The sequence below is a fragment of the Saccoglossus kowalevskii genome, chromosome 12 (genome assembly GCF_978046115.1).
Source record: "Saccoglossus kowalevskii chromosome 12, keSacKowa6.1, whole genome shotgun sequence".
NCBI lineage: Eukaryota > Metazoa > Hemichordata > Enteropneusta > Harrimaniidae > Saccoglossus > Saccoglossus kowalevskii.
The window spans coordinates 36,356,066-36,643,247 of record NC_140652.1 but is presented as its reverse complement, the minus strand read 5'-3'; the positions used below and the strand labels follow the sequence as shown (position 1 = coordinate 36,643,247).

The 287,182-nt window shown below is 37.0% G+C and overlaps 6 protein-coding genes, 2 long non-coding RNA genes and 86 other non-coding genes across 94 annotated transcripts; 89 read left to right on the top strand and 5 right to left on the bottom strand.

Annotated features, from left to right (window-relative positions):
• Positions 1-3,627: 3,627 nt before the first annotated feature.
• Positions 3,628-12,754, top strand: LOC100374237 (carbohydrate sulfotransferase 11-like). The gene is made up of 2 exons (XM_002737640.4): positions 3,628-4,025; positions 11,728-12,754. Exons 1-2 carry the CDS (start codon positions 3,879-3,881, stop codon positions 12,640-12,642), a joined length of 1,062 nt encoding a protein of 353 aa, XP_002737686.1. The 5' UTR covers positions 3,628-3,878; the 3' UTR covers positions 12,643-12,754.
• A 15,422-nt stretch (positions 12,755-28,176) lies between these two features.
• Positions 28,177-35,835, bottom strand: LOC144357568 (arylsulfatase B-like). The gene is made up of 8 exons (XM_085506066.1): positions 35,702-35,835; positions 32,602-33,016; positions 32,218-32,392; positions 31,511-31,683; positions 31,201-31,411; positions 30,340-30,589; positions 29,260-29,429; positions 28,177-28,452 (listed from the first exon to the last, which is right to left on the bottom strand). The coding sequence occupies exons 1-8, from the start codon at positions 35,833-35,835 to the stop codon at positions 28,244-28,246; spliced, it is 1,737 nt and encodes a 578-aa protein (XP_085362192.1). The 3' UTR covers positions 28,177-28,243.
• A 14,028-nt stretch (positions 35,836-49,863) lies between these two features.
• LOC100373781 (small nuclear ribonucleoprotein E-like) lies at positions 49,864-59,018 on the bottom strand. The gene is made up of 5 exons (XM_002737637.4): positions 58,877-59,018; positions 58,442-58,468; positions 54,224-54,286; positions 52,969-53,047; positions 49,864-50,072 (listed from the first exon to the last, which is right to left on the bottom strand). The coding sequence occupies exons 1-5, from the start codon at positions 58,922-58,924 to the stop codon at positions 50,011-50,013; spliced, it is 279 nt and encodes a 92-aa protein (XP_002737683.1). The 5' UTR covers positions 58,925-59,018; the 3' UTR covers positions 49,864-50,010.
• Positions 55,657-56,534, top strand: LOC144357566 (uncharacterized). Its single transcript, XR_013421673.2, has 2 exons — positions 55,657-55,717; positions 56,330-56,534. It is a non-coding gene; the product is annotated as an uncharacterized LOC144357566 (long non-coding RNA).
• Positions 59,019-85,088: 26,070 nt separating the features above from the next.
• Positions 85,089-88,874, top strand: LOC146735842 (uncharacterized). The gene has a single exon (XM_085506065.1). It carries the CDS (start codon positions 85,089-85,091, stop codon positions 88,872-88,874), a length of 3,786 nt encoding a protein of 1,261 aa, XP_085362191.1.
• A 2,269-nt stretch (positions 88,875-91,143) lies between these two features.
• Positions 91,144-91,796, bottom strand: LOC100373629 (uncharacterized). Its single transcript, XR_014931201.1, has 3 exons — positions 91,670-91,796; positions 91,451-91,543; positions 91,144-91,245 (listed from the first exon to the last, which is right to left on the bottom strand). It is a non-coding gene; the product is annotated as an uncharacterized LOC100373629 (long non-coding RNA).
• Positions 91,797-91,823: 27 nt separating this feature from the next.
• Positions 91,824-92,435, bottom strand: LOC146735841 (lactose-binding lectin l-2-like). The gene is made up of 2 exons (XM_085506064.1): positions 92,362-92,435; positions 91,824-92,128 (listed from the first exon to the last, which is right to left on the bottom strand). The coding sequence occupies exons 1-2, from the start codon at positions 92,432-92,434 to the stop codon at positions 91,824-91,826; spliced, it is 378 nt and encodes a 125-aa protein (XP_085362190.1). The 5' UTR covers position 92,435.
• Positions 92,436-111,072: 18,637 nt separating this feature from the next.
• Positions 111,073-111,144, top strand: TRNAA-CGC (transfer RNA alanine (anticodon CGC)). Its single transcript has one exon. It is a non-coding gene; the product is annotated as a tRNA-Ala (tRNA).
• A 483-nt stretch (positions 111,145-111,627) lies between these two features.
• TRNAA-CGC (transfer RNA alanine (anticodon CGC)) lies at positions 111,628-111,699 on the top strand. Its single transcript has one exon. It is a non-coding gene; the product is annotated as a tRNA-Ala (tRNA).
• A 482-nt stretch (positions 111,700-112,181) lies between these two features.
• Positions 112,182-112,253, top strand: TRNAA-CGC (transfer RNA alanine (anticodon CGC)). The gene has a single exon. It is a non-coding gene; the product is annotated as a tRNA-Ala (tRNA).
• A 900-nt stretch (positions 112,254-113,153) lies between these two features.
• TRNAA-CGC (transfer RNA alanine (anticodon CGC)) lies at positions 113,154-113,225 on the top strand. Its single transcript has one exon. It is a non-coding gene; the product is annotated as a tRNA-Ala (tRNA).
• Positions 113,226-113,721: 496 nt separating this feature from the next.
• TRNAA-CGC (transfer RNA alanine (anticodon CGC)) lies at positions 113,722-113,793 on the top strand. The gene has a single exon. It is a non-coding gene; the product is annotated as a tRNA-Ala (tRNA).
• Positions 113,794-114,275: 482 nt separating this feature from the next.
• TRNAA-CGC (transfer RNA alanine (anticodon CGC)) lies at positions 114,276-114,347 on the top strand. Its single transcript has one exon. It is a non-coding gene; the product is annotated as a tRNA-Ala (tRNA).
• Positions 114,348-114,831: 484 nt separating this feature from the next.
• Positions 114,832-114,903, top strand: TRNAA-CGC (transfer RNA alanine (anticodon CGC)). The gene has a single exon. It is a non-coding gene; the product is annotated as a tRNA-Ala (tRNA).
• A 900-nt stretch (positions 114,904-115,803) lies between these two features.
• On the top strand, positions 115,804-115,875 carry TRNAA-CGC (transfer RNA alanine (anticodon CGC)). Its single transcript has one exon. It is a non-coding gene; the product is annotated as a tRNA-Ala (tRNA).
• A 498-nt stretch (positions 115,876-116,373) lies between these two features.
• On the top strand, positions 116,374-116,445 carry TRNAA-CGC (transfer RNA alanine (anticodon CGC)). Its single transcript has one exon. It is a non-coding gene; the product is annotated as a tRNA-Ala (tRNA).
• A 482-nt stretch (positions 116,446-116,927) lies between these two features.
• TRNAA-CGC (transfer RNA alanine (anticodon CGC)) lies at positions 116,928-116,999 on the top strand. Its single transcript has one exon. It is a non-coding gene; the product is annotated as a tRNA-Ala (tRNA).
• A 485-nt stretch (positions 117,000-117,484) lies between these two features.
• TRNAA-CGC (transfer RNA alanine (anticodon CGC)) lies at positions 117,485-117,556 on the top strand. The gene has a single exon. It is a non-coding gene; the product is annotated as a tRNA-Ala (tRNA).
• An 899-nt stretch (positions 117,557-118,455) lies between these two features.
• TRNAA-CGC (transfer RNA alanine (anticodon CGC)) lies at positions 118,456-118,527 on the top strand. Its single transcript has one exon. It is a non-coding gene; the product is annotated as a tRNA-Ala (tRNA).
• Positions 118,528-119,025: 498 nt separating this feature from the next.
• On the top strand, positions 119,026-119,098 carry TRNAA-CGC (transfer RNA alanine (anticodon CGC)). Its single transcript has one exon. It is a non-coding gene; the product is annotated as a tRNA-Ala (tRNA).
• Positions 119,099-119,602: 504 nt separating this feature from the next.
• TRNAA-CGC (transfer RNA alanine (anticodon CGC)) lies at positions 119,603-119,674 on the top strand. Its single transcript has one exon. It is a non-coding gene; the product is annotated as a tRNA-Ala (tRNA).
• Positions 119,675-120,170: 496 nt separating this feature from the next.
• TRNAA-CGC (transfer RNA alanine (anticodon CGC)) lies at positions 120,171-120,242 on the top strand. The gene has a single exon. It is a non-coding gene; the product is annotated as a tRNA-Ala (tRNA).
• A 1,209-nt stretch (positions 120,243-121,451) lies between these two features.
• TRNAA-CGC (transfer RNA alanine (anticodon CGC)) lies at positions 121,452-121,523 on the top strand. Its single transcript has one exon. It is a non-coding gene; the product is annotated as a tRNA-Ala (tRNA).
• Positions 121,524-122,022: 499 nt separating this feature from the next.
• Positions 122,023-122,094, top strand: TRNAA-CGC (transfer RNA alanine (anticodon CGC)). Its single transcript has one exon. It is a non-coding gene; the product is annotated as a tRNA-Ala (tRNA).
• Positions 122,095-122,592: 498 nt separating this feature from the next.
• On the top strand, positions 122,593-122,664 carry TRNAA-CGC (transfer RNA alanine (anticodon CGC)). The gene has a single exon. It is a non-coding gene; the product is annotated as a tRNA-Ala (tRNA).
• A 498-nt stretch (positions 122,665-123,162) lies between these two features.
• On the top strand, positions 123,163-123,234 carry TRNAA-CGC (transfer RNA alanine (anticodon CGC)). Its single transcript has one exon. It is a non-coding gene; the product is annotated as a tRNA-Ala (tRNA).
• Positions 123,235-123,733: 499 nt separating this feature from the next.
• On the top strand, positions 123,734-123,805 carry TRNAA-CGC (transfer RNA alanine (anticodon CGC)). Its single transcript has one exon. It is a non-coding gene; the product is annotated as a tRNA-Ala (tRNA).
• A 639-nt stretch (positions 123,806-124,444) lies between these two features.
• On the top strand, positions 124,445-124,516 carry TRNAA-CGC (transfer RNA alanine (anticodon CGC)). The gene has a single exon. It is a non-coding gene; the product is annotated as a tRNA-Ala (tRNA).
• A 499-nt stretch (positions 124,517-125,015) lies between these two features.
• On the top strand, positions 125,016-125,087 carry TRNAA-CGC (transfer RNA alanine (anticodon CGC)). The gene has a single exon. It is a non-coding gene; the product is annotated as a tRNA-Ala (tRNA).
• A 498-nt stretch (positions 125,088-125,585) lies between these two features.
• On the top strand, positions 125,586-125,657 carry TRNAA-CGC (transfer RNA alanine (anticodon CGC)). The gene has a single exon. It is a non-coding gene; the product is annotated as a tRNA-Ala (tRNA).
• A 496-nt stretch (positions 125,658-126,153) lies between these two features.
• TRNAA-CGC (transfer RNA alanine (anticodon CGC)) lies at positions 126,154-126,225 on the top strand. The gene has a single exon. It is a non-coding gene; the product is annotated as a tRNA-Ala (tRNA).
• Positions 126,226-126,723: 498 nt separating this feature from the next.
• TRNAA-CGC (transfer RNA alanine (anticodon CGC)) lies at positions 126,724-126,795 on the top strand. The gene has a single exon. It is a non-coding gene; the product is annotated as a tRNA-Ala (tRNA).
• A 499-nt stretch (positions 126,796-127,294) lies between these two features.
• TRNAA-CGC (transfer RNA alanine (anticodon CGC)) lies at positions 127,295-127,366 on the top strand. Its single transcript has one exon. It is a non-coding gene; the product is annotated as a tRNA-Ala (tRNA).
• A 498-nt stretch (positions 127,367-127,864) lies between these two features.
• Positions 127,865-127,936, top strand: TRNAA-CGC (transfer RNA alanine (anticodon CGC)). Its single transcript has one exon. It is a non-coding gene; the product is annotated as a tRNA-Ala (tRNA).
• A 496-nt stretch (positions 127,937-128,432) lies between these two features.
• TRNAA-CGC (transfer RNA alanine (anticodon CGC)) lies at positions 128,433-128,504 on the top strand. Its single transcript has one exon. It is a non-coding gene; the product is annotated as a tRNA-Ala (tRNA).
• Positions 128,505-129,002: 498 nt separating this feature from the next.
• On the top strand, positions 129,003-129,074 carry TRNAA-CGC (transfer RNA alanine (anticodon CGC)). Its single transcript has one exon. It is a non-coding gene; the product is annotated as a tRNA-Ala (tRNA).
• A 499-nt stretch (positions 129,075-129,573) lies between these two features.
• Positions 129,574-129,645, top strand: TRNAA-CGC (transfer RNA alanine (anticodon CGC)). Its single transcript has one exon. It is a non-coding gene; the product is annotated as a tRNA-Ala (tRNA).
• Positions 129,646-130,143: 498 nt separating this feature from the next.
• Positions 130,144-130,215, top strand: TRNAA-CGC (transfer RNA alanine (anticodon CGC)). The gene has a single exon. It is a non-coding gene; the product is annotated as a tRNA-Ala (tRNA).
• A 496-nt stretch (positions 130,216-130,711) lies between these two features.
• Positions 130,712-130,783, top strand: TRNAA-CGC (transfer RNA alanine (anticodon CGC)). Its single transcript has one exon. It is a non-coding gene; the product is annotated as a tRNA-Ala (tRNA).
• Positions 130,784-131,281: 498 nt separating this feature from the next.
• Positions 131,282-131,353, top strand: TRNAA-CGC (transfer RNA alanine (anticodon CGC)). The gene has a single exon. It is a non-coding gene; the product is annotated as a tRNA-Ala (tRNA).
• Positions 131,354-131,843: 490 nt separating this feature from the next.
• On the top strand, positions 131,844-131,915 carry TRNAA-CGC (transfer RNA alanine (anticodon CGC)). Its single transcript has one exon. It is a non-coding gene; the product is annotated as a tRNA-Ala (tRNA).
• A 1,045-nt stretch (positions 131,916-132,960) lies between these two features.
• Positions 132,961-133,032, top strand: TRNAA-CGC (transfer RNA alanine (anticodon CGC)). The gene has a single exon. It is a non-coding gene; the product is annotated as a tRNA-Ala (tRNA).
• Positions 133,033-134,083: 1,051 nt separating this feature from the next.
• TRNAA-CGC (transfer RNA alanine (anticodon CGC)) lies at positions 134,084-134,155 on the top strand. The gene has a single exon. It is a non-coding gene; the product is annotated as a tRNA-Ala (tRNA).
• Positions 134,156-135,184: 1,029 nt separating this feature from the next.
• Positions 135,185-135,256, top strand: TRNAA-CGC (transfer RNA alanine (anticodon CGC)). The gene has a single exon. It is a non-coding gene; the product is annotated as a tRNA-Ala (tRNA).
• A 1,045-nt stretch (positions 135,257-136,301) lies between these two features.
• On the top strand, positions 136,302-136,373 carry TRNAA-CGC (transfer RNA alanine (anticodon CGC)). The gene has a single exon. It is a non-coding gene; the product is annotated as a tRNA-Ala (tRNA).
• A 497-nt stretch (positions 136,374-136,870) lies between these two features.
• On the top strand, positions 136,871-136,942 carry TRNAA-CGC (transfer RNA alanine (anticodon CGC)). The gene has a single exon. It is a non-coding gene; the product is annotated as a tRNA-Ala (tRNA).
• A 482-nt stretch (positions 136,943-137,424) lies between these two features.
• Positions 137,425-137,496, top strand: TRNAA-CGC (transfer RNA alanine (anticodon CGC)). Its single transcript has one exon. It is a non-coding gene; the product is annotated as a tRNA-Ala (tRNA).
• A 475-nt stretch (positions 137,497-137,971) lies between these two features.
• Positions 137,972-138,043, top strand: TRNAA-CGC (transfer RNA alanine (anticodon CGC)). Its single transcript has one exon. It is a non-coding gene; the product is annotated as a tRNA-Ala (tRNA).
• A 474-nt stretch (positions 138,044-138,517) lies between these two features.
• TRNAA-CGC (transfer RNA alanine (anticodon CGC)) lies at positions 138,518-138,589 on the top strand. The gene has a single exon. It is a non-coding gene; the product is annotated as a tRNA-Ala (tRNA).
• Positions 138,590-140,195: 1,606 nt separating this feature from the next.
• TRNAA-CGC (transfer RNA alanine (anticodon CGC)) lies at positions 140,196-140,267 on the top strand. The gene has a single exon. It is a non-coding gene; the product is annotated as a tRNA-Ala (tRNA).
• A 497-nt stretch (positions 140,268-140,764) lies between these two features.
• Positions 140,765-140,836, top strand: TRNAA-CGC (transfer RNA alanine (anticodon CGC)). Its single transcript has one exon. It is a non-coding gene; the product is annotated as a tRNA-Ala (tRNA).
• A 475-nt stretch (positions 140,837-141,311) lies between these two features.
• TRNAA-CGC (transfer RNA alanine (anticodon CGC)) lies at positions 141,312-141,383 on the top strand. Its single transcript has one exon. It is a non-coding gene; the product is annotated as a tRNA-Ala (tRNA).
• Positions 141,384-141,865: 482 nt separating this feature from the next.
• On the top strand, positions 141,866-141,937 carry TRNAA-CGC (transfer RNA alanine (anticodon CGC)). The gene has a single exon. It is a non-coding gene; the product is annotated as a tRNA-Ala (tRNA).
• A 497-nt stretch (positions 141,938-142,434) lies between these two features.
• On the top strand, positions 142,435-142,506 carry TRNAA-CGC (transfer RNA alanine (anticodon CGC)). Its single transcript has one exon. It is a non-coding gene; the product is annotated as a tRNA-Ala (tRNA).
• A 497-nt stretch (positions 142,507-143,003) lies between these two features.
• On the top strand, positions 143,004-143,075 carry TRNAA-CGC (transfer RNA alanine (anticodon CGC)). Its single transcript has one exon. It is a non-coding gene; the product is annotated as a tRNA-Ala (tRNA).
• Positions 143,076-143,557: 482 nt separating this feature from the next.
• Positions 143,558-143,629, top strand: TRNAA-CGC (transfer RNA alanine (anticodon CGC)). The gene has a single exon. It is a non-coding gene; the product is annotated as a tRNA-Ala (tRNA).
• Positions 143,630-144,126: 497 nt separating this feature from the next.
• Positions 144,127-144,198, top strand: TRNAA-CGC (transfer RNA alanine (anticodon CGC)). Its single transcript has one exon. It is a non-coding gene; the product is annotated as a tRNA-Ala (tRNA).
• Positions 144,199-146,352: 2,154 nt separating this feature from the next.
• On the top strand, positions 146,353-146,424 carry TRNAA-CGC (transfer RNA alanine (anticodon CGC)). Its single transcript has one exon. It is a non-coding gene; the product is annotated as a tRNA-Ala (tRNA).
• A 1,043-nt stretch (positions 146,425-147,467) lies between these two features.
• Positions 147,468-147,539, top strand: TRNAA-CGC (transfer RNA alanine (anticodon CGC)). The gene has a single exon. It is a non-coding gene; the product is annotated as a tRNA-Ala (tRNA).
• A 482-nt stretch (positions 147,540-148,021) lies between these two features.
• TRNAA-CGC (transfer RNA alanine (anticodon CGC)) lies at positions 148,022-148,093 on the top strand. The gene has a single exon. It is a non-coding gene; the product is annotated as a tRNA-Ala (tRNA).
• A 1,043-nt stretch (positions 148,094-149,136) lies between these two features.
• Positions 149,137-149,208, top strand: TRNAA-CGC (transfer RNA alanine (anticodon CGC)). The gene has a single exon. It is a non-coding gene; the product is annotated as a tRNA-Ala (tRNA).
• A 482-nt stretch (positions 149,209-149,690) lies between these two features.
• TRNAA-CGC (transfer RNA alanine (anticodon CGC)) lies at positions 149,691-149,762 on the top strand. Its single transcript has one exon. It is a non-coding gene; the product is annotated as a tRNA-Ala (tRNA).
• Positions 149,763-150,805: 1,043 nt separating this feature from the next.
• On the top strand, positions 150,806-150,877 carry TRNAA-CGC (transfer RNA alanine (anticodon CGC)). Its single transcript has one exon. It is a non-coding gene; the product is annotated as a tRNA-Ala (tRNA).
• A 482-nt stretch (positions 150,878-151,359) lies between these two features.
• TRNAA-CGC (transfer RNA alanine (anticodon CGC)) lies at positions 151,360-151,431 on the top strand. The gene has a single exon. It is a non-coding gene; the product is annotated as a tRNA-Ala (tRNA).
• Positions 151,432-152,474: 1,043 nt separating this feature from the next.
• TRNAA-CGC (transfer RNA alanine (anticodon CGC)) lies at positions 152,475-152,546 on the top strand. Its single transcript has one exon. It is a non-coding gene; the product is annotated as a tRNA-Ala (tRNA).
• A 482-nt stretch (positions 152,547-153,028) lies between these two features.
• Positions 153,029-153,100, top strand: TRNAA-CGC (transfer RNA alanine (anticodon CGC)). The gene has a single exon. It is a non-coding gene; the product is annotated as a tRNA-Ala (tRNA).
• Positions 153,101-153,591: 491 nt separating this feature from the next.
• On the top strand, positions 153,592-153,663 carry TRNAA-CGC (transfer RNA alanine (anticodon CGC)). The gene has a single exon. It is a non-coding gene; the product is annotated as a tRNA-Ala (tRNA).
• Positions 153,664-154,144: 481 nt separating this feature from the next.
• On the top strand, positions 154,145-154,216 carry TRNAA-CGC (transfer RNA alanine (anticodon CGC)). The gene has a single exon. It is a non-coding gene; the product is annotated as a tRNA-Ala (tRNA).
• A 1,043-nt stretch (positions 154,217-155,259) lies between these two features.
• TRNAA-CGC (transfer RNA alanine (anticodon CGC)) lies at positions 155,260-155,331 on the top strand. The gene has a single exon. It is a non-coding gene; the product is annotated as a tRNA-Ala (tRNA).
• Positions 155,332-155,813: 482 nt separating this feature from the next.
• TRNAA-CGC (transfer RNA alanine (anticodon CGC)) lies at positions 155,814-155,885 on the top strand. The gene has a single exon. It is a non-coding gene; the product is annotated as a tRNA-Ala (tRNA).
• Positions 155,886-156,928: 1,043 nt separating this feature from the next.
• Positions 156,929-157,000, top strand: TRNAA-CGC (transfer RNA alanine (anticodon CGC)). The gene has a single exon. It is a non-coding gene; the product is annotated as a tRNA-Ala (tRNA).
• A 500-nt stretch (positions 157,001-157,500) lies between these two features.
• TRNAA-CGC (transfer RNA alanine (anticodon CGC)) lies at positions 157,501-157,572 on the top strand. Its single transcript has one exon. It is a non-coding gene; the product is annotated as a tRNA-Ala (tRNA).
• A 1,043-nt stretch (positions 157,573-158,615) lies between these two features.
• On the top strand, positions 158,616-158,687 carry TRNAA-CGC (transfer RNA alanine (anticodon CGC)). Its single transcript has one exon. It is a non-coding gene; the product is annotated as a tRNA-Ala (tRNA).
• A 482-nt stretch (positions 158,688-159,169) lies between these two features.
• On the top strand, positions 159,170-159,241 carry TRNAA-CGC (transfer RNA alanine (anticodon CGC)). The gene has a single exon. It is a non-coding gene; the product is annotated as a tRNA-Ala (tRNA).
• A 497-nt stretch (positions 159,242-159,738) lies between these two features.
• TRNAA-CGC (transfer RNA alanine (anticodon CGC)) lies at positions 159,739-159,810 on the top strand. The gene has a single exon. It is a non-coding gene; the product is annotated as a tRNA-Ala (tRNA).
• A 498-nt stretch (positions 159,811-160,308) lies between these two features.
• TRNAA-CGC (transfer RNA alanine (anticodon CGC)) lies at positions 160,309-160,380 on the top strand. The gene has a single exon. It is a non-coding gene; the product is annotated as a tRNA-Ala (tRNA).
• A 482-nt stretch (positions 160,381-160,862) lies between these two features.
• Positions 160,863-160,934, top strand: TRNAA-CGC (transfer RNA alanine (anticodon CGC)). The gene has a single exon. It is a non-coding gene; the product is annotated as a tRNA-Ala (tRNA).
• Positions 160,935-161,977: 1,043 nt separating this feature from the next.
• Positions 161,978-162,049, top strand: TRNAA-CGC (transfer RNA alanine (anticodon CGC)). Its single transcript has one exon. It is a non-coding gene; the product is annotated as a tRNA-Ala (tRNA).
• A 482-nt stretch (positions 162,050-162,531) lies between these two features.
• Positions 162,532-162,603, top strand: TRNAA-CGC (transfer RNA alanine (anticodon CGC)). The gene has a single exon. It is a non-coding gene; the product is annotated as a tRNA-Ala (tRNA).
• A 497-nt stretch (positions 162,604-163,100) lies between these two features.
• On the top strand, positions 163,101-163,172 carry TRNAA-CGC (transfer RNA alanine (anticodon CGC)). The gene has a single exon. It is a non-coding gene; the product is annotated as a tRNA-Ala (tRNA).
• A 498-nt stretch (positions 163,173-163,670) lies between these two features.
• TRNAA-CGC (transfer RNA alanine (anticodon CGC)) lies at positions 163,671-163,742 on the top strand. The gene has a single exon. It is a non-coding gene; the product is annotated as a tRNA-Ala (tRNA).
• Positions 163,743-164,776: 1,034 nt separating this feature from the next.
• Positions 164,777-164,848, top strand: TRNAA-CGC (transfer RNA alanine (anticodon CGC)). Its single transcript has one exon. It is a non-coding gene; the product is annotated as a tRNA-Ala (tRNA).
• A 482-nt stretch (positions 164,849-165,330) lies between these two features.
• TRNAA-CGC (transfer RNA alanine (anticodon CGC)) lies at positions 165,331-165,402 on the top strand. Its single transcript has one exon. It is a non-coding gene; the product is annotated as a tRNA-Ala (tRNA).
• A 498-nt stretch (positions 165,403-165,900) lies between these two features.
• Positions 165,901-165,972, top strand: TRNAA-CGC (transfer RNA alanine (anticodon CGC)). The gene has a single exon. It is a non-coding gene; the product is annotated as a tRNA-Ala (tRNA).
• Positions 165,973-167,006: 1,034 nt separating this feature from the next.
• TRNAA-CGC (transfer RNA alanine (anticodon CGC)) lies at positions 167,007-167,078 on the top strand. Its single transcript has one exon. It is a non-coding gene; the product is annotated as a tRNA-Ala (tRNA).
• A 482-nt stretch (positions 167,079-167,560) lies between these two features.
• TRNAA-CGC (transfer RNA alanine (anticodon CGC)) lies at positions 167,561-167,632 on the top strand. Its single transcript has one exon. It is a non-coding gene; the product is annotated as a tRNA-Ala (tRNA).
• Positions 167,633-169,246: 1,614 nt separating this feature from the next.
• Positions 169,247-169,318, top strand: TRNAA-CGC (transfer RNA alanine (anticodon CGC)). Its single transcript has one exon. It is a non-coding gene; the product is annotated as a tRNA-Ala (tRNA).
• Positions 169,319-169,815: 497 nt separating this feature from the next.
• TRNAA-CGC (transfer RNA alanine (anticodon CGC)) lies at positions 169,816-169,887 on the top strand. The gene has a single exon. It is a non-coding gene; the product is annotated as a tRNA-Ala (tRNA).
• Positions 169,888-171,503: 1,616 nt separating this feature from the next.
• Positions 171,504-171,575, top strand: TRNAA-CGC (transfer RNA alanine (anticodon CGC)). The gene has a single exon. It is a non-coding gene; the product is annotated as a tRNA-Ala (tRNA).
• A 498-nt stretch (positions 171,576-172,073) lies between these two features.
• Positions 172,074-172,145, top strand: TRNAA-CGC (transfer RNA alanine (anticodon CGC)). The gene has a single exon. It is a non-coding gene; the product is annotated as a tRNA-Ala (tRNA).
• Positions 172,146-172,872: 727 nt separating this feature from the next.
• On the top strand, positions 172,873-172,944 carry TRNAA-CGC (transfer RNA alanine (anticodon CGC)). The gene has a single exon. It is a non-coding gene; the product is annotated as a tRNA-Ala (tRNA).
• Positions 172,945-173,442: 498 nt separating this feature from the next.
• TRNAA-CGC (transfer RNA alanine (anticodon CGC)) lies at positions 173,443-173,514 on the top strand. Its single transcript has one exon. It is a non-coding gene; the product is annotated as a tRNA-Ala (tRNA).
• An 871-nt stretch (positions 173,515-174,385) lies between these two features.
• Positions 174,386-174,457, top strand: TRNAA-CGC (transfer RNA alanine (anticodon CGC)). Its single transcript has one exon. It is a non-coding gene; the product is annotated as a tRNA-Ala (tRNA).
• A 988-nt stretch (positions 174,458-175,445) lies between these two features.
• On the bottom strand, positions 175,446-282,823 carry LOC100372877 (cGMP-inhibited 3',5'-cyclic phosphodiesterase 3A-like). The gene is made up of 13 exons (XM_085506640.1): positions 282,031-282,823; positions 205,074-205,328; positions 204,840-204,915; positions 190,753-191,309; positions 190,453-190,626; positions 187,598-187,709; positions 186,987-187,124; positions 186,516-186,715; positions 184,180-184,383; positions 183,051-183,212; positions 182,777-182,942; positions 182,453-182,542; positions 175,446-179,997 (listed from the first exon to the last, which is right to left on the bottom strand). The coding sequence occupies exons 1-13, from the start codon at positions 282,814-282,816 to the stop codon at positions 179,663-179,665; spliced, it is 3,255 nt and encodes a 1,084-aa protein (XP_085362766.1). The 5' UTR covers positions 282,817-282,823; the 3' UTR covers positions 175,446-179,662.
• Positions 282,824-287,182: the final 4,359 nt, after the last annotated feature.

Genomic DNA, 287,182 nt, shown 5'->3' with positions numbered 1-287,182 from the left:
ATAAAATAAATGTCCACGCAATTGTTATACTGTAAAGTAAACAACTAAAATGTTGCCGCTGGAGGGCGTTACCTATAGTAGTGGATATAAAGTATACATATGTGTGAATTTGTATCAAAGCACGGGTCTAATCTTCTCTGTTTTGAAAACACTTTTTGCAATGATTCCGAAGTGTTATATTTAAAGCGGGGGAGTCGTCACCTGCGCATGCGTCAGATGTCCATAGCGTGTCATTATTTACAAACAAGCGTCTACCCATGAGCCTTTGCGTTTTTAGCGTGTGTTGTTATTGTCGCTTGGAACGCAATTCCCGCGCGTGCGCAGGTGACGATCCTCTCGCTTTAATATAAGTTGAGCTGAAATTGCACGATAGAGTGAGTAGTCAGATGTCAAAACATTGTACCACTATCAACATTTGCTATGTAATATTTTTTTTTAAAGACAAATTACTCTCTTTATTTTTTTATTTTTAATCTAATCGCCTCTATGTGAAAAATAACCCTGTGTTTACATTGTCGTCTATGGGAAGTTTAATTGCAATATAAGATATATATGTGTGAGCAAGAATTCAAGTGGGTATTACACCAGCCAGCTTGTATTTATGCTAATTAGGGTTCCAGGGTAGACTGAAAAATACATGAATGCAAGATGACGATATCATCCCGCCCACTTGAAATAAAATCCGGGCCCAGCTGTGTTTGCGCCTACACTAGACCCTTTATCAAATGCAATACGGTTATTTTAAAATATTGGGTATGTTTTCTTGTTTAGTAAATGCATCAACTTTTATTTTAATTTAATTTAAACATAGATTGTAACATCGTCTTGTGTTTGTTCCAGTTATATGTTCATTCCCCGTAGTAATTATAGGATTACAGTTGGGGGATGTGTACATGTCTGAAATGAACAAGTAACTGATACAAAGACGCCACAATACACGGGGCTACAAATCGCGTACAAAAACCGCTGCATAAATTCGTACCACGTACGCATCGTTGTTCGCCTACATAAAGACCACGCTATTATTCATGATAGCAGATTATAACTTATGTGACTAATGCTAATATAAGAGTCACGTGTTACACACATCAATAAATTCATCATTGCCAAAGACGGCGACGGCGGCGCGAAATCTGGAAATCTAGACTTTCTGAAACTCTATTTCGAATTCCTGCATTTTGAAGGGCACATTATGCTGACACGAAGGATTTCAGCTTGATTTTGGAGAGGCAAAGCCCAAACATTTTTTCGAGGGGCAACCGCCCCTTCTGCATGTGCCAGCGCCACTGATTGCCACACATATAGTACACCATAAGCAAAAAGAACAATTTTGTATATTATTGTTTTACAAAAAGAGCCTGCAGATCAACCAGCCTTAAGACCAACCAGAGAACAACTTGCTTGTTGACAGTTTTTTCAAGGTATCAATTTATGACTTGTATGTATGCTTCCACTTAACTGGGTCGTCCTGACATTTTATGTTCGCTGAAAACCCAAAGAGGTCGGTTCACCGTTTACATTATAGCCTCGTTTTGATATATCACAGCTGTAGTCATATGGCACACTTTGATTTCACTGTTAATATAACATATTGGATGCAATGGTAATTATTCTTATTTTATTTTATAAATCTAATATGGCGATACAGCATTTGTCATGCCAGTCAAGAAAAACAGTATCCATGGTTTCAGGCAAGTTAAAAAATATTGTTTGTAGTTGTTTTGTCAGAATTATATTTTTTAGGAACAATTAAAACAAAATCTTCCAAAAAAAAAAAATAATTTGAAAATCTCACGCGAGCATGGATTTAAAAAAAAAAAACAATTGGCGGAGGGATACGAAACTATGCGAATTGACGACTCGGATGGTTTGACTTATAACAGATGATGATTTATGAAGAAATGGCCAGCATTTTTTAGTTTAACACGGGCATGAATATGACTCTGGCTAAATGCTTCAAGTTTCATTTGTACCATCGGCTATTGTACCCTTCAGCTATGTGACGCGTTTACTGCATCAATCGTTTTGTTCTCGTAAATTATCCTAGGATACAGATCACGTGACAATAACGATGGTATACTGGCCAAGTTCTACTCTGTTAATTTGTTGAAGAAGAGAACACGAAACTAGGTTTGAACGGTTTGGACTTGAAGCTCAAACAACAGGTCACGTGACAGTCACGCTTTCCATTGGGATATCTTGGATACATTTTTTTGTAATATTCATAAGTTTATCCATAGACATATCTTGCGTATAAGATTCACCTGTCATAATTTCATAATGCAAAATATATGAGAACAATGGTTACAAAGTCTGATAAAATAAGATAAAAGACCACACACACGTGTACTGAATCGCACATTGCATGATAAATGTTTGCGGACTTAATAGCAAATTCCGTGAAAATCTCGGCATAACGCACCTCTCAAAGTGTACATATAACCGTGTGATCACTGAGACGGTATGATAAATATTATTTATTCTTATTTATTTATTTATTTATTTTTCAACTACTTTGTTTTCAATTAAAGTAGTATATCAGTTGGATAGGGTCGTTATTATTGTATGCAGAGTAAGGGTTCGAAATACTGAGGAATTCTCATTCGTACTCGCCATGTTAGTATTCTGCTCAATTTTGTGTATAAACAAGTGTACACTCGTTGTTTTTGTACATGGTGGTTCTTATGTTATGTTTCTGTAACAATAAATGTTTTAACCCTCCCCCTCACCGTACAACCATGGTTTTCTATCTCCATTTATTTGGCCCAAACATTACGTAATAAAGGTTTCGATAATTCAATAATAAATATGTCCAAGTGTTGTATCATCAGCATTCGTCTACAACTGGCGTCATCGTTCGTCCACAACTGAAGTCATCGTTCGTCTACAAATGACGTCACAATTCGTCTACAACTGACATCATCATTCGTCCACAACTGACGTCATCATTCGTCTGCAACTAACGTCATCATTCCTCTACAACTGGCGTCATCATTCGTTTACACCTGACATCATCATTCGTCCACAACTGACGTCATCATTCGTCTACAACTGACGTCATCATTTGTCTACAACTGACGTCACCATTCGTCTGCAACTGTCGTCACGGCGAAAATTTCATCGTCCTCAAATATGAAATCCCAGTGTCGGTCTAGGTATGCGACGTCACAAATGACTTTGATTGCCATGCGCCATCCACCCCGTCCGAATGAAATATAAACAAGTTGACAAGCTATTTACAAGATTGTGCCTGATTATCTACCCAACCATAAAACAGTCAGAATAAACCATTGAAGAGCTGCCTGCTTGTTGACATGTATTAAATTCTGCCTAATATATACAGGTATATGTTTCGAATAAACTGCATCTTTCGCCGTTGTAGTTCATTTTTATTAAATATCTATTTATGTGTATGTGTTAACAGGTAATGGTGTTTACATTGCACTTGGCACCGACACGAATGCTCGATGTTAGGTGCATGACGAGTTAACGGGGTGAGAGGACTGTCAGCGTTCATATGACTGACTACCCATGCGAACATAATTATCAGAGCAAAAGATGGAAACGCGCTCCACTAAGCTGACACAGATGGTGAAACAGACTACGATATGTTTATTAGTGCACATACGATATGAGTGCTCGAAAGACCAGCTCCAGTGTCGTCGCACTGTTAATATGTTTCTAAATTAACCAAAACCACGTCGTCATTCCCTCCCGCTCTGATACAACCACATGTAGAGACAGACGGAAATACAGGGCTAATCAGTCGTCGACAATGAACCAAGACAACGTATATAAATATTGAGTTTAACAACGGAGCTTTAATTTTACCGGACATTTACACTTTTGTTTATTTTAACGGAAATTGAGTGGAGTCTATGAGAGACAACATGGTTACGCTGACAAGAAGTCGTCGCTTCCGTTACTTAATCTCTATGGTTGGTGTGTTTTTCGGTACAATTTACCTACGACATTTATCGTCCCATGCAATGGAGTCAGTTATCGATAAGGACGCCACCAGCAAGGTAAGTAGTTATATTGCCATTATACGACAGAACGATAATTACAACCGTCTTCATATATGTTACTTGTTATTACATTTTTTACATTTATGTCTAAATCTCAGCTATTGCAGGATTCCCAATGTTTTAATCACGCCCAAAACAGAGAGAGCATACATATAACAAGGTGTGACGTCATCACACAGCTGTTGCTTAATTTTATAAACACATATATAGTGTCGGTTCAGTTATTTTTTACTTTGATAAAATGGCAAAACGTAACAGACGTGACAATACTGTTACGTATTTATTAGACATTGTGTTTGTTATTTGTGTATTGTTTACGTGTCGTATTTCCAAAGGTGACATAAAGTATTAGGTGTAATATACGGTATAAATGTGGGTGTTTCAGTATAGACACATAATACGTACCAGCAGTGTATGCAATCTGATTAAAATCTGATGTAGTGTACGGGCTGTAATTATTTTGGCTATAAACTTATTTTAATTTTATTTTGTATTACTTTTGTTATTAATGCCCTTTTATTTTATTATTTTACTTTGATTTTGATTTTTTTTAATTCCGCCCTACCTACATCGATGTAGGTAGGGCGGAATTTAAAAAAATCACAAAATCAAAGTAAAATAATAAAATAAAAGGGCATTAATAACAAAAGTAATAAAAAATAAAATTAAAATAAGTTTATAGCCAAAATAATTACAGCCCGTACACTACATCAGATTTTAATCAGATTGCAGTGTATGATGAATTATGTGACTTAACATTATGGAACACATTACAGTCCGTAACATAAATTACTTCGGCATAATAATATATGACGTCATACCAGCACGCACACCACGTTTCACACAATCACATACATATATATGGTATATGTACGCAAATGTGTTATAACGTCACTCTCTATACAGAAAGAATCCCAATACATTTTGATTTGATTGAGTCGGTCACAGCTTGTACATTTCCATTTTCGGCAAGAACTGTTATGATATGCTTGCGTTTTAAAACACAAATCTGACAAATTCGTCTGCTACAACTGGAAATGTGCCACTGCTGTGAGCTATATGAAGCCCGAGCCCAAATAATCCGGCATCGAGTCTCCGAACCGAAGCGAACTCTAACATCGTACATTAAAATGTGCGTACCCTATCCAGTTCGCCACAGTAGAAATAGTTGTCAATGATAAAAGGACATCAGCTACAAACCATACAATGCTGAACCACAACTAAAATCGGCGAAATTGTCAAACTTAGCAATTACGAAATAAATCAAATTATATACTAGTTATATACGTTATATACTAGTTATATGCGTTATATACTAGTTTATTTAATGTTAACCTGTATGATAATTTGTCAAGCGAACGTGAATTTGAAAGGTGCGGTAGACATGTTTTTTGACTTGGTTAGCGAACGCCATAATGATTTTAAAATAGGCAAAACTTTCCAAAATTTAGGTCAATTGGTTTTCGTTTGAAACTAGTTTATTTTAAGTGAGTTTCATTTTTTTATATTTTTTGAGGGAAACTGTTCACATACTGCAATTTAATATTGGTCATAATGGTAGAATTAGTGTACTAGACAAATATGATTAATTGTAAAACTTAAATATTTTTAGTTATTTAAATATTTCTCTGTGATATTGGTTCTATATTAAATATTTTCTAGTGTCTTTGGTTCTACACGTATGGTAAAAAATACTCAAAATACTGTGAATGTGATCAATGTGACAGTGCCTCACATACACGTTTGCGTAAGAATATATCATCCAGATGAATGACGTTCATCTGATTTATTTAATTTTCTGTAATATCACCGTAACTGATTATAATTGACCGTTATATATATATACATATGGGCTGAAAAGTTGAATATTCATGCTACGTATATGAAAGCAGCCAGCTGGAACATGAATAGTTAGTCAGCCACAAATTGATTTCCCATATATGTGCATGCTATTAATATAGATATATGTGATACCATGTGACACCATCTCTTTATTTATTTACAAAAGTAGTTAAGACTCAGCATTACATGCATTAAGAAATACGAACAAAAATGTGAAACGTGCAGGTCGAAAATTGCAACTTGTTTTTATTTACGGGGGACTCTATCATTCGATATTCAATTGGCTGTCACATTGATCGCTTTTTTTAGTTTATAGCTTTAATTTGGTCAGAGAGATATCTGTGCAAAACATTATCGCCGCCCTCAACGACACCCCGAACCACAAGAACATAGTAAGAATATGTTGGTAACTCATATATATTTGACCAGGTTTGATTGACATAGTTGCACGGATTTTATTTTAACAACACATGTTTTTTATTCAATAATGAAATTGTATTGTTGATGTTAGGACACTCCTATATTAAGCCGATGTAACATGCCATGCAGCACGTGGCGACCCCAACATGAACGAACATACATTCTATTATGTATTACTTATTTAATTTGTCAGTAATTTAATCTTAAATCCGTCACAGAGCATAGAAAAAACACAAAAAACATGGCAACATAACATAGTAGCCTAATGACACCAAAGTTTTCAGTTAAAAAAACAGTAAGCTGCTTTTAATTGTATATTACATCCGTTGAATAAAGCATTAGTTGCTATTTAATAGTTTGCATATTTTATTGACAATATAAACGTACCCAATAAGCTGCTGCTAACCGCTGTGTGGCACATAGCGACCCACACTGGCAGCATGCAATATATCAACTTGTTGATTTCAGGAGGTTGTTAGTTATCAATATCACTGAAGTTAAGAAGTCTATACTTATAGCCTCGTTCAGGACCGGATAAAGCCAGACTAATGAGCTGCAGCTAATTGATCACATCAGTTTTAATGTTCTTTCCTAAATGTTCAACGTTTATTTAAGGGTTCGCACCTTGACTTAGATTATGTCCAACTTACTACCACATTTGGGGTTTGGTTTGGTTTATATTTGGTGTTGAAATCCCAGCTAAATCAAGTACATCTCTCGAAAAGATGTACGACATATAAGGTTTTATACTAAATATATTTTACGATTACAGCCTCTTACAAACACACCATATAAATCAGCAAGTACTAGTACAACATTTTAAATTAAGTAACTTATCAGATATTTTGTTATACCCAAAGAATTGTTTTATTGCATTCGTTAAATGACAGAAAACTCGTAGTGAGCTTAAAACAACTTTTGTCACAGGAATGAAATATGCATAAACAGAGGTTTGTCTAAGTGAAAGAGAGAAAGAGGTCGCAGTGCCGACCTTGCGAATATATTATGTCAGCATCACCCTTCCTTCCTATTATGTGTTTTTTAAATAATACAGGATCACAATATTATTAGTAGTAATCATAAGTGAAGCCCTGGGCGAATAACGTAACGCCAGCTGTCATATTTGTTGTTTTGGTCATAAATCCCTTTTTTCAATTAATTTGTTGTTATTTTCTTTCGAACCATGCAGCCAAGATATTTTGTTATAAGTGCAAAGGACCACGTGATTTCAAATTCATACTGAAACGAGATGTTTCTATTTGCCAATTTAAACTAAGGTCGTTGGGTACTGCGTTCGTTTATTACCTGGTTAGATTCACGTGCCATTGATATATATATAAAGATGAAGAAGAATGCACAACGTAATTGATACAAACAATATTCAATACATAACGTAATTAATACAAACAATGTTCAATGCATAACGTAATTGGTACAAACAATATTACAATGCATAACGTAATTAATACAAATAATATTACAATGCATAACGTAATTAATACAAATAATATTACAATGCATAACGTAATTGGTACAAACAATATTACAATACATAACGTAGTTGGTACAACAATATTACAATGCATAACGTAATTAATACAAACAATATTACAATGCATAACGTAATTGGTACAAACAATATTCAATGCATAACGTAATTGGTACAAACAATATTCAATACATAACGTAATTAATACAAATTATTACAAATAATATTACAATGCATAACGTAATTAACACACACAATATTACAATGCATAACGTAATTAATACCAATAATATTACAATGCATAACGTAATTGGTACAAACAATATTACAATGCATAACGTAATTGGTACAAATAATATTACAATGCATAACGTAATTGATACAAACAGTATTCAATGCATAACGTAATTGGTACAAACAATATTCAATGCATAACGTAATTGATACAAACAATGTTACAATGCATAACGTAATTGGTACAAACAATATTCAATACGTAACGTAATTGATACAAATACTATTCAATACATAACGTAATTGGTACACACAATATTCAATGCATAACGTAATTGGTACAAACAATATTCAATGCATAACGTAATTGATACAAATAATATTACAATGCATAACGTAATTAATACAAACAATATTCAATACATAACGTAATTGATACAAATAATATTACAATGCATAACGTACTTGATACAAACAATATTCAATGCATAACGTAATTAATACAAATAATATTACAATGCATAACGTAATTAATACAAACAATATTCAATGCATAACGTAATTGGTACAAACAATATTCATTACATAAGGTAATTGATACAAATAATATTACAATGCATAACGTAATTGGTACAAAAAATATTAAAACACATAACGTAACTATTACAGACAATATTCAATGCATAACGTAATTGATACAAACAATATTCAATGCATAACGTAATTGATACAAACAATATTGAATACATAACGTAATTGGTACAAACAATATTCAATGCATTTTGTAATTAATACAAACAATACTCAATGCATAACGTAGTTGGTACAACAATATTACAATGCATAAAGTAATTGGTACAAACAATATTCAATGCATAACGTAATTGGTACAAACAATATTCAATGCATAACGTAATTGGCACAACAATATTACAATGCATAACGTAATTGGTACAAACAGTATTAAAATGCGTAACGCAATTGATACAAATAATATTCAATGCATAACGTAGTTGGTACAAATAACATTCAATGCATAACGTAATTGGTACAAACAATATTCAATGCATAACGTAATTGATACAAATAATATTCAATGCATAACGTAGTTGGTACAACAATGTTACAATGCATAACGTAATTGGTACAAACAATATTAAAATGCATAAAGTAATTGTACAAACAATATTCAATGCATAACGTAATTGGTACAAACAATATTCAATACATAACGTAATTGATACAAACAATATTACAATGCATAATGTAATTGGTACAAATAATATTAAAATGCATAAAGTAATTGTACAAACAATATTAAAATGCATAACGTAATTAATACAAATAATATTACAATGCATAACGTAATTGGTACAAACAATATTAAAATGCATAACGTAATTGATACAAACAATATTCAATGCATAACGTAATTAATACAAACAATATTCAATGCATAACGTAATTGGTACGAACAATATTCAATGCATAACGTAATTAATACAAACAATATTCAATGCATAACGTAATTGGTACAAATAATATTCAATGCATAACGTAATTGGTACAAACAATATTCAATGCATAACGTAATTGGTACGAACAATATTCAATGCATAACGTAATTGGTACAAACAATATTACAATGCATAACGAAATTGATACAAATAATATTCAATGCATAACGTAATTAATACAAACAATGTTCAATGCATAACGTAATTGATACAAACAATATTCAATGTATAACGTAATTAATACAAACACTATTCAATGCATAACGTAATTGATACAAATAATATTAAAATGCATAACGTAATTAATACAAACAATGTTCAATGCATAACGTAATTGATACAAATAATATTACAATGCATAACGTAATTGGTACAAATAATATTAGAACGCATAACGTAACTAATACAAACAATATTCAATGCATAACGTAATTGATACAAACAATATTCAATACATAACGTAATTGGTACAAATAATATTAAAATGCATAACGTAATTAATACAAACAATGTTCAATGCATAACGTAACTAATACAAACAATATTCAATGCATAACGTAATTGATACAAACAATATTCAATGCATAACGTAATTGATACAAACAATATTCAATGCATAACGTAATTGGTACAAACAATATTCAATGCATAACGTAATTAATACAAACAATATTCAATGCATAACGTAATTGATACAAATAATATTAAAATGCATAACGTAATTACTACAAACAATGTTCAATGCATAACGTAATTGATACAAACAATATTCAATGCATAACGTAATTGATACAAACAATATTCAATGCATAACGTAATTAATACAAACAATGTTCAATGGATAACGTAATTGATACAAACAATATTCAATGCATAACGTAATTAATACAAACAATGTTCAATGCATAACGTAATTGTTACAAACAATATTCAATGCATAACGTAATTGATACAAACAATATTCAATGCATAACGTAATTGATACAAACAATGTTCAATGCATAACTTAAATAATACAAACAATGTTCAATGCATAACGTAATTAATACAAAACATATTCAATGCATAACGTAATTAATACAAACAATATTCAATGCATAACGTAATTGATACAAACAATATTCAATGCATAACGTAATTGATACAAACAATGTTCAATGCATAACTTAAATAAGACAAACAATGTTCAATGGATAACGTAATTGATACAAACAATATTCAATGCATAACGTAATTAATACAAACAATGTTCAATGCATAACGTAATTGTTACAAACAATATTCAATGCATAACGTAATTGATACAAACAATATTCAATGCATAACGTAATTGATACAAACAATGTTCAATGCATAACTTAAATAATACAAACAATGTTCAATACATAACGTAATTAATACAAAACATATTCAATGCATAACGTAATTAATACAAACAATATTCAATGCATAACGTAATTGATACAAACAATATTCAATGCATAACGTAATTGATACAAACAATGTTCAATGCATAACTTAAATAATACAAACAATGTTCAATGCATAACGTAATTAATACAAACAATATTCAATGCATAACGTAATTGATACAAATAATATTAAAATGCATAAGGTAAATAATACAAACAATATTCAATGCATAACGTAATTGATACAAACAATATTAGAACGCATAACATAATTGGTACAAATATTATTACAATGCATAACGTAATTTATACAGATATTATTACAATGTATTCCTTATGCACCCATGAATAATTTTTTATAATTACCAATTACACAAGAATACTACAGAAAAATGATAATTTACTATATTCTCTATAATTTTGCCTTTTATTTGTCTTGAATTATGACTAAAAGAAGCTGAATGAAATTACAAACTATGTAGTGTGTCCAACAAATCGTGTATGAACAATAACTTTAATAAATATGATTTTATTTTGATAAAAATTGTGTATTTTCTGCATAAAAACAAAAGAATTTTACAATGTCGAAAACGTCTTTATCGCAGTTTTATTTACTTGCCCAACACTTCTACTGTTTTCAAACTATCAGGACAGAGTGTATGTACATTGGCTGAAGTTGAATATGCCAATTGGGAGGCCCGGCCCGCCCGAATGTGCCATAATCAAGTTCGGCCACTATTGTTTCACTTTGTTCTTCACTCTTCTTAATCTATATCAAAATTCAGTTGCAGGAGACAACAGCGGAAATAACGCCGGATCCAAACGCAAAATACGAAAAACGGGCTACCGAGATGGTGGAACGCCAGGACGCTCTAAAGGCGGCGTGTCGTGAAATGACCAATCAGGAGAACGACTTTCATTTACGGTCCTCGATGAAGGTTTTTGTTGATGAAAAACACAGACTATTGACCTGTCTAGTCAAGAAAGTGGCGTCAACGAGTTGGAAAAGAGTGTTTTTAGTTTTATTAGGATTTGCCAACTCATCCCAAATAAACGATGATTTTGACTTCCGATGGGAGAAAATGGTAGTAAAACACGGTAGGCAGAGAGTCACTGTAAAAAGTTTGAATTCAAAAATATTCAAGAATTACGTCAAGTTTTTGTTTGTTCGCCATCCATTTACTCGCCTGCTATCGGCTTATCGTGACAAGTTCGAACGACAGAGATCTCGAAGTGGTCGACACGAGCCGCTTCTTAGCACTTCGATAAAAAACACCAGAGATGCCATAATGAAGAGATACAACCTATCAGACAGTTACAGCGTCACGTTCCCGCTATTTGTGAGATATCTGAGCGACAGTAACGTAAACAACTTTGACGCTCATTGGGCGCCTATTTACAAATCTTGTACACCTTGTACGATAAAGTATGACGTCATTGGCAGATACGAGGAGCTGAACGAGGACGCGGACTTTGTATTACACGCTTCTGGAATAAAGCATTTGAATTTTCCGGACACTGTATACGACATCGGTCAGAGAACAGACAGCTCACATCATCAGATAATGAAGCACTATTTCAGTCAGCTTTCTCACGAGGAAGTTATGAGACTGTATGAGATATACGAATGGGATTTCAAACTTTTTGGATATCCCTATCCTTTTGAGTTTTTACAAATGTCGGAAGAAGACGACGAATGAAGGAATATTAATAATGATTTTCTGCCTGAATAGTTATATTGTTTGTCACCTACAGCAATAATATGATCCTGTTTTTCACTTCGTGTACAAAATAAAATTAGATATTACGCAATGGCAGCTAACATATTTGTTTAAAGGGTGGTGGTCGTCGCGCTGCGCATGTGCGACATTGTGTTGATAAACATTTATTTTCCCACAATCCAATGCGCTCTCGCAACGGAGATCTGCGCAATAGTCAAAGTCGCCATCATTGTTTACTGTATATGAAACCCATATATCTAACGCATGCATGGCGCGACGACTACCACCCTTTAATCTTGCAAACACTGAGCTATGTGTCTGATCCCTTAACTCACTCTTTTTTAGCACTAGACCTGGCAAACACGACATGAACGCATTGAATTAGATCGTGACGTTACCTTTAATTCATACAGTATGTACGGGAATAGCTTTCTGTGAACTTATAATCTGAAACTTGTTACTGCTGAAAACATGCTTTCAGATTGCCATGGATACATCACATTATATCACACCAAGTAGCGGAATACCGATATCGTTATATTATCAAACATCGCGGTTAATTTGCTGTGATGTTAAGGTTAAGGCCATGGTCTTTTCATATTTTGATATAAGGTTATGGATAAGGCACGGGAGCGTTAAGCGACAATGTGAAATAATAGAACACATGTTACTATGTCTGGTCATGTGACCTGTGTATTTTCTAATATCATTGGCTCAGAATCGAATCTTGATTTCATCATAAGAGCAAATTAACAAATTTGTAATATTCAAGTTTGATACTTTCAATCACGTGACCCATCCTGATATGTCACATGACCGCATGATCTTATTAGGTACCAGTAACACACTACGAAAGCATGAATTAATAAAGGTATGGTATCTTTCAACTTTACAAATGGCGATGTGCGCTTATATCATCAACTTCTAAAACTGCACTTTTTTCAATAATAAATATTTCAAACAATGCAAGTATTAGGATCAAGGAACACTACCGATAGTGTATTGTGCGTATAATGAAATGTAACATAGCCCTCAAAATATACCGGAAGTTCCGCCATGTTTTAAAACATGCCACATATGCCGTAATGATGTAGTGCTTCAGAAATGAACAGGGACGTATATACTAGCTGATGGAAAGCAAACGAATAAAGTAAACGCAACTATTGTACCGGTCCACTCATCCAAATTGGAATTCGTATAAAACTACGGATTTAATAGAAACTGGACACATCCGGATGGAGAGAATGTAAATATTAATTGTTATATATATATAATAATCTTGTCACAGATGGACGAGAAGTAGTTGTCATAGCAACATGTTTATCTATAAATCATTCCAAATGTCATTTGCTAGGGCGAACGATAGAAATAAAACCGCGCCAATTTCGGTCAATTTTGTTAATGTCCTCATCAACCCTGGTATTTTTAGTTTCCACATATTTTTATCAAAAGCTGTAAAAAAGTTATATTCATTTAGTCACCATTTACTAAGAGATTATAGAACAAATACACACAAATTTGTAACATTTTGCACTTGCAATTTGGCGGGGAAAATCAAGACACTCAACTCACTTTGGTGAGAAATAATTTACACCAAGAGCTCGCCAAATAAGAAAGGTACATGTTTGTTTCGTGGTTACTTAGATTTATATAACCCTTCCACAACATTATACATCAATTTCATATATATTTTTAGATTTCCGAAGAAGTAAGTAGTCAGAACCATTTGTTTTTTTTAACCGTAAAATATGGATATTTTCCTGTTCAAATGTTGTCTGTATTTCAGTTCATGTCGAGTGTCAACGCATTGCTCATCTATTCATGTATATGATTTAGCACAATTTATCTAGCTGGACCCCCCCCCGTGTGGGTTATTATTGGTTAAGCCCTCATTCAGAGTATGACATCATTCTTCTTGTGTATACGAATGTAGAGGGCGTGACTTTATGCCATAAAATAGAAAAAGCAGATTGACCACCCCCCTAGCTTACCCACTTATAAATCGGACAGCAAGTAACAATAGCAAGTAAGAGTATTTAAAGCGCGATAGTCGTCGCGCTGCGCATGTGCGAGATATATGGGTCTCATATAAACAAAGATGGCGACTTTGTTGCGCAAATCAACGAGTACGAACTGAGACTTTTTTTAGCCTTAATTAAGTATTTTTCATGTTATTGGAAGGTATCGAAGGAGTCACCGGCGGTAATCAGTGCAAGTCGCGCCCAGGTTAAACCTCATACTTGTGATTTCCATTTGAAGAGCACATTGGATTGTGGGAAAATCAATGTTTATCAACACAAATGTCGCACATGCACAGCGCGACGCCTACCGCGCTTTAAAAATAGATACACGGGTATTTGCAAAATGTATGAAGGCTTACAATAGTATATAAGATCAGATTGGTGATTCGACAGACTGAAAATAGCTAGATTGAAGCAGATGCCAACGATACGTGGTATGTGTCATGATTTATATTTTCATGTATTTCGGTATCTTTCACATATGTTCAAAACTCTTGTAATTGATTTGAGTTACATAGATTCAATATATTGAGTGGCCGCCGACCAATAAACTAAATTGACAATCGAAAACATGAAATATGAAGCAGGACGCTGTCTATGCACGGAATGATAGTACAAATTTGAATGTTTGTTTGCTATCCGTGAGTCCGCACCAGTATTAGCGAGGGAAACAAATATTGGTGCTGTTTGCTCACAGACTTGGGCGATAACGTATAACAACACGTAGCTTTAAAAAACGCAGTTTATATATTGGCCACAAAGCGAGAAAATGTTTGTAGAATCTTATGAGTCATTATTATTATTAGTTGTTGTATAAATGTACATAATTCACAATCGAACAGATCGCATGGTTACAGGTGAATCGAAGTATAGTTATTAGGTAGTAAATCTACCAGGAAAATTCACGGGAATGCCTTACGGGTTGTCATGGAGATTTAGCGTTTAGTGTTACGACAAAAATAGAAGCATACTCACATAAGCATGGTGGACACATAAAACAGGAATTAGTCGACACGGAATTGGCGAACACAAAAAAGCCTGAAATAGGATTGGGAACATTGGCCCAGGGATCCAACAGGAAGTGAGCGGAGATCGGGTAAAGAATCCCAGAAGACTGAAAAGAAATAGGTTCAGTAAAATGAACAAAGCAAACAGTCACATTCACAGTTACATGGACCTTTGGGGGAGCTGAACACAACTCAGTACTAGAGGCAGTGTTATTACAGAAATATAGAAACATGACTTTTGCTTATTTATAGTTTCAGATTGAAGTTGGGCGATATCACAACATAGATATCTCAAACAGAACATGCCCTGTCTGTGACTCCAATGAAATTGAAGATGAAGAACACTTTCTCTTCAATTGTAATCTGTGCAAATTTGAAAGAGATGCTTTGTTTGAAAACTTATCCGGTAATCTGAAAGCACTTCTCAATAACAAAAATTCTGAAACCGTCCAAGCAATTGCCAAGTTTATCAGCGACTGTTTCACTAAAAGAGAGAATTTCATGAAAAGCAATTTACCAGCTGCCTCAAAATAACACCAAAAAAATATTTATATAATAATATTTTCACAGTATTACTATTTATTTCTTTTTTATTATTATTATTACTTAAGTATTTTATTGTTCCTTATATCCTTATTGTATTCTAATCTAGATCCCAGAAGGGATACGATATCAATAAAGGTTGTTGTTGTTGTTCCTATAGCTTAACAATAAATACAACTAACATTAAGCTAATCTTATTAAACTCTGATATAGGTAGAAGCTCTGGTCGCTTTCATTCACCAGAGTAAATTACTTCACACATTTGCAATACGATTGGAAATTAATAGGAATGGGACTGAACGCGATTTGCATAAGTAATTGGCCGAAATAGAAATAGATTTATTTCACCAGATGATAAATGAGGTCAGGAGTGGTCTAGTCACCTCCGTATACTTTTAATTGGCTACGGGGAGAATTACAAATTAAAATAAATACTCGGTATGTGGCCCTTATCAAGTCCCAGAGCATGTAGTATTAATTATTTTCAATTAATGTATTTGTTTGTGTACATGCCCTGTATACCTAATTGAATGGTACATGCCCCGTGTACCCAATGGAATGGTACATGCCCCGTGTACCCAATGGAATGGTACATGCCCTGAGTACCCAATTGAATGGCACATGTCCTGTGTACTCAATTGAATGGTACATGCCCTGTGTACCCAATGGAATGGTACATGCCCTGTGTACCCAATTGAATGGCACATGTCCCGTGTACTCAATTGAATGACACATGTCCTGTGTACCCAATTGAATGGTACATGCCCCGTGTACCCAATGGAATGGTACATGCCCTGTGTACCCAATTGAATGGCACATGTCCTGTGTACTCAATTGAATGGTACATGCCCTGTGTACCCAATGGAATGGTACATGCCCTGTGTACCCAATTGAATGGCACATGTCCCGTGTACTCAATTGAATGACACATGTCCTGTGTACCCAATTGAATGGTACATGTCCCGTGTACCCAATTGAATGGTACATGCCCCGTGTACCAAATTGAATAGTGCATGTCCCGTGTACTCAATTGAATGGTACATGCCCTGTGTACCCAATTGAATGGTACATGCCCTGTGTACCCAATTGAATGGTACATGCCCCGTGTACCAAATTGAATAGTACATGTCCCGTGTACTCAATTGAATGGTACATGCCCTGTGTACCCAATTGAATGGTACATGTCCTGTGTACCCAATGGAATGGTACATGCCCTGTGTACCCGATGGAATGGCACATGCCCTGTGTACCCAATGGAATGGTACATGCCCTGTGTACCCGATGGAATGGTACATTCCCGTGTACCCAATTGAATGGTACATGCCCTGTGTACCCAATGGAATGGTACATGCCCTGTGTACCCAATTGAATGGTACATGCCCTGTCTACCCAATGAAATGGTACATGCCCTGTGTACCCAATGGAATGGTACATGCCCCGTGTACCCAATGGAATGGTACGTGCCCCGTGTACCCAATTGAATGGTACATGTCCCGTGTACCAAATTGAATAGTTCATGCCCTGTGTACCCAATTGAATGGTACATGCCCTGTGTACCCAATTGAATGGTACATGCCCTGTGTACCCAATGGAATGGTACATGTCCTGTGTACCCAATGGAATGGTACATGCCCTGTGTACCCAATGGAATGGTACATGCCCCGTGTACCCAATTGAATGGTACATGTCCCGTGTACCCAATTAAATGGTACATGCCCTGTGTACCCAATTGAATGGTACATGCCCGTGTACCCAATTGAATGGTACATGTCCCGTGTACCCACTTGAATGGTACATGCCCTGTGTACCCAATTGAATGGTACATGCCCTGTGTACCCAATTGAATGGTACATGCCCTGTGTACCCAATTGAATGATACATGCCCTGTGTACCCAATAGAATAGTACATGCCCTGTGTTACCAATTGAATGGTACATGCCCCGTGTACCCAATGGAATGGTACATGTCCCGTGTACTCAATTGAATGGTACATGCCCTGTGTACCCAATTGAATGGTACATGTCCTGTGTACCCAATGGAATGGTACATGCCCCGTGTACCCAATGGAATGGTACATGCCCCGTGTACCCAATGGAATGGTACGTGCCCCGTGTACCCAATTGAATGGTACATGTCCCGTGTACCCAATTGAATAGTTCATGCCCTGTGTACCCAATTGAATGGTACATGCGCTGTGTACCCAATTGAATGGTACATGCCCTGTGTACCCAATTGAATGGTACATGCCCTGTGTACCCAATGGAATGGTACATGTCCCGTGTACCCAATGGAATGGTACATGCCCCGTGTACCCAATGGAATGGTACATGCCCCGAGTACCCAATTGAATGGTACATGTCCCGTGTACCCAATTAAATGGTACATGTCCTGTGTACCCAATTGAATGGTACATGTCCTGTGTACCCAATGGAATGGTACATGCCCCGTGTACCCAATGGAATGGTACATGCCCCGTGTACCCAATGGAATGGTACGTGCCCCGTGTACCCAATTGAATGGTACATGTCCCGTGTACCCAATTGAATAGTTCATGCCCTGTGTACCCAATTGAATGGTACATGCGCTGTGTACCCAATTGAATGGTACATGCCCTGTGTACCCAATTGAATGGTACATGCCCTGTGTACCCAATGGAATGGTACATGTCCCGTGTACCCAATGGAATGGTACATGCCCCGTGTACCCAATGGAATGGTACATGCCCCGAGTACCCAATTGAATGGTACATGTCCCGTGTACCCAATTAAATGGTACATGTCCTGTGTACCCAATTGAATGGTACATGCCCTGTGTACCCAATGGAATGGTACATGCCGCGTGTACCCAATTGAATGGTACATGTCCCGTGTACCCAATTGAATGGTACATGTCCCGTGTACCCAATTGAATGGTACATGTCCCGTGTACACAATTGAATGGTACATGTCCCGTGTACCCAATTGAATGGTACATGCCATGTGTACCAAATGGAATTGTGCATGTCCCGTGTACCCACTTGAATGGTACATTCCCTGTGTACCCAATTGAATGGTACACGCCCTGTGTACCCAATTGAATGGTACATGCCCTGTGTACCCAATTGAATGAAACATGTCTCGTGTACCCAATTGAATGGTACATGTCCCGTGCACCCAATTGAATGGTACATGTCCCGTGTACACAATTGAATGGTACATGCCATGTGTACCCAATTGAATGGTACATGTCCCGTGTATCCAATTGAATGGTACATGTCCCGTGTACCCAATTGATTGGTACATGTCCCGTGTGCCCAATTGAATGGTACATGTCCCGTGTACCCAATTGAATGGTACATGTCCCGTGTACCCAATTGAATGGTACATGCCATGTGTACCAAATGGAATTATGCATGTCCCGTGTACCCACTTGAATGGTACATGCCCTGTGTACCCACTTGAATGGTACATGCCCTGTGTACCCAATTGAATGGTACATGCCCTGTGTACCCAATTGAATGGTACATGCCCCGTGTACAAAATTGAATAGTACATGTCCCGTGTACTCAATTGAATGGTACATGCCCTGTGTACCCAATTGAATGGTACATGTCCTGTGTACCCAATGGAATGGTACATGCCCTGTGTACCCAATGGAATGGTACATGCCCTGTGTACCCAATGGATGGTACATGCCCTGTGTACCCGATGGAATGGCACATGCCCTGTGTACCCAATGGAATGGTACATGCCCTGTGTACCCGATGGAATGGTACATTCCCGTGTACCCAATTGAATGGTACATGCCCTGTGTACCCAATGGAATGGTACATGCCCTGTGTACCCAATTGAATGGTACATGCCCTGTCTACCCAATGAAATGGTACATGCCCTGTGTACCCAATGGAATGGTACATGCCCCGTGTACCCAATGGAATGGTACGTGCCCCGTGAACCCAATTGAATGGTGCATGTCCCGTGTACCAAATTGAATAGTTCATGCCCTGTGTACCCAATTGAATGGTACATGCCCTGTGTACCCAATTGAATGGTACATGCCCTGTGTACCCAATGGAATGGTACATGTCCTGTGTACCCAATGGAATGGTACATGCCCTGTGTACCCAATGGAATGGTACATGCCCCGTGTACCCAATTGAATGGTACATGTCCCGTGTACCCAATTAAATGGTACATGCCCTGTGTACCCAATTGAATGGTACATTCCCTGTGTACCCAATTGAATGGTACATGTCCCGTGTACCCACTTGAATGGTACATGCCCTGTGTACCCAATTGAATGGTACATGCCCTGTGTACCCAATTGAATGGTACATGCCCTGTGTACCCAATTGAATGATACATGCCCTGTGTACCCAATAGAATAGTACATGCCCTGTGTTACCAATTGAATGGTACATGCCCCGTGTACCCAATGGAATGGTACATGTCCCGTGTACTCAATTGAATGGTACATGCCCTGTGTACCCAATTGAATGGTACATGTCCTGTGTACCCAATGGAATGGTACATGCCCTGTGTACCCAATGGAATGGTACATGCCCTGTGTACCCAATGGAATGGTACGTGCCCCGTGTACCCAATTGAATGGTACATGTCCCGTGTTCCCAATTGAATAGTTCATGATCTGTGTACCCAGTTGAATGGTACATGCGCTGTGTACCCAATTGAATGGTACATGCCCTGTGTACCCAATTGAATGGTACATGCCCTGTGTACCCAATGGAATGGTACATGTCCTGTGTACCCAATGGAATGGTACATGCCCCGTGTACCCAATGGAATGGTACATGCCCCGTGTACCCAATTGAATGGTACATGTCCCGTGTACCCAATTAAATGGTACATGCCCTGTGTACCCAATTGAATGGTACATGCCCTGTGTACCCAATGGAATGGTACATGCCCTGTGTACCCAATTGAATGGTACATGTCCCGTGTACCCAATTGAATGGTACATGTCCCGTGTACCCAATTGAATGGTACATGTCCCGTGTACCCAATTGAATGGTACATGCCATGTGTACCAAATGGAATTGTGCATGTCCCGTGTACCCACTTGAATGGTACATTCCCTGTGTACCCAATTGAATGGTACATGCCCTGTGTACCCAATTGAATGAAACATGTCTCGTGTACCCAATTGAATGGTACATGTCCCGTGCACCCAATTGAATGGTACATGTCCCGTGTACACAATTGAATGGTACATGCCATGTGTACCCAATTGAATGGTACATGTCCCGTGTATCCAATTGAATGGTACATGTCCCGTGTACCCAATTGATTGGTACATGTCCCGTGTGCCCAATTGAATGGTACATGTCCCGTGTACCCAATTGAATGGTACATGTCCCGTGTACCCAATTGAATGGTACATGCCCTGTGTACCAAATGGAATTGTGCATGTCCCGTGTACCCACTTGAATGGTACATGCCCTGTGTACCCAATTGAATGGTACATGCCCTGTCTACCCAATGAAATGGTACATGCCCTGCGTACCCAATGGAATGGTACATGCCCCGTGTACCCAATGGAATGGTACGTGCCCCGTGAACCCAATTGAATGGCACATGTCCCGTGTACCAAATTGAATAGTTCATGCCCTGTGTACCCAATTGAATGGTACATGCCCTGTGTACCCAATTGAATGGTACATGCCCAGTGTACCCAATGGAATGGTACATGTCCTGTGTACCCAATGGAATGGTACATGCCCTGTGTACCCAATGGAATGGTACATGCCCCGTGTACCCAATTGAATGGTACATGTTCCGTGTACCCAATTAAATCGTACATGCCCTGTGTACCCACTTGAATGGTACATGCCCTGTGTACCCAATTGAATGGTACATGCCCTGTGTACCCAATTGAATGGTACATGCCCTGTGTACCCAATTGAATGGTACATGCCCTGTGTACCCAATGGAATGGTACATGTCCCGTGTTCTCAATTGAATGGTACATGCCCTGTGTACCCAATTGAATGGTACATGTCCTGTGTACCCAATGGAATGGCACATGCCCTGTGTACCCAATGGAATGGTACATGCCCCGTGTACCCAATGGAATGGTACGTGCCCCGTGTACCCAAATGAATGGTACATGTCCCGTGTACCCAATTGAATAGTTCATGCCCTGTGTACCCAATTGAATGGTACATGCGCTGTGTACCCAATTGAATGGTACATGCCCTGTGTACCCAATTGAATGGTACATGCCCTGTGTACCCAATGGAATGGTACATGTCCCGTGTACCCAATTAAATGGTACATGCACTGTGTACCCAATTGAATGGTACATGCCCTGTGTACCCAATGGAATGGTACATGCCCTGTGTACCCAATTGAATGGTACATGTCCCGTGTACCCAATTGAATGGTACATGTCCCGTGTACACAATTGAATGGTACATGTCCCGTGTACCCAATTGAATGGTACATGCCATGTGTACCAAATGGAATTGTGCATGTCCCGTGTACCCACTTGAATGGTACATTCCCTGTGTACCCAATTGAATGGTACATGCCCTGTGTACCCAATTGAATAGTACATGCCCTGTGTACCCAATTGAATGAAACATGTCTCGTGTACCCAATTGAATGGTACATGTCCCGTGCACCCAATTGAATAGTACATGTCCCGTGTACACAATTGAATGGTACATGCCATGTGTACCCAATTGAATGGTACATATCCCGTGTATCCAATTGAATGGTACATGTCCCGTGTACCCAATTGATTGGTACATGTCCCGTGTGCCCAATTGAATGGTACATGTCCCGTGTACCCAATTGAATGGTACATGTCCCGTGTACCCAATTGAATGGTACATGCCATGTGTACCAAATGGAATTGTGCATGTCCCGTGTACCCACTTGAATGGTACATGCCCTGTGTTCCCAATTGAATGGTACATGCCCTGTGTACCCAATTGAATAAAACATGTCTCGTGTACCCAATTGAATGGTACATGTCCCATGCACCCAATTGAATGATACATGTCCCGTGTACACAATTGAATGGTACATGCCATGTGTACCCAATTGAATGGTACATGTCCCGTGTACCCAATTGAATGGTACATGTCCCGTGTACCCAATTGATTGGTACATGTCCCATGTGCCCAATTGAATGGTACATGTCCCGTGTGCCCAATTGAATGGTACATGTCCCGTGTGCCCAATTGAATGGTACATGTCCCGTGTGCCCAATTGAATGGTACATGTCCCGTGTACCCAATTGAATGGTACATGTCCCGTGTACCCAATTGAATGGTACATGTCCCGTGTACCCAATTGAATGGTACATGTCCGTGTACCCAATTGAATGGTACATGTCCCGTGTACCCAATTGAATGGTACATGTCCCGTGTACACAATTGAATGGCACAAGTCCCGTGTACCCAATTGAATGGTACATGTCCCGTGTACCCAATTGAATGGTACATGCCATGTGTACCAAATGGAATGGTACATGTCCCGTGTACCCAATTTAATGGTACATTTCCCGTGTAATCAATTGAATGGTACATGCCCTGTGTACCCAATTGAACGGTAAATGTCCCGTGTACCCAATTGAATGCTACATGTTCCGTGTACTCAATTGAATGGTACATGCCCATGTACCCAATTGAATGGTACATGTCCCGTGTACCCAATTGAATGGTACACATCCCGTGTACCAATTGAATGGTACATGTCCCGTGTACCCAATTGAATGGTACATGTCCCGTGTATCCAATTGAATGGTACATGTCCCGTGTACCCAATTGAATGGTACATGTCCCGTGTACCCAATTGAATGGCACAAGTCCCGTGTACCCAATTGAATGGTACATGCCCGTGTACCCAATTGAATGGTACATGTCCCGTGTACCCAAATGAATGGTACACATCCCGTGTACCCAATTGAATGGTACATGTCCCGTGTACCCAATTGAATGGTACATGTCCCGTGTACCCAATTGAATGGTACATGTCCCGTGTACCCAATTGAATGGTACATGCCCTGTGTATCAAATGGAATGGTGCATGTCCCGTGTACCCAATTGAATGGTACATGCCCCGTGTACCCAATTGAATGATACATGCCCCGTGTACCCAATTAAATGGTACATGTCCCGTGTACCCAATTGAATGGTACACGTCCCATGTACTCAATTGAATGGTACATGCCATGTGTACCAAATGGAATTGAGCATGTCCCGTGTACCCACTTGAATGGTACATGCCCTGTGTACCCAATTGAATGGTACATGCACTGTGTACCCAATTGAATGGTACATGCCCCGTGTGCCCAATTGAATGGTACATGTCCCGTGTACCCAATTGAATGGTACATGTCCCGTGTACCCAATTGAATGGTACATGTCCCGTGTACCCAATTGAATGGCACATGTCCCGTGCACCCAATTGAATGGTACATGTCCTGTGTACCCAATTGAATGGTACATGTCCCGTGTACCCAATTGAATGGTACATGTCGCGTGTACCCAATTGAATGGTACATGTCCGTGTACCCAATTGAATGGTACATGTCCCGTGTACCCAATTGAATGGTACATGTCCCGTGTACACAATTGAATGGCACAAGTCCCGTGTACCCAATTGAATGGTACATGTCCCGTGTACCCAATTGAATGGTACATGCCATGTGTACCAAATGGAATGGTACATGTCCCGTGTACCCAATTGAATGGTACATTTCCCGTGTAATCAATTGAATGGTACATGCCCTGTGTACCCAATTGAATGGTAAATGTCCCGTGTACCCAATTGAATGGTACATGTTCCGTGTACCCAATTGAATGGTACATGCCCGTGTACCCAATTGAATGGTACATGTCCCGTGTACCCAATTGAATGGTACACATCCCGTGTACCAATTGAATGGTACATGCCCGTGTACCCAATTGAATGGTACATGTCCCGTGTACCCAATTGAATGGTACATGTCCCGTGTACCCAATTGAATGGTACATGCCCCGTGTACCCCATTGAATGGTACATGTCCCGTGTACCCAATTGAATGGCACAAGTCCCGTGTACCCAATTGAATGGTACATGTCCCGTGTACCCAATTGAATGGTACATGTCCCGTGTACCCAATTGAATGGTACATGCCCGTGTACCCAATTGAATGGTACATGTCCCGTGTACCCAAATGAATGGTACACATCCCGTGTACCCAATTGAATGGTACATGTCCCGTGTACCCAATTGAATGGTACATGTCCCGTGTACCCAATTGAATGGTACATGCCCTGTGTACCAAATGGAATGGTGCATGTCCCGTGTACCCAATTGAATGGTACATGCCCCGTGTACCCAATTGAATGATACATGCCCCGTGTACCCAAATAAATGGTACATGTCCCGTGTACCCAATTGAATGGTACACGTCCCGTGTACTCGATTGAATGGTACATGCCATGTGTACCAAATGGAATTGAGCATGTCCCGTGTACCCACTTGAATGGTACATGCCCTGTGTACCCAATTGAATGGTACATGCACTGTGTACCCAATTGAATGGTACATGCCCCGTGTGCCCAATTGAATGGTACATGTCCCGTGTACCCAATTGAATGGTACATGTCCCGTGTACCCAATTGAATGGTACATGTCCCGTGTACCCAATTGAATGGCACATGTCCCGTGTACCCAATTGAATGGTACATGTCCCGTGTACCCAATTGAATGGTACATGCCCTGTGTACCAAATGGAATTGTGCATGTCCCGTGTACCCAATTGAATGTTACATGCCCCGTGTACCCAATTAAATGGTACATGCCCTGTGTACCCAATTGAATGGTACATGCCCCGTGTACCAAATTGAATGGTACATGCCCTGTGTACCAAATGGAATGGTGCATGTCCCGTGTACCCAATTGAATGGTACATTCCCTGTGTACCCAATTGAATGGTACATGCCCTGTGTACCCAATTGAATGGTACATGTCCCGTGTACACAATTGAATGGTACATGCCCCGTGTACCCAATTGAATGGTACATGTCCCGTGTACCCAATTGAATGGTACATGCCATGTGTACCAAATGGAATTGTGCATGTCCCGTGTACCCACTTGAATGGTACATGCCATGTGTACCAAATGGAATGGTGCATGTCCCGTGTACCCAATTGAATGGTACATGCCCCGTGAACCCAATTGAATGATACATGCCCCGTGTACCCAATTAAATGGTACATGTCCCGTGTACCCAATTGAATGGTACACGTCCCGTGTACTCGATTGAATGGTACATGCCATGTGTACCAAATGGAATTGAGCATGTCCCGTGTACCCACTTGAATGGTACATGCCCTGTGTACCCAATTGAATGGTACATGCACTGTGTACCCAATTGAATGGTACATGCCCCGTGTGCCCAATTGAATGGTACATGTCCCGTGTACCCAATTGAATGGTACATGTCCCGTGTACCAAATTGAATGGTACATGTCCCGTGTACCCAATTGAATGGCACATGTCCCGTGTACCCAATTGAATGGTACATGTCCCGTGTACCCAATTGAATGGTACTTGTCCCGTGTACCCAATTGAATGGTACATGCCCTGTGTACCAAATGGAATTGTGCATGTCCCGTGTACCCAATTGAATGTTACATGCCCAGTGTACCCAATTAAATGGTACATGCCCTGTGTACCCAATTGAATGGTACATGCCCCGTGTACCAAATTGAATGGTACATGCCCTGTGTACCAAATGGAATGGTGCATGTCCCGTCTACCCAATTGAATGGTACATTCCCTGTGTACCCAATTGAATGGTACATGCCCTGTGTACCCAATTGAATGGTACATGTCCCGTGTACACAATTGAATGGTACATGCCCCGTGTACCCAATTGAATGGTACATGTCCCGTGTACCCAATTGAATGGTACATGCCATGTGTACCAAATGGAATTCTGCATGTCCCGTGTACCCACTTGAATGGTACATGCCCTGTGTACCCAATTGAATGGTACATGCCCTGTGTACCCAATTGAATGGTACATGCCCTGTGTACCCAATTGAATGGTACATTCCCCGTGTACCAAATTGAATGGTACATGCCCTGTGTACCAAATGGAATGGTGCATGTCCCGTGTACCCAATTGAATGGTACATGCCCCGTGTACCAAATTGAATGGTACATGCCCTGTGTACCAAATGGAATGGTGCATGTCCCGTGTACCCATTTGAATGGTACATGCCCTGTGTACCCAATTGAATGGTACATGCCCTGTGTATCCAATTGAATGGTACATGTCACGTGTATCCAATTGAATGGTACATGCCCTGTGTACCAAATGGAATTGTGCATGTCCCGTGTACCCACTTGCATGGTACATGCCCTGTGTACCCAATTGAATGGTACATGCCCTGTGTACCCAATTGAATGGTACATGCCCTGTATACCCAATTGAATGGTACATGCCCTGTGTACCAAATGGAATGGTGCATGTCCCGTGTACCCATTTGAATGGTACATGCCCTGTGTACCCAATTGAATGGTACATGCTCTGTGTACCCAATTGAATGGTACATGTCACGTGTATCCAATTGAATGGTACATGCCCTGTGTACCAAATGGAATTGTGCATGTCCCGTGTACCCACTTGAATGGTACATGCCCTGTGTACCCAATTGAATGGTACATGCCCTGTTTACCCAATTGAATGGTACATGCCATGTGTACCAAATGGAATGGTGCATGTCCCGTGTGCCCAATTGAATGGTACATGCCATGTGTGCCAAATGGAATGGTGCATGTCCCGTGTGCCCAATTGAATGGTACATGTCCCGTGTGCCCAATTGAAAGGTACATGCCCTGTGTACCCAATTGAATGGTACATGCCCCGTGTACCCAATTGAATGGTACATGCCCTGTGTACCCAATGGAATGGTTCCACCTTTTTATAACACGACTCATTTTTCACAATTGTTCAAAGTTTAGTATTGCCATTGTTACATTACTTAGTGACAAGTTAGTAGCTTGTCACGCCAATCTGACGTCATTGTTTACTAATTTACTATACTCTTTCAGTTTCAGTAAAAGTTCATGTACTTTCAATGTATTTTCGTCCGCCATATTTTCTCTCTCCTCTGGGTCTTTCTTTACGTTGTACAACTCTATTCTGCCATGGTTCTGTGGCTGTATAATTAGCATTCCCAACTCAGCTGGCTTTTCCCAATTTCCTATCGAATCTGAAAAGTTATGAAAATCAGAATTCCTATTTATTTAAATATGGACTATATTTAATACTATTACTATATGTAATTCAGACGAGAACATTTTTGATGTTGTAGTTTGATACTATTTCCTGATTGGACCATGATTTATCGTGATCTGAAAACTCTTGTACCAAACATCTGAGTATTCGCTCAACGAAATTATCTAATGCGCATGTGCACTGGTTGTTATGATACACAATGTAACAATCACTGCACATGCGTATTAGTGTTTTTAATTCTTTATTTCTCGAATACTGCTGCGTATCCTACAAATGCAATATTTTTTTATTTATGGTAAATCATAATACGATTTGATCTACAAAATATCGAACAACATTATTAAAATATATGTGTTTGTCAATATTGTATTTTTTTAAAGGGCGGCAGTCGTCGTGCCGCGTCCTGTTCGATATGGGACTCATAGCGACGTGTACAACGCGTGTAAAATACATTGTTTATTTACATGAAATTCGAGCACGCGCTGCGCGACGACCACCGCGCTTTAAAATATGTGTGTTCGTCAATGTTGTGTTTTTAAATCTAGCTTTGGTAATTTTATAAATTGTTAGCGCGTGGCATTTGTCTGTCATGCGAAGATAACACCGTGTATATCATGTTCTACGTCAGTTTCAATAACAGTACACCTCCCCGTCATCCTGGTACTGTTTGCATCATACACATCGATTTAGTCGAACAACTGATAAACAAATCCTGATTTCTCCCTCTGTGGTGTAATTCACAGCATGTGTAATACTTTCGTTTTTATAGTTAGAAGCCTACCTTTGTTTCCTGTCAGTAATTTCCAGTCACCGACACGAATGGCGGCAAATGGCATTGTATCAAAATAGTCAGCCGTCGCTTCACCCTCGCGATTCTCATTTATATTTCCGCTGATATTACCAGGTAAGAAATTCAGCAATACTTCTTTTCGATTCGTTTTCTTTCCTTGACTGAAAATCGATAGAAATGTTAGAAAAATAGTATACACATATAACCTACTTCAAGTTGTGAAGGTGGGTGTCAACTCAATAAAACTGACATCGCAGTATTACTTGTGAGGGCGAGTGTCAACTCAGTAATAACGGGACGTCAACGCTTACTGGTGATTGTTTATACTTACAATATAGTGTATTAGTTGTGCATATTCTGAATATAGCCATTTGATTGGCTGAATCGGTGTTTATATCTGATACTGATAGACGTCAGCTGTGTTTGTGTCAGAAATTGAATAAATTGAGTTCAAATATCTGACTGAATAGAAATTACACAACTGTGAAAACTATTCATAGTAATTGCTGAACAGAGCAGGGAAACCACGTACATATAAATAATTATTATTACCTAATATGTTAAAATTATTACGAATATTGCTAGACAACTTTTATGAAGAATATACACGTTCTTTGCCTCAATGTTGATTATGTGACGTCATCGACGTGTTCGCCTTTATCACTAGTATAGTCTGTCACTCTTTCGTAAATCAACGTAAATACAAAACAGTATATTTGTTATTTTTTGCTTCGTATATGCGAAAAAATCATTATCGTTTCATCACAAGTTAACATATAGTGGATTTGCCGGGGTAAGGTTTGAATTCTGAAAATGTATTAGAAAATACAATTTATGTGAAAATATCTATATATGTGTAAATATATAGCAACTCGAACTATTATAATTTACATGCAAGCATGTTTTATAATGAAGACATAACGGGACGTTTGGGTATAAGTCCTGTCTGCGATAAAATAGCATATTTGACGGAAATAATCTTCTGGCTTACGATCGGTAATTAACTCCCGCCAATTATGCTAATTACTTTAGTGACGTATTTTATGCGATACCAAATACCAGGAATATTACCTTATCGTCTCCCATTGGTCGATTCCATCTAATGGTTTCAACCTATGCAAATCAGCCTTTGATAAACGTAATAGTGTTGGAAACCAATCTGTAATGTGAATCAGTTCGTGATTGGTTGAACCCGTCACGTGGTTAGAAAGAAGATAGCTGTTAACAAATCCGACAGCTCGTATTCCTCCCTCGTACCATAACCCTTTGCGACCACGTAGTGGCCAATTACTGCCGCCAAATGTCGGGGTGCCGCCGTTATCTAAGAAACAGACAGAATAAGACTCGTTGGAGCTACATTAGTGCTGCACGTAACTGCACATAGAAGGAAATGTTGAAATCACAGGTTATTTTATTATTATTATTGGTCATGTGATAAGGATCCATTTACGTCACAGATAACGTACACCTCGTATAGCAAAGAGGATGGTTTCAACACCTCGCCCACATTGCACAACAGAGTTACTGTTAGATCAACGGTATATGAACATATCTCTCACTCAATAAATAATATACTCTGGAAATCTGTACCGTGGATTCACTATTTTGTCGTAATCAACGAATTTACATTTCAATATCAAAAACGTTCGCGAACTCGCCAACCGACATGACGGTGTACGTATTTCAATAAGCGCACTTCGATATTCTGACGTCATCTCGGTGTGATTTACATAAACTGAGTATTATATGATGTAAATTATCACACGACCAATCAGCGCGGCGTGCGGGAATGTGTGTGATAGCAATGTCAAAGTCTCAATTGCTGTAGCGTGAATAAAATGATTTAAAAGTGACCATTTATTAAAGTGACAGTGTTTTTGGATTCATATTGCAGCTGGACTTTTAGGTGTGGTATAATTAGAGCATCAATACCTGACGAAAAAATAAACACAGTCTTGTTCCACAATCCTGTTTCTTTGAGTGTGTCAGTTACATTACCGATAGCCTCGTCCATGCATGACGTCATGGCAGCATATACACGTCTCTTGTCGTCCTCGATCCCGGTCCTATATTTGTCTTCGTAAGCTGACGGTACTAGAAGCGGCGAGTGCACAGCTTGGAACGACAGATAAAGAAACAGAGGCTGCAAATAAAATCCTCAAAATGTAAATAACACGTACGATTCGGTTGATAAATAATCAATTAAACTTATTATAATAAATATCTCTTTGTTGTTTCCTACCTGTTCCGTCCTGTGATGTCGTATAATTCTTTGTGCTTCTTCGGCGTATACCATGGTACTGTACCGACCGTCGTATTCTCTACCTATTGAGGTATCGTTCGCCCAAAAGTCGTATTCGCTAATAGAACCACCTCGCCTATGTGTGAAATAATCTTGACTACCTCCATGGAAACCTAGATCAGAAAGAAGAAAAAAAGCGTTTTAACCTCGTAGCCCGTCTATAGGCAATAGAGGAAAGACAAACTTTAATTCAAACATTTTCCCGGCAACTGTCAAAATCCGGGTAACTTGCACATTTTTGGACATTTAGCAGACATCCAGACAATTTGAGATGTATGCTGTAATATAACAACATGTTTTTACTCGTATATAGTAACCAGCTACGTACTTCATCAATTCTCAATGCGAGGTATAACAAACAGTGTCAAGGAAGAATCGAGAGTTTACGCTGAGTATGGGATGTGTAAAATTTCAGATATTCAATGGTACTAAGTTGTATATAGCGAGACGGCTTTGTAAAATTTGTTCGTTTTTATGCAGAAATATACAGTATTTTTATGAATTACTCTTAATATATTTCAGAATTATCTTGTCAAAATAATTTTCTCAGGGTTTGTTCTCTCAAGAAAGTAATGTCAATGTTCGTCAATCCACCACCCCCATCAATAAATCTTTATCGTAGTGTTCACTCCAGATACTATGCTTACCAAGAAATGTTTGAAATCCACGATGAGCTGGATAACATTCTCGATGTTGAAATCCACTTAGGTGCCATTTACCAACCATAGCTGTATAGTAACCAGCTTCATAGAGCTTATCAGCTAACGTTATCTCGTGTATACCCATGAAGTCACAGACATCACCATAGAGACCAGTACGAATCTAAATAGAAAAACATTACACTGATTTTGTGGCGTACCTTTATGCGTGGACTGCTCGTAAGTTCGGGCTGCGATGAAAGAAGGGCTTCAACTGTACAGTAATGCCAACAATTTATAAAATGATACGTAAACTCTGCTCTAATATTTGATTTTAATAACATTTTCTAAATATATTACATTTCTGAATGGTAGAAGTGATTGAAATCTTACCCTGTACCTGCCTGTCAATAAATTGACCCTTGAGGGCGCACACCAGGATGAAACGTAATAGTTTTCCAGTTTAACACCCTCCGCTGCGAGGTGATCTATATTTGGTGTGTCGATGATGCTGCCATGGTAACCGACGTCATGCCATCCCAGGTCATCGGCAAGAACAAACACGATATTTGGACGCTTTTCTTCAGGAAATAGGTTCTGTGACTGTGTGCTGCCTGCATCCTTGTTGCGAAAGTTATCCTTATGGTCACGTGTCACTGATGATACATTAACTCTCGCATCTGATTGGGTGAAATTAGCACCCTCTTTAGAAGGAATATTTTCGTCCAAAAACGTAATCTCTTCCGAAAGTTCACCACTTTCAATTTTTCTTGACTGGAAACTTGATTGTTGCTGGACATTGTGGGCGCTGGTTACATATAAACAAATACATAACTAACTATAAAATAATAATAAATTTACATATAATATCAAATGAATATCAGTTTAACTTTCCATTAATATATAAACCCCTGTGGGTAGTTACATATGGAGTTAGATTAATTTGCACGAATGCTTAATAAAGAATTAAAACAATAACAGTGTTTGAGATTTGATAACCTCCGTCATCCAAAACATTAATTTAAATTATAAAAACTCATAGACCCTAGTAAAGCAATCATTATGTCGATTGTTTTACCCAACTATGGGACGACGTCAAAAGATCGATGTCGGATAAAAAACTTAATTCCTTTAGTTTTTTTCCAAACCTCCTGTGACAAAATTGTCACTATTTTGGATGTTATTTGTTATTGTCTAGTTATTTGTGTTTGTAGGTGATAGTATTGTAAAGTAACTTTATTGAATAAACTCATCATATAATATACGAAATAGTGCTAAGTCTGTTGCTCAGTAACTAGTGTACAGGTGTACATGAATCAGGTCATAGTTTGATTTGCAGTATGCTGGTATGCGAGTTTGTATTGGAAGTTAGTGGTATGCACTTACAGGTGGGTGTATGGAGGTGTCCTAGAGTAGGCTGGAGTGATGAATAGAACTGCTTTTGTGATGCAAAGTAGGTCAGTGTGCTTGGTAATTCTGCAGTGTGATGTGGTTAGTTGTCCAGGAGTGAGCATCTCCGGCAATTCTACTCGTGGTGACTCGTAATTTTACTATCAACTGGCAAGGCGTTCAGGCTTTGAGTTGGTGGGAGACTGTGGTAACTTCGCTGTATTAGGTCAGCCAAGTATATAGAGTAGAGGTCTGCCAAATTGGTTTTGCAGCTTGGGGATATTCCTGAGACTTGGAGATTCCACCCTTTGGTGAGGGAGATGGACAAGACGCCAGCACATAGAAACTGCAAGTTGAGATTTCACTTTAATCATTTCCTAGTAGTTCATTCAACTGTGCCGGGTACGGTAGCCCGATTAAATGCATCCATATTACGTTTCTTTAGTTGTGTTTAAAACGACGAGTATTATGGAATGTACTTGTCCCTTTTCCAGATGACCTGTGAGTGGTGAACCGTCGTGGAGCATGGAGCGCAGTCTGAGTGGAAGACTGTGAAGTGGAACTCTGGATTGTGTGGAGTGAAGCAAGTGTCGTGCAAGTGCACGTTTGAACTTACCGGACATTAGGACAGTCTGAACTTGTTGTGTGACGGGTTCATGGGGTCTAACCGGTTGTATTACCAACGTGTAATGCTAGTTCTTAATTTACTGCTTGTATTTATAACGTGTATGCTTCACGCATTATTGTAATTTTGATGAGCGTGTAGTCTAGTTTGTCTTATAATTGTATGCCATTTTATGGATTGTGACATGTATTAATATAACAAGTAATATTTCCCTTAGCATCATCCCATTGTGTATAGAACTCACTACCAGCTTAATAAAGCGTATTAATTCTGAACCGCACACTGGCGTGATTTCTGCTTGTTATTTTATTGCATGTGCTGCCTGCTAGAAAAATGTGACGCCCCCCTACCCCCCCCCCCCCCACTGAAACTTAATTGATAAATATTGGTCATGGCGTCAGACTACATACACCATTAAATACAAATTGATAATCGGACAGTAGTATTGCATAGCAGTTGGTTGTCGGGTGGGTGTAAAAAGATTTCAAATGCACCTCATTTGACGCACAGATTTACACTCGAACGAAACCATTTTTTCTGTTTGTTTTTTTTCCTTTTTCGGTTATTTCTGTCCATGATTGGATAGAAAAAAAAACGAACTACAAATACTCCAAGATTGTTTTGACTTCATTAAAAAATAAAATTGTTTTTGTAGGATGGAAACTTTTTGAGGTCAAAACCCCCCACCCCCAAACTAAAGGAAATAAGTTTTTTATCCGACATCGATCTTTTGACGTCGTCCCTAAGTCACGTGACTGTTGGAGGATATGTCGGTACAAGCTGTTATTCTTTATGTACTTAATCATGTTATTAATATGGTGAATACTGTCATAGTACGAAATTATTCTATTTTCCCCAATTTTCATTAAATATTTTGCTTGTTTTTTCTTATACGGCTTGCATGACGTAACAATATATTCGGACATTTACATTACTACGATTTATGCAAGTTATGTAGATAATAAATACTAAGTGTAGTATGATGAATACAACACTACGTGATATCACGTTCAATGCGACAAAACACGAACCGTAATGACGTAACATCCTTGTATTTTGTCAATATTTCTTTTGTATCAAATTGATCACAGGTCAAAGGTGAACTAAAATCTGGAGCACGTGCATATATACATTTTACGTACACATACTGGCTACTCTGGACTATCTATGGATACCGTAATATTAACAGTACACTTAATTGTGTTTGAATATTCGGCACCCTGTGTGACTTATCGTCATAATAATTTGGAAAGTACTAGTACAAAAACATAAACAATACAATCACTGGTATAAATAGAACTCTGCTTGTCACCTTAGGTCGGCTTACGGATACAAGAAGAATACAATGTTAACAAAAAAAAGTACGAATATAAATCAATTATTGACAATATTTAACTCAGAATAAGTGCAACGTCACATTTTATGCCTTTTATTATTTGACTGATTTATATGAATCAAAGCATCGCCATGGTTACATACCTCACACTAGGTCCCGGACTCCTATGTTTAATGGAAAACACTTTGCCATAGACAAGTATGATACTTGGAAAGGTGATAAATACAGTTGCTATGGAAACCATTACAAGTAGAAGAAATAGTTTGATGGTGGTCATTTTGCTTGCTTTCAGAAGTGTCTGCAATGTTGTAAATATTGTCTTATAACCCGTCACCACGGAGACGTACTGACAAGGTAATACAATTCACAAATCTAATTGACTTCGACCAACACAACCGGAGAGATGCGACTTTTTGGAATGATTGATTCAGAATGCAGAGAAAGGACTTCTGAAGCCACGTAATTCACATGAATATACTAAAACTTGTGATTTGCGGTAAATGGATTAATCACTCGTGGATTTATATCATTGAATATAGTGCAACGGAACCAGTCACGTGACTGCAGCAGACGGTACTTTACTACGATGACACCTATTCATCATTGTTTGAGCTTTGTTGCAAATAAGCTTCTGGTCATGCGCATAAGCTAGTGAAATAAGTCGTACGATACAAGAACAGGGTAGTATGTTTTATGGATGAATACGGAAAACTACTAACAAATATGAACATTCTAAAAACACGACACATTCTTGATAGTTTGATGAGTAAATTGTCTTGTCCCAAAGCGTGTGACCGTGTTTTCTGTGAATATTTCCTGTACGGTTATTAACTGTTTTTGTTAATACCTGATTGTGGATATACGTGGCAGCTGTCAAATAGACATTCATGGGCAGGATAATTGCACGTGGAGGTGGAGGTAGGTTTACATCCGGGATACAATGAGGATAACAAATCACAATAGGGGGCGCTAATCGAAAAAAATACTAGTAGAGAGGAACTATGAATGAGCCGAGTATTTTGTGTGATTGAATTATACAACCTGTGGAATATACTCGATGGTTTCAATATGCGCAAAACCATCTCTTGGCATGACAAAGAGTAATCTAACGAAGGTCCGATGACCAATACTGTCATATTGTTGTTTAAGATTCATCATATAACATGCTGTGACATTGATTAAACACACATCGTTTTGAATCATCAATATAATGGATTGGTATTTTTCTATAGTTTTCAAACAAAACAAAAATGTTTTGAAGATCTGTGTCGTGTTCGAAATCACGAGTCCCGCATTGTTTGTTTACATACAATTCTAACGTGTCTGTCTTGTTATTTCTTTCTGAATATGTGAATGGTATTTTTGACTGGCATTATTTTTTTTAATTTACATATACCTGGACGCATGAAACATTCCATGATGTCATTGGCAGCGTAGTAAAATTCTAGCACCAGCGTCCTCTTAGTGGGATTTCATCTCTATTTTTTTCTTAATTTTATATACTATTTCATAATAAGTCTTAATAAAACTCTCATTGTAAGTAAATGAAAAACAAGTAATAACAAAACATAATCCCTTATCCAGGATGTTTCCGTAAACAAGAAACAAGATATTTCTCATACCGTACAAATTGTATAGTCACACACATAAACCATTTGGCCATTTTGAATCAAATCATAAAACAATACATCAAGTGTGTTGTACATACAAAGTTTGAATAAAATTGGTTTAGGTATTCATGGAAAAAGCCTATAAGTTGTTATTATATCTTTACTGTTTTGGGGACAAAAATGATCATCAATCGATCAAAAAACATGGAAACACAAACAAAATCAATGTGCCTACGTATACCACCACACTTCGTCGTTGTACCAGCATTCCACGATATCGGAACAATTATGTTCATGAAATAATTAAAAAAAATAACTTCAACTTGGCCCCAGTCGGCCATTTTGAACAAAACCACAGAATAAACAGACGTGCATCAGTAACTGATCATGTCCGATGTCTTTGCAATTGGCACTAAAAAGCAATTGAAATATTCAATTGCTTTTATTTGTTTAACACGAATTGTCACAAGTTGGCTTAATGTAATATAAATCCAACAATTACTGATGACAACATTCAACTGACCGACGGAACCCAAAACGTGAAGTCCCCGTTTCGGACTTCATCCGACGGAAACAAATAAATTAATAAAAGAACCAATAGAGGAAGATCCTACTAATTCTCTTAATCTTAAAATAGAAACTCAACTATCATAAACTGATAGATATGTGTGAACAGTTCATTCATTGTTCTACTCTGATTATTTCAGTGGTTGTAGTGGGTTACCATCTTTACAATGGAAGTTTCTCATCATGACAACGAATTAGATATTTGTAATTTATTAATGTGCAATGCAACTACCATTTGAATGCGTACCTGCTTTCCACTAGACAAAACGCACCAGACCAAGAAAAACAGGCTGTTGACCCGTTTTAGGCATGCGCGTTTAGACACTAAATGAAATACGCGTCAAAGTCACACAAAAATGTACGTATATTGTAATGAAGAAGAAAACAGAACCAAAAGAACAGTATTGTATCATCATTGCGCCATTTAATCATGTTAAATATAATTTATGTAAATAGCTTAATTTGTTATAGTGGTGAAATGACTGCTGATTTAACATAAACTATATTTACTCATTTACGTACATGTAGTTTATAAGGTATAAACGAGTTATATGATGTGATATATCCACAGTCAGTACATGTCAGTACAACGATCTATCGATTAACGACTTTAAACTTGTGTTAAACCCTTACGACAGATTAAACTAGTACGAGACACGGTGTCATGGGTAGTTGGATTATTGCAAAATGACATCCTAATCCTAAGACTACAGTAACACTAGTCTACTCAAATTATCTTTTCGACCAATGCACCGACCATCACATAGTATCTTTGAAAAACAAGAAAGATGTCCACTTCGTATGGTTATATACAGCAAATATGTTTTAACAAAATGATTATATAATATGCACAAAACCGGAAACAGTCATTTTCCTTCCAATGAGAACACATATATATACACCGAATTGCTATAGAAAAAAATAGTATTTAATTACTGGATCTGAAAACAAACAAACGAATAAATACAGTCAATAAATGGAGATATTGATATCAATTAATTTCATGTCATGGCACCAATAAACAGGACACAATAACGACCGCTATAATCAAATTTTTGGCTAGGATCTCGGCTTCCTGTAAGACGTGTCGTTTGACATGAACGTCTCAATCCGAATTATATGGAATCCACGAGTAATTCATATTTTTAAAGGCGACATATCCTAACACATCTACATAATTGTATGTATAATTCTATAAGTTTCCATATTTACTATTTATAGAACCGAATATTGCAATTCTCCCATTTAGTTTCCATGGCAACTGCCATAGGTAGTTTTGATTTTGCAAAAATAATATGATCCTAATAGTTTCTTACCTCAACTGTAAACCATTATTAATGAGGACTGTGAGACTGTCTACTTTGTGTTAGGTGGTTATCATACGACGATCTAATAAACAACTCTGTGTTTGTTTGTTCAACCTTAAAAAATTAGAATAAATAATAAAAGTAATAACATAATTTCAGGTGTGTTCTGTTAAGTAATAGTACATCTATAGCAACGACATAATCAAAATAGATTACACAATCCACACAATATAGAGACATGTTCTTTCATGTACAGGAAGTGATCAATTGGTGCGAGGTAGGTAGTCGTGATGCCATTCTATCATTCATGGCATTTGGTTTCGATTCCACTTTGACATTTCCTGTTACATTACATTACATTATTTTGAATAGCAGGGCATGTAACTTCAGATGATACATTTGCATTTATTAGTCGTGTTATTATATTGATTTCTTGCTAAAATGTTTTTCTATAAATAGTCATGTCCGAGTCGCTTTGCATGGTTCACTGTAAACCATTTGTTTCATAGGTAATATCTACATAAAGACGTTTGTAGTGGATTAAAAAACGGGTTTCTCTGTTCTCGGAGAATACGTTAATATATATATATATATATATATATATATATATATATATATATATATATATATATTAGGTAATAAGGGTTGTAGACACTTTGAAAACCTGTTTTGATTTGGTATTTGATTAGATGCCATGGGTTACATGTTTCAGAAGCCACAACCATTCGTGAATTTCGCAGAACAATTTACATTAAATGGCGTATTAGACAGAAATAAATTGAACACACCTGAAAAATCTATTTTTAGCGATTACATTTTGCCAAGCAGTTGCCCTATATATACTAATCGATTTAAAGATGCTTGAAGAAGTACTAATTCATGGGCGATATTGTCACATACGAAGGCAATTTTTGCAGATATTGTAAAATGGCAATGATAGTTTATACAATGAAAAATGAATGTCGTGACCTATTGCTACATTAAAAAAAATAAAAAATAATTGTTAATACATTAATAAGTCAATTTTATAGATTTGTGATGACATGTCGAGAAGATAAACTCAAAAGTTCCTTCTCTAAAGTCACTAATCAATGTGTTCGACATTAAGTAAGAGCAATCAATGTATTCGAAAATTAAAATCCGAAGTCATCGAAAGAAGGGGGTGGCATGGGGGGGGGGGTAGCTGGTACAGTTTTACGGGAAATAAAAAGGGCTTTTTACAATTTACAAGGAAAAAAAGACGTTTTTACAGTTTACAGTGAAAATTTAATTTTGCAGTGAATTGTGTCATCTAGTCGTTTTACAGTTTCGAAAATGTAATTTTCCTGGAATATTCTTTACGACTTTTTTTTTATTTTGATGTAAATGACACAAGTTTACAGTGTACGAAAAAAATATTTGAATTATTACGTTATTACGTTACGTCAATTGACGTTGTACGAACAAAAAAATATTGCAATTACGTTGAACGAAAATAACCCTTTCCCCCCTCAAAGAAGTAACCTGTATATAATACATACAACTGTTATTAATATCGTGATTCTAAAATCAATATGTAGAACTATATACAAAGAGTTCAGTTGAATTCCGTTCTGATTAATTAGCGTGATTTTGAATTCGATGAAAGAGTTTTGTATGCGATGAAGTAGGATAGACAGGAATGCCATTATTATTTACAAAGGGATATAATACTGTGCACAAAACAATAAATTTATTATACAGACTTCTTTGCAATCAGACAAAAATCATCTCGATGCGGATTTGGATATTTGAAAAACATCCAAACCACCATTTAAGGGGAGGTTCATGTTAATTGTTTCTGTTTCCATCGATACCATTTTTAATGACAATGCTACATTGATATCATCACGTTTGAGATCGATATGTTGTTTGGTGAGAGCAGTGAGCTGCTTCCTACATTTTTTGTTACTGTAAAAACATTGTACATTGAAAGAAAAATGCATATGTCAAAGAACTAGAATATACATGGTGAAATCTATCAAGGCGTTCAAAAGCTGTCGGGGCCAATAGTAACATATCACAGGTCAGCATATATATGTAATTATATAAAAATTCATATAGCAACGAAAAACTTAATAACATAATATGATTTATCTAAACAGAAGGACGCATCTCTGCAACTGTGTTTGTTGATACTATGTGATTATACAATAATTCTATATACAATAAGTCCGCTTAATGTAGATATAACAACGCTTGGCAGATAACCAATTATGTAATTCAATATTATGCACGTTATGTCTACTCACCTGATCATTAACCTCACTCTGAGCCGCTTTTATAGTTACACTCCCTTCACCGTCCCAAGAAATATGTCTTGAATGTGCTTCATTGACGACAACAATAACACATATTATGAATAAGAGAAAACAAAAACCAACTGCCGTGATAATAACTAAGACAACACGTTCCCGTTTCATGATGCCTGCAAAGCATCGGGCGCTGATATGGAAATGTATGGTGCCAACGACCGTTAGTAATAATTCACAGTGCGCATGCGCGAGACTGTGATTGCAATTACGCTACCGGTTATAGAGAACCCATGTTACACTTTTTACATAGCAAATATGAAAAAATCCAGTATATCAAACAGTCACGTACATATTCTAATAAGGTTTCTTCTCCAAGAATACACTAGTCTACAATGCCGCTACCAACTTATTATAAGTACAATACAGACTGGCGTAAATGATATGCACAAGTAATTCAGTGTGTCACTTTTTTACAACATCTACAAAAAGGCAGCTCAAATATAGAATACCAACGGTTGCCATAGAAACTAGAACTGCCTTCAGCCCAAATTAAAATACACCTCCATGTATTTAGAAAATTCCATGTTCAAAACCTCAAAAAACCACGATCACAGATATCAAGAAACCCCCAGTAAAAAGTCAGTGATCTCCAGACATAAAAACGAGGAACGCGTCGACATCATGACTGGTCCATATATGTTTGCCATGTATGAAGCGGGAAAATGGAGATTCGATTGCCAGATTATACAACAGCTGACTTCGAGTGGGGGCTTGGTACCAGTCACACCATAGAATAATTCTCGGTTGTTCCATTATAAACCAGCCTAGAAACGCATTCAAGGAGAACACAGTTTAAGGTCCCTATGGAGTTCAGGATATGGTAGAGCTAATATCCTTAACATTTGTTTTAGGTTACTAGGTCTTAGGTTACTAAGTTCAAAAACACTTCAAAATATATAATTAAATGAGTTTCCAGGGTGATAGTTTTCTATTACTAGTATATACAATGGAATGTGTTCTCCCATGATGCATTGCAAATATATGCAACGCTCAGTAGAGTAAAACTTATATTCGCCTCAAACTGCCTTGAGGCGAGTTAATAATGTTAGTGTCATTTGACTCACTACATTTAGTACGATCCGATTCACTGTCTGTAGAATCAATGCTTGACTCATCAGATGTACTGAGCAGTAGATTTTCCCATATCACATTCACATGAGTTATCTGAGTGGACACGGTTAAAATAATTGCACTATTGAAAGTCAAAGCTGAGAACACAAACATGTGTGAATAAAGTAATAAATACTGCATCACAGGTCACTGTTCATGACTGTTCCCTTGATATTATATCTATAGATGTAGAGAAACCATGATGTAAAGTGTTAGTCACAAAACGTTCCTTGGGATCCAATAACAAAGTGTTTAATTGAACACGCCTGGTACGTTACAAGCCTGTTTCCAAAACCAAATTTTCAGTTATAAAACCGTTTATTTAACTTCAAGTGAACACAACCAACAGCTTTGTCTCAATAAATTAAGACAGTACAGCACAGTACACGTTTCAAGCAATGGATAAAAAAAAACATGTTCTTCTATGCTGTCGATAAAGAGCCATTGCTCGAAACGTCTAGCTATTTTGAATAGTTACTTAGGACAACGATTACCAAATAAAAACATAGGTAAAGATATCTTGTCATACACATTTGCACGGCCTGGGAGGAATTGCATGCGACAACAAAGGATATATCTGGTGTTTACTGCAGGGACCACACTGACCGGCCTTTCATTTATTTCTGAAGACATACCTGGTCAGTATAATACATCTTGTGCACTGCGTAGTCGTGCATCTACACCTAAGTGACTCTAGTATTCTTTTATGCATATAGACATTTTAACTTTTAACTATTTTAAATAGTGGCATGCGTTGTATTTTCTTTGGTGTTCTGTGTATTGGTTTAGTAGAGATAGGTACAAGATTCTTTTGATCAGAGTGCACAGTAATTAATTCTATGTCATGTATATACTGGTTGAATTTCTTACATGCAAACACAATAACCAGATATTTTTTTCAATCTGAGAATAGTTTTGTTTAGAATATGACGTAGTCTGGATGCGAAGGATACAGTCTGAACATTCTGCAGTAGTGCAGCGCTTAATCCTTTCTCTGAGTTATTACATTGTATTGTGACTTCTTCATAGAGATTGTAGTACCTCAGGATTCAAAAATGAGCTTTTTTATCTGTATAAAGGCTTACTTCCCGTACACAGACAGTTGACATTTCTATCAGTCTTCTTAGTGGCTCACTTATTTCTGCTAGATTAGGTATATATCTCAGATAATTGACACGTCATGGCAATACTTGAACTGATTTTTTGCTATCTGGCATATCCTGAATTGCCTGTTTCTTCTAAGAATTGGGATACATGCCTTTTCTGGTAAATAGCTGTCCCATCAATGGAACTTATTTGATTTATAATCATTTTTTTTAATTACATATTTTGTTTGCTCTCTCAAATAGTGATTTCATTTATGTTATTAGTATTCGTTCAGAGTATCATCATTACAAGTTACTATTGCATATGTAAATTAAACAAACGAGAAAAATAACTTAATGTGTAAATTACCCATATGAATATCTAAACAGTGTCTATCGTATGCATGTATGAATATCTAAACAGTGTCTATCTATGCATGTATGAATATCTAAACAGTGTCTATCGTATGCATGTATGAATATCTAAACAGTGTCTATCTATGCATGTATGAATATCTAAACAGTGTCTATCTATGCATGTATGAATATCTAAACAGTGTCTATCGTATGCATGTATGAATATCTAAACAGTGTCTATCGTATGCATGTATGAATATCTAAACAGTGTCTATCTATGCATGTATGAATATCTAAACAGTGTCTATCGTATGCATGTATGAATATCTAAACAGTGTCTATCTATGCATGTATGAATATCTAAACAGTGTCTATCGTATGCATGTATGAATATCTAAACAGTGTCTATCTATGCATGTATGAATATCTAAACAGTGTCTATCTATGCATGTATGAATATCTAAACAGTGTCTATCTATGCATGTATGAATATCTAAACAGTGTCTATCGTATGCATGTATGAATATCTAAACAGTGTCTATCGTATGCATGTATGAATATCTAAACAGTGTCTATCTATGCATGTATGAATATCTAAACAGTGTCTATCTATGCATGTATAAATATCTAAACAGTGTCTATCTATGCATGTATGAATATCTAAACAGTGTCTATCGTATGCATGTATGAATATCTAAACAGTGTCTATCGTATGCATGTATGAATATCTAAACAGTGTCTATCTATGCATGTATGAATATCTAAACAGTGTCTATCTATGCATGTATGAATATCTAAACAGTGTCTATCTATGCATGTATGAATATCTAAACAGTGTCTATCTATGCATGTATGAATATCTAAACAGTGTCTATCTATGCATGTATGAATATCTAAACAGTGTCTATCTATGCATGTATGAATATCTAAACAGTGTCTATCTATGCATGTATGAATATCTAAACAGTGTCTATCTATGCATGTATGAATATCTAAACAGTGTCTATCGTATGCATGTATGAATATCTAAACAGTGTCTATCTATGCATGTATGAATATCTAAACAGTGTCTATCTATGCATGTATGAATATCTAAACAGTGTCTATCTATGCATGTATGAATATCTAAACAGTGTCTATCTATGCATGTATGAATATCTAAACAGTGTCTATCTATGCATGTATGAATATCTAAACAGTGTCTATCGTATGCATGTATGAATATCTAAACAGTGTCTATCGTATGCATGTATGAATATCTAAACAGTGTCTATCTATGCATGTATGAATATCTAAACAGTGTCTATCTATGCATGTATGAATATCTAAACAGTGTCTATCTATGCATGTATGAATATCTAAACAGTGTCTATCTATGCATGTATGAATATCTAAACAGTGTCTATCTATGCATGTATGAATATCTAAACAGTGTCTATCGTATGCATGTATGAATATCTAAACAGTGTCTATCTATGCATGTATGAATATCTAAACAGTGTCTATCTATGCATGTATGAATATCTAAACAGTGTCTATCTATGCATGTATGAATATCTAAACAGTGTCTATCTATGCATGTATGAATATCTAAACAGTGTCTATCTATGCATGTATGAATATCTAAACAGTGTCTATCTATGCATGTATGAATATCTAAACAGTGTCTATCGTATGCATGTATGAATATCTAAACAGTGTCTATCGTATGCATGTATGAATATCTAAACAGTGTCTATCTATGCATGTATGAATATCTAAACAGTGTCTATCTATGCATGTATGAATATCTAAACAGTGTCTATCGTATGCATGTATGAATATCTAAACAGTGTCTATCTATGCATGTATGAATATCTAAACAGTGTCTATCTATGCATGTATGAATATCTAAACAGTGTCTATCTATGCATGTATGAATATCTAAACAGTGTCTATCGTATGCATGTATGAATATCTAAACAGTGTCTATCTATGCATGTATGAATATCTAAACAGTGTCTATCTATGCATGTATGAATATCTAAACAGTGTCTATCTATGCATGTATGAATATCTAAACAGTGTCTATCGTATGCATGTATGAATATCTAAACAGTGTCTATCTATGCATGTATGAATATCTAAACAGTGTCTATCTATGCATGTATGAATATCTAAACAGTGTCTATCGTATGCATGTATGAATATCTAAACAGTGTCTATCGTATGCATGTATGAATATCTAAACAGTGTCTATCTATGCATGTATGAATATCTAAACAGTGTCTATCTATGCATGTATGAATATCTAAACAGTGTCTATCGTATGCATGTATGAATATCTAAACAGTGTCTATCTATGCATGTATGAATATCTAAACAGTGTCTATCTATGCATGTATGAATATCTAAACAGTGTCTATCTATGCATGTATGAATATCTAAACAGTGTCTATCTATGCATGTATGAATATCTAAACAGTGTCTATCTATGCATGTATGAATATCTAAACAGTGTCTATCGTATGCATGTATGAATATCTAAACAGTGTCTATCTATGCATGTATGAATATCTAAACAGTGTCTATCTATGCATGTATGAATATCTAAACAGTGTCTATCTATGCATGTATGAATATCTAAACAGTGTCTATCTATGCATGTATGAATATCTAAACAGTGTCTATCTATGCATGTATGAATATCTAAACAGTGTCTATCGTATGCATGTATGAATATCTAAACAGTGTCTATCGTATGCATGTATGAATATCTAAACAGTGTCTATCTATGCATGTATGAATATCTAAACAGTGTCTATCTATGCATGTATGAATATCTAAACAGTGTCTATCTATGCATGTATGAATATCTAAACAGTGTCTATCTATGCATGTATGAATATCTAAACAGTGTCTATCGTATGCATGTATGAATATCTAAACAGTGTCTATCTATGCATGTATGAATATCTAAACAGTGTCTATCTATGCATGTATGAATATCTAAACAGTGTCTATCTATGCATGTATGAATATCTAAACAGTGTCTATCTATGCATGTATGAATATCTAAACAGTGTCTATCTATGCATGTATGAATATCTAAACAGTGTCTATCTATGCATGTATGAATATCTAAACAGTGTCTATCGTATGCATGTATGAATATCTAAACAGTGTCTATCGTATGCATGTATGAATATCTAAACAGTGTCTATCTATGCATGTATGAATATCTAAACAGTGTCTATCTATGCATGTATGAATATCTAAACAGTGTCTATCGTATGCATGTATGAATATCTAAACAGTGTCTATCTATGCATGTATGAATATCTAAACAGTGTCTATCTATGCATGTATGAATATCTAAACAGTGTCTATCTATGCATGTATGAATATCTAAACAGTGTCTATCGTATGCATGTATGAATATCTAAACAGTGTCTATCTATGCATGTATGAATATCTAAACAGTGTCTATCTATGCATGTATGAATATCTAAACAGTGTCTATCTATGCATGTATGAATATCTAAACAGTGTCTATCGTATGCATGTATGAATATCTAAACAGTGTCTATCTATGCATGTATGAATATCTAAACAGTGTCTATCTATGCATGTATGAATATCTAAACAGTGTCTATCGTATGCATGTATGAATATCTAAACAGTGTCTATCTATGCATGTATGAATATCTAAACAGTGTCTATCTATGCATGTATGAATATCTAAACAGTGTCTATCTATGCATGTATGAATATCTAAACAGTGTCTATCTATGCATGTATGAATATCTAAACAGTGTCTATCGTATGCATGTATGAATATCTAAACAGTGTCTATCTATGCATGTATGAATATCTAAACAGTGTCTATCGTATGCATGTATGATACACCTTAAAGAATAGACATTCAATGGATATATATAATTGCAAAATACAATACATATTTAGCATGACATGCATGTATAGACACAGCCCTGGCAACACTTCAGATTGATAAGCAATATCAAACAATTCAGACCATATTTCTAGATGCTTATATTCAGTAACACAGATGCAGCCATTTTGTACTGGATATTCCCACTCAAAACAACCTTGACATAAGTATGTCATTCAATGGTGATGACAATATATGCTCATTAATTAGTTTCTTCAATTCATGTCTTGCAATATTCAAACATGAACCAGAAAAGGTTAACATGTTGTGTTGCAAGATGTACTGGCTTCTCTTCTTAGTAAGCTCTGTCATGACTGCATAGTCTTCACAAGACTTACAAACTGTTTGCCAGTTTACATTACCATTGCAATAAATATATTCTAGGATTGGAATTCCCGGCCAATTTGGTGCGTTTCTCATGTCACAATTTTTAAAATGTACTTCCAGTTGGTTGATTAAAAAATCTTGTAACTGTTGTTACCGTATTATAGTTTTTGAAAGGTTGGCTACATAAAAAACACATTTTAGTAATCACTTAAAATGGCCGTCTCCTTCGATGACCATGTATCTTAAAAGTTCAGAATTACCTTCTATAAACCGTAGAATCTGTATTATTTTCTAGAGAACGTTTAATGATTAGTATATAGTGCCTGCATGACTGGCAAAAATGTTCTGTTCTGTTAAGCTTATACTTTATCATTTCAATGTGTTAAAGGGTTAACCGAGTACAATTGGGCCGTGCAACACTTACTAACCTGCATTCCAGAGTTTTCTGCTTACATAACATCACACAAACTGATTTTTACAAGAGAGCTGAACCTAGTTTCTTCCGTGCAGTGCCTTGGTAACGATCCATGTCATCTACATGCACATCCTGCCAAAATGATTACTTGCATGCAACATGCTAGAATTACACACGCAATATTCCTCAAATGCATAGTCAGCCAGCTAGAATTATGTACACATTATTTCAATGAATCAAATGCACACCGGCAATATCCACAACATTGTATTAGATAAGTTTTGATAGTTCAATTTACACAAGCAGCTTGTGATAGGTTAGCTATGATTTCAACACAGCACCGACGGCATATCATTGTAGCATGTTAGTCATACTTCTTGTGCAATGCCTGAAATATTGTTCTCTATTAGAATTATGCCTATAACTTATGGTAGAGCTATGAAATGTTATCAGTGCATATATTAATTTTAGGCTTCAAGCGCCCATGAACCTATAACTCTTCATCCACTCACCTTCAAAAATATATAGTTGATGGTCCAATAAATGGAAGGATTATAAGTTTGTAAAAGATAAAAACAAACATATGTAATGGAAAAACTCTTTAATATCTTTGAGGATGTACAGAACATAAGTATATAACAAAAATTACAGAAAATAAAAGCCAAATAGATAATTTCCTGTTTTTAAAAAAGTCGTGCAGTTTTTCCCATCCAAATTAATGTCAAAAGATCACATTGCTAAAACACATGTACAACCGGTTTCCACTTGTCAGTTCAGGGCTGTGAGTTGATTGACTAATATGTCAGAGTATGTCATCAAATCCACCATTTTGTTTGTTAGTTCATAGCTAGTTCCTCCAAAAACCTAACAATAGCCGACTGAGAAACTAAACAAGACTTGCATGCTTTTTACTGTTAGACTGAATGTATCAACATGGTACAAGCAAGGATTCTTAGTGACTTGTATTAATAACTTAGTGATTCACATTAAAACATACTACAACTGCCAAAAGTCAATGTACATGTGCAATCAGTTTCCCTTCATACATCAACCCCATTTAAAGAAATCTGTCAAACTTTGATACTCAATATGAGTACAACTATTTTACCATTTTAGTAAAATGTTGTCAAGTAACAAACTGAAACAACAAATATAAAAGTATCTAAAGCATGGCCTGCTATATAAATTTCTCATCTTTGTAGATAGTGGGATTCTACACATTGGTTAAAATAATTTGAAAGCCCCCCCCCCCAACCGATCATCTTCTTTTGTAATAACGGGCCAACATACACAAACAATAAAATAGTGTAAGACAACATGCCCCCCCCCCCAATTCTTCTCAGACCAGAACTGAACAACACTGATTGTGGTATAGAAAACGTCTCTTTGGTAAATAATGAAGTCTGATGTTCATTCATCTTGCTGTACATTTTGTATTAATGTTATATTATCACCCTTCAACATTACTCGACCTGCAAGAAAATAATTAAGAAATTCATTAGTAATTGAAAGAAATTGTAACAGATCAGGAATTTCCTACAGATATCAAGAGAGGATGTACATGTTACATGTATAGAAAATAATGGCACAACCATCCCAGGTATCTGTGTTATGAATAACAGTGATTTCCAGCAGCAATAATTGAGTGACCTTGAAATGACCTGGGCCTTTACCGGCCCAGTACTCATAAACAGTATTACTGACCAGAACTATTGTCCCATTGTTATTATAATTACACAGTGACAAACAAGTGTCCTGCTGGTCAGGCGCTAGATTTTGTAAACACTAGACAAAGTTTCTCTGTATGGATGGTGTACAAGTAATTAAACGAAATAGGTCAAAATTAACACATTGCATGCTGGAAAAAACTTTCAGACGATCACTGTTTCATCTTTGCCGGTAAACACCGTGGTAATCAAAGCCAACGACGTGCTAAATGTATGATTAGCAGCATATATTTTATACACGGATGCGGCGGTTGACTGATTCAGTCAAAATATTAAGTTAAATTCACGCCCTAAGAGTATAAAATGAAATCAAAATCAGCTCAGAGCATCACCACTCTCGTGAGATAAAGAGTATATATTCGCTGATCGAGGAAGTCTTAATTCAAATTGGATTGACTACCTAAACATTTCAAGAAATGCTAAATTTAATTTCTGAACAACTCTAAAGATCGCAGATGAAGAAATTAGACTTTTTCGCTATTTTGTGATGAAACCACAGATGTGAGTGTCAGCGAGCAACTCGCATTGAATTGCCGATTTATTGAAAATACCTGCACTTTGTGTGTTCGTTTTCTGAAGCTTATTGAACAGATGAAATCAAACAACGGCGAAGTCGCGACGGCCTCTTTGAATGCGGAGAATATTATGGGACACATAACATCATACTTCACTAACAGTCAACTCGAAGTCAGCAAATTGTGTGGTATTGACACTGATGGCGCAGCAGTTATGACTGAAGAGTCTACAAGGTTTCACTCCATCAGCTATTGGAATCCACTGTTGTAGTCATTGTTTGCAGTTGGCATCGACACAGTCCACGAATGTTATTCCTTGTGTTAACAAATTTAACAGCATCCCCTGTCAATGCTATAATTTCTACAATTACAGTGCCATGCGTACGGCTGGTCTCCACCCAATCCAAGAAGAAACCAAAACCCGTTTTTTTAAATTTCATCAACACGATGCTCTGTACTGTGATTGAGGGAAAGCGTACCAGTCAGTCTAGAAAGAGAAGGTGCGAAGCTCAGAGGAGCAAAGGCTCCAGGATTATTTCATCTAATTTCATCTTTCCGCTTCATTGCTACGATGTTATTGCTGTGACATATTTTACCACACATTTCCGGTCTATGCAAATTGTTACAGGCTCGGCAGTTCAAACATAATTCGATTCAACTGCTTATGAAGTCTACAATTACATACAGAATTTGAAATCCAATGATGGCCAGTATTTCCAGCAGCTACCGGAAATTATTGCAGAACTGAAGGTCACCAACATTGCCATTAAAAAAACGACTGACGATGACAATTTCATCAACAACCATGTTAAAGTAACGTATATCAACATACTGATTCGCCATCTCGAACAAAGACTCCCTGCTGAAGATGCCGACACACATTTCACTATTTTCAACCTTGATCACCTATGCAATTGCGATCCAGCATATGGCAATAAGGCAGTGTAGTCATTTGTACTTCATTTTTTACCGAGGCAACCGAACCGGATAAAACGGCAGCAGCCGTCAATTCTCTGCAAAACCATACTCGTCCAAGAAGTATTTCCCACAATCACAGCTGACTGAGCAGACATTTTCAATCAGTAAAGCAGATGCATAATGGTCAAAGATGATTGCCAGACAGTAAACAAAAGCCATCGTGTGCCATCGCAGCAGAGCGACCCAATTTTTCTTGTCTTTTTATCGTGATTAACCATGAATGAAAAGTGCCAATCTGACAGACTGCGAAATCTGTGGATTGAAAGTGCTAAGTACAAATTGTGTGGGACGATATCGACGAACTTCAGGAAAAGTTGTAGGAATTTTGTTCAACGGCTAGAGTGACGCCGACTTGGACTTTGAGGGTTTTGAGTTTGACGAAGATGGCAATGAACGTACAAATAAAGATCTGAGAAGTTTTTTCAAACAGCTATAAATTTTTATAATTTTTACTGTGTAAATTATTCGTAATTTGTCGAGACCGGAAATCATTTTACACAGTTTAACCCCTGAAAATTTAATTAATGTTGAGTTCACGCGTATTGGGTGTGTTTGTCGGCGGGAAAATCCTAATTCAAATGATTCCTCACTGTCGATTTTTATTATTTCTGGTTTATTTGTCACATTATAAGCAATACATTATTTTTGTTTTACTTCTAGTGTTGCATATTGTTCATTTATTTCCGTTGCATGTTTTTATTTGCTGTTCTATTCCCTGCCGCAGTTCGATCTGCCTGTTGTCAATTTTCGCGAATTTTCGTTTTTTTTGCCGGGGATCTCCTGGCAAACGCCCACCCCTATTTTTTGGCAATTTTCCATGTTCAGGATCCTGGGCTTATACCCGGATAAATACGGTAAAAGCAAAACTAACATGCTAATCAAGATTTCTATGCAAAGAAACACTTTTTACTCGCATAATTTCAATAAATGTTGTCTTCTGGTAAAAACACCATGAGCCTCTAATTGTTAAATGTCAAAAAATAGAGAGGGGCTTATGATTGGGGAAATATGGGAATTGTAGCTGCTTCATACAAGCGTTCATTCCTTAAAATAATGGCAAATGCAAACAACACAAACCCTGGATTTATACACAGGTGATTAGACACATACATAAACCTAAAATAGTGTTTCAATAATTATAAACCTACCTAGTGTTTTCCTTGTTTTTGATTTCATGTGATATTCTTCAGCATCGTCAAGCACCAAATTCATGTACTCGTCAAAACCCTGAAAAATAAACATTGTAACATTAACATGTCTAAATCTAAATCAAATCTATGTGGATTTGTTAGTATATTTAGAATTAGGCCATCAATAATGAACACAACAAGGGTATCTCCAACAATTATTAGACATAATGTAAAAACTCAATTCAGTGTTCTCCCCAGGCCTTTCAAGCACTGCGGGTCCGCGTCGCTTAGACAAACAGCCGCGTCGCTTTTGTTTCGCCCGCGATTCTTGAAATCCTGCCCGCGATGCTTATTCACGTTGTATTGTTTACAAGTGTCAGCCTCGTCTAGCACATCTTTAAAACAATAACATGTATTGATCGAAAGGTAATCTCGCCTTTGTACATAGTTAGCCTTACCAAAACAGTGATAAAAACGGAAGTCTACAAGAAGTTACCAAGTCTATCAAGGGTGCAGAGCAGGCAAACCCAAAATACTAGGGTAGTAATAATTTGCCCATTGCGTCGGGATGGTCTATCCCGAGTTGCTGCACTGCGATTAATTGCGTTTTTACTACTTCATCGCCAGTGACACTAATTACCAAGAATTAAAAAAACAAGTGAAATTAAGTCACATCGGAAAAAAAAACTGTAAATAAATCGAAGTAAAAATTATTCAACTGCAGACGAGACGGACGAGAAAAAAACGAACCCTGACCTCTAGAAATACCTCATTCATAGTGCGTCATTACCGAGGAACGCCACCCTAAGGCGACGTAACGCATGTAGTGACATCACAACCGATGCATGCTGGGTTACAAGGGAGATTTTGATTGAGGTAACAAAGATGGCGGCGCAGAGTGCATGTTTTTCCGCAATGTTTAAAAACAACATTTCGTTGGCGATTTTGATGTAATTTCTAAGTTAATCATCAATGAATCGTTTTAATTAAACATTCTAAGTTTGTGTATTTTTAAACAAAAAAGTCAGGAACCGATGATTGCAACAGCAGCGATGAATAACCGTTCAACGCAATGCCATCAGCTGACAATGTTACGGTGATCGTAGCGTTACACAAATAATAGATAGATTAATGAAAAATCGCTGACTTTAGTTTTGAAATGCCGTTGTAGAAAAAAAATGTCATTATTGATTTATTAATTTCTTCATACAGATTTTACAAATTTAACAAACAATTATTTATTAAATCAAATTATTTTTTTAACAATACTTACTATAATATGACCTTCTATTCTCATGTTAACTTGTTCGTATAACCATACTTGAATCCTAGATCTCTGTAATTATAAATAGATTTCTTTGAAATTAAAACAAATCCTATCGAAGTGGAGTACATATCTCAAACCAGCAAAATTGTACGCAGCATACTCAAGAAATACATGTGAAATAGAACACTGTCAACAAAATTAGAATAGAAAGCTCCTACAATGATATATTTTTTTGGGGTGCTATTTCAACAATATTTCAACTTTCATCACTCAATTGTTTTACTTTTTTGAAATGAGGAAATATTTATGTGATAAATATATAATGCCATGTTGTTTTTACTTAGGTTGATGTCAACAGATACGAGTGATTAGCGCCAGACTAGTCTTGCATTGATACAAAACTATCCAGGGTTTGCGCTAGTGTCTCGGCAAGACGAGTCCCACTTACAAAATTTTAAGAAATTGAAATTTTACCCTTTATAACTTTATTAGAGATTGGACCCCAGCTTGCCTGAAAAACTGGGTCCCTCTTCAATAGTTGGAGTCCGGAAAGCAAAATATGGGGTTAACGCAATCCCTGCTATCAGTACTCATTTTTTGTTGACACCAACCTAAGAAAAAATATTTAAACATTAAAAGCTACAAGAAATTGTAGCCATCAAATCATAAGGTCCGTAGTGTTTTTTCATTTTATTTAAATTTGTTTTGTTAATTTTTAATGAGCTGTGGTTTATTTGCTAGTCATACAGACAAGGGTAAATGAAGTAAAAAAAATTGCAAAAATATGGGATTACAGGATACCTGGAATTTTGTTTGTATTCTTGAAACCACTGTACAAGATAAAAGCAGCCACTTTTACTACTGTATTTTCACTGATTTTCCATTGCAGACATGATTTTTGAAGTTGTAGTATAGACCAATGGTGTTGATTTTGCTGCATTATCATTTTTTTAAAAGCTTTTAACAGACAATTTTTTGATGACGCTAACGTAGTTGCAATTCATTGTGTTTATTCTTTGTAACGAATTATCTCAGATGATTATACCAGTGTTCTCCCCACATAGAACAAAGCATGGCGATACCGCCATGCTTGGCGACCCGGCCGCCACGCTTGGGCTCGGACCGCCATGCTTACAACTTCACCGCCATGCTAATAGGATGCATTGTTTACATCCTTTTGACCCACTCACTCATAGCACTGCATAAATTATCACCATCTACGCCACAGCGGTTTGAACTTGCCGGGACAAATTAAACAGTCCCATTGTTAAACACGTGTGAAGTACAGACGCTGTCAATGGGGAACAAATTGTCACTCAAGTTGCAAACACCGAGATCTAAACATGTAAAGGAAAAATAGGTGATGTCGCCCGGCTAAAACGTACAATCACCGCTAGCACAGCACAGAAACGGAAGCGTGTAGAAACACGGAAACGGCGCGAGGCTGGTTTTGATGAATCGTGGAAAAAGACATTTCCCTGGTTAAGGTCAATTGTTCAGGTAAGATTTCGTAATTTTAGAAATAAAATGCCAGTGTGTGTATGTTTTGCCGATCGCAAGAATACCAAACATGGTAGGCCTACACCGATTTCAATCAACATCTTCGACATGAGGCTGGTATAGACACGACATGAAAAAAAAAACATCACTCGTTACTGTCAACTTTTTTTAGATTATTTATGGATATCTTCATAGATTAATGGGTATACGTATGTTATAATTTGTCCAAGCAAAAAAAAAATCGAATTTTGTAATCTTCCGGTCACATGTTGACCTGTGTAGGTATTTCCAAGATGGCGGCCTGTCAACGTCTTGCGAACGACAGCTGCTATCATCACGCGCTATGATCGATGGAATCTCGATTTGTATACATAATTCTATCGTTAAGTTTTAATTTTAATTGAATAGTGACCTCATGTTTTTTTTTCCTCGAAATTCCCGAGTCTCCTTGTCGTTGACCTGACAAAACCAACATGTAAACAACATGTTTTGCAGACGAAATGCTATCCATACGGCACTGGGTTCCCGATCGTGGCACAATTCAATCGTTATGTTTACATTTATTTGAACCTCAATCCTCATTGTTGTTTTTTTTATTATTTTTCCCACTAGGAATGTTGTGCAGTTAATGCTCAAAGCACGTCTATGACGAGTTTAACTACAGTAAGGCAGCCAATGTTTGGAGCACAACAAAGTCAGAAGGATTAGTTTAGACTAAGTTTTATGGAACAGTTCACATTAAATGACGATCTTGTCAAATTATGGTATATTATGTAAAGTATTATGTAATTTAAATAAAGTCTCTCATACATTTTAATACTATCTTGTATGTTTGTTTTTGTGAGAGTGAATCCTGAAAAATATGCAAATTAGTATGCAAATTAGACCGCCATGCTTGCCTCTGAGCCTGGGGAGAACACTGATTATACTGTACACGACCGCGTTAGCGCCCATGCCCGGGCAAGCGCCCACCCCCCACTTTTGCGCAATTTTATATTTGGGGTCACATTCAGCAAAGCGCCCACCCCTTCAAAATGCAACTACTTTAAAACTTGGTCATGCGTAACAAATCTTGGTAATCGTTTTTAGATAATACAGCGTGGATATCGGTAACCGTGCGTAAAGTACACTTCGACAATAACCTGTTAATATAAGTAAAATGTGGTAAATACTTCATGCCACATCCAGTTTACCTCTCAAAATGGCTAGTTACTAGTTTTTTGGAAAAACCATGTCGTTTATTCACTGAAATCAATTCCAACAGGTCGTACTTCGACATCGATAATTCACTTCCGCATTGCGTTACCGGAAAGTCTTTTAGAGTTTCCGAAGAATTGCATCAGTACAACACAGCATTCTGATTGGTTAATAGCCAACTTGACCCATTAGGTCAAAAGACGCTGCAAATGCATCATAGCAGAAAGTAATTTTCATCAAGAGTTTGCGTACGATCCAACACCTTCATCAGTGGAGATAATATGACAGATTTGACTTCGACTGTGTTCCAACAGACTCAAATGTTTTTAATTTCGTAAATTCTGGTGGTACGTAATTAATATTGTAATAAAATGTGCATATTTTTTGTGATTTCTGTTTCTTCATTGTGAAAATCAATGACGATTCAACTAATTTCATAATTTGATTGTCCCTCAAAGACGTAATCTGTTACTTGATGAATCAAATTCTTCATTTGCACTCTTTTTCGAGGGGGTGCTCGGGCAAGCACCCACCCCTAAAAAATCATGATTTTCTGAGTTGAGACCCCTGGGCGATAACGCGGTCAAGTACGGTAGTTGTCTGCTGCGTTTCTGACAGCAACATTTTGTAATCAAATGATTTGTGTCACATTTTAACTTGTACACTGGATGTCTTAATATGCTTAGCATAACTTTTATACACTCACTCAAGCTTATGTTGTGTTAGAATCAAATTATTTACGAAATAATCAAATATAAATACAATTATCAAGAATATGGCAGTGTATTATATACAAAATGCATGATACAAATATTACAAGAAGACAAAAAATGGTTGAATTTATACGACAGTTTAAGCGAGAGCTATACGGTACTGTGGAATACTTTATTTTCGCTAGATTCAATTTTCGCTGAAAAGGCTTTTTGAGCGTTTTGCTTGGAATTTATTTTCACTGATTTTTGATGAGTTTAATGTGAAATATAGGAAAAAAAGTATATTCGCTGGATTTTATTTTCACGGAATCATCCCTTCAGCGAAAATAAATTCCAAGCGAAAATAAAGTATTCTACAGTATATCAAAGTTGTGAGACTAATAGAATCCAACACCAACAAAGGCTTGGGATGAGGTTTGTCATGCGAGAGATTTTTCATCTCACCTGCAGCTTGTGTGATACATAAAAAAACTTGATTGAGAAATCTCATCCCAGACCCTTTTTCTAACATCACAACACCTCAATACATGTATATGTTATTAACAACACACCATCTGAGAGCCTCCATTAACTTGGAACAAAACATGTACTAGTAATCAATTCTTGTTTTGATTTGCATTTTCAAACAAAGTAAGATGCAGACACTTCATCTCACGATATTGCAACTAATGGAGATATGCTGACAAATGTATGTTATTATATGATGGAGATATGCTGACAAATGTATAATGTTATCACCCGTAAATGTTAACATGCATTGTACCTTCATTACAATTTAGAAGGCAAGTTTAAAAATAATATATTCTGTACTTACACTCTGGAGGTATCTAAAAATTAAATTCTGGTAAAAACTGGTCAAGGAAAAAATGCTTGATAATTTTAATATTGAGAGATGACCAAACACCAACCCCTCAAATATGCCCCACCCTTGTCTGCATTGCCTTCCCTTGGTCTAAGGCTAATCTATTTTTAGTTCTATGACTCGGTCAATCACCTTGGCAAATCACAATATTGAACGACAATAAAGATGATGCATAGGCAATACACACTAATCGTGGACCCAGTTTGCCGGCAAAAAGTCGGCATACAAGATCATGTGTTCACTCAATGACCCATAGGCCTAATACAAAAGTAGGTCTGCCAATAAACAAAGAAAAAAAGCTGCACAGACTCCAGCCAATGTCAGTCAAAGCACGGCATCGTGTCATTTATCGCTGACCGTAGTATACAAATCACTGTAAAAGGATACGATAGGTTGAACCATAACCTTCTGCACTTTCTGTCCTTTATATGCCATTTTTCTTGTCGGCTAGAGCTGATAAAACGAAAAAGACTGTACAACGCTCGACTTTCACGTGGTGACGCCGGAAATACAAAATGGCGAACGAGCGCAGGCAAAACGTTTACGCATGCGCAGTACAAGTGGAGCGAATTATAAAAACAAAATAATATGTTTCTGCGGTGTATGCGGGCGCTAAAACCACAGCGGCTGGGAACAATCTCAGAACGACTCGGCGTTACTAACACACTAGTAGGTAAGAAGGGTACTTTAATAATAAAACCATCGCGGCTCCTAAAACTAGTTCCCTGACAATGATTGTCTGAACCCCGAGTTTTAAAGTGCGTATTTGTCGAATCGATTAGCGCTGCGCATCCAAGGTAGTCAATAACACATTTAAAAATTAAGGAAAAGGCAAAAGCTACATTAAACATTTTCTGCCTCTAACATTGACTACAACATTGAGCCTATGATCATTAGAAAACACCTTAATCTTTCTGTATTCATTAATTGATTTGATATTTGTTTCGCTTAATTAAAATAATTATGAACCATAGTAGTGAACACGGTTTACCGTGCGAACGTCCGGCAGGAGAGTCTTACACCGTTTATCGGTTCCTGGAATGAAAATTTATTTTTGAAACCTTCAGTCTCGATATTAAATGAATCTGTTATTATTGTTGCCTATGATTGCTAATATGATTGTCCGCTAGGGGATCAACTTCTATGGACAGATAGTTTGCCCCATCGCATGAGCACGTTATACATTTGCAGGTTGACTCCTTAAACTAGAATATACAAGTTGCCAGGGTAACCACTCATCCCAATCAGATTCCAAAAACTTAACTATGGTATTTTGTTGAAAATCAGTTATCAATATTGCATACAACTATGACGTCATGCATACTTAAATGCCCTTATTGTATTTCCAGTGTTTACTTAGCTACAAATAATGGAGAATTGACTAATCTGAGTACTGACTTTACCGTGATGTTGTACTTCCAATCAGATGTTTTCTACTAATTATCCCACTCATCAAAATATGGTTATTTACGAACCATGATAATTTGACAGTATGCCATATGTGACCCTGTGCCATTGAATAACATCCTAATTTATATCAGAACGGCATCACTTGAATTGGTAAATGCTACTAAAGATTTGATTATAGCATTGTATTTGTAGATTACGACTATGTATGGTGATAGGGTCGTAGTTTCATTTTTAATTTAAAAAAACAACGATTTTATGCTTTGGTACGAAAAAAACACACTCAGTTTTCCGATTCTCGTATATGCATAAACCACGTAACTCTTACTATGACCTCTCCATTATAAACATTTGTGATGTACACAAAAATACTAAAGGGAAATTATTGGTAGTATTTACCACCCTAAGTGGCAGTGAATAACATTTACCACCCTAAGTGGCACTGAATAACATTTACCACCCTAAGTGGCACTGAATAACATTTACCACCCTAAGTGGCACTGAATAACATTTACCACCCTAAGTGGCACTGAATAACATTTACCACCCTAAGTGGCACTGAATAACTTTTGACTCGTGGATCTGTCGGAAGGTTCACGTAAGACACTTTGTATAGACTCATTTATCAGCATTCTTGCACATAGCATCAAAATTGAAAAAATCTGAGGTTTGTCGTCCATAATAGTGAATTACTTATGCATGTTATCTTAAACCCATTTGTATCAAAATGTTAGGGCATGCTGAGATAGTGGTCTTAGAACATACACATGCTTATCAAGCGGCGGATACTTTGTACTATGCATTAAATTGGATACTATATAATCTTTGTATTATTTACAACCTCTATTTGACGAAATTCTTGTGTGCGTATGCAGAAAAAGATATGTGAAAAGAATGGAGAAATAAAATAAACAGATTACGTTTTACGACTTGTCCATGCGCGCGGAGTTACTAGTTTTATTTATTTAAATTATTTACAGAATCACACAAATAAAATTCGATACCAACTGTGACCAAAACTTCTAGCTATTTGGAATATTCAAAGGGCGGTAGTCGGCGATTTTGACTGTTGCGCAGATCAACGAGTACAAACTGAAACGTTACCAAGCTTTTATTAGGTATTTTTTAGGTGATTGGAAGGTTTCGAAGGAGTCACCGGCAATAATTAGTGCAAGTCGCGCCCAGGTCAAACCAGTCATACTCGTGATTTCTATTAGAAGAGCGCATTGGATTGTGCGAAAATCAATGATTATCAACACACATGCGCAGAGCGCCGTCCACCGCCCTTTAATTAGAACAACGACTAAATCGTACTTGACATAGTACACATGTACACTGTATAGTATGGCATATTTACATGATGTTTGGGCCTATTAAATTACGGCTCAGGTGTATATACGCTAGGTGCATATTTCAAAAGCACACGGATGGATTGCAAACTACCGTAATAACGTTCAAAGGTTTTACAAAAGACGGAGAAGCGAGAATCTGTATATACTTGTTGTTCAAGCAGTTTGTAAGCTGTAGATGACATCACTTTGAGGGAAAATACTATGGTGTAAAAGTAACAGGTTACGCTGATGATAGTCATGCAAGAGCAAACATTGCCGTAGGAACAAATGGAAATTCTTAGTTCTATCATAATTTCAATTATTTCTTTTTATTTACCATGAAAGGTTTAAATGGATCTTTCGAAAACAGAATTCATCTGCCACATCACAACTCCGTGTGCCACCCCACAGGTTCACTGAATTCACATAATCAATGCACGCGTGTGGATAAAATTATTTGACATGAAAGGTTTAAATGGATCTTTCGAAAACAGAATGCATCTGCCACATCACAACTCCGTGTCCCACCCCACAGGTTCACTGAATTCACATAATCAATGCACGCGTGTGGATAAAATTATTTGACATTTTATTAAACTGAATGAACTAATTACAGTACTCCGGTGAAGTAGAAGCGATATCCTTGGTATCAAAGTCATCTGTGAATAAAAGAAGAGAAATCAATCATCGACGCGTATCGCATCTTCATAATAATAGTTAATAAGTAATAGGTAATATTTAATAGTTAGTAGGTAATAGTTAATTAAGATAAGATTGAGTCGTGATATAGACATGGGGATGGCGACCAGCACTATCACGTGACTAACATTATATTCGAATGCATACACTGTTTTAAAACTTATAGTATATTAGTAGAACGTTGTTTTTCAATTCAAATAATTTGATTGCATAATTATGAATAAATGTTGTTGTATACTGGTATCATTCAAATGTGAGCTTATTTTCATAAAGTATTTACACAGTGTAGCACTTACTGATGTGACTGAATTATTATGCAATCAGTGGTGCCTTGCAGACAAAGTGTCTTTCCCTGTTGCAGTTAACGTCATTCCATTGGTAGTCGATTCCTGTTTGTGGAAAAAAATGGAACAGAATAATCAATATTTGAATGCACACAGTACGTTGATACACTCGCATATGGGGATAGTTCAGCTTGCATATGGGGATAGTTCAGCTTGCATATGGGGCTAGTTCAGCTTGCACATGGGATTAGTTCAGCTTGCATATGGGGCTAGTTCAGCTTGCATATGGGGCTAGTTTAGCTTGCACCCCGAGTTGCAAACTTCGAAAGCTGTCAATTGTAACATTTTTCGAAACGGAGGACAGTTTTCCTAACTAATGATTAAAGTCTATTATTTTAGCTGCCTGACAATAAGACACATTGGAATTGGATAAGAATATAGTTGCCAGGTGAATACATGGCACATATATCGTCCAATGAGTCACACCTTTAAATGAATAACTGACTGAAAACAGGATTCTACATTCGCCCGTGATATAAATTTTAACCGCACAGTTTCACAACATTAACGTGGGTGCCCACGTAGGTTGCTATCGCTATCACTCTTAATTACTGAAAGTTCTCACCCCATTTTTATTGTTTAAAATGATGCCGAGAACGGGATGAACTGTTTTTAATTGAACAAGTCATGTTTTAATTTTCCCATAGAGGTCCATCGATCTATCTGTTTTAATAATATCGCGTCTATCTAACAACGGATGTCACGTGACCTAACCAATCAATACGCAATCTATTCACATTAGCATATTTTCATTAATCAGCCCTATAAAGTAAGTAATACTTACTGTGACTATCGTCATTAGTTGTAACACAGTCTTCATCATACATGAACATACCATCACTAGGCTGGTCATCTCCCCAGTTTTGATAGTCCATTGGTGTTCCGTCACTCCAACGCCAACCAGAATTATCCTAAGAGATATAACAAATATATACATCATTTATATGTGAAAATGTTTTCCGAAAAGAAGTTTTCCACATTTAGTTTGAAAACCCCATTATGGCTGTTGATATATGAATAAAGATTATGCTCTGTATTCGATTTATTTCTCAATGTCAATGTTTATTTTATATATTTACCGATGTTGACAAGCCTATCCAGAATTCATTGGGTCCAGCCAATTGTTTGGCAAATCGTTCTTCTTCAATTGAGTGAAGTGACGTCAAATGTCCACCATACAAAAAGCAGTATCCTTCACCTTCATCCCATTCGGCATCTGCAGCTACTGCTCTGTAACAGTTGCCTTCCCATGGCGTGAATGTATCGGGACATGTCCCTGTTAATAGAAACAACAATGTACTGTCTATAACGATATAATGCATTTGAGTCTGATATAGAAGTTTAAATTTGTGTTTGATCACTCATTATACGAGGAGACTCAAAGTTTGAGTGCATTGACAGAAGATCTATTGACAATAGATAAATTAATATGGTGTATAAGCAGCATTATTAGATCAGGACTTTGAATTAAAACGAATTTCAAACATCAATGACAAATCTCCATACCTGCCGCGACGCCCAGGAAAAATAGAGCAGTTATTATTTGAATCATTTTTCTGTCCTGTTCTGAGGAAGAAATCAAAGAGTAAACCTGTAGAGTGTAGTCAATACTAAAGGCAAAAAGCTGGACATATTGATGGCAAACAGTTAGTCATTGAAAACAAAATATACTTACTTTTTGTTTTGAGATGACAACGACCGGCTTGTATGCAGAGTCTGATGAATATATTCACTAAGACAATGTCTTATATAGTAGAGTACGAGTTAGCAATAATACATATTATCTAGCTATATCGATGATGTGTTTTCTACACCTGTAGTTTTCCCGAATAATGTGCAAATAGTGTCACCCTGAGCCTGACACTGAACTTGAAATTGCTTGTTGTTGTTTAGAGGTATTGATGTATATGTATTTGTATGTGTGCGTAATATTCTTTATAATTACTACAATATAACTTATTTAAGAGTTATAACTATGTTTATAATACATTTTAACATTCAATAAAACGATGCACAAAGTAAAAATAAAATAAAAATATACAACCAATTATATCTAATCATTATGTATCCCTCTCAATATTGACACTAAGCGCAGATAGATATGTGACATATTTGTGTGCATGGAATTCGATAGCAGGTTTGTTTATCAACTACTATCCAGACACTCAATTCATTAAGGTAAGCATATTTGTATACCCTATATACAAGACACTTTGCGATGGGTGCCTTTCGTGGTCAGTAATTTTTACGAAAATTTGTGTTCACTATTTTATATAATATAAAGTAAGAAAATATGTCAGTGAATACAATATTTATAAAAAGAAATCTTGCAGCCTCCATGGACAAGTTGACAAGCCCAAATATTGCAAAACCGTCAGTTGTGAACTGAACTTTAAATCGTATTAGGATTTCCACATAAAGTTGCACAGATCGAAAGAAATGCATTATTAAGACAAGAAAAAATAATGCCTTTTTTCTAGGCTATATACTAAATTCTCTTATTTTGAATGTATTTTTGTGAGTATACATGTATGCATTAAAATTGTCAAAATTTCAAATGTAATCATAGTATAAATGTGAAGTAAACACAATTATTGAGTGATTTTGGATTTGTTGAAAAAATTCTAAAGTCTTAATCTTAAAAGTCTAATTGGTGATGGGAATTGCCAAGCCAGTTTATAAAATAGTGAACAAAAATTTACGTAAATATTACTGATTGTGAAAGAAGCCCATCGCGAAGTGTCTTGTGATATATAATAAGATATTAAAGATATTGAAATGCTAAACACAAAAGCGCATCCACCACTTTTGATGGTAGACAAACTCACCCCTAGACTAAATAAATCACTGCAAAAATATGGTGTCTTAAATTTATGTGCTTATTTCAAGCTTGTTGTCAAATTTTATACATGGCGTCTATGGACAGTTATAGGCTGCAAGATTTATTGAAATTTGTTATTGTTCTTTATGATATAGAACAAGATACTTATGCACTCCTGATGACATTTGAGTAATACTTGATGCATTTTCTAACCACGCACTTTATGATTTCATATTTTATGACTGTTTTGATGTAAATTTGATTTAGTGTATAATTTATGCATTATGCAGACTGTTAGCTGAAGCTGTTTATCAGTGGCGGTGGTCCAGACTGAGTCAGGGTATGTTTTGGTTGTGTAAGTTTTGTAGGATTATTTTCAGAAATGTTTACTTGTTTACTTTGATTACATTTTTATAGTATTGTTAACCATTGTGAACCATACAATATATTTTCTAGTGAGGTTATTCTGATATTGTCAACAGCAAATAAACACCTTGTTTATATTGTTGACAATATTGTCGGCCTATTTGGTATAGCATTGAATGGTAATGTGCCTTTGAGATGTTGTGTATATTTATGTATTTATGTTGTGTATACTGCTTTGTCTTATTTATTTATTTATTATACACAGTTTTTTTCTTTATCCTTTCTACTGGTCCAGAAAGAAAAGAATAGGGCATTGCATTAAACTCTACCTCCTTGTTTGTGTAATATTCTTGGCGTTACATATGTAAATTATATAATAGTTGGACATGCTCTTGACATGTCGTTAGGCAGACGCACTGCCACGATTTTTAGACGTCTAATAAGCGAGGTCACTAGAGTTTGTTAAGTAAAGCGAAGAATACACGAGATACATCGCTGTAAATGGAACTATGACAACGCATAATCCGATATAAATCGCAGTTAAAGAACATATTAAAACTGCCAAATAAGGAAATTGTAGATTTTCAGTGAAATGAAGTAGCCTAGACCATATTGAACTGGATATTTTTTGTAATATTCTATAACTGTTACACAGGTCAACAAATTGTCTTTGTAAAATGTAATGAAAGAATCTGTTTCTTGTGGAAGAGGTCTCACAGATGAACTCAGAAAGAGGCACCTAAGTGAAGCCATGTATTCGCAGCATGCATATGTGTTGGAAATCGCTTCCAAAGGTAAGAGGCTTTATCGTTCTTGTTTCTTGTAGTTTAACCCATGAGTGTGTTCAATTGTTATGCTGTCAGTTTACTAGTTAGTATCCCAGAAAATTAGCTCCAAGTTAAAACATTAATTCGCCATATAACTACTTTAATAAATTGTATCTGCATATACGTCAGAGGGTTTCACAGATATATATAAAACAATAATATATTTGTCATTTTTTATTGTTTTCGAATTGTGTATACAGTTTTATTTTCACTTTGACGTATCCTTCATGTTAATAGTTGTGCAACATTGTAGACGCCGCATAACAGCAGGTGCAAGTTACAGGTTCAGGTTATTAGTGTATCAGTGGTTGTTGCAGGAGGTTTCAGTGGTTCGATCGACTCTGTAATGAACTCCGCATACTCCGTCCATCTTGAGAAGACTTCATGCACATGCGCATTGGATGTGATGCCATAATGACCATCGTTTACTCGTCTGCGCATGTGTAAAATATTATTTTCATGAATTTTAATTTTTTATCGAAAGCTTTTATACCTCGCAATTTTGTTGCCTATCGGCGGTAGATTTGGCCTTAAAATTATGCCATAGTTAGGTGTTATCAGTAACGAGCTACATATAGCAAAAGGTAGGTAAGTAGAGATTTTGTTTTATTTATTCTTTTTTGCCAAACCTCTTCTGAGTTTCTAAAAGATCTATTTCATTTATAAAGATGTATTTACTTGCCATGATGGAATCAACTATAACCATCCTAGATGATAAAATGAAATTACATTTGACCACCGAAAAGTTACTTATGTTATTCACACAATTTGGCGTACTTGATTACAACATTTGGGTGGTTAGAGTCACGTTAAACGCAGAAATGTAGATATTTGTCTTTATTACTGAATTCTATTTTGTATGACGCGTTGAATGCTTTGTTTTAGAGAAGAAGTTATATTTTCTCCGGGGCAATGTCATGATAAGTTAATATATAATAGTGTTTTATGGGGAGAGGTGGTTTGCGATAACAATAACATGACTGAAACAATAACATGACGGATTACGTCATTACTTATTTATACAATGCACACATCATGGTGTGTGTCTAGTACACATAAGTGACATGATGATCAAAACCCCTTTAAAACATGCAGTAATCTGAAACACAAGCTTGAGATTCTCAGGTAAATAAAAAAGTTATTATTATTTAACAAAATAATACACATTTCGAAAAAACAAACTACAAGCATTTTTCAGACAAGCCAGATCCCACATTACGTTTCATGATCGGAGATGGCGACATCGAAACATGTAACTACAAAATTTACCCGCGTGTGCGTGTTTCGGCATCTTAGACACCTGTTTTCATAGATGGCCGATTCATAAAGTAATGGTCACAACCGGTATTTCGATTATAATATTTTGGTTTGTTATTATTAATTCGTAAATTTGTGTTATTTATTGATATTAATTAAGCGCAAAAAAGATAATATGTAATCGTTTAATTTGTTTATGACCGCTTCATGACCCTCACGCAAAGGGCACCAACATTTACAAGTGAAAAGTCGATTGACGTTGACCACAATGAGTAATCGAAACTTGCACCTCGGTGTCAGCTTCTTTCAAACTACATACGATGTGGACCAAGTGAATTTGAAAATCTTTCCATAGTTAATTTGTGAATTACTTGCGGAGATTGCAAGCCTTGTCGACTTTTTAACATTGTGGCAGTAGTGGAAATAAGTTATATCATGTAAACTTGTGCGTGGTGGATAGTGTTGTCCATTTCAATCTACGGTTTGTCCATAGTTTGTTGAAAACTGAAAACAGTTTGAACAATGATTATATATTCACTAGTAATGCTAGAAACCAATTACAGAAGGGTATGATCTTTGGAGACAACTATTTTTCCGAAGTTCTGTTGTTTCGACTGTATCGTCTTTAAATATAACTTTACTTGTGCACATCATTTGCATATTGTACTAATGGCAACAGCATTGACAAGCGTAACTGTAATTGCAATTCACTATTCTAAGTAACTGGTGCCTGGTATGTAAATGAGTGCAGTTCATATGTTGTGGCATTGTCTTTTGGCATACAACGAATTAAGTTCGCTCTTAAACTCATAATGCTGTTGCGTTCAGTTATTGAATTATCAGGGGTGAAATCTCTCTCTCGGGGTTCTCCACACTTGCCAGGGGGGAAACTCGTCTCGTCTCTCTATCTCGTCCCCTTGAGGTACGGGATCGGGAAAGTCACTTATACTTTACAGTCAAATAAGACACACACAACGAAATACGTTTCAGCTCTCGTCTTAGTCGGTCAATCGAGCACTCTATCAGACACAGCGCCCTGGGGAAAATCCCCAAGACTCTCGCAAGGCTGACCCAAGACTCGCCCAAGACTGGACTGCGTCAAGGCTCGCCCCAAGACTCTCTCGGACTCCGTCTGTTGTGGAGTATTCGCCAAGACCAACTCAAACTCTCTTTATTCATTTTCAAAAGTCTAACCAATTACAAAGCAGAAAAAAGACTCTAAGGCGTAAACTTCAATCATAAAGCCAATCAAACTAAGTACTGAATACGTCATATCTTTTGATTAATCGTTCACTACATTAATAACTACGGATACCAACTGTCAGAATGAGTAGTCTAAAAAGCGGCGGCTATCTGGTAATTAGTTCCAAATCACTAAGCCAAGTTCCGTCCAAAACTTCAAATAGACCTGAACGATGACAGACATAACACAGCAATTCGCTAATAATCAGTTAATTAAGTCGGTTAACAGATACGCGAAAACAAATTCATGACACATCCCTTCACCCAAACTGAGATATGCCTCTCGGCATTGCACGTTCACAAATCAAAGATACCGTCCTCTACTCATCGTCATACAGTTAAATACAACACTAAAAAAAGGAATAAATCAAAAAGAGTAAAACACACTAATTAAGTACAATGATTATAAAGTCTAAATACAATGGTTATAAAGTCACAAATATCAACGGTTATAAATCAAAAACAAGGGAAAGGGTACCAAACGACTCACTTTTCTCAAACAGTTCGCTGAGATAACCCGTCGCTTCACTTTCTCCGTTACTAAGGTTACAAACTCTATATCAAAAGGTCAAAAAAACTAAGGCGTGGCGGTGTAACCAAGCGATCAGCCAATCGCTGCAGTCGACAGCATGATCACGTGATTACCAGGGATGCGTCTCTCGGTTAAAGCATTGCAAAGCGGTAACTAATAAACAATGAATAAAAAGCTGTTAATCAAAGTCCTGTCATATACGCTTATAAACTTCAACTGAACTCAAAAGTCGTTAATCTCAAGCAAAAGTCATACGGCGTGGAAACAGAATGCAAAGACAAATTCGCTTTCATAACACATTACTTCTCTGGCACTAAAGACGGGGAAAAGTAAAACGATAGAAACTACTAAGTTACATATAAACCTGTCAATCATGAAAAAACTTGCGATATCAAACAATACGTATATAGGCGCACCAAACTCTCATCTCAAAAAGACATTAAAAAACGTTACAAAGGTGCTATCAACTCAAAAAGCGTCAAAAGTATTCCGGAAACAACACATAAACAAAAACAACTCTTAAAACGTCGATATCTCTGTACATCGACAAATCTCAAAACTCTGAAAAAAAAACACGTGGGGGCATCATTCCTCCCATCATAATACGTACTCATGAACTCATTAAAACACTATAAACTCCACAAAACTCAAAACACTGTGTTGCAAATACTTGTCCACTGAAACGCGCTTAAATCGTTATAAAGGACCTCGAACGTCACCAAATATCAGTTCAAAACAAAAATCTGGGCGCTTACATACATGCAATTCGACATCACAAAAAAAAACGGTAAAAACAATAGAAAAAAACCACCAATACATTACATTACTGAGCAATAGGGTTAGGGTTCTGGAAAAGAGTTCAACGTCCTGAGTTACACAGTGTCAGTTACAGTGTCCAACGAGCGGTTCTCTAAGCAATACAAAGATAGCTAAAGTCAAAGTCTATAAGCGTCTTCTTCTCTTGTCGCGTTAGTCCGGGTCGTTCTTTCATCTTCTTCTTGTCTTTAATGTCGCTCAATTCTTAATTATACAGTCCTATCCGGTATCCGTCCTTCATAAGGGGTTCAGAAGTCTTCATCTCTTCAGCGTCGTTCATCGGTGCCATACTGTTAACGGTGTTAGTCGTCGAGCGCGGTTTCGTCTCTGCCATCGAGCCAGTTAGTTCGGTTCACAAGAAAGACACATCTTCGCCATTCACTTCTCTTCACAGGATGTCAATGTGCGTAAGACGCAATGCCCAGGGTTCTCACACCACGTATCAGGGGGAAAACCTCTCTCTCGGGGTTCTCCACACTTGCCAGGGGGGAAACTCGTCTCGTCTCTCTATCTCGTCCCCTTGAGGTACGGGATCGGGAAAGTCACTTATACTTTACAGTCAAATAAGACACACACAACGAAATACGTTTCAGCTCTCGTCTTAGTCGGTCAATCGAGCACTCTATCAGACACAGCGCCCTGGGGAAAATCCCCAAGACTCTCGCAAGGCTGACCCAAGACTCGCCCAAGACTGGACTGCGTCAAGGCTCGCCCCAAGACTCTCTCGGACTGCGTCTGTCGTGGAGTATTCGCCAAGACCAACTCAAACTCTCTTTATTCATTTTCAAAACTCTAACCAATTACAAAGCAGAAAAAAAAACTCTAAGGCGTAAACTTCAATCATAAAGCCAATCAAACTAAGTACTGAATACGTCATATCTTTTGATTAATCGTTCACTACATTAATAACTACGGATACCAACTGTCAGAATGAGTAGTCTAAAAAGCGGCGGCTATCTGGTAATTAGTTCCAAATCACTGAGCCAAGTTCCGTCCAAAACTTCAAATAGACCTGAACGATGACAGACATAACACAGCAATTCGCTAATAATCAGTTAATTAAGTCGGTTAACAGATACGCGAAAACAAATTCTTGACAGAATCACTAATATTTGTAAGTGTGTCCTCGGTAACAACAGTTATCCTATTTACCGCTTGTGGTAATCTAGTGTGTTTGCTATTGGACTACTCCAATAGCCCACTAATGCGATGAGACTTGGCCTGCCACTGCCTGTGACATTTGTCCAATCAAAGAGTTTCCATTAACAACACGTTTCTAAATAAAGTTCCGTCTCTCAATCCCGTCGTATTTTCGATTATTATGTTTGGCAGGCTCTCTACCAACTGACTGTGATTACTGTATAACGGCTGCTTATTATCTGCTTGTTCACTGATGATGCGTAACTTAGCACGTATTTATACAGCTATTGACTGGAGGATCAAGAAAGCACCACCCGTAACCATGAAACGACTGATTTTACCAAAATAAATTGCATCATAAAATATCAATCTCTCTAAAATCCTGCCAAAATTTGGCGCAATTTGCTTCCATGAAAGTCAGTCGTTTAAGAGAAAACAACTGTAATCGCTAATTCTGACAATTTTCATATAACTTTAACTTATGTTTGATTTTATTTACCGTTTTTGTGTTGTTTTCTGGCCATTCAGTTTCCATTCTACGGATTCTGATTTCTCGGTCACTCCTCGATAGTGCACCCTCACATGATCTCACTCGTATCTAGTAAAACCTCATATATATGTGCCAAAATTATTCAATAATGACAGTTACAAGTATATACATTAAAAGTGCATTTAATCAGTAATAATACATTCGTGTATGTGAGAATTATTCGATTTTCTCGGTCAAGTCGTTACATATATATTGTACAGCACATTTTCATGGATTTTAACATCACCTACAGAGAATAGGAATAAAATGTTAACTTTGGTATAACTAATTACATTTTTTCCCCGCTTTGAGCAATTATTGATCTTTGGCTGTGCTTTTCGATCAATAATTTCATCCTCGGATCATTATTCTGGATATTACTTTCAATTCCGTAACTATTTTTCGTATGTCAACGATATTGCTTACATCTATGTCCTGTCGACGTTACAGAATCTTTTCGACAAAAGAAAAAAAATGTGCTCAGACAAACTCACATTCACATCGCACACACGTAATTTGTAATACATACCTTATGAATATTATTCCTATGGTGTTTGTGGAGCTTTGCAAACAAAGTGTCTCTCCCTGTTGCAATTTATGTCATTCCATTGGTGGTCGATTTCTGTAGAATAGATAATAAAATAGAAAACTTTTTTTTCAGTGCATGTACCGTTTTCCAGATTGGTGTTGAATTCCCAAGTACGAATAAGTATATCTACCAGAATTTTAACCTGTTTTAATGTGTCTAAATCCAATATGGCGTTACATCAATATTTACCTACGTGTATTAATTTCAGTATGTGAAGCTGAACTGTTACCATTTCGAGACTATCCATAACACAAGCGATGTCATATTTATTTACAGGAATATAACAAATACATTTAAGACATATATCCACCATACCAACCTTCCCTAAATGGTTACATGCAATACATGATATTATTAAGGTATGCCGGTATGCAAATAAGTAATACTTACTGTTCCCATCGTCATTGGTTGTAACACAGTCTTCATCATACATGAAAAAACCATCACTGGGCTGGTCATCTCCCCAGTTTTGATAGTCCATATCAGTTCCGTCACTCCAACGCCAACCAGCATTGTCCTAGGAAATGAAACCCATAGATTCATATGTTATAGACGAACGTCCTTCTTCTAACAATATACTAATTAGTGTTTATTAGTAGAAATGTATGAACAAACGTATTTGTGATTTATTTCGTTATTGGATCATCTTTCTACACTGTACATACATATGCAGCTAAATAAGCCCCCTGGTTTGGAATATATGGTTGTGATTTCGGATGAACTACCTCTGTGGTCCACACCAAGAAATTATTATTATTATTATTATTATTATTATAAGATTACTAGAATTGTTATTATTGTGTCTTAATCTGTAAACAGTAAAAAATACTGCACCAATAAATATCACTTTAAATGAACAAATATTGTCAGTGCAGTGGAACATGTAAGTGTCCAAATTAATTGTTAATCAGATGATATACATTACAATGCACTGTTCAAACAATGCAAATTGCAATCCAGCATATGTTCAATTGAAAGCGATTCAATACAATATGTTTACCGATGTTGACAAGTCTATCCAGAATTCATTGGGTCCAGCCAATTGTTTAGATTCTATACAATATGTTTACCGATGTTGACAAGCCTATCCAGAATTCATTGGGTCCAGCCAATTGTTTAGATTCAATACAATATATTTACCGATGTTGACAAGCCTATCCAGAATTCATTGGGTCCAGCCAATTGTTTAGATTCAACACAATATATTTACCGATGTTGACAAGCCTATCCAGAATTCATTGGGTCCAGCCAATTGTTTAGATTCAACACAATATATTTACCGATGTTGACAAGCCTATCCAGAATTCATTGGGTCCAGCCAATTGTTTAGATTCTATACAATATGTTTACCGATGTTGACAAGCCTATCCAGAATTCATTGGGTCCAGCCAATTGTTTAGATTCAATACAATATATTTACCGATGTTGACAAGCCTATCCAGAATTCATTGGGTCCAGCCAATTGTTTAGATTCAACACAATATATTTACCGATGTTGACAAGCCTATCCAGAATTCATTGGGTCCAGCCAATTGTTTAGATTCAATACAATATGTTTACCGATGTTGACAAGCCTATCCAGAATTCATTGGGTCCAGCCAATTGTTTAGATTCTATACAATATGTTTACCGATGTTGACAAGCCTATCCAGAATTCATTGGGTCCAGCCAATTGTTTAGATTCAATACAATATGTTTACCGATGTTGACAAGCCTATCCAGAATTCATTGGGTCCAGCCAATTGTTTAGATTCAATACAATATGTTTACCGATGTTGACAAGCCTATCCAGAATTCATTGGGTCCAGCCAATTGTTTAGATTCAATACAATATATTTACCGATGTTGACAAGCCTATCCAGAATTAATTGGGTCCAGCCAATTGTTTAGATTCAATACAATATATTTACCGATGTTGACAAGCCTATCCAGAATTCATTGGGTCCAGCCAATTGTTTAGCAAATCGTTCTTCTTCAATTGAGTGAAGTGACGTCAAATGTCCACCATACAAAAAGCAGTATCCTTCACCTTCATCCCATTCGGCATCTGCAGCTACTGCTCTGTAACAGTTGCCTTCCCATGGCGTGAATGTATCGGGACATGTCCCTGTTAATAGAAACAACAATATCTGAGTCGTCCATTTATATTGAAATGAAATGTTACTATCTGACACGATATTTACTATTTATATACAAGTCATTACTATATAAGTTGTATTGATAAATTATAGTATAATAATAACAATCACAAACTCACCTGACACAACTCCCACTAAAACTAGAGCAGCAATTAACTTCAGCATTGTCGATGTCCTGAGGAACAATTGAGATGTAAAAAACAATTTAAAAGTCTGTATTCTGACTATACATGAAATAAACAGTTTTTGAGATTATATGTATACATACAATTTGTAATGTCTAACGTACCTGTTTATCGATGACAGAGAAATGTGTTTGGTCAGCTTGTAGTGCCAAGATCATAACAAGTGTCTCTTATATAGAAGAGCACTGTTTATTAGGGACGTATGCTATCAAGTCTTATCTATGATGTGATATTCGCACCTGTTGTTTTCAAACAATTGTGCAAACAATGATAATCTCAAATTGACATTGAACTTTATTATATTTATTATTATATTACTAGTGTTTGGACACTGTGCCAAATCTTGATTCATTATTAATGGTATACCAAACTTCATATGATTCCGTTTTGTGATTGTGATTTCTTGAAAAGATCAAGACGTAGGAGATCATAATTTAAAATAGAATATTATAATATGTACACGGATATAGAGTCGCACTGTTTGTGTCCGTATAAAGGGTCATAAGATATGCGCCCGGATAGAGGGTCATATGTGAGTCCAGATAGGGGGTCATAATATATGTGTCCGGATAGAGGGTCATAATATATATGTCCGTATAGAGGGTCATAATATATGAGTCCAGATAGGGGGTCATAATCTATGTGTCCATATAAAGGGTCCTAATATATGTGTCCGGATAGAGGGTCATAATATATGGGTCTAGATAGAGGGTCATAATATATGTGTCTAGATAGAGGGTCATAATATATGTGTCCAGGTAGGGGGTCATAATATATGTGTCCATATAGAGGGCCATAATATATGTGTCCGGATAGAGGGCCATAATATATGTGTCCATATGGAGGGTCATAATATATGTGTCCGGATAGAGGGTCATAATGTATGTGTCTAGATAGAGGGTCACAATATATGTGTCCAGGTAGGGGGTCATATAATATATGTGTCCGGATAGAGGGCCATAATATATATGTCCGTATAGAGGGTCACAATATACGTGTCCAGATATGGGGTCATAATATATGTGTCCATATAGAGGACCATAATATATGTGTCCGGATAGAGGACCATAATATATGTGTCAATATAGAGGGCCATAATATATGTGTCCGGATAGAGGGTCATAATATATGTGTCCGGATAGAGGGTCATAATATATGTGTCCATATAGAGGGTCATAATATATGTGTCCAGATAGAGGGCCATAATATATGTGTCCATATAGAGGGCCATAATATATGTGTCCGGATAGAGGGCCATAATATATGTGTCCATATGGAGGGTCATAATATATGTGTCCGGATAGAGGGTCATAATATATGTGTCTAGATAGAGGGTCACAATATATGTGTCCAGGTAGGGGGTCATATAATATATGTGTCCGGATAGAGGGCCATAATATATATGTCCGTATAGAGGGTCATAATATACGTGTCCAGATAGGGGGTCATAATATATGTGTCCATATAGAGGGCCATAATATATGTGTCCGGATAGAGGGCCATAATATATGTGTCAATATAGAGGGCCATAATATATGTGTCCGGATAGAGGGTCATAATATATGTGTCCGGATATAGGGTCATAATATAAGTGTCCATATAGAGGGTCATAATATATGTGTCCGGATAGAGGGCCATAATATATGTGTCCATATAGAGGGTCATAATATATGTGTCCGGATAGAGGGCCATAATATATGTGTCCATATAGAGGGCCATAATATATGTGTCCGGATATAGGGTTATAATATATGTGTCCATATAGAGGGTCATAATATATGTGTCCGGATAGAGGGCCATAATATATGTGTCCATATAGAGGGTCATAATATATGTGTCCGGACAGAGGGCCATAATATATGTGTCCATATAGATGGCCATAATATATGTGTCCGGATAGAGGGTCATAATATATGTGTCCATATAGAGGGCCATAATATATATGTCCGGATAGAGGGTCATAATATATGTGTCCATATAGAGGGCCATAATATATGTGTCCAGATAGAGGGTCATAATATACGTGTCCATATAGAGGGCCATAATATATGTGTCCGGATAGAGGGTCATAATATATGTGTCCATATAGAGGGTCATAATATATGTGTTCGGATAGAGGGCCATAATATATGTGTCTATATAGATGGCCATAATATACGTGTCCGGATAGAGGGTCATAATATATGTGTCCATATAGAGGGCCATAATATATGTGTCCAGATAGAGGGTCATAATATATGTGTCCAGATAGAGGGCCATAATATACGTGTCCGGATAGAGGGTCATAATATATGTGTCCATATAGAGGGCCATAATATATGTGTCCGGATAGAGGGTCATAATATATGTGTCCATATAGAGGGCCATAATATATGTGTCCATATAGAGGGTCATAATATATGTGTCCATATAGAGGGCCATAATATATGTGTCCATATAGAGGGCCATAATATATGTGTCCATATAGAGGGCCATAATATATGCGTCCGGATAGAGGGCCATAATATATGTGTCCATATAGAGGGCCATAATATATGTGTCCATATAAAGGGCCATAATATATGTGTCCGGATAGAGGGTCATAATATATGTGTCCGGATAGAGGGCCATAATATATGTGTCCATATAGAGGGCCATAATATATGTGTCCATATAGAGGGCCATAATATATGTGTCCATATGGAGGGCCATAATATATGTGTCCGGATAGGGAGTCATAATATATGTGTCCGGATAGAGGACCGTAATATACGTGTCCAGATAGGGGCTCATAATATATGTGCCCAGATAGGGGGTCATAATATACGTGTCCGAATAGAGGGCCATAATATACGTGTCTAGATAGGGGGTCATAATATATGTGTCCATATAGAGGGTCATAATATATGTGTCCGGATAGAGGGTCATAATATATGTTTCCGGATAGAAGGTCATAATATATGTGTCCGGATAGAAGGCCTTAATATATATGTTCGTATAGAGGGTCATAATATATGTATACAGATAGGGGGTCATAATATATGTATACAGATAGGGGGTCATAATATATATGTCCGTATAGAGGGTCATAATATACGTGTCCAGATAGGAGGGTCATAATATATATGTCCATATAAAGGGTCATAAGATATGTGTCCGGATAGAGGGTCATAATATATGTGTCCATATAAAGGGTCATAAGATATATGTCCGGATAGAGGGTCATAATATATGAGTCCAGATAGAGGGTCATAATATACGTGTCAGGATAGAGGGTCATAATATATGTGTCCAGGTAGGGGGTCATAATATATGAGTCCAGATAGAGAGTCATAATATATGTGTACGGATAGGGGGTCATAATATATGTGTCCAGATAGAGGGTTATAATATTTGTGTCGGGATAGAGGGTCATAATATACATGTATGTGTACGGATAGAGGGTCATAATATACGTGTCCAGATAGGGGGTCATAATATATGTGTCCATATAGAGAGTCATAATATATGTGTCCAGATAGGAGGTCATAATATATGTGTCTGGATAGAGGGCCATAATATATGTGTCCATATAGAGGGCCATAATATATGTTCATGGTTCAGTACAATCACTTATTACTGGCTTTTAGAACAATACTGTTCACCAGTGTAGACAATCGTTGTGGCGACGACGTCATTTATATGGTGACGTCATTGCTGACGTCAGAAGTCCGTCGACCTTGTGAAGCCGATGTCATTTGAAAGCTAGTAGTTGAGTTAATCTAATTTGATTTTTAGGTCAACCCGGACAAAATTGCAACAGAAAGTTTCTTTGCAGATTTAGCAACAATAGACATCTATAAACAACATATCAACAGTCTACCAAAATCGGACAATGGGAAAGTTGATTTTTTCAGGCATTGATATTGCCCATATAATGGAAATATTAAGCCATTTTATTGATGTAGTAAGACGTACATATACAAATGCATATGGGATAATAATGGTCAATATATCCACATATTTATCACACTTACCACACTTATCATATTTAGTCAGCTAAACATTTTTTTTGCGCATGGTGAAGCAAATAGCGCCCTCTATATGCATGTACAGCGCCACCAAGTGGTGATATTTTCAGAAATACACAGCGTCTGGTATTAGTCTTGTTTCATTGGCATTTTATCAGTATAAATTCTACACAATATAGAAAACTCCGCGATTATTGTTCATATATCATTTTCATTAATAAAAAAACAAAATTTCAGGAATATTTGGGGCATATTTAGATTCATAATTCACCAAATCAACTGCAGTCGGTCTCCATAACTCGCACCTCCCACAAATTATAAATAAATCTGCATAAAACAGCCAAATGGATCGTGTTTATCAAAGTATATGTGATTGTATGATACAATGGTGATACAATCGTAATATATATGAAGGACACTTCACAGTTAGAGGTATGTGGAATGTGGCAATGATCACATAATGAAGAGGCTCATATCAAGTTTTGATGTGGTATTATCAGAAGAGTGATTATCAAGACTTGTGAGGTGTCGATTATATCAATAAATATGTCAAAGTTTGTGGTAGAGTGAAACAGTGACAAACTTACCTTGTGTTTTGTCATACCTTCATTCTGTTTGGGATTGGTATGAAAATAGGTTTGTTGGTTGGCCAATAATCAAATCAAGACAGTATAATTCTAAGTTTATAATATTATGGTTGATCATTATCATCATCAAGATCCAGATTGGGTGACTTTCTACAGCTTACACCTGTACATTCATCACACATGGGGGAGCATTTTAGTCCATGTTTTCCATCCACATGTGCAACGTGTCGTTCGACAGTCTGCTTCACATTTACATCTGATAACTTTTAGTAATTTGTCAGATGCAGGAGGCTTATCAGTTTGGATAGCAAGCAATTTTCCCTTCTTCACTTTCCAGCCCCATTCTTCTGGATTAACATAAGTTTGTCCTTTCCACGTCAGAACCTGGTGGTATACCCGTTGACTGTGGTACCCTACAGCTGCATATGTTGGTGGAATATTCTCAGGCCCTACACATGTAACACTTGTAGCAACTTTCTGAAATAATTTTCCCATTCTGAGTGAATCCAATGTTTCATTGGACTTGCCACCATATAAAGGAACAAAAGCTTTTCTCCTGACTCCACAGTGTCGTCTTTTGAAGCATCATCTTAGTCAAACACTGAAGCATGACATTGAAGCTGCTTGTTGGTTTGGAATTTTTTCAAGGACAGACTCTTTCCTCATCCATATATCCTGGATGTGGTGTCACAGCCCAAGACAGCATGTATAAATAATAGGTTTTTGCAAACAAGTGGCCCTAGTTTGTCTTTGGTATGTTTTATATCCCACACTTTGACATCGTTTTTTTGTATTTCGCCATGTCTCTGGTTTTAAATACAGTTCTGTAGGTCAACAACACTAACAAGTCTGTGTCCTCACCTACAACTACCGCTGGTGCATTGACAGCAGAGTCTACAGCTGTCATCACTATAAAGACATCTGCATCAGCATGTCGAACATTATTCCCTTCACTTCCAGTTCATTTCCCAGGATATTAATGAACCGCTGCTTATTTGCTGCATTTGCAAGGAACTGTTATTCTCATAACCACTCAGAGTCAAAGTTAACACTAGTAGACATTTTCCCTATTGAACGCCTAAGATGAGTTGTGTCTTTTGTTGATGGTCTATCTGGATAGCCATCAAAAACAACTGCAGATGCCCTTATATGTTAATCCTTGTGGCCATGGAATTCTCTGTTAAAGTGAACTTCCATCTATAACATACTTAACCTCAATGGACATGTCACTAATAATGGGACCAACACATTTCAAGACTGCTTCGGCTAAAGCTGATTTGTTTGCTTCATGCATCAGTCCATCAGAGGCAAACCATATGTTTTGACACTCCTCATCAAAACTTATTCAATTGCAAGATCTGTCAATATACCTGCCCAGTACCTGTCTGTCCGCCTAACCACATGGCATCCATTCAGGAATGATCGAAATACATCAGCATTACTTTCTGGTAGTTTTGACATAATCTGAAAAAATATGTACACTGACTTCGCATAAATATTATGACCAGCTGCAGCATAGTATGGAATCATGTCTGAAAGAGCTTTTAGATGGAGAGACCAGTTACCAATTCTTTCAGCTTTAATGAATTGCAGGGTATTTCAATCATCTCAATGTAACCATAACTTGGATGTTCTAAGGGAAGAGAGTGTTTCCTTGAATTGGTTGATTTTTTCGTGTATTTGAGTCAGTACTTCCTCCGTACTGTCAGGACTGTCTCATGTGCAAGCAGCCTCTCTAGGATGGTCCCTGCTTCTTTCAACTCATTTGTTGTATCTTCTGTTTGTGACTGATTTGCATTACTGGAATCGCCATGTTCGGGTATATCTGATAATTCACTAGCACTGGCATCTTCTTGAATGTCTGATTCTTTTCTTGGTAATGGGAGGTCATACATTATTGACAAAAGCAATGCATATAATGCTGCCTCCACTAGAATGTGACCCCTAATAGCCCTGGAAATGACCTTGCCATTCAACACATGTCAACAGCATTCTTGGCATAAATTGTCTCCAATAGTTCCTTAAGTCCAGATCCACTCGTCAAATGTCCAATGCAAAACTCATTTGCACATGCAGACCACCCAGTCTGAGAACAATATTCCTCACACTGCTACTTGTGGGCTCATTCTGTTTGATTTCCAGTGATTTCCACCACAAAGGCTGGTTGAAGGTGAGCACTGATGTTACATCATACTTCTTGGCTTGTTCACTGATGAAGCACATAGTTGAGAAGATACATGATTCATCAGTTGATTTCATATCGATTGGCATGAACATTATAGATGAGACCCCAGGATCAGGACCTTGATGTACCATTTGCATAAAACCATTCCAAGATGGTCTAGATGGATGTAACAACCAAGAGATTTTCCACAGAAGTTCCACATTCAATGTATCATCACCTGCTATCAAACTGGGTAACTGGGCATACATATCTTGAAGTAAAACTTTCAGGGTGGATGGAAGGTACTCAATGGCTTTCTTGGTGAATTGCATTACTTCAGTGTTTGGGTATAAATGACTAGTTGTGCTGGACGATTTTATATTATTTTTAATAAATTGTGCAGCCGTTTTAATGAGTCGATTTTGTTTTCGGATTCAGGGTCTTCATTCTTTGCATGCTAGTGGAAATCATGTGAAATTGCTGATGCTGAGAAGGCTGGCTTGTACCTGTTGCACGCACTCATCTTCGTAGATCTTGAGTTTTTGTCTACATTTTTCCAAAATCTTATCCTTGGTGTAGAGAAATGTTGTATTAAATACTTTATTTCTATCTGGCTGCTTCCAAGCCACAGTATAAACAGTGGTGTTTCCAATTAGAGCCGCGCAAAAGACTTCAAAACTTGGTAAAAGTTGTCAGTGTTTGCATTCAGAAATTCTGAAAGTGTTTCAAGCAAAAATATTGCGACATAATCTTGTACTACTTAAGGTTCGTCTGGTTGCCATATAAGGAAATAACGTGATGATAATCAAAAGTCACATTGACTTTACAAACTGAGCAATTTATTATGATTGACAGTCATGCAAGGACTTGCAAATGACTTGTTTTAACTATATTAAAATACGATTACTCTAAACAGAGCAATTAATACAGAAAGGAAAAAGAGAAGTAATCATAGCAAAGTGTTTACATAACAATCTTCCTTGTGTAATAATATTCAGCTATATTTTGGGAATATCAAGGTGTTTAAAAACCCCTGGAAATTACAAACGAGTCAATAAAGTTCAAACAGTGCTTAGTTTCCTAGATGCTAATGCTTAGAAATAAAGGAAAGATATTTTGTTAAGTATCTGGTGAAACAAAAAATTCGTTGACTACTTAACAGGATTTAAATAATTGTAAAAAAATGATGACATCAGCACATTTCTGCTCTATAACTGGCGAATAGTTTGTTCAGTTTATCTAAATGAAAAGTGTATAGAAAACACTAGCAATATCTATATGAAATAATGTGTAGGCTGTAAGCAATATTAATTACAAAATATAAATGTAAGAACAATCTAAAATGTACGAAAAACACTACCCCTTACTTCTACTCGTGTAAAAAAATGCCCATGTTATCAGTTCTTGGGTTTTTTTTTGGGGGGGGGGGAATCTACAAAAAATTCCCTATTTTTTGATACCAAACTTATTAATGTAGTATTTATTTCCCGGTTCGGCCTATTTCAGGGCTATATCAGGGGGGAAATCTTCTCCTCTAGGGTTCTCCACACATGCCAGGGGGGATATCTCGTCTCGTCTCTCTATCGCGTCCCCTTGAGGTACGGGACCGGGAAAGTCACTTAAGCTTTACAGTCAAATAAGACACACACAACGAAATACGTTTCAACTCTCGTCTTAGTCAGTCAGTCGATCACTCTATAAGACACAGCGCCCTGGGGAAAAGTCCCCAAGACTATCTCAAGGCTGACCCAAGACTCGCCCAAGACTGCGTCAAGACTCGCCCCAAGACTCTCCAGGACTCGACTGCCTCTGTCGTGGAGTATTCGCCAAGACCAACTCAAAACAACTTTTTATTCATTTTCAAAACCTTAACCAATTACAATGCAGTAAAAAGACTCTAGGGCGTAACCTTCAATCATAAAGCCATTCATACTAAGTACTGGAAACGTCATATCTTTTGATTAATCGTTCACTACATTAATAACTACGAATACTAACTGTCAGAAATAGTAGTCCGGATAGCGACGGTTATTTCGTAATTAGTTCTAAATCACTGAGTCGTGTTCCGTCCAAAACCTCAAATGGTCTAAACAATGCCAGACATAACACAGCCATTCACTCGTAATCAACTAATTAAGTCGATCAACAGATACGCAAAAACAAATTCATCATAGCCAAATCCACTGGACTATATTACAAATAACATTTAGCATTTTAAAGCGGAGCGCCAGTGGCTAGTATTTATAGTTCACCAGCGGCTTGTATTTATAGTTGTGTGCGCTCCTTTAGAAGCGCTGTGCATGACGGATGTCTTCCGCCATTGTTGTTGCTTTTCAATAAAGCTGTTTCTTATCGTTCACCGGTGTTTGTATCATTACTGGCGTGGTGGCAGCGTCGGGATACGAAATCGACGCTAAATATCGTCCCTAAGAAGTCCGGCCATTCACTCAAGCAATCACCAGTGAACTTGCTTCTACTATAGCGGTAAGAAGTCCACTTTTAAGTTAGTGTGTCGCTTTATATTGAACTGTCATCATGGCCTATAATGTACGGGCGCCAAAACAGTGGAGTTTGACCAAACATGAGTCAATAACGTCGTTCGAAGCCTGGCGGCAAAATCTGCAGTATATTTTGTCACTGGATCCAAATTTTGCTATATTTCTTGCCACTGATTATACATGGAATAAGAAGTCTAATGCCACGCCACTGCGTGGTTTTACCGATGATGATGAAGGTGTCGAAGAACCGAAACGCCGAACCGCTCAACAAAAGGTCATGCATCTCGAATTAATGCTGGGTCAAATTGCCAATTATTGTCCTGTAATTTCACGCAACACCATCATAAAGTCGTCCACATCCATGTCATCAATTTGGCAAGCAATTCGTTTACACTATGGCTTCCAGACCTCGGGTTCACATTTCCTGGATTTTAATAATATTAAATTAGAAGCTGACGAGCGCCCAGAAGACCTATACCAACGCCTGGTTTCATTTATTGAGGACAATTTGTTACATCGTGACAGTGATATAAAACATCATGGGGAAACCACCACCATTGACGAAGAACTCACACCTTCCTTAGAAAACATCATTGTGCTCACATGGTTACGCCTATTACACCCACAGCTACCAAGCTTAGTGAAACAACGGTATGGCACTGAGTTACGCTCAAAGACGCTTGCTACTCTAAAACCAGAAATTTCTCAGGCATTAGATTCGCTTATGGAGGAGGTTCACGCTTCAGCTGACGCCAAGGTTTTGCGCTCCGTTGCCAATCAGTATATACACACCAAGGACCCTCCAAGACCGACTACAACATCAACCAAGCGCCAGAGCACTAAATCATGCCCATTGTGTAAACAAGCTGGTCGTCCTAAATACCAACATTTCCTAAGCAATTGTAAATATTTACCGACAGAAGATCGCTTATACATTAGCAAATCTCGGCAAATAAGTTGCCAGGATGATGAGTCTGACAGTGACGGTAAAGATATCACCACTGATAACTACAGTGACCAACCGTCAAAAAATAGTGTTCGCACTTGCAGAGTTAACACAAAGCAGTCACCATTCTTTAAGGCTTTCTACCACCATCACCCTCTGCAATTAACACTAGACACCGGGGCTGAAACCAACATGATTAGGTCTTCACTCGCTAAATATATTGGAGCTACTATTCAAAATAGTTCGCAAAAAGCACTCCAGGCCGATGGGCTGACACCACTTCGAGTTATCGGTGAGACCCATATCACACTTAGTAGACACGGCATTGATCTTATACTCGACGCACTCGTCATCGAAGAATTGGATGTCGACATTTTAGCTGGCACACCGTTCATGACAGTCAATGACATTTCCATACGCCCAGCTATGCAGCAAATAACTATCAAAGGCACACATGTTGTTAGGTATGGAATTGAAGACGACACACTCCATTCACACAAAGTACGTCGCACACAGGCATTGGTATTGCGTTCCCCATCGACCTCATCTGTTATTTGGCCTGGAGAATTTCTAGAAATTAAATTACCACCTAATATTGATGAAGATGAAACTTTCGCTATTGAGTCGCGTCATGATTCACCCAGCATGCGTAACCTCAAACCGTCACATAGATGGCCTCAGCCAGATATCATTGAATCAGTCGCAGGCAAAATTCGCATCTGTAACAACTCAATGTCACCAAAAGTAATACGGCGCAATGACCACTTTTGCCAAATTCGTCATACCACTTCACCACCATCAGCAGCATCTAGTACACCAGTCAAGGACACTCTTGACAAATCTCGTCCACGCTCACCAACAATGCACTCGGATGGTGTCGACCTTGACCCTGACGCAATACTGACGATCGATGAGCGCTCCCAATTTCGAAGTCTACTTCGTACTTACGACGATGTCTTCAATCCATCAATTTCCGGTTACAACGGTGCATGTGGTAAATTTGAAACGTCTGTCAACATGGGCCCTGTTGAGCCTCCTCAAAGAAAGGGGCGCGTCCCTCAATACGCTCGGGATAAGCTCATAGAGCTTCAGAAAAAGTTTGATGACCTCGAGAAAGTGGGGGTATTCCGTCGACCTGAAGACGTTGGAGTTACCGTAGAGTATCTAAATCCATCATTTCTGGTCAAAAAGCCAAACGGCGGTTATAGACTTGTTACTGCATTTGCCGACGTCGGTCGTTACAGCAAACCACAACCTTCGCTAATGCCGGATGTCGATTCAATGCTACGAACCATCGCATGCTGGAAATACATGCTCAAGACTGATCTAACCAGTGCTTTCTACCAAATCCCATTAGCAAAGGCCTCGATGAAATATTGCGGTGTCGCAACACCCTTTCGTGGTGTGAGAGTATATACGTGTTCGGCCATGGGCATGCCCGGGTCAGAAACTGCTCTTGAGGAGCTAATGTGTCGCATATTAGGTGACCATATACAAGAAGGGTGTGTCGCAAAACTTGCTGATGACCTATACTGCGGAGGGAACACCCCACTTGAGCTACTCCAAAACTGGGAAAACGTTCTACAAGCATTAAGTAAGTGTAACATTCACTTGTCAGCCAGCAAAACAACGATCTGCCCAAAGTCCACAACCATTTTGGGTTGGATTTGGCGAGAGGGCCAACTTTCAGCGAGTCCTCATCGCATTGCAACTCTTTCATCATGTCCACCTCCTGACACTGTCCGTGGACTACGCTCATTCATCGGCGCCTATAAAGTATTGAGCCGTGTCATAAAAGGTTGTGCAGCTATAATCGCTCCATTTGAGTCAGCACTTGCAGGCCTGTCATCACCTGACAAAATTCAGTGGTCAGATGGCTTACTACATAGCTTTAAAACAGCACAAACTTCACTCGCACAGAACAAATCAATTGCTCTTCCTCGTCCCTCAGATCACCTATGGATCGTAAACGATGGCTCAGTAACCAAGCATGGCATTGGCGCAACCTTCTACATTACGCGCAATGACAAAACTTCACTAGCAGGATTCTTCAGTGCCAAACTACGCAAACACCAAGTTACATGGCTACCATGTGAAATCGAAGCACTATGTATTGCGGCATCAGTTAAGCACTTCAGTCCGTTTATTATCCAATCAGAGCACCAAACCTGCGTTCTAACTGACAGCAAACCATGTGTACAGGCAGTTGACAAACTCTGCCGTGGGGAATTCTCATCAAGCCCACGTGTCACTTCCTTTCTTTCTACTGTAAGTAGGTACCAAGTTGCATTGCGCCACCTTGCAGGTTCAGCCAACGTGCCCTCCGATTTTGCGAGTCGCAATCCACCAGAGTGTGACGAACCAAATTGCCAAATTTGTCAATTCATCCAGCGCACTGAGGACGCGGTTGTAAGGGGATCCACTATTACAGACATCATTAACGGCAAACTACGCCTCCCGTTTACCACCAGATCAGCGTGGCTAAGTACACAATCACAGTGCCCAGATTTACGACGTGCACACGCTCACCTAAAACAAGGAACAAGACCATCAAGGAAACTCACCTCAATCCGGGATGTGAAACGGTATCTTGCTATCGCTACTATCGCAAGAGATGGTCTCCTCGTCGTTAAACACAACGAACCCTTCCAAGTGTCATCTGATCTAATCATCATTCCACGCGCTGTTCTTAACGGACTTTTAACTGCACTTCACATCAAACTCGATCACCCAACTAAACACCAGCTAAAGCAAGTCTTTAAGCGTAACGTCTACGCTCTCGACCTGGACAAATCCATAGAGTTAGTGTCACAACAATGTCATGCCTGTACGTCACTTAGTAAGCTGCCTGATAGGCTAATAGAACAAACATCTGAGGACCCACCACACTCAGTCGGAGTATCTTTCGCAGCTGATGTAATCAAACGCAATCGCCAACTCATACTCGTCCTAAGGGAAACTGCTACGTCTTACACGTCATCCACTATTATCGATAGTGAGAACCAAACCGCACTACGTGATGGTATAACCCGTTTAGTCATTGAAATGCGTGCACTCGACGGCCCATTTGCCGTGGTCCGTGTCGATCCTGCTCCTGGTTTCATAGCGCTACGTAATGATAGTATGCTTGAGCAGTACCGTATCAATGTTGAGATTGGTCGCATTAAAAACATCAATAAGAATCCCGTAGCCGAAAAAGCTATCCGTGAACTGGAAGAAGAGCTCCTCCGGCAAGACCCAAGTGGTGACCCAGTTACTGCTGTAAAACTAGCTATAGCAACTGCACGATTAAACTCTCGCATTCGCAGTCGTGGACTATCAGCTCGCGAAATGTGGATACAACGTGACCAATTCACTAATGAACAAATACCACTCGTCGACCGTGAGCTCATCACACAACAACATGAGTCATGCACTATTAATCATCCATACAGTCAAATGTCTAAGACAAAATATCGCGACAGTACAGTCAACAACATCAAGGTCGGTGACTTAGTCTACTTACGGTCTGACCGCAACAAGTCACATGCTCACAGTAGATTCCTCGTTGTCAGTATCGATGGGGAGTGTAGATTCCTCGTTGTCAGTATCGATGGGGAGTGGTGCTTCATTAGGAAGTTCACTGGCTCGCAGCTACGCGCTACTTCATACAAGGTCAAATGCAACGAATGTTACAAAGTACCTGACCAGTACTTTGACACCACTACTTACAACAAAACACCTGTTCAAGACAACAGTGATACAGAAGCCGATGATCACCAAGTATCCAGCTTTCCTCCCAGTCTGATTTCGCCTGAGACACCAATCGAAATATGTCTCCCCACAATCGATGACAATTCTCATCTTGTAGACAATGTAGTCAGTAGTGAGACAGAGAAAAACACTGAGAATATTGAGTCTTTGCCTAGTTCCCCTCCAATATCTAGACCTCAACGGCATTGTAAACCTCCTAAGTATCTAGAAGATTATGTAACATAATCAATGTACTTTTTGTGACATGTATTGGATCATTTTGCTTGTTATGCCATTGCCACTTACGCAATGAATTTTCGTGTTTCTCGTTTTCGTTTACGATGATTTTCTTCGAAAAAGAAAGAAAGAGGTCACGCCAGTGGCTAGTATTTATAGTTCACCAGCGGCTTGTATTTATAGTTGTGTGCGCTCCTTTAGAAGCGCTGTGCATGACGGGTGTCTTCCGCCATTGTTGTTGCTTTTCAATAAAGCTGTTTCTTATCGTTCACCAGTGTTTGTATCATTACTGGCGGAGGGTCATCACCTGCGCACGCGCGGGAATTGAGTACCAAAACGCAAAGGCTCATAGGTAGACGCTTGTTTGTAAACAATTACACGCTATGGTCATCTGGCGCCTGCGCAGGTGACGACTCCCCCGCTTTAACTACATACGTAAAAAGTCTTGTATTCACTAAGAGAAATAAACATTCCTCGTCGTTTCACTTTATATTAAAGACCACTTGCAAGGGTTTGCAATAAATGTTAGTTCTATTGTCATATCGTATTTATTACATGTATCTATAACTGAAACGACACTAAATATATACCCACAGCCCTACCTATCACAGCCTATAGACGCGATACTGAAATTCCATAATGACCACAATGTACGTACAGTGTTATCCGATGATAATCTTCATCAGGGTTGTCTTGTCACAGTAAACATTGTTTCATGTGTGCCAACATTTCACCTGCTGTCAAATTTACAAGTCTTAAAGAAAGAGCTTTGTCAACATTTGTAAGTCGTTCACATGCATCTCCAGTTTTGGTACTTGTATGTTTTCTCCATTGGTTGGATTAAATTTATTAACATTCTGGGAGTGTGCTGCTGGTTCATATTTACTCGTGATGTATTTTCCCGCCCTGAATATGCTCGAAGACTGTGTCATTTTGTCCCAGGAGTGTTCACTGCCCCACAGTAATGTGAATAGTGATGGGGGCAATCCTGTCCTGGTATCAAAAACAACTACCACACGACACCACGTCAAAGTACCGCACAAAATGTAGCCAGAGAATGCACTCCGAGCAAATCCCTTGATTCAAAGGCGGAACCAAAGTGCATTAATATCTGCCCAATGTGTGTACTCTTCGATTTCAAATACCTGTCTCATGTGATGATTTTATTCAAATAGACGAGCATTTTGATTTCTACACTGATCAATAATAATTCATTCAATCAAATAGCCACATACATGATATGAATATGAAGTTATTACGAGGACACCTCAAAGTATGCACGAAGACAGTACAGTGGAGATATCAACCGAGGTCACGGAGGTCGATGCGCGGCGTACCGTATGAGTGTATACTTTGAAGTATCCTCGTAATAAACTTACTATTATACATCATTTCCTTCCAAAGATACGTCTAGGGAATGCCGAAATCCAAAATGTTTAGAACAGAATCAGCGAACTTCTTTGTGTGGAATCCGGTCAAACTCTGGTGGCAGCCATTGTTGTAAACATTCCATATTTGGAATTCGCATTTCCTTATATGATAGGATGAAAATACCCCGTAAAATACCGCAAAATTACGACACGCTGTTACGTATGGCGTTATGATGACAGATGTATAATAATACATGTTATTCGTATGGGAAAGACGATATATAATAGATAATATTTGGTAATCGTTGGTTGAAGTTCTTAGGTAAATCATGGACAAGAATTTTTAGCGTTCATAAAAACCATACTAAGTTGATAAAACATAAATATATGTTATAGTAGTAAGAGTTGACCAGTTCGGTGAAACTGGGCCACATTGAAATTTTGCAAATGTATACTTAATGGAGACATTAACTGTGTGATACTGTCTAAAATCGTAGTAGTGTTTTAAAGTATACCATTATTAAACCAAGTAATGGACATTGGGCATATGTATAGGATTTAATTGGTTATTGAGTTTTATATCGCCGATAGCCAAATGCGCTAAATTAAACCCCATTACAAATTGCAAAGTTAACAAGGAATTATTTTAAAACCTATCGAATTTCAAATGCGCTATACAGTATTTAGTAGCACAATGGCAGCCACCTTAGATTTGTCCAAATATGGTTTTTGCTCACACTTTTGTGAAATATATTATATAATCTGTCTTTTTGTATTTAAAAAAATGTATACTCATTACGTGACACACACATGCTTGCAATCACGTGACCAGTGATCACAAATGCCAGCTCATTTATTGAAGACAGCGTAGAAAATCACCCGTGAAACAGTTACCCAACAACTGATGATTAAATAACGTAAAATTTTATTTCCTCTGTCATTTATTACATTCTAAAAGCTTGTTCACACAAAATTTATTTGATCAGCACACGGAGTCAACTCGAAAGATCCTGTGAATAAAAAAAGATAACTAGAGTTGTTCAAATCCATTCATCAATTGCCATGTTAATGAGAACGTTTCACGTGAGCTGCCAAGGCGCCTGGAAGTCTGGAAGTCACGTGTTTTATCATCTCTGTTGACTATTATCAAGATTTGTTTCATCTATATTTCGATATATTGTCTACTCGAGTAGTAGGTAGTGTGTGTTCGCTTACTTGTTGAAGTCGTTTAACTGTTAATTGCCAGAGTCTTGCATACAAAGTAACGCTGTCTATTGCAGTTGACATCGTTCCATTGGTTATCGATTTCTAATAAACAAAAAAATATGAAACAATTAACACCAATGTTAACATTCTCGTTCACTTTTTCATTTGACTGTCGACCTCTGTTTAAATTGACCACCATGTACGTACATACCAATTAGTCGTACTTACTGCGACTAGGGTCATTTGTTGTGACACAGTCTTCATCATACATAAAAAAACCATCGCTTGGTTGGTCTTCACCCCAATTTAGATAATCGATTTCTGTTCCATCAGTCCACTTATAACCGGTATTATCCTGGATATAAAAAAGACAGACTGTGGTTCACATCAGTACATAATATTGCGTATAATGGTTTACACTTAGATGGACTGCCAAACCAATCTTCAATAATTTAATAATTAATGGGTGAAAGCAAACAATCCTCACTTTCTGTGTCATCCCAATCCAAAATTCGTTATCGGGACCAGCAAGTTCTTTTGCGAATTGCTCTTCGTCATGTGAGTGAAGTGATACGAGATGTCCTCCTCTGGTATTACAATACATCTCTCCTTCCTCCCATTCAGCATCCGCAGCCATTGCCAGGTAACAGTGGTCTTCCCAAATTGTGAACATTTCGGGACATGAAGCTGTACATCAACAAAAAGACAGCGCATTATGAGCTGAATAGACAATTTACAGGTCACGTGTTATTTTTGTCTTCGTACGTTTTTTTTCATTGAAATCACTGCTTATTTGGGTATATGATAAGCATGCATGTTACTAGTTGATGACGTCATCGTGCTGGGAGATATCTAGTTAATTAATGTAGTTAAGATATTTCTTAATGAAAACATCACACAGTTAATAAATGAAATGTTACCATCATGTTGAATCCTTTCCCCTGCAATGACGGCCACATACACGACAGCTATTGTCAACAGTAGTTTGATCATTGTAGATTCTGTGGCAAGAACATTCGGCGTATAGGTATGAGTTCATAATGAGTGCAGAACACGTGCAAACATATGACTAAACGTTGTATACTAGGTATATAGGTATGAGTTCATAATGAGTGCAGAACACGTGCAAACATATGACTAAACGTTGTATACTAGGTATATAGGTATGAGTTCATAATGAGTGCAGAACACGTGCAAACATATGACTAAACGTTGTATACTAGGTATATAGGTATGAGTTCATAATGAGTGCAGAACACGTGCAAACATATGACTAAACGTTGTATACTAGGTATATAGGTATGAGTTCATAATGAGTGCAGAACACGTGCAAACATATGACTAAACGTTGTATACTAGGTATATAGGTATGAGTTCATAATGAGTGCAGAACACGTGCAAACATATGACTAAACGTTGTATACTAGGTACATAATTGCATAGGTTTTGCAAATCTTGCGTTCTTACCTGCTGTGGTCAACCCTGTATACAGTGGTATATGAGTGGTATCGAAGTTATTGGTGTGGGGTATTTTTATAATGAACGTTATCTTATTTGTTCGTTATCTGGTACTCTCCGTGATCAGGAATGTGTCACATCTGCTAAATCCCACAACCCTACAAATATTTATTTTAATCGTTGGAAAAACGAATATGAGTTCGTGAGTATTAGGTCAACTAAAATATACACCGTGAAATGCTTCCTTTATTGTGTAATGTTATTATAAGAATACAGAGTGATTACAATAAATGTGTCCATACACCATATTAGTTCATAGAACAATACACATACGTTTTAAAGTCGATGATGTCCTTGTGTCTGGACACTAATCCGGGTTCATTGAAAAACCTCAGTTAGTAACAACGCTGTCGATATCCGTCATCGAAAAGCCTCAGTTAGTAACAACGCTGTCGATATCCTTCATCGAAAAGCCTCAGTTAGTAACAACGCTGTCGATATCCTTCATCGAAAAGCCTAAGTTAGTAACAACGCTGTTGATATCCTTCATCGAAAAGCCTCAGTTAGTAACAACGCTGTCGATATCCGTCATCGAAAAGCCTCAGTTAGTAACAACGCTGTCGATATCCGTCATCGAAAAGCCTCACTTAGTAACAACGCTGTCGATATCCGTCATCGAAAAGCCTCAGTTAGTAACAACACTGTCGATATCTGTCATCGAAAAGCCTCAGTTAGTAACAACGTTGTCGATATCCGTCATTGAAAAGCCTCAGTTAGTGACAATGTTGTCGATATCCGTCATCAAAAAGCCTCAGTTAGTAACAACGCTGTCGATATCCGTCATTGAAAAGCCTCAGTTAGTTAACAACGTTGTCGATATCCATCATCGAAAAGCCTAAGTTAGTAACAACGCTGTCGATATCCGTCAACGAAAGGCCTCAGTTAGTAACAACGCTGTCGATATCCGTCATTGAAAAGCCTCAGTTAGTTAACAACGTTGTCGATATCCATCATCGAAAAGCCTAAGTTAGTAACAACGCTGTCGATATCCGTCATCGAAAAGCCTCAGTTAGTAACAATGCTCTCAATATCCGTCATCGAAAAGTCTCAGTTAGGAACAACACTGTCGATATCCGTCTTTGAAAAGACTCAGTTAGTAACAATGCTGTTGATATCCGTCATTGAAAAGCCTCAGTTAGTTAACAACGTTGTCGATATCCATCATCGAAAAGCCTAAGTTAGTAACAACGCTGTCGATATCCGTAAACAAAAGGCCTCAGTTAGTAACAACGTTGTCGATATCCGTCATTGAAAAGCCTCAGTTAGTAACAACGTTGTCGATATCCATCATCGAAAAACCTAAGTTAGTAACAATGCTGTCGATATCCGTCAACGAAAGGACTCAGTTAGTAACAACGCTGTCGATATCCATCATCGAAAAGCCTCAGTTAGTAACAACGCTGTCGATATCCATCATCGAAAAGCCTCAGTTAGTAACAATGCTGTCGATATCCATTATCGAAAAGCCTCAGTTAGCAACAACACTGTCGATATCCATCATCGAAAAGACTCAGTTAGTAACAATGCTGTCGATATCCGTCATCGAAAAGCCTCAGATAGCAACAACGCTGTCTATATCCGTCATCGAAAAGCCTCAGTTAGTAACAACGTTGTCGATATCCATCATCGAAAAGTCTAAGTTAGCAACAACGCTGTCTATATCCGTCATCGAAAAGCCTCAGTTAGTAACAATGCTGTCGATAACCGTCATCGAAAAGCCTCAGATAGCAACAACGCTGTCGATACCCGTCATCGAAAAGCCTCAGTTAGTAACAATGCAGTCAATATCCGTCATCGAAAAGCCATCAGTTAGTAACAATGCTGTCGATATCATCATCGAAAAGCCTAAGTCAGCAACAACGCTGTCGATATCCGTCATCGAAAAGCCTCAGTTAGTAACAACGCTGTTGAAATCCATCATCAAAAAGCCTAAGTTAGCAACAACGCTGTCGATATCTGTCATCGAAAAGCCTCAGTTAGTATCAACGCTGTCGATATCCGTCATCGAAAAGCCTCAGTTAGTAACAACGCTGTCGATATCTGTCATTGAAAAGCCTCAGTTAGTGACAATGCTGTCGATATCCGTCATCAAAAAGCCTTATTTAGTAACAACGCTGTCAATATCCATCATCGAAAAGCCTCAGTTAGTAACAACGCTGTCGATATCCGTCATTGAAAAGCCTCAGTTAGTGACAACGTTGTCGATATCCGTCATAGAAAAGCCTCAGTTAGTAACAACGCTGTCGATATCCATCATTGAAAGGCCTCAGTTAGTAACAACGCTGTCGATATTCGTCATCGAAAAGCCTAAGTTAGTAAGAACGCTGTTAATATCCGTCATTGAAAAGCCTCAGTTAGTAACAACACTGTCGATATCCGTCATCGAAAAGCCTCAGTTAGTAAGAACGCTGTTAATATCCGTCATCGAAAAGCCTCAGTTAGTAACAATGCTGTCAATATCCGTCATCAAAAAGCTTCAGTTAGTAACAACGCTGTCGATATCCGTCATCGAAAAGCCTCAGTTAGTAACAACGCTGTCGATATCCATCAGTTAGCAACAACACTGTCGATATCCATCATCGAAAAGCCTCAGTCAGTGACAACGCTGTCGATATCCGTCATCGAAAAGCCTCAGTTAGTTTCAACGCTGTCGATATCCATCATCAAAAAGCCTCAGTTAGTAACAACATTGTGGATATCCGTCATCGAAAAGCCTCAGTTAGTAAGAACGCTGTTGATATCCATCATTGAAAAGCCTCAGTTAGTAACAACGCTGTCGATATTCGTCATTGAAAAGCCATCAGTTAGTAACAATGCTGTCGATATCCGTCATCAAAAAGCCATCAGTTAGTAACACCGCTGTCGATATCCATCATCGAAAAGCCTAAGTCAGCAACAACGCTGTCGATATCCATCATCGAAAAGCCACCAGTTAGTAACAACGCTCTCGATATCCATCATCGAAAATCCTATGTCAGCAACAACGCTGTCGATATCCATCATCGAAAAGCCTCAGTTAGTAACAACGCTGTCGATATCCATTAGATAGCAACAACGCTGTCGAAATCGGTCATCAAAGAGCCTCAGTTAGTAACAACGCTGTTGAAATCCATCATCGAAAAGCCTAAGTTAGCAACAACGCTGTCGATATCCATCATCGAAAAGCCTCAGTTAGTAACAACGCTGTCGATACCCGTCATTGAAAAGCCTCAGTTAGTAACAACGCTGTCGATATCCGTCATTGAAAAGCCTCAGTTAGTGACAATGCTGTCGATATCCGTCATCAAAGAGCCTTAGTTAGTAACAACGCTGTCAATATCAATCATCGAAAAGCCTGAGTTAGTAACAACGCTGTCGATATCCGTCATTGAAAAGCCTCAGTTAGTGACAACATTGTCGATATCCGTCATCGAAAAGCCTCAGTTAGTAACAACGCTGTCGATATCCATCATTGAAAGGCCTCAGTTAGTAACAACGCTGTCGATATTCGTCATCGAAAAGCCTAAGTTAGTAACAACGCTGTTAATATCCGTCATTGAAAAGCCTCAGTTAGTAACAACGCTGTCGATATCCGTCATCGAAAAGCCTCAGTTAGTAAGAACGCTGTTAATATCCGTCATCGAAAAGCCTCAGTTAGTAACAATGCTGTCAATATCCGTCATCAAAAAGCTTCAGTTAGTAACAACGCTGTCGATATCTGTCATCGAAAAGCCTCAGTTAGTAACAACGCTGTCGATATCCATCAGTTAGCAACAACACTGTCGATATCCATCATCGAAAAGCCTCAGTCAGTGACAACGCTGTCGATATCCATCATCGAAAAGCCTCAGTTAGTTTCAACGCTGTCGATATCCATCATCAAAAAGCCTCAGTTAGTAACAACATTGTCGATATCCGTCATCGAAAAGCCTCAGTTAGTAACAACGCTGTTGATATACATCATTGAAAAGCCTCAGTTAGTAACAACGCTGTCGATATCCGTCATTGAAAAGCCATCAGTTAGTAACAATGCTGTCGATATCCGTCATCAAAAAGCCATCAGTTAGTAACAACGCTGTCGATATCCATCATCGAAAAGCCTAAGTCAGCAACAACGCTGTCGATATCCATCATCGAAAAGCCACCAGTTAGTAACAACGCTCTCGATATCCATCATCGAAAATCCTAAGTCAGCAACAACGCTGTCGATATCCGTCATCGAAAAGCCTCAGTTAGTAACAACGCTGTCAATATCCGTCATCAAAAAGCCTCCGTTAGTAACAATGCTGTCGATATCGGTCATCGAAGAGCCTCAGTTAGTAACAATGCTGTTGAAATCCATCATCGAAAAGCCTAAGTTAGCAACAACGCTGTCGATATCCATCATCGAAAAGCCTCAGTTAGTAACAACGCTGTCGATATCCGTCATTGAAAAGCCTCAGTTAGTAACAACGCTGTCGATATCCATCATTGAAAAGCCTCAGTTAGTGACAACGCTGTCGATATCCGTCATCAAAAAGCTTCAGTTAGTAACAATGTTGTCGATATCCGTCATTGAAAAGCCTCAGTTAGTGACAACGCTGTCGATATCCGTCATCAAAAAGCTTCAGTTAGTAACAATGTTGTCGATATCTGTCATCGAAAAGCCTCAGTTAGTAACAACGCTGTCGATATCCACCATTGAAAAGCCTCAGTAGTAACAACGCTGTCGATATCCGTCATCGAAAAGCCATCAGTTAGTAACAATGCTGTCGATATCCGTCATCAAAAATCCTCAGTTAGTAACAACGCTGTCGATATCCATCAGTTAGCAACAACGCTCTCGATATTGGTCATCGAAAAGCCTCAGTTAGTAACAACACTGTTGATATCCATCATCGAAAAGCCTAAGTTAGTAACTACACTGATGATATTCGTCATCGAAAAGCCTTAGTTAGTAACAACGCTGTCAATATCTGTCATCAAAAAGCCTCCGTTAGTAACAATGCTGTCGATATCCGTCATTGAAAAGCCTCAGTTAGTAACAACGCCGTCAATATCCATCATCGAAAAGCCTCAGTTAGCAACAACGCTGTCGATATCCGTCATCGAAAAGCCTCAGTTAGTAACAACACTGTCGATATCCGTCATCGAAATGCAATAGTCGGTTGGTATGTGTATTAATGCAATACTCGATTGGTATGTGTAGTAATGCAATACTCGATTGGTATGTGTAGTAATGCAATACTCTTTTGGTATGTGCAGTAATGCAATACTCGGTTGGTATGTGCAGTAATGCAATACTCGGTTGGTATGTGTAGTAATGCAATACTCGGTTGGTATGTGTAGTAATGCAATACTCGGTTGGTATATGCAGTAATGCAATACTCGGTTGGTATGTGCAGTAATGCAATGCTCAATAATTATGTACAATAATGCAATACTCGGTTGGTATGTGTAGTAATGCAATACTCGGTTGGTATGTGTAGTAATGCAATGCTCAGTTGGTATATGCAGTAATGCAATACTCGGTTGGTATGTGCAGTAATGCAATGCTCAATAATTATGTACAATAATGCAATACTCGGTTGGTATGTATAGTAATGCAATACTCGGTTGGTATGTGCAGTAATGCTATACTCGGTTGGTATGTGCAGTAATGCAATACTTGGTTGGTATGTGCAGTAATGCAATACTCGGTTGGTATGTGCAGTAATGCAATACTCGGTTGGTATGTGTAGTAATGCAATACTCGGTTGGTATGTGTAGTAATGCAATGCTCGGTTGGTATGTGCAGTAATGCAATACTTGGTTGGTATGTGTAGTAATGCAATACTTGGTTGGTATGTGCAGTAATGCAATCGTCGGTTGGTATGTGCAGTAATGCAATACTTGGTTGGTATGTGCAGTAATGCAATGCTCGATTGGTATGTGCAGTAATGCAATGCTCGGTTGGTATGTGCAGTAATGCAATACTCGGTTGGTATGTGCAGTAATGCAATACTTGGTTGGTATGTGCAGTAATGCAATACTCGGTTGGTATGTGCAGTAATGCAATACTCGGTTGGTATGTGTAGTAATGCAATGCTCGGTTGGTATGTGCAGTAATGCAATACTTGGTTGGTATGTGTAGTAATGCAATACTCGGTTGGTATGTGCAGTAATGCAATACTTGGTTGGTATGTGCAGTAATGCAATACTCGGTTGGTATGTGCAGTAATGCAATACTCGGTTGGTATGTGCAGTAATGCAATACTCGGTTGGTATGTGCAGTAATGCAATACTTGGTTGGTATGTGCAGTAACGCAATGCTCAATAATTATGTACAATAATGCAATACTCGGTTGGTATGTATAGTAATGCAATACTCGGTTGGTATGTGCAGTAATGCTATACTCGGTTGGTATGTGCAGTAATGCAATACTTGGTTGGTATGTGCAGTAATGCAATACTCGGTTGGTATGTGCAGTAATGCAATACTCGGTTGGTATGTGTAGTAATGCAATACTCGGTTGGTATGTGTAGTAATGCAATGCTCGGTTGGTATGTGCAGTAATGCAATACTTGGTTGGTATGTGTAGTAATGCAATACTTGGTTGGTATGTGCAGTAATGCAATCGTCGGTTGGTATGTGCAGTAATGCAATACTTGGTTGGTATGTGCAGTAATGCAATGCTCGATTGGTATGTGCAGTAATGCAATGCTCGGTTGGTATGTGCAGTAATGCAATACTCGGTTGGTATGTGCAGTAATGCAATACTTGGTTGGTATGTGCAGTAATGCAATACTCGGTTGGTATGTGCAGTAATGCAATACTCGGTTGGTATGTGTAGTAATGCAATGCTCGGTTGGTATGTGCAGTAATGCAATACTTGGTTGGTATGTGTAGTAATGCAATACTCGGTTGGTATGTGCAGTAATGCAATACTTGGTTGGTATGTGCAGTAATGCAATACTCGGTTGGTATGTGCAGTAATGCAATACTCGGTTGGTATGTGCAGTAATGCAATACTCGGTTGGTATGTGCAGTAATGCAATACTTGGTTGGTATGTGCAGTAACGCAATACTCGATTGGTATATGCAGTAATGCAATACTCGGTTGGTATGTGCTGTAATGCAATACTCGATTGGTATATGCAGTAATGCAATACTCGGTTGGTATGTGCTGTAATGCAATACTTGGTTGGTATGTGCAGTAATGCAATACTCGGTTGGTATGTGCAGTAATGCAATACTTGGTTTGTATGTGTAGTAATGCAATACTTGGTTGGTATGTGCAGTAATGCAATACTCGGTTGGTATGTGCAGTAATGCAATACTTGGTTGGTATGTGCAGTAATGCAATACTCGGTTGGTATGTGCAGTAATGCAATACTCGGTTGGTATGTGCAGTAATGCAATACTTGGTTGGTATGTGCAGTAATGCAATACTCGGTTGGTATGTGCAGTAATGCAATACTTGGTTGGTATGTGCAGTAATGCAATACTCGGTTGGTATGTGCAGTAATGCAATACTTGGTTGGTATGTGCAGTAATGCAATACTCGGTTGGTATGTGCAGTAATGCAATACTTGGTTGGTATGTGCAGTAATGCAATGCTCGATTGGTATGTGCAGTAATGCAATACTCGGTTGGTATGTGCAGTAATGCAATACTTGGTTGGTATGTGCAGTAATGCAATACTCGGTTGGTATGTGCAGTAATGCAATACTTGGTTGGTATGTGCAGTACTGCAATGCTCGATTGGTATGTGCAGTAATGGAATACTTGGTTGGTATGTGCAGTAATGCAATGCTCGATTGGTATGTGCAGTAATGCAATGCTCGATTGGTATGTGTAGTAATACAATAGTCGGTTGGTATGTGCAGTAATGCAATACTCGGTTGGTATGTGCAGTAATGCAATACTCGGTTGGTATGTGCAGTAATGCAATGCTCGATTGGTATGTGCAGTAATGCAATGCTCGATTGGTATGTGCAGTAATGCAATAGTCGGTTGGTATGTGTAGTAATGCAATACTTGGTTGGTATGTGTAGTAATGCAATACTCGGTTGGTATGTGCAGTAATGCAATGCTCGATTGGTATGTGCAGTAATGCAATAGTCGGTTGGTATGTGTAGTAATGCAATGCTCGATTGGTATGTGCAGTAATGCAATAGTCGGTTGGTATGTGTAGTAATGCAATACTTGGTTGGTATGTGTAGTAATGCAATACTCGGTTGGTATGTGCAGTAATGCAATGCTCGATTGGTATGTGCAGTAATGCAATGCTCGATTGGTATGTGCAGTAATGCAATAGTCGGTTGGTATGTGTAGTAATGCAATACTTGGTTGGTATGTGTAGTAATGCAATACTCGGTTGGTATGTGCAGTAATGCAATACTTGGTTGGTATGTGCAGTAATGCAATACTCGGTTGGTATGTGCAGTAATGCAATACTCGGTTGGTATGTGCAGTAATGCAATACTCGGTTGGTATGTGCAGTAATGCAATACTCGGTTGGTATGTGCAGTAATGCAATACTTGGTTGGTATGTGCAGTAATGCAATACTCGATTGGTATATGCAGTAATGCAATACTCGGTTGGTATGTGTTGTAATGCAATACTCGATTGGTATATGCAGTAATGCAATACTCGGTTGGTATGTGCTGTAATCCAATACTTGGTTGGTATGTGCAGTAATGCAATACTCGGTTGGTATGTGCAGTAATGCAATACTTGGTTTGTATGTGCAGTAATGCAATACTCGGTTGGTATGTGCAGTAATGCAATACTCGGTTGGTATGTGCAGTAATGCAATACTTGGTTGGTATGTGCAGTAATGCAATACTCGGTTGGTATGTGCAGTAATGCAATACTTGGTTGGTATGTGCAGTAATGCAATACTCGGTTGGTATGTGCAGTAATGCAATACTCGGTTGGTATGTGCAGTAATGCAATACTTGGTTGGTATGTGCAGTAATGCAATGCTCGATTGGTATGTGCAGTAATGCAATACTCGGTTGGTATGTGCAGTAATGCAATACTTGGTTGGTATGTGCAGTAATGCAATACTCGGTTGGTATGTGCAGTAATGCAATACTTGGTTGGTATGTGCAGTAATGCAATGCTCGATTGGTATGTGCAGTAATGCAATACTTGGTTGGTATGTGCAGTAATGCAATGCTCGATTGGTATGTGCAGTAATGCAATGCTCGATTGGTATGTGTAGTAATGCAATAGTCGGTTGGTATGTGCAGTAATGCAATACTCGGTTGGTATGTGCAGTAATGCAATACTTGGTTGGTATATGCAGTAATGCAATACTCGATTGGTATATGCAGTAATGCAATACTCGGTTGGTATGTGCAGTAATGCAATACTCGGTTGGTATGTGTAGTAATGCAATACTCGGTTGGTATGTGCAGTAATGCAATACTTGGTTGGTATGTGCAGTAATGCAATACTTGGTTGGTATATGCAGTAATGCAATACTCGATTGGTATATGCAGTAATGCAATACTCGGTTGGTATGTGCAGTAATGCAATACTCGGTTGGTATGTGCAGTAATGCAATAGTCGATTGGTATGTGCAGTAATGCAATAGTCGGTTGGTATGTGTAGTAATGCAATACTTGGTTGGTATGTGCAGTAATGCAATGCTCGATTGGTATGTGTAGTAATGCAATACTCGGTTGGTATGTGCAGTAATGCAATACTTGGTTGGTATGTGCAGTAATGCAATACTCGGTTGGTATGTGCAGTAATGCAATACTCGGTTGGTATGTGCAGTAATGCAATACTCGGTTGGTATGTGCAGTAATGCAATACTTGGTTGGTATGTGCAGTAACGCAATACTCGATTGGTATATGCAGTAATGCAATACTCGGTTGGTATGTGCTGTAATGCAATACTCGATTGGTATATGCAGTAATGCAATACTCGGTTGGTATGTGCTGTAATGCAATACTTGGTTGGTATGTGCAGTAATGCAATACTCGGTTGGTATGTGCAGTAATGCAATACTTGGTTTGTATGTGTAGTAATGCAATACTTGGTTGGTATGTGCAGTAATGCAATACTCGGTTGGTATGTGCAGTAATGCAATACTTGGTTGGTATGTGCAGTAATGCAATACTCGGTTGGTATGTGCAGTAATGCAATACTCGGTTGGTATGTGCAGTAATGCAATACTTGGTTGGTATGTGCAGTAATGCAATACTCGGTTGGTATGTGCAGTAATGCAATACTTGGTTGGTATGTGCAGTAATGCAATACTCGGTTGGTATGTGCAGTAATGCAATACTTGGTTGGTATGTGCAGTAATGCAATACTCGGTTGGTATGTGCAGTAATGCAATACTTGGTTGGTATGTGCAGTAATGCAATGCTCGATTGGTATGTGCAGTAATGCAATACTCGGTTGGTATGTGCAGTAATGCAATACTTGGTTGGTATGTGCAGTAATGCAATACTCGGTTGGTATGTGCAGTAATGCAATACTTGGTTGGTATGTGCAGTACTGCATTGCTCGATTGGTATGTGCAGTAATGGAATACTTGGTTGGTATGTGCAGTAATGCAATGCTCGATTGGTATGTGCAGTAATGCAATGCTCGATTGGTATGTGTAGTAATACAATAGTCGGTTGGTATGTGCAGTAATGCAATACTCGGTTGGTATGTGCAGTAATGCAATACTCGGTTGGTATGTGCAGTAATGCAATGCTCGATTGGTATGTGCAGTAATGCAATGCTCGATTGGTATGTGCAGTAATGCAATAGTCGGTTGGTATGTGTAGTAATGCAATACTTGGTTGGTATGTGTAGTAATGCAATACTCGGTTGGTATGTGCAGTAATGCAATGCTCGATTGGTATGTGCAGTAATGCAATAGTCGGTTGGTATGTGTAGTAATGCAATGCTCGATTGGTATGTGCAGTAATGCAATAGTCGGTTGGTATGTGTAGTAATGCAATACTTGGTTGGTATGTGTAGTAATGCAATACTCGGTTGGTATGTGCAGTAATGCAATGCTCGATTGGTATGTGCAGTAATGCAATGCTCGATTGGTATGTGCAGTAATGCAATAGTCGGTTGGTATGTGTAGTAATGCAATACTTGGTTGGTATGTGTAGTAATGCAATACTCGGTTGGTATGTGCAGTAATGCAATACTTGGTTGGTATGTGCAGTAATGCAATACTCGGTTGGTATGTGCAGTAATGCAATACTCGGTTGGTATGTGCAGTAATGCAATACTCGGTTGGTATGTGCAGTAATGCAATACTCGGTTGGTATGTGCAGTAATGCAATACTTGGTTGGTATGTGCAGTAATGCAATACTCGATTGGTATATGCAGTAATGCAATACTCGGTTGGTATGTGTTGTAATGCAATACTCGATTGGTATATGCAGTAATGCAATACTCGGTTGGTATGTGCTGTAATCCAATACTTGGTTGGTATGTGCAGTAATGCAATACTCGGTTGGTATGTGCAGTAATGCAATACTTGGTTTGTATGTGCAGTAATGCAATACTCGGTTGGTATGTGCAGTAATGCAATACTCGGTTGGTATGTGCAGTAATGCAATACGTGGTTGGTATGTGCAGTAATGCAATACTCGGTTGTTATGTGCAGTAATGCAATACTTGGTTGGTATGTGCAGTAATGCAATACTCGGTTGGTATGTGCAGTAATGCAATACTCGGTTGGTATGTGCAGTAATGCAATACTTGGTTGGTATGTGCAGTAATGCAATGCTCGATTGGTATGTGCAGTAATGCAATACTCGGTTGGTATGTGCAGTAATGCAATACTTGTTTGGTATGTGCAGTAATGCAATACTCGGTTGGTATGTGCAGTAATGCAATACTTGGTTGGTATGTGCAGTAATGCAATGCTCGATTGGTATGTGCAGTAATGCAATACTTGGTTGGTATGTGCAGTAATGCAATGCTCGATTGGTATGTGCAGTAATGCAATGCTCGATTGGTATGTGTAGTAATGCAATAGTCGGTTGGTATGTGCAGTAATGCAATACTCGGTTGGTATGTGCAGTAATGCAATACTTGGTTGGTATATGCAGTAATGCAATACTCGATTGGTATATGCAGTAATGCAATACTCGGTTGGTATGTGCAGTAATGCAATACTCGGTTGGTATGTGTAGTAATGCAATACTCGGTTGGTATGTGCAGTAATGCAATACTTGGTTGGTATGTGCAGTAATGCAATACTTGGTTGGTATATGCAGTAATGCAATACTCGATTGGTATATGCAGTAATGCAATACTCGGTTGGTATGTGCAGTAATGCAATACTCGGTTGGTATGTGCAGTAATGCAATAGTCGATTGGTATGTGCAGTAATGCAATAGTCGGTTGGTATGTGTAGTAATGCAATACTTGGTTGGTATGTGCAGTAATGCAATGCTCGATTGGTATGTGTAGTAATGCAATACTCGGTTGGTATGTGCAGTAATGCAATACTTGGTTGGTATGTGCAGTAATGCAATGCTCGATTGGTATGTGCAGTAATGCAATACTTGGTTGGTATGTGCAGTAATGCAATACTTGGTTGGTATATGCAGTAATGCAATACTCGATTGGTATATGCAGTAATGCAATACTCGGTTGGTATGTGCAGTAATGCAATACTCGGTTGGTATGTGCAGTAATGCAATACTCGGTTGGTATGTGCAGTAATGCAATACTTGGTTGGTATGTGCAGTAATGCAATACTCGGTTGGTATGTGCAGTAATGCAATACTTGGTTGGTATGTGCAGTAATGCAATACTCGGTTGGTATGTGCAGTAATGCAATACTTGGTTGGTATGTGCAGTAATGCAATGCTCGATTGGTATGTGCAGTAATGCAATACTCGGTTGGTATGTGCAGTAATGCAATACTTGGTTGGTATGTGCAGTAATGCAATACTCGGTTGGTATGTGCAGTAATGCAATACTTGGTTGGTATGTGCAGTAATGCAATGCTCGATTGGTATGTGCAGTAATGCAATACTTGGTTGGTATGTGCAGTAATGCAATGCTCGATTGGTATGTGCAGTAATGCAATGCTCGATTGGTATGTGCAGTAATGCAATAGTCGGTTGGTATGTGTAGTAATGCAATACTTGGTTGGTATGTGTAGTAATGCAATACTCGGTTGGTATGTGCAGTAATGCAATACTTGGTTGGTATGTGCAGTAATGCAATACTCGGTTGGTATGTGCAGTAATGCAATACTCGGTTGGTATGTCCAGTAATGCAATACTCGGTTGGTATGTGCAGTAATGCAATACTCGGTTGGTATGTGCAGTAATGCAATACTTGGTTGGTATGTGCAGTAATGCAATACTCGATTGGTATATGCAGTAATGCAATACTCGGTTGGTATGTGCTGTAATGCAATACTCGATTGGTATATGCAGTAATGCAATACTCGGTTGGTATGTGCTGTAATCCAATACTTGGTTGGTATGTGCAGTAATGCAATACTCGGTTGGTATGTGCAGTAATGCAATACTTGGTTTGTATGTGCAGTAATGCAATACTCGGTTGGTATGTGCAGTAATGCAATACTCGGTTGGTATGTGCAGTAATGCAATACTTGGTTGGTATGTGCAGTAATGCAATACTCGGTTGGTATGTGCAGTAATGCAATACTTGGTTGGTATGTGCAGTAATGCAATACTCGGTTGGTATGTGCAGTAATGCAATACTCGGTTGGTATGTGCAGTAATGCAATACTTGGTTGGTATGTGCAGTAATGCAATGCTCGATTGGTATGTGCAGTAATGCAATACTCGGTTGGTATGTGCAGTAATGCAATACTTGGTTGGTATGTGCAGTAATGCAATACTCGGAAGGTATGTGCAGTAATGCAATACTTGGTTGGTATGTGCAGTAATGCAATGCTCGATTGGTATGTGCAGTAATGCAATACTTGGTTGGTATGTGCAGTAATGCAATGCTCGATTGGTATGTGCAGTAATGCAATGCTCGATTGGTATGTGTAGTAATGCAATAGTCGGTTGGTATGTGCAGTAATGCAATACTCGGTTGGTATGTGCAGTAATGCAATACTTGGTTGGTATATGCAGTAATGCAATACTCGATTGGTATATGCAGTAATGCAATACTCGGTTGGTATGTGCAGTAATGCAATATTTGGTTGGTATGTGTAGTAATGCAATACTCGGTTGGTATGTGCAGTAATGCAATACTTGGTTGGTATGTGCAGTAATGCAATACTTGGTTGGTATATGCAGTAATGCAATACTCGATTGGTATATGCAGTAATGCAATACTCGGTTGGTATGTGCAGTAATGCAATAGTCGGTTGGTATGTGTAGTAATGCAATACTCGGTTGGTATGTGCAGTAATGCAATAGTCGGTTGGTATGTGTAGTAATGCAATACTTGGTTGGTATGTGCAGTAATGCAATGCTCGATTGGTATGTGCAGTAATGCAATACTTGGTTTGTATGTGCAGTAATGCAATACTCGATTGGTATATGCAGTAATGCAATACTCGGTTGGTATGTGCAGTAATGCAATAGTCGGTTGGTATGTGTAGTAATGCAATACTCGGTTGGTATGTGCAGTAATGCAATAGTCGGTTGGTATGTGTAGTAATGCAATACTTGGTTGGTATGTGCAGTAATGCAATGCTCGATTGGTATGTGCAGTAATGCAATACTTGGTTTGTATGTGCAGTTATGCAATGCTCGGTTGGTATGTGCAGTAATGCAATACTTGGTTTGTATGTGTAGTAATGCAATAATCGGTTGGTATGTGCAGTAATGCAATAGTCGGTTGGTATGTGCAGTAATGCAATGCTTGGTTGGTATGTGCAGTAATGCAATACTCGGTTGGTATGTGTAGTAATGCAATACTTGGTTGGTATGTGCAGTAATGCAATGCTCGATTGGTATGTGCAGTAATGCAATACTTGGTTTGTATGTGCAGTTATGCAATGCTCGGTTGGTATGTGCAGTAATGCAATACTTGGTTTGTATGTGTAGTAATGCAATACTCGGTTGGTATGTGCAGTAATGCAATAGTCGGTTGGTATGTGCAGTAATGCAATACTCGGTTGGTATGTGCAGTAATGCAATACTCGGTTGGTATGTGTAGTAATGCAATACTTGGTTGGTATGTGCAGTAATGCAATGCTCGATTGGTATGTGCAGTAATGCAATACTTGGTTTGTATGTGCAGTTATGCAATGCTCGGTTGGTATGTGCAGTAATGCAATACTTGGTTTGTATGTGTAGTAATGCAATACTCGGTTGGTATGTGCAGTAATGCAATAGTCGGTTGGTATGTGTAGTAATGCAATACTTGGTTTGTATGTGCAGTAATGCAATGCTCGATTGGTATGTGCAGTAATGCAATACTTGGTTTGTATGTGCAGTAATGCAATGCTCGATTGGTATGTGCAGTAATGCAATACTTGGTTTGTATGTGCAGTAATGCAATGCTCGATTGGTATGTGCAGTAATGCAATACTCGGTTGGTATGTGCTGTAATCCAATACTTGGTTGGTATGTGCAGTAATGCAATACTCGGTTGGTATGTGCAGTAATGCAATACTCGGTTGGTATGTGCAGTAATGCAATACTTGGTTTGTATGTGCAGTAATGCAATACTCGGTTGGTATGTGCAGTAATGCAATACTCGGTTGGTATGTGCAGTAATGCAATACTTGGTTGGTATGTGCAGTAATGCAATACTCGGTTGGTATGTGCAGTAATGCAATACTTGGTTGGTATGTGCAGTAATGCAATACTCGGTTGGTATGTGCAGTAATGCAATACTCGGTTGGTATGTGCAGTAATGCAATACTTGGTTGGTATGTGCAGTAATGCAATGCTCGATTGGTATGTGCAGTAATGCAATACTCGGTTGGTATGTGCAGTAATGCAATACTTGGTTGGTATGTGCAGTAATGCAATACTCGGAAGGTATGTGCAGTAATGCAATACTTGGTTGGTATGTGCAGTAATGCAATGCTCGATTGGTATGTGCAGTAATGCAATACTTGGTTGGTATGTGCAGTAATGCAATGCTCGATTGGTATGTGCAGTAATGCAATGCTCGATTGGTATGTGTAGTAATGCAATAGTCGGTTGGTATGTGCAGTAATGCAATACTCGGTTGGTATGTGCAGTAATGCAATACTTGGTTGGTATATGCAGTAATGCAATACTCGATTGGTATATGCAGTAATGCAATACTCGGTTGGTATGTGCAGTAATGCAATATTTGGTTGGTATGTGTAGTAATGCAATACTCGGTTGGTATGTGCAGTAATGCAATACTTGGTTGGTATGTGCAGTAATGCAATACTTGGTTGGTATATGCAGTAATGCAATACTCGATTGGTATATGCAGTAATGCAATACTCGGTTGGTATGTGCAGTAATGCAATAGTCGGTTGGTATGTGTAGTAATGCAATACTCGGTTGGTATGTGCAGTAATGCAATAGTCGGTTGGTATGTGTAGTAATGCAATACTTGGTTGGTATGTGCAGTAATGCAATGCTCGATTGGTATGTGCAGTAATGCAATACTTGGTTTGTATGTGCAGTTATGCAATGCTCGGTTGGTATGTGCAGTAATGCAATACTTGGTTTGTATGTGTAGTAATGCAATAATCGGTTGGTATGTGCAGTAATGCAATAGTCGGTTGGTATGTGCAGTAATGCAATGCTTGGTTGGTATGTGCAGTAATGCAATACTCGGTTGGTATGTGTAGTAATGCAATACTTGGTTGGTATGTGCAGTAATGCAATGCTCGATTGGTATGTGCAGTAATGCAATACTTGGTTTGTATGTGCAGTTAGGCAATGCTCGGTTGGTATGTGCAGTAATGCAATACTTGGTTTGTATGTGTAGTAATGCAATACTCGGTTGGTATGTGCAGTAATGCAATAGTCGGTTGGTATGTGCAGTAATGCAATACTCGGATGGTATGTGCAGTAATGCAATACTCGGTTGGTATGTGTAGTAATGCAATACTTGGTTGGTATGTGCAGTAATGCAATGCTCGATTGGTATGTGCAGTAATGCAATACTTGGTTTGTATGTGCAGTTATGCAATGCTCGGTTGGTATGTGCAGTAATGCAATACTTGGTTTGTATGTGTAGTAATGCAATACTCGGTTGGTATGTGCAGTAATGCAATAGTCGGTTGGTATGTGTAGTAATGCAATACTTGGTTGGTATGTGCAGTAATGCAATGCTCGATTGGTATGTGCAGTAATGCAATACTTGGTTTGTATGTGCAGTAATGCAATGCTCGATTGGTATGTGCAGTAATGCAATACTTGGTTTGTATGTGCAGTAATGCAATGCTCGATTGGTATGTGCAGTAATGCAATACTTGGTTTGTATGTGCAGTTATGCAATGCTCGATTGGTATGTGCAGTAATGCAATACTTGGTTGGTATGTGCAGTAATGCAATACTTGGTTGGTATGTGCAATAATGCAATACTTGGTTTGTATGTGCAGTAATGCAATACTTGGTTGGTATGTGCAGTAATGCAATGCTCGATTGGTATGTGCAGTAATGCAATACTTGGTTGGTATGTGTAGTAATGCAATACTCGGTTGGTATGTGCAGTAATGCAATACTCGGTTGGTATGTGTAGTAATGCAATACTCGGTTTGTATGTGCTGTAATGCAATACTTGGTTGGTATGTGCAGTAATGCAATACTTGGTTGGTATGTGCAGTAATGCAATAAACCGTTTATGTCGCGAACTTGAACATTTCATGATTAAGTCAAACACTTCGCAATTCACAACATATGCTTAAGGCAAATATCCGAGGTTAAAGCGTTAATCACGTAAAAAGTTACATAACTGCTTATGGTGGAATGAGTTATCACTCCCGAGATAATCCTAACGGTGGAGAATAAATCAATCACTTCCCGAGTGAATTATTCCCTTATCGAATTAAACCATAGAATCTGGGCTGATGAGTTAATCACTCCTAGAGTTACACCATTAAGTTTGTGATAATATGTTTCAGAATACGGCACATCAAGATGGAAATTCAATTTCAAGCATGTTTGGTATGCAGATTCAGATTGAGACAGTAATGTAATTCATCTTATTTTGCATTAGCTCAGTTCAATTCATAGTAAAAATATAATTCTCATCAGGGGATGTAGCTCAGTGGTAGAGCGCTCGCTTCGCATGTGAGAGGCCTCGGGTTCAATCCCCGATATCTCCATTCTATAGTATGACGCACGCGCTAACAAGCTTATTTAAAAGGTCGTTTTTTCTCGAAACTCGAGAAGCTCCAATGACGTGACCAACATCATTCGTGAACATTTCATGGCATCGCAATTCACAACATTTGCTTAAGGCAAATATCCGAGGTTAAAGCATTAATCACGTAAAAAGTTACATAACTGTTTATGGTGGAATGAGTTATCACTCCCGAGATAATCCTAACGGTGGAGAATAAATCAATTACTTTCCGAGTGAATTATTCCCTTATCGAATTAACCCATAGAATCTGGGCTGATGAGTTAATCACTTCTAGAGTTACACCATTAAGTTTGTGATAATATGTTTCAGAATACGGCACATCAAGATGGAAATTCAATTTCAAGCATGTTTGGTATGCAGATTCAGATTGAGACAGTAATGTAATTCATCTTATTTTTGCATTAGCTCAGTTCAATTCATAGTAAAAATATAATTCTCATCAGGGGATGTAGCTCAGTGGTAGAGCGCTCGCTTCGCATGTGAGAGGCCTCGGGTTCAATCCCCGACATCTCCATTCGATAGTATTATGCACGCGCTAACAAGCTACTTAAAAGGTGCTTTTTCTCGAAACTCGAGAAGCTCCATTGACGTGACCAACATCATTCGTGAACATTTCATGGCATCGCAATTCACAAAATTTGCTTAAGGCAAATATCCGAGGTTAAAGCGTTAATCACGTAAAAAGTTACATGACTGCTTATGGTGGAATGAGTTATCACTCCCGAGATAATACTAACGGTGGAGAATGAATTCAATCACTTCCCGAGTGAATTATTCCCTTCTCGAATTAAACCATGGAATCTGGGCTGTTGAGTTAGTCACTCCTCGAGTTACACCATTAAGTTTGTGATAATAAGCTTCAGAATACGGCACATCAAGATGGAAATTCAATTTTAAGCATGTTTGGTATACATATTCAGATTGAGACAGTAATGTAATTCATCTTATTTTTGCATTAGCTCAGTTCAATTCATAGTAAAAACATGATTCTCATCAGGGGATGTAGCTCAGTGGTAGAGCGCTCGCTTCGCATGTGAGAGGCCTCGGGTTCAATCCCCGACATCTCCATTCTATAGTATGACGCACGCGCTAACAAGCTTATTTAAAAGGTCGTTTTTTCTCGAAAATCGAGAAGCTCCAATGACGTGACCAACATCATTCGACACCGTTTATGTCGTGAACATTTCATGGCATCGCAATTCACAACATTTGCTTAAGGCAAATATCCGAGGTTAAAGCGTTAATCACGTAAAAAGTTACATGACTGCTTTATGGTGGAATGAGTTATCACTCCCGAGATAATCCTAACAGTGGAGAATGAATTCAATCACTTCCCGAGTGAATTATTCCCTTCTCGAATTAAACCATAGAATCTGGGCTGATGAGTTAATCACTCCTAGAGTTACACCATTAAGTTTGGGATAATATGTTTCAGAATACGGCACATCAAGATGGAAATTCAATTTTATGCATGTTTTGTATGCAGATTCAGATTGAGACAGTAATGTAATTCATCTTATTTTTGCATTAGCTCAGTTCAATTCATAGTGACCAACATCATTCGACACCGTTTATGTCGTGAACATTTCATGGCATCGCAATTCACAACATATGCTTAAGGCAAATATCCGAGGTTAAAGCGTTAATCACGTAAAAAGTTACATAACTGCTTATGGTGGAATGAGTTATCACTCCCGAGATAATCCTAACGCTGGAGAATGAATCAATCACTTCCCGAGTGAATTATTCCCTGCTCGAATTAAACCATAGAATCTGGGCTGATGAGTTAATTACTCCTCGGGTTACACCATTAAGTTTGTGATAATATGTTTCAGAATACGGCACATCAAGATGGAAATTCAATTTTAAGCATGTTTGGTATGCAGATTCAGATTAAGACAGTAATGTAATTCATCTTATTTTTGAATTAGCTCAGTTCAATTCATAGTAAAAACATGATTCTCATCAGGGAATGTAGCTCAGTGGTAGAGCGCTCGCTTCGCATGTGAGAGGCCTCGGGTTCAATCCCCGACATTTCCATTCTATAGTATGATGCACGCGATAACAAGCTACTTAAAAGGTTGTTTTTTTCTCGAAACTCGAGAAGCTCCAATGACGTGACCAACATCATTCGACACCGTTTATGTCGTGAACATTTCATGGCATCGCAATTCACAACATATGCTTAAGGCAAATATCCGAGGTTAAAGCGTTAATCACGTAAAAAGTTACATAACTGCTTATGGTGGAATGAGTTATCACTCCCGAGATAATCCTAACGCTGGAGAATGAATCAATCACTTCCCGAGTGAATTATTCCCTGCTCGAATTAAACCATAGAATCTGGGCTGATGAGTTAATCACTCCTAGAGTTACACCATTAAGTTTGTGATAATATGTTTCAGAATACGGCACATCAAGATGGAAATTCAATTTTAAGCATGTTTGGTATGCAGATTCAGATTGAGACAGTAATGTAATTCATCTTATTTTTGCATTAGCTCAGTTCAATTCATAGTAAAAACATGATTCTTCAGGGGATGTAGCTCAGTGGTAGAGCGCTCGCTTCGCATGAGAGAGTCCTCGGGTTCAATCCCTGACATCTCCATTCTATAGTATGACACACGCGCTAACAAGCTACTTAAAAGGTGCTTTTTCTCGAAACTCGAGAAGCTCCATTGACGTGACCAACATCATTCGTGAACATTTCATGGCATCGCAATTCACAACATTTGCTTAAGGCAAATATCCGAGGTTAAAGCGTTAATCACGTAAAAAGTTACATGACTGCTTATGGTGGAATGAGTTATCACTCCCGAGATAATACTAACGGTGGAGAATGAATTCAATCACTTCCCGAGTGAATTATTCTCTTCTCGAATTAAACCATGGAATCTGGGCTGTTGAGTTAGTCACTCCTCGAGTTACACCATTAAGTTTGTGATAATAAGCTTCAGAATACGGCACATCAAGATGGAAATTCAATTTTAAGCATGTTTGGTATACATATTCAGATTGAGACAGTAATGTAATTCATCTTATTTTTGCATTATCTCAGTTCAATTCATAGTAAAAACATGATTCTCATCAGGGGATGTAGCTCAGTGGTAGAGCGCTCGCTTCGCATGTGAGAGGCCTCGGGTTCAATCCCCGACATCTCCATTCTATAGTATGACGCACGCGCTAACAAGCTTATTTAAAAGGTCGTTTTTTCTCGAAACTCGAGAAGCTCCAATGACGTGACCAACATCATTCGTGAACATTTCATGGCATCGCAATTCACAACATTTGCTTAAGGCAAATATCCGATGTTAAAGCGTTAATCACGTAAAAAGTTACATGACTGCTTATGGTGGAATGAGTTATCACTCCCGAGATAATCCTAACAGTGGAGAATGAATTCAATCACTTCCCGAGTGAATTATTCCCTTCTCGAATTAAACCATAGAATCTGGGCTGTTGAGTTAGTCACTCCTCGAGTTACACCATTAAGTTTGTGATAATAAGCTTCAGAATACGGCACATCAAGATGGAAATTCAATTTTAAGCATGTTTGGTATACATATTCAGATTGAGACAGTAATGTAATTCATCTTAGTTTTGCATTAGCTCAGTTCAATTCATAGTAAAAACATGATTCTCATCAGGGGATGTAGCTCAGTGGTAGTGCGCTCGCTTCGCATGTGAGAGGCCTCGGGTTCAATCCCCGACATCTCCATTCTATAGTATGACGCACGCGCTAACAAGCTTATTTAAAAGGTCGTTTTTTCTCGAAAATCGAGAAGCTCCAATGACGTGACCAACATCATTCGACACCGTTTATGTCGTGAACATTTCATGGCATCGCAATTCACAACATTTGCTTAAGGCAAATATCCGAGGTTAAAGCGTTAATCACGTAAAAAGTTACATGACTGCTTTATGGTGGAATGAGTTATCACTCCCGAGATAATCCTAACAGTGGAGAATGAATTCAATCACTTCCCGAGTGAATTATTCCCTTCTCGAATTAAACCATAGAATCTGGGCTGATGAGTTAATCACTCCTAGAGTTACACCATTAAGTTTGGGATAATATGTTTCAGAATACGGCACATCAAGATGGAAATTCAATTTTATGCATGTTTTGTATGCAGATTCAGATTGAGACAGTAATGTAATTCATCTTATTTTTGCATTAGCTCAGTTCAATTCATAGTGACCAACATCATTCGACACCGTTTATGTCGTGAACATTTCATGGCATCGCAATTCACAACATATGCTTAAGGCAAATATCCGAGGTTAAAGCGTTAATCACGTAAAAAGTTACATAACTGCTTATGGTGGAATGAGTTATCACTCCCGAGATAATCCTAACGCTGGAGAATGAATCAATCACTTCCCGAGTGAATTATTCCCTGCTCGAATTAAACCATAGAATCTGGGCTGATGAGTTAATTACTCCTCGGGTTACACCATTAAGTTTGTGATAATATGTTTCAGAATACGGCACATCAAGATGGAAATTCAATTTTAAGCATGTTTGGTATGCAGATTCAGATTAAGACAGTAATGTAATTCATCTTATTTTTGAATTAGCTCAGTTCAATTCATAGTAAAAACATGATTCCCATCAGGGAATGTAGCTCAGTGGTAGAGCGCTCGCTTCGCATGTGAGAGGCCTCGGGTTCAATCCCCGACATTTCCATTCTATAGTATGATGCACGCGATAACAAGCTACTTAAAAGGTTGTTTTTTTCTCGAAACTCGAGAAGCTCCAATGACGTGACCAACATCATTCGACACCGTTTATGTCGTGAACATTTCATGGCATCGCAATTCACAACATATGCTTAAGGCAAATATCCGAGGTTAAAGCGTTAATCACGTAAAAAGTTACATAACTGCTTATGGTTGAATGAGTTATCACTCCCGAGATAATCCTAACGCTGGAGAATGAATCAATCACTTCCCGAGTGAATTATTCCCTGCTCGAATTAAACCATAGAATCTGGGCTGATGAGTTAATCACTCCTAGAGTTACACCATTAAGTTTGTGATAATATGTTTCAGAATACGGCACATCAAGATGGAAATTCAATTTTAAGCATGTTTGGTATGCAGATTCAGATTGAGACAGTAATGTAATTCATCTTATTTTTGCATTAGCTCAGTTCAATTCATAGTAAAAACATGATTCTCTTCAGGGGATGTAGCTCAGTGGTAGAGCGCTCGCTTCGCATGAGAGAGTCCTCGGGTTCAATCCCTGACATCTCCATTCTATAGTATGACACACGCGCTAACAAGCTACTTAAAAGGTGCTTTTTCTCGAAACTCGAGAAGCTCCATTGACGTGACCAACATCATTCGTGAACATTTCATGGCATCGCAATTCACAACATTTGCTTAAGGCAAATATCCGAGGTTAAAGCGTTAATCACGTAAAAAGTTACATGACTGCTTATGGTGGAATGAGTTATCACTCCCGAGATAATACTAACGGTGGAGAATGAATTCAATCACTTCCCGAGTGAATTATTCTCTTCTCGAATTAAACCATGGAATCTGGGCTGTTGAGTTAGTCACTCCTCGAGTTACACCATTAAGTTTGTGATAATAAGCTTCAGAATACGGCACATCAAGATGGAAATTCAATTTTAAGCATGTTTGGTATACATATTCAGATTGAGACAGTAATGTAATTCATCTTATTTTTGCATTATCTCAGTTCAATTCATAGTAAAAACATGATTCTCATCAGGGGATGTAGCTCAGTGGTAGAGCGCTCGCTTCGCATGTGAGAGGCCTCGGGTTCAATCCCCGACATCTCCATTCTATAGTATGACGCACGCGCTAACAAGCTTATTTAAAAGGTCGTTTTTTCTCGAAACTCGAGAAGCTCCAATGACGTGACCAACATCATTCGTGAACATTTCATGGCATCGCAATTCACAACATTTGCTTAAGGCAAATATCCGAGGTTAAAGCGTTAATCACGTAAAAAGTTACATGACTGCTTATGGTGGAATGAGTTATCACTCCCGAGATAATCCTAACAGTGGAGAATGAATTCAATCACTTCCCGAGTGAATTATTCCCTTCTCGAATTAAACCATAGAATCTGGGCTGTTGAGTTAGTCACTCCTCGAGTTACACCATTAAGTTTGTGATAATAAGCTTCAGAATACGGCACATCAAGATGGAAATTCAATTTTAAGCATGTTTGGTATACATATTCAGATTGAGACAGTAATGTAATTCATCTTAGTTTTGCATTAGCTCAGTTCAATTCATAGTAAAATCCGTGATTCTCATCAGGGGATGTAGCTCAGTGGTAGAGCGCTCGCTTCGCATGTGAGAGGCCTCGGGTTCAATCCCCGACATCTCCATTCTATAGTATGACGCACGCGCTAACAAGCTTATTTAAAAGGTCGTTTTTTCTCGAAACTCGAGAAGCTCCAATGACGTGACCAACATCATTCGACACCGTTTATGTCGTGAACATTTCATGGCATCGCAATTCACAACATTTGCTTAAGGCAAATATCCGAGGTTAAAGCGTTAATCACGTAAAAAGTTACATGACTGCTTATGGTGGAATGAGTTATCACTCCCGAGATAATCCTAACAGTGGAGAATGAAATCAATCACTTCCCGAGTGAATTATTCCCTTCTCGAATTAAACCATAGAATCTGGGCTGATGAGTTAATCACTCCTAGAGTTACACCATTAAGTTTGGGATAATATGTTTCAGAATACGGCACATCAAGATGGAAATTCAATTTTAAGCATGTTTTGTATGCAGATTCAGATTGAGACAGTAATGTAATTCATCTTATTTTTGCATTAGCTCAGTTCAATTCATAGTGACCAACATCATTCGACACCGTTTATGTCGTGAACATTTCATGGCATCGCAATTCACAACATATGCTTAAGGCAAATATCCGAGGTTAAAGCGTTAATCACGTAAAAAGTTACATAACTGCTTATGGTGGAATGAGTTATCACTCCCGAGATAATCCTAACGCTGGAGAATGAATCAATCACTTCCCGAGTGAATTATTCCCTGCTCGAATTAAACCATAGAATCTGGGCTGATGAGTTAATTACTCCTCGGGTTACACCATTAAGTTTGTGATAATATGTTTCAGAATACGGCACATCAAGATGGAAATTCAATTTTAAGCATGTTTGGTATGCAGATTCAGATTAAGACAGTAATGTAATTCATCTTATTTTTGAATTAGCTCAGTTCAATTCATAGTAAAAACATGATTCTCATCAGGGAATGTAGCTCAGTGGTAGAGCGCTCGCTTCGCATGTGAGAGGCCTCGGGTTCAAACCCCGACATTTCCATTCTATAGTATGATGCACGCGATAACAAGCTACTTAAAAGGTTGTTTTTTTCTCGAAACTCGAGAAGCTCCAATGACGTGACCAACATCATTCGACACCGTTTATGTCGTGAACATTTCATGGCATCGCAATTCACAACATATGCTTAAGGCAAATATCCGAGGTTAAAGCGTTAATCACGTAAAAAGTTACATAACTGCTTATGGTTGAATGAGTTATCACTCCCGAGATAATCCTAACGCTGGAGAATGAATCAATCACTTCCCGAGTGAATTATTCCCTGCTCGAATTAAACCATAGAATCTGGGCTGATGAGTTAATTACTCCTCGGGTTACACCATGAAGTTTGTGATAATAAGCTTCAGAATACGGCACATCAAGATGGAAATTCAATTTTAAGCATGTTTGGTATGCAGATTCAGATTGAGACACTAATGTAATTCATCTTATTTTTGCATTAGCTCAGTTCAATTCATAGTAAAAACATGATTCTCATCAGGGGATGTAGCTCAGTGGTAGAGCGCTCGCTTCGCATGTGAGAGGCCTCGTGTTCAAATCACCGACATCTCCATTCTATAGTATGACGCACGCGCTAACAAGCTCACTTAAAAGGTCGTTTTTTCTCGAAACTCGAGAAGCTCCAATGACGTGACCAACATCATTCGACACCGTTTATGTCGTGAACATTTCGTTTCATGGCATCGCAATTCACAACATTTGCTTAAGGCAAATATCCGAGGTTAAAGCGTTAATCACGTAAAAAGTTACATGACTGCTTATGGTGGAATGAGTTATCACTCCCGAGATAATCCTAACGGTGGAGAATGAATTCAATCACTTCCCGAGTGAATTATTCCCTTCTCGAATTAAACCATAGAATATGGGCTGTTGAGTTAGTCACTCCTCGAGTTACACCATTAAGTTTGTGATAATAAGCTTCAGAATACGGCACATCAAGATGGAAATTCAATGTTAAGCATGTTTGGTATGCAGATTCAGATTGAGACAGTAATGTAATTCATCTTATTTTTGCATTAGCTCAGTTCAATTCATAGTAAAAACATGATTCTCATCAGGGGATGTAGCTCAGTGGTAGAGCGCTCGCTTCGCATGTGAGAGGCCTCGGGTTCAATCCCCGACATCTCCATTTTATAGTATGACGCACGCGCTAACAAGCTACTTAAAAGGTGCTTTTTCTCGAAACTCGAGAAGCTCCAATGACGTGACCAACATCATTCGACACCGGTTATGTCGTGAACATTTCATGGCATCGCAATTCACAACATATGCTTAAGGCAAATATCCGAGGTTAAAGCGTTAATCACGTAAAAAGTTACATAACTGCTTATGGTTGAATGAGTTATCACTCCCGAGATAATCCTAACGCTGGAGAATGAATCAATCACTTCCCGAGTGAATTATTCCCTGCTCGAATTAAACCATAGAATATGGGCTGATGAGTTAATCACTCCTCAGGTTACAACATGAAGTTTGTGATAATAAGCTTCAGAATACGGCACATCAAGATGGAAATTAAATTTTAAGCATGTTTTGTATGCAGATTCAGATTGAGACACTAATGTAATTCATCTTATTTTTGCATTAGCTCAGTTCAATTCATAGTAAAAACATGATTCTCATCAGGGGATGTAGCTCAGTGGTAGAGCGCTCGAACCGCATGTGAGAGGCCTCGGGTTCAATCCCCGACATCTCCATTCTATAGTATGACGCACGCGCTAACAAGCTTACTTAAAAGGTCATTTTTTCTCGAAACTCGAGAAGTTCCAATGACGTGACCAACATCATTCGACACCGTTTATGTCGTGAACATTTCATGGCATCGCAATTCACAACATTTGCTTAAGGCAAATATCCGAGGTTAAAGCGTTAATCACGTAAAAAGTTACATAACTGCTTATGGTGGAATGAGTTATCACTCCCGAGATAATCCTAACGCTGGAGAATAAATCAATCACTTCCTGAGTGAATTATTCCCTTATCGAATTAACCCATAGAATCTGGGCTGATGAGTTAATCACTCCTAGAGTTACACCATTAAGTTTGTGATAATATGTTTCAGAATACGGCACATCAAGATGGAAATTCAATTTTAAGCATGTTTGGTATGCAGATTCAGATTGAGACACTAATGTAATTCATCTTATTTTTGCATTAGCTCAGTTCAATTCATAGTAAAAACATGATTCTCATCAGGTTATGTAGCTCAGTGGTAGAGCGCTCGCTTCGCATGTGAGAGGCCTCGTGTTCAATCCCCGACATCTCCATTCTATAGTATGACGCGCGCGCTAACAAGCTCACTTAAAAGGTCGTTTTTTCTCGAAACTCGAGAAGCTCCAATGACGTGACCAACATCATTCGACACCGTTTATGTCGTGAACATTTCATGGCATCGCAATTCACAACATATGCTTAAGGCAAATATCCGAGGTTAAAGCGTTAATCACGTAAAAAGTTACATAACTGCTTATGGTGGAATGAGTTATCACTCCCGAGATAATCCTAACGCTGGAGAATGAATCAATCACTTCCCGAGTGAATTATTCCCTGCTCGAATTAAACCATAGAATCTGGGCTGATGAGTTAATCACTCCTAGAGTTACGCCATTAAGTTTGTGATAATATGTTTCAGAATACGGCACATCAAGATGGAAATTCAATTTTAAGCATGTTTGGTATGCAGATTCTGATTGAGACACTAATGTAATTCATCTTATTTTTGCATTAGCTCAGTTCAATTCATAGTAAAAACATGATTCTCATCAGGGGATGTAGCTCAGTGGTAGAGCGCTCAATTTTAATTTTAAGCATGTTTGGTATGCAGATTCAGATTGAGACACTAATGTAATTCATCTTATTTTTGCATTAGCTCAGTTCAATTCATAGTAAAAACATGATTCTCATCAGGGGATGTAGCTCAGTGGTAGAGCGCTCGCTTCGCATGTGAGAGGCCTCGTGTTCAATCCCCGACATCTCCATTCTATAGTATGACGCACGCGCTAACAAGCTCACTTAAAAGGTCGTTTTTTCTCAAAACTCGAGAAGCTCCAATGACGTCACCAACATCATTCGACACCGTTTATGTCGTGAACATTTCATGGCATCGCAATTCACAACATTTGCTTAAGGCAAATATCCGAGGTTAAAGCGTTAATCACGTAAAAAGTTACATGACTGCTTATGGTGGAATGAGTTATCACTCCCGAGATAATCCTAACGGTGGAGAATGAATTCAATCACTTCCCGAGTGAATTATTCCCTTCTCGAATTAAACCATAGAATATGGGCTGTTGAGTTAGTCACTCCTCGAGTTACACCATTAAGTTTGTGATAATAAGCTTCAGAATACGGCACATCAAGATGGAAATTCAATGTTAAGCATGTTTGGTATGCAGATTCAGATTGAGACAGTAATGTAATTCATCTTATTTTTGCATTAGCTCAGTTCAATTCATAGTAAAAACATGATTCTCATCAGGGGATGTAGCTCAGTGGTAGAGCGCTCGCTTCGCATGTGAGAGGCCTCGGGTTCAATCCCCGACATCTCCATTCTATAGTATGACGCACGCGCTAACAAGCTTACTTAAAAGGTCGTTTTTTCTCGAAACTCGAGAAGCTCCAATGACGTGACCAACATCATTCGACACCGTTTATGTCGTGAACATTTCATGGCATCGCAATTCACAACATATGCTTAAGGCAAATATCCGAGGTTAAAGCGTTAATCACGTAAAAAGTTACATAACTGCTTATGGTTGAATGAGTTATCACTCCCGAGATAATCCTAACGCTGGAGAATGAATCAATCACTTCCCGAGTGAATTATTCCCTGCTCGAATTAAACCATAGAATCTGGGCTGATGAGTTAATCACTCCTCAGGTTACAACATGAAGTTTGTGATAATAAGCTTCAGAATACGGCACATCAAGATGGAAATTAAATTTTAAGCATGTTTGGTATGCAGATTCAGATTGAGACACTAATGTAATTCATCTTATTTTTGCATTAGCTCAGTTCAATTCATAGTAAAAACATGATTCTCATCAGGGGATGTAGCTCAGTGGTAGAGCGCTCGCTTCGCATGTGAGAGGCCTTGGGTTCAATCCCCGACATCTCCATTCTATAGTATGACGCACACGCTAACAAGCTTACTTAAAAGGTCGTTTTTTCTCGAAACTCGAGAAGCTCCAATGACGTGACCAACATCATTCGACACCGTTTATGTCGTGAACATTTCATGGCATCGCAATTCACAACATTTGCTTAAGGCAAATATCCGAGGTTAAAGCGTTAATCACGTAAAAAGTTACATAACTGCTTATGGTGGAATGAGTTATCACTCCCGAGATAATCCTAACGGTGGAGAATAAATCAATCACTTCCCGAGTGAATTATTCCCTGCTCGAATTAACCCATAGAATCTGGGCTGATGAGTTAATCACTCCTAGAGTTACACCATTAAGTTTGTGATAATATGTTTCAGAATACGGCACATCAAGATGGAAATTCAATTTTAAGCATGTTTGGTATGCAGATTCAGATTGAGACACTAATGTAATTCATCTTATTTTTGCATTAGCTCAGTTCAATTCATAGTAAAAACATGATTCTCATCAGGGGATGTAGCTCAGTGGTAGAGCGCTCGCTTCGCATGTGAGAGGCCTCGTGTTCAATCCCCGACATCTCCATTCTATAGTATGACGCACGCGCTAACAAGCTCACTTAAAAGGTCGTTTTTTCTCAAAACTCGAGAAGCTCCAATGACGTCACCAACATCATTCGACACCGTTTATGTCGTGAACATTTCATGGCATCGCAATTCACAACATTTGCTTAAGGCAAATATCCGAGGTTAAAGCGTTAATCACGTAAAAAGTTACATGACTGCTTATGGTGGAATGAGTTATCACTCCCGAGATAATCCTAACGGTGGAGAATGAATTCAATCACTTCCCGAGTGAATTATTCCCTTCTCGAATTAAACCATATAATATGGGCTGTTGAGTTAGTCACTCCTCGAGTTACAACATGAAGTTTGTGATAATAAGCTTCAGAATACGGCACATCAAGATGGAAATTCAATGTTAAGCATGTTTGGTATGCAGATTCAGATTGAGACAGTAATGTAATTCATCTTATTTTTGCATTAGCTCAGTTCAATTCATAGTAAAAACATGATTCTCATCAGGTTATGTAGCTCAGTGGTAGAGCGCTCGCTTCGCATGTGAGAGGCCTCGGGTTCAATCCCCGACCTCTCCATTCTATAGTATGACGCACGCGCTAACAAGCTTACGTAAAAGGTCGTTTTTTCTCGAAACTCGAGAAGTTCCAATGACGTGACCAACATCATTCGACACCGTTTATGTCGTGAACATTTCATGGCATCGCAATTCACAACATTTGCTTAAGGCAAATATCCGAGGTTAAAGCGTTAATCACGTAAAAAGTTACATAACTGCTTATGGTGGAATGAGTTATCACTCCCGAGATAATCCTAACGGTGGAGAATAAATCAATCACTTGCCGAGTGAATTATTCCCTTATCGAATTAACCCATAGAATCTGGGCTGATGAGTTAATCACTCCTAGAGTTACGCCATTAAGTTTGTGATAATATGTTTCAGAATACGGCACATCAAGATGGAAATTCAATTTTAAGCATGTTTGGTATGCAGATTCTGATTGAGACACTAATGTAATTCATCTTATTTTTGCATTAGCTCAGTTCAATTCATAGTAAAAACATGATTCTCATCAGGGGATGTAGCTCAGTGGTAGAGCGCTCAATTTTAATTTTAAGCATGTTTGGTATGCAGATTCAGATTGAGACACTAATGTAATTCATCTTATTTTTGCATTAGCTCAGTTCAATTCATAGTAAAAACAGGATTCTCATCAGGGGATGTAGCTCAGTGGTAGAGCGCTCGCTTCGCATGTGAGAGGCCTCGTGTTCAATCCCCGACATCTCCATTCTATAGTATGACGCACGCGCTAACAAGCTCACTTAAAAGGTCGTTTTTTCTCAAAACTCGAGAAGCTCCAATGACGTCACCAACATCATTCGACACCGTTTATGTCGTGAACATTTCATGGCATCGCAATTCACAACATTTGCTTAAGGCAAATATCCGAGGTTAAAGCGTTAATCACGTAAAAAGTTACATGACTGCTTATGGTGGAATGAGTTATCACTCCCGAGATAATCCTAACGGTGGAGAATGAATTCAATCACTTCCCGAGTGAATTATTCCCTTCTCGAATTAAACCATAGAATATGGGCTGTTGAGTTAGTCACTCCTCGAGTTACACCATTAAGTTTGTGATAATAAGCTTCAGAATACGGCACATCAAGATGGAAATTCAATGTTAAGCATGTTTGGTATGCAGATTCAGATTGAGACAGTAATGTAATTCATCTTATTTTTGCATTAGCTCAGTTCAATTCATAGTAAAAACATGATTCTCATCAGGGGATGTAGCTCAGTGGTAGAGCGCTCGCTTCGCATGTGAGAGGCCTCGGGTTCAATCCCCGACATCTCCATTCTATAGTATGACGCACGCGCTAACAAGCTTACTTAAAAGGTCGTTTTTTCTCGAAACTCGAGAAGCTCCAATGACGTGACCAACATCATTCGACACCGTTTATGTCGTGAACATTTCATGGCATCGCAATTCACAACATTTGCTTAAGGCAAATATCCGAGGTTAAAGCGTTAATCACGTAAAAAGTTACATAACTGCTTATGGTGGAATGAGTTATCACTCCCGAGATAATCCTAACGGTGGAGAATAAATCAATCACTTCCCGAGTGAATTATTCCCTTATCGAATTAACCCATAGAATCTGGGCTGATGAGTTAATCACTCCTAGAGTTACACCATTAAGTTTGTGATAATATGTTTCAGAATACGGCACATCAAGATGGAAATTCAATTTTAAGCATGTTCGGTATGCAGATTCAGATTGAGACAGTAATGTAATTCATCTTATTTTTGCATTAGCTCAGTTCAATTCATAGTAAAAACATGATTCTCATCAGGGGATGTAGCTCAGTGGTAGAGCGCTCGCTTCGCATGTGAAAAGCCTCGGGTTCAATCCCCGACATCTCCATTTTATAGTATGATGCACGCGCTAACAAGCTACTTAAAAGGTGCTTTTTCTCGAAACTCGAGAAGCTCCAATGACGTGACCAACATCATTCGACACCGTTTATGTCGTGAACATTTCATGGCATCGCAATTCACAACATATGCTTAAGGCAAATATCCGAGGTTAAAGCGTTAATCACGTAAAAAGTTACATAACTGCTTATGGTTGAATGAGTTATCACTCCCGAGATAATCCTAACGCTGGAGAATGAATCAATCACTTCCCGAGTGAATTATTCCCTGCTCGAATTAAACCATAGAATCTGGGCTGATGAGTTAATCACTCCTCAGGTTACAACATGAAGTTTGTGATAATAAGCTTCAGAATACGGCACATCAAGATGGAAATTAAATTTTAAGCATGTTTGGTATGCAGATTCAGATTGAGACACTAATGTAATTCATCTTATTTTTGCATTAGCTCAGTTCAATTCATAGTAAAAACATGATTCTCATCAGGGGATGTAGCTCAGTGGTAGAGCGCTCGCTTCGCATGTGAGAGGCCTCGGGTTCAATCCCCGACATCTCCATTCTATAGTATGACGCACACGCTAACAAGCTTACTTAAAAGGTCGTTTTTTCTCGAAACTCGAGAAGCTCCAATGACGTGACCAACATCATTCGACACCGTTTATGTCGTGAACATTTCATGGCATCGCAATTCACAACATTTGCTTAAGGCAAATATCCGAGGTTAAAGCGTTAATCACGTAAAAAGTTACATAACTGCTTATGGTGGAATGAGTTATCACTCCCGAGATAATCCTAACGGTGGAGTATAAATCAATCACTTCCCGAGTGAATTATTCCCTGCTCGAATTAACCCATAGAATCTGGGCTGATGAGTTAATCACTCCTAGAGTTACACCATTAAGTTTGTGATAATATGTTTCAGAATACGGCACATCAAGATGGAAATTCAATTTTAAGCATGTTTGGTATGCAGATTCAGATTGAGACACTAATGTAATTCATCTTATTTTTGCATTAGCTCAGTTCAATTCATAGTAAAAACATGATTCTCATCAGGGGATGTAGCTCAGTGGTAGAGCGCTCGCTTCGCATGTGAGAGGCCTCGTGTTCAATCCCCGACATCTCCATTCTATAGTATGACGCACGCGCTAACAAGCTCACTTAAAAGGTCGTTTTTTCTCAAAACTCGAGAAGCTCCAATGACGTCACCAACATCATTCGACACCGTTTATGTCGTGAACATTTCATGGCATCGCAATTCACAACATTTGCTTAAGGCAAATATCCGAGGTTAAAGCGTTAATCACGTAAAAAGTTACATGACTGCTTATGGTGGAATGAGTTATCACTCCCGAGATAATCCTAACGGTGGAGAATGAATTCAATCACTTCCCGAGTGAATTATTCCCTTCTCGAATTAAACCATAGAATATGGGCTGTTGAGTTAGTCACTCCTCGAGTTACACCATTAAGTTTGTGATAATAAGCTTCAGAATACGGCACATCAAGATGGAAATTCAATGTTAAGCATGTTTGGTATGCAGATTCAGATTGAGACAGTAATGTAATTCATCTTATTTTTGCATTAGCTCAGTTCAATTCATAGTAAAAACATGATTCTCATCAGGGGATGTAGCTCAGTGGTAGAGCGCTCGCTTCGCATGTGAGAGGCCTCGGGTTCAATCCCCGACATCTCCATTCTATAGTATGACGCACGCGCTAACAAGCTTACTTAAAAGGTCGTTTTTTCTCGAAACTCGAGAAGCTCCAATGACGTGACCAACATCATTCGACACCGTTTATGTCGTGAACATTTCATGGCATCGCAATTCACAACATTTGCTTAAGGCAAATATCCGAGGTTAAAGCGTTAATCACGTAAAAAGTTACATGACTGCTTATGGTGGAATGAGTTATCACTCCCGAGATAATCCTAACGGTGGAGAATAAATCAATCACTTCCCGAGTGAATTATTCCCTTATCGAATTAACCCATAGAATCTGGGCTGATGAGTTAATCACTCCTAGAGTTACACCATTAAGTTTGTGATAATATGTTTCAGAATACGGCACATCAAGATGGAAATTCAATTTTAAGCATGTTCGGTATGCAGATTCAGATTGAGACACTAATGTAATTCATCTTATTTTTGCATTAGCTCAGTTCAATTCATAGTAAAAACATGATTCTCATCAGGGGATGTAGCTCAGTGGTAGAGCGCTCGCTTCGCATGTGATAAGCCTCGGGTTCAATCCCCGACATCTCCATTTTATAGTATGATGCACGCGCTAACAAGCTACTTAAAAGGTGCTTTTTCTCGAAACTCGAGAAGCTCCAATGACGTGACCAACATCATTCGACACCGTTTATGTCGTGAACATTTCATGGCATCGCAATTCACAACATATGCTTAAGGCAAATATCCGAGGTTAAAGCGTTAATCACGTAAAAAGTTACATAACTGCTTATGGTTGAATGAGTTATCACTCCCGAGATAATCCTAACGCTGGAGAATGAATCAATCACTTCCCGAGTGAATTATTCCCTGCTCGAATTAAACCATAGAATCTGGGCTGATGAGTTAATCACTCCTCAGGTTACAACATGAAGTTTGTGATAATAAGCTTCAGAATACGGCACATCAAGATGGAAATTAAATTTTAAGCATGTTTGGTATGCAGATTCAGATTGAGACACTAATGTAATTCATCTTATTTTTGCATTAGCTCAGTTCAATTCATAGTAAAAACATGATTCTCATCAGGGGATGTAGCTCAGTGGTAGAGCGCTCGCTTCGCATGTGAGAGGCCTCGGGTTCAATCCCCGACATCTCCATTCTATAGTATGACGCACACGCTAACAAGCTTACTTAAAAGGTCGTTTTTTCTCGAAACTCGAGAAGCTCCAATGACGTGACCAACATCATTCGACACCGTTTATGTCGTGATCATTTCATGGCATCGCAATTCACAACATTTGCTTAAGGCAAATATCCGAGGTTAAAGCGTTAATCACGTAAAAAGTTACATAACTGCTTATGGTGGAATGAGTTATCACTCCCGAGATAATCCTAATGGTGGAGAATAAATCAATCACTTCCCGAGTGAATTATTCCCTGCTCGAATTAACCCATAGAATCTGGGCTGATGAGTTAATCACTCCTAGAGTTACACCATTAAGTTTGTGATAATATGTTTCAGAATACGGCACATCAAGATGGAAATTCAATTTTAAGCATGTTTGGTATGCAGATTCAGATTGAGACACTAATGTAATTCATCTTATTTTTGCATTAGCTCAGTTCAATTCATAGTAAAAACATGATTCTCATCAGGGGATGTAGCTCAGTGGTAGAGCGCTCGCTTCGCATGTGAGAGGCCTCGTGTTCAATCCCCGACATCTCCATTCTATAGTATGACGCACGCGCTAACAAGCTCACTTAAAAGGTCGTTTTTTCTCAAAACTCGAGAAGCTCCAATGACGTCACCAACATCATTCGACACCGTTTATGTCGTGAACATTTCATGGCATCGCAATTCACAACATTTGCTTAAGGCAAATATCCGAGGTTAAAGCGTTAATCACGTAAAAAGTTACATGACTGCTTATGGTGGAATGAGTTATCACTCCCGAGATAATCCTAACGGTGGAGAATGAATTCAATCACTTCCCGAGTGAATTATTCCCTTCTCGAATTAAACCATAGAATATGGGCTGTTGAGTTAGTCACTCCTCGAGTTACACCATTAAGTTTGTGATAATAAGCTTCAGAATACGGCACATCAAGATGGAAATTCAATGTTAAGCATGTTTGGTATGCAGATTCAGATTGAGACAGTAATGTAATTCATCTTATTTTTGCATTAGCTCAGTTCAATTCATAGTAAAAACATGATTCTCATCAGGGGATGTAGCTCAGTGGTAGAGCGCTCGCTTCGCATGTGAGAGGCCTCGGGTTCAATCCCCGACATCTCCATTCTATAGTATGACGCACGCGCTAACAAGCTTACTTAAAAGGTCGTTTTTTCTCGAAACTCGAGAAGCTCCAATGACGTGACCAACATCATTCGACACCGTTTATGTCGTGAACATTTCATGGCATCGCAATTCACAACATTTGCTTAAGGCAAATATCCGAGGTTAAAGCGTTAATCACGTAAAAAGTTACATAACTGCTTATGGTGGAATGAGTTATCACTCCCGAGATAATCCTAACGGTGGAGAATAAATCAATCACTTCCCGAGTGAATTATTCCCTTCTCGAATTAAACCATAGAATCTGGGCTGATGAGTTAATCACTCCTAGAGTTACACCATTAAGTTTGGGATAATATGTTTCAGAATACGGCACATCAAGATGGAAATTCAATTTTAAGCATGTTTGGTATGCAGATTCAGATTGAGACAGTAATGTAATTCATCTTATTTTTGCATTAGCTCAGTTCAATTCATAGTAAAAACATGATTCTCATCAGGGGATGTAGCTCAGTGGTAGAGCGCTCGCTTCGCATGTGAAAAGCCTCGGGTTCAATCCCCGACATCTCCATTTTATAGTATGATGCACGCGCTAACAAGCTACTTAAAAGGTGCTTTTTCTCGAAACTCGAGAAGCTCCAATGACGTGACCAACATCATTCGACACCGTTTATGTCGTGAACATTTCATGGCATCGCAATTCACAACATATGCTTAAGGCAAATATCCGAGGTTAAAGCGTTAATCACGTAAAAAGTTACATAACTGCTTATGGTTGAATGAGTTATCACTCCCGAGATAATCCTAACGCTGGAGAATGAATCAATCACTTCCCGAGTGAATTATTCCCTGCTCGAATTAAACCATAGAATCTGGGCTGATGAGTTAATCACTCCTCAGGTTACAACATGAAGTTTGTGATAATAAGCTTCAGAATACGGCACATCAAGATGGAAATTAAATTTTAAGCATGTTTGGTATGCAGATTCAGATTGAGACACTAATGTAATTCATCTTATTTTTGCATTAGCTCAGTTCAATTCATAGTAAAAACATGATTCTCATCAGGGGATGTAGCTCAGTGGTAGAGCGCTCGCTTCGCATGTGAGAGGCCTCGGGTTCAATCCCCGACATCTCCATTCTATAGTATGACGCACACGCTAACAAGCTTACTTTAAAGGTCGTTTTTTCTCGAAACTCGAGAAGCTCCAATGACGTGACCAACATCATTCGACACCGTTTATGTCGTGAACATTTCATGGCATCGCAATTCACAACATTTGCTTAAGGCAAATATCCGAGGTTAAAGCGTTAATCACGTAAAAAGTTACATAACTGCTTATGGTGGAATGAGTTATCACTCCCGAGATAATCCTAACGGTGGAGAATAAATCAATCACTTCCCGAGTGAATTATTCCCTGCTCGAATTAACCCATAGAATCTGGGCTGATGAGTTAATCACTCCTAGAGTTACACCATTAAGTTTGTGATAATATGTTTCAGAATACGGCACATCAAGATGGAAATTCAATTTTAAGCATGTTTGGTATGCAGATTCAGATTGAGACAGTAATGTAATTCATCTTATTTTTGCATTAGCTCAGTTCAATTCATAGTAAAAACATGATTCTCATCAGGGGATGTAGCTCAGTGGTAGAGCGCTCGCTTCGCATGTGAGAGGCCTCAGGTTCAATCCCCGACATCTCCATTCTATAGTATTATGCACGCGCTAACAAGCTACTTAAAAGGTTCTTTTTCCCGAAACTCGAGAAGCTCCAATGACGTGACCAACATCATTCGACACCGTTTATGTGGTGAACATTTCATGGCATCGCAATTCACAATATATGCTTATGGCAAATATCCGAGGTTAAAGCGTTAATCACGTAAAAAGTTACATAACTGCTTATGGTGGAATGAGTTATCACTCCCGAGATAATCCTAACGCTGGAGAATGAATCAATCACTTCCCGAGTGAATTATTCCCTGCTCAAATTAAACCATAGAATCTGGGCTGATGAGTTAATCACTCCTAGAGTTACACCATTAAGTTTGTGATAATATGTTTCAGAATACGGCACATCAAGATGGAAATTCAATTTTAAGCATGTTTGGTATTCAGATTGAGACAGTAATGTAATTCATCTTATTTTTGCATTAGCTCAGTTCAATTCATAGTAAAAACATGATTCTCATCAGGGGATGTAGCTCAGTGGTAGAGCGCTCGCTTCGCATGTGAGAGGCCTCGTGTTCAATCCCCGACATCTCCATTCTATAGTATGACGCACGCGCTAACAAGCTCACTTAAAAGGTCGTTTTTTCTCAAAACTCGAGAAGCTCCAATGACGTCACCAACATCATTCGACACCGTTTATGTCGTGAACATTTCATGGCATCGCAATTCACAACATATGCTTAAGGCAAATATCCGAGGTTAAACCGTTAATCACGTAAAAAGTTACATGACTGCTTATGGTGGAATGAGTTATCACTCCCGAGATAAACCTAACGGTAGAGAATGAATTCAATCACTTCCCGAGTGAATTATTCCCTTCCCGAATTAAACCATAGAATCTGGGCTGATGAGTTAGTCACTCCTCGAGTTACGCCATTAAGTTTGTGATAATATGTTACAGAATACGGCACATCAAGATGGAAATTCAATTTTAAGCATGTTTGGTATGCAGATTCAGATTGAGACAGTAATGTAATTCATCTTATTTTTGCACTAGCTCAGTTCAATTCATAGTAAAAACATGATTCTCATCAGGGGATGTAGCTCAGTGTTAGAGCGCTCGCTTCGCATGTGAGAGGCCTCGGGTTCAATCCCGTACATCTCCATTCAATAGTATGACGCACGCGCTAACAAGCTACTTAAAAGGTGCTTTTTCTCGAAACTCGAGAAGCTCCAAATACGTGACCAACATCATTCGTGAACATTTCATGCGTCGCAATTCACAACATTTGCTTAAGGCAAATATCCGAGGTTAAAGCGTTAATCACGTAAAAAGTTACATAACTGCTTATGGTGGAATGAGTTATCACTCCCGAAATAATCCTAACGCTGGAGAATGAATCAATCACTTCCCGAGTGAATTATTCCCTGCTCAAATTAAACCATAGAATCTGGGCTGATGAGTTAATCACTCCTAGAGTTACACCATTAAGTTTGTGATAATATGTTTCAGAATACGGCACATCAAGATGAAAATTCAATTTTAAGCATGTTTGGTATTCAGATTGAGACAGTAATGTAATTCATCTTATTTTTGCATTAGCTCAGTTCAATTCATAGTAAAAACATAATTCTCATAAGGGGATGTAGCTCAGTGGTAGAGCGCTCGCTTCGCATGTGAGAGGCCTCGGGTTCAATCACCGACATCTCCATTCGATAGTATTATGCACGCGCTAACAAGCTACTTAAAAGATGCTTTTTCTCGAAACTCGAGAAGCTCCAATGACGTGACCAACATCATTCGTGAACATTTCATGGCATCGCAATTCACACCATTTGCTTAAGGCAAATATCCGAGGTTAAAGCGTTAATCACGTAAAAGTTACATGACTGCTTATGGTGGAATGAGTTATCACTTCCGAGATAATCCTAACGGTGGAGAATGAATTCAATCACTTCCCGAGTGAATTAATCCCTTATCGAATTAAACCATAGAATCTGGGCTGATGAGTTAGTCACTCCTCGAGTTACACCATTAAGTTTGTGATAATAAGCTTCAGAATACGGCACATCAAGATGGAAATTCAATTTTAAGCATGTTCGGTATGCAGATTCAGATTGAGATAGTAATGTAATTCATCTTATTTTTGCATTAGCTCAGTTCAATTAATAGTAAAAACTTGATGCTTATCAGGGGATGTAGGTCGGTGGTAGAGCGCTCGCGTCGCATGTGAGAGGCCTCGGGTTCAATCCCCGACATCTCCATTCTATAGTATGATGCACGCGCTAACAAGCTACTTAAAAGGTTGTTTTTTCTCGAAACTCGAGAAGCTCCAATGACGTGACCAACATCATTCGACACCGTTTATGTCGTGAACATTTCATGGCATCGCAATTCACAACATATGCTTAAGGCAAATATCCGAGGTTAAAGCGTTAATCACGTAAAAAGTTACATGACTGCTTATGGTGGAATGAGTTTTCACTCCCGAGATAATCCTAACGGTGGAGAATGAATTCAATCACTTCCCGAGTGAATTATTCCCTTCTCGAATTAAACCATAGATTCTGGGCTGATGAGTTAATCACTCCTAGAGTTACACCATTAAGTTTGTGATAATATGTTACAGAATACGGCACATCAAGATGGAAATTCAATTTTAAGCATGTTTGGTATGCAGATTCTGATTGAGACAGTAATGTAATTCATCTTATTTTTGCACTAGCTCAGTTCAATTCATAGTAAAAACATGATTCTCATCAGGGGATGTAGCTCAGTGGTAGAGCGCTCGCTTCGCATGTGAGAGCCCTCGGGTTCAATCCCCGACATCTCCATTCTATAGTATGACTCACGCGCTAACAAGCTATTTAAAAGGTGGTTTTTCTCGAAACTCGAGAAGCTCCAATGACGTGACCAACATCGCAATTCACAACATTTGCTTAAGGCAAATATCCGAGGTTAAAGCGTTAATCACGTAAAAAGTTACATGACTGCTTATGGTGGAATGAGTTATCACTCCCGAGATAAACCTAACGGTGGAGAATGAATTCAATCACTTCCCGAGTGAATTATTTCCTTCCCGAATTAAACCATAGAATCTGGGCTGATGAGTTAGTCACTCCTCGAGTTACACCATTAAGTTTGTGATAATAAGCTTCAGAATACGGCACATCAAGATGGAAATTCAATTTTAAGCATGTTCGATATGCAGATTCAGATTGCGATAGTAATGTAATTCATCTTATTTTTGCATTAGCTCAGTTCAATTAATAGTAAAAACTTGATGCTCATCAGGGGATGTAGGTCGGTGGTAGAGCGCTCGCTTCGCATGTGAGAGGCCTCGGGTTCAATCCCTGACATCTCCATTCTATAGTATGATGCACGCGCTAACAAGCTACTTAAAAGGTTGTTTTTTCTCGAAACTCGAGAAGCTCCAATGACGTGACCAACATCATTCGACACCGTTTATGTCGTGAACATTTCATGGCATCGCAATTCACAACATATGCTTAAGGCAAATATCCGAGGTTAAAGCGTTAATCACGTAAAAAGTTACATGACTGCTTATGGTGGAATGAGTTATCACTCCCGAAATAATCCTAACGCTGGAGAATGAATTCAATCACTTCCCGAGTGAATTATTCCCTTCTCGAATTAAACCATAGAATATGGGCTGTTGAGTTAGTCACTCCTCGAGTTACACCATTAAGTTTGTGATAATAAGCTTCAGAATACGGCACATCAAGATGGAAATTCAATTTTAAGCATGTTTGGTTTGCAGATTCAGATTGAGACAGTAATGTAATTCATCTTATTTTTGCATTAGCTCAGTTCAATTCATAGTAAAAACATGATTCTCATAAGGGGATGTAGCTCAGTGATAGAGCGCTCGCTTCGCATGTGAGAGGCCTCGGGTTCAATCCCCGACATCTCCATTCTATAGTATGATGCACGCGCTAACAAGCTACTTAAAAGGTTGTTTTTTCTCGAAACTCGAGAAGCTCCAATGACGTGACCAACATCATTCGACACCGTTTATGTCGTGAACATTTCATGGCATCGCAATTCACAACATAGGCTTAAGGCAAATATCCGAGGTTAAAGCGTTAATCACGTAAAAAGTTACATAACTGCTTATGGTGGAATGAGTTATCACTCCCGAGATAATCCTAACGCTGGAGAATGAATCAATCACTTCCCGAGTGAATTATTCCCTGCTCAAATTAAACCATAGAATCTGGGCTGATGAGTTAATCACTCCTAGAGTTACACCATTAAGTTTGTGATAATATGTTTCAGAATACGGCACATCAAGATGGAAATTCAATTTTAAGCATGTTTGGTATTCAGATTGAGACAGTAATGTAATTCATCTTATTTGTGCATTAGCTCAGTTCAATTCATAGTAAAAACATAATTCTCATAAGGGGATGAAGCTCAGTGGTAGAGCGCTCGATTCGCATGTGAGAGTCCTCGGGTTCAATCACGGACATCTCCATTCGATAGTATTATGCACGCGTTAACAAGCTACTTAAAAGATGCTTTTTCTCGAAACTCGAGAAGCTCCAATGACGTGACCAACATCATTCGTGAACATTTCATGGCATCGCAATTCACACCATTTGCTTAAGGCAAATATCCGAGGTTAAAGCGTTAATCACGTAAAAAGTTACATGACTGCTTATGGTGGAATGAGTTATCACTCCCGAGATAAACCTAACGGTGGAGAATGAATTCAATCACTTCCCGAGTGAATTATTTCCTTCCCGAATTAAACCATAGAATCTGGGCTGATGAGTTAGTCACTCCTCGAGTTACACCATTAAGTTTGTGATAATAAGCTTCAGAATACAGCACATCAAGATGGAAATTCAATTTTAAGCATGTTCGATATGCAGATTCAGATTGCGATAGTAATGTAATTCATCTTATTTTTGCATTAGCTCAGTTCAATTAATAGTAAAAACTTGATGCTCATCAGGGGATGTAGGTCGGTGGTAGAGCGCTCGCTTCGCATGTGAGAGGCCTCGGGTTCAATCCCCGACATCTCCATTCTATAGTATGATGCACGCGCTAACAAGCTACTTAAAAGGTTGTTTTTTCTCGAAACTCGAGAAGCTCCAATGACGTGACCAACATCATTCGACACCGTTTATGTCGTGAACATTTCATGGCATCGCAATTCACAACATAGGCTTAAGGCAAATATCCGAGGTTAAAGCGTTAATCGCGTAAAAAGTTACATAACTGCTTATGGTGGAATGAGTTATCACTCCCGAGATAATCCTAACGCTGGAGAATGAATCAATCACTTCCCGAGTGAATTATTCCCTGCCCAAATTAAACCATAGAATCTGGGCTGATGAGTTAATCACTCCTAGAGTTACACCATTAAGTTTGTGATAATATGTTTCAGAATACGGCACATCAAGATGGAAATTCAATTTTAAGCATGTTTGGTTTGCAGATTCAGATTGAGACAGTAATGTAATACATCTTATTTTTGCATTAGCTCAGTTCAATTCATAGTAAAAACATGATTCTCATAAGGGGATGTAGCTCAGTGGTAGAGCGCTCGCTTCGCATGTGAGAGGCCTAGGGTTCAATCCCTGACATCGCCATTCTATAGTATGATGCACGCGCTAACAAGCTACTTAAAAGGTTGTTTTTTCTCGAAACTCGAGAAGCTCCAATGACGTGACCAACATCATTCGTGAAGATTTCATGGCATCGCAATTCACAACATTTGCTTAAGGCAAATATCCGAGGTTAAAGCGTTAATCACGTAAAAAGTTACATAACTGCTTATGGTGGAATGAGTTATCACTCCAGAGATAATCCTAACGGTGGAGAATGAATCAATCACTTCCCGAGTGAATTATTCCCTTCTCGAATTAAACCATAGAATCTGGGCTGATGAGTTAATCACTCCTAGAGTTACACCATTAAGTTTGTGATAATATGTTTCAGAATACGGCACATCAAGATGGAAATTCAATTTTAAGCATGTTTGGTATGCAGATTCAGATTGAGACAGTAATGTAATTCATCTTATTTTTGCACTAGCTCAGTTCAATTCATAGTAAAAACATGTTTCTCATCAGGGGATGTAGCTCAGTGGTAGGGCGCTCGCTTCGCATGTGAGAGGCCTCGGGTTCAATCCCCGACATCTCCATTCTATAGTATTATGCACGCGCTAACAAGCTACTTAAAAGGTGCTTTTTCTCGAAACTCGAGAAGCTCCAATGACGTGACCATCATCATTCGTGAACATTTCATGGCATCGCAATTCACAACATTTGCTTAAGGCAAATATCCGAGGTTAAAGCGTTAATCACGTAAAAAGTTATATGACTGCTTATGGTGGATTGAGTTATCACTCCCGAGATAATCCTAACGGTGGAGAATGAATCAATCACTTCCCGAGTGAATTATTCCCTTCTCGAATTAAACCATAGAATCTGGTCTGACGAGTTAATCACTCCTAGAGTTACACCATTAAGTTTGTGATAATATGTTTCAGAATACGGCACATCAAGATGGAAATTCAATTTTAAGCATGTTTGGTATTCAGATTGAGACAGTAATGTAATTCATCTTATTTTTGCATTAGCTCAGTTCAATTCATAGTAAAAACATGATTCTCATCAGGGGATGTAGCTCAGTGGTAGAGCGCTCGCTTCGCATGTGAGAGGCCTCGGGTTCAATCCCCGACATCTCCATTCTATAGTTTTATGCACGCGCTAACAAGCTACTTAAAAGGTGCTTTTTCTCGAAACTCGAGAAGCTCCAATGATGTGACCAACATCATTCGTGAACATTTCATGCGTCGCAATTCACAACATTTGCTTAAGGCAAATATCCGAGGTTAAAGCGTTAATCACGTAAAAAGTTACATAACTGCTTATGGTGGAATGAGTTATCACTCCCGAAATAATCCTAACGCTGGAGAATGAATCAATCACTTCCCGAGTGAATTATTCCCTGCTCAAATTAAACCATAGAATCTGGGCTGATGAGTTAATCACTCCTAGAGTTACACCATTAAGTTTGTGATAATATGTTTCAGAATACGGCACATCAAGATGGAAATTCAATTTTAAGCATGTTTGGTATTCAGATTGAGACAGTAATGTAATTCATCTTATTTTTGCATTAGCTCAGTTCAATTCATAGTAAAAACATAATTCTCATAAGGGGATGTAGCTCAGTGGTAGAGCGCTCGCTTCGCATGTGAGAGGCCTCGGGTTCAATCACCGACATCTCCATTCGATAGTATTATGCACGCGCTAACAAGCTACTTAAAATATGCTTTTTCTCGAAACTCGAGAAGCTCCAATGACGTGACCAACATCATTCGTGAACATTTCATGGCATCGCAATTCACACCATTTGCTTAAGGCAAATATCCGAGGTTAAAGCGTTAATCACGTAAAAAGTTACATGACTGCTTATGGTGGAATGAGTTATCACTTCCGAGATAATCCTAACGGTGGAGAATGAATTCAATCACTTCCAGAGTGAATTAATCCCTTATCGAATTAAACCATAGAATCTGGGCTGATGAGTTAGTCACTCCTCGAGTTACACCATTAAGTTTGTGATAATAAGCTTCAGAATACGGCACATCAAGATGGAAATTCAATTTTAAGCATGTTCGGTATGCAGATTCAGATTGAGATAGTAATGTAATTCATCTTATTTTTGCATTAGCTCAGTTCAATTAATAGTAAAAACTTGATGCTCATCAGGGGATGTAGGTCGGTGGTAGAGCGCTCGCTTCACATGTGAGAGGCCTCGGGTTCAATCCCCGACATCTCCATTCTATAGTATGATGCACGCGCTAACAAGCTACTTAAAAGGTTGTTTTTTCTCGAAACTCGAGAAGCTCCAATGACGTGACCAACATCATTCGACACCGTTTATGTCGTGAACATTTCATGGCATCGCAATTCACAACATATGCTTAAGGCAAATATCCGAGGTTAAAGCGTTAATCACGTAAAAAGTTACATGACTGCTTATGGTGGAATGAGTTTTCACTTCCGAGATAATCCTAACGGTGGAGAATGAATTCAATCACTTTCCGAGTGAATTATTCCCTTCTCGAATTAAACCATAGAATCTGGGCTGATGAGTTAATCACTCCTAGAGTTACACCATTAAGTTTGTGATAATATGTTTCAGAATACGGCACATCAAGATGGAAATTCAATTTTAAGCATGTTTGGTTTGCAGATTCAGATTGAGACAGTAATGTAATACATCTTATTTTTGCATTAGCTCAGTTCAATTCATAGTAAAAACATGATTCTCATAAGGGGATGTAGCTCAGTGGTAGTGCGCTCGCTTCGCATGTGAGAGGCCTAGGGTTCAATCCCTGACATCGCCATTCTATAGTATGATGCATGCGCTAACAAGCTACTTAAAAGGTTGTTTTTTCTCGAAACTCGAGAAGCTCCAATGACGTGACCAACATCATTCGTGAAGATTTCATGGCATCGCAATTCACAACATTTGCTTAAGGCAAATATCCGAGGTTAAAGCGTTAATCACGTATAAAGTTACATAACTGCTTATGGTGGAATGAGTTATCACTCCTCAGATAATCCTAATGGTGGAGAATGAATCAATCACTTCCCAACTGAATTACTCCCTTCTCGAATCAAACCATAGAATCTGGGCTGATGAGTTAATCACTCCTCGAGTTACACCATTAAGTTTGTGATAATATGTTTCAGAATACGGCACATCAAGATGGAAATTCAATTTTAAGCATGTTCGGTATGCAGATTCAGATTGAGACAGTAATGTAATTCATCTTATTTTTGCATTAGCTCAGTTCAATTCATAGTAAAAACATGATTCTCATAAGGGAATGTAGCTCAGTGGTAGAGCGCTCGCTTCGCATGTGAGAGGCCTCGGGTTCAATCCCCGACATCTCCATTCTATAGTATGATGCACGCGCTAACAAGCTACTTAAAAGGTTGTTTTTTCTCGAAACTCGAGAAGCTCCAATGACGTGACCAACATCATTCGACACCGTTTATGTCGTGAACATTTCATGGCATCGCAATTCACAACATAGGCTTAAGGCAAATATCCGAGGTTAAAGCGTTAATCACGTAAAAAGTTACATAACTGCTTATGGTGGAATGAGTTATCACTCCCGAGATAATCCTAACGCTGGAGAATGAATCAATCACTTCCCGAGTGAATTATTCCCTGCTCAAATTAAACCATAGAATCTGGGCTGATGAGTTAATCACTCCTAGAGTTACACCATTAAGTTTGTGATAATATGTTTCAGAATACGGCACATCAAGATGGAAATTCAATTTTAAGCATGTTTGGTTTGCAGATTCAGATTGAGACAGTAATGTAATACATCTTATTTTTGCATTAGCTTAGTTCAATTCATAGTAAAAACATAATTCTCATAAGGGGATGTAGCTCAGTGGTAGAGCGCTCGCTTCGCATGTGAGAGGCCTCGGGTTCAATCCCGTACATCTCCATTCTATAGTATGACGCACGCGCTAACAAGCTACTTAAAAGGTTGCTTTTTCTCGAAACTCGAGAAGCTCCAAATACGTGACCAACATCATTCGTGAACATTTCATGCGTCGCAATTCACAACATTTGCTTAAGGCAAATATCCGAGGTTAAAGCGTTAATCACGTAAAAAGTTACATAACTGCTTATGGTGGAATGAGTTATCACTCCCGAAATAATCCTAATGCTGGAGAATGAATCAATCACTTCCCGAGTGAATTATTCCCTGCTCAAATTAAACCATAGAATCTGGGCTGATGAGTTAATCACTCCTAGAGTTACACCATTAAGTTTGTGATAATATGTTTCAGAATACGGCACATCAAGATGGAAATTCAATTTTAAGCATGTTTGGTATTCAGATTGAGACAGTAATGTAATTCATCTTATTTTTGCATTAGCTCAGTTCAATTCATAGTAAAAACATAATTCTCATAAGGGGATGTAGCTCAGTGGTAGAGCGCTCGCTTCGCATGTGAGAGGCCTCGGGTTCAATCACCGACATCTCCATTCGATAGTATTATGCACGCGCTAACAAGCTACTTAAAAGATGCTTTTTCTCGAAACTCGAGAAGCTCCAATGACGTGACCAACATCATTCGTGAACATTTCATGGCATCGCAATTCACACCATTTGCTTAAGGCAAATATCCGAGGTTAAAGCGTTAATCACGTAAAAAGTTACATGACTGCTTATGGTGGAATGAGTTATCACTCCCGAGATAAACCTAACGGTGGAGAATGAATTCAATCACTTCCCGAGTGAATTATTTCCTTCCCGAATTAAACCATAGCATCTGGGCTGATGAGTTAGTCACTCCTCGAGTTACACCATTAAGTTTGTGATAATAAGCTTCAGAATACGGCACATCAAGATGGAAATTCAATTTTAAGCATGTTCGGTATGCAGATTCAGATTGAGACAGTAATGTAATTCATCTTATTTTTGCATTAGCTCAGTTCAATTCATAGTAAAAACATGATTCTCATAAGGGGATGTAGCTCAGTGGTAGAGCGCTCGCTTCGCATGTGAGAGGCCTCGGGTTCAATCCCCGACATCTCCATTCTATAGTATGATGCACGCGCTAACAAGCTACTTAAAAGGTTGTTTTTTCTCGAAACTCGAGAAGCTCCAATGACGTGACCAACATCATTCGACACCGTTTATGTCGTGAACATTTCATGGCATCGCAATTCACAACATAGGCTTAAGGCAAATATCCGAGGTTAAAGCGTTAATCACGTAAAAAGTTACATAACTGCTTATGGTGGAATGAGTTATCACTCCCGAGATAATCCTAACGCTGGAGAATGAATCAATCACTTCCCGAGTGAATTATTCCCTGCTCAAATTAACCCATAGAATCTGGGCTGATGAGTTAATCACTCCTAGAGTTACACCATTAAGTTTGTGATAATATGTTTCAGAATACGGCACATCAAGATGGAAATTCAATTTTAAGCATGTTTGGTTTGCAGATTCAGATTGAGACAGTAATGTAATTCATCTTATTTTTGCATTAGCTCAGTTCAATTCATAGTAAAAACATGATTCTCATAAGGGGATGTAGCTCAGTGATAGAGCGCTCGCTTCGCATGTGAGAGGCCTCGGGTTCAATCCCCGACATCTCCATTCTATAGTATGATGCACGCGCTAACAAGCTACTTAAAAGGTTGTTTTTTCTCGAAACTCGAGAAGCTCCAATGACGTGACCAACATCATTCGACACCGTTTATGTCGTGAACATTTCATGGCATCGCAATTCACAACATAGGCTTAAGGCAAATATCCGAGGTTAAAGCGTTAATCACGTAAAAAGTTACATAACTGCTTATGGTGGAATGAGTTATCACTCCCGAGATAATCCTAACGCTGGAGAATGAATCAATCACTTCCCGAGTGAATTATTCCCTGCTCAAATTAAACCATAGAATCTGGGCTGATAAGTTAATCACTCCTAGAGTTACACCATTAAGTTTGTGATAATATGTTTCAGAATACGGCACATCAAGATGGAAATTCAATTTTAAGCATGTTTGGTTTGCAGATTCAGATTGAGACAGTAATGTAATACATCTTATTTTTGCATTAGCTCAGTTCAATTCATAGTAAAAACATAATTCTCATAAGGGGATGTAGCTCAGTGGTAGAGCGCTCGCTTCGCATGTGAGAGGCCTCGGGTTCAATCACCGACATCTCCATTCGATAGTATTATGCACGCGCTAACAAGCTACTTAAAAGATGCTTTTTCTCGAAACTCGAGAAGCTCCAATGACGTGACCAACATCATTCGTGAACATTTCATGGCATCGCAATTCACACCATTTGCTTAAGGCAAATATCCGAGATTAAAGCGTTAATCACGTAAAAAGTTACATGACTGCTTATGGTGGAATGAGTTATCACTCCCGAGATAAACCTAACGGTGGAGAATGAATTCAATCACTTCCCGAGTGAATTATTTCCTTCCCGAATTAAACCATAGAATCTGGGCTGATGAGTTAGTCACTCCTCGAGTTACACCATTAAGTTTGTGATAATAAGCTTCAGAATACGGCACATCAAGATGGAAATTCAATTTTAAGCATGTTCGGTATGCAGATTCAGATTGAGACAGTAATGTAATTCATCTTATTTTTGCATTAGCTCAGTTCAATTCATAGTAAAAACATGATTCTCTTCAGGGGATGTAGCTCAGTGGTAGAGCGCTCGCTTCGCATGTGAGAGGCCTCGGGTTCAATCCCCGACATCTCCATTCTATAGTATGATGCACGCGCTAACAAGCTACTTAAAAGGTTGTTTTTTCTCGAAACTCGAGAAGCTCCAATGACGTGACCAACATCATTCGACACCGTTTATGTCGTGAACATTTCATGGCATCGCAATTCACAACATAGGCTTAAGGCAAATATCCGAGGTTAAAGCGTTAATCACGTAAAAAGTTACATAACTGCTTATGGTGGAATGAGTTATCACTCCCGAGATAATCCTAACGCTGGAGGATGAATCAATCACTTCCCGAGTGAATTATTCCCTGCTCAAATTAAACCATAGAATCTGGGCTGATGAGTTAATCACTCCTAGAGTTACACCATTAAGTTTGTGATAATATGTTTCAGAATACGGCACATCAAGATGGAAATTCAATTTTAAGCATCTTTGGTTTGCAGATTCAGATTGAGACAGTAATGTAATACATCTTATTTTTGCATTAGCTCAGTTCAATTCATAGTAAAAACATAATTCTCATAAGGGGATGTAGCTCAGTGGTAGAGCGCTCGCTTCGCATGTGAGAGGCCTCGGGTTCAATCCCTGACATCGCCATTCTATAGTATGATGCACGCGCTAACAAGCTACTTAAAAGGTTGTTTTTTCTCGAAACTCGAGAAGCTCCAATGACGTGCCCAACATCATTCGTGAAGATTTCATGGCATCGCAATTCACAACATTTGCTTAAGGCAAATATCCGAGGTTAAAGCGTTAATCACGTAAAAAGTTACATGACTGCTTATGGTGGAATGAGTTATCACTTCCGAGATAATCCTAATGGTGGAGAATGAATTCAATCACTTCCCGAGTGAATTAATCCCTTATCGAATTAAACCATAGAATCTGGGCTGATGAGTTAGTCACTCCTAGAGTTACACCATTAAATTTGTGATAATATGTTACAGAATACGGCACATGAAGATGGAAATTCAATTTTAAGCATGTTTGGTATGCAGATTCAGATTGAGACAGTAATGTAATTCATCTTATTTTTGCACTAGCTCAGTTCAATTCATAGTAAAAACATGATTCTCATCAGGGGATGTAGCTCAGTGGTAGAGCGCTCGGTTCGCATGTGAGAGGCCTCGGATTCTATCACCGACATCTCCATTCGATAGTATTATGCACGCGCTAACAAGCTACTTAAAAGATACTTTTTCTCGAAACTCAAGAAGCTCCAATGACGTGACCAACATCATTCGTGAACATTTCATGGCATCGCAATTCACACCATTTGCTTAAGGCAAATATCCGAGGTTAAAGCGTTAATCACGTAAAAAGTTACATGACTGCTTATGGTGGAATGAGTTATCACTTCCGAGATAATCCTAACGGTGGAGAATGAATTCAATCACTTCCCGAGTGAATTAATCTCTTATCGAATTAAACCATAGAATCTGGGCTGATGAGTTAGTCACTCCTCGAGTTACACCATTAAGTTTGTGATAATAAGCTTCAGAATACGGCACATCAAGATGGAAATTCAATTTTAAGCATGTTCGATATGCAGATTCAGATTGCGATAGTAATGTAATTCATCTTATTTTTGCATTAGCTCAGTTCAATTAATAGTAAAAACTTGATGCTCATCAGGGGATGTAGGTCGGTGGTAGAGCGCTCGCTTCGCATGTGAGAGGCCTCGGGTTCAATCCCTGACATCTCCATTCTATAGTATGATGCACGCGCTAACAAGCTACTTAAAAGGTTGTTTTTTCTCGAAACTCGAGAAGCTCCAATGACGTGACCAACATCATTCGACACCGTTTATGTCGTGAACATTTCATGGCATCGCAATTCACAACATATGCTTAAGGCAAATATCCGAGGTTAAAGCGTTAATCACGTAAAAAGTTACATGACTGCTTATGGTGGAATGAGTTATCACTCCCGAAATAATCCTAACGCTGGAGAATGAATCAATCACTTCCCGAGTGAATTATTCCCTGCTCAAATTAAACCATAGAATCTGGGCTGATGAGTTAATCACTCCTAGAGTTACACCATTAAGTTTGTGATAATATGTTTCAGAATACGGCACATCAAGATGGAAATTCAATTTTAAGCATGTTTGGTATTCAGATTGAGACAGTAATGTAATTCATCTTATTTGTGCATTAGCTCAGTTCAATTCATAGTAAAAACATAATTCTCATAAGGGGATGAAGCTCAGTGGTAGAGCGCTCGCTTCGCATGTGAGAGGCCTCGGGTTCAATCACGGACATCTCCATTCGATAGTATTATGCACGCGTTAACAAGCTACTTAAAAGATGCTTTTTCTCGAAACTCGAGAAGCTCCAATGACGTGACCAACATCATTCGTGAACATTTCATGGCATCGCAATTCACACCATTTGCTTAAGGCAAATATCCGAGGTTAAAGCGTTAATCACGTAAAAAGTTACATGACTGCTTATGGTGGAATGAGTTATCACTCCCGAGATAAACCTAACGGTGGAGAATGAATTCAATCACTTCCCGAGTGAATTATTTCCTTCCCGAATTAAACCATAGAATCTGGGCTGATGAGTTAGTCACTCCTCGAGTTACACCATTAAGTTTGTGATAATAAGCTTCAGAATACGACACATCAAGATGGAAATTCAATTTTAAGCATGTTCGGTATGCAGATTCAGATTGAGACAGTAATGTAATTCATCTTATTTTTGCATTAGCTCAGTTCAATTCATAGTAAAAACATGATTCTCATAAGGGGATGTAGCTCAGTGGTAGAGCGCTCGATTCGCATGTGAGAGGCCTCGGGTTCAATCCCCGACATCTCCATTCTATAGTATGATGCACGCGCTAACAAGCTACTTAAAAGGTTGTTTTTTCTCGAAACTCGAGAAGCTCCAATGACGTGACCAACATCATTCGACACCGTTTATGTCGTGAACATTTCATGGCATCGCAATTCACAACATAGGCTTAAGGCAAATATCCGAGGTTAAAGCGTTAATCACGTAAAAAGTTACATAACTGCTTATGGTGGAATGAGTTATCACTCCCGAGATAATCCTAACGCTGGAGAATGAATCAATCACTTCCCGAGTGAATTATTCCCTGCTCAAATTAAACCATAGAATCTGGGCTGATGAGTTAATCACTCCTCGAGTTACACCATTAAGTTTGTGATAATATGTTTCAGAATACGGCACATCAAGATGGAAATTCAATTTTAAGCATGTTTGGTATGCAGATTCAGATTGAGACAGTAATGTAATTCATCTTATTTTTGCACTAGCTCAGTTCAATTCATAGTAAAAACATGATTCTCATCAGGGGATGTAGCTCAGTGTTAGAGCGCTCGCTTCGCATGTGAGAGGCCTCGGGTTCAATCCCGTACATCTCCATTCTATAGTATGACGCACGCGCTAACAAGCTACTTAAAAGGTGCTTTTTCTCGAAACTCGAGAAGCTCCAAATACGTGACCAACATCATTCGTGAACATTTCATGCGTCGCAATTCACAACATTTGCTTAAGGCAAATATCCGAGGTTAAAGCGTTAATCACGTAAAAAGTTACATAACTGCTTATGGTGGAATGAGTTATCACTCCTGAAATAATCCTAACGCTGGAGAATGAATCAATCACTTCCCGAGTGAATTATTCCCTGCTCAAATTAAACCATAGAATCTGGGCTGATGAGTTAATCACTCCTAGAGTTACACCATTAAGTTTGTGATAATATGTTTCAGAATACGGCACATCAAGATGGAAATTCAATTTTAAGCATGTTTGGTATTCAGATTGAGACAGTAATGTAATTCATCTTATTTTTGCATTAGCTCAGTTCAATTCATAGTAAAAACATAATTCTCATAAGGGGATGTAGCTCAGTGGTAGAGCGCTCGCTTCGCATGTGAGAGGCCTCGGGTTCAATCCCCGACATCTCCATTCTATAGTATGACTCACGCGCTAACAAGCTATTTAAAAGGTGGTTTTTCTCGAAACTCGAGAAGCTCCAATGACGTGACCAACATCATTCGTGAAGATTTCATGGCATCGCAATTCACAACATTTGCTTAAGGCAAATATCCGAGGTTAAAGCGTTAATCACGTAAAAAGTTACATGACTGCTTATGGTGGAATGAGTTATCACTCCCGAGATAAACCTAACGGTGGAGAATGAATTCAATCACTTCCCGAGTGAATTATTTCCTTCCCGAATTAAACCATAGAATCTGGGCTGATGAGTTAGTCACTCCTCGAGTTACACCATTAAGTTTGTGATAATAAGCTTCAGAATACGACACATCAAGATGGAAATTCAATTTTAAGCATGTTCGGTACGCAGATTCAGATTGAGACAGTAATGTAATTCATCTTATTTTTGCATTAGCTCAGTTCAATTCATAGTAAAAACATGATTCTCATAAGGGGATGTAGCTCAGTGGTAGAGCGCTCGATTCGCATGTGAGAGGCCTCGGGTTCAATCCCCGACATCTCCATTCTATAGTATGATGCACGCGCTAACAAGCTACTTAAAAGGTTGTTTTTTCTCGAAACTCGAGAAGCTCCAATGACGTGACCAACATCATTCGACACCGTTTATGTCGTGAACATTTCATGGCATCGCAATTCACAACATAGGCTTAAGGCAAATATCCGAGGTTAAAGCGTTAATCACGTAAAAAGTTACATAACTGCTTATGGTGGAATGAGTTATCACTCCCGAGATAATCCTAACGCTGGAGAATGAATCAATCACTTCCCGAGTGAATTATTCCCTGCTCAAATTAAACCATAGAATCTGGGCTGATGAGTTAATCACTCCTCGAGTTACACCATTAAGTTTGTGATAATATGTTTCAGAATACGGCACATCAAGATGGAAATTCAATTTTAAGCATGTTTGGTATGCAGATTCAGATTGAGACAGTAATGTAATTCATCTTATTTTTGCACTAGCTCAGTTCAATTCATAGTAAAAACATGATTCTCATCAGGGGATGTAGCTCAGTGTTAGAGCGCTCGCTTCGCATGTGAGAGGCCTCGGGTTCAATCCCGTACATCTCCATTCTATAGTATGACGCACGCGCTAACAAGCTACTTAAAAGGTGCTTTTTCTCGAAACTCGAGAAGCTCCAAATACGTGACCAACATCATTCGTGAACATTTCATGCGTCGCAATTCACAACATTTGCTTAAGGCAAATATCCGAGGTTAAAGCGTTAATCACGTAAAAAGTTACATAACTGCTTATGGTGGAATGAGTTATCACTCCTGAAATAATCCTAACGCTGGAGAATGAATCAATCACTTCCCGAGTGAATTATTCCCTGCTCAAATTAAACCATAGAATCTGGGCTGATGAGTTAATCACTCCTAGAGTTACACCATTAAGTTTGTGATAATATGTTTCAGAATACGGCACATCAAGATGGAAATTCAATTTTAAGCATGTTTGGTATTCAGATTGAGACAGTAATGTAATTCATCTTATTTTTGCATTAGCTCAGTTCAATTCATAGTAAAAACATAATTCTCATAAGGGGATGTAGCTCAGTGGTAGAGCGCTCGCTTCGCATGTGAGAGGCCTCGGGTTCAATCCCCGACATCTCCATTCTATAGTATGACTCACGCGCTAACAAGCTATTTAAAAGGTGGTTTTTCTCGAAACTCGAGAAGCTCCAATGACGTGACCAACATCATTCGTGAAGATTTCATGGCATCGCAATTCACAACATTTGCTTAAGGCAAATATCCGAGGTTAAAGCGTTAATCACGTAAAAAGTTACATGACTGCTTATGGTGGAATGAGTTATCACTCCCGAGATAAACCTAACGGTGGAGAATGAATTCAATCACTTCCCGAGTGAATTATTTCCTTCCCGAATTAAACCATAGAATCTGGGCTGATGAGTTAGTCACTCCTCGAGTTACACCATTAAGTTTGTGATAATAAGCTTCAGAATACGACACATCAAGATGGAAATTCAATTTTAAGCATGTTCGGTATGCAGATTCAGATTGAGACAGTAATGTAATTCATCTTATTTTTGCATTAGCTCAGTTCAATTCATAGTAAAAACATGATTCTCATAAGGGGATGTAGCTCAGTGGTAGAGCGCTCGATTCGCATGTGAGAGGCCTCGGGTTCAATCCCCGACATCTCCATTCTATAGTATGATGCACGCGCTAACAAGCTACTTAAAAGGTTGTTTTTTCTCGAAACTCGAGAAGCTCCAATGACGTGACCAACATCATTCGACACCGTTTATGTCGTGAACATTTCATGGCATCGCAATTCACAACATAGGCTTAAGGCAAATATCCGAGGTTAAAGCGTTAATCACGTAAAAAGTTACATAACTGCTTATGGTGGAATGAGTTATCACTCCCGAGATAATCCTAACGCTGGAGAATGAATCAATCACTTCCCGAGTGAATTATTCCCTGCTCAAATTAAACCATAGAATCTGGGCTGATGAGTTAATCACTCCTCGAGTTACACCATTAAGTTTGTGATAATATGTTTCAGAATACGGCACATCAAGATGGAAATTCAATTTTAAGCATGTTTGGTATGCAGATTCAGATTGAGACAGTAATGTAATTCATCTTATTTTTGCACTAGCTCAGTTCAATTCATAGTAAAAACATGATTCTCATCAGGGGATGTAGCTCAGTGTTAGAGCGCTCGCTTCGCATGTGAGAGGCCTCGGGTTCAATCCCGTACATCTCCATTCTATAGTATGACGCACGCGCTAACAAGCTACTTAAAAGGTGCTTTTTCTCGAAACTCGAGAAGCTCCAAATACGTGACCAACATCATTCGTGAACATTTCATGCGTCGCAATTCACAACATTTGCTTAAGGCAAATATCCGAGGTTAAAGCGTTAATCACGTAAAAAGTTACATAACTGCTTATGGTGGAATGAGTTATCACTCCTGAAATAATCCTAACGCTGGAGAATGAATCAATCACTTCCCGAGTGAATTATTCCCTGCTCAAATTAAACCATAGAATCTGGGCTGATGAGTTAATCACTCCTAGAGTTACACCATTAAGTTTGTGATAATATGTTTCAGAATACGGCACATCAAGATGGAAATTCAATTTTAAGCATGTTTGGTATTCAGATTGAGACAGTAATGTAATTCATCTTATTTTTGCATTAGCTCAGTTCAATTCATAGTAAAAACATAATTCTCATAAGGGGATGTAGCTCAGTGGTAGAGCGCTCGCTTCGCATGTGAGAGGCCTCGGGTTCAATCCCCGACATCTCCATTCTATAGTATAACTCACGCGCTAACAAGCTATTTAAAAGGTGGTTTTTCTCGAAACTCGAGAAGCTCCAATGACGTGACCAACATCATTCGTGAAGATTTCATGGCATCGCAATTCACAACATTTGCTTAAGGCAAATATCCGAGGTTAAAGCGTTAATCACGTAAAAAGTTACATGACTGCTTATGGTGGAATGAGTTATCACTCCCGAGATAAACCTAACGGTGGAGAATGAATTCAATCACTTCCCGAGTGAATTATTTCCTTCCCGAATTAAACCATAGAATCTGGGCTGATGAGTTAGTCACTCCTCGAGTTACACCATTAAGTTTGTGATAATAAGCTTCAGAATACGACACATCAAGATGGAAATTCAATTTTAAGCATGTTCGGTATGCAGATTCAGATTGAGACAGTAATGTAATTCATCTTATTTTTGCATTAGCTCAGTTCAATTCATAGTAAAAACATGATTCTCATAAGGGGATGTAGCTCAGTGGTAGAGCGCTCGATTCGCATGTGAGAGGCCTCGGGTTCAATCCCCGACATCTCCATTCTATAGTATGATGCACGCGCTAACAAGCTACTTAAAAGGTTGTTTTTTCTCGAAACTCGAGAAGCTCCAATGACGTGACCAACATCATTCGACACCGTTTATGTCGTGAACATTTCATGGCATCGCAATTCACAACATAGGCTTAAGGCAAATATCCGAGGTTAAAGCGTTAATCACGTAAAAAGTTACATAACTGCTTATGGTGGAATGAGTTATCACTCCCGAGATAATCCTAACGCTGGAGAATGAATCAATCACTTCCCGAGTGAATTATTCCCTGCTCAAATTAAACCATAGAATCTGGGCTGATGAGTTAATCACTCCTCGAGTTACACCATTAAGTTTGTGATAATATGTTTCAGAATACGGCACATCAAGATGGAAATTCAATTTTAAGCATGTTTGGTATGCAGATTCAGATTGAGACAGTAATGTAATTCATCTTATTTTTGCACTAGCTCAGTTCAATTCATAGTAAAAACATGATTCTCATCAGGGGATGTAGCTCAGTGTTAGAGCGCTCGCTTCGCATGTGAGAGGCCTCGGGTTCAATCCCGTACATCTCCATTCTATAGTATGACGCACGCGCTAACAAGCTACTTAAAAGGTGCTTTTTCTCGAAACTCGAGAAGCTCCAAATACGTGACCAACATCATTCGTGAACATTTCATGCGTCGCAATTCACAACATTTGCTTAAGGCAAATATCCGAGGTTAAAGCGTTAATCACGTAAAAAGTTACATAACTGCTTATGGTGGAATGAGTTATCACTCCTGAAATAATCCTAACGCTGGAGAATGAATCAATCACTTCCCGAGTGAATTATTCCCTGCTCAAATTAAACCATAGAATCTGGGCTGATGAGTTAATCACTCCTAGAGTTACACCATTAAGTTTGTGATAATATGTTTCAGAATACGGCACATCAAGATGGAAATTCAATTTTAAGCATGTTTGGTATTCAGATTGAGACAGTAATGTAATTCATCTTATTTTTGCATTAGCTCAGTTCAATTCATAGTAAAAACATAATTCTCATAAGGGGATGTAGCTCAGTGGTAGAGCGCTCGCTTCGCATGTGAGAGGCCTCGGGTTCAATCCCCGACATCTCCATTCTATAGTATGACTCACGCGCTAACAAGCTATTTAAAAGGTGGTTTTTCTCGAAACTCGAGAAGCTCCAATGACGTGACCAACATCATTCGTGAAGATTTCATGGCATCGCAATTCACAACATTTGCTTAAGGCAAATATCCGAGGTTAAAGCGTTAATCACGTAAAAAGTTACATGACTGCTTATGGTGGAATGAGTTATCACTCCCGAGATAAACCTAACGGTGGAGAATGAATTCAATCACTTCCCGAGTGAATTATTTCCTTCCCGAATTAAACCATAGAATCTGGGCTGATGAGTTAGTCACTCCTCGAGTTACACCATTAAGTTTGTGATAATAAGCTTCAGAATACGACACATCAAGATGGAAATTCAATTTTAAGCATGTTCGGTATGCAGATTCAGATTGAGACAGTAATGTAATTCATCTTATTTTTGCATTAGCTCAGTTCAATTCATAGTAAAAACATGATTCTCATAAGGGGATGTAGCTCAGTGGTAGAGCGCTCGATTCGCATGTGAGAGGCCTCGGGTTCAATCCCCGACATCTCCATTCTATAGTATGATGCACGCGCTAACAAGCTACTTAAAAGGTTGTTTTTTCTCGAAACTCGAGAAGCTCCAATGACGTGACCAACATCATTCGACACCGTTTATGTCGTGAACATTTCATGGCATCGCAATTCACAACATAGGCTTAAGGCAAATATCCGAGGTTAAAGCGTTAATCACGTAAAAAGTTACATAACTGCTTATGGTGGAATGAGTTATCACTCCCGAGATAATCCTAACGCTGGAGAATGAATCAATCACTTCCCGAGTGAATTATTCCCTGCTCAAATTAAACCATAGAATCTGGGCTGATGAGTTAATCACTCCTCGAGTTACACCATTAAGTTTGTGATAATATGTTTCAGAATACGGCACATCAAGATGGAAATTCAATTTTAAGCATGTTTGGTATTCAGATTGAGACAGTAATGTAATTCATCTTATTTTTGCACTAGCTCAGTTCAATTCATAGTAAAAACATGATTCTCATCAGGGGATGTAGCTCAGTGGTAGAGCGCTCGCTTCGCATGTGAGAGGCCTCGGGTTCAATCCCGTACATCTCCATTCTATAGTATGACGCACGCGCTAACAAGCTATTTAAAAGGTGGTTTTTCTCGAAACTCGAGAAGCTCCAAATACGTGACCAACATCATTCGTGAACATTTCATGCGTCGCAATTCACAACATTTGCTTAAGGCAAATATCCGAGGTTAAAGCGTTAATCACGTAAAAAGTTACATGACTGCTTATGGTGGAATGAGTTATCACTCCCGAGATAAACCTAACGGTGGAGAATGAATTCAATCACTTCCCGAGTGAATTATTTCCTTCCCGAATTAAACCATAGAATCTGGGCTGATGAGTTAGTCACTCCTCGAGTTACACCATTAAGTTTGTGATAATAAGCTTCAGAATACGACACATCAAGATGGAAATTCAATTTTAAGCATGTTCGGTATGCAGATTCAGATTGAGACAGTAATGTAATTCATCTTATTTTTGCATTAGCTCAGTTCAATTCATAGTAAAAACATGATTCTCATAAGGGGATGTAGCTCAGTGGTAGAGCGCTCGATTCGCATGTGAGAGGCCTCGGGTTCAATCCCCGACATCTCCATTCTATAGTATGATGCACGCGCTAACAAGCTACTTAAAAGGTTGTTTTTTCTCGAAACTCGAGAAGCTCCAATGACGTGACCAACATCATTCGACACCGTTTATGTCGTGAACATTTCATGGCATCGCAATTCACAACATAGGCTTAAGGCAAATATCCGAGGTTAAAGCGTTAATCACGTAAAAAGTTACATAACTGCTTATGGTGGAATGAGTTATCACTCCCGAGATAATCCTAACGCTGGAGAATGAATCAATCACTTCCCGAGTGAATTATTCCCTGCTCAAATTAAACCATAGAATCTGGGCTGATGAGTTAATCACTCCTCGAGTTACACCATTAAGTTTGTGATAATATGTTTCAGAATACGGCACATCAAGATGGAAATTCAATTTTAAGCATGTTTGGTATGCAGATTCAGATTGAGACAGTAATGTAATTCATCTTATTTTTGCACTAGCTCAGTTCAATTCATAGTAAAAACATGATTCTCATCAGGGGATGTAGCTCAGTGTTAGAGCGCTCGCTTCGCATGTGAGAGGCCTCGGGTTCAATCCCGTACATCTCCATTCTATAGTATGACGCACGCGCTAACAAGCTACTTAAAAGGTGCTTTTTCTCGAAACTCGAGAAGCTCCAAATACGTGACCAACATCATTCGTGAACATTTCATGCGTCGCAATTCACAACATTTGCTTAAGGCAAATATCCGAGGTTAAAGCGTTAATCACGTAAAAAGTTACATAACTGCTTATGGTGGAATGAGTTATCACTCCTGAAATAATCCTAACGCTGGAGAATGAATCAATCACTTCCCGAGTGAATTATTCCCTGCTCAAATTAAACCATAGAATCTGGGCTGATGAGTTAATCACTCCTAGAGTTACACCATTAAGTTTGTGATAATATGTTTCAGAATACGGCACATCAAGATGGAAATTCAATTTTAAGCATGTTTGGTATTCAGATTGAGACAGTAATGTAATTCATCTTATTTTTGCATTAGCTCAGTTCAATTCATAGTAAAAACATAATTCTCATAAGGGGATGTAGCTCAGTGGTAGAGCGCTCGCTTCGCATGTGAGAGGCCTCGGGTTCAATCCCCGACATCTCCATTCTATAGTATGACTCACGCGCTAACAAGCTATTTAAAAGGTGGTTTTTCTCGAAACTCGAGAAGCTCCAATGACGTGACCAACATCATTCGTGAAGATTTCATGGCATCGCAATTCACAACATTTGCTTAAGGCAAATATCCGAGGTTAAAGCGTTAATCACGTAAAAAGTTACATGACTGCTTATGGTGGAATGAGTTATCACTCCCGAGATAAACCTAACGGTGGAGAATGAATTCAATCACTTCCCGAGTGAATTATTTCCTTCCCGAATTAAACCATAGAATCTGGGCTGATGAGTTAGTCACTCCTCGAGTTACACCATTAAGTTTGTGATAATAAGCTTCAGAATACGACACATCAAGATGGAAATTCAATTTTAAGCATGTTCAGTATGCAGATTCAGATTGAGACAATAATGTAATTCATCTTATTTTTGCATTAGCTCAGTTCAATTCATAGTAAAAACATGATTCTCATAAGGGGATGTAGCTCAGTGGTAGAGCGCTCGATTCGCATGTGAGAGGCCTCGGGTTCAATCCCCGACATCTCCATTCTATAGTATGATGCACGCGCTAACAAGCTACTTAAAAGGTTGTTTTTTCTCGAAACTCGAGAAGCTCCAATGACGTGACCAACATCATTCGACACCGTTTATGTCGTGAACATTTCATGGCATCGCAATTCACAACATAGGCTTAAGGCAAATATCCGAGGTTAAAGCGTTAATCACGTAAAAAGTTACATAACTGCTTATGGTGGAATGAGTTATCACTCCCGAGATAATCCTAACGCTGGAGAATGAATCAATCACTTCCCGAGTGAATTATTCCCTGCTCAAATTAAACCATAGAATCTGGGCTGATGAGTTAATCACTCCTCGAGTTACACCATTAAGTTTGTGATAATATGTTTCAGAATACGGCACATCAAGATGGAAATTCAATTTTAAGCATGTTTGGTATGCAGATTCAGATTGAGACAGTAATGTAATTCATCTTATTTTTGCACTAGCTCAGTTCAATTCATAGTAAAAACATGATTCTCATCAGGGGATGTAGCTCAGTGTTAGAGCGCTCGCTTCGCATGTGAGAGGCCTCGGGTTCAATCCCGTACATCTCCATTCTATAGTATGACGCACGCGCTAACAAGCTACTTAAAAGGTGCTTTTTCTCGAAACTCGAGAAGCTCCAAATACGTGACCAACATCATTCGTGAACATTTCATGCGTCGCAATTCACAACATTTGCTTAAGGCAAATATCCGAGGTTAAAGCGTTAATCACGTAAAAAGTTACATAACTGCTTATGGTGGAATGAGTTATCACTCCTGAAATAATCCTAACGCTGGAGAATGAATCAATCACTTCCCGAGTGAATTATTCCCTGCTCAAATTAAACCATAGAATCTGGGCTGATGAGTTAATCACTCCTAGAGTTACACCATTAAGTTTGTGATAATATGTTTCAGAATACGGCACATCAAGATGGAAATTCAATTTTAAGCATGTTTGGTATTCAGATTGAGACAGTAATGTAATTCATCTTATTTTTGCATTAGCTCAGTTCAATTCATAGTAAAAACATAATTCTCATAAGGGGATGTAGCTCAGTGGTAGAGCGCTCGCTTCGCATGTGAGAGGCCTCGGGTTCAATCCCCGACATCTCCATTCTATAGTATGACTCACGCGCTAACAAGCTATTTAAAAGGTGGTTTTTCTCGAAACTCGAGAAGCTCCAAATACGTGACCAACATCATTCGTGAAGATTTCATGGCATCGCAATTCACAACATTTGCTTAAGGCAAATATCCGAGGTTAAAGCGTTAATCACGTAAAAAGTTACATGACTGCTTATGGTGGAATGAGTTATCACTCCCGAGATAAACCTAACGGTGGAGAATGAATTCAATCACTTCCCGAGTGAATTATTTCCTTCCCGAATTAAACCATAGAATCTGGGCTGATGAGTTAGTCACTCCTCGAGTTACACCATTAAGTTTGTGATAATAAGCTTCAGAATACGACACATCAAGATGGAAATTCAATTTTAAGCATGTTCGGTATGCAGATTCAGATTGAGATTGAGATTCAGATTGAGACAGTAATGTAATTCATCTTATTTTTGCATTAGCTCAGTTCAATTCATAGTAAAAACATGATTCTCATAAGGGGATGTAGCTCAGTGGTAGAGCGCTCGATTCGCATGTGAGAGGCCTCGGGTTCAATCCCCGACATCTCCATTCTATAGTATGATGCACGCGCTAACAAGCTACTTAAAAGGTTGTTTTTTCTCGAAACTCGAGAAGCTCCAATGACGTGACCAACATCATTCGACACCGTTTATGTCGTGAACATTTCATGGCATCGCAATTCACAACATAGGCTTAAGGCAAATATCCGAGGTTAAAGCGTTAATCACGTAAAAAGTTACATAACTGCTTATGGTGGAATGAGTTATCACTCCCGAGATAATCCTAACGCTGGAGAATGAATCAATCACTTCCCGAGTGAATTATTCCCTGCTCAAATTAAACCATAGAATCTGGGCTGATGAGTTAATCACTCCTCGAGTTACACCATTAAGTTTGTGATAATATGTTTCAGAATACGGCACATCAAGATGGAAATTCAATTTTAAGCATGTTTGGTATGCAGATTCAGATTGAGACAGTAATGTAATTCATCTTATTTTTGCACTAGCTCAGTTCAATTCATAGTAAAAACATGATTCTCATCAGGGGATGTAGCTCAGTGTTAGAGCGCTCGCTTCGCATGTGAGAGGCCTCGGGTTCAATCCCGTACATCTCCATTCTATAGTATGACGCACGCGCTAACAAGCTACTTAAAAGGTGCTTTTTCTCGAAACTCGAGAAGCTCCAAATACGTGACCAACATCATTCGTGAACATTTCATGCGTCGCAATTCACAACATTTGCTTAAGGCAAATATCCGAGGTTAAAGCGTTAATCACGTAAAAAGTTACATAACTGCTTATGGTGGAATGAGTTATCACTCCTGAAATAATCCTAACGCTGGAGAATGAATCAATCACTTCCCGAGTGAATTATTCCCTGCTCAAATTAAACCATAGAATCTGGGCTGATGAGTTAATCACTCCTAGAGTTACACCATTAAGTTTGTGATAATATGTTTCAGAATACGGCACATCAAGATGGAAATTCAATTTTAAGCATGTTTGGTATTCAGATTGAGACAGTAATGTAATTCATCTTATTTTTGCATTAGCTCAGTTCAATTCATAGTAAAAACATAATTCTCATAAGGGGATGTAGCTCAGTGGTAGAGCGCTCGCTTCGCATGTGAGAGGCCTCGGGTTCAATCCCCGACATCTCCATTCTATAGTATAACTCACGCGCTAACAAGCTATTTAAAAGGTGGTTTTTCTCGAAACTCGAGAAGCTCCAATGACGTGACCAACATCATTCGTGAAGATTTCATGGCATCGCAATTCACAACATTTGCTTAAGGCAAATATCCGAGGTTAAAGCGTTAATCACGTAAAAAGTTACATGACTGCTTATGGTGGAATGAGTTATCACTCCCGAGATAAACCTAACGGTGGAGAATGAATTCAATCACTTCCCGAGTGAATTATTTCCTTCCCGAATTAAACCATAGAATCTGGGCTGATGAGTTAGTCACTCCTCGAGTTACACCATTAAGTTTGTGATAATAAGCTTCAGAATACGGCACATCAAGATGGAAATTCAATTTTAAGCATGTTCGGTATGCAGATTCAGATTGAGACAGTAATGTAATTCATCTTATTTTTGCATTAGCTCAGTTCAATTCATAGTAAAAACATGATTCTCATAAGGGGATGTAGCTCAGTGGTAGAGCGCTCGCTTCGCATGTGAGAGGCCTCGGGTTCAATCCCCGACATCTCCATTCTATAGTATGATGCACGCGCTAACAAGCTACTTAAAAGGTTGTTTTTTCTCGAAACTCGAGAAGCTCCAATGACGTGACCAACATCATTCGACACCGTTTATGTCGTGAACATTTCATGGCATCGCAATTCACAACATAGGCTTAAGGCAAATATCCGAGGTTAAAGCGTTAATCACGTAAAAAGTTACATAACTGCTTATGGTGGAATGAGTTATCACTTCCGAGATAATCCTAACGCTGGAGAATGAATCAATCACTTCCCGAGTGAATTATTCCCTGCTCGAATTAAACCATAGAATCTGGGCTGATGAGTTAATCACTCCTAGAGTTACACCATTAAGTTTGTGATAATATGTTTCAGAATACGGCACATCAAGATGGAAATTCAATTTTAAGCATGTTTGGTATGCAGATTCAGATTGAGACAGTAATGTAATACATCTTATTTTTGCATTAGCTCAGTTCAATTCATAGTAAAAACATGATTCTCATAAGGGGATGTAGCTCAGTGGTAGAGCGCTCGCTTCGCATGTGAGAGGCCTAGGGTTCAATCCCTGACATCGCCATTCTATAGTATGATGCACGCGCTAACAAGCTACTTAAAAGGTTGTTTTTTCTCGAAACTCGAGAAGCTCCAATGACGTGACCAACATCATTCGACACCGTTTATGTCGTGAACATTTCATGGCATCGCAATTCACAACATATGTTTAAGGCAAATATCCGAGGTTAAAGCGTTAATCACGTAAAAAGTTACATGACTGTTTATGGTGGAATGAGTTTTCACTCCCGAGATAATCCTTACGGTGGAGAATGAATTCAATCACTTCCCGAGTGAATTATTCCCTTCTCGAATTAAACCATAGAATCTGGGCTGATGAGTTAATCACTCCTAGAGTTACACCATTAAGTTTGTGATAATATGTTACAGAATACGGCACATCAAGATGGAAATTCAATTTTAAGCATGTTTGGTATGCAGATTCAGATTGAGACAGTAATGTAATTCATCTTATTTTTGCACTAGCTCAGTTCAATTCATAGTAAAAACATGAATCTCATCAGGGGATGTAGCTCAGTGGTAGAGCACTCGCTTCGCATGTGAGAGGCCTCGGGTTCAATCCCCGACATCTCCATTCTATAGTATGATGCACGCGCTAACAAGCTACTTAAAAGGTTGTTTTTTCTCGAAACTCGAGAAGCTCCAATGACGTGACCAACATCATTCGTGAAGATTTCATGGCATCGCAATTCACAACATTTGCTTAAGGCAAATATCCGAGGTTAAAGCGTTAATCACGTAAAAAGTTACATAACTGCTTATGGTGGAATGAGTTATCACTCCTCAGATAATCCTAATGGTGGAGAATGAATCAATCACTTCCCAACTGAATTACTCCCTTCTCGAATCAAACCATAGAATCTGGGCTGATGAGTTAATCACTCCTCGAGTTACACCATTAAGTTTGTGATAATATGTTTCAGAATACGGCACATCAAGATGGAAATTCAATTTTAAGCATGTTTGGTATGCAGATTCAGATTGAGACAGTAATGTAATTCATCTTATTTTTGCATTAGCTCAGTTCAATTCATAGTAAAAACATGATTCTCATAAGGGGATGTAGCTCAGTGGTAGAGCGCTCGATTCGCATGTGAGAGGCCTCGGGTTCAATCCCCGACATCTCCATTCTATAGTATGATGCACGCGCTAACAAGCTACTTAAAAGGTTGTTTTTTCTCGAAACTCGAGAAGCTCCAATGACGTGACCAACATCATTCGACACCGTTTATGTCGTGAACATTTCATGGCATCGCAATTCACAACATAGGCTTAAGGCAAATATCCGAGGTTAAAGCGTTAATCACGTAAAAAGTTACATAACTGCTTATGGTGGAATGAGTTATCACTCCCGAGATAATCCTAACGCTGGAGAATGAATCAATCACTTCCCGAGTGAATTATTCCCTGCTCAAATTAAACCATAGAATCTGGGCTGATGAGTTAATCACTCCTCGAGTTACACCATTAAGTTTGTGATAATATGTTTCAGAATACGGCACATCAAGATGGAAATTCAATTTTAAGCATGTTTGGTATGCAGATTCAGATTGAGACAGTAATGTAATTCATCTTATTTTTGCACTAGCTCAGTTCAATTCATAGTAAAAACATGATTCTCATCAGGGGATGTAGCTCAGTGTTAGAGCGCTCGCTTCGCATGTGAGAGGCCTCGGGTTCAATCCCGTACATCTCCATTCTATAGTATGACGCACGCGCTAACAAGCTACTTAAAAGGTGCTTTTTCTCGAAACTCGAGAAGCTCCAAATACGTGACCAACATCATTCGTGAACATTTCATGCGTCGCAATTCACAACATTTGCTTAAGGCAAATATCCGAGGTTAAAGCGTTAATCACGTAAAAAGTTACATAACTGCTTATGGTGGAATGAGTTATCACTCCTGAAATAATCCTAACGCTGGAGAATGAATCAATCACTTCCCGAGTGAATTATTCCCTGCTCAAATTAAACCATAGAATCTGGGCTGATGAGTTAATCACTCCTAGAGTTACACCATTAAGTTTGTGATAATATGTTTCAGAATACGGCACATCAAGATGGAAATTCAATTTTAAGCATGTTTGGTATTCAGATTGAGACAGTAATGTAATTCATCTTATTTTTGCATTAGCTCAGTTCAATTCATAGTAAAAACATAATTCTCATAAGGGGATGTAGCTCAGTGGTAGAGCGCTCGCTTCGCATGTGAGAGGCCTCGGGTTCAATCCCCGACATCTCCATTCTATAGTATAACTCACGCGCTAACAAGCTATTTAAAAGGTGGTTTTTCTCGAAACTCGAGAAGCTCCAATGACGTGACCAACATCATTCGTGAAGATTTCATGGCATCGCAATTCACAACATTTGCTTAAGGCAAATATCCGAGGTTAAAGCGTTAATCACGTAAAAAGTTACATGACTGCTTATGGTGGAATGAGTTATCACTCCCGAGATAAACCTAACGGTGGAGAATGAATTCAATCACTTCCCGAGTGAATTATTTCCTTCCCGAATTAAACCATAGAATCTGGGCTGATGAGTTAGTCACTCCTCGAGTTACACCATTAAGTTTGTGATAATAAGCTTCAGAATACGGCACATCAAGATGGAAATTCAATTTTAAGCATGTTCGGTATGCAGATTCAGATTGAGACAGTAATGTAATTCATCTTATTTTTGCATTAGCTCAGTTCAATTCATAGTAAAAACATGATTCTCATAAGGGGATGTAGCTCAGTGGTAGAGCGCTCGCTTCGCATGTGAGAGGCCTCGGGTTCAATCCCCGACATCTCCATTCTATAGTATGATGCACGCGCTAACAAGCTACTTAAAAGGTTGTTTTTTCTCGAAACTCGAGAAGCTCCAATGACGTGACCAACATCATTCGACACCGTTTATGTCGTGAACATTTCATGGCATCGCAATTCACAACATAGGCTTAAGGCAAATATCCGAGGTTAAAGCGTTAATCACGTAAAAAGTTACATAACTGCTTATGGTGGAATGAGTTATCACTTCCGAGATAATCCTAACGCTGGAGAATGAATCAATCACTTCCCGAGTGAATTATTCCCTGCTCGAATTAAACCATAGAATCTGGGCTGATGAGTTAATCACTCCTAGAGTTACACCATTAAGTTTGTGATAATATGTTTCAGAATACGGCACATCAAGATGGAAATTCAATTTTAAGCATGTTTGGTATGCAGATTCAGATTGAGACAGTAATGTAATACATCTTATTTTTGCATTAGCTCAGTTCAATTCATAGTAAAAACATGATTCTCATAAGGGGATGTAGCTCAGTGGTAGAGCGCTCGCTTCGCATGTGAGAGGCCTAGGGTTCAATCCCTGACATCGCCATTCTATAGTATGATGCACGCGCTAACAAGCTACTTAAAAGGTTGTTTTTTCTCGAAACTCGAGAAGCTCCAATGACGTGACCAACATCATTCGACACCGTTTATGTCGTGAACATTTCATGGCATCGCAATTCACAACATATGTTTAAGGCAAATATCCGAGGTTAAAGCGTTAATCACGTAAAAAGTTACATGACTGTTTATGGTGGAATGAGTTTTCACTCCCGAGATAATCCTTACGGTGGAGAATGAATTCAATCACTTCCCGAGTGAATTATTCCCTTCTCGAATTAAACCATAGAATCTGGGCTGATGAGTTAATCACTCCTAGAGTTACACCATTAAGTTTGTGATAATATGTTACAGAATACGGCACATCAAGATGGAAATTCAATTTTAAGCATGTTTGGTATGCAGATTCAGATTGAGACAGTAATGTAATTCATCTTATTTTTGCACTAGCTCAGTTCAATTCATAGTAAAAACATGAATCTCATCAGGGGATGTAGCTCAGTGGTAGAGCACTCGCTTCGCATGTGAGAGGCCTCGGGTTCAATCCCCGACATCTCCATTCTATAGTATGATGCACGCGCTAACAAGCTACTTAAAAGGTTGTTTTTTCTCGAAACTCGAGAAGCTCCAATGACGTGACCAACATCATTCGTGAAGATTTCATGGCATCGCAATTCACAACATTTGCTTAAGGCAAATATCCGAGGTTAAAGCGTTAATCACGTAAAAAGTTACATAACTGCTTATGGTGGAATGAGTTATCACTCCTCAGATAATCCTAATGGTGGAGAATGAATCAATCACTTCCCAACTGAATTACTCCCTTCTCGAATCAAACCATAGAATCTGGGCTGATGAGTTAATCACTCCTCGAGTTACACCATTAAGTTTGTGATAATATGTTTCAGAATACGGCACATCAAGATGGAAATTCAATTTTAAGCATGTTTGGTATGCAGATTCAGATTGAGACAGTAATGTAATTCATCTTATTTTTGCACTAGCTCAGTTCAATTCATAGTAAAAACATGATTCTCATCAGGGGATGTAGCTCAGTGTTAGAGCGCTCGCTTCGCATGTGAGAGGCCTCGGGTTCAATCCCGTACATCTCCATTCTATAGTATGACGCACGCGCTAACAAGCTACTTAAAAGGTGCTTTTTCTCGAAACTCGAGAAGCTCCAAATACGTGACCAACATCATTCGTGAACATTTCATGCGTCGCAATTCACAACATTTGCTTAAGGCAAATATCCGAGGTTAAAGCGTTAATCACGTAAAAAGTTACATAACTGCTTATGGTGGAATGAGTTATCACTCCTGAAATAATCCTAACGCTGGAGAATGAATCAATCACTTCCCGAGTGAATTATTTCCTTCCCGAATTAAACCATAGAATCTGGGCTGATGAGTTAGTCACTCCTCGAGTTACACCATTAAGTTTGTGATAATAAGCTTCAGAATACGGCACATCAAGATGGAAATTCAATTTTAAGCATGTTTGGTATGCAGATTCAGATTGAGACAGTAATGTAATACATCTTATTTTTGCATTAGCTCAGTTCAATTCATAGTAAAAACATGATTCTCATAAGGGGATGTAGCTCAGTGGTAGAGCGCTCGCTTCGCATGTGAGAGGCCTAGGGTTCAATCCCTGACATCGCCATTCTATAGTATGATGCACGCGCTAACAAGCTACTTAAAAGGTTGTTTTTTCTCGAAACTCGAGAAGCTCCAATGACGTGACCAACATCATTCGTGAAGATTTCATGGCATCGCAATTCACAACATTTGCTTAAGGCAAATATCCGAGGTTAAAGCGTTAATCACGTAAAAAGTTACATAACTGCTTATGGTGGAATGAGTTATCACTCCTCAGATAATCCTAATGGTGGAGAATGAATCAATCACTTCCCAACTGAATTACTCCCTTCTCTAATCAAACCATAGAATCTGGGCTGATGAGTTAGTCACTCCTCGAGTTACACCATTAAGTTTGTGATAATATGTTTCAGAATACGGCACATCAAGATGGAAATTCAATTTTAAGCATGTTTGGTATGCAGATTCAGATTGAGACAGTAATGTAATACATCTTATTTTTGCATTAGCTCAGTTCAATTCATAGTAAAAACATGATTCTCATAAGGGGATGTAGCTCAGTGGTAGAGCGCTCGCTTCGCATGTGAGAGGCCTAGGGTTCAATCCCTGACATCGCCATTCTATAGTATGATGCACGCGCTAACAAGCTACTTAAAAGGTTGTTTTTTCTCGAAACTCGAGAAGCTCCAATGACGTGACCAACATCATTCGACACCGTTTATGTCGTGAACATTTCATGGCATCGCAATTCACAACATATGTTTAAGGCAAATATCCGAGGTTAAAGCGTTAATCACGTAAAAAGTTACATGACTGTTTATGGTGGAATGAGTTTTCACTCCCGAGATAATCCTTACGGTGGAGAATGAATTCAATCACTTCCCGAGTGAATTATTCCCTTCTCGAATTAAACCATAGAATCTCGGCTGATGAGTTAATCACTCCTAGAGTTACACCATTAAGTTTGTGATAATATGTTACAGAATACGGCACATCAAGATGGAAATTCAATTTTAAGCATGTTTGGTATGCAGATTCAGATTGAGACAGTAATGTAATTCATCTTATTTTTGCACTAGCTCAGTTCAATTCATAGTAAAAACATGATTCTCATCAGGGGATGTAGCTCAGTGGTAGAGCACTCGCTTCGCATGTGAGAGGCCTCGGGTTCAATCCCCGACATCTCCATTCTATAGTATGATGCACGCGCTAACAAGCTACTTAAAAGGTTGTTTTTTCTCGAAACTCGAGAAGCTCCAATGACGTGACCAACATCATTCGTGAAGATTTCATGGCATCGCAATTCACAACATTTGCTTAAGGCAAATATCCGAGGTTAAAGCGTTAATCACGTAAAAAGTTACATAACTGCTTATGGTGGAATGAGTTATCACTCCTCAGATAATCCTAATGGTGGAGAATGAATCAATCACTTCCCAACTGAATTACTCCCTTCTCGAATCAAACCATAGAATCTGGGCTGATGAGTTAATCACTCCTCGAGTTACACCATTAAGTTTGTGATAATATGTTTCAGAATACGGCACATCAAGATGGAAATTCAATTTTAAGCATGTTTGGTATGCAGATTCAGATTGAGACAGTAATGTAATTCATCTTATTTTTGCACTAGCTCAGTTCAATTCATAGTAAAAACATGATTCTCATCAGGGGATGTAGCTCAGTGTTAGAGCGCTCGCTTCGCATGTGAGAGGCCTCGGGTTCAATCCCGTACATCTCCATTCTATAGTATGACGCACGCGCTAACAAGCTACTTAAAAGGTGCTTTTTCTCGAAACTCGAGAAGCTCCAAATACGTGACCAACATCATTCGTGAACATTTCATGCGTCGCAATTCACAACATTTGCTTAAGGCAAATATCCGAGGTTAAAGCGTTAATCACGTAAAAAGTTACATAACTGCTTATGGTGGAATGAGTTATCACTCCTGAAATAATCCTAACGCTGGAGAATGAATCAATCACTTCCCGAGTGAATTATTTCCTTCCCGAATTAAACCATAGAATCTGGGCTGATGAGTTAGTCACTCCTCGAGTTACACCATTAAGTTTGTGATAATAAGCTTCAGAATACGGCACATCAAGATGGAAATTCAATTTTAAGCATGTTTGGTATGCAGATTCAGATTGAGACAGTAATGTAATACATCTTATTTTTGCATTAGCTCAGTTCAATTCATAGTAAAAACATGATTCTCATAAGGGGATGTAGCTCAGTGGTAGAGCGCTCGCTTCGCATGTGAGAGGCCTAGGGTTCAATCCCTGACATCGCCATTCTATAGTATGATGCACGCGCTAACAAGCTACTTAAAAGGTTGTTTTTTCTCGAAACTCGAGAAGCTCCAATGACGTGACCAACATCATTCGTGAAGATTTCATGGCATCGCAATTCACAACATTTGCTTAAGGCAAATATCCGAGGTTAAAGCGTTAATCACGTAAAAAGTTACATAACTGCTTATGGTGGAATGAGTTATCACTCCTCAGATAATCCTAATGGTGGAGAATGAATCAATCACTTCCCAACTGAATTACTCCCTTCTCTAATCAAACCATAGAATCTGGGCTGATGAGTTAGTCACTCCTCGAGTTACACCATTAAGTTTGTGATAATAAGCTTCAGAATACGGCACATCAAGATGGAAATTCAATTTTAAGCATGTTCGGTATGCAGATTCAGATTGAGACAGTAATGTAATTCATCTTATTTTTGCATTAGCTCAGTTCAATTCATAGTAAAAACATGATTCTCATAAGGGGATGTAGCTCAGTGGTAGAGCGCTCGCTTCGCATGTGAGAGGCCTCGGGTTCAATCCCCGACATCTCCATTCTATAGTATGATGCACGCGCTAACAAGCTACTTAAAAGGTTGTTTTTTCTCGAAACTCGAGAAGCTCCAATGACGTGACCAACATCATTCGTGAACATTTCATGGCATCGCAATTCACAACATTTGCTTAAGGCAAATATCCGAGGTTAAAGCGTTAATCACGTAAAAAGTTACATAACTGCTTATGGTGGAATGAGTTATCACTCGCGAGATAATCCTAATGGTGGAGAATGAATCAATCACTTCCCGAGTGAATTATTCCCTTCTCGAATCAAACCATAGAATCTGGGCTGATGAGTTAATCACTCCTAGAGTTACACCATTAAGTTTGTGATAATATGTTTCAGAATACGGCACATGAAGATGGAAATTCAATTTTAAGCATGTTTGGTATGCAGATTCAGATTGAGACAGTAATGTAATTCATCTTATTTTTGCATTAGCTCAGTTCAATTCATAGTAAAAACATGATTCTCATCAGGGGATGTAGCTCAGTGGTAGAGCGCTCGCTTCGCATGTGAGCGGCCTCAGCTTCAATCCCCGACATCTCCATTCTATAGTATGACGCACGCGCTAACAAGCTACTTAAAAGGTGCTTTTTCTCGAAACCATAGAATCTGGGCTGATGAGTTAGTCACTCTTCGAGTTACACCATTAAGTTTGTGATAATAAGCTTCAGAATACGGCACATCAAGATGGAAATTCAATTTTAAGCATGTTTGGTATGCAGATTCAGATTGAGATAGTAATGTAATTCATCTTATTTTTGCATTAGCTCAGTTCAATTCATAGTAAAAACATGATTCTCATCAGGGGATGTAGCTCAGTGGTAGAGCGCTCGCTTCGCATGTTAGCGGCCTCAGCTTCAATCCCCGACATCTCCATTCTATAGTATGACGCACGCGCTAACAAGCTCACTTAAAAGGTTGTTTTTTCTCGAAAGTCGAGAAGCTCCAATGACGTGACCAACATCATTCGTGAACATTTCATGGCATCGCAATTCACAACATTTGCTTAAGGCAAATATCCGAGATTAAAGCGTTAAGCACGTAAAAAGTTACATAACTGCTCGTGGTGGAATGAGTTTTCACTCGTGAGATAATCCTATATTCTATTTGCAGGTGCTAACAAGCTCGCTTAAAAGGTTGTATTTTCTCGAAACTCGAGAAGCTCTAATGACGTGACCACAACATCATTTGACACCATGTATGTCTGGAACATTTCACGATTAAGTCAAACACTTCGCAATTCACAACATATGCGTAAGGCAAATATCAGAGGTTAAAGCGTCAATCACGTAAAAAGTTACATGACTGCTCATGGTGGAATGAGTTATCACTCCTTAGATAATCCTAACGCTGGAGAATAAATCATTCATTTCCCAAGTGAATTATTCCCTCCTTGAATAACAATAGAATCTGGGCTAATGAGTTAATCACTCCTAGAGTTACACCATTAAGTTTATGATATTAAGTTTCAGAATACGGCACATCAAGATGGAAATTCAATTTTAAGCATGTTTGGTATGCAGATTCAGATTGAGACAGTAATGTATTCATCTTATGTTTGCACTAGCTCAGTTCAATTCATAGTAAAAACATGATTCTCATCAGGGGATGTAGCTCAGTGGTAGAGCGCTCGCTTCGCATGTGAGAGGCCTCGGGTTCAATACCCGACATCTCCATTCTATAGTATGACGCACGCGGTAACAAGCTACTTAAAAGGTTGATTTTTCTCGAAACTCGAGAAGCTCCAATGACGTGACCAACATCATTCGACACCGTTTATGTCGTGAACATTTCATGGCATCGCAATTCACAACATTTGCTTGAGGCAAATATCCGAGGTTAAAGCGTTAATCACGTAAAAAGTTACATAACTGCTTATGGTGGAATGAGTTATCACTCGCGAGATAATCCTAATGGTGGAGAATGAATCAATCACTTCCCGAGTGAATTATTCCCTTCTCGAATCAAACCATAGAATCTGGGCTGATGAGTTAATCACTCCTAGAGTTACACCATTAAGTTTGTGATAATATGTTTCAGAATACGGCAATCAAGATGGAAATTCAATTTTAAGCATGTTTGGTATGCAGATTCAGATTGAGATAGTGATGTAATTCATCTTATTTTTGCATTAGCTCAGTTCAATTCATAGTAAAAACCGTGATTCTCATCAGGGGATGTAGCTCAGTGGTAGAGCGCTCGCTTCGCATGTGAGAGGCCTCGGGTTCAATCCCCGACATCTCCATTCTATAGTATGATGCACGCGCTAACAAGCTACTTAAAAGGTTGTTTTTTCTCGAAACTCGAGAAGCTCCAATGACGTGACCAACATCATTCGTGAACATTTCATGGCATCGCAATTCACAACATTTGCTTAAGGCAAATATCCGAGGTTAAAGCGTTAATCACGTAAAAAGTTACATAACTGCTTATGGTGGAATGAGTTATCACTCGCGAGATAATCCTAATGGTGGAGAATGAATCAATCACTTCCCGAGTGAATTATTCCCTTCTCGAATCAAACCATAGAATCTGGGCTGATGAGTTAATCACTCCTAGAGTTACACCATTAAGTTTGTGATAATATGTTTCAGAATACGGCACATGAAGATGGAAATTCAATTTTAAGCATGTTTGGTATGCAGATTCAGATTGAGACAGTAATGTAATTCATCTTATTTTTGCATTAGCTCAGTTCAATTCATAGTAAAAACATGATTCTCATCAGGGGATGTAGCTCAGTGGTAGAGCGCTCGCTTCGCATGTGAGCGGCCTCAGCTTCAATCCCCGACATCTCCATTCTATAGTATGACGCACGCGCTAACAAGCTACTTAAAAGGTGCTTTTTCTCGAAACCATAGAATCTGGGCTGATGAGTTAGTCACTCTTCGAGTTACACCATTAAGTTTGTGATAATAAGCTTCAGAATACGGCACATCAAGATGGAAATTCAATTTTAAGCATGTTTGGTATGCAGATTCAGATTGAGATAGTAATGTAATTCATCTTATTTTTGCATTAGCTCAGTTCAATTCATAGTAAAAACATGATTCTCATCAGGGGATGTAGCTCAGTGGTAGAGCGCTCGCTTCGCATGTTAGCGGCCTCAGCTTCAATCCCCGACATCTCCATTCTATAGTATGACGCACGCGCTAACAAGCTCACTTAAAAGGTTGTTTTTTCTCGAAAGTCGAGAAGCTCCAATGACGTGACCAACATCATTCGTGAACATTTCATGGCATCGCAATTCACAACATTTGCTTAAGGCAAATATCCGAGATTAAAGCGTTAAGCACGTAAAAAGTTACATAACTGCTCGTGGTGGAATGAGTTTTCACTCGTGAGATAATCCTATATTCTATTTGCAGGTGCAAACAAGCTCGCTTAAAAGGTTGTATTTTCTCGAAACTCGAGAAGCTCTAATGACGTGACCACAACATCATTTGACACCATGTATGTCTGGAACATTTCACGATTAAGTCAAACACTTCGCAATTCACAACATATGCGTAAGGCAAATATCAGAGGTTAAAGCGTCAATCACGTAAAAAGTTACATGACTGCTCATGGTGGAATGAGTTATCACTCCTTAGATAATCCTAACGCTGGAGAATAAATCATTCATTTCCCAAGTGAATTATTCCCTCCTTGAATAACAATAGAATCTGGGCTAATGAGTTAATCACTCCTAGAGTTACACCATTAAGTTTATGATATTAAGTTTCAGAATACGGCACATCAAGATGGAAATTCAATTTTAAGCATGTTTGGTATGCAGATTCAGATTGAGACAGTAATGTAAATCATCTTATTTTTGCATTAGCTCAGTTCAATTCATAGTAAAAACCGTGATTCTCATCAGGGGATGTAGCTCAGTGGTAGAGCGCTCGCTTCGCATGTGAGAGGCCTCGGGTTCAATCCCCGACATCTCCATTCTATAGTATGACGCACGCGCTAACAAGCTCACTTAAAAGGTTGTTTTTTCTCGAAAGTCGAGAAGCTCCAATGACGAGACCAACATCATTCGACACCGTTTATGTCGTGAACATTTCATGGCATCGCAATTCACAACATTTGCTTAAGGCAAATATCCGAGGTTAAAGCGTTAATCACGTAAAAAGTTACATAACTGCTTATGGTGGAATGAGTTATCACTCGCGAGATAATCCTAATGGTGGAGAATGAATCAATCACTTCCCGAGTGAATTATTCCCTTCTCGAATCAAACCATAGAATCTGGGCTGATGAGTTAATCACTCCTAGAGTTACACCATTAAGTTTGTGATAATATGTTTCAGAATACGGCAATCAAGATGGAAATTCAATTTTAAGCATGTTTGGTATGCAGATTCAGATTGAGACAGTAATGTAATTCATCTTATTTTTGCATTAGCTCAGTTCAATTCATAGTAAAAACCGTGATTCTCATCAGGGGATGTAGCTCAGTGGTAGAGCGCTCGCTTCGCATGTGAGAGGCCTCGGGTTCAATCCCCGTCATCTCCATTCTATAGTATGACGCACGCGCTAACAAGCTCACTTAAAAGGTTGTTTTTTCTCAAAAGTCGAGAAGCTCCAATGACGTGACCAACATCATTCGTGAACATTTCATGGCATCGCAATTCACAACATTTGCTTAAGGCAAATATCCGAGATTAAAGCGGTAAGCACGTAAAAAGTTACATAACTGCTCATGGTGGAATGAGTTTTCACTCGTGAGATAATCCTATATTCTATTTGCAGGTGCTAACAAGCTCGCTTAAAAGGTTGTATTTTCTCGAAACTCGAGAAGCTCTAATGACGTGACCAACATCATTTGACACCATGTATGTCTGGAACATTTCACGATTAAGTCAAACACTTCGCAATTCACAACATATGCGTAAGGCAAATATCAGAGGTTAAAGCGTCAATCACGTAAAAAGTTACATGACTGCTCATGGTGGAATGAGTTATCACTCCTTAGATAATCCTAACGCTGGAGAATAAATCATTCATTTCCCAAGTGAATTATTCCCTCCTTCAATAACAATAGAATCTGGGCTAATGAGTTAATCACTCCTCGAGTTACACCATTAAGTTTATGATATTAAGTTTCAGAATACGGCACATCAAGATGGAAATTTAATTTTAAGCATGTTTGGTATGCAGATTCAGATTGAGACAGTAATGTAATTCATCTTATTTTTGCACTAGCTCAGTTCAATTCATAATAAAAACATGATTCTCATCAGGGGATGTAGCTCAGTGGTAGAGCGCTCGCTTCGCACGTGAGAGGCCTCGGGTTCAATCCCCGACATCTCCATTCTATAGTATGACGCACGCGCTAACAAGCTACTTAAAAGGTTGTTTTTTCTCGAAAGTCGAGAAGCTCCAATGACGAGACCAACATCATTCGACACCGTTTATGTCGTGAACATTTCATGGCATCGCAATTCACAACATTTGCTTAAGGCAAATATCCGAGGTTAAAGCGTTAATCACGTAAAAAGTTACATGACTGCTTATGGTGGAATGAGTTATCACTCCCGCGATAATCCTAACGGTGGAGAATGAATTCAATCACTTCCCGAGTGAATTATTCCCTTCTCGAATTAAACCATAGAATCTGGGCTGATGAGTTAGTCACTCCTCGAGTTACACCATTAAGTTTGTGATAATAAGCTTCAGAATACGGCACATCAAGATGGAAATTCAATTTTAAGCATGTTTGGTATGCAGATTCAGATTGAGACAGTAATGTAATTCATCTTATTTTTGCATTACCTCAGTTCAATTCATAGTAAAAACATGATGCTTGTCAGGGGATGTAGCTCAGTGGTAGAGCGCTCGCTTCGCATGTGAGAGGCCTCGGGTTCAATCCCCGACATCTCCATTCTCTAGTATGACGCACGCGCTAACAAGCTACTTAAAAGGTTGTTTTTTCTCGAAACTCGTGAAGCTCCAATGACGTGACCAACATCATTCGACACCGTTTATGTCGTGAACATTTCATGGCATCGCAATTCACAACATATGCTTAAGGCAAATATCCGAGATTAAAGCGTTAATCACGTAAAAAGTTACATAACTGCTCATGGTGGAATGAGTTTTCACTCCTGAGATAATCCTAACGCTGGAGAATGAATCAATCACTTCCCGAGTGAATTATTCCCTTCTCGAATTACAACATAGAATCTGAGCTGATGAGTTAATCACTCCTCGAGTTACACCATTAAGTTTGTGATAATAATCCCCGACATCTCCATTCTATAGTATGACGCACGTGCTAACAAGCTCACTTAAAAGGTAGTTTTTTCTCGAAACTCGAGAAGCTCCAATGACGTGACCAACATCATTCGACACCGTTTATGTCGTGAACATTTCATGGCATCGCAATTCACAACATATGCTTAAGGCAAATATCCGAGGTTAAAGCGTTAATCACGTAAAAAGTTGCACGACTGCTTATGGTGGAATGAGTTTTCACTCCCGAGATAATCCTTACGGTGGAGAATGAATTCAATCACTTCCCGAGTGAATTATTCCCTTCTCGAATTAAACCATAGAATCTGGGCTGATGAGTTAATCACTCCTCGAGTTACACCATTAAGATTGTGATAATAAGCTTCAGAATACGGCACATCAAGATGGAAATTCAATTTTAAGCATGTTTGGTATGCAGATTCAGATTGAGACAGTAATGTAATTCATCTTATTTTTGCATTAGCTCAGTTCAATTCATAGTAAAAACATGATTCTCATCAGGGGATGTAGCTCAGTAGTAGAGCGCTCGCTTCGCACGTGAGAGGCCTCGGGTTCAATCCCCGACATCTCCTGTCTATATGCACGTGCTAATTAAAAGGTTGATTTTTCTCGAAGCTTAAGAAGCTCCAATGACGTGACCAACGTATTTCACGAAAATTTCATGATTAAATCTTTCACTTCGCAATTCACAACATATGCTTAAAGCGTGGCAGTTGTCGCGCTGCGCATGCATGATATTTGTAATGATAAACATTGATTTTCCCACAACTCAATGCGCTCTTCAAATGGAAACCACACGAATGAGGTTTGACCTGGGCGCGATTTGCAATGATTACCGCCGGTGACTCATTCGATACCTTCCAATCACATGAAAATTACCTAATTAAAGCTTGAAAACGTCTCAGTTCGTACTCGTTGTTCTGCGCAACAGTCAAAGTCGCCATCTTTGTTTATATGAGACCATAATGCGCAGCACGACGACTACCGCGCTTTAAGGCAATGAGTTAATATCTTCCTGAGTTACAGTATAGACACTAGGGCAATGAGATTGTCACTCACCGAGATATGGATATACCCTAACACAATGAGTTAATCACTCCACGAGAGAAACTATGGCTTTAAGGGCAATGACCAAATTAGTCACAGAAATACATCATATACCTTGGGGTAATGGATTACAATAAAGACCCTTGTGCAATGAGTTAAATACGTCATTGGTGCTATTAGCTCGGGAAGCATAAATGACGTGAACACTCAATCACCTTGCTTGTCGCATGTCAACATGTCAACAACTAGTTAATCACTAACAAATTTACACAATATATTTTAAGGCAATTAGTTAATCTCACACGAATTTACGAAATAGATCATATGGAATGAATTAATTCCTCATAGAGTTACACAATAGACCCAGGGTAAAGTGATAAACAATCCCTGAACTGCACAATAGATTCTAACGTAATGAATTTAGCCTTCTGCAATCGAGATGATCAATCTCATGTTGAAGTTTTTGGAAACAAACATCATAAATACTCAATAAAATGTGGCATACAAGTTGCATAAAAACAACTCATTATTATTTTACTATGCAAACACAACATTTTGGTGTAACACTAGTAACATAACAGAGATCATAAAAATAATGTGATAGCGCCCTCTATGTTATTTACAGACCAGGTAAGCATTAACAATGTGTAATCAGAATAGATTATGATTGGCTAATATGTATAGAGATCACATGACTGCAATCACATTTATCATTGGATATCTCAAGGCTTACTGGGTTTAAAAATCTAATTTGCATACAGGATCCTGATTGGCTGCTGTGTGTGTAATTTGCATACCAGAATTGGATTGGCATTCAATACATAACTGGAAGACATTACAATCACTGTGAAAACAAGAAATGGTAGTGCATTCACAGATCTATGAGTAGTCAAAATCCACCATGTTCAAGTTCAAAGCTGCAGACTGTGATCAAAAATGTTATGGAAATATCATATTGAGAAAAATGACATATGGCCAGTTGAACATTAACATATTTCCTTCAAGGTATATTTGAACTTATTCCATTGCATTCATGTTTTGTCACTTTTCACAATATAGTTGTTTTCACATTTAAACAAGCTCTATACGAAATAAAAAATAATGATTTAAAATTAAAAAAAAAATTACAAAACTACATAAAAATGCTGCTTTGGCAGAAACAAATACAATATTATCTGAATAATAATGCTGAAAAATAAAATGCTGCATTTAACTACTATTCTTTTACACAAACAAAGTTGCATGGTTTTTATAATGTAAAAGCAAGTAAGATAACCTTTTCTCCAATCATGACCCTGTATGCAAATTAGTCACATGACACAAAAAATAATATATTCATAACATGCATTGTAATGTGTTTTTTTTCTTCAAAAATTAATACTCACTTCACTCTAGAAAACATTTTAAAACAAAGAATTTTTAGAGTTCAGAATTCAGCCGATGTAAACGACATAATTTGTGAATAAATACAGAACTTTGATATAAATAAGATTAGTTTTCAAACTACTTTTCATAAATTTTGTTTATAATTACAGAATTGCAAATAATTAAATAATTTGATAAAAAGAGAAAATATCCCTGATAAAAAATAAATTGAAACAAACAGTCTATAGGGTGGAGGGATATTGTAACAGGAGGTAAGTAAAGCGACTGATGCTGAAATTTGAATCTAATCACTATGGAAACTCACCAGGTCCCACTTTCGATATCTTTTGAAAAAAAATGAAAAAAATAATGTTTTTCCTCAACTATTCTGCAAGAAATAAAAAATAAATATACAAGTCATACATATGATTAGTTTCATAAACAAGCAGTCTCTCGGCTGAGATAGCTCCGCTGTTAGCAATGCACATTTCAATTAAAGAACAGAAGATATCATTAGAAAATGAACAATATGCATAGTATCAATGCAATTGGACTTGCTGTTTTCAACAAGAAGTCGAAAATATCACTTTTTACCAAAAATTAAAAAAATATTCACTAAAATTAGGGAATTAAAGATATCATTACAAAATGAACAAATCTGAGAGAGGTCCACATGTAGTACCTATATATGTAATATCAAAGCAATTGGACTTGCGGTTTTTAACAAAAAGTTGAAAATATCACTTTTTACCAAAAATTACAAAAATATTCACCAAAATTAGAGAATTGAAGATATCATTACAAAATGAACAAATCTGAGAGTGGTTCACATGTAGTACCTATATATGTAATATCAAAGCAATCAGACTTGCGTTTTTTAACAAGAAGTCGAAAATATCACTTTTTACCAAAAATGACAAAAATATTCACCAAAATTAGAGAATTGAAGATATGATCATGAAATGAACAAATCTGAGAGATGTCTACCCAAGGTACATATACACCAAGTATCAAAGCATTCAGGCTTGTAGTTCTCAAGAAGAAGTCGATAAAGTAAAACATTGACACGGACGACGGACAATCACTCATATGATAAGCTCCGCTCGACAAAGTCGACAGCGGAGCTAAAAAAACTATTTATAATAATCGTGTTCTAGACAATCACTTATAGCTGTCCCAATTACCACCACCAAGAGTACTAGGCTCACTCAATGTTGAAAAATGCACAATCATCAATACATACACCACTATTTGTCTTAGCAGTATTTGAGCCAATTACTGCATCCATAGTTGAACCTGGGAGTAGAGAGGGTTAATTACTTAACCCAAAGTCACCCAATTTGTATTAAGACCAATCACTGTATGCGTAGTTGAACCTAGCAGTACATAGGACTAATTACTGCACCCAAAGTCACCCAATTTATATTAAGAACAACCACTGTATCCATAGTTGAACCCATCTTACAATGACGATAAAAGCTATTGCAACAGCTGGATATTTGGTTGAATCATTTGTGTCACATTTATCCAAGGTGCGACATTTCACATCAGCCATCTGTTTAGAAGCACAATCCTTTTTTGTTTTTATTCACAACACAACTTTATATCATGCCTAGCGTCCACTAGAAGAAAGGGAATGGGTATTTGAATACCTACATTGTAGCAGACACGAGATTGCAATTGTAAAATGTATTCTATTCAGAGAAAACAGACGAAATATGTCATAACACTAAATAAATAACACTTCCATTAAATCGGTTGTTACTCTAGATTATTCAAAATCCACGCTTGTTTTCCTTACATAATTATCATTTTTTATAATTCCCCTAAATAAATGACGGTAGCATCTTTGTTGATTTCTGAATTACAGAAGCCCCTCCGACAACAGTGATAGACAACAGTGGCCCATGGCATGTTGTGCCTTTAAACATTGAACAATAACTTATGATTTCTAGCCATAACTGGTTGATTAATGTCTTCTAGAACCATTTGCTCAATTACATTAAACACAAATATTAGTTAATGATATTCCATAACTTTCCCTACAAGAGATTTATTAAACTATATGGTGTAGGCTTAAATAATTTGATTTGATTTCAATTTTGATTTATGCTATGCACTTCTCATCTTACATGCATCTTTTTATTGTTTCTGACAGAAAATAGATAATTTATGACAGTATAAAAACTGCCTACAACTAGTAAGACGAACTTATAGTGATTGCATTTTTTCAATCTTTAAAATGTTGCTTAGTAACTAAGAAAGCGACCATGATAGCCTGCTTCAAATCTGAAAGAAACTTGGGTGATCATAACCACATGATAAAATTAACAACACTGACGACGAGACTGAGGACAGACTAATTCCACATCTATATCTTATGCAGAAGTGAGGCATTTAAATATCAACTGTTAAACGTTTATGCAATTTAACTTCATGTTAACTCGTTATACGTAGGACACATTTCCATGAAGTTTTAATTTTTTTTTAAGAAAATTTTGATATTATGTAGGAATGTCTATTTCAGTGACTTTTAGACTGGGTGTGAATTATATAATTATGAATACGTCTGGACAATTAAGGCTAGCTGACAAATAAAAATTCAGTACTTTAATTCACTACAGATTTTACGCAAAGTAAAACATCCAAATAAATGGGAAAAGAGCAAATAAATAGAAAATGGTCAAAACACGTAAAATAGAGGTTCATGATTTAAAAGCTAGTTCAGATTCCACGAATATTCTACTTAAGGTTTCAAACAGTAAGCCACAGAGAATAATTTAGTTTCAGAAAACTCCAGTCAATAGTGCATCTAATTATGGCTTCTATAAATGCCATTCTATACACATAAATTAGACATAAACTAAATACCCATTAAGTGGAAAATATGCAAGCACTCAAATTATTCATATATGGTAATACAACACTGTTATAAAAAGTGTATACTCTTTTCAGTTAAAAATAAGTCCAGTATTTTGATGGTAGTAAAGCTTTCAATAAATAATGTGCTCTGATTGGTCGGTTTGACCAACTCAATGATTTGCCCATTTTAATGACACTTATATTGGATGATTAAAATGGACCAATAAGATGATTCTCTAGATTTAAAAATTCATCCATCTTAGCTGGTAAACTTCAATGACTTCAATGCTCTATTTTAAAAACAATTCTACTAATTTCATTGGCTAGTTTCAAAGACTCCCTAATTTTGATTGGTCTGCACTCCTTGTAACAATGCATGACCATACATGCAAAATAAATATATTAGCAGAATATAGGTACATAATGGTTTACAACAATATCCATATTTTAAAAACAAAATGTCTCATATATAAAATACATTGTAGTATTATGTGTAAATCAAATTACTTGTCATCATCTTGACAACTGTTTTGAGAACTGTCATCTAATTGGTCACTTTCGACCATTGTTGATACAGGACCAAGACGAACTTTCTTTTTTTCTTTTGGCTTAACGTTCTTGAGCTCAATTTTTTCTTCAATTTCTTTTTCTTCCTCTTCAATAGTTTCCATTTCTGTGTCATCAATTTTTTTCTTTTCATCTCTCTCTTTCTTTTCTTTTTCCGCTTTTTCTTTAGCTTCTTCTTCAAGTACTTTCAGCCACCATTCATGGTTATCTTTTATATGCTGTGTCAGTTTACTTACCATTTTTCTTGATTTTTTAATTGGAAGTTTTGCAACTGAGTGAGTAAAAAAAATACAGGATTTAATATCATATAGAAATGTACTGTAATTGTACAGGTAGAACAATTTTACTTTTTTAATGCCTAAGTGATCACTATTACTTAACAAACTTTGCGATTACAGTACAGTTCTTGCAAAAGCTTTGGCTTCACTTCAGTTTTACCTTCGCTTCAGCATCGCATCATTATGGCATTGTTATGGCTTGAGCATCGCATCAATGTCGCGAAATTGAAAAGTTAGGTGGTTATCGCTTCGCTTCATTGTGGCCTCATTATGGTGACAATGTGGCATCAGCATCGCTTCATCAAACAAAGAAGTACAGAACTCATTTCGCCAAACTTCTCGCCCGCTTCCGCTTTTCAATCGCTCGCTTTTGCGACTGCTTGTTGAATTTCCACTTTATTTTCAACTGTGCAAAAATTTGGACTACTAACAATTTTCTGGTTTTCATAGATCACGGTTACTAGTTTAGTAACCGTGCATAGATGTTAAACAACCATCAAAAGCTCAAATACTTTTTGTTTTAACTATCTATAATTATATGCACGCAATCTGACCCTTTGACCTAGATTTGGCTGGGATTAACTATTTTATTTTAAACAATATTCTGACGTCACACACTGCTACAAAATGTATTTCAACAGAAGTACGACATGGTTGTCTGGGTTTCCTTTTCCTGACTGTGTTGAGTTTATGATTTGTATAATTATTGTTATTTCCCCCAAGGAGAAGACAAGCCGAAGGACCATGAAGCTAAATAGAAGTCCCACGCATTGACCGAGTGAAAGAAAATATTTCTAAGGCTAAAATAAAACCTAATATCTCTTTGTGTATTTGTCAATTTTGCATATATTTGGTATGACAGTATGTTCGTAAATATCTGGAAAAATCTCGTCTTTCGTTAATAATTTCATTTGTTTGAAATGTCCACCGACCGTGTCCCAATAATTTATTTGGAATATCGATCCCGGTTGGTTTCTCCAAAAGGTCCAGACATAGTTTTTTTGTGCTGTGACAAGCTTCACAATTATTCACTGAAAAACATTGCCATATTTTGACAAACGGCTGGGATTTGACCTCAGTTCAAAAAAAGTAAAAAAAAACTGGGCTGAGATACAAATCAGTTCTGCAAGTTGGAAAAAGGTAAACCAGATTGGGGTCGATGATATTCAGTATCGAAAGGACTTCCGTGTGTATCATGAGTTTAAAATTGTTCATCGACTGGTCACCAAATATTTACGGCTACAACTAAATGAACACGTTTTTTCCTGAAGCCCAATAAATTATTTCTGCATGTTAAGTGCTATTCGATTTTTTACAGGGCATGTGGTTTTTATTTGAAAATATTTTTTGTGAGAATACTTTTAAAGTACGTATGGATCAAGCTCAGATCACTGATTGTGACTTAATTTTGAAAATTGGATGTAAAATTTAACAGTCCGACGCCACCACAACCATCCAATCATAGTTAGAAATGTACGCACTTGTTTTGGAACTTTGTATCAAGATGGCAGGCGACAACACCGACGCACCGGGTGGCGTACGAGTGTTTTGCATGTATTAGTAGTCCGGGCATGGGATCGGACTCGGCTAAAACTAAACGAAACACAGAAAAATACCACCGAAATGAGGAATCTGAATCTGTTCTCTTACCAGCAAATAAAATGAATGAAAATAAGGTAATTTTATAACAAGAACAGATTCATTTTGTATAGCATTTGTGTTGTATCTGAACGATGATTGCATCGTGTGATTTAAATTTATCGCGATTTTCCTTGCAGTCAATATGACACTCGTCATCTTGCAGATTGCAATGTACTTCACAAAGTTTTTGGTACCCAATACTCGCAACATTAAATAATTAAACAAGATATCTTTTTAAAATGTAATTTTACTCTTGGTCATATTATTTTATTCCCCTTACCGCCTTGAATTTCAAGTCGATTCCATATCGAACTTCTGTACATGTGTTTTTCTCTACTGCCTTTCCGTGTGAAAATAATGAGGTCATACTCATGTCACAATACTTTGAAGCTGATGCCATGTTGATGCAATGAGACTGCGAAGCTGAGGCCACGATGATGCCACAAAATAAGTGAGGCGAACACAGCTTCAATTTTCAATGACGCGAAGCTGATGCCACAATGATGGGATGCTGAGGCGACAATGATGCCACAAAAGCCAAAGCTTTCGTGAGAACTGTACTGTACATCAAATAAACAAAGATATTAGTGACAATTCAAGCAGACATACATAAACCCAAGATATCACACCCATATATGTCTTTCTGTCCATTCAGTGTTGTCAGCAAAAACATGACTATAGGCATCTTGAATAAAAAGGACATTTGCAAGGGAAATAATCAGAGCCGGTGGGGGAGGGGGGGGGGTCAATAATGTGCGACAATCAGACATGTCCATCAGCAACATGAACAATTTACAAAGTTTGTACCTTCATTACCGCTTTCATCCTCATCTGCAGTACCCCCTTCATTTGTACTCTCATTTCCTGAGATATCTCCATCACTTTTTTGATCCGCTTCTACAAATTCATCAAAAAAACAAACAAAAATAAGTGGGAGGGATTTCAGTTAAATCAATGAGTCAATACAATGTAGATAATAGTTTGATTTTTGTAATTTCTAAAGTGTCTGTATTTTGACAATTTCCTGAAAACACAGATAAAGATTAACTGCAAGTTTTGAGAAAAACAAACAACACAATAAATATTGTGACTAAAACTGTCAAATATAAAGTAAAAGACACCAAATCGTACCATCTTCCTCAACCCACTGTCCAGGCAACAAACCAGCCTGACCATAAGCATTACATAATGGAGCCACAAGATGATTGATGAAGGTTTCCTGTAGTTTAGCCAGTTGTGGGCTCCTCCTGTCCATATACGGGGAGATAGGGAGTCCTAAACGAGCTTCTTCATCACCCTGGAAACAGACATATTTAACAATATGAAATGTTTTCCATGTACCTTAAACCTTAAGGCATGACAGATGTAAACCTTGTAAATGTGGAAAAGATACACTACTACATACCTGTTCATAAAATTCCTCTGATATCCTGTATGTCCAATTAATATGCAGATTTTTATATTTGGTCGGGCCAGAGATATCAGCTAATTTAATACACATCTGAGAAACTAATAATCTATCAGGCTCCGCTGACCAATCAATACCTTGTGCATCTGAGTCATTAACCTGAAAACACAGCAAAATAATATACTGTAATGTAATGTACAATATGCACAGTGTTAACTAGTAATATTTAAATTCTTATAAACTGTCAAAATTTTATTGCAATAAAACCAAATCAAACATTTTTAGAACGCTTTAAGATAAAGTACAATTCCTGACTTTTGACTGGTTTTCAAAAACACAACACTAGAGTGTTTAACAGAATACCCTGATCTGTACAGAGTAAGTCTTATCACTGACAGCAATCGCAATCCAAAACAAGCAGCCTATCGGCTGAGATAGCTCCGCTGTTAGCAATGCACATTTCAATTAAAGAACTGAAGACATCAATAGAAAATGAACAATATGTATAGTATCAAAGCAATCAGACTAACAGTTTTTAACAAGAAGTCGAAAATATCACTTTCTACCAAAAATGACAAAAATATTCACCAAAGTTAGAGAATTGAAAATATCATCACGAAATGCACAAATCTGAGAGAGGTCCACATGTAGTATTTATATATGTAATATCAAAGAAATTGCAATTGCGGTTTTTAACAAGAAGTCGAAAATATCACTTTTTACTAAAAATGACAAAAATATTCACCAAAATTAGAGAATTGAAGATATCAACATGAAATGAACAAACCTAGGAGAGGTCTACCCAAGGTACATATACACCAAGTATCAAAGCATTCAGGCTTGTAGTTTTCAAGAAGAAGTCGAAAAAATAAAACATTGACACGAACGACGACGACAGACGACGACGACGGACAATCCCTCATATGATAAGCTCCGCTCGACAAAGTCGACAACGGAGCTAAAAAGTTGAAAACTTACATTGGTTTTCTATATTACAAACTTTGAAGAAAGTGTAATCAGTATAGCATAACAGAAAGAAAGCACAAAGATTCATCAAATTTACCATGAATAAAAGACTCTATTTAACATCTAGACAAATGTTCATGCTACTAGAAACAATACCTACTTTAGCATTGAATTCAACAAGGAAATCAAAATGCCTCTTCAAATCAGTAGCTAGAATGAATTCAATAACCAGAAATCTAAATCTTTTATACTCTGCCTCGTCAAGCTGACTAAGAAAGTTGTACTGCGGACATGAAAGAAGAAGACTCCAAGCTGCAGCTGTGTGGTGGTTTTCTAATACTGCTCGGTCATTGTAAAGTATCGCCTATAGGAATAAACAAAAAATATAAATATTATCAGTTACACCAAATCCAATCATGGTTATACCTTAGCCAATTATGGTTATACTATGGCCATTTGTTATACTTTGACAAATCATTTACACTATGGTCAATCATAATTATATCATGGCCAATCATGGTTACATCACAGCCAATTTTTTTTATGTTTTGGCAAATCATTTACAATATGACCAATCATGGTCATACCATGGTCAATCATGGTTGCACCATGGCTAATCATGGTTATACCTTAGCTAGTCATCAATATATCATGGTCAATCAGGCATACATATTCAATAATTCATTATGTGTTTCATTATCAACATAATACTTGATTGGCTTTATTGAACGTAAACAAAATATGTGATCAAAGAATGAGAGTTCAATTATGGCTGATATGCTGTATTGTCACATCATATTACAATGTAAACAAAATGTATGTTATTCAAGTTTTCAAAGATACATTTTTATCTATATATAAATATTAGACTTACATAATTTAAAAAAAAATTAAATTATCAACACTTTGCTATCGTTACTACAAATGACAACGCTGACACCAACAATGAAGACAACATAATGCTTAAAGCAGAGGGGTCATCTCTTGGGAACGTGTGGGTCCCAAGCGACGATAACAACGCATGCTAAACAAGCCATGCATGGCACAGTCCTTGTTAGTTATCAAATTTAAGATATAAAATTTTGTTTATAGTAATATAGCTGGAATATAAACATGTCAGGAATATGATGATTGTTTAACATTTAAATGATTGACATTTGTATCTGATCGTCAAATGAGTATTGAGAGATATTGCTCTGGAACAGCATTAATTAAAACAAAATCAGCCATTATGAATATATGTATAATGAATATATAAAATTTGAACATAGTCAGTCAAAGCATGTCAGAGATATGGCTCTAGAAGCCCATTCATTAAAACAAAATGGCCACTAGTCAGCAATTCAGAATCTGATCTAAAAAATAAAACAAGTTTTTTAGCACAAAAATAGAGACCATTAGGCAACTTTGAAAAGGTTCGTCAAACCAATATATCCGTATATCTGTGACATGATGTATAATGAATATTAAAAATTTGAACATAATCAGTCAAAACAAGTCAGACATATGGGTTTGGAAACCCATTCATTAAAACAAAATGGCCACCGGACAGCCATTTTGAGTCTGATCTGAAAAATAAAATGACGTGCATCAGGAACCCGTAATGTCTAATGTATGTACCAAGTTTGAACGAAATCCATCCATAAATGCCAGAAATGCTTGATATTTGATGATTTTTTAGCACAAAAATGACAACCATTCGGCCATTTTGAATAGGATCGTCAAACCAATATATCTGTCTATCTATGACATGATGTATAATGAATATTTAAAATTTGAACATAATCAGTCAAAACAAGTTGGAAATATGGGTCTAGAAGCCCATTCATTAAAACAAAATGGCCGCCAGTCGGCCATTTTGAATGTTATCTAAAAAACTAAATTATTTGCATCAAGGTCCCATAATGCCTAATGTATATATCAAGTTTGTACAAAATCCATCTGTAAACAGCCGAGAAATGCTTGATTTTTATGATTTTTTAGCACAAAAATGGCCGCCATTCGGCCATCTTGAATCCGATCGTAAAACAAAATGATATTCCTCAAGGTCCTATAATGTCCAACGTATATACAAGGTTTGAACAAAATCCATCTGTAAACAGCCGGGAAATGCTTGATTTTGATGATTTTTAGCACAAAAATGGCTGCCATTCGGCCATCTTGAATCAGATCGTGAAACAAATTGACGTGCATATGTATGATATCATGTATGATGTATGTATGAAGTTTGATTGTGATTGGTCCAGGCATTTCTAAGATACAGGTTCGGACGCACGCACAGACGCACGCACGGACACACAGAGGTCAAAACATAAGTCCCCGTTTTCGGACTGCGTCTGAACGGGGACTAAAAAGGCTCATGGGTAGACACTTGTTTGTAAACAATGACATGCCATAGCCATCTGATGCATGCGCAGGTGACGACTCCCGCACTTTAACCATATATCCATGTGCTTTGGAACCTTCAAATTCAATATGAACAATATAAAAATGTACCTGAGATGCCCTGGTTGCTACTAGGAATGCATTGGTTCGCCCAGGGTGGTCGTAATCATGCATTGCGGCTGCTACATATAACGCCATCAATTCCAATGCAGGCAGATTGCCAGCCAATATACCGTAGCTATCATCTGCTGTAAAACTGGCTCTTGGTGTGACAGTCGGCGTATGGCCTGATGGACCACCACTATCAGAATCTATATGCAGGAAAATAATTCAACATAACTTGGATTTATCGATTACATGCCAGCATATGAATGTCTACTCTTTATGCATTAATATGTAGTCATAGAAACAGGTGATTTATAAATTGAAAATTTATATGAAAATACAAATTTCAGCTTTGTTTCCAAACTTACTTGTCATAAAGAACATGCAACAAATTTATAAAGAAAGTTTATTTTTAAGAATCCTAATTTCTAGAGATAATATATACAAGGTTAGAATCATTGATAGATATGACTTTACCTGTATCACTGGATGATCCATTTTTATGTAGACTATCTGAAGTATCCTCAGGATTGACCTGTGTAAATCCGGGTATAGGTTGAGTTGACAAATAATACACAGCATGTAGTACATCTCCCGCATGGATTCTATTGTGATCTGAAACCACAAACATGTTTGTTACGACAAAATATAGGTGCAAACATTGTCACTAAAGACAGATGGAGAACACAGATATGCTTGTTGTTCATTCCAATGTTAAAGAATGTTAAAGAAGAATGTTAAAGGTAACAAGCTATAAAGTTGTAATAATACAGTGGTAATAATTTTTACAGAAAATTTCTGCTGTATTAGACCATAAGGCAATTACGGATGCCTTTTTCAGTCTGAACAGATGAAACCAAGTTGGTATGATATCAATATGTTTCATAATGATTTTTGTTTATAATAATGCTATTAAATATATTTTATTAAAAAAGATGTTATTAGTCAAAATTGTTGTTTGAATTTTTGGAAGTAATTCATGAGCATATATGATTACAGAAATCAGTGACAACAATTTAAATATTGAAGTGTATTGAAAGACTGGAGTGTTCATGCCATTCACTACAATATCTCACCCTCATACTTACATGGTTTTTCCCTATAACCATCTTCTAATTTTTGAAAATAATTCATAAATTCTTTGGTTGGGATACGAAATGTCTCAAACAAACCCGCATCTGTAAAAATCCTATAACCAATCTATAAACAGAAAATTAAGATCACATGTTAATCACACAGAGATTACATGTTAATCACACAGAGATCACATGTCAATCATACAGAGATCACATCAATCATATATCACATGTCAATCATATGGAGATCACATGTTAATCACACATATATCACATGTCAATCATATGGAGATCACATGTTAATCACACATACATGTATATCACATGTCAATCATATGGAGATCACATGTCAATCACACAGAGATCACATGTCAATCACACATATACCAGATGTCAATCATAGTGATCACATGTCAATCATAGAGATCACATGTCAATCAGAGAGATCACATGTCAATCATACAGAGATCACATGTCAATCATACATAGATCACATGTCAATCATACATATATCACATGTCAATCATACAGAGATTGCATGTCAATCACACAGAGATCACATGTCAATCACACATATACCAGATGTCAATCATAGAGATCACATATCAGAGAGATCACATGTCAATCAGAGAGATCACATGTCAATCATACAGAGATCACATGTCAATCATACATAGATAGCATGTCAATCATACAGAGATCACATGTCAATCATACAGAGATCACATGTCAATCATACATATATCACATGTCAATCATACAGAGATCACATGTCAATCATACAGAGATCACATGTCAATCATATGGAGATTGCATGTCAATCATACATATATCACATGTCAATCATACAGAGATTGCATGTCAATCATACATATATCACATGTCAATCATACAGAGATCACATGTCAATCATATGGAGATTGCATGTCAATCATACATATATCACATGTCAATCATACAGAGATCACATCAATCATACAGAGTTTGCATGTCAGTCATACAGAGATCACATGTCAATCATATGGAGATTGCATGTCAATCATACATATATCACATGTCAATCATACAGAGTTTGCATGTCAATCATACATATATCACATGTCAATCATACATATATCACATGTCAATCATACATATATCACATGTCAATCATACAGAGTTTGCATGTCAATCATACATATATCACATGTCAATCATACAGAGATCACATGTCAATCATATGGAGATTGCATGTCAATCATACATATATCACATGTCAATCATACAGAGATTGCATGTCAATCATACAGAGATCACATGTCAATCATACAGAGATCACATGTCAATCATATGGAGATTGCATGTCAATCATACATATATCACATGTCAATCATACAGAGATCACATGTCAATCATACAGAGATCACATCAATCATACAGAGATCACATCAATCATACAGAGATAGCATGTCAATCATACATATATCACATGTCAATCATACAGAGTTTGCATGTCAATCATACAGAGATCACATGTCAATCATATGGAGATTGCATGTCAATCATACAAATATCACATGTCAATCATACAGAGATTGCATGTCAATCATACATATATCACATGTCAATCATACATATATCACATGTCAATCATACAGAGACAGCATGTCAATCATACATACATCACATGTCAATCATACAGAGATTGCAAGTCAATCATACATATATCACATGTCAATCATACAGAGATAGCATGTCAATCATACATAATCACATGTCAATCATACAGAGTTTGCATGTCAATCATACATATATCACATGTCAATCATACAGAGATCACATGTCAATCATACAGAGATCACATGTCAATCATAGAGATCACATATCAATCACACAGATATCACATGTCAATCATAGAGATCACAGGTCAATCATACAGAGATCGCATGCAAATCATACAGAGATCACATGTCAATCACACAGAGATTACATGTCAATCATATAGAGATTAAATGTCAATCATAGAGATTACATCAATCATCCAGAGATCACATGTCAATCATAGAGATCACATATCAATCATACAGAGATCACATGTCAATCATACACAGATCACATGTCAATCATAGAGATCACATGTCAACCATACAGAGATCACATGTCAACCATACAGAGATCACATATCAATCACACAGAGATCACAAGTCAATCATAGAGATCACATGTCAATCATACAGAGATCGCATGTCAATCATACAGAGATCGCATGTCCATCATACAGAGATCACATGTCAATCATACAGAGATCACATGTCAATCACACACAGATCACATGTCAATCATAGAGATCACATGTCAACCATACAGAGATCACATGTCAACCATACAGAGATCACATATCAATCACACAGAGATCACATGTCAATCATAGAGATCACATGTCAATCATACAGAGATCGCATGTCAATCATAGAGATCACATGTCAATCATACAGAGATCACATGTCAATCATACAGAGATCGCATGTCAATCATACAGAGATCGCATGTCAATCATAGAGATCACATGTCAATCATACAGAGATCACATGTCAATCATACAGAGATCACATGTCAATCATACAGAGATTACATGTCAATCGTAGAGATAACATGTCAATCACACCCAGATCACATGATTTTAGAGATTTTTCACATGTAGATAAAGTGAGCATTTGAACAATGAATGGAGAGCATATGCTCAACTGTAACTTCCGTTATTGTCCTGCAATTACATTAAGTTGTTGATTTCATTAGTCAAAACATCTGATATCAACAAAAATAGTTCAATTAAGTAGAGAAGTGTTGATTGTTGTAACAAAGTAGTTCCTTATGGTGCATCCACTCACCTGACTGAGAATTCTTGGACCCACTTTTTCTGATAGTTCAAATATTGGAAAATCCCAGTCGTCCAAGTGGTTTAACATTTCATTACTTTCAATAATAACTGGGTCAAACTGAACTTCCTTTTTAGCTAATGCAGTGCTTTGTTCATCTTTGGTATCTGTATCTTCTTCCATGCCCTGTTGAGAGAATTCAATGAGCATGATGATGCTGTAAAACATTATGCAAATAAGGTAATTAATATGCACAGATACAATTGAATGAACCAATACATATTGAATGGAATAAATGATTGATCAACTAACCTTCAAAATTTGATCTGCTTCTTCATCATCCTCTGATTTACTAATAGCACTTATTTTTCGAAGAACCCCTTTTGTTGTCTTGCATTCTGTTTTCTGTGTGTCAACACTATCTTCAACAGTGCATTCTTTTTCCTCTTTACTGTCCTGAGAGATGACACTCTCCACTATCTTGGGTACACCAATCTGAATTTCTTGAGGATCAACCATACTTTCTGTTGGTGATTGTTCAATTTCCTCAACAGATGATGTCCTCTGCTGGTCTATCAGAAAGTCAAGAGGACTTTCATTTGAAAGGGGGCTTAATGTTGGTGTTGGTCGAGATCCAAGACTGTCTGACCTTTGCATGCTATCCAATGTGCGGGACTTACTCCGTGGATGAAGTCCACTTGTTGGACCAATAGTATTTGATCTTGTGGTGGAAAACTGTCCAGGTGGAGTTGCTGGCAATGGACTAACACTTCGGCTGTTACTAGGACTGGCATTTGGTGTGCTTTCTCGTGAATGTCTAAAGCTTGAACTACGTGTTCGCACTGGCTCTGGTTCCAAAGTTGGCATGCCTATAGATAATATAAGGAAAAGAACTGTGTAATTTCTGGTATGATTGGTTTCATTTATTTAAAACTCATGCGAATAGTTTTTTTAAATGTGAAGAGAATTGGCAGATGTCGGTACCATCAACAAGCCAAACATGCCAAAAATGTTGAAATGTCAAAAGCTGATGTCAGGTTTGACCAATGGTGTATTGACATGTCCATTGTTGTAGGTCTGGTCTGACCAATGGTGTATTGATATGTCAATTGTCGTAAGTCTGGTCTGACCAATGGTGTATTGGCATGTCAATTGTTGTAAGTCTGGTCTGACCAATGGTATATTGATATGTCAATTGTCGTAAGTCTGGTGTGACCAAAGGTGTATTGACATGTCATTTGTTTTTCAAGTCTGGTCTGACCAATGGTGTATTGACTTGTCGTTTGTCGTAAGTCAGTTGGATCAATGGTGTATTGGCATGTCATTTGTTGTAATTCTGGTCTGACCAATGGTGTATTGGCATGTCATTTGTTGTAAGTCTGGTCTGACCAATGGTGTATTGGCATGTCATTTGTTGTAAGTCAGTCTGATCAATGGTGTATTGACATGTCAATTATCATAAGTCTGGTCTGACCAATGGTGTATTGACATGTCAATTATCGTAAGTAAGTCGGATCAATGGTGTATTGACATGTCAATTATCGTAAGTCTGGTCTGACCAATGGTGTATTGATTTGTCGTTTGTCGTAAGTCAGTCTGATCAATGGTGTATTGACATGTCAATTATCGTAAGTTTGGTCTGACCAATGGTGTATTGACATGGCAAATGTCGTAAGTCAGTCGGATCAATGGTGTACTGACATGTCAATTATTGTAAGTCTGGTCTGACCAATGGTGTATTGACATGTCAAATGTCGTAAGTCAGTCGGATCAATGGTGTATTGACATGTCAATTATTGTAAGTCTGGTCTGACCAATGGTGTATTGACATGTCAATTATCGTAAGTCTGGTCTGACCAATGGTGTATTGACATGTCAATTATTGTAAGTCTGGTCTGACCAATGGTGTATTGACATGTCAATTATCGTAAGTCTGGTCTGACCAATGGTGTACTGACATGTCAATTATCGTAAGTCTGGTCAGACCAATGGTGTACTGACATGTCAATTATCGTAAGTCTGGTCATGTATGTGCATTTCAAATACTAATATATGATTACATGCATTATTTTCTGACCTGTGTTGCAAAAATAAATATTTTTAAAATAGTGAATGACTGGCAGATCACCAACTTATAATACATGTGTTTCATCTAATTACTAATTCTACCATTATAATTGAACATTAAAATATTCATGCAAATTTTTGCCACAATTGGGTAACATTTGAGAACCCCCAATTGACATAATTCAATACATGGAAAATTTGCAAACAATTGAATTAAAATGTACTTTATGTGGGTACAACTCATCATGTGATTTCTGTTAATCTGATAACTGAAAACTTTCATTGACCCTGGTCCAAAATCTCAGAGTACACAAGTGCAACCAAACTATGTTTCATACATGCTCAAGAAACTGCATTCATAAATCTGAGTAAACCTCGATGTACCTTTAATAACAACTTGACTTCTTTGTTAATTCAGGTCTTTGTATATTACCAGGACCTGGGTTTGTTTCATTATCACCACTATAATTCCTATCAAAATGTAGCCCTGACACCCCTCTACATTTTCCACTGATATTGGTAAAGTACGACCCATCTGTCACTGATTCAGATCAAGGTCATGACATCACTAAAAACCCATGCATTACAATATAAGCTAATTATTTATTCTGAGCATGCTCAGTTATTCTCTCAATGGTGTAGGGAGAGGAAGTTTTCAATGAAAATCATGAAAAAGATGTGCATATTTGGCAGAGACTTGTTCATCCTGCCAAGTTTCATCGATATCTGCTGCAGAATTGCTGAGAAAAAATGTTAGAGACTTCACATACAGAAAATTGAAATAAGAATTAATAGTCCGCCTTTCAGTCTGCACCTGAAACTAACTAATTATTATGAGCTTGACAATATAGAAGCATTGACCATACACTGGGCCATACACTGGGCCATAATCACATCGGAAACCATATCATGGGCCATAAACTGGGCGATGATCACAAAGGAAACCATATCATGGGCCTTACACTGGGCCATAATCACAAAGAAAACCATATCATGGACATACACTGGGCCATAATCACAAAGAAACAATATCATGGGCCATACATTGGACCACAATCACAAAAGAAAACCATATCATGGGCCATACATCAGGCCATAATCACAAAGGAAACCATATCATGGGCCATACATCAGGCCATAATCACATCGGAAACCATATCATGGACATACACTGGGCCATAATCACAAAGAAACAATATCATGGGCCATACATCAGGCCATGATCACAAAGAAAACCACATCATGGACATACATCAGGCCATAATCACAAAAGAAACCATATCATGGGCCATACATCAGGTCATAATCACAAAAGAAATCATGTAATGGGCCATACATCAGGTCATAATCACAAAGGAAACCATATCATATACCATACATCAGGTCATAATCACAAAGGAAACCATATCATGGGCCATACATCAGGCCATAATCACAAAGGAAACCATATCATGGGCCATACATCAGGTCATAATCACAAAGGAAACCATATCATATGCCATACATCAGGTCATAATCACAAAGGAAACCATATCATGGGCCATACATCAGGTCATAATCACAAAGGAAACCATATCATGGGCCATACATCAGGCCATAATCACAAAAGAAACCATATCATGGGCCATACATCAGGTCATAATCACAAAGGAAACCATATCTGGGGCCATACATCAGGCCATAATCACAAAAGAAGCCATTTCATCGGCCAACATCAGGCCATAATCACATAGGAATCCATATAATGGGCCATACATCAAGTCATAATCACAAAGGAAACCATATCTGGGGCCATACATCAGACCATAATCACAACAGAATCCATTTCCTATGCCATACATCAGGTCATAATCGCAAAGAAAACCATATCATGGACATACATCAGACCATAATCACATAGGAAACCATATCATATACCATACACATAAGGTCATAATCACAAAGAAAACCATATCATGGGCCATACATCAGGTCATAATCACAAAGGAAACCATATCATGGGCCATACATTGGACCGTAATCACAAAAGAAGCCATATCATATGCCATACATCAGGTCATAATCACAAAGGAAACCATATCTGGGGCCATACATCAGGCCATAATCACAAAAGAAGCCATTTCATGGGCCAACATCAGGCCATAATCACATAGGAATCCATATAATGGGCCATACATCAGGTCATAATCACAAAAGAAGCCATATCATGGGCCATACATCAGGTCATAATCACAAAGGAAACCATATCATGGGCCATACATTGGATCGTAATCACAAAAGAAGCCATATCATATGCCATACATCAGGTCATAATCACAAAGGAAACCATATCTGGGGCCATACATCAGGCCATAATCACAAAAGAAGCCATTTCATGGGCCAACATCAGGCCATAATCACATAGGAATCCATATAATGGGCCATACATCAGGTCATAATCACAAAAGAAGCCATATCATGGGCCATACATCAGGTCATAATCACAAAAGAAACCATATCATGGGCCATACATCAGGTCATAATCACAAGGCAAACTATATCATGCGCCATACACTGGGCCATAATCACATAGGAAAACATACCATAGGCCATACATCAGGCCATAATCACAAAAAGAAACCATATCATGGGCCATACATCAGGCCATAATCACAAAGGAAACCATATCATGGGCCATACATCAGGTCATAATCACATAGGAAACAATATCATGGGCCATACATTGGACCGTAATCACAAAAGAAACCATATCATGGGCCATACATCAGGCCATAATCACAAAGGAAATCATATCATGGGCCATACATCAGGCTATAATCACAAAGGAAACCATATCATATGCCATACATCAGGTCATAATCACAAAGGAAACCATATCATATACCATACATCAGGTCATAATCACAAAGGAAACCATATCATGGGCCATACATCAGGCCATAATCACAAAGGAAACCATATCATGGGCCATACATCAGGTCATAATCACAAAGGAAACCATATCATATGCCATACATCAGGTCATAATCACAAAGGAAACCATATCATGGGCCATACATCAGGTCATAATCACAAAGGAAACCATATCATGGGCCATACATCAGGCCATAATCACAAAAGAAACCATATCATGGGACATACATCAGGTCATAATCACAAAAGAAGTCATATCATGGGCCATACATCAGGTCATAATCACAAAGGAAACCATATCTGGGGCCATACATCAGGCCATAATCACAAAAGAAGCCATTTCATCGGCCAACATCAGGCCATAATCACATAGGAATCCATATAATGGGCCATACATCAAGTCATAATCACAAAGGAAACCATATCTGGGGCCATACATCAGACCATAATCACAACAGAATCCATTTCCTATGCCATACATCAGGTCATAATCACAAAAGAAGCCATATCATATGCTATACATCAGGTCATAATCGCAAAGAAAACCATATCATGGACATACATCAGACCATAATCACATAGGAAACCATATCATATACCATACACATAAGGTCATAATCACAAAGAAAACCATATCATGGGCCATACATCAGGTCATAATCACAAAGGAAACCATATCATGGGCCATACATTGGACCGTAATCACAAAAGAAGCCATATCATATGCCATACATCAGGTCATAATCACAAAGGAAACCATATCTGGGGCCATACATCAGGCCATAATCACAAAAGAAGCCATTTCATGGGCCAACATCAGGCCATAATCACATAGGAATCCATATAATGGGCCATACATCAGGTCATAATCACAAAAGAAGCCATATCATGGGCCATACATCAGGTCATAATCACAAAGGAAACCATATCATGGGCCATACATTGGATCGTAATCACAAAAGAAGCCATATCATATGCCATACATCAGGTCATAATCACAAAGGAAACCATATCTGGGGCCATACATCAGGCCATAATCACAAAAGAAGCCATTTCATGGGCCAACATCAGGCCATAATCACATAGGAATCCATATAATGGGCCATACATCAGGTCATAATCACAAAAGAAGCCATATCATGGGCCATACATCAGGTCATAATCACAAAAGAAACCATATCATGGGCCATACATCAGGTCATAATCACAAGGCAAACTATATCATGCGCCATACACTGGGCCATAATCACATAGGAAAACATACCATAGGCCATACATCAGGCCATAATCACAAAAAGAAACCATATCATGGGCCATACATCAGGCCATAATCACAAAGGAAACCATATCATGAGCCATACATCAGGTCATAATCACATAGGAAACAATATCATGGGCCATACATTGGACCGTAATCACAAAAGAAACCATATCATGGGCCATACATCAGGCCATAATCACAAAGGAAATCATATCATGGGCCATACATCAGGCTATAATCACAAAGGAAACCATATCATATGCCATACATCAGGTCATAATCACAAAGGAAACCATATCATGGGCCATACACCAGGCCATAATCACAAAAGAAGCCATATCATGGGCCATACGTTGGACCATAATCACAAAAGAAGCCATATCATAAGCCATACATCAGGTCATAATCACAAAGGAAACCATATCATATGCCATACATCAGGCCATAATCACAAAAGAAATCATATCATGGGCCATACATCAGGCCATAATCACAAAAGAAGCCATATCATCGGCCATACATCAGGTCATAATCACAAAAGAAGCCATATCATGGGCCATACATCAGGTCATAATCACAAAGGAAACCATATCTGGGGCCATACATCAGGCCATAATCACAAAAGAAGCCATTTCATGGGCCAACATCAGGCCATAATCACATAGGAATCCATATAATGGGCCATACATCAGGTCATAATCACAAAGGAAACCATATCTGGGGCCATACATCAGACCATAATCACAAAAGAATCCATTTCATATGCCATACATCAGGTCATAATCGCAAAGAAAACCATATCATGGGCCATACATCAGACCATAATCACATAGGAAACCATATCATATACCATACACATAAGGTCATAATCACAAAGAAAACCATATCATGGGCCATACATCAGGTCATAACCACAAGGGAAACTATATCATGGGTCATACATTGGACCGTAATCACAAAAGAAGCCATATCATATGCCATACATCAGGTCATAATCACAAAGGAAACCATATCTGGGGCCATACATCAGGCCATAATCACAAAAAAAGCCATTTCATGGGCCAACATCAGGCCATAATCACATAGGAATCCATATAATGGGCCATACATCAGGTCATAATCACAAAAGAAGCCATATCATGGGCCATACATCAGGTCATAATCACAAAGGAAACCATATCATGGGCCATACATTGGACCGTAATCACAAAAGAAGCCATATCATATGCCATACATCAGGTCATAATCACAAAGGAAACCATATCCGGGGCCATACATCAGGCCATAATCACAAAAGAAGCCATTTCATGGGCCAACATCAGGCCATAATCATATAGGAATCCATATAATGGGCCATACATCAGGTCATAATCACAAAAGAAGCCATATCATGGGCCATACATCAGGTCATAATCACAAAAGAAAACATATCATGGGCCATACATCAGGTCATAATCACAAGGGAAACTATATCATGCGCCATACACTGGGCAATAATCACATAGGAAACCATACCATAGGCCATACATCAGGCCATAATCACAAAAGAAACCATATCATGGGCCATACATCAGGTCATAATCACATAGGAAACAATATCATGGGCCATACATTGGACCGTAATCACAAAAGAAACCATATCATGGGCCATACATCAGGTCATAATCACATAGGAAACAATATCATGGGCCATACATTGGACCGTAATCACAAAAGAAACCATATCATGGGCCATACATCAGGCCATAATCACAAAGGAAATCATATCATGGGCCATACATCAGGCCATAATCACAAACGAACCATATCATATACCATACATCAGGTCATAATCACAAAGGAAACCATATCATGGGCCATACATCAGGCCATAATCACAAAAGAAGCCATATCATGGGCCATACATCAGACCATAATCACAAAGGAAATCATATCATGGGCCATACATCAGGCCATAATCACAAAGGAAACCATATCATGGGCCATACATCAGGCCATAATCACAAAAGAAGCCATATCATGGGCCATACATTGGACCGTAATCACAAAAGAAGCCATATCATATGCCATACATCAGGTCATAATCACAAAGGTAACCATATCTGGGGCCATACATCAGGCCATAATCACAAAGGAAATCATATCATGGGCCATACATCAGGTCATAATCACAAAGGAAATCATATCATGGGCCATACATCAGGTCATAATCACATAGGAAACCATATCATATACCATACATCAGGTCATAATCACAAAGGAAACCATATCATGGCCCATACATCAGGTCATAATCACAAAGAAAACCATATCATATGCCATACATCAGGTCATAATCACAAAGGAAACCATATCATGGCCCATACATCAGGTCATAATCACAAAGGAACCATATCATGAACATACACTGATCCATAATCAAAAAGGAAAACATATCATTTGTCATACACTGGGCCAAAATGACAAGAAACCCAAATATGGCCATAATCACAAGGAACACACATGCATTATCTGTATCCACATTAATGTATAAAAATCTCAACCTTATTTATGTGTAAACATGATTTAACAACTATCTTATTGTCTAATTAATTCTACATGTACAGCATGCATAGTTCCATTGTAACAATGTTCAATATAATTTAGTCAATATTATCATTGTGGAGATTACTCAATCAGATGTTACGCACATTGATCATTCACTCTTCTTGGTGTATCAAATTTTAGTGGTTCAGATGATGGTGACGGGACATTTTCTAACATTCGGTCCAACTTTACTGAAATAAAATTGCATTGTTCTAGAATCAGATCATAAATGCTACATCTGAATTGAAATGTAACATGATTTTGGAATGCTACAACTGAACTTATTGGAAAATGCTAAATCTGAACTGAATTGAAATGTAATATGGGATTTTAAAGTTAACTGAAATGTAACATGCAATTTTCAAAGGGTAGATCAAAACAGAAAACGTGAAATGACTTTTGAAATGCTACATTTGAGTTGAAATGTAAAATGTTTTTGAAATTCTAGATTAGAACTTAAATGTGATGTGATTTTGGAATGTTACATTTTAAAATGTGACATGATTTTTGAATGCTACATCTTAACTGAAATGTGTCATGATTTTGAAATGCTACATCTTAACTGAAATGTGTCATGATTTTGAAATGCTACATCTTAAGTGAAATGTGACATGATTTTGAAATGCTACATCTTAACTGAAATGTGACATGATTTTCAAATGCTACATTTTAACTGAAATGTGTCATGATTTTGGAATGCTACATTGGAACTGAAATGTGACATGATTTTGGAATGCTACATCTTAACTGAAATGTGTCATGATTTTGGAATGCTACATTGGAACTGAAATGTGACATGATTTTGGAATGCTACATTGGAACTGAAATGTGACATGATTTTGAAATGCTACAGCTTAACTGAAATGTGACATGATTTTGGATTGCTACATTGGAACTGAAATGTGACATGATTTTGGAATGCTACATCTTAACTGAAATGTGACATGATTTTGTAATGCTACATCTTAACTGAAATGTGTCATGATTTTGGAATGCTACATCTTAACTGAAATGTGACATGATTTTGGAATGCTACATTTTAACTGAAATGTGACATGATTTTGAAATGCTTCATCTTAACTGAAATATGTCATGATTTTTGAATGCTACATTGGAACTGAAATGTGACATGATTTTGAAATGCTACATCTTAACTGAAATGTGTCATGATTTTTGAATGCTACATTTTAACTGAAATGTGACATGATTTTGAAATGCTACATCTTAACTGAAATGTGTCATGATTTTTGAATGCTACATTGGAACTGAAATGTGACATGATTTTGTAATGCTACATCTTAACTGAAATGTGTCATGATTTTGGAATGCTACATTGGAACTGAAATGTGACATGATTTTGGAATGCTACATTTGAACTGAAATGTGACATGATTTTGGAATGCTACATTTTAACTGAAATGTGACATGATTTTGGAATGCTACATTTTAACTGAAATGTGACATGATTTTGGAATGCTACATTGGAACTGAAATGTGACATGATTTTGGAATGCTACATCTTAACTGAAATGTGACATGATTTTGTAATGCTACATCTTAACTGCAATATGACATTATTTTAAAAATTCTACATTTGAACAGAAATGTGGCATGATTTTGGAATGCTACATTTTAACTGAAATGTGACATGATTTTGGAATGCTACATTTTAACTAAAATGTGACATGATTTTGGAATGTCACATTTTAACTGAAATGTTACATGATTTTGGATTGCTACATTGGAACTGAAATGTGACATGATTTTGGAATGCTACATTTTAACTGAAATGTGACATGATTTTGGAATGCTACATTTTAACTGAAATGTTAAATGTTTTTAAAATTCTACATTAGAACTTAATAGTGACATGATTTTGGATTGCTACATCTGAATTGCAATATGACATTATTTTAAAAATTCTACATTTGAACAGAAATGTGTCATGATTTTGGAATTCTGTATCTTAACTGAAATGTGAAGTGATTTTGGAATGCTACATTTTAACTGAAATGTGACATGATTTTTGAATGCTACATCTTAACGGAAATGTGTCATGATTTTTGAATGCCACATCTGAACTGAAATGTGTCATGATTTTTGAATGCTACATCTTAACTGAAATGTGTCATGATTTTGAAATGCTACATCTTAACTGAAATGTGTCATGATTTTGAAATGGCACATGTGAACTGAAATGTGTTATGATTTTGGAATGGCACATTTTAACTAAAATGTGACATTTTAACTAAACTGAATTTGAAATTCTACACATAACGAGTAAAATTTTAATTATGATATATTTTGATTAAACTATAATGTTCAGTTTTTATAAAAATGTTAACATTAGCAAATGTAAGATAATATGATGTGTTATTTTTTTTAATTTGTATATAATATTTATCTTTGAAATGATATTAATGTATAAGCATATGATTTTTCAATGTACCACAGGATGAAAAGCCCCAAAAGTTAAACATGCTTTACATGCATGCAGCAGTTAATTTACTGTGATCATAACACCTAAAACAACACTGTTGCCATCAATAACTGCTATTTTACTTATATGACTGCACCTTAATACCATGATAATATTATGTTGATTGCATGTTAGCTTGGTGGCCTTATTAAATCAATTGTTTCTCATACCCACATGGTCAACAAATAAACTAAAATGTTCAGTATACCGCCCTCTACTGTTATACTTATGAATTATTTGGCACATACCACATTTCTTAGAGCATTACCTTCACTATAACATGAATCATCGGGTCATATTGTATTTCCTAAAAGTGTACCTCTAAAAGAATCCCACATAAACACTGTAACTGTATTTATCATATTCTAAGTCACTGAAATATGATTTCTTTTATCATTTATATAATACGTACTCTAGTAATAAAGCAAATATGATATATATAATATCATCATTATTACAACAATGTCACAGCTGATTTCTTTTGAATGTGGCCAAACTTTCATTTAATACTGTCACTATATCCACCCAGGTGCTTTTTCTCAGCTGTGCAACATTAGCCTGCCTCCTTAACATTTTTCTACACTACATGTGAAGTTTTTTTTTCAGGTATCAGAATATTTGCCACAAACCAGTACAACAAATGGGTAAATGTCAAAGTCAGGAGAACAATGCACCAAGTTTAGCACTAGACACGAAGGGTTGTACTACAGCCTGGGACGAGTAAAATTGACATTTAGACAACTGAATAGTAACTCACTAGCCTTAACACTTAATAGTTAATATATAGACAACATACATTTTGAACAAGTGAGTTTAAAAGTTCACATCAATCCCTGTTTAATTAATATAATATCAAATGTTATGAAGAGAAACAAATAATTTAATAAAGTCATGATTTAATAACTGCATACATACTTGATAGATGATAATTAAAACTGTGATATGATATATCATACTATCATATCATAATGTTATTGGAAATTCAAATGTTTGACCTGCAGTTGAGTGAAAATGCATCATGAACCAAAACAATCAAATCAAACCAATACCTGATAGGTGTTAGTGTTAGGCTTACAAATGACTTTATGATTTGTTACTGAGAATGATATATATATATATATACAAACATAACATATACAAACATTGCAGCAACATATACAAACAATGTGGTAGCATATACAAACATTGCAGTAATAATATACAAAGAATGCGGTAACATATACAAACATTGCAGTAATAATATACAAAGAATGCGGTAACATATACAAACATTGTAACATATATCCAAATACTGTAACATATACAAACATTGCAGCAACATATACAAACATTGCAGCAACATATACAAACATTGCAGCAACATATACAAACATTGCAGTAACATATACAAACATTGCAGCAACATATACAAACATTGCAGCAACATATACAAACATTGCAGTAACATATACAAACAATGCAGTAACATATACAAACATTGCGGTAACATATACAAAGAATGCAGTAACATACAAACATTGCAGTAACATATACAAACAATGTAGTAACATATACAAACATTGCAGTAACATATACAAAGAATGCAGTAACATACAAACATTGCAGTAACATATACAAACAATGTAGTAACATATACAAACATTACAGTAACATATACAAACATTGCAGAAACATATACAAACATTGCAGAAACATATACAAACATTGCAGCAACATATACAAACATTGTAACATGTACAGATATTGTAACATATACAAACATTGTAACATATACGAACATTGTAACACATACAAACATTGCAGTAACATAAACAAACATTGCAGCAACATATACAAACATTGCAGCAACATATACAAACATTGCAGCAACATATACAAACATTGCAGTAACATATACAAACATTGTAACATATACAAATATTGTAACATATACAAATATTGTAACATATACAAACGTAACATATACAAATATTGCAACTTATACAAACATTGCAGTAACATATACAAACATTGTAACATACAAATATTGTAACATATACAAACATTGTAACACATACAAATATTGCAGTAACATATACAAACATTGCAGTAACATATATAAACATTGCAGCAACATATACAAAGAATGCAGTAACATACAAACATTGCAGTAACATATATGAACATTGCAGAAACATATACAAACATTGTAACATGTACAAATATTGTAACATATACAAACATTGTAACATATACAAACATTGTAACACATACAAACATTGCAGTAACATATACAAACATTGCAGCAACATATACAAACATTGCAGCAACATATACAAACATTGCAGCAACATATACAAACATTGCAGCAACATATACAAACATTGCAGCAACATATACAAACAATGCAGTAACATATACAAACATTGTAACATATACAAATATTGTAACATATACAAACATTGTAACACGTACAAATATTGCAGTAACATATACAAATATTGCAGTAACATATACAAAGAATGCAGTAACATACAAACATTGCAGTAACATGTATAAACATTGCAGCAACATATACAAAGAATGCAGTAACATACAAACATTGCAGTAACATATACAAACATTGCAGTAACATATACAAACATTGTAACATATACAAACATTGTAACTTATACAAACATTGTAACTTATACAAACATTGTAACACATACAAACATTGCAGTAACATACAAACATTGCAGTAACATATACAAACATTACAGTAACATATACAAACATTGCAGCAACATATACAAACATTGCAGCAACATATACAAAGAATGCGGTAACATACAAACATTGCAGTAACATATACAAACAATGCAGTAACATATACAAACATTGCAGTAACATATACAAAGAATGTGGTAACATACAAACATTGCAGTAACATATACAAACACTGCAGTAACATATACAAACATTGCAGTGACATACACAAACATTGCAGTAACAATATACAAATACTGCAGTAACACACACAAACATTACAGCACCATATACAAACATGACATGACAGAATTGTACAAATCCTGATATTACAACTTCAATGCAGACACATGATTGCTACTCTACCTGTCGCTGAGGTAGTAGTTGTCCAGGTTGAAGACATTCTTCTAAGCAGGTTGGGTGGCAAGCTACGGCGCAGCCTCTGAAATAATAAAAAAAACAAATATTTGTTTGTCTAAAATTGTCGTGTAAATTATTATGTAACAAAGATGAATGAATGAGAAACAAGCTCCCTAAAATATTAATGGACTCTCCCAAATTGCATTATGTCATGTAAGGTTATAACATTTATGTACTTACCTTAGGTAAGGCGGAGGGTCTTTCGCCAATGAAAGGTGAATCTTCCACATCAGAGCCATAGGAGCTCTCACTGAGTGCAACGAGAGGACTGATTTTAGGTCGCTGAAATGTGTTATAATTGGAAGGTGGACTAATAAGATTACTTATAGCTTTTAGACCACTAACAACATTATGTGGTAGAGTTTGATCCACTAGCATATCTGTAATCACGCCATGTGCTTCCTGCATCGCTGCCATGTCTATTGAGTTGACTGACTGTAAATAAACATAGAACACTGATTAAAAACAATATAACAATCCCAGTTGGTTTAAGTATCATGATGCAATGCTGTCTTTACCTCACACCTGGTTAAAGGAACAAATGGAACAAAATAATTCAGAAAGACTTGTGTGGTTTATGGACTAATGTTCCATGACTAGGTACGATTCGCCATTAATGTAAAAGAATTTGTTGTGATATTGGCTGAAAAATAGCCACAATGAGTTATTTGAAAAAAAATTACCAAATATGTACAACAACATTATGTTCATAATGTACCAACTGAGGTACAGTTTGCCTACCAAAGCCATAAGGGACTAAAACAATAGGGTTCCTATAAAATGATGGAATTCTGTACAAACAGATCGCTTCCACCTAAAATCTGTATTTGTATGCAAGCCACTTAATGTTGAACGCTATTAAAAAATTTAAATTAATACAATTTCCTTTATTTTTACATATGTGACATTTCACAAGGATGAAGAAAATTCCAAAGAAATGTTGAGTCACCATATTCAGTTCAGAAATCATTGATACGCAAAGTGACAATTTGGGAAATTTCACCATCATTTTGTTAGGCAAGAACATGAAGAGGTTTATCACCTGATTGTAAAGCTGGATGATATGAATCAAATGTTATTATTATTCATGAACAAAGGACTGAGTCATGGCATCATATCAAACAGCTCACTGAATACAGGAAATAATTTTACAGATCTCTGCTTAAAAATCATAATCATCTTAAAAATTGATGTTTTACAATTTGTTTGTCTCTGCGTAATTTTCAAACACACACGATGGTGTTTAATATGAATATTTAATGTTTATACATGTGTATGCCATATCAGCTAGTTATTTTACACTAAACACCACAACTGTGAATAATATATGCACAATGGTCATATGATAAATCTCTCAACAATTCTTTTGATGACATATGTCATAGAATGTACATGTCTGAAAGTATTTCAATATTTTTAGTGGATTGTTTAATGAGAAATGTTTCATTGCTGTTTGTGGAAACTGCTGCTAAACTGATATTTTCTGCATATTATTTGAAAGGTTTTCTAAAAAAAAAAGATTAAATGGTTAGTTAAACAATTAATTAAAGAGAGCACAAATTGTTATCAAGTGCATGAGTGTTGGGCAAACTTCACTCACAACCAGATGTGCCTTGACAAGCAGGTGCTTCATGCCTCTATTAACACAATTGTGGGTCAAACAGCTATTAACAAAAATATGTTATACCTAACTGATGCAACAGACAATCCTAGATATACAGCATATCTAATGCTCCAGTCAATGTCAACGCCGACCCCGACCCCTCCCACCTTGGGCGATAGGGGACAAATGTGGGGTATTAGACGGGGTTTACCACCAAACTGTGCCCGTGGAGGTGGGGTAATAGCAGTGTTTCGTGTCCTGTCATCGCTAGCTGCGCATGCGTATACGTTCATTGAGTACTCTGCTGATAGCAAGCATGGCGGACAGTGGTGATCAGTGGGAGAAATGTGGGGGGTTTGTTTTGGGTGGGGGGTTTGTTTTGGGTGGGGGGTTTGTTTTGGGTGGGGGGTTTGTTTTGGGTGGGGGGTTTGTTTTGGGTGGGGGGTTTGTTTTGGGTGGGGGGTTTGTTTTGGGTGGGGGGTTTGTTTTGGGAGGGGGGTTTGTTTTGGGTGGGGATTTGCCTATCCTCCTTTCCTTGGAGGTGGGACATTTGGCAAATTTTACAACAATAATTTCCAAATCCCCCACTAAACCCCGAGGTGGAGAAGGTGGGGGTTGACATTGACTGGAACATAAGGCTATTATAATTGCTTAGATTCAGTAGGTCTAAGTATTCATAAAAATTACATATCATGTAGCACTTTATCATCATTTTTTCTGATAATAATTAAATAAATTGTTATCATATAAATTATATTAATCTATGTACTTTAAAATTATGTTACCAACTACTGTTAAATACATTATTTTCACTATTTTCGCTGAAGGAATGATTCAGTGAAAATAAAATCCAGCGAATATACATTTTGTCCTGTACTTTACATTCAACTTATCACAAATCAGTTGAAATAAATTCCATACAAAACACCTAAATAGTTTTTTCAGCGAAAATCAATTCCAGCTAAAATAAAGTATTGTACAGTAGTTGAAAACTCACGAGGCACAAACAATTCTTATAAATGTCGCCCTCTAGTGGCAAAACTCCAAGACTGCCTACCAGTATTTTAAATATACCAAAATTCACATAAATATTTCAGGGAGCTTAATTCTTTTAATTTCAACAAAAAAATTTTAGTTTTGAGGTTTCACATTAAAATCTAATCTACAGATATACCTCTGTGGTGCATATGCTTGTCACAAGTAAACACATGTTTTTTGTACATGCATCAACAGTCAATGCATGTAGTTATTACGTATACATTCACTAAAATTAAATTTGTTTCATAGTACAGCTAACTCTGTAATGCAAAATACCTCTGATCATATTCTCCACAACCTTTCAAACATTTCTTAATACCGTATGTCCTTCCAAATTGCTTTTTACAATCCCTGAAAATTCGATGTCATTATATTTGACCCAACTGACAGGACCAAGTATTAAAATTAATTGAATTTCTTAATATTCAATATTTTTTTCATTCCACCTGATTGACAAAGATTGTTACTCATACCCGAATAAAAAACTGAAATCCACTAAATGGGTGCATGAAATATTGTTTCCCTATAAAGTTTGATTTCATATAAAACAGACAACCCAGTAATTTTAGATCAGAAATCCCAGATTTCAGAGAAATCAGATCTTTCAATAGAGACCAGCGCCTCATCAGAGCATGATATGAGGTGAACATGATAAAGTGAGTATTTGTAATTCAACTTTCATCAACAAAGTGAGTATTTGTAATTCAACTTTCATCAACAAAGTGAGTATTTGTAATTCAACTTTCATCAACAAAGTGAGTATTTGTAATTCAACTTTCATCAACAAAGTGAGTATTTGTAATTCAACTTTCATCAACAAAGTGAGTATTTGTAATTCAACTTTCATCAACAAAGTGAGTATTTGTAATTCAACTTTCATCAACAAAGTGAGTATTTGTAATTCTACTTTCATCAACAAAGTGAGTATTTGTAATTCAACTTTCATCAACAAAGTGAGTATTTGTAATTCAACTTTCATCAACAAAGTGAGTATTTGTAATTCAACTTTCATCAACAAAGTGAGTATTTGTAATTCAACTTTCATCAACAAAGTGAGTATTTGTAATTCAACTTTCATCAACAAAGTGAGTATTTGTAATTCAACTTTCATCAACAAAGTGAGTATTTGTAATTCAACTTTCATCAACAAAGTGAGTATTTGTAATTCAACTTTCATCAACAAAGTGAGTATTTGTAATTCAACTTTCATCAACAAAGTGAGTATTTGTAATTCAACTTTCATCAACAAAGTGAGTATTTGTAATTCAACTTTCATCAACAAAGTGAGTATTTGTAATTCAACTTTCATCAACAAAGTGAGTATTTGTAATTCAACTTTCATCAACAAAGTGAGTATTTGTAATTCAACTTTCATCAACAAAGTGAGTATTTGTAATTCAACTTTCATCAACAAAGTGAGTATTTGTAATTCAACTTTCATCAACAAAGTGAGTATTTGTAATTCAACTTTCATCAACAAAGTGAGTATTTGTAATTCAACTTTCATCAACAAAGTGAGTATTTGTAATTCAACTTTCATCAACAAAGTGAGTATTTGTAATTCAACTTTCATCAACAAAGTGAGTATTTGTAATTCAACTTTCATCAACAAAGTGAGTATTTGTAATTCAACTTTCATCAACAAAGTGAGTATTTGTAATTCTACTTTCATCAACAAAGTGAGTATTTGTAATTCAACTTTCATCAACAAAGTGAGTATTTGTAATTCAACTTTCATCAACAAAGTGAGTATTTGTAATTCAACTTTCATCAACAAAGTGAGTATTTGTAATTCAACTTTCATCAACAAAGTGAGTATTTGTAATTCAACTTTCATCAACAAAGTGAGTATTTGTAATTCAACTTTCATCAACAAAGTGAGTATTTGTAATTCAACTTTCATCAACAAAGTGAGTATTTGTAATTCTACTTTCATCAACAAAGTGAGTATTTGTAATTCAACTTTCATCAACAAAGTGAGTATTTGTAATTCAACTTTCATCAACAAAGTGAGTATTTGTAATTCTACTTTCATCAACAAAGTGAGTATTTGTAATTCAACTTTCATCAACAAAGTGAGTATTTGTAATTCAACTTTCATCAACAAAGTGAGTATTTGTAATTCAACTTTCATCAACAAAGTGAGTATTTGTAATTCAACTTTCATCAACAAAGTGAGTATTTGTAATTCAACTTTCATCAACAAAGTGAGTATTTGTAATTCAACTTTCAACAAAGTGAGTATTTGTAATTCAACTTTCATCAACAAAGTGAGTATTTGTAATTCAACTTTCATCAACAAAGTGAGTATTTGTAATTCAACTTTCAACAAAGTGAGTATTTGTAATTCAACTTTCAACAAAGTGAGTATTTGTAATTCAACTTTCATCAACAAAGTGAGTATTTGTAATTCAACTTTCATCAACAAAGTGAGTATTTGTAATTCAACTTTTATCAACAAAGTGAGTATTTGTAATTCAACTTTCATCAACAAAGTGAGTATTTGTAATTCAACTTTCATCATCTGAAATTATAATTTGTAGATATTTAAAGTTTTGTGGTGATTTTAATCCACCATGTTCAATATGAGTCCCACGCAACATGTGAGAAATACACTACAAACATGAAGTTCTTTCTCATAATGTATTGCATATATGTTCAGTAGCTAAGGTAATTCAGCTCAAAGCGACATCCTTATAAAGCATTCCAAGAATTCAACAGTAGACAAAGAAATCAATAATTATTAAATTTTACGTGGGAAGAATAAATAACTGCAGATACGAGGCAAAACATTATTATTGATTTTCAGACTACTTAATGATTTGTTACCGTGGTAATATATCCGATCTTCAATATTTTTCTCAAACCTAGCACATAAGCTTAGAAAGACTAGTGATCTGACAATGCCCACAGTAAATAGCATCCCCACAGAGATAAGACAGCCATTAATAACATACCAGTATGCATCGCCTGTCTTAATGTAGTTCACTCCGCAACAGGAGACATAATCTCAAGTCACATTACATTTTCTAGATGCTAGTTAGACATCTATTATACTACAAAGGAAATTGTAAAGAAGAAAAGAGCAGTGCTGCTCGTTACAGTAACTGAGATTTCATCTTACATTGGTAGCCATTTTGAATAAATGTCAAATTTATGCTTGAAAATAATAATTGCAATTTGAGTTGGGAGAGAAGAGTGAGACAAGGGTGAGATTTCAGATTGACGTTGTGTGATATATTTCTGCCTGGATCGTTAACAAGGTTTAATGTAGTTTAGATGACATATGTCATGTAGAACATGGGACTCCCTGTAGTGGTGTTTCCTGTGTAACACATTGATCATAGGCATCCACTGTGAATCAACTAGTCATTCCATTAATTAACAACACTCAATTCCAACAATGATATGTTTTTCTTCAAGAGGTCAGTGCATACACTGCTAATCACAGAAGTTATCATACATTTTTCAAAAAGAAACAATGCAAATAAACCAGAATAAAACACAGAAAGTTAATCTAGAATAATGTAAGCTTTATTTTCACTGTACAACACTTTTCAACAATATATGCCAAGTTATATTAATTTTTAATGAATTTTCCATTTTAAATAATTCACATATATGCCTCACAATACTTTTTTAATTCATGTTTTTTACCAAATCCTTTACATAATTCATTTGTAGAAAATATTTATTTATTTTTTATCTCTGTTCCCTTTTATTACAAATTTGACAAATTCCTACATAGAAAACATTGATTAGTTACCCATGAAATTGAATTTATTTAATAAGTGTAGTAATTTCTATATGTTCTAAACCTCTGGTGAGGAATATGTGAAAATTACAACACAAGTCACGGGTGATGAATTTTGATTTTCTTTTTTTTCTCATTGCAGCATTGCAGTTATTTTACTGACTTACACTAAAATCAGAATAATAATTTGTGGGTCAGTTCAAAGTTTTACACTGTGTCTCAGTTGCATACAGAAACACATATTTGAAATATTTTTACTTTCCATTTATCTACTTCAATTAAAAAACTATATTTATTTTGCTTGAAATACATTATATCTTGTAATTTACTAATGTATTTATCAGCATTCACCATCTCAGCTAGCAGTGCAATGAGAATCCTTCTGCACATTTCTCACATTCTTACAAAAATTAGGAACAGCAAATTTTCTGTAAATGAAACATTAACACAATTAAACAACCAGTATATAACAGAATCTTTTAAATTTACAGTTTTGGCATCTTATATTAAAGCACTCGCGGGAATTGAGTCCAAACGATAACAACTCACACTAAAAATGCAAAGGCTCATGGGTATACGCTTGTTTGTAAACAATAACATGCTATGGGCCATCTGACACATGTGCAGGTGACGACTCCCTCGCTTTAAATGATGATCATCCTTATCTCAAGTACCAATCAAATTACAGATAAAAGTGTACAACACCGAAATATAACACGACTTCATGCAATTTATCATACGCGTGTGATAAATATAAGTACAATATCTAATTCTACTTTATATATTTTAAAACTTTAAACAGATCATATTTTCTATTCTATGAGCTGCCAACCGACATGAGCAGCTGAGATTCCAACCAACTTAAGATGTTGAGCTACCACCCAAACTGAGCTGCCAACCGACATGAGCAGCTATGCTGCTAACTGACCTGAGTGGCTGAGATGCCAACTGACCTGAGTGGCTGAGATGCCAACTGACCTGAGTGACTGAGCTGCTAACTGACCTGAGTGGCTGAGCTGCTAACTGACCTGAGTGGCTGAGCTGCCAACTGACCTGAGTGGCTCAGATGCCAACTGACCTGAGTGGCTGAGCTGCCAACTGACCTGAGTGGCTAAGCTGCCAACTGACCTGAGTGGCTAAGCTGCCAACTGACCTGAGTGGCTGAGATGCCAACTGACCTGAGTGGCTAAGCTGCTAACTGACCTGAGTGGCTGAGCTGCTAACTGACCTGAGTGGCTGAGCTGCCAACTGACCTGAGTGGCTGAGCTGCCAACTGACCTGAGTGGCTGAGCTGCCAACTGACCTGAGCAGCTAAGCTGCCAACTGACCTGAGTGGCTGAGCTGCCAACTGACCTGAGTGGCTGAGCTGCTTACTGACCTGAGCGGCTGAGCTGCCAACTGACCTGAGCGGCTGAGATGCCAACTGACCTGAGCGGCTGAGATGCCAACTGACCTGAGTGGCTGAGATGCCAACTGACATGAGTGGCTGAGATGCCAACTGACCTGAGCAGCTAAGCTGCCAACTGACCTGAGTGGCTAAGCTGCCAACTGACCTGAGTGGCTGAGATTCCAACCGACTTAAGATGTTGAGCTACAACCCAAACTGAGCTGCTAACTGACCTGAGCAGCTGAGATGCCAACTGACCTGAGTGGCTGAGCTGCCAACTGACCTGAGCGGCTAAGCTGCTAACTGACCTGAGCGGCTGAGCTGCCAACTGACCTGAGTGGCTGAGCTGCCAACTGACCTGAGCGGCTAAGCTGCCAACTGACCTGAGTGGCTGAGCTGCCAACTGACCTGAGTGGCTGAGATGCCAACTGACCTGAGCAGCTAAGCTGCCAACTGACCTGAGTGGCTGAGCTGCTTACTGACCTGAGTGGCTGAGATGCCAACTGACCTGAGTGGCTGAGATGCCAACTGATCTGAGCAGCTAAGCTGCCAACTGACCTGAGTGGCTGAGATGCCAACTGACCTGAGTGGCTGAGCTGCCAACTGACCTGAGTGGCTAAGCTGCCAACTGACCTGAGTGGCTAAGCTGCCAACTGACCTGAGTGGCTGAGATGCCAACTGACCTGAGTGGCTAAGCTGCTAACTGACCTGAGTGGCTGAGCTGCTAACTGACCTGAGTGGCTGAGCTGCCAACTGACCTGAGTGGCTGAGCTGCCAACTGACCTGAGCAGCTAAGCTGCCAACTGACCTGAGTGGCTGAGCTGCTTACTGACCTGAGCAGCTGAGCTGCCAACTGACCTGAGCGGCTGAGATGCCAACTGACCTGAGTGGCTGAGATGCCAACTGACCTGAGTGGCTGAGATGCCAACTGACCTGAGTGGCTGAGATGCCAACTGACCTGAGTGGCTGAGATGCCAACTGACCTGAGTGGCTGAGCTGCCAACTGATCTGAGTGGCTGAGCTGCCAACTGATCTGAGTGGCTGAGCTGCCAACTGACCTGAGTGGCTGAGCTGCCAACTGACCTGAGTGGCTGAGCTGCCAACTGACCTGAGTGGCTGAGCTGCCAACTGACCTGAGTGGCTGAGCTGCCAACTGATCTGAGTGGCTGAGCTGCCAACTGACCTGAGTGGCTGAGCTGCTAACTGACCTGAGTGGCTGAGATGCCAACTGACCTGAGTGGCTGAGCTGCCAACTGATCTGAGTGGCTGAGCTGCCAACTGACCTGAGCAGCTAAGCTGCCAACTGACCTGAGTGGCTGAGCTGCCTACTGACCTGAGCAGCTGAGCTGCCAACTGACCTGAGCGGCTGAGATGCCAACTGACCTGAGTGGCTGAGATGCCAACTGACCTGAGTGGCTGAGATGCCAACTGAACTGAGTGGCTGAGCTGCCAACTGACCTGAGTGGCTGAGCTGCCAACTGACCTGAGTGGCTGAGCTGCCAACTGACCTGAGTGGCTGAGCTGCCAACTGACATGAGTGGCTGAGATGCCATCTGACCTGAGTGGCTGAGATGCCAACTGACCTGAGTGGCTGAGCTGCCAACTGACCTGAGTGGCTGAGATGCCAACTGACCTGAGTGGCTGAGCTGCCAACCGACATGAGCAGCTAAGCTGCTTACTGACCTGAGCAGCTGAAATGCCAACTGACCTGAGTGGCTAAGCTGCCAACTGACCTGAGCGGCTGAGATGCCAACTGACCAGAAGCAACCATTTTTACATATAAGAGACATAGGCTTGATATTTGTTGTGAGAAAACACATTAATATTATAATATATCTACCTTACAATCTGGGAATCAGTATGCACATTAATATTTCACCTAATTGCTTTGTATTAATACAGTAATGTATATATTCAGCATGGTAGAAGAAGTGTAGTAAAGATAATATGCAACATATCATAAGGTATGTTGCATATTATCTTTACTAATATTTGCATATTATCTTTACTATCGTTATCTTTAAACGTCTAGCTATTTTTAATAGTTATTTAGGACTACGATTACCAAATATTATCTTCTATATATCATAAGGTAGTGTTGTATACTATTTGAAATGTGGATACATGAACATATGGGCTGCCAAGACCTGAGAAGGGCTTTTTCCACCCAAGCCCCTACCCCCACCAACATTATAGATCCTGCAGACTCCATGCTGTGCATTAATGAATGTATACAATGGCTATTTCATAAATCAATGATATTATCAAAACCCCATTTTGTCCTTCACAAATTACAATATAGCTCTCCAGACTACCTTACAACAACACAACATTTGATATTCAGTTCTTAATGTTTTGAAGACAATAAAAAAACTTCTAGAAATTACCGATATAACACATGAAAGGCCCTGATACTGAAGGATACTGTAAAATACCACGAAATGTTGAATAACTGACAGAAAATCAATACTGTCAATATTGCGTGATCGCTGCTACTTTGCTGTTCTTACTGTTTCACAGTTGCTTGTAAGTTTCTATCAATACAGATGTAGAGCTGATGATTTATTGTCATAATGTATGTACATATGACACAGTTAAATGGATCACTGGAAATTAGTTACAAAATCTAAGAAATTTAAACATGTTGTCATGGTGATTATGTGTGACTAATGTGGTAATATTTTATAACAAGCAATTTTAACAAAAAGAAAACACTAGAAATTATGGTAATTCACATGAAACTGTGGAAATTTTAGTTTAAATACCATTACAGATATACAATGAATAACACATTTCTCTGGATACCTGAAAGGTATTTATGATATTATTTAAATATTAATATAGAAATATTTTTTTTTTTCATGCATTGTTCAAGCAAAGTTGCATGAAATTTACACAATTATATTTATCACAAAACGTACATGTATAGATATCCACACATATAAAATCATTGTTGTCCAGGAACGATAATACAAAGCACAGCTGCTAATGATTGATAGAGAGGGGGTTATTTTATTACCATCTGTCATCAGACATGACATCAAAAGATGATAAGGATCAATCAAATTGCGACAAGAAAATAAACTTCATATTTTTGATGAGAGGATCTGACACAAATCTTAGTTTGCACGATTTTCTTTTAAATATAGCAACTGAAATAGCAGAACATACCACTTACATGTACGTATTTATTATTTTATTGGTGACTAGCATCTTGATAATTCTTGTAGTTGGCAAAGTATACTTTACATCACATCTAATCGTGCATAATAACAAAATAATGTAAAAGCAGGGCCACGAACAAAAAAACTTGCTGTAAAAATAGTATAAAAGAAAAAAATACTCGTTGATTTGTTGTGCAGTGTCGGCCTCCTTGATAAAATCCAATTGGAGCTTTTAATATTGGTTCATAACAATTCCTATTGGCTGTCAATCAAATAGATAACAAGATATCAAATTACAATGGGAGAATATGTTCTTGCATATCAATGAACGAAAATAAACATACATCATTAAATGAAATTAAACCCTTCGATTTGAACAAATTCTATGTACATCTTCTGATGTTGATTTAAAATATCCACCTGAGGTTACAAAATAGACACAGAGATGTAAAATATGGCACTATTTTTAACCAGACTTCATTTAAAACAAAATGTAACTATTGAAACCTTGAAACTCTCAGCACATATACAATGCTGTGATGATTGAAGACTTACATCACGACGTCAAAATATTAAACTAAAATGTGTTTTTATTATCTGTACTGAGAAATAAATGGAAGCGGGGAACCATGTTAACACATTTCCATCTGACAAAGCTTGCATTCCATTTATCTTGTCTGATTGTGTGCTATTTAAAACACTATCAGTCTGCATTCAAATAGAGTAATCAAATCAACCATACTGCTGCTGAATTGGCAATTCATCGCAGTGCTATCACTGTCCAATTGGCGATTCAGCGCAGTGTTTACTCTGTCCAATTAGCAATTCAGCGCAGTGTTTATTCTGTCCAATTAGCAATTCAGCGCAGTGTTTACTCTGTCCAATTGCCGATTCAACACAGTGTTTACTCTGTCCAATTGGTGATTCAGCACAGTGTTTACTCTGTCCAATTAGCAATTCAGCGCAGTGTTTACTCTGTCCAATTGCCGATTCAACACAGTGTTTACTCTGTCCAATTGGTGATTCAGCACAGTGTTTACTTTGTCCAATTGGTGATTCAGCACAGTGTTTACTCTGTCCAATTGGCGATTCAGCACAGTGTTTACTCTGTCCATTTGGCGATTCAGCACAGTGTTTACTATGTCCAATTGGCAATTCAGTGCAGTGTTTACTCTGTCCAATTGGCGATTCAGCACAGTGTTTACTATGTCCAATTGGCAATTCAGTGCAGTGTTTACTCTGTCCAATTGGCAATTCAGTGTACTGTTTACTCTGTCCAATTGGTGATTCATTGCAGTGTTTACTCTGTCCAATTGGTGATTCAGTGCAGTGTTTACTCTGTCCAATTGGTGATTCAGTGCAGTGTTTACTCTGTCCAATTGGTGATTCATTGCAGTGTTTACTCTGTCCAATTGGTGATTTAGTGTAGTGTTTACTCTGTCTAATTGGTGATTTAGTGTAGTGTTTACTCTGTCTAATTGGTGATTCATTGCAGTGTTTACTCTGTCCAATTGGTGATTCATTGTAGTGTTTACTCTGTCCAATTGGTGATTTAGTGTAGTGTTTACTCTGTCCAATTGGTGATTTAGTGTAGTGTTTACTCTGTCCAATTGGTGATTTAGTGTAGTGTTTACTCTGTCCAATTGGTGATTCATTGTAGTGTTTACTCTGTCCAATTGGTGATTTAGTGTAGTGTTTACTCTGTCCAATTGGTGATTCAGTGCAGTGTTTACTCTGTCCAATTGGTGATTCATTGCAGTGTTTACTCTGTCCAATTGGTGATTTAGTGTAGTGTTTACTCTGTCTAATTGGTGATTTAGTGTAGTGTTTACTCTGTCTAATTGGTGATTCATTGCAGTGTTTACTCTGTCCAATTGGTGATTCATTGTAGTGTTTACTCTGTCCAATTGGTGATTTAGTGTAGTGTTTACTCTGTCCAATTGGTGATTTAGTGTAGTGTTTACTCTGTCCAATTGGTGATTTAGTGTAGTGTTTACTCTGTCCAATTGGTGATTCATTGTAGTGTTTACTCTGTCCAATTGGCGATTCAGCACAGTGTTTACTATGTCCAATTGGCAATTCAGTGCAGTGTTTACTCTGTCCAATTGGCGATTCAGCACAGTGTTTACTATGTCCAATTGGCAATTCAGCGCAGTGTTTACTCTGTCCAATTGGCAATTCAGTGTACTGTTTACTCTGTCCAATTGGTGATTCATTGCAGTGTTTACTCTGTCCAATTGGTGATTCAGTGCAGTGTTTACTCTGTCCAATTGGTGATTCAGTGCAGTGTTTACTCTGTCCAATTGGTGATTCATTGCAGTGTTTACTCTGTCCAATTGGTGATTTAGTGTAGTGTTTACTCTGTCTAATTGGTGATTTAGTGTAGTGTTTACTCTGTCTAATTGGTGATTCATTGCAGTGTTTACTCTGTCCAATTGGTGATTCATTGTAGTGTTTACTCTGTCCAATTGGTGATTTAGTGTAGTGTTTACTCTGTCCAATTGGTGATTTAGTGTAGTGTTTACTCTGTCCAATTGGTGATTTAGTGTAGTGTTTACTCTGTCCAATTGGTGATTCATTGTAGTGTTTACTCTGTCCAATTGGTGATTTAGTGTAGTGTTTACTCTGTCTAATTGGTGATTCATTGCAGTGTTTACTCTGTCCAATTGGTGATTCATTGTAGTGTTTACTCTGTCCAATTGGTGATTTAGTGTAGTGTTTACTCTGTCCAATTGGTGATTTAGTGTAGTGTTTACTCTGTCTAATTGGTGATTCATTGCAGTGTTTACTCTGTTCAATTGCAGTGTTTACTCTGTTCAATTGCAGTGTTTACTCTGTTCAATTGCAGTGTTTACTCTGTTCAATTGCAGTGTTTACTATGTTCAATTGCAGTGTTTACTCTGTTCAATTGCAGTGTTTACTCTGTTCAATTGCAGTGTTTACTCTGTCCAATTGCCGATTCATTGCAGTGTTTACTCTGTCCAATTGCAGTGTTTACTCTGTTCAATTGCAGTGTTTACTCTGTTCAATTGCAGTGTTTACTCTGTCCAATTGCTGATTCATTGCAGTGTTTACTCTGTTCAATTGCAGTGTTTACTGTGTTCAATTGCAGTGTTTACTCTGTCCAATTGCCGATTCATTGCAGTGTTTACTCTGTTCAATTGCAGTGTTTACTCTGTTCAATTGCAGTGTTTACTCTGTCCAATTGCCGATTCATTGCAGTGTTTACTCTGTTCAATTGCAGTGTTTACTCTGTTCAATTGCAGTGTTTACTCTGTTCAATTGCAGTGCAATTTAACCGTTATTTTGTTGTCAATACACTTTGTGAGTACCACATATAATTCTGCATATTCTAATTTTCGATGAATTGTCTGAGATTTATCAATTAATTTACATTAAACTATTATTTGTTTTATTAAAATGAAAATGACCCAGGTCATTACATTTATAAACTACATGTAGTTGATTTATTGAAAGGGTGACAGTCGCCGCGCCGCGTCCTGTTCGATATGGGACTCATAGCGACGTATACAACGCGTGTAAAATACATTGTTTATTTACATGAGATTCGAACACGCACTGCGCGATGACCACCACGCTTTAAATATGATTTATTTTGATCAATTTTACACATGGAGAACCATGGGAGCAAATACAGTGAATGAATTATATTCACAGATAAGACAAAAGTAAACAATAAATTTCAAGAAAGGGAGACATCCCACGGTACACTTTATTTTTGCTGAAAATGTCACAATTCATATCAGCTATGAAGAGTATTTTTGAATTTTTGAAATTTTTTTTTTACATTTGCATGTTTATTCCTCAAGTAAAATAATTGTAAATCAGTGTTCAATAGTAATATGCTAAAGAAGAACGAAAGAGATATATGCCACTGATATAAAAGTAAACCCTGCAACTCTCAGGAATAATAAATCTAATCCCACATGCCTTGAGGAAAGTCCATGTGGAGATACAATTCCATAATGCTTGAACGGTAATGATCTATACGAGACATAATTTGGGCCACTATGATGGAAAAATAATTCCAAATTATAGCACTAGATACAAAATGAGGATGACCTTCTATCCTTGATGGTTTGAAATCACGCTTATTCAGAATACTACTCATTTGTCATTCCTCATAAACTCTTTATTTCTCTGCATCTCGAAGCAATCAAAGATAGACTGACCTATGACCCAACCTTTGACCCTCAGAGTTGTAAAGATAAAAAAGCCCTCAGGCATAATAATGGCCATGTTAAACTATCTTACTGTTTCCCCAGTTAGACACCCAAAGTCTGGATCAGCATGCGAGGGCATTTTAAACAGGTTGAATACAACAAGGCAATATTTTGGAATACTATATTGAATTCATTACAATTTTGATTTGACAAGTTAATGGCATTCTTGAGAACAATAAATTCAACAAAATTGTGACTGCCCATCTTAAAGACAAAAAGCAAATAAAATATTCATTGCTACACTACTTCCCACTTTGTTGCTGAATCGTGAAATGAAATTAAAGCTGTGGGTAACCATTAAAACAGATGATCTGATTTCTTTGATTTTTACTATGTGGTTTTTATATTATGCTGTTAAAAAGCCGGGATAAAAATAGATGGTAACTGAACTACTACTATTCATGCAAAAGCACAGGTAAATTATCCACTTGGTACTATGGCAACAAGTACCTACCATATTTCAAAATTGTGTTTGAGTACAAACCCAAATTATGAACTAAAAAAATATTTGGCATTGCATCAAACACTAGAAAAATTGATGACTTTTGTCCAAATCGACAATTGTGACATTCATTATAAAAAAAGTTAATTTTAGCCAATATTTATTGGGCTGTATGTCTGAAAAAATCTGGAAGTAATTTAGTTGAACAGTGCATACATGTATATGACAACATTTATAAGGATTATGAATGAAATATCACTGACATTTTAACCTCCAGACAGCAATAAGCTTTCCATCTTAGCGTGGGTGAAAACTGAGTTAAAGTCAGAAAAGCTGGTTAAAACTAAAAAGCTTTGGAATAAATTGAGACTGAGTACCCTGAATTTATTTATTTGTACTCCTGGCCAATATAAGAATATTAAAAAAAGTTTGGGATCTTTTTTCTGGAACATAATGGTTGTCATTTATAAGATTTGTAAAACTTTTGCCGTTAGTTTCTACTGTATGACGGGAATATTATACATTATCTCATAGTGTAGATTGGTAACACAGAGTCAACAAATTATGAAAAGGTCTTGTTATCCTGTTAAAATGTAATAGAAAATGTAATTTTTTTTAACAATGGATTTGTGCATCTTTCTGTAAAGAAATGAATATTTCTATATATAAATGCAAAATAAATAAGTTTCTTCTTCCTTGCGAGAAATGAAAACAACACTGTCTTTTTTTGGTATCATTATTTGTCGATTGTATTTCATCTTTCTTGCAAAAAACTTTTTATTTATAGGATGCAGTTATTAAATGTTACTGGTGTATTCTGGGTACAAGATAGTTTAATTACGATAAATACTTTGATAAGTGAATTCCACCACATTAGATAAATGTGAATATTTCCAAGTGAATATAATCAAAATTGAAAAAAGTGAAATTAAGTATTCATGAAAATTAATGATTTTATAGTACACTTCAATTCAGGGGGTTTCTATGGAAACAATATTTTTTTTTGTATAGTGCTTTCCTAAAAAACACAGTGACCATTTAGTGGATCACCATGTTACAGAGATAAGGCTTCATATTTTATTAAACCTCACTGGTTAACAAGAATTTTCTTGAGCACTTTTGATATCAAGTGATGTCAGGGGTTGGCTAATAATTTCAGAAATCTCAATATACATGTATGCTTTATTGATACTATCATTTTCTTTGTAATAAAATTTATGTAGATTAAATTCCAACATGAACGCAATAAAAAAATCTTTAGAATTTATATACAATGTAATTATAATAGCAATAGTGGAATACCATAATCATCACGCAGAGCATGTTTCATGTGATAAAATAATGTAATTATAATAGCAATAGTGGAATACCATAATCATCACGCAGAGCATGTTTCATGTGATAAAATAATGTAATTATAATAGCAATAGTGGAATACCATAATCATCACGCAGAGCATGTTTCATGTGATAAAATAATGTAATTATAATAGCAATAGTGGAATACCATAATCATCACGCAGAGCATGTTTCATGTGATAAAATAATGTAATTATAATAGCAATAGTGGAATACCATAATCATCACGCAGAGCATGTTTCATGTGATAAAATAATGTAATTATAATAGCAATAGTGGAATACCATAATCATCACGCAGAGCATGTTTCATGTGATAAAATAATGTAATTATAATAGCAATAGTGGAATACCATAATCATCACGCAGAGCATGTTTCATGTGATAAAATAATGTAATTATAATAGCAATAGTGGAATACCATAATCATCACGCAGAGCATGTTTCATGTGATAAAATAATGTAATTATAATAGCAATAGTGGAATACCATAATCATCACGCAGAGCATGTTTCATGTGATAAAATAATGTAATTATAATAGCAATAGTGGAATACCATAATCATCACGCAGAGCATGTTTCATGTGATAAAATAATGTAATTATAATAGCAATAGTGGAATACCATAATCATCACGCAGAGCATGTTTCATGTGATAAAATAATGTAATTATAATAGCAATAGTGGAATACCATAATCATCACGCAGAGCATGTTTCATGTGATAAAATAATGTAATTATAATAGCAATAGTGGAATACCATAATCATCACGCAGAGCATGTTTCATGTGATAAAATAATGTAATTATAATAGCAATAGTGGAATACCATAATCATCACGCAGAGCATGTTTCATGTGATAAAATAATGTAATTATAATAGCAATAGTGGAATACCATAATCATCACGCAGAGCATGTTTCATGTGATAAAATAATGTAATTATAATAGCAATAGTGGAATACCATAATCATCACGCAGAGCATGTTTCATGTGATAAAATAATGTAATTATAATAGCAATAGTGGAATACCATAATCATCACGCAGAGCATGTTTCATGTGATAAAATAATGTAATTATAATAGCAATAGTGGAATACCATAATCATCACGCAGAGCATGTTTCATGTGATAAAATAATGTAATTATAATAGCAATAGTGGAATACCATAATCATCACGCAGAGCATGTTTCATGTGATAAAATAATGTAATTATAATAGCAATAGTGGAATACCATAATCATCACGCAGAGCATGTTTCATGTGATAAAATAATGTAATTATAATAGCAATAGTGGAATACCATAATCATCACGCAGAGCATGTTTCATGTGATAAAATAATGTAATTATAATAGCAATAGTGGAATACCATAATCATCACGCAGAGCATGTTTCATGTGATAAAATAATGTAATTATAATAGCAATAGTGGAATACCATAATCATCACGCAGAGCATGTTTCATGTGATAAAATAATGTAATTATAATAGCAATAGTGGAATACCATAATCATCACGCAGAGCATGTTTCATGTGATAAAATAATGTAGTAAGCAATCGACATAGTAAACACACAATGTAGTAATCAAATGATGTAGTAAACCAACGATGGAGTAAACAAATGAAGTAGTAAACAAACAATGCAGTAAACACACAATGCAGTAAACAAATGATGCAGTAAACAAACAATGCAGTAAACACACAATGTAGTAAACAAATGATGCAGTAAACAAACAATATATTAAACAAACAATGCAGTAAACAAACAATGCAGTAAACAAACAATGCAGTAAACAAACAATGTAGCAAACAAACAATGCAGTAAACAAACAAACAATGCTGTAAACAAACAATGCAGTAAATAAACAATGCAGTAAATAAACAATGCAGTAAACAAACAATGCAGTAAACAAACAATGTAGTAAATAAACAATGCAGTAAATAAACAATGCAGTAAACAAACAAACAATGCAGTAATCAAACAATGCAGTAAATAAACAATGTAGTAAACAAACAAACAATGCAGTAATCAAACAATGCAGTAAACAAACAATGCAGTAAACAAAAAATGCAGTAAACAAACAATGCAGTAAACAAACAAACAATGCAGTAAACAAACAATGCAGTAAATAAACAATGCAGTAAACAATGCAGTAAACAAACAATGCAGTAAATAAACAATGCAGTAAATAAACAATGTAGTAAACAAACAAACAATGCAGTAAACAAACAATGCAGTAAACAAACAATGCAGTAAACAAACAATGCAGTAAACAAACAATGCAGTAAACAAATGACTGTATCTGAAATGATTTCTACATGCCACAGTATGTCAATCTGCAGCTATGTGTGTGTCGTTCAGGGTCTGACTGTTCTGCACATTGATTAGAAAATGACTGCAAGGAATACAAGTGAGTATACACCATGAATAACATAACATGTAAGCCTTTGCTGACTTCATACATATAGGAAATTTAATAAACAAATGTACATGGAAATGTATCCACTACCCGTACATCTTCCAGCACTGTGATGGATAAAAGATCAATTTATACATATTGTGCAGATGTTAGTGTCTTTATTCAGGTACATGCACATTTACCTTGTATTTTACTACACTGGAGATATAGTTTGGCATATCCCAGGATGCAACACTCTTTAGTCAATTTTTAAACTCAATGATTGGTTTATGCAGTCCTGTAGATTGGTTTATGCAGTCCTGTAGATTGGTTTATGCAGTCCTGTAGATTGGTTTATGCAGTCCTGTAGATTGGTTTATGCAGTCCTGTAGATTGGTTTATGCAGTCCTGTAGATTGGTTTATGCAGTCCTGTAGATTGGTTTATGCAGTCCTGTAGATTGGTTTACAGTGGAATACTTTATTTTCACTGGAATTAATTTTCGCTGAAAGGGCTTTTTGGGCGTTTTGTATGGAATTTATTTTCACTGATTTTTGATGAGTTTAATGTGAAATATAGAAAAAAAAGTATATTCACTGGATTTTATTTTCACGGAATCATCCCTTCAGCGAAAATAGCGAAAATAAATTCCAAGCGAAAATAAAGTATTCTACAGTATGCAGTCCTGTAGATTGGTTTACGCAGTCCTGTAGATTGGTTTATGCAGTCCTGTAGATTGGTTTATGCAGTCCTGTAGATTGGTTTATGCAGTCCTGTAGATTGGTTTATGCAGTCCTGTAGATTGGTTTATGCAGTTCTGCAGATTGGTTTATGCAGTCCTGTAGATTGGTTTATGCAGTCCTGTAGATTGGTTTATGCAGTCCTGTAGATTGGTTTATGCAGTCCTGTAGATTGGTTTATGCAGTCCTGTAGATTGGTTTATGCAGTCCTGTAGATTGGTTTATGCAGTCCTGTAGATTGGTTTATGCAGTCCTGTAGATTGGTTTATGCAGTCCTGTAGATTGGTTTATGCAGTCCTGTAGATTGGTTTATGCAGTTCTGCAGATTGGTTTATGCAGTCCTGTAGATTGGTTTATGCAGTCCTGTAGATTGGTTTATGCAGTCCTGTAGATTGGTTTATGCAGTCCTGTAGATTGGTTTATGCAGTCCTGTAGATTGGTTTATGCAGTCCTGTAGATTGGTTTATGCAGTCCTGTAGATTGGTTTATGCAGTCCTGTTGACTGGTTTATGCAGTCCCGTAGAAATTAAAAAATTTGGAAGTTAGGTATTTTGTGTGCAGACTTTTTATTGCAAATATATTCACAACAATGAGATAATTTGTATATTGCTCATTATGATTCATTAACATATTGTGCAAGCTGAAGAAAACATCATACTGAAAGTGATTTGATACCAGTAAATTAGAAACTGGAATTAAATTGACTCATATTTGATGTGACTTTAGTGGTTGGTAGATATTAATGATATATTGATCAATCAAAGTGCTCTTTTGCATTTATTTCTGTCGAAGTATCTTTATTTTATCTTCAGCGTCAATTACATAAGAAAACTAAGATATGTGTCCCTAGATAACATTGCTCTTCATGTGGCATTTTATCGGCAATCAAAGTTTATTTCGTCAAGACTTCAAATCTACAATGAGGTCATGTGACACCACTAATATAATTTAATTGCAAGAAATTCTTCTAGTATTCAGCCAGACCTGTTCAAATCATGGCTGGGTGCTTTTGATGACTGTACTTAGAGACCACTTCTACATCCAGATTAGATGATTGCGTGACTGCTCAAAACTTAGCTGAGAGCTACTAGTTATGACAGCTACTAGTTATGAGAAGCAAACAGGCTTCATCTTTTTTTTCAACTTATTTCAAGTTATTCAAATACATACTTATGATAGAGGCATCTGATTTGAAAACTCAAATACAAAATTCAATGCTTTTTATCTAACTGAAACGGCTGACACATTCAGAGACACAGTGAACCTTTGCAGACAGGGAGTAACGATGCCTTTCACTTGAGTTCTTTAGGCAGAGTCATAGTGACTTTTACTGGTGTTCCTTAGACAAGTAAAACAGGTATCTGAGTGATATCTGCCTGAATTCATTTGAAATCCTAACGTTGGCCATTGGTGGGAATAGCATTTCAAGCAGTGAGCCGTATCTCATTTAAACCGTGCTCTTATGCAGCAGTTTACAGACCAATTATATTTGAGCCAGATGGAGCATGACATTCGTAGTGTTGCAATTTTGTTGACTAATGACATTTGGGACAACAAGGCATTCCATTAAATCTCAATAATTGAGGTTGAAATGATGATGTAATAATGTTCCTAAATAGACATAAAAGATTGAAAAAGGCCTTCCAGATATTAGCATGCGCATGCACACATGCACGCACACATACACTTGCACACACAGGAAGAGCAGCATGAATTACAGGTTCATCTGCTTACGTCCCTTTCTAACATAATACACAGACTGTTCTGTTACATCTTAAATCTGTAAAAGTGTTTCTAAGAAATGAGTAGAACACTTGCTAACACAAAATAAACATCAGTTGGAATCAAATCCCAAGACAAAATGATGTGCATCCGTGACCCACCATGAGTGACATCAATACCAATTTTGAATGAAATCAGCTTGATAAATGGTTGATGACATGTTGAATTTTTTAACTGGCCACTAGTTGGTCTAAGATCAACAAACCCAATAACTAATCACAGTGCATATAATTCACATTATGACTTGACCCAAACCTGAACAAGTGTATGCAAGTATCCTCGGGGACAGACATCTGGGTATTTTCACCGCCTGGCAACCAGCGGCGGTGAAAACAAAGGCCCAAAACTCGCAGAAAACGGTACTTTAGGATGATTGTTGAGACTCCTCTGAACAGTGTAACAAGATTAGCCCTACGTGTGTAACATATATAAATTTGGTTGTTCGGGATTACTTCAAAGTTGAGTTTGTGTTGTTTTCTCAAATTTTCACTGGCTTGACCGGCGTTCCACAGCAGCGCGCACAGAGCCCATAGAAAAGCATGTACAGTAGTACGCGTCTTAGCAACGTGGAACGTCTCGTGACGTAGCTCCGCCCCCGAGGATAAATGACAGACTCACAAATTAATGGAATATTTTGGTCTATTTTTTTGACTAACAAGCATCGTCATGACTACTACAAACTGGTAAGACATTCATTGAAAATGGCTGAGTAATTTTCCAATGGTGTCTACAGAGAAATTTGTCTGGAAACCTCTTGTACAATAATCAATAAGATAGTAATAAATTATTTGGAAATTGAGGTGAATAAAGTTTTGTTATGAAATAATGCCTTAACAAGCATATCTATGGCAATTATACCAAAACTGTCCCTTGTGTGAGAAGCAATGGGTTTGGTGCATCTGTCTGTGTGTCAAAATCTCAAAAACTACTGAGCAGATTTTGATCATATTTTGTAGACATAGACTCCTTGGAGTAATTATTCAGACACGTCTAGTTTTAGGGCAGTATATGTGCATAGAAAGTAGGTAATTTGCATATTAGATATCTTATTTCATGCAAATTCTCAAAACTTTGGATGGATTTCGATCAAATTTAGTGCAGACAGGATAAGTTTTGAAGCCCTGACCATGCATACTATGATATTCTTTTTTGAAACAACAATTGCATATATTCTGTATTCACAGTATCATGTACATTATTGGTAAAACCCTCAGGACCTACAGCTACTTTCACACTTGGGTAAATGAAGTCCTCTATCCACTCCAATAAAATCACTTAAAGCAGTCAAGATGGTATGACACACTTGATAAAAATAAATTTAATATTGAGTCTAAAATAATTTCCTTCATGATTGTACTAAATCCAGCAAAAGTCTCAAAAGTGAATTACCAAGCATGTAGTTTATTTTTTTAAGCTTAAAGATGTCAGTTACTTTTAAAGTTATAATGAATTTTAAAGCCAAGTAGTAAAACATTTAGCACCACAAATTCTTGCTATTTTATCTGAACTTGTTTCCATGGAAACAATGACATTTAAAATTCCATATATTTGCAGCCATTTTAGAATAGAAAATAAATACAAATGAGGATATAATTCAAGTTTTCTCTTAACAATTTAAAACAGCCAATTAACGAGAATAATCTAACAAAGTTTCAGGAACTTCCTGTCTCAAAAGTGTGTTAGCAGTAACCATTCTTATCAATACCAGTAATTATTGGTCATCTATAAGTCCTGGGTAATACTGATACATGGGAAATCGGAGTCATTCCTAAATAGTGCTGACCTTTGACCCCAGAAAATTAAAGTTCTACAATGCAATATTTTGAAAAATAAAATATATGTAACAAATAATGATGATATGCTGCATATTTATATATTTAACGTGGTCATAATTCTGATTTACATACGTACCATTTGACTGGTGACAATTTACAATATACCATGTCTCACATTGTCAAAGTTTTTTTACCGTATTTTGACACATAATTCTTATATCAATTTGATGCTCACAATATTAATATAACTTTTGTTGCACAGTTTTAATGATTGACGTTGTTAGAATATTTAGCTACATGTACATCTACCTTAATAATATTTTAAAGGTATAAAAAATATTTCATTATTTTGAAAATTTTGCATTAATACATGTATGACTGTAGTCTAAAAACCAAATATGTTGACTGTAAACTGCAGCACTGTATGTGTCACTGTATAGGGGTTACTGAAAGAGAGTCACAGTCCAGCTAGGGTGTCACAGCTAAGGGGTCACAGATAAGAGAGTCACAGATAAGAGAGTCACAGATAAGAGAGTCACAGATAAGGGAATCACAGATAAGGGAATCACAGATAAGGGAATCACAGATAAGGGAATCACAGATAAGGGAATCACAGATAAGGGAATCACAGATAAGGGAATCACAGATAAGGGAATCACAGATAAGGGAGTCACAGATAAGGGAATCACAGATAAGGGAATCACAGATAAGGGAGTCACAGATAAGGGAGTCACAGATAAGGGAGTCACAGATAAGGGAGTCACAGCTAAGGGAATCACAGCTAAGAGGTCACAGATAAGAGAGTCACAGATAAGGGAATCACAGATAAGGGAGTCACAGATAAGGGAATCACAGATAAGGGAATCACAGATAAGGGAGTCACAGCTAAGGGAATCACAGCTAAGAGGTCACAGATAAGAGAGTCACAGATAAGGGAATCACAGATAAGGGAGTCACAGATAAGGGAGTCACAGATAAGGGAATCACAGATGAGAGAGTCACAGCTAAGGGAATCACAGATAAGGGAGTCACAGATAAGGGAGTCACAGATAAGGGAATCACAGATGAGAGAGTCACAGCTAAGGGAATCACAGCTAAGAGGTCACAGATAAGAGAGTCACAGATAAGGGAATCACAGATAAGGGAATCACAGATAAGGGAGTCACAGATAAGGGAATCACAGATAAGGGAATCACAGATAAGGGAATCACAGCTAAGGGAATCACAGATAAGGGAATCACAGATAAGGGAATCACAGATAAGGGAATCACAGATAAGGGAGTCACATATAAGGGAGTCACAGATAAGGGAGTCACAGATAAGGGAATCACAGATAAGTGAATCACAGCTAAGGGGCCACAGCTATGGAAATCACAGCTAATGAGTCAAACCAAGGGAATCACATCAAGAGAATCACAGCAAGAGGGGTCACAGTATGGAAATCACATCAAGGGAGTCACAGCTAAGGAGTCACAGCAAATTCTAAAATTTTGGCAAAATGCTCCAAATATACAGCTGCATTTGAGGAATGTGAAATTGAGGTCTGGGGACACTAACACAAAGATATTACAATTCGTGACACCTTTTTTCCATATTTAACTCATTACAAACGTTTAAGCAATACTTTAATTATCACACATTGTTGTTACATCCATAAAACATGGGGAATGGATTTCATGCATGGAATGCTAATGTCATTTGATGCAAATCACAAATTATGCACAGTGTACATGCTGGTATTAAACAATACCGTATTCATTATATTACGAGTACCAAGTAAAGCATTGACAAAGACCAGACAAATGATGACACAGGGCTCATCATTGAGTCAGTGGTTCATTTAGTCATTTCCAAGCACCAGTGCAACGATGAGTAAGTAACTCCATGTCACTGCGATAAAAAAAGATTTGAATATTTTATTTCTTTTTCACAAAAATTCAGACTTAACAAATTCACAGTTAGCTTGTAATATCTTTACTGCTTTTATTGTAAATTATAAAATTTGCTTAAAATTCATTGATGGAAATACTGAAATGTTTAGAAGGATAATAAATGTGTAAATAATACCCTGTATATCTGTGTTTCTATATATTGTGAAATTCCAACCTAATCACCTGAATGGAATAATATATATGTGATACCCGATAGTTCAATACCAATAGCCAATGCTGCACCCACTACCGATGTGCACATGTACAAATGATGTAGATTAGTGAAATCAATACCTTTTTAATCGTAAAATATCTTACATGATGGACGTCTAAATAATACTGACCTGTTTGGACAAGTAATTCTAACACTGTGCTGAGAAATATTTAAAGTCCAACAACCCACATCCATGATAACAAAATAATTTAAAGCATATACATGCTCAGTTTTTAGAACATATACTTGCAAACAGGATGTCATATGAATTCATAATGAGAAGTTATAAATGTATGAGAGACACATGCCATGGGATCAGAACTGCTATACACGATACAAACCACGAGTTGATAGCTTTCTACGGTGAAACCCTGGGGGTAAGAACAGCTCACTGACTTAAGTCGTTTTGAATATACGAACATGTACGTATTACATTGAGATTTCAGTGACTACAAAAAGGGCATTGCCATTGACGTCATCAAAATTTATCATTTTTTTTCCATAAATCTTGCAATAGCTTTAGAATACATAATGAAATTATTAAAGCCTTGCAAAAATTGAAACGCACACAGAAAACAGTTGCACAAATAGAGCAAAAGTTTAAAACTTGATAGGTGAAAGAAGCATGTGTGATAAAATTACTGAATTTGACTTCTACTTGAAATTACACAATTGTCTTGATACATGTACAATGATGAATCTGAATAGTTTGTACTCAAATACAATACAAGGTTAAATTAACTCAAAATGAGCGAATGAAAGTAGTATGACTGACAGTCAACTGGACTACAAATCAATAATTTGCTTTTTTTTTATATTTAGTCACAGGATTCTATTCTCATCACATCAAAGAATGCATTCAATGCTGTTGACATTTAGTATATCCCAAATAAGGAAATATTGGAATGCAATGAGTACTTCTTTTTGAAATGAATGAATTGAAAGAAAAGAACTGCTTTTTCAAGGAATATTAAAAGGGCAGTGATCGTCACGTCATATTGAACACTATGGGTCCCATATTGAACACTATGGGTCCCATATTGAACACTATGGGTCCCATATTGAACACTATGGGTCCCATATTGAACACTATGGGTCCCATATTGAACACTATGCTTGGCAATGACCATCGCCCATTAATTCTAATATTACTAAAGCTATATGAATGATAACACAAAGCAGACTCAAGTATTCTATAGGATCTTAGTAATACACAGTACCGCCCTTTAAAGTAGCTGGTTACCATATAGTAATACACAGTACCGCCCTTTAAAGTAGCTGGTTACCATATAGTAATACACAGTACCGCCCTTTAAAGTAGCTAGTTACCTTATAGTAATACACAGTACAGGCCTTTAAAGTAGCTGGTTACCATATAGTAATACATAGTACCATCCTTTAAAGTAGCTGGTTACCTTATAGTAATACACAGTACAGGCCTTTAAAGTAGCTGGTTACCATATAGTAATACATAGTACCATCCTTTAAAGTAGCTAATTACCTTATAGTAATACACAGTACCACCCTTTAAAGTAACTGGTTACCTTATAGTAATACACAGTACTGCCCCTTAAAGTAGCTGGTTACCATATAGTAATACACAGTACCACCCTTTAAAGTAGCTGGTTACCTTATAGTAATACACAGTATAGGCCTTTAAAGTAGCTGGTTACCATATAGTAATACACAGTACCGCCCTTTAAAGTAGCTGGTTACCATATAGTAATACACAGTACCACCCTTTAAAGTAGCTGGTTACCATATAGTAATACACAGTACCACCCTTTAAAGTAGCTGGTTACCATATAGTAATACACAGTACTGCCCTTTAAAGTAGCTGGTTACCATATAGTAATACATAGTACCACCCTTTAAAATAGCTGGTTAACATATAGTAATACACAGTACCACCCTTTAAAGTAGCTGGTTACCATATAGTAATACACAGTACTGTCCTTTAAAGTAACTGGTTACCATATAGTAATACATAGTACCACCCTTTAAAGTATCTGGTTACCATATAGTAATACACAGTATCACCCTTTAAAGTAGCTGGTTACCATATAGTAATACACAGTACTGTCCTTTAAAGTAACTGGTTACCATATAGTAATACACAGTACTGTCCTTTAAAGTAACTGGTTACCATATAGTATTACGCAGTACTGTCCTTTAAAGTATCTGGTTACCATATAGTATTACGCAGTACTGTCCTTTAAAGTATCTGGTTACCATATAGTATTACGCAGTACTGCCCTTTAAAGTATCTGGTTACCATTAAAACCAGTGATCAGATTTCCTTGATGTTTACACTATAATTTCATTTTATGTTATTCACAAAACCCAGATAAAAGTATATGGTCAAGCCTCCATAAAAAAGGTCATTTTTTGGTCAGCTAACTACTTAGCCTCCATAAAAAGTTCAATTGTGAGCCATTTACCATTCTCACCATATCTCAAATTATCTTTGCTTCTACATGGAGAATAAATCATGGGAACTTTTGGATCTCATAAATTATTAGAAATTTTTAATGATTACCATGTTTTTATGAAATAATGCTTTTTTAAATCAATTTTCCTATCATTTTTGCATTTTTCTCTAAATATTTTGTACTGAAAATAAAATCTGAAAAATTTATGACATCAATGTGTCAAAATTCACAACTATGTGACACTTGAATTGAAAAATTTTGATTAATTTTCACTGCCATATGTTAGGTCAAATACCCATGATATACCTAAAAAACATACAATATAAACCAAACATCAATTAACAGAAAGACAAGAAATTTTCTAGATACATGTCTAAAAAGGTCACTACTGAAACTGTGCATAGTACATGTTACTTTTAATAAAAAACAGATACTTGATGATTTGAAGTCGAGACAAGTGATTTATGGTTAATAGAAAGCATGATGTCTTCAACTGCCATCAATCAGACTTTCACATGTAATTAACTTTGTTAGTCTGAACAAGACGCAAACCTAACATATCACATTTATTGTTGAAAAGATTTTGTGGATATTTTCACTAACATTGTTGGTAAACAGTTTTCCTCAGAATGAAATTTCAAATCTTACTTTTTATAATTAACTTATGTGGGATTTGATAGAAAGAAATATACTACCACTCGTAGTTACTTCTTGTTTTTTATACAAAAAATATTAATTGACATTTGTACATGAACCACTTTGTACAGCATGCTATATAACTTAATTTACTGTATATTCATGCGCATTCAATGTAATGATACTCTTTTGTAACATTTGCCTTAATTTAATTACAAAGCTTATAAAGTTTATAAAAATTAAAACATATTTGACACCTATCATGTTTATCATAGATCATGGACATTTTGTTTTTTAAAGTAATACTAAAAAGTAAATCCTTCAGTTTTGTAAGAGAATGTAACATACACGTCCTGCAATGAACTGCTGCGAAAGGTAATGGCATCTTGTTGTTGTCACATATTTATTTAACTTGCAGGCATAGTATGTACTGTTCTTCATTACAGACACTGATTGACAATGAGAAAAGACATTTCAATGCATTTTACTTCAACAACCTCAGGGGAGTGACTCACTAAGTTGATATGTACATGGACCAGCAAAATTCACATTTATTTCTGTGTACTTTAAAAACATGTTACTGTTTATCACCGATAATTTAAACGCATACACACTACTGGTATGTAATTTTGTTTTATTGATCTAATATATTTCAAGCTGCCATCTTTACTGCACATGATGAAATTGGACACATTTATTCACCATCTGATGGTTTGCATTGCACAGTATTAACTTAATTCTTATTTATGGGTTTCATACATAACAACAACAACCCCCCCCCCCCCACTACAAAAAAAAGCTCACACAACCTGGTACTTTGGGGGAGGGGCCGGGCAATATTATACCTAAATTGTTGCCATATGTTTTTGAAATTCAATGACAAATGCATGTGAAAAACTTAAATGAGATAATGTTACTTATAGGCAAGTGTCTCTCTCTCCAGAAAGTGACCAAGTGCCCCTCCCCCGTCTTCCAAAGTGATTTGGGAGTCTCCCTCAGACATTCCTCTTCCAAACAGAAAGTGGAAAATGAAGGTCACTTAGGGGGTCATACATGTTTCTAAATGACAATATAATTGTTCATATATTAATAAGAAACCATCAGTAACTTTTTAAAGACACTTTTAAACATTACTCAGACATTTGTGATATTTACAATTACTGTTTTTGTTCCTCTAGTAGTGTATGCAATTACATCAATGACAGAGATTTGTCAATGATCAAAATAAGTCATATTTGAATGATTCAGCATAAAATAAATCAATTTTAAGTTCACACATTACTGGCATTCTGTTCTTGAACTAAACACTCACATTGGACAAGTATAAAGGGGTAGATGGAAATTATTCACTATAAAAATATAACATGGTCTTATAATGACATAAAACTTGAAAACTTGTTTGCTGTTGACTTTCACGCTAACACACAAATGAATTCAATTATTCTACAGTTTCATGATATGACATTATGGGTCGAAGGTCAATAACACTAATGGATTTTTTTCATATGCTCATTCATGTTTAAATTCATAAATTTACCTAGTGTGATGTCAATTAAATGTTGATTCACACCAAATCAAGTGTGATGTCAATTAAATGTAATCAAGTGTGATGTCAATTATATGTTAAATGTTATAGAAAGACTCTAAATCAATGATGATGTGATTGTTGAAAATTTGGTTGTGACCCTAGAACAGAGGACCCTAGAACACATATTGTGAGAAGGACCCTAGAACACATATTGTGAGAAGGACCCTAGAACACATATTGTGAGAAGGACCCTAGAACACATATTGTGAGAAGGACCCTAGAACACATATTGTGAGAAGGACCTTAGAACACATATTGTGAGAAGGACCCTAGAACACATGTTGTGAGAAGGACCATGAACACATATTGTGAGAAGGACCCTAGAACACATATTGTGAGAAGGACCCTAGAACACATATTGTGAGAAGGACCCTAGAACACATATTGTGAGAAGGACCCTAGAACACATATTGTGAGGACCCTAGAACACATATTGTGAGAAGGACCATGAACACATATTGTGAGAAGGACCTAGAACACATATTGTGAGAAGGACCATGAACACATATTGTGAGAAGGACCCTAGAACACATATTGTGAGAAGGACCCTAGAACACATATTGTGAGAAGGACCCTAGAACACATGTTGTGAGAAGGACCCTAGAACACATATTGTGAGAAGGACCATGAACACATATTGTGAGAAGGACCATGAACACATATTGTGAGAAGGACCCTAGAACACATATTGTGAGAAGGACCCCAGAACACATATTGTGAGAAGGACCTTAGAACACATATTGTGAGAAGGACCCTAGAACACATATTGTGAGAAGGACCTTAGAACACATATTGTGAGAAGGACCCTAGAACACATATTGTGAGAAGGACCATGAACACATATTGTGAGAAGGACCCCAGAACACATATTGTGAGAAGGACCCCAGAACACATATTGTGAGAAGGACCCTGGAACACATATTGTGAGAAGGACCCTAGAACACATATTGTGAGAAGGACCCTAGAACACATATTGTGAGAAGGACCCTAGAACACATATTGTGAGAAGGACCCTAGAACACATATTGTGAGAAGGACCATGAACACATATTGTGAGAAGGACCCTGGAACACATATTGTGAGAAGGACCCTAGAACACATATTGTGAGAAGGACTCTAGAACACATATTGTGAGAAGAACCCCAGAACACATATTGTGAGAAGGACCCTAGAACACATATTGTGAGAAGGACCCTAGAACACATATTGTGAGAAGGACCCTAGAACACATATTGTGAGAAGGACCCTAGAACACATATTGTGAGAAGGACCCTAGAACACATGTTGTGAGAAGGACCCTAGAACACATATTGTGAGAAGAACCCTAGAACACATATTGTGAGAAGGACCCTAGAACACATATTGTGAGAAGGACCCTAGAACACATGTTGTGAAAAGGACCCTAGAACACATGTTGTGAGAAGGACCCTAGAACACATATTGTGTGAAGGACCCTAGAACACATATTGTGAGAAGGACCCTAGAACACATATTGTGAGAAGGACCATGAACACATGTTGTGAGAAGGACCCTAGAACACATATTGTGAGAAAGACCTTAGAACACATATTGTGAGAAAGACCTTAGAACACATATTGTGAGAAGGACCCTAGAACACATATTGTGAGAAGGACCATGAACACATATTGTGAGAAGGACCCTAGAACACATATTGTGAGAAGGACCCTAGAACACATATTGTGAGAAGGACCATGAACACATGTTGTGAGAAGGACCCTAGAACACATATTGTGAGAAAGACCTTAGAACACATATTGTGAGAAGGACCCTAGAACACATATTGTGAGAAGGACCATGAACACATATTGTGAGAAGGACCTTAGAACACATATTGTGAGAAGGACCCTAGAACACATATTGTGAGAAGGACCTTAGAACACATATTGTGAGAAGGACCCTAGAACACATATTGTGAGAAGGACCCTAGAACACATATTGTGAGAAGGACCCTAGAACACATATTGTGAGAAGGACCCTAGAACACATATTGTGAGAAGGACCATGAACACATATTGTGAGAAGGACCATGAACACATATTGTGAGAAGGACCCTAGAACACATATTGTGAGAAGGACCCCAGAACACATATTGTGAGAAGGACCTTAGAACACATATTGTGAGAAGGACCCTAGAACACATATTGTGAGAAGGACCTTAGAACACATATTGTGAGAAGGACCCTAGAACACATATTGTGAGAAGGACCATGAACACATATTGTGAGAAGGACCCCAGAACACATATTGTGAGAAGGACCCCAGAACACATATTGTGAGAAGGACCCCAGAACACATATTGTGAGAAGGACCCTGGAACACATATTGTGAGAAGGACCCTAGAACACATATTGTGAGAAGGACCCTAGAACACATATTGTGAGAAGGACCCTAGAACACATATTGTGAGAAGGACCCTAGAACACATATTGTGAGAAGGACCCTAGAACACATATTGTGAGAAGGACCATGAACACATATTGTGAGAAGGACCCTGGAACACATATTGTGAGAAGGACCCTAGAACACATATTGTGAGAAGGACCCCAGAACACATATTGTGAGAAGGACCCTAGAACACATATTGTGAGAAGGACCCTAGAACACATATTGTGAGGACCCTAGAACACATATTGTGAGAAGGACCCTAGAACACATATTGTGAGAAGGACCCTAGAACACATATTGTGAGAAGGACCCTAGAACACATATTGTGAGAAGAACCCTAGAACACATATTGTGAGAAGGACCCTAGAACACATATTGTGAGAAGGACCCTAGAACACATGTTGTGAGAAGGACCCTAGAACACATGTTGTGAGAAGGACCCTAGAACACATATTGTGTGAAGGACCCTAGAACACATATTGTGAGAAGGACCCTAGAACACATATTGTGAGAAGGACCATGAACACATGTTGTGAGAAGGACCCTAGAACACATATTGTGAGAAAGACCTTAGAACACATATTGTGAGAAGGACCCTAGAACACATATTGTGAGAAGGACCATGAACACATATTGTGAGAAGGACCCTAGAACACATATTGTGAGAAGGACCCTAGAACACATAGTGTGAGAAGGACCATGAACACATGTTGTGAGAAGGACCCTAGAACACATATTGTGAGAAAGACCTTAGAACACATATTGTGAGAAGGACCCTAGAACACATATTGTGAGAAGGACCATGAACACATATTGTGAGAAGGACCTTAGAACACATATTGTGAGAAGGACCCTAGAACACATATTGTGAGAAGGACCTTAGAACACATATTGTGAGAAGGACCCTAGAACACATATTGTGAGAAGGACCCTAGAACACATATTGTGAGAAGGACCCTAGAACACATATTGTGAGAAGGACCCTAGAACACATGTTGTGAGAAGGACCATGAACACATGTTGTGAGAAGGACCCTGGAATCAAACTGAGTATCCCCTGCAGGTTGTTATGATTACATCCGGGAGCAAGGTTTACTGAATGCTTTTAGAATCAACATTGTCATTTCAATTAAATCATGTATTATTATGCACAATAGTTTTAAATCAGAGATATGTAATTACAGTACTGGTAATTCCATTTCTACTCAGCTTCCATCACAATGGGATTTATGTGAATGTCAATCTTAATTTCACACACGAATGGCTATTCGTGTGTGAAATTAAGATTGCCATATAGTAATCAAATATGTGAACTTATTAAATATGTAAATATCCATAATCATCTGAAATCTAAGAGAATCAACATACATCAATCTCACATGTTCACCAATGATCAATACTACAAAATATAGAAACCATCAATGGTACTTAAAATACTAAAACCACATTTTTGAAATCATCACCATGACAACAACTGACATACCAACACAGCTCAATGACTGTCTTGGATAATTGAAACCTAACCAACCAACTGACTCTAATAATATCATGAAATGAAGCATGAAGGCATAGTCACTAAACAATCCCACCAATCAACAGTCTACCCTACACACTAATATTTCACACTTCTATCCCATAATACAAAATGGTATATACCACTTTTATCTTCCTACTCCAACAAACCGCTCTCCACACAAACTTTTACCCCATTATACATAATGGTATATCCCACTTTCATTATCCCCCACTCTCTGCTAGAGTAAAACTTCTACCCCTCTTATGCATAATGGTGTATTTCACTTTATATACCCCCCTCCACACTAATAAACCTTCTACCCACATGACACATAATGATATATCTCACTTTAAATACTCCCCACCCTTCACACCAGTAAACCTTCCACCCCCATGATACATAATGGTATATCTCACTTTGAATACCCCCCCCCCCTCCACATGAGTAAACCTTATACCCCATTATTCATAATGGTATATCTCACTTTAAATACTCCCTCCTCCCTCCACCCCAGTAAACCTTCCACCCCCATGACACATAATGTTACTGCCAACATAGACATCAGTGGTAATCCAACATGTTAAAGTACACACCATTCAGAGGTACATGTAAGATGAAGGATAAATATAATCCTTGCTTCAGGATTTTTATTTGCAAAGTAAAGATTTCAGATTTAATCTTCTTACTAAGGGTTAAACAAATTATAAGCTGCACATGACTCGTATATGAGTCAGTACAAACTATATTCGTGATTTCGGTATTTACGCCATGTTTCCAGTCAATTATGTACGTACTGTATAAACTGAAATAGCTATGTTGGATTACCCACAATGCAACAAAGTTTATTTAGTTTTTCTATAAACCCCAAAACAGCGTCTACGGTTTATCTGGAAATTAGTTTTGCCGACATAGTGAATGAGTTATGTTGATGTTGTGAAGTGAGAAGATAATACAGTGCTGGACGCATGGAGCTGAGAACAGGCACTGATGGCGCTGTATACAATCAAAACCTATTTAGGTTCGCCAACGCTCACGCCGGCAGCAGTGTAAAAAGCAGAAACACTTGTTAAATTTGGTGGTTAATTTAGTATGATAGAAAGCATGTACAGTCTTCAGATAACCACAATAGACAGAGTGGGGGTCAAGATCGAATATACGTGACTCTGGCGTTTCATAATAATGTTTTCTATAAATAATTGCACTTTGCACGCAGGGTCGCACACGCGGAAATTGAGTCCTAAGCGACGATAGAACACACACTAAAAATGCAAAGGCTCATGGGTAGATGCTTGTTTATAAACAATGACACGCTATGGCCATGTGAGGCATGCGCAGGTGACGACTCCCCCGCTTTAAAATAATGTTCATGAGATATGTCTACATCATAACCTCATTAAAGGTCATTAGCATATTGTGTATGCAGTGCACATGTTTCGGGCCCTTTTTTTGTATTCCACAACATATGTATCATTACAGTGAGGTCAACTGAAGTTTACATTTTATGGAAGTTTCACCTCATTGATGGTGCTGAACGTTGTGTTCATATTTGAAGCCCACACATAAGCAATGCTACCAGATATATACAACAAGCTAACAAGCCACGTACACCAACCCAGCGACTGTCATACGCTGTATCATGCAATTACAATATAGGGTCTTCAATAACATGCAACATAATTTTAAAAATTTTTTCATACAATATTTCTGTGGAACAAAAACTAAGGATACCTATTCAACTTGTAAAAAAACTGAAACAACTGACAACCACATCCACAGCTAGACATACAAGATCACTGACCACAGCTAGACACACTAAATCATTGACCACAGCTGGACACACTAGATCATTGACCACAACTGGACACAATAGATCAGTGACCACAGCTGGACACACTAGATCATTGACCACAGCTGGACACACTAGATCATTGACCACAGCTGGACACACTAAATCATTGACCACAGCTGGACACACTAGATCATTGACCACAGCTGGACACAATAGATCAGTGACCACAGCTGGACACACTAGATCAGTGACCACAGCTGGACACACTAGATCATTGACCACAGCTGGACACACTAGATCATTGACCACAGCTAGACACACTAGATCATTGACCACAGCTGGACATACACATCCCTGACCACAGCTGGACATACAAATCACTGACCACAGCTGGACATACAAATCACTGACCACAGCTGGACACAATAGATAACACACTAGATCATTGAATACGGCTGGACACATGAGATAACACACTAGATCATTGAATACGGCTGGACATACAAATCTCTGACCACAATTGGACACAAAAGATCATTGACCACAGCTGGACACGATAGATCAGTGACCACAGCTGGACACAATAGATCAGTGACCACAACTGGACACAATAGATCAGTGACCACAACTGGACATGATATATGACACACTAGATCATTGAATACGACTGGACATACAAATCTCTGACCACAATTGTACACAAAAGATCATTGACCACAGCCTAACATACAAATCACTGACCACAACTGGACACAATAGATGACACACTAGATCATTGAATATGGCTGGACATACAAATCTCTGACCACAATTGGACACAAAAGATCATTGACCACAGCCTGACATACAAATCACTGACCACAGCGGGACTTACAAATCACAGGCCACATCGGGACACACTAGATCAGTGACCACAGCTGAACACAATAGATTAGTGATCACAGCTGGACACGATAGATGACACACTAGATCATTGAATACGGCTGGACATACAAATCTCTGACCACAATTGGACACAAAAGATCATTGACCACAGCCTGACATACAAATCACTGGCCACAGCGGGACCCAGTAGATCAATGACCACAGCTGGACACGATAGATGAGTAACCACGGCTGTACATAACAATCCCTGACCACAGTTGGATACAAGAGATAATTGACCACAGCTGGACATACAAATCACTGACCACAGCTGACATTTTCTAGGCAATTAATTTGTGCATTTAAATTAGAAGTTGTAAATGCTTTTCATGAAGTTTTTTGAGCAAAAAAAAACAAAACATGGATAACTTTTATTTCACCCAAATTGATATACTTGCCTCATTGCGTCACAATCTATGATTTATTGTAACTCTCTTTGATATTATTAAAACCTGGATGAATTGAGCAACAATTATCATACCAGATTAACAAACATATTATGGGACATTATAATAAATTATTTGAATTTTTTGACACACCTACATGCGCACCATCAAATCTACTTCATACTACTGTTTGAGGGAATTCATAGATAACAGTAGTGTTCTACAAAACATAACTCGTAAATTATTAAATTGGCGTAGAAAGCTTACGTGTTTAGATATATTGCCTTGCTTATCACTGAACGCATGTTACTTAATTACAATATGTGTAACTGCATTTCATCAACAACACTGATCAGTCTGATAGAATCCTCTCCAGTGGGAATACTTGGCAAGAGATAACGACTCCATAAATATCTAAATCCTGTAGCGTGTCTCAACAGTCAATAAATATGTATTGTATGATGCTAGACAGTATTATGTGCAAATAATTTTTAAACCAATCTTACATAATGTGGCATTACAATCAAAGTAAGGAACAGATTTTCAAACAAGAATAAAATAATTGACAGCAGATAAAAACATTTTGTTGCCATGGCAGCAACATGTTCTGAAATCTCATAAACAATTAATTTATTTTTCAGCTGATGTACAAGTTATATCACAAGTATGATGACAGTGCTCAACAAACTAGTGTGGTCGGCAAAAACATTTTTTTCAATGGATGATATACTACATATGAGAAGAAAAATTAAACTGGTGTACATACTTTGGAAAAGAGTGGAGGTGGAGAAATATGTTTGTTTTTTTACAGTTTATGTAAATTCGCTCAGCATATCAAATTCTACAAATCACTTATGATGTAAGGAAGTAAAGCCAATTCCAATTCCAATACCAATTCAGCAGATAAATAAGTGCTATAAATCACAAAAAACTATTAATTTGTATCTACACATTTGATGACTAAATCAAACATTTCAATGACTAAATTAATTTTAAATTCTATGTTTCAAATTCTGTGTTTTCTTGACATTAATTTTTGACTACCTAATCTTATGTTATTTTAACATTTTGTTTTTTACTCACTTTTTTACCTTACCTTTTAATACTTTCAGCCAAAAAATGAATTTGTAATTTCATTACGGTGTAATATTACTGTATTATTATTATTATGATTATTATATGGAAAATGTATTATAAAACATGAATTAAACCAATATACTAGTGAACCACCTCCAGCGGCAACACACATGCTACCTGCTACTATATTTTTTATATTTTGGAAATAGACAATAAGTTAACTATTCTCTCCAAAAACTACACTCAAGAGAAAACCAGGCGAGTGTAACAACTGAAATGATATTAAACTCCTAAAACAAAAATACGAAAATGGTTGTCGATAAGTGTACTGACGCACAGAAGAATGGACACACAGACGCACAGGTCAAAACATAAGTCTCTGTTTTTGGACTGCGTCTGAACAGGGACTAAAAATGATGCCAAACCCTCTTACACCTATCTCAGATGATCCTAAATACATCAGGATTAAACAGATTTATTTTCACTTGCCCTGAAGTATGTAATGGTGAAGATAACAGTAAATGTATTTTTTTCTTATCTTGCCACAAATCAGTGAAACTAACAACACACAAAATCAATTCAAGCTTGTATCTAGTAAGTCTCACTGCTTTTGATAGCATTTCCACAAATTACACATACAAACAGGCAGACACACAAGACCAAAAACAAAAACAGATGACAGAAAATGTCCCAACTGTACAGTAATTGAAGATGAAATTCATTTTATCACACAATGTTCACTATATACAGCTGAACGGAGACATCTGTACTCCTTGTTTTCTCATATGAAGAAATTTGATTCAGTCAGAAGTAGACAAAGGTTCATATACATTATGAACAACACAAACAAGCAATGTATACTTGGAGTAATATACTACATACAAACAGCATTGTGAAAAAAGAAAATCTCTTGCAGATTAAATCTTAATTATTATCTACATTTTTAATTTTAATTTTTATGTCGATAGCATATGTATTAGACATTTTATTATTTTAACATATTTTGTTGTATTGTGATAAAAAAAAAACATGTAAACTAAAAAAGTAATGTCAAATTATGTAGTCATTTCAAGACAAATAATGCTACAAAATGGTGGCCATACCAGTGAATTTAAGGTGATATACAAGCAGATAGTAAACTTGATGATGTACATACATTAGCAATGAATTTTTATTATCCCTCACAACAGACAATTTATTTTTATAGTACACCACTAAAATAAGGGTGACAATGTCAGAAAGAGACGCTTTGTAAAATGACGTCAGTAACTAATGTCTGGTGATTCTGGATGTCATCACATCTACATTATAAGAGCTCTTATCTGCTGTCCATACACCTAGTATGGCAATAATGAGAAATTAATGCAAAAAAAAGCAAAAATAACGACTTCAACTGAACAGCAGTAGTCATTAAAACTTAAAATATGAACTCATCTTGGTGCAAAGACACTTAGTCTGAAAGTGGCTCCTAGACATCATTGAAATATCAATAATATACTGAAATGAGCGATTTCTAATCTGCTCGATATTCTCGGCACAATGCCATTCATCACTGTCGTACATTCAAATTGAGTCTGATTTCATCCAATCAAACGTGTCAGTCGTAAATTTTGCCCACGTAAGCAGAACCTCTTGATTACCTACATTGCAAAGTATACACTAATAAGGTTTGATATTCAAGACAAAATACTTGTGTTAACAAAGAAAAAGTATAAAATGTTATCTACACTTTGTTAATAAAATCGTACATTATGGCGGTGTTCCCAGGGTGCATTACACTATCTCGATCATTGTGTACACGTCATGTGATTCATTTGTCTTTCTAGGAAGCTAATACCTCTATTGTTAGCATAATGTTAAAATTGACGGTTCTGTTGTCAGAACTGAAAACATCAACTGGTCTGAAAAACAATGAAAAAATGCTGTTTTTTATGACAAAAAATGATTGTTTTTTTATACAAATTTCCTGGATGAAAAAGGCAGTTTTTGTGAGAATAATATAATTTCCAGAATCTTTTGTCTAAATTTGACCTAAAAAGCCTATTTTTTCAGATTTTTGAAATCTGACCAAATTTGATATTTTTCCCAAAACAAAGTGGACTAATAGGTAAATTATTGAAAGAAGCAACCATTATAGATGGAATATCACGTATTATACCTTAAATGTGAGTACCCAGAGACATTCAATACTAGATAACAAGACACCAAGATGACCTACATAATGGGAATATATTTTTCAATTAACATGTCAGGTTTATTTCAGTTCAGAGATGCTACAAAAATGACCTATATACTGGTGAAAATAGACCTGTAATATTCCCAGCTAACATGTATAGGAATCTCTTCAGGTTTATCTCAGTTGTCACTGGGTTACGAACACCACAGGGGGGCTTAGTATTTTAATGATTTATGTGACTGGTCAACACAAAACATCAAAGAGATAAGAGAACAGGTGACTATTAATGAATATTTGCTGCTGATGTACCAGGCTGGGATTAACTAAGAGACGTTACAATGGCATCACGTCAACTAGCACTGCAATGTTCAACAATGGCTTGGATCAGTGAGCAAAGATAACAAAACCTTACAGACGACTAATAGGCCATTTACAAAGATTACAAAGCTGTCTTATTAATTGATTCTTATTAAATACAACTTTATTCAAGGTTTTGAGATATCTGTCACAGTGTATATTCTCAGTGATGGCCGCCCAGTTACCATAAAGTGTTCAGGTTGCCAGGTAAGTACTACTCTGGAGCCGATGTTTGTGAAAACAATAACAACTAACAAAGTATTGACACCATAGTAACAATATGCAAATTAGGCAAAAAAATGTATACCCCAAACCAAAATTAAGAAATGTATAATTTTTTAAATCAAAGTATGACAATGTTCAAAGAATATAAAAGTCAAGCTGTTTAAAGAATTCAAGCCTGCAAGTAACTTAGGTCAGGAGTGTGCAAATGATGGCAGGTGAGATCAGCTTCCAATATTACTCTATACATTTCTTCTATACATACTTTAATAGATAGGTAATGCAGTATATGTCAGTAAGTGTGCAAAGGATGGCAGGTGAGATCAGCTGCCAATATTACTCTATACATTTCTCCTATACATACTTTAATAGATAGGTAATGCAGTAAAAATTAGCCCTGAAATCCTTACTTTGTTAATATTTATAACCAAAGTTTACCCAATTTAAAATGAAACATCATTAATTTGACATCAAATTTTTCAAAAGCAGACAAAATGGCAGATTAGAACATTTGACTTTAAAGCCACCCCCTTGTCTATCTTTTCCAGCCCTATCATCACACATAACGGTTCATTCTCAGGAATCAATGTTGGTATTTTTACTACACTGTATGGATTTTTCTTAACAGCTACAATCAATACTACGTGACTTTATTACACAAACAATTATTCATCAAGTTTTTATGAGATCATCTTCAAAATGTCATTGTTGTTTAGTGTTTTATTAATTTTATTTAAACTATTCACAAAACGTTATCGACAAGATTCCACTGACAACCACAAAAACTTAAGTGAAGGCATATAAACATGTGAAGCATGAAAGACTGTTTTGAGTCATAGCGTAAAATAGGGGACGAAACCATATTAATTGTTGACTTTTTTTTAATTAATTGTTTTTAATGCTATGAAAAAGGGAAGACCTTGAACATACTTTATGTACTTTAGTACAACATCATTTTTAGGTTCATGTGCTGCAAGTTAGAGTGCATATACCTAAGCGGCCGTCCCTCAGAAAATAATTTAGCTTAGGCATTTTCCATGTCAAAATTGCAAAACTAAAAATTATACCTTAAAAGTGAATATTCGTGGTGTCTAACCAGACTAGAAGATTTGTTACTACTCTAAATATCCAAACACTTTTTAGTATAAGGTAGTAAACCTAATTCTTTGATTTTTGAAGTTTGCTGACACTGATGTCTTGAGACATATAGTTTGAAATATTGAAAAGACTGAGAAGAAAATAAAAAGAAAAGTATAATAAACAAGTTTGAACGAAATCCATTCATAAATGCCAGAAATGCTTGATATTTGATGATTTTTTAACACAAAAATGGCAACCATTCGGCCATTTTGAATAGGATCGTCAAACCAATATATCTGTCTATCTATGACATGATGTATAATGAATATTTAAAATTTGAACATAATTAGTGAAAGCAAGTCAGACATATGGCACGAGAACCACATTCATTAAAACAAAATGGCCGCCCATAATGTCGAATGTATACACCAAGTTTGAACAAAATCCATCTGTAAACAGCCGAGAAATGCTTGATTTTGATGATTTTTGGGACAAAAATGGCCGCCATTCGGCCATCTTGAATCAGATCGTGAAACAAATTGACGTGCATATGTATAATATCATGTATGATGTGTGAAGTTTGATTGTGATTGGTCCAGGCATTTCTAAGATACAGGTCCGGACACACGCACACACACACACGCATGCACGCACGCACGCACGCACGGACACACAGAGGTCAAAACATAAGTCCCCGTTTTCGGACTGCGTGGGACTAAAAATCTAATAAATACCATGAACAAAGTTTTGCTGCTAAGAAAATCTACTAGTATGCACAGGTCCTTAACACAGGCTAAGGTCAAATTTAATGTTATATTCATGACTATTCATTTCAATTTACCATGTGACCTGTCAATGAATGTGACCATATTCAGAGATGATATTCTTAGGAAACAAATTCTTGATGAAACTCTGTAATACGTACTTCCTGTTCATCTGCAATCTGTTCCTTCTGAATTTGCATCGTTATTGTTTTTTAACCATAAAACAACATGTATACCTTCCTGATTACTGTACTGAGTAATTATATGCTTTGTTTACATGACAGCATTTGATCAGAACCAATTAACTCTCAGGGTTGAGTTCTGATAGGATTGGACCCGACATGACTCCAACTCAGGGCACTATCATCTGTTATTCCATGCACATACAACTATCTCATCGCATAAATGACTACTACGTGTACGTTGCTACACTGTGAGGACAACTGTAGATGAACGAATGGTAGCACCTGTGATTACAAAAACAGCCGTTCAACATTGGACAATAATCATTCGCTGCATCCTTGTGTGTCTTCTTTGAGCGTACCTGTTTCTCAAGAAGAGTATATTCTGTATTAACCTTCAGCATCGTGATATGTAAAGAAACAACAACATAAACACGACACCAAAATCGTTTTCAGCCATGTTGTTTTCATACTAAGTAGGAGGTGCTGTTCCATTCGGCTCTGAACGAACTGGATTGAACTCGGGCAGATCGACCGTTTAAACACATTTGAGATAATCTCCTGTTGATGACATCATGTATCCATAGCAATAGTTAAAAAGACTGAATATTTGTATATTCTTAACAAGTTTGGGAATTCTAAGCCAGTGCTAATCATTGTTCTCCCCTGTGTGTGAACACAAATGTATGCGAACATACAAGATTAGCTTAAATCTTAGCCTGTACTTGTTGTAGCCACAAAAGTCACCAATATTACAATAAAATGTTTACTGATATAAATATTATGATTTTTTTTGCAGGTTTTGTCAAAATATAAAATAAAGTTGAGAAAGTTGAATGAAAATAAATTACAATTTATAAAGAGATGTGAGTACTCAAAGAACTACTGTTACCTTTCATCACAATTCAAGTTGTGCGATTGTTTTTCAAGGTCTTGGTTTGATGACAGATAAACAAAATAACAGCCCACCATAACTATTTAATGATCTGTTAACGGCCGATTTTTATTCACCTGATGCAAGGACTTCACAAAGTTGAATTGTTACCGAGACCCACATTTATTGAGAGAAAGGTTTTTTGACCTCTTTAATTTGGTCAGTGCCAAAAGTAGTCATTGTGGTCAGCATTTTTACTATATTTCTCAGTACATCTATTCAATGAAAAGCATTTTACTTTCAAACATTTGACAAATTGAGTTGATAACCCACAACCTAAATATGCATGACTCTTAGTATGTCTTAACACTAAACGTGAGGGATTCGTTGGTTGGTGATAATGTTGCAAGTTCATGGGAAAATACCGGTACTTACAGAAGTAATGTATTTGCATTCGGAGTACAGAAAAAAGAAACTGTTATTTTTTGACAGTTTAAAGAATTCCAAATTGACAGAAGAAATAACAGAAAATTCAAAATAATTTAGACAAAGGAACAGTAGACGATAATTTAATCAGTAATGCTTAATCTGATAATATATATACTTGCAGCATTACACTAACACAAACAATGGAAATAATAATACTTCAGTACAATTCTCAGAAAGGTTCAAACTAATTACAATTTTGTACAGAATTATTTGTTTTTTAAACATTTTATTTTGCCCCAAATAGATTTAATTTGTTTATAATAATTATATTCACAAAACACTTGGAAAATACCATAAGCTGTTGCCATAGATACTGTAATTTCTCAATCATACAATATATTTTGTTCATTTTAAGGCAACATAGCATAAGCGTAATATCAGAAAAGTTACAGTGGACCCTGGAGCAAACTTCAATGTGTCAATGTGAATCAGTCAGACTATTGTATGGATGACATCACACAATGCATTATGGGTTATTTTAATGTCTGACATAGTGTATGAACGGTTACTTTTCTAAGATGTAATTTTTCCAAGATGCAATGTATGTGCTACATGTGAGTTGTTGTCTTATTGTACTAAGATTCAATAAAAGTTTATTAAATAAAAAAAAATAATTATGGTTTATAAAAGCAATCAGTGAATTGCATTATGGGGGATAAACAACCAGTGAAATGCATTATGGGGATAAAAAATCAATGAAATGCATTGTGGGTGATAAGCAATCAATGAAATGTATTGTGGGTGATAAACAATCAATGAAATGTATTGTGGGTGATAAACAATCAATGAAATGTATTGTGGGTGATAAACAATCAATGACATGCATTGTGGGTGATAAACAATCAATGAAATGCATTGTGGGTAATAAACAATCAATGAAATGTATTGTGGGTGATAAACAATCAATGAAATGCATTGTGGGTGATAAACAATCAATGAAATGCATTGTGGGTAATAAACAATCAATGAAATGTATTGTGGGTGATAAACAATCAATGAAATGTATTGTGGGTGATAAACAATCAATGAAATGTATTGTGGGTGGTAAACAATCAATGAAGTGTATTGTGGGTGATAAACAATCAATGAAATGCATTATGGGTGATAAACAATTAATGAAATGCAATGTGGGTGATAAACAATCAATGAAATGTATTGTGGGTGATAAACAATCAATGAAATGTATTGTGGGTGATAAACAATCAATAAAATGTATTGTGGGTGATAAACAATCAATGAAATGTATTGTGGGTGATAAACAATCAATGAAATGTATTGTGGGTAATGTCATAATTGCAATGCATAATTACTTGGCTTATGAGAGCAAATAGTTTGTTTTGGGATTGAGATATTTTTCATGTACCCTGGATCCCCACTGGAACCTATCACCTAATTTGAGGGTTCATAATGTTCATAATGTTGACATGGATAAAAGACTGACATTTATGTTGGTCATGTGACCTCCTAATTATGCATAGATGTACTGCAGATAAATTTATTTCAAACTGATTATTTAGATGAAGTATTAGCTGGTCATGTGACCTAATTATTTATGTGCATATCTAATTTCCAGAGATCTATGGCAGTTATGCATGTGAGTTTGTCAACATAGACAAGACAATATGTACACACTGTATGTAGTGCATATCAGCAAACACACCAGCAATGAATGAATTATTTATTTATAATAATAATAATAATAATAATAATAATAATAATAATAATAAATTTATTGCCTCTGTGTAAAAAGCTTTAAAATAATAAGATATGTTTGAGAATATTATAAAAAATTAGCATAACTAGTTCTTTAATTTAGTTGTTTGAGATTATGTGAATTGTGTATTTTTATTTTTTTGAATGAAGTTTACTGTGTGTGTGTTATTGGGCAACAAATTTTTTTTTCATTTTGATTTGAATTTGTGTCACAGTAATTGCATATTCTTTTGTTTATAGGTTTCTTAGGAATTGAATATCTGCCTTCCTCTATTGCTAAATTATGCTTCCTAATTTTGTCAACATTTTCCTTTTATGAGTGTCAAGTTCATTCAAATATGGCTCAAAGATGTATTCTGATTTATATTTATCATATGTTTCTATTTTCTTTGGAAATCATTTCTTTCCAGAAACTGGTATATTTATTTTCAAGGGAAGTTTTTAAAATTTGATTTTTTTGTTTCATAGGGAGTGTTTTTTCTTCTATGAAGTTTAGTGAATTGTCTTTCAATATTGTATGTATTGCATTTAGCCATTTGTATTGTATAGTATTGTGTTGTGTTTGTTCTAGGTTTGCCTGTTTTGTTAGATTATCATCTGGGAGATCTTTTATATGCAACCAGTAATTAATAGCTTACAAGTATATGTAAAAAACATTATTAGTAACTTTTAGTAGTGGAAGCATTTCCCAAATATTTTAATTGAACTATTCTTGTATGTGTGTGGTCAGGTTACAATACTACTACGAGTACGACTCTCTTTATCATTGACTTCAAACAATTATTTTGGCGAATATTTTGGCACCCATGTGACACAGATATTGATTGGGTAATCAATATGGTATACTACCATGGGCAGTTTTCTTAATTGGGTGATTGCTTATTACCTAACAGTATACTGCATTTCATTGATGTTAATTAGTACCCATAATGCATTTAAGTTGCACCTAATTGTTGTTACCATGGGAAAACATTCCAGTATCATTATTGGTGATAAATACTATTACGGAAATGCATTTCGAGAAACATAATTTGGAACATTGAACAAGTACATGATTGAATGAAATGTGTTGCCCCTCCTATAACCAAGCATTTTTACCTACCAAGTACAATGGTTAATCTCAATATCTGCCAAATCCAGCTGGATGAAGAACGACTTCCTGTCTCCTTACAATTAATTTGCGTCATAAGCACCTGTACATACAACCTGACTGACCTTTCAAAATATCACTTTAGTGAAAGGCTTTGTTGATAGTTTTAAGCACATACTAGACCCCAAATCAGATAACCAATGACCTCAAGAATTTAACGACAGCCAGAATGTGGTTTTATCTTCAGTTTAACTACAATATTTTATATACATATGTCAAACAGGATGGTATATTTTCACCCTGTCACAGAACCAAGTGCAGCTCTCTGCAACTCCACTCAAAAATGTGTTATATTTACAAAGCATCACGGTTCAGTCTCTCTGCTGATTCATTCACAAATAGCCACTCACAGACCGTCTCCTACAAACTGATTGGCTTTTGTGCAGTACGTGTGCACACACAATTCGATTTGTCGATGTGCAGTACATGTGAAGACACAATTCGATTGGCCGATGTGAAGTACATGTGAAGACACAATTCGATTGGCCGATGTGAAGTACATGTGAACACACAATTTGATTGGTCGATGTGAAGTACGCATAAACACACAATTTGATTGGCCGATGTGAAGTATGCATAAACACACAATTCGATTGGCCGATGTGAAGTATGCATAAACACACAATTTGATTGGCCAATGTGAAGTACGCATAAACACACAATTCGATTGGCCGATGTGAAGTACGCATAAACACACAATTCGATTGGCCGATGTGAAGTACGCATAAACACACAATTCGATTGGTCGATGTGAAGTACGCATAAACACACAATTCAATTGGCTGATGTGAAATACGCATAAACACACAATTCAATTGGCCGATGTGAAATACATGTGAAGACACAATTCGATTGGCCGATGTGAAATACATGTGAAGACACAATTCGATTGGCCGATGTGAAGTACATGTGAACACACAATTTGATTGGTCGATGTGAAGTACGCATAAACACACAATTTGATTGGCCGATGTGAAGTACGCATAAACACACAATTCGATTGGTCGATGTGAAGTATGCATAAACACACAATTCGATTGGCCGATGTGAAGTACGCATAAACACACAATTCGATTGGTCGATGTGAAGTACGCATAAACACACAATTCAATTGGCTGATGTGAAATACGCATAAACACACAATTCAATTGGCCGATGTGAAATACATGTGAAGACACAATTCGATTGGCCGATGTGAAGTACATGTGAACACACAATTCGATTGGTCGATGTGAAGTATGCATAAACACACAATTCGATTGGCCGATGTGCAGTACGCATAAACACACAATTTGATTGGCCGATGTGAAGTATGTGTGCATGCACAAGGTTGTACTTATAAATATCATAAATGTGACCATAATTTTAGAAAGTATTATGGGATATAAATACATTACAAGCCATTAGATGAAACAGCTTGTCGTTAAAACTAGGGCAAAATAGATTTTGCAGTGCTACGTTTACACAATTTGCGTTTTATTCAGTATAATATTACTAGTAAGTATTTGCAAGCAAAAGCAAGCTTCAGTCAGATAAGAAATGACCTAACAGCTAGTGTCAGCTAGTATCAGCTAGTGTCAGCTAGTGTCAGCTAGTATCAGCTTAGTCGCATTAAGGTAAGACAGCATAAAAACTTTCAGATGATGTACATGTTGTTATAGTAGCATGTGCAGTAACTTTTATAGAATGTCTGAATCATAGGTGACTTTAAGTCGTATTTTCTCTGGAGCTACATTAAGGGAATTAAATGAATTCACTTCTGCATGTTCTCTACTGTGCTACTGCAAGATTCCCCATGGAATGAAGTTGGATTTTTTAATTTTTGTACATGTTGAAACATTTTTTCATGCCAAAGTATTCAGTTTCCATTATGAAGTAAATAATTTCTAATCCACACATCTAAAATAATGTAATACAAATAATGAATTATTTAGTTTACAGTGAAACATAGATAGATACATCAAGGAAAATTCCTTTTTGAAGGAAATGAACTAATCATTACTCTAATACAACAATGAACAAATTGTGGGCAATTGTTGGTTAGCTCTACAACTAAATATTAATCGTAACCCTCAGAGAGCATTACTGTTTTTTGGGTCAACAAATCTGTATAATAATCCTGGTAAGGGGGCGTAATATTCTGTTATGACTCTTAATATTTCTGACATTACATAATCTTAGTAAAGACCTGTAAACCTGCAGTGCTATCCTGATTCTGTGATACCATTATAAAGTTAGGCTTCTCAGCGTGACAATTTCCAGGGACCAATCAACACCGTAGTTATCATAACTATCAACAGTAACACTTGTTGTGACACTTACACTGACATTATGACACTGAAAGGTGATTTTGTGTCATTCAAGTCATGTATGTATTACATGTTTACTTTTACATTATATTTTGGCTTATTCCTTGATTTATTTCTATACAAATTGGATTCAAGTTTTTTTGGATAGCCAAGATAACAGCATCATGTTCTGCTGTACCAATACCAATAGAATAGAATAGAATAGAATAGAATAGAATAGAATAGAATAGAATAGAATAGAATAGAATAGAATAGAATAGAATAGAATAGAATAGAATAGAATAGAATAGAATAATGCTTTATTACATTCTGAATGAAATCTGACATTTCAGTTTTGGTAATTGCTGTATTAAAGCATTTTAAATAATACTGTTATAGAAACAACACTGAACACACAGCAGGGAAATATAAACTATGTTAATCAAAGTAAATATGTACTACATGCATTACTGACTACCAGGCATCCCCTAAAAAATAATATTACATGCCATGGTTATTTAGAAAAGTCAGTTATATCAGGCTGCATAGACAATGGAAAAACTAGTGTCTGTGGACATCAACCAGTGAGAGAAAATAATATAAAATTATACAAGTCTTAAAACTTAGCAAATAATACTGTTGAAATGTACCAGGTTTTCTTCTCTGGAATCATCAGTCACATCATACCATGGTTTGAACTATTATTCTTAATTATATTTTACTCACACTGAGAAACTCACATTCATGACCAGAACAGAAACACTGTGTTGACAGGATATGTTTTTTGAAATCTAACTAAAAAATTGACAATCAATTCTGCGATTCACATTACAAATGTTGTTCATGAATACAGGATGTCACTGAAAATAAAATAGCTACCAAAGTGCTGATCATTTCCATAAAAACAAGCTTTCTTTTCAACACAAAATAACGCATTTTAAATATTTTCACATACATGTATTTATGAGAAAATGAGAGTTACAACTGACTATTACATTTTAACCAAAGATAGAGTCTACATGTTGTATGTTGTTTGTTGCTGTTAATACCACTATGGTAACAATCAGTGGTATGTCCAGAAATAATATTGAGGGTTGAACACTAAAATGGATTAACCTGTACCCTGGGTAAGTATGCCACAGACTGAATGGTAAGGCCAAACCTGTACCCTTGGTGACTGTGCCACAGACTCAAGTGCACACTCAGGTACTTGTGTTTGACCAAGCATATGGTTAACTCCAATATAGTGCATTTCATTTTTATTCACACAACCCTGCCATGAAATCACAAACGCGGAATTTGAGGCAAAAATTTGACACCGGCACTGTGAGTATTTGACCATAAATAAATCAAGGGAAATAACCCCACTGACATATAACTTCACATGTATGTGACTTTTATTTTCAATGTCTGACACAAAACACATTTTTAAATACAGAAAAATATATAGAGTCTGGATATAATAAATGTTCACCATTCAGTCTGTATGGATATTGCAAATCAACAGTAGGTACATTAACTACCTACCACCTAATGATAAATACTTTAACTTCATAGGGGGTCTGTAACTGTTACATGTTCCACATGCTGTGAACAATTAATGTTTTTGTCATTATGTGAATTCTGGAAACAGTACGACAGAGAAATATGAGAGCCAGGCATCTGATTTTGTTGATCTAATAACAGAATTAGTTGTATAGTAAAGTCTACATATGCTAGTTGTTATGCAGTAAAGGTTGCAAATGTAAACAATGTTTTTTTATATGTTGTGTATCGCATTGGACAATATCACACACTACACAGTGCAATGACAGTAGGGTTATAATAGTGTATGGTCAGAATTCAACCTGGTCATAATTCAACCTGGTCATAATTCAACCTGGTCATGGTCAGTATTCAACCTGGTCATGGTCAGTATTCAACCTGGTCAGAATTCAACCTGGTCAGAATTCAACCTGGTCATAATTCAGTCTGTTCAGAATTCAACCTGGTCATGGTCAGAATTCAACCTGGTCATGGTCAGTATTCAACTTGGTCATGGTCAGTATTCAACCTGGTCAGTATTCAGTCTGGTTTATTATAAGGCCTAGAAAACAATATTCCTGTGTACGATTACAGTTTTTTCAGGTTTAAATCAAACTTTGGGAAAAACAAAAGAAAAATTAAAAAAATATAATTTTAATTTTAGTTTAAAATTCAGTATTTTGCAAAAAGAATTGACCAAACTTTTTTTATTCCTCAGGGCCTAAAATTTATTGAAATATTGATGGTTCAATTGACAATAATCATAGACTGTGAAAATGAAATATTTCACTCAACAATAAATACAAGACAAAATACCAACCTTCATAATATACATAGTTAATATCAGATAAATTAAGCTCTCAGGATTAATTTTTTAATCAGAATAAGAATCAAAATTTGTTTGAAATAGTTGCTGTTATATAAACTGAGATTTTGCAGATTACATGAGAAAGAAGCCTTCCTGGAAGTCATGTAGCATACCATATGGTAAACACAACTTGTATCAAAACAGTCATATAGAACTCTCAGTCCTACAGGCCTCTCAGTCCTACAGACCTCTCAGTCATACAAAGACTGCTTAATTTTATGCTTCAGGAGTTTTTGATGATTTTACGCTTAAAATCAATATTGCAAATTATATCTTGTTCATTTCTGCATGAATAAGTGTTTTTTTACTTGGATCTTGGAGTCCGTATGTTGAAACCTAATTGTGTACATGTACAGCATAAAGAATGCACATTAAATCGACAAACACAATGTTTACGATAAATCCAGTCATAACAGAATACTGAATTTGTTATCCGTATTGCAGTTTTTATTTCATAAGTGTACACATTGGCAAAGATTGGATGTTTGCACCAATTAATCTCTTACAAACTATCTGTGTGACACGTCAGTATATGCCTGCAGGCTCCGATCACTGAACCTCTCCAATCAGTTGTAGCCAAATTCAGTTTTTCTAAAGCCAAACTTACTTGTGTTCAATATTAGCAGGTCATAAAAAAATATATCGGATTTTGAATGAAGTAATCATCAATATGTTAACACTTTTACAAAACATACACGCTACTTTGATATCATCACTTAAAGAATGATTTCATAATAATAAGTTTGTATATGTGAGATTAAATGTAGATACACTTTGCCTGTAACAATATAGCTACTCAATTCAAGTCATTGTTTTTGTGACAGATTACTTATGTAGGTCACTGTGATATGAATGAAGGTTTCAAGCAACTCTTGCAAAATTTGATTAAAATCATTAATTGTCAATTATTATGACTTCGGACTTAAGTGAAAACAAATTGCTACTAGACAGAAACATTTATTAATCAAACCACAGAAAAAATTTCATCTTTAACCTGACCATAAAATTTCAGAATAAGCAAAAATAATTTAAAGGATGATTGTAGAAATGATGGCAAAGTTCAACATTTAAACAATGGAGGTGATGTTATAATAACATTATTATGAATATTATTAGTGGTTTATTGATTTATTTTGATGAATGAAATTACAACTACAATCAAAAATTAAAATGCAGCAGTTATGCTTTAATTTCGTCAAGCATTTCAAGGAAATGCAGAACACCGAATAACTCGTAAGTAATACATGTACATGTAGTACCCAAACTATACATTCTGAGTCCAACCTGGAAATTTCTAAATAATAATTGAGCATGAGAAAAAAACAGTGAATATTATTTAGGTCAGCTGGTGATTAAAACAGGATTGGGAAATTACTCGTCAGTGAATCTACTCGACCTGTCTGAAGCATTGCATCCTGGGAATTGGAAGATCTCATTTACAAAGTTATCTTGTTGCCGGGGATAGGTCCCTTGGCAACATCATCATTGAATACCAATTACTGACGATGTTACCACAAGCATGATTGAAAATAAGTAATGAGACTTGGCGTCTCTTTATAAATATTCAACTTGAGTTTTAATTATGTACAATCGATAATAATCATCCCCAATTTCCGCAAAAAAATGTTGGTTAATTCTGGTTGATGAAACGTGTGAACACACATGTACTGTACATCACAAACAAATATACTAGAAGCTGTTTTTAAAGCAAGGCATGTTTGTTCATTTTAAAAACCTTTGCTGGTTGTACTTTCATTCATAAACTCTAATGAAGCATAAAGATAGGATAATACACAAGATAATTACGTGCAAATTAATTTTTTGTCACTCATTGAATTTCATTAAAAAAACGCATGCTTAATTTTAGTCAAAAAAGATAGCAAACAAAATTCAAAATTTAATATTCAGTTATGTTAATTTATTTACAAATGATGTCATATTTGTAAACAGTGCCCTCTTAGTTACAGAGGTGCCAAAACTGTCATCCATTTTGTACCTAACTTGATATTAAGGTGAGCAAACTGTTATTTAATGATGGATGTCACTTATGATGTGTTGAATGCTGGGTAAGCCATAAACACATACAAAATTTAAATTTGCTAAGATGTGTGGTCTGTGTTTTAGATCACATTAATGACAAATAGATGGGATTGCGATTTTTTTTCACTTCTACAAAATTTTTTCCAAGTTCATGAGGCACACACACATATAGTTAGCTCACAGTTCAAAACAAATCAATATATATAAAGCTCCTTTGACAATTTCAGACTCCAACATATGTACATGGTTTCCATGACAACTAAACAGTTATCTAATTATTGCAGTCACAAAATGACTTTAATGTAATAAAAGAAAATGTCAATTTAGAACAAGAATTGAAGGAACTGCGAAGTTGACAGGTTCATATGCTTCCATTCATGCAATAACAAACCAATCATACTGTCATGCCTTGCAGACCCTGTCCAATTAATAAAGTTGAAATTTATTCATCCTTAAGTTTAAATCCAAGACCCTGTCCAATTAATAAACTGAAATTTTCATTTATTTACTAGTTTGAATCCTAGAACATGTTCAATTAATGAAGTTAACTATTCATTTATTCACTAGTTTGAATCCTAGACCCTGTTCAATTAATAAAGTTAACTATTCATTTATTCACTAGTTTGAATCCTATACCCTGTTCAATTAATAAAGTTAACTATTCATTTATTCACTAGTTTGAATCCTAGACCCTGTTCAATTAATAAAGTTAACTATTCATTTATTCACTAGTTTGAATCCTAGACCCTGTTCAATTAATAAAGTTAACTATTCATTTATTCACTAGTTTGAATCCTAGACCCTGTTCAATTGATAAAGTTAACTATTCATTTATTCACTAGTTTGAATCCAAGACCCTGTTCAATTAATAAAGTTAACTATTCATTTATTCACTAGTTTGAATCCAAGACCCTGTTCAATTAATGAAGTTAACTATTCATTTATTCACTAGTTTGAATCCTAGACCCTGTTCAATTGATAAAGTTAACTATTCATTTATTCACTAGTTTGAATCCTAGACCATGTTCAATTAATAAAGTTAACTATTCATTTATTCACTAGTTTGAATCCAAGATCCTGTTCAATTAATAAAGTTAACTATTCATTTATTCACTAGTTTGAATCATAGACCCTGTTCAATTAATGAAGTTAACTATTCATTTATTCACTAGTTTGAATCCTAGACCCTGTTCAATTAATAAAGTTAACTATTCATTTATTCACTAGTTTGAATCCAAGATCATGTTCAATTAATGAAGTTAACTATTCATTTATTCACTAGTTTGAATCATAGACCCTGTTCAATTAATGAAGTTAACTATTCATTTATTCACTAGTTTGAATCCTCGACCCTGTTCAATTGATAAAGTTAACTATTCATTTATTCACTAGTTTGAATCCTAGACCCTGTTCAATTAATAAAGTTAACTATTCATTTATTCACTAGTTTGAATCCTAGACCCTGTTCAATTAATAAAGTTAACTATTCATTTATTCACTAGTTTGAATCCTAGACCCTGTTCAATTGATAAAGTTAACTATTCATTTATTCACTAGTTTGAATCCAAGACCCTGTTCAATTAATAAAGTTAACTATTCATTTATTCACTAGTTTGAATCCAAGATCCTGTTCAATTAATAAAGTTAACTATTCATTTATTCACTAGTTTGAATCCTAGACCCTGTTCAATTAATAAAGTTAACTATTCATTTATTCACTAGTTTGAATCCTAGACCCTGTTCAATTAATAAAGTTAACTATTCATTTGTTAACTATTCATTTATTCACTAGTTTGAATCCAAGATCCTGTTCAATTAATGAAGTTAACTATTCATTTATTCACTAGTTTGAATCCAAGACCATGTTCAATTAATAAAGTTAACTATTCGTTTATTCACTAGTTTGAATCCAAGATCCTGTTCAATTAATAAAGTTAACTATTCATTTATTCACTAGTTTGAATCATAGACCCTGTTCAATTAATGAAGTTAACTATTCATTTATTCACTAGTTTGAATCCTAGACCCTGTTCAATTAATAAAGTTAACTATTCATTTATTCACTAGTTTGAATCTAAGACCATGTTCAATTAATAAAGTTAACTATTCGTTTATTCACTAGTTTGAATCCAAGATCCTGTTCAATTAATAAAGTTAACTATTCATTTATTCACTAGTTTGAATCATAGACCCTGTTCAATTAATGAAGTTAACTATTCATTTATTCACTAGTTTGAATCCTAGACCCTGTTCAATTAATGAAGTTAACTATTCATTTATTCACTAGTTTGAATCATAGACCATGTTCAATTAATGAAGTTAACTATTCATTTATTCACTAGTTTGAATACTCGACCCTGCTCAATTGATAAAGTTAACTATTCATTTATTCACTAGTTTGAATCCTAGACCCTGTTCAATTAATAAAGTTAACTATTCATTTATTCACTAGTTTGAATCCTAGACCCTGTTCAATTAATAAAGTTAACTATTCATTTATTCACTAGTTTGAATCCTAGACCCTGTTCAATTAATAAAGTTAACTATTCATTTATTCACTAGTTTGAATCCTAGACCCTGTTCAATTAATAAAGTTAACTATTCATTTATTTACTAGTTTGAATCCAAGACCCTGTTCAATTAATAAAGTTAACTATTCATTTATTCACTAGTTTGAATCCTAGACCCTGTTCAATTAATAAAGTTAACTATTCATTTATTCACTAGTTTGAATCCAAGACCCTGTTCAATTAATAAAGTTAACTATTCATTTATTCACTAGTTTGAATCCTAGACCCTGTTCAATTAATAAAGTTAACTATTCATTTATTCACTATTTTGAATCCAAGACCCTGTTCAATTAATAAAGTTAACAATTTATTCATCCCATTCTTTTGAATCCCAGATGGTGATTGTATTACATATTTGATTTGACCAATGACCTATCCTATTTGTGTTCATTAGATTTACACTTTTCCAAATATGCTATTTTTATATCAATATTAATAACACTCAATCAATTAAATCTGTGGCAAAGTAATTGATACACAATTTGTCAAATATCTGATAAAAATTTAACAGCACAACAAAATTCAAATATACCAGAATTTTTTTTTTTAAATAATTCACTTTTTCCACTACAGGAGGTAGGTTTTTCACACAACACGGAGGCTATACTAATAGTATACTAGTAATTTTATTAAGTATAATAATATTTTGAATATATTGAAAACAAAAAAGTATTTTACACAGGCATACATTCCATAAGAAATGCTTACTTCAGAAGAATGCGACACACACACCATAGAATCGTGCTGTTTACAACATGTACGCTAATTAATGACGTAACAGGTTTAGAGGTGAGTTATTGGTGTAATCATTAACTTCAATCAGAGTGTAATAACCTGTGACTGGCATAACATACCAGATACACAGGAATTCAGATTACATACCAATAATAGGAACAAAGGGTTGAATGTCAAAATACAAAAACTGCACAGCTTTAAAACCACAATTGTGAGAGATTATGCTAGATACAAACGGTTATTAAACGCTCTTAAAAACTTCCATTCATCACAGTCATGAACATTTTTAAACATTGTAGCTCACATCTGCCAAAATCATTCTAACAATATCATACATAACTGAGCAATGGTGCAGGACGCAACTGTTTTATAATAAGACAAAACTAGAATGTACCTAATGGTTTAAGTGAGATTATCACAATACAGTATAGTGATGAATGTGATATCAATAAGCATTGTGACTTTTAATATCCTACAATAAAATAAGTAAAAAAATAATGCATATTATCATATTTAAATAAAGGAAATTCTGGACCTACGACTGACATCACATTATTTATAAGGCAATCACATGATATTATCTCAACAGCAAACTGGTTAATTTAGCTTTTTCTACCTGCATACATAAAGATGGAAAATATATCTTTCCATTGACACTTTAGTGATACTTTGCCATTTTCTTATTAACTTTATTAATCCATGTGTCTCTATTCAAAAAGTTGTGTGTATTACTATCAATATCATAGCGACAATTTTAGAAATGTAATTCCTTACAAAAATGTTGGGTTTTTTTAAACATTTAAGGTAGATAGTGTGTGGAAGGGTTGGGAGAAGGGTTGGTAGTGAGATGAAGGGTTGATAGTTAGAGGAAGGGTTGATAGTGAGAAGAAGGGTTGATAGTGAGTGGAAGGGTAGGTAGTGTGAGGAAGGGTTGATAGTGTGAGGAAGGGTTGATAGTGTGAGGAAGGGTTGATAGTGTGAGGGAGGGTTGATAGTAAGTGGAAGGGTTGGTAGTGAGTGGAAGGGTTGATAGTGAATGAAAGGGTTGGTAGTGAGAGGAAGGGCTGGTAGTGAGTGGAAGGGTTGGTAGTGAGAGGAAGGGTTGATAGTGAGAAGAAGGGTTGGAAGTGAGTGGAAGGGTTGATAGTGAGAGGAAGGGTTCATAGTTAGAGGAAAGATTGGTAGTGAGTGGGAGGGTTGTAAGTGAAGGAAAGGGTTGGTAGTGAGTGGAAGGGTTGATAGTGAGAGGGAGGGTTGATAGTGAGAAGAAGGTTTGATAGTGAGAGGAAGGGTTGCTAGTGACAGGAAGGGTTGCTAGTGAGAGGGAGGGTTGTTAGTGAGTGGAAGGGTTGGTAGTGAGTGGAAGGGTTGATAGTGAGAGGGAGGGTTGATAGTGAGAGGGAGGTTTGGCAGTGAGAGAGAGGGTTGGTAGTGAGAGGGAGGGTTGTTAGTGAGTGAAGGGTTGGTAGTGAGAGGAAGGGTTGATAGTGAGAGGGAGGTTTGGTAGTGAAATGGAGGGTTGCTAGTGAGAGGGAAGAATGTTAGTGAGTGGAAGGGTTGGTAGTGAGTAGAAGGGTTGATAGTGAGAGGGAGGGTCGATAGTGAGAGGGAGGTTTGGTAGTGAGTGGAAGGGTTGATAGTGAGAGGGAGGGTCGATAGTGAGAGGGAGGTTTGGTAGTGAGACAGAGGGTTGGTAGTGAGAGGGAGGGTTGGTAATGAGTGGAAGGGTTGGTAGTGAGTGGAAGGGTTGATAGTGAGAGGGAGGTTTGGTAGTGAGATGGAGGGTTGCTAGTGAGAGGGAGGGTTGCTAGTGAGAGGAAGGGTTGCTAGTGAGAGGAAGGGTTGCTAGTGAGTGGAAGGGTTGGTAGTGAGTGGAAGGGTTGATAGTGAGAGGGAGGGTTGATAGTGAGAGAGAGGTTTGGTAGTGAGAGAGAGGGTTGGTAGTGAGAGGGAGGGTTGTTAGTGAGTGGAAGGGTTGGTAGTGAGTGGAAGGGTTGATAGTGAGAGGGAGGTTTGGTAGTGAACTGGAGGGTTGCTAGTGAGAGGGAGGGTTGCTAGTGAGAGGGAAGAATGTTAGTGAGTGGAAGGGTTGGTAGTGAGTAGAAGGGTTGGTAGTGAGTGGAAGGGTTGATAGTGAGAGGGAGGGTTGATAGTGAGAGGGAGGTTTGGTAGTGAGAGAAAGGGTTGGTAGTGAGAGGGAGGGTTGGTAGTGAGTGGAAGGGTTGGTAGTGAGTGGAAGGGTTGATAGTGAGAGGGAGGTTTTGTAGTGAGATGGAGGGTTGCTAGTGAGAGGGAGGGTTGCTAGTGAGAGGGAGGGTTGCTAGTGAGAGGGAAGAATGTTAGTGAGTGGAAGGGTTGGTAGTGAGTAGAAGGGTTGGTAGTGAGTAGAAGGGTTGGTAGTGAGAGGAAGGGTTGGTAGTGAGTGGAAGGGTTGGTAGTGAGAGGAAGGGTTGGTAGTGAGAGGAAGGGTTGGTAGTGAGAGGAAGGGTTGGTAGTGAGTGGAAGGGTTGGTAGTGAGTGGAAGGGTTGGTAGTGAGAGGAAGGGTTGGTAGTGAGAGGGAGGTTTGGTAGTGAAATGGAGGGTTGCTAGTGAGAGGGAAGAATGTTAGTGAGTGGAAGGGTTGGTAGTGAGTAGAAGGATTGGGAGTGAGTGGAAGGGTTGGTAGTGAGTGGAAGGGTTGATAGTGAGAGGGAGGGTCGATAGTGAGAGGGAGGTTTGGTAGTGAGTGGAAGGGTTGATAGTGAGAGGGAGGGTCGATAGTGAGAGGGAGGTTTGGTAGTGAGAGAGAGGGTTGGTAGTGAGAGGGAGGGTTGGTAATGAGTGGAAGGGTTGGTAGTGAGTGGAAGGGTTGATAGTGAGAGGGAGGTTTGGTAGTGAGATGGAGGGTTGCTAGTGAGAGGGAGGGTTGCTAGTGAGAGGAAGGGTTGCTAGTGAGAGGAAGGGTTGCTAGTGAGTGGAAGGGTTGGTAGTGAGTGGAAGGGTTGATAGTGAGAGGGAGGGTTGATAGTGAGAGAGAGGTTTGGTGGTGAGAGAGAGGTTTGGTAGTGAGAGAGAGGGTTGTTAGTGAGTGGAAGGGTTGGTAGTGAGTGGAAGGGTTGATAGTGAGAGGGAGGTTTGGTAGTGAACTGGAGGGTTGCTAGTGAGAGGGAGGGTTGCTAGTGAGAGGGAAGAATGTTAGTGAGTGGAAGGGTTGGTAGTGAGTAGAAGGGTTGGTAGTGAGTGGAAGAGTTGATAGTGAGAGGGAGGGTTGATAGTGAGAGGGAGGTTTGGTAGTGAGAGAAAGGGTTGGTAGTGAGAGGGAGGGTTGGTAGTGAGTGGAAGGGTTGGTAGTGAGTGGAAGGGTTGATAGTGAGAGGGAGGTTTTGTAGTGAGATGGAGGGTTGCTAGTGAGAGGGAGGGTTGCTAGTGAGAGGGAGGGTTGCTAGTGAGAGGGAAGAATGTTAGTGAGTGGAAGGGTTGGTAGTGAGTAGAAGGGTTGGTAGTGAGTAGAAGGGTTGGTAGTTAGAGGAAGGGTTGGTAGTGAGTGGAAGGGTTGGTAGTGAGAGGAAGGGTTGGTAGTGAGAGGAAGGGTTGGTAGTGAGAGGAAGGGTTGGTAGTGAGAGGAAGGGTTGGTAGTGAGTGGAAGGGTTGGTAGTGAGTGGAAGGGTTGGTAGTGAGAGGAAGGGTTGGTAGTGAGAGGAAGGGTTGATAGTGAGAGGAAGGGTTGATAGTGAGAGGAAGGGTTGATAGCGAGAGGAAGGGTTGGTAGTGAGAGGAAGGGTTGGTAGTGAGAGGAAGGGTTGGTAGTGAGAGGAAGGGTTGGTAGTGAGTGGAAGGGTTGGTAGTGAGTGGAAGGGTTGGTAGTGAGAGGAAGGGTTGGTAGTGAGAGGAAGGGTTGGTAGTGAGAGGAAGGGTTGGTAGTGAGAGGAAGGGTTGGTAGTGAGAGGAAGGGTTAGTAGTGAGAGGAAGGGTTAGTAGTGAGAGGAAGGGTTGGTAGTGAGTGGAAGGGTTGGTAGTGAGTGGAAGGGTTGATAGTGAGAGGAAGGGTTGATAGTGAGAGGAAGGGTTGGTAGTGAGAGAAAGGGTTGATAGCGAGAAAAAGAGTATTAGACTGTATTTCCAGATGGCAACAAATAGCATGAATAATCCCCAGCTGAAGATGATTGATATCACACCATAATGTTGATAACAGGTCAAGGTTATTAGGTCAGAGCTGGTACTAAATTGCAATTGTCAACTCTTGAAACTCGATTCGATGCACCTGATTTAATCAATCAGAATAACATTGTATACCTATGAATACTTTGACGCATTCATGGTATCCTAAAACATCAGAAACTTTAGAACTGTAGTTTACATAGAAACTGTACTCTCTTTGACGAAAGTATATATTTACGAAAGGAAACGCTTGAACTGCAGGAACTGAATAACCACTTGTATTATATCACTACTTGTGTGTATTGCCTACTGCCAATATTTACACTACCTCCACTCACCATACAAAGCCTCCACCACTCGCCTTTTATCACTCAAGACATAACATCAACCAATAAGCCTTAAGACCTTGAAAAAGTCTCACATCTTGTTATTTTAAGGGGTAGAAATTCAATATCAATGACTATTTCTCATGTATTTTTCCTCAAATATGAAAGCAGTAGTGATTAAGTTGAGACGTAAACAATTTTCATGTATAAGGTCAATTAACCAACCATGCACTCAAATGGAACTTACAAAAACATTAGCAAAACAATAATCCGCTGCTGAACATTCCTCATTGTAAATTGTTTTATCCTCATAGCATTAAGTTCCAAAACAGTAACCACTTTAGGTAACAATTGGTGAAATTGGAGACTATTGCAGATCTGAGATCCCTAATATTATGTTTGCTACTGTTGTTACGTGAATACATGCCAAAGCTGATATCCATCCAACCCTATATATGGCTAGAGATGCATAAAACATGACTAGTACATGTATGAGGGAAGTTTTAAATAAAAAAATCCATTGGTAATCAGTGTTTCCCCTGAGCAAATATTGTAATGGGAAATGTTGGGGTCTCATCTCAAAACATCTTGCATCAAGTGTACATGAATACAAAATTTATAAAATTTAAAAATGAAAATAAGACTAAGAGAGAACATTGTTGCTAAAAACTAGTGATCAAAGTGAAAATTAATATATTTACTGCACTAAATGTAACTGATATTAATGAAAATTAATTCGCAGGAACAGAATTCTGTATATGTGACAGTGTACTCCTTGCTATCAGGAAACCAGATAAACTTCCACTATTTGCCTTGACTCATGAACTCAAAAAAAGTTAAAGCAGTATATAGATAATGAATAGACTCCCTAGGTTGCTAAAAATAAGTACAATATAAACAAGTGAGCCCACCCCAGCATGTACACAGACCAGCAGGCCATTTATATATAAATTTCTTTTCAGTGACTATATATTATTAAAAAGCCTCAATTTTTGGAAAAAAAATACAAATACCTACATGTAGAATTTTCTGCTGCATTTTTGTATTCTTTGTATCTAACAATTGAATTGTTCACAGTGAAAAAATACTTCCTGCAATTTTGTCGTTGACAATAATGGTGTTATTATGAGCGCAGAGGAAATCTAGTATTTTTGCTGTCACGAATGCAATATATTCCCTCTCGTCATTGGCTCACTACATACTATCTCCATACTCATCTTCAAAAAACAGGAAATCGGCTCTTCCCACGACTCTTCCCACGACATACGTGAGAGAGTTCCATCACTGCGGACAATGTCTGTGATTACAATCATCTGTGTCAACAATGTACACCTGATCAACTCTGATAATCTCAAATACGCACACAGATTATGAAAGTCATAGTTTATTATATGAAGTGATTTCTGTCCAATTATTAAATAATAAGCATGCATATCATTGTGCTAATATCATGGAAAATATGTGCACAATAATTTTAAATTCAAAATAAACTCCAATTTCTAGTTTCCAAATCATTAATATCATAGTGCCGACGATTTAGTGATTGCTTTTATTCATGTTTATATTTCATTCAAGATTTGTTTTGCTGATGACCTTGTACATTTTACAAACTGGCATAACAGCCACAGTATGATTCTAATGTGACATGTTTATTTTAGAAGCTATCATGTTCAAGTACATCTATCAGAGTTTGATGATGTAGTACAAATTAAATGAATACCTATCACATGTGCTTAACATGTATGTTCAATGGTTTGGCTCATTATACACTGTCATATGCTCATACTTGTTTTTCTCATTCATTTTGACTATCTGTGAAGGGGATTTTTTCAAAATAAGTAGAAAAATCTAAATACAAGATTTAGGTTTGACAATGGTCCTGGTGGTTGCTATGGTTATATAAAATAGATGGAAGAAAAAAAAATATTTTTAATTCTTGGGTAAAATATGAGCAAATGATAAATTTGAAATATTGAAATATTATTTTTTTTTCAAAATTATAGCTAGACCTTCTTGGTCTCACAGTACAGCCATCTCTTTTGAACTGACCATGTGATGTCTCTTCTGGTCTAATAGTTTTACTATTCTCTGAGATTATCAGAGGGATGTTTCTTACAGACTCATAGTCAGAAATACGTCTCTCCCAGTCTAATGGTTTAGCCATTCATTCAAGACTATCAATGGTCTTCCCTCTAGACCTCAGAGCTAGGCAGTTCTTTAATGCCTTAAAGACTGTCAGTGGTATATTACAACATAATCTACAAGTACAATCTGCACTGCAAATTTCTGATGGCATGCCTAAGGCAGCATGGACAACGTTAATGGCATAGTAGTACGTCATACATTGCCATCAACCATCAATAGTGTACATGTCCAAGGCCTGAAGGCAGAAATGTGCAAAACAGAAAGTACCAGTAAATATCACTTGGGATTTGGGAATGTTCTTCGGGTACTCTTGAGATTACTAACTTAAAGGTTTATTTGAATTTTGCCGATACAGATGTACAATGTTTACTCGTACTCAATCTTGGTTTAGAAGTTACTTTGAAAAAAACTAATTATGAAACCTATTAGCACCAAAATATATTTAAAAAATATTATAACATAATTATAATTCATATACTAATAATATTCCTATTATTATGCTCAATACAACGATAACTGAAGTATTCATTGCTTAAACTGGTTAAAAACTTAAACAATGGCATTATAAAGTATGCAATTCAAATAAACAATACTATTCGATAAAAAAAACAATTGTTTCCATGGAAACCACATACCTGGTAACCAAGAATCATGAGAATACCTATGTTGTCAAGTTCTGCAACTAATGGGAGGGGGGCATCCAGGCCTTGCAATAAACCTGGCTATTAATCATTTTCCTTCAAAGTTCTAACAAACAGAATTTGTTGCAATATTTTGGTAAGCAGGAAGGGGGTGTGCTCTTTTCATAATGAAGAGATCTCTTTAATTTAATACATGCAAGTAAATTTAAAGAAAATAATGAAAAAAATTAAACTTATTAAAAATGTATACAAAAACAAATAATTATTAAACCAGGGATTTGATTCTTCAGAGCTTTACTTAATCAAGTAATAAAATATAAATAAGTGACATATCCACCAACCCTCTAATATAAGTGGTCCAACCCTAACTGGTGACATATCCACCAACCCTCTAATATAAGTGGTCCAACCCTAACTGTTGACATATCCACCAACCCTCTAATATAAGTGGTCCAACCCTAACTGGTGACATATCCACCAACCCTCTAATATAAGTGGTCCAACCCTAACTGGTTACATATCCACCAACCCTCTAATATAAGTGGTCCAACCCTAACTGGTGACATATCCACCAACCCTCTAATACAAGTGGTCCAACCCTAACTGGTGACATATCCACCAACCCTCTAATACAAGTGGTCCAACCCTAACTATTGACATATCCACCGACCCTCTAATATAAGTGGTCCAACCCTAGCTATTGAAATAACCACCAACCCTCTAATATAAGTGGTCCAACCCTAACTGGTGACATATCCACCAACCCTCTAATATAAGTGGTCCAACCCTAACTGGTGACATATCCACCAACCCTCTAATATAAGTGGTCCAACCCTAACTATTGACATAACCACCAACCCTAACTATTGACATAACCACCAACCCACTAATATAAGTGGTTCAACCCTAACTATTGACATATCCACTAACCCTCTAATATAAGTGGTCCAACCCTAACTATAGGCATATCCACCAACCCTCTAATATAAGTGGTCCAACCCTAACTATTGACATAACCACCAACCCACTAATATAAGTGGTTCAACCCTTACTATTGACATATCCACTAACCCTCTAATATAAGTGGTTCAACCCTAACTATTGACATATCCACCTAACCTCTAATATAAGTGGTTCAACCCTAACTATTGACATAACCACCAACCCTCTAATATAAGTGGTCCAACCCTAACTATTGACATAACCACCAACCCCCTAATATAAGTGGTCCAACCCTAAGTATTGACATAACCACCAACCCTCTAATATAAGTGGTCCAACCCTAACTATTGACATAACCACCAACCCTCTAATATAAGTGGTCCAACCCTAACTATTGACATAACCACCAACCCACTAATATAAGTGGTTCAACCCTTACTATTGACATATCCACTAACCCTCTAATATAAGTGGTTCAACCCTAACTATTGACATATCCACCAACCCTCTAATATAAGTGGTCCAACCCTAACTATTGACATATCCACCAACCCTCTAATATAAGTGGTCCAACCCTAACTATTGACATAACCACCAACCCTCTAATATAAGTGGTCCAACCCTAACTATTGACATATCCACCAACCCTCTAATATAAGTGGTCAAACCCTAACTATTGACATAACCACCAACCCTAACTATTGACATAACCACCAACCCACTAATATAAGTGGTTCAACCCTAACTATTGACATATCCACTAACCCTCTAATATAAGTGGTCCAACCCTAACTATAGGCATATCCACCAACCCTCTAATATAAGTGGTTCAACCCTAACTATTGACATATCCACCAACCCTCTAATATAAGTGGTCAAACCCTAACTATTGACATAACCACCAACCCTCTAATATAAGTGGTTCAACCCTAACTATTGACATGTTTTACAAAAATTCACACAACTGGTATTTGATCTACACTCTTCACAAGGTTTTTTCAATGTCAATATGTATATGCAAACATCCGACAAGTGACAAGTGACAAGTGACAAGCAAAATACACATTATCCAGGTGACAACAAATACAACATTTTCAATGGTTCTTCAAATACTTTTATTTAGTTTTGCGAACAATGATCAATCAAAAATTATTGTAGAAAATTAAAAAATAAATACAAATTTGTAACACTTCATAAAAAAACCTTCAAAATTTGAGTTGTACATTTTTCATCAAAATTGATCAAAGCATGTAATTATTTTATTCAAAATTATCTCAAAAATGACTGTAAAATGTTGCACCACATATTGAGCATAAAAATAAGATCAAAGTGTTAATGAACAACGCTCAAGTACGTGCTACATTGCAGCAGACTACGAACAAATGTAATAAGCAATTCTATTTCCATCATAGCGTTTTTCAATCAAGACATCAAGGTCAATTTCCTGTGACCTCAGGGAAATTATGGGTCTTCACTGGAGACTCATAAGTTAGTAGAGATACTGTTAAACACATTTCACTAGAGACACATTTAGAAAAATCAAAATATTTTGTAAGAGTAAAAGAGACAAAGTCTAACAATTGATCAAATCGAATCATTTATGAGAGCAAACATTTAACAGTCCCCAGTGATGTACACAGTACATGGAAAAAATAACTGAATACACACATCATGTTAGCGACACTCCTAGTACATTGTAGTTATTAACCATAGTTGAAAAAAAAATAAAAACTGTAAATTTAACAAAAATTATATTTTTAATATTTAATTTTGATCAAACAAGTACAACAGTAAGAAGAAGAATTTTTATCAAACAAATGTTAGATTATTATTATTATTAAAACAAAAATTCAGATTGATAAATATGTGGTGTATAATAAATATATCAACTAATCTACAAGGTTCTCTTAGGTAAAACAATAATAATGCAATTGACGAGTCATATCTCCATGACATCCACATTGTATTAACAAAGTACGATATCAGATAACAATCATGTGTCAATCACACTACAAGAGTAAACCTGGTGTGTGTAGATATGTACAAATCAGTAATAAGCAATCCAACATTCTCTCAGTAATAAGCTATCCAACATTCCCTCAGTAATAAGCAATCCAACATTCTCTCAGGAATAAGCAATCCAACATTCTCTCAGGAATAAGCAATCCAACATTCTCTCAGTAATAAGCTATCCAACATTCCCTCAGTAATAAGCAATCCAACATTCTCTCAGTAATAAGCAATCCAACATTCTCTCAGTAATAAGCAATCCAACATTCTCTCAGTAATAAGCAATCCAACATTCTCACAGCAATAAGCAATCCAACATTCTCACAGCAATAAGCAATCCAACATTCTCTCAGGAATAAGCAATCCAACATTCTCTCAGGAATAAGCAATCCAACATTCTCTCAGGAATAAGCAATCCAACATTCTCTCAGTAATAAGCTATCCAACATTCTCACAGCAATAAGCAATCCAACATTCTCTCAGTAATAAGCAATCCAACATTCTCACAGCAATAAGCAATCCAACATTCTCTCAGGAATAAGCAATCCAACATTCTCTCAGGAATAAGCAATCCAACATTCTCTCAAGAAGAAGCAATCTAACATTCTTGTATGTTATTTTCAATATTTCACATCTTGCACCAGAAGCAGCCGACATTGTATAAGTCTCAACAATAGCATAGCCATAATTACAGTTAAATATATCAGCAAATATTCTTTTTTAAATGTTTAAAAAAAAACATTCTATAACATTTAAATTTCATCTGATCCTAAACATTGTCACTAGCTTAAAATATTGATTAAGTTCAAAATAGCTGTTATTACCTAACAACCTGTATGTTGCTATGCCTAATTGCTAAAAATTGCTTGATAATATTTTTGTGTATACAGTACAGAAATATCAGATAATTCTCACGAAGGATGAATATCTGCAATATATAATTTCACTAACTGCTGCTATTAAAATGAATACAACAAAGAGCCAACTTACACACCAATAAAAGGCCCCACCCTGCACCCAAATTCGTGTAAATTCTAGTCAGTAGATGAATGTAGGTGTTTAACAGCAAATACCACAGCAAACCATGAATTTCTGCTTGTGGTAAAAAGGTGCACTAATTATCAACTACCCCTAAATCCATCATCCGTCTGTCAGCCTGCACCCACGCACCAACGACCATACATACATATCTCAACATACTTACTATTACCAGTTACACCATTTGTAGTTTCTGTCAAAGCAGAGGTCAAACTGTCAGTAAGCCACCTGGCCATGATATATCTGAATGTTGATTCCATGGACGTGTCAGTATGTTATTTATTTCCTCCAATACCATGTCAAATATGTATGAACAGTACATATGGAAATGTTTTATGCGTTATCACCCATCAGAAACTTTCACATATAATACAAGCAGCCTCTCGGCTGAGATAGCTCCGCTGTTAGCAATGCACACTTCAATTAAAGAACAGAAGATATCATTAGAAAATGAACAATATGCATAGTATCAATGCAATGGGACTTGCTGTTTTCAACAAGAATTCAAAAATATCATTTTTGACCAGAAATAATTGTGGTTTTTAACAAGAAGAAAATATCACTTTTTACCAAAAATGACAAAAATATTCATCAAAATTAGAGAATTGAAGATATCATGATGAGATGAACAAATTTGAGAGTGGTCCACATGTAGTACCTATATATGTAATATCAAAGCAATTGGACTTGCGGTTTTTAACAAGAAGTCGAAAATATCACTTTTTACCAAAAATGACAAAAATATTCACCAAAATTAGAGAATTAAAGATATCATTACAAAATGAACAAATCTGAGAGAGGTCCACATGTAATATCAAAGCAATTGGACTTGCGGTTTTTAACAAGAAGTTGAAAATATCACTTTTTACCAAAAATGACAAAAATATTCACCAAAATTAGAGAATTAAAGATATCATCACAAAGTGAACAAATCTGAGAGAGGTCCACATGTAGTACCTATATATGTAATATCAAAGCAATTGAACTTGCGGTTTTTAACAAGAAGTCGAAAATATCACTTTTTACCAAAAATGACAAAAATATTCACCAAAATTAGAGAATTAAAGATATCATTACAAAGTGAACAAATCTGAGAGAGGTCCACATGTAGTACTTATATATGTAATATCAAAGCAATTGAACTTGCGGTTTTTAACAAGAAGTCGAAAATATCACTTTTTACCAAAAATGACAAAAATATTCACTAAAATTAGAGAATTGAAGATATGATCATGAAATGAACAAATCTAAGAGAGGTCTACCCAAGGTATATATACACCAAGTATCAAAGCATTCAGGCTTGTAGTTTTCAAGAAGAAGTCGAAAATGTAAAACATTGACACAGACGACGGACGGCGACGGACAATCACAAAGTCGACAGCGGAGCTAATAAAACAATTTGAAAATCATTGGGTTAAAAAAGGATTTGTTTTTTGTTCCACAATATTTAGGCAGCAACCAAATAAAACATGTATGCTGACCTGAAATAAATTATTTCACCAAGCTTAATGTACAACAATCAAACACTTGTACTTGTATGCAATTAATTATTAACATAATTCAAATGACCTGCATTTTGAGACTGGGATAATTAGGTCAAAGTTCAAATATCATCACTAGACACTGAATAATTTTGTTGACAATTTTTTTGATTGTGATCAGATTGCTTTATGTACATAGAAAAGTAAAGAACATTTTATTTTGAAGTCAGATAAAGCATCACTGTCACCGACATTTAAATTGTTTGTATTATATGAAATACTGTTGTGATTAAATTGTAACAAATACAAGTGCACAAAGTTAATTTTCAAACTATTTCTGCTTGAATTAAAATTTTACAGTACTAACAATGGACATATACACAATGCATTATGGGAGAGAACTTTTCATTAATTAATGAAAAGTTATTATCACATTAGAAACTCACTAAATTAAACGTCAATGGGCAGGTGACACCCCCCCCCCCACCCCCGGCTTTAACAATATTACAATACAATTCAAACATGCATCTTTTTTCAGATCCTGAGTATATGAACCTATAATACTGAAGACATGTAAAGATGACATCTTTTATGCGACTCAAACCTACCTTAAGAACCACATGCTTATATTTCAAATTTTTGTATAATATTAGGAATTATTATACCATGGAATTTACAATACAGTAACACATCGACCTCGCCAACACATCGGTCATTGTACTATCTTTATATGTACTTTGCAGTATTCTTGTAATAACCTCATAATACTCAATGTTACAGATATTAGGTATCACTTACAACACAAAACCCAAGTGAGCATTCAATGTAAAAGGACATAAAATACTAAGTGTTTCAGACTGTTCATAAAGTGACTTTATTCCCATATTCCAACAAATTTTTTCTAAATGAAAAAATTCGCTATCCCAAAATGAAATCTCAACAAAAGTCTGTCAAAAGTGTAATCAGTTTGGAGAGACTAAAATTGAATTAGTCAATATATTGATTAATTATTAGTGACTGATACTGAATTAATTGGGAAAATCATTGATCACAGAAACAACCAAGGGGAGGTTATTTTAATTACAATTTGTCACAATGTAACAAATTTACTTTACAAAAAAACATTACTGGAACAAGAAATGAGTAGTAGTTACATAGTACCGTAAAATCTGTATTAGAAGCTGCATCCCTAATAGAAGTCGCACCCATTCTTTTTGAATACCGGTAATTGAGAACCAAAAAACCATCATTTCTCATATGTGTAGATGCTCTAATAGAAGCCGCATCCCCTTGGTTGCATTGTACCATTTTAATAGAAGCCGCGGCTTCTAATACAGATTTTACAGTGTATATATGGCCCTTAGTGTGTATTCTACATCTTTATCACAAACAATAACCATTCTTATTCCAAATGAGAGTCATTCTCTGATATTGGGATAAAGATATTAAGATTAGGATTAGGATTATTATAACATGAATCCACTAATGCCTACAAGAAAAAACAAAGTTTTCTCCCAATAATCTCATCCAATAGTAACATAATATCAATTACTAACTGTTTATCTATTTACTCTGAGATTCAACTCTAAACGACAAATTGACAGTTTTCAAATAAAAACACAATTATAATTTTTTGAGTTTAATCTAAAAATTGAGATAACTGCTGAATGTGACCAAATAAATAATGGCAGGTGGAATGATTCATTTTAATGGAAGAACAAAATGTGAAATGAGCTAGAATTTACAGATAGAAAAAAAATGTTAGATAAACCCCTCTGTATATTACCCCTCCCTCTTTCATTAATTGTTGAACCCAATTACATAAGTAATTTTGGGTGAAATGAAATCGACATGCAATATGCTTCAGAGACTTTGTAACAAAAGGCCATCGAATAATAAAAAAAAATGTAATATCAACATGAATACATGGATGTATGGTTATTTGAAATTATTTAATTATTGGTTGTTCTGTAGTACATTTTTTAGAGAATTCTTTGCTCTCTGTTCAAGTTTGCTGTGTTCTTACATGCACATGGACAGACATGGCACACTGGAACCACAATGCACCATCTCCCGATCACTTCAAGAGACTGCGCTATGCGTGAAATCGAAAGTAAAAACAGGTCATAGTGTCACAGTGGCGACAAATATCGCATGGGATTTGACAAAAGTGAAAGTATTTCGGGGGATATTTCCATGTTTAATAATGTGCTGTACACATTTGACGATGGTCAATTTCGATGAAGTAAGGGTATTCAAACACTATTTCCCTGTCAAAGATCGGCTTTTCGATGTCAGCTACGAAAAAAAGAAATTCAAGTCAAATTATTACTTTCTTTCAAATTGTCCAAAGTTGATATCTTGCCTACAAGTAACACAGAATGTACAATAGTCTTTAACAGTTAGAGAAAAATGTATCAGATTCATTGCTCATTTTGTGAGATTACTGAACTCTTAGTTGGTGAAAAATAGTGAAAAAAGTGATAAGAGCGAAACCTGGCAGTCCTGAGAATAGCTGGGTATCTTTATCTATGGTGTGTATACATGTACGTGTTTTGTTTCACACTCAATTTCTAATCCACTTATTCAGAGATTAAGTCGATAAAAATAGCCTCCTTTTCCAAATGGTTGCCATAGAAACATGTGCTTATATAAATGATGAAGATGTGTTGAAATCAAAGGAGTTTTGATTTGTGTCAAGTTACCATGGTAATTTCTCTATGTTAATTGAATTCACTAAAATTAGAAGATATTGTTTATGGTAAAATGCACTATACACGTATGTACGATAAAATGCACTATACACGTACATACGATGAATTGCACTATACACATAGGTACGATAAAATGTACTATACACGTACATACGCTAAAATGCACTGTACACGTACATACGATAAAATGCACTATACACGTATATAAGATAAAATGTACTATACACGTACATATGATAAAATGCACTATACACGTATGTATGATAAAATGCACTGTACACGTACATACGATAAAATGCACTATACACGTATGTACGATAAAATGCAATATACACGTATGTACGATAAAATGCACTATACACGTATGTACGATAAAATGCAATATACACGTATGTACGATAAAATGCACTATACACGTATGTACGATAAAATGCACTATACACGTATGTACGATAAAATGCACTATAACACGTATGTATGATAAAATGCACTATACACGTATGTACGATAAAATGCAATATACACGTATGTATGACAAAATGCACTATACACGTATGTACGATAAAATGCACTATACATGTATGTACGATAAAATGCCCTATACACGTATGTACGATAAAATGCACTATACACGTATGTATGATAAAATGCACTATACACGTATATATGATAAAATGCACTATACACGTATGTATGATAAAATGCACTATACACAAGTGCATGCGATACAATGAACATATCCAATAAGTGATTGTGTAACATATTTATTAAATAAGTGCAGTAATTTTATTGGTTGCGATCAAACAAATGATTAATTTTTAGAACCAACAATGTATTTAATTATAGAGACACAGTTTTGGCTGATTTTAACAGCAGTCCTCCATAAGTCAGCAAGCAGTTGAGGAGGCTCAGTACATTGCCGCTGTAAGGTTGGGAGAATTAGAAACAACGACACGTATAGTAAGGACATTCAGGTTAATGGGTGTAATACAAGAAAAATATTACATAGCTTTATGAGACTTCTATTGCAAGATATACAGGTAAAGATGCAAGTATAGTAAAATGTGCTATACATGTATAAATGGTGAAATGTTCTTCTGTGAAATACCTCATCAAGGGCCAGATGACATGATTATATTTTCGCAAAACAGTATCACTATTTCTTTTGTTTTTTTGAAACTTGTGTGCTTTTCAATATTGTGCATTTTGTAATAGATTATGTAATAATTAATCATCACAATATTCGTTTGGATTAATTATAAAAATATTATTCAAATGTTATTTAGTATTTTAATCAGTATGAACATTTGAAGATTGAAGATTGTGATCTCAAGTCTAATTTTCCAGATGATATTTTTCTTGAGGTAATGAAAAATGCAAAAGCTCTTTCACTATACCTTAAAGATACTATCTATAAATCCCCTGATTAAAAGTTGCAAAAATAGTGAAGTTTTTATTTTGATATTTCTTTAGTCTTTATTTTTTTCAGTTTTATTGTTTGTTTGTTTTTATTACATTTGTTTATTTTTGTCTTGTTATTCTCTTTACCTTACTAAATCCTCTGATGATTTAGTTGTGTAATAAAGTTATTATTATTTTTACCACTACAATGGTCTCGCAGTGCTACAGTGGTCATGCAGTGCACATTTAAATTTTGTGTAAACAAATGTACTGTAAGCATACAGTAACGCTTGGGAGAACACTGACCATCAAATCTACTGAACACACAACCCTCGATTTGGTAAACTCATTCTGTGAGAATATTCAGTATCAAGTTTCCCATATATAAACACTCATACACATACCCTTTTTCTTACTAGAGTGGAATTAACTAAAAAGAATGTTATTTATCCCCAAATATTTTTATTGGTGAAAATAAATTACATGCTCTAACAGTTATTTGAATCTTATTGTAAAATACAATTTGGAGGAGAAAAAACTTTGTCAATATGTGACAGAAGATGTCTTCAATCTAGTGTTTAATGTCAGAAGGTATGCACTCTCCTGTAAGGTAGAAAAACACAATATCGATTGAACAGCAAAGTAGCTTCAGGGGAACTGTTTTATTTATGGAGTTGTTATTCACATGTTTGACTGCTATATGCGTTATGTTCAGGACTGGACATGTTGTTTTCTTCTCCTTCCTCATAAATTTCAAAACACGAAGATGTGAACATTTTTTCTCCCCCAGTTACTAAATTTATCCAACAGACTTGACAGCATATTTATAGGGGTGAAGAGTGAGGGTTGTGGTAGGATGGTGGGGGTGTCTAGAATGACCTCTCAACCTCAGCATTCAGCTATAACTGTCTATACCCATCTTATTTTAATTGAGCAAACAATGAAAATAGAGAGAGGCAGAGTTACCAATCATATCAACCTCACACCAAGGAACAAGACTTTCTGTCGTCTGATGTCACTTCAGTTTTGATTCAATCATGCAAATTACTTTAAAGTACAGGATTTTTTTTTATAGAAGAATCTTTTTATTTAACTTAAAAGAACATCCAAAATAAGAACACCCCTACCTGTTAAATTTCATCATAGCAATTTGTTATGTGAAAATAATCATTATTATTGAACTTATTGAGATTTTGATATCATGACAATAAGGAAAAAAATATACAAATGATAAGATATGATAGAATTTTATTTGGAACGTACCAATGAAGTCTTGAGTAAAGTCCAAGAATAACAAAACAAAACATTCAGGACAACAAAAACTTACAGTACTAAAACATATCAAGAATATAGAATATAGAAAATAAATTTTGCAAAAATGCTAAGAATGAAAAAATCATTACTTGAAACAATAATTCATCCATGCTAAAATCTTCCAGCATTGGGGCATAGATGTATAGAGCTGCAAGGAATCCAGATCTTTGTTCATTTGATATATGTACATATAACATCTGATAATGAACAAGATGTTTAAAATAGGATCAGCATTTACAGGTTTCATGTTCATTTCCCTCGCATGCAACAAGAGCACATGGTTGCTAGCGACCCTGGATAGCGACAGTAATGATTACTGATTTCTGAACTTGATGATCAGAGTAAAGTTACTGTAAACAGGTATGAATGCAGTATTAAGACAGGTGTTTTATACTCACTTGTAATCTTTAGTTTTTAGTTACACAGTAAAAAGCATTCAATTACAACAGAATGATATTAATTGTAGACTTCATTCTAAACTTACAAATGAATTTTGCTGTAATCATTTTTAATAGTATTTTAACAGCTCTCTTTTTAGATAACGATAGCCAGGCTGATTGGTGTCATCAAAAGATTCAGTACTCCAGGGAGCCTGTCCCATTGTGAGACTTCTTTCCTGACAATACGAATCATACTGAGGCCTGTAATGTATTGTTTACGTCACCGTTAAAGGCCGGAGGCCATCGGAATGTCAACAGTGAAGTGTCGATTTCTCATCTGCTGGCAAAAAATGCCATACATCGACAAGGGGAGGTGAAACATGAAGCGATGTCGACCAGACTGTTTCTGCGTTGCTCGGGAAAAAATCCTGAAGCTTGTATTTTTTTTTTTTTTTTTTTTTTTCGTTTTTTTTTGGGGGGGTGGTATGTTAAAACTGTGAGATGGCTAATTGCCTGGTGCTGTATATCGATTTCTATACCACTTGAGTTATCTTATTCGCAGCCAAGGTGATTAAAAAATAATGTAACACGGACATTCTCGCACGTGAAAAACAGTGATGTTATTACTGATACGTTTTTATCGCTCTACTTGAAAGCGTTGGCTTGCATGATATGTGCGTTAAAATGAAATCACCAATCACAGGCCGTTTGCACACACATTCCACTAAACTCAAACAAATCGCATAAAACTACGACAAAAATCTGGCGTCTGTTTTTTGTTTTTGTTTTTTTTTTATTAAAAAAAACGCTGTACATTCGTATGCTATTTTTTCTGAACTGCGCGTTGAGAGTGAATACACACAAGATCTCCCTTGGATTTAAACGCGATGTGACGCAAAATGACGATCATTTTATTAATTGCAACATTGTGCCCATACAAAAATCGTTCTCAGGAATAACAAAATACTATAATGACAAAGCAAGCCTACCTGTTTTTGTATAAGTGCCGGTAGAGACGTCCGTCTTGCTTTGTGGTTGTGACTTGTTGTGCTGGAAGAACTCGAAGTCCTACGTCGCCGGATAACGGGAATTTTTCCATCATTTCCAAACTGTGTGGTGAAAGTTTGCCGAAATGCAGACTCTACGGACTTGGCTAAAATACAGCCCAAAATCCCACAAGAATATGCTAAATAAGGCCTTAAAACGGCCGGTAAATCGACCAACGTACAGCCGCTAATAAATCGAATAATACTTATAAATATAATGACAATCGCACTATGAGTCGTCTGAAGGGATGAAAACAGACTGCAAACGCTGATCACGGCTAACACCGTCGTCGCTTGTAGCGGACGAAAAATGTCACCTCCGAGCACGATTTGGGCGAAGATTTCCCCGATGTGGCAACTGAGAAAAAGTATATACACACTGGAGCTGCTCCATGATTTTCGTAAAAAAAGTGCTAGCCAATAGAAAGCACACAGGATACTAAAACTGGGTATCGCAACCCCGAGCAGTCTCTGCAATAACCATGGAAAATCCACAAGATAGATCAGTAAGCTTGCTACCATAACGATGCCCGCACACATCAAACCCACTTCAGTCGGCGATGGTTTGAATCCTTTGACACCTAGCCAGTTTAGATAAGGGGAGTAAGTTCCGTACTCAAGAGGAGAAACCAATGCTCTAATGTATCCGTTATTGTCACTCGCATCGCCACGATCGCGGTCGTGTTTACGCGCTGGCTGTATCTCTCTCCTTGTCGCCATTTTCAACATTGACCCGTTTCGCAGGGACATGTGGGTAATTCTCCGTGACCCGCATAAATACTGCCACCTTTTGGCTTGTTCGCTGTACGTGCGTTTTGAGCCATATTTACGTTTTTCACGAGTTTCGAAAACAGACGTGTCATATAAACTCCCACGCAACTCTACAAATGCCTGAAATTCATTTCCGTGGAAGAATTTACAGTACGATTTTCAATATATTTATGTTAAAAATACGTACTTTCTGCTTTTACTTTCTATTAGGAACAACATTTTGTATTATTTCTGACGGCAGATTACGTTGATGGTGCTCCAATATTGTTTGCCGTTTTTTTTATTATTTATTTGTGTATTTTTTTCAATCCCGTTTACTTTATTTTAGTTGTTATGCAAATTTCGTGTCCGGATTCGTGCAACCAAATACGCACGCGTCGTACAAAAGGTTCCATGCGTTTACGGCGCACAGCCCGTTTGTATACACGATATAGTAGTGACTTGACACGGCTAATAAGCAAAATATGTAAAAGTTCGAAAAGTACAACAAATGTGATACTTGTTGAGTGAAAGGTTCTGTCAAATAAATGACAAAAATAATATAAAAATCAAGCACACTCAAACTTGATTTTATAAAAACTGCGATTCCCTGTAGAGGTACATGTATATACTACTTTAGTGACAATTTTGGGCTGAAAATAGACAAAATGCACACAATTGAAGATATTAATTAATTTTTTTTTTACTGTAAATCAGAAAGAATAATTCAACTAAGCTTTACGAAATTGTGACCATACATAAGATCTAAAAATGCATACAATGCGGTAATAATATTTTTTCTTTAGATTTTCAAAAAAACACATTTTAGAATATGTCAAAATAGTGTATACGATCGTATCGTAGTTATAATTGCTGTAATTGGTCACACATTTCTTGTCTGGCTTCAATAAATTCCTTATCGAATGCGTCTCACCATAGTCTGTAATTATTAGCCACGCAGCAGTCGTTACGCTACGATATGTAACAAATATATTCTTTGTATTTTATTGAATTTTTTTTTTTTGATGGTTGTATTTTAGTGACTGGCTGTCATTTTGGCATTATTGGAACGCTTTTACCATTGGTTTATATTGCGGATATTTTCTGTTATATCTCAAATTATAGACTGGAGATATAGGATGAGTATATCACGTTATGATCCTGCGCCGAGGTTATAATAAGTGACCGTACAAAATGCAATTAACATTATGATCTATGCAAATGTAATGGTTTCGTGATATTATAACGGTGTGTAGTAAGGTTCATCAGCTCAAATAGAGCTATTTATTTTACTCCTTGTCATGCTTTCTCTAAATGCTTTACTAGTATTTTCAACTTTTTTTTTGTTTTTGGTCACAACAAACAAACAAACAAGTACTCTGAGTAATAGTGGTAACTTTTGAATAGAATAGAATAGAATAGATTTATTCCACCAGAAAAAAGAGACAATTGTACAGGGAACTTTATCTGAATGAATAATAATAATATATATATTATTCCTGGTGGGGACCAGAGAGGTAGTTCTAGCAGAACTAATCTAGTCCCTGGCCCCAAAACCATACTCAACTGTTAAAATATACGTTGTTGTGAATAGTGATACACAAAAAAATTATATTGTTAAGTTAAAAATAAATAAATAAATACATAATTAAGTAAGTAAAGAGACTACAAACTCTCATAATCAATAATAATGAAGAAAACAAAAATAGACAATACTAGTACATATACTACAATAATGCAAGTATTTATACATTAGTTAAAAGATATTTTTTTAATGCCGTTTTGAACGAGTTTCGTAAAGTTAATATTTTTAACGAAGTTGGGAGCTCATTCCAATGTTTTACAAGAGAAAATGTCAGACTTTTCTTAGTTGAACTTAAATTAATTTGTGGTGTGGCAAGTTTCTCAGAGGTTACTGATCGTGTATGGTATGGATGTGATATTGATAAGGCGTAATGATCCAGAGAGTGTGCATGGCGGCCATTTTTCAAATCGTATGCAAATAAACATGTATTGTACTTACATAATTTATACACATCAAGAATGCCAAGTTGCAGGAAAAGTGGTGTGGTACTTGCTCGAAAATGAGAGAAAGAAATTAATCTGACAAACTTTTTTTGTAATTTAAAAATTGGATCAATATATGTGCTAAAAGTGTGTCCCCATATTTCTATACAATAAGCAATGTGTGGGAGAATCAACGAGTTGTAAAGTAATATCATAATGGATTTTGGTAAATAATGCCTCAAGTATGAGATTATCCCAATTTTTTTACTGATTTTTTTAACAATGTTATCGATATGGGGTCTCCAACAAAGTGTTGAGTCAAGCGTGACACCTAAATAAACAGCTGACGACACCATTCTTAATGACAAATCATCAATTGATAATACGCCCTCAATAGTTGTTTTTCTTTGAGCTGTCTGAAAAATCATGAAATTTGTTTTGTCAATGTTTATCGTTAATTTATTTGATTTACACCAGGTAGCAACTTTATTTAATTCAATATTAAGTGTGTGAAGGTTTACAGAACGGTCTTTTACGGAATAAAATAGACTGGTGTCATCAGCAAATAGTCTGAATGAAAAAAGGGGGGATGATCGAGAAATGTCATTAATATAAACTAAAAAAAGAAGAGGGCCTAGGATTGACCCTTGTGGTACCCCTGTGGAAATAGTTTCACAGTCAGAATCATTGTTTTTAGTACTGACATATTGTTGCCGACCGTCCAAAAAAGTTTTAAACCAGTTCAAAGTTGACCCTCTAATCCCATATTGTTGTAGTTTAGCTAGCAAAATACTGTGATCAATGGTATCGAAAGCTTTTCTCAAATCTATAAAAGCACCAAGTGTGACAAAACCTTCATCTATTCTTTTTGAGATTTCAGCTGTGAGATCAGCTAAGGCGAGTTTAGTGCTATATTGCTTTCGGAACCCGTACTGATTTTCTGAAAGAATTTTAAATTTGTCCATAAAGGCACACAACTGTTTATTGGCGAATGATTCGAATAGTTTGCTGAAGACAGGTAAAACGGAAATCGGCCTGTAGTTTCCAACTTCATAAGCACACCCTTTCTTGAAAATGGGAGTCACCCGTGCTTTTTTCAGTTTGTCAGGGAATACACCTTTCGACAAGGAACAATTTATAATATAGGCGATTGGTTCGGCAATATATTCAGCAGCCACTTTCACAAGTTTTGGGTGAATACCGTCATAACCAACGGATTTACGAATGTCAAATTTGTCAATTTCATTTAAGACATCGTGTGCACAGACAGGGCGAAAGAAAAATGACTCTGATTGTCTGTTGCCAAGGTAGTCATTAAAATTGGTGTTACAATTGACCAGTTTTATTTAACAAGTGGTTGGTTCACGTAACCATGGTTATCGTGACGTAATCATGGAATTTTCCTATATACAATGAACAGTGTCCTGCGAGTTATGACTTAACTGAATCAAATAGTAAATACATGCATGCATAAGTTTTTTCTAAATTTTACATTTACAGGTATAACTCATACATGCACTGTTTAACTAGACTATCATCGGGCACGCAGCTGTACGGATTCCTTCACTGATATCACGTGATCTGACAGCAGTACGGATTTCTTCGCTTATATCACATGATCGGAAAGTAGAAAGGATTCCTTCTGAATCACTAAAATCACGTGATCGGGCAGTAGTACGGATTCCTTCACTAATATCACGTGATCGCATAGCAGTACGGATTCCTTCACTAATATCACGTGTTTCCAAAATGAAATGTTGGTATCGAAGATACATTGGCAATTGAAACTTTCATGGCGAATAAATAATTGTAAAGTTACCCATCGCCGCTGTAGTTTATCCGTTCATCTAAAACCATATATCCTCATCAATTTTGAGATCAAAAATAACGAATATAAAGAATAACTTCACTTGTTTATGTGAAGCATTTGAAAATATATTTACTGAGACTGTGATTATCATTTGTTTTCACGATGCTAAGATACGATTGTCTGTATCTGTTTTACTCGTCGTCCTGGTGAAGTTATTGTAAAGACTTTATTTAAGTAACAGTATTTGAAATAGGCTGTATGCGTACATACGAAATCCAAACAATGATAGCTACTTATTGTAAATAGGATAATTACGATAATATTTTACCGTTATATGACAATTTTACTTTTGTCGATGGTTCCCGGCGTCCATTGCGGCAAACAAAAATATCATATCAAAATTGTCATATGGTTGTAACGACGTTGGTGGCGCCCTTTAGTCTGGACACATCAATTTAGTAATTCTCCGCCAAACTGCGTTGCAGTTCAGGTGTAAATGCCAGTGAATAGTATAATGCGTAAAGATGT

Excerpts from the sequence above, each read along its gene's own strand:
- LOC146735842 (XM_085506065.1), top strand. The coding sequence starts at position 85,089 with ATGATTAGGTCTTCACTCGCTAAATATATTGGAGCTACTATTCAAAAT.
- LOC100372877 (XM_085506640.1), bottom strand. The coding sequence starts at position 282,816 with ATGTTGAAAATGGCGACAAGGAGAGAGATACAGCCAGCGCGTAAACAC. Across the intron at positions 182,943-183,050 it reads CAGAGGAATTTTATGAACAG|GGTGATGAAGAAGCTCGTTT; the intron begins GTATGTAGTAGT and ends GTCTGTTTCCAG. Across the intron at positions 182,543-182,776 it reads ACAGTGGGTTGAGGAAGATG|AAGCGGATCAAAAAAGTGAT; the intron begins GTACGATTTGGT and ends ATGAATTTGTAG.
- LOC144357568 (XM_085506066.1), bottom strand. The coding sequence starts at position 35,835 with ATGACCACCATCAAACTATTTCTTCTACTTGTAATGGTTTCCATAGCA. Across the intron at positions 33,017-35,701 it reads AGTCCGGGACCTAGTGTGAG|CGCCCACAATGTCCAGCAAC; the intron begins GTATGTAACCAT and ends ATATGTAACCAG. Across the intron at positions 30,590-31,200 it reads TGTGTTTATTTTTTCGTCAG|ATAACGGCGGCACCCCGACA; the intron begins GTATTGATGCTC and ends TCTGTTTCTTAG.
- LOC100374237 (XM_002737640.4), top strand. The coding sequence starts at position 3,879 with ATGAGAGACAACATGGTTACGCTGACAAGAAGTCGTCGCTTCCGTTAC. Across the intron at positions 4,026-11,727 it reads ATAAGGACGCCACCAGCAAG|TTGCAGGAGACAACAGCGGA; the intron begins GTAAGTAGTTAT and ends ATCAAAATTCAG.
- LOC146735841 (XM_085506064.1), bottom strand. The coding sequence starts at position 92,434 with ATGATCAAACTACTGTTGACAATAGCTGTCGTGTATGTGGCCGTCATT. Across the intron at positions 92,129-92,361 it reads GGAAAGGATTCAACATGATG|CTTCATGTCCCGAAATGTTC; the intron begins GTAACATTTCAT and ends GTTGATGTACAG.
- LOC100373781 (XM_002737637.4), bottom strand. The coding sequence starts at position 58,924 with ATGGCATATAAAGGACAGAAAGTGCAGAAGGTTATGGTTCAACCTATC. Across the intron at positions 58,469-58,876 it reads AGGTTATGGTTCAACCTATC|AATTTAATTTTTAGATACCT; the intron begins GTATCCTTTTAC and ends AGTTTTTACCAG. Across the intron at positions 53,048-54,223 it reads GAATAGAAGGTCATATTATA|GGTTTTGACGAGTACATGAA; the intron begins GTAAGTATTGTT and ends TTTATTTTTCAG.